General features: G+C 54.2%; 17 protein-coding genes and 1 non-coding gene across 35 annotated transcripts; 9 read left to right on the forward strand and 9 right to left on the reverse strand.

Annotated features, from left to right (window-relative positions):
* Positions 1-1,042: 1,042 nt before the first annotated feature.
* Positions 1,043-16,549, reverse strand: GOLPH3L (golgi phosphoprotein 3 like). The gene is made up of 5 exons (XM_038769065.1): positions 16,364-16,549; positions 13,270-13,473; positions 4,489-4,620; positions 3,902-4,016; positions 1,043-1,729 (listed from the first exon to the last, which is right to left on the reverse strand). Exons 2-5 carry the CDS (start codon positions 13,459-13,461, stop codon positions 1,302-1,304), a joined length of 867 nt encoding a protein of 288 aa, XP_038624993.1. The 5' UTR covers positions 13,462-13,473; positions 16,364-16,549; the 3' UTR covers positions 1,043-1,301.
* A 3,291-nt stretch (positions 16,550-19,840) lies between these two features.
* Positions 19,841-38,635, reverse strand: HORMAD1 (HORMA domain containing 1). Of its 4 annotated transcripts, none has more exons than XM_038768792.1 (14): positions 38,618-38,635; positions 34,780-34,849; positions 32,753-32,894; positions 31,233-31,293; positions 30,578-30,614; positions 30,264-30,284; positions 30,155-30,181; positions 29,198-29,265; positions 28,336-28,487; positions 26,291-26,538; positions 24,922-24,973; positions 24,754-24,842; positions 21,367-21,492; positions 19,841-20,126 (listed from the first exon to the last, which is right to left on the reverse strand). In XM_038768792.1, the coding sequence occupies exons 2-14, from the start codon at positions 34,810-34,812 to the stop codon at positions 20,049-20,051; spliced, it is 1,134 nt and encodes a 377-aa protein (XP_038624720.1). In that variant the 5' UTR covers positions 34,813-34,849; positions 38,618-38,635; the 3' UTR covers positions 19,841-20,048. The 4 variants fall into 4 exon arrangements, with proteins under 4 accessions (XP_038624720.1, XP_038624717.1, XP_038624718.1 ...); XM_038768789.1 differs by lacking the exon at positions 38,618-38,635 and adding an exon at positions 38,389-38,471; XM_038768790.1 differs by lacking the exon at positions 38,618-38,635 and adding an exon at positions 35,922-36,018.
* A 9,529-nt stretch (positions 38,636-48,164) lies between these two features.
* On the forward strand, positions 48,165-48,302 carry LOC119947420. The gene has a single exon (XR_005456494.1). It is a non-coding gene; the product is annotated as a small nucleolar RNA SNORA7 (small nucleolar RNA).
* An 803-nt stretch (positions 48,303-49,105) lies between these two features.
* Positions 49,106-63,429, reverse strand: CTSS (cathepsin S). Its single transcript, XM_038768955.1, has 8 exons — positions 63,334-63,429; positions 61,852-61,982; positions 60,031-60,153; positions 58,908-59,057; positions 56,654-56,878; positions 52,763-52,928; positions 51,118-51,220; positions 49,106-50,039 (listed from the first exon to the last, which is right to left on the reverse strand). Exons 2-8 carry the CDS (start codon positions 61,975-61,977, stop codon positions 49,940-49,942), a joined length of 993 nt encoding a protein of 330 aa, XP_038624883.1. The 5' UTR covers positions 61,978-61,982; positions 63,334-63,429; the 3' UTR covers positions 49,106-49,939.
* Positions 63,430-71,624: 8,195 nt separating this feature from the next.
* CTSK (cathepsin K) lies at positions 71,625-80,599 on the reverse strand. Its single transcript, XM_038768614.1, has 8 exons — positions 80,566-80,599; positions 80,241-80,370; positions 78,810-78,932; positions 77,757-77,912; positions 74,027-74,245; positions 73,753-73,918; positions 72,976-73,081; positions 71,625-72,362 (listed from the first exon to the last, which is right to left on the reverse strand). The coding sequence occupies exons 2-8, from the start codon at positions 80,367-80,369 to the stop codon at positions 72,263-72,265; spliced, it is 999 nt and encodes a 332-aa protein (XP_038624542.1). The 5' UTR covers position 80,370; positions 80,566-80,599; the 3' UTR covers positions 71,625-72,262.
* A 5,854-nt stretch (positions 80,600-86,453) lies between these two features.
* On the reverse strand, positions 86,454-107,854 carry ARNT (aryl hydrocarbon receptor nuclear translocator). Of its 7 annotated transcripts, none has more exons than XM_038768564.1 (22): positions 107,801-107,854; positions 97,664-97,763; positions 97,105-97,149; positions 96,859-96,903; positions 95,766-95,810; positions 95,354-95,567; positions 94,754-94,967; positions 94,478-94,580; positions 94,189-94,254; positions 93,821-93,906; positions 93,272-93,348; positions 92,872-93,006; positions 92,482-92,556; positions 91,793-91,944; positions 91,388-91,498; positions 90,510-90,582; positions 89,968-90,103; positions 89,725-89,845; positions 89,415-89,583; positions 88,872-89,034; positions 88,555-88,733; positions 86,454-88,283 (listed from the first exon to the last, which is right to left on the reverse strand). In XM_038768564.1, exons 1-22 carry the CDS (start codon positions 107,823-107,825, stop codon positions 88,194-88,196), a joined length of 2,424 nt encoding a protein of 807 aa, XP_038624492.1. In that variant the 5' UTR covers positions 107,826-107,854; the 3' UTR covers positions 86,454-88,193. The 7 variants fall into 7 exon arrangements, with proteins under 7 accessions (XP_038624492.1, XP_038624488.1, XP_038624491.1 ...); XM_038768560.1 differs by having other exon boundaries at positions 88,555-88,772; XM_038768563.1 differs by having other exon boundaries at positions 88,872-89,037.
* Positions 107,855-117,505: 9,651 nt separating this feature from the next.
* Positions 117,506-134,523, forward strand: SETDB1 (SET domain bifurcated histone lysine methyltransferase 1). Its single transcript, XM_038768785.1, is given in 23 exon segments — positions 117,506-117,622; positions 122,569-122,906; positions 123,141-123,292; positions 123,596-123,621; positions 123,756-123,855; positions 124,019-124,183; positions 124,827-125,028; positions 125,194-125,267; positions 126,164-126,354; positions 126,663-126,792; positions 126,945-127,089; positions 129,434-129,594; positions 130,227-130,866; positions 131,018-131,134; positions 131,234-131,403; positions 131,938-132,257; positions 132,259-132,540; positions 132,863-132,891; positions 132,973-133,090; positions 133,208-133,382; positions 133,498-133,718; positions 133,826-133,914; positions 134,013-134,523. Coding segments are annotated over 22 exon segments (3,927 nt in total). The 5' UTR covers positions 117,506-117,622; positions 122,569-122,604; the 3' UTR covers positions 134,131-134,523.
* Positions 134,524-134,560: 37 nt separating this feature from the next.
* CERS2 (ceramide synthase 2) lies at positions 134,561-164,688 on the reverse strand. 3 transcript variants are annotated; one of them, XM_038768256.1, is made up of 12 exons: positions 164,586-164,688; positions 163,834-163,945; positions 140,398-140,571; positions 139,232-139,349; positions 138,914-139,032; positions 138,748-138,805; positions 138,579-138,629; positions 137,405-137,497; positions 137,109-137,237; positions 136,493-136,599; positions 135,386-135,539; positions 134,561-135,288 (listed from the first exon to the last, which is right to left on the reverse strand). In XM_038768256.1, the coding sequence occupies exons 2-12, from the start codon at positions 163,863-163,865 to the stop codon at positions 135,145-135,147; spliced, it is 1,179 nt and encodes a 392-aa protein (XP_038624184.1). In that variant the 5' UTR covers positions 163,866-163,945; positions 164,586-164,688; the 3' UTR covers positions 134,561-135,144. The 3 variants fall into 3 exon arrangements, with proteins under 3 accessions (XP_038624184.1, XP_038624186.1, XP_038624185.1); XM_038768258.1 differs by lacking the exons at positions 163,834-163,945; positions 164,586-164,688 and adding an exon at positions 153,365-153,432 and having other exon boundaries at positions 135,145-135,288; XM_038768257.1 differs by lacking the exons at positions 163,834-163,945; positions 164,586-164,688 and adding an exon at positions 148,971-149,056 and having other exon boundaries at positions 135,145-135,288.
* On the forward strand, positions 159,298-168,600 carry ANXA9 (annexin A9). Of its 2 annotated transcripts, none has more exons than XM_038768259.1 (14): positions 159,298-159,333; positions 159,630-159,727; positions 160,767-160,864; positions 160,960-161,056; positions 161,514-161,608; positions 161,852-161,965; positions 162,252-162,342; positions 164,038-164,117; positions 164,336-164,395; positions 166,395-166,479; positions 166,615-166,710; positions 166,803-166,861; positions 167,205-167,327; positions 168,249-168,600. In XM_038768259.1, exons 2-14 carry the CDS (start codon positions 159,670-159,672, stop codon positions 168,309-168,311), a joined length of 1,119 nt encoding a protein of 372 aa, XP_038624187.1. In that variant the 5' UTR covers positions 159,298-159,333; positions 159,630-159,669; the 3' UTR covers positions 168,312-168,600. The 2 variants fall into 2 exon arrangements, with proteins under 2 accessions (XP_038624187.1, XP_038624188.1); XM_038768260.1 differs by lacking the exon at positions 159,298-159,333 and adding an exon at positions 159,347-159,426.
* Positions 168,601-169,635: 1,035 nt separating this feature from the next.
* On the forward strand, positions 169,636-170,388 carry LOC119946989 (proline-rich extensin-like protein EPR1). Its single transcript, XM_038768464.1, has one exon. The coding sequence runs from the start codon at positions 169,636-169,638 to the stop codon at positions 170,386-170,388; it is 753 nt and encodes a 250-aa protein (XP_038624392.1).
* A 137-nt stretch (positions 170,389-170,525) lies between these two features.
* On the reverse strand, positions 170,526-183,209 carry MINDY1 (MINDY lysine 48 deubiquitinase 1). Of its 4 annotated transcripts, none has more exons than XM_038768262.1 (10): positions 183,159-183,209; positions 175,566-176,166; positions 174,957-175,014; positions 174,689-174,753; positions 174,441-174,599; positions 173,675-173,777; positions 173,308-173,450; positions 172,226-172,408; positions 171,926-172,108; positions 170,526-170,806 (listed from the first exon to the last, which is right to left on the reverse strand). In XM_038768262.1, exons 2-10 carry the CDS (start codon positions 175,923-175,925, stop codon positions 170,732-170,734), a joined length of 1,329 nt encoding a protein of 442 aa, XP_038624190.1. In that variant the 5' UTR covers positions 175,926-176,166; positions 183,159-183,209; the 3' UTR covers positions 170,526-170,731. The 4 variants fall into 4 exon arrangements, with proteins under 4 accessions (XP_038624190.1, XP_038624192.1, XP_038624189.1 ...); XM_038768264.1 differs by having other exon boundaries at positions 171,926-172,081; positions 183,137-183,174; XM_038768261.1 differs by having other exon boundaries at positions 183,137-183,174.
* A 228-nt stretch (positions 183,210-183,437) lies between these two features.
* PRUNE1 (prune exopolyphosphatase 1) lies at positions 183,438-193,568 on the forward strand. The gene is made up of 8 exons (XM_038768706.1): positions 183,438-183,620; positions 189,029-189,127; positions 189,432-189,631; positions 190,822-191,006; positions 191,200-191,358; positions 191,891-191,985; positions 192,103-192,261; positions 192,796-193,568. The coding sequence occupies exons 1-8, from the start codon at positions 183,582-183,584 to the stop codon at positions 193,090-193,092; spliced, it is 1,233 nt and encodes a 410-aa protein (XP_038624634.1). The 5' UTR covers positions 183,438-183,581; the 3' UTR covers positions 193,093-193,568.
* BNIPL (BCL2 interacting protein like) lies at positions 193,520-208,107 on the forward strand. The gene is made up of 13 exons (XM_038768465.1): positions 193,520-193,545; positions 193,686-193,705; positions 194,095-194,182; positions 195,290-195,430; positions 198,639-198,755; positions 199,837-199,901; positions 201,254-201,460; positions 204,243-204,428; positions 206,038-206,140; positions 206,956-207,087; positions 207,354-207,440; positions 207,861-207,959; positions 208,051-208,107. The coding sequence occupies exons 1-13, from the start codon at positions 193,520-193,522 to the stop codon at positions 208,091-208,093; spliced, it is 1,314 nt and encodes a 437-aa protein (XP_038624393.1). The 3' UTR covers positions 208,094-208,107.
* A 2,492-nt stretch (positions 208,108-210,599) lies between these two features.
* Positions 210,600-214,581, forward strand: CY4H1orf56 (chromosome Y4 C1orf56 homolog). 3 transcript variants are annotated; one of them, XR_005456469.1, is made up of 3 exons: positions 210,600-211,426; positions 213,643-213,726; positions 214,256-214,340. XR_005456469.1 is itself a non-coding variant. In XM_038768605.1 (2 exons), exons 1-2 carry the CDS (start codon positions 210,764-210,766, stop codon positions 214,289-214,291), a joined length of 699 nt encoding a protein of 232 aa, XP_038624533.1. In that variant the 5' UTR covers positions 210,600-210,763; the 3' UTR covers positions 214,292-214,581. The 3 variants fall into 3 exon arrangements, 1 of the variants encoding a protein (XP_038624533.1); XR_005456470.1 differs by having other exon boundaries at positions 214,259-214,334; XM_038768605.1 differs by lacking the exon at positions 213,643-213,726 and having other exon boundaries at positions 214,256-214,581.
* A 480-nt stretch (positions 214,582-215,061) lies between these two features.
* CDC42SE1 (CDC42 small effector 1) lies at positions 215,062-230,771 on the reverse strand. The gene is made up of 5 exons (XM_038768961.1): positions 230,692-230,771; positions 219,022-219,280; positions 218,440-218,550; positions 218,167-218,253; positions 215,062-217,665 (listed from the first exon to the last, which is right to left on the reverse strand). The coding sequence occupies exons 2-4, from the start codon at positions 219,073-219,075 to the stop codon at positions 218,179-218,181; spliced, it is 240 nt and encodes a 79-aa protein (XP_038624889.1). The 5' UTR covers positions 219,076-219,280; positions 230,692-230,771; the 3' UTR covers positions 215,062-217,665; positions 218,167-218,178.
* A 3,472-nt stretch (positions 230,772-234,243) lies between these two features.
* On the forward strand, positions 234,244-239,908 carry MLLT11 (MLLT11 transcription factor 7 cofactor). The gene is made up of 2 exons (XM_038768740.1): positions 234,244-234,409; positions 238,090-239,908. The coding sequence occupies exon 2, from the start codon at positions 238,095-238,097 to the stop codon at positions 238,350-238,352; it is 258 nt and encodes an 85-aa protein (XP_038624668.1). The 5' UTR covers positions 234,244-234,409; positions 238,090-238,094; the 3' UTR covers positions 238,353-239,908.
* An 11,893-nt stretch (positions 239,909-251,801) lies between these two features.
* Positions 251,802-260,524, forward strand: GABPB2 (GA binding protein transcription factor subunit beta 2). The gene is given in 10 exon segments (XM_038768587.1): positions 251,802-251,948; positions 253,271-253,392; positions 253,394-253,411; positions 254,107-254,274; positions 254,890-255,084; positions 255,228-255,360; positions 256,655-256,765; positions 256,999-257,184; positions 257,733-257,914; positions 258,769-260,524. Coding segments are annotated over 9 exon segments (1,323 nt in total). The 5' UTR covers positions 251,802-251,948; positions 253,271-253,302; the 3' UTR covers positions 259,009-260,524.
* A 597-nt stretch (positions 260,525-261,121) lies between these two features.
* Positions 261,122-268,313, reverse strand: SEMA6C (semaphorin 6C). Its single transcript, XM_038768466.1, has 17 exons — positions 268,199-268,313; positions 267,965-268,079; positions 267,681-267,738; positions 267,489-267,545; positions 267,272-267,373; positions 266,922-267,012; positions 266,690-266,809; positions 266,391-266,479; positions 266,007-266,224; positions 265,555-265,686; positions 265,215-265,370; positions 264,925-265,098; positions 264,469-264,606; positions 264,295-264,372; positions 264,153-264,208; positions 264,015-264,059; positions 261,122-263,181 (listed from the first exon to the last, which is right to left on the reverse strand). Exons 1-17 carry the CDS (start codon positions 268,311-268,313, stop codon positions 262,205-262,207), a joined length of 2,721 nt encoding a protein of 906 aa, XP_038624394.1. The 3' UTR covers positions 261,122-262,204.
* Between the last annotated feature and the right edge of the window lie 9,436 nt (positions 268,314-277,749).

The raw sequence follows: 277,749 nt of genomic DNA on the forward strand, positions 1-277,749 counted from the left end.
GGGCCCACTGTTGCCTGCTTTCCTCTGCCAACCCAGGAAACAGCCACAAGATGACCAGGATGGCCCCAGCCTGCCCTAATCCTCCTGGATTGCAGAATCACCCCCTCCCCTGACCTCCGGGCGAGCCCACCCCCGCCCTAGGCCAGAAACCAGACAGTGAGAAACCAGCAGGAGCCGAGAATTCACCCTTTATTAGGAAAGGGAGAGGGCGAGGGAGGATGGACAGATTCACACCCAGAACCTTCTCCTGCCTTCAGTCCCCAACTCCCACCCCACCACCCGGTGCTAGGGACAAAAGCTTTCCACGGGAAAACCTGATTTCTGGTCGAGAGAGTCGTTGGGGCTGACAGGAGAGAGAACCCCCGGCAGTGTGCAGGGGGAGGAGCAGGGATTCTGGGGCCTGGGCTCGTTGGGGTCCCCATCCCAGGGTCCAGGCTGGACTGCCAGCCTTGCCCATAGGGTCCCGGCCAGAGCCCTGCAAGGACCCCACGTCTCAGCAGCCTGGGGTCTCCTGGGGCAGGTGGGGGGAGCCCCCGCTGCTGCAGACTGGTGCTGGTGACCTCTCCCTGCCAGCTGGGCACAGGGACTCCCCAGGATCTGTGAGCATTTTGGGGTGGGGTGGGGAGGGGTGCCGCCCGTCGGAGATCTGGGGGTGGGTGGGGGCCGGGCTTCATCCCCATTTGGGGCTCTGGTGGTTGGGGGAGCCAGGGAAGCCCACAGCCTGGGGGAGATGGGGAAGATATGAGGCTCTGTCACAGAACAAATGGACCCAGGTCGGCACCACGCCTAACTGGGTTGGAGGTCCGGGGTTAGGGGCCAGGGATGACTGGGTCTTCACAGGCAGGGAGCGGGTGCCTCAAAAAGAAAACAAGAACCATGATGATGACCATCCAGGCCCGCCCTCCCCCCAGACTCTCCGCTGACCCCTCCATGGGCAGGGGAGATAGAAGGCAGGAAGGGGGAGGGAAAGAGAAAGGGATGGAGGAGGGGAGGGAAATGGGTGATGGGGAGGAAGAAAAGAAGAAGGAGGGGGAGACTGGGGAGCAGGGAAAGGGGAGGAAGAACGGGGTGAGGAAGGGGCTCAGTCAGCTGGGCCTCGGACAGATGGATGGACGGGGCAGAGAGGGCATGGCCGAGGGCCCCCCCACCCCACTGTCCAGGAGGAAGAAGACAAAGACCAACCAGTTCCCAAAAAGACCAAGGGACACATCCCTCTCCGGCGTGGCCCCCCGCCCTGGTCGTCCCCCGACCACCACTCTCGGCCTGGCCCCGGAGGGGGTGAAGGGATGGGCGTGCGGGCCCTAGGACTTATTGAACGCGGCCAGGACGGCCCAGATCATCTCAGCGGGTCCGTGCTTGGGGCCCTCGGCCTCGGGGTCCAGCTCCACCAGCCCCTTGGCCCGGGCGGCGGCCACGTCGTAGCGGTCGTCGGCCAGCGAGGCCAGGGCGCCCTCCAGCACGTCGGCCGCGTGGGCCAGGACCAGCAGGGCCAGCGTCCGGCGGTCCATGCGCTGCGGGTCGTTGACCCAGCGGTCCAGCACGCTGTCCTGCAGGCGGCGCACGAGCCGCTGCTTCTCCGTGGCGTTGCTCACCGGGTGGGTCGTCATGTCAAACAGCAGGAAGTTCTGCTTCTCCGTGGTCAGGATGCCCTTCTCCACCAGGTTCTTGGCCAGGCGCTCCCGCACGTTCCGCAGCTGGTACTGTAGCTTGAAAGGGTTCCAGGTCTCCCCTGTCGGCAGGGTGGGGCGGGGAGGAGGCTGGCTGAGCGGGACCCTGCCGGCAGGGCACTGGGGGAGCGGTGAGGGCCCTGCTGGGCCCCTCCCTGGGGACAGGAGACTGCGGGAGGAGTGAGGGCACTGGATGGGCACCCCCACTGTGGGAGCAGCGAAAGCCCTGCTGGGCACCCCTGGGGAGCGGTAGCAAGCGAAGGCACTGGTTGAGCACCCCCTGGGGACAGGACATTGTGAGAGCAGCGAGGGCACTAGTTGGGCACCCCTTGGGGGCAGGGTACTGTGGGAGCAGTGAGGGCCCAAGTGGGCGCCCCCCGGAAACAATGCTCTGTGGGAGCAGTGAGGGCACTGGTTGGGCAACCCCTGGGGGCAGAGTAGTGTGGGAGCAGTGAGGGCCCTGCTGGGTGCCCCCTGGAAATAATGCACTGTGGGAGCAGTGAGGGCACTGGTTGGGCAACCCCTGGGGGCAGAGTAGTGTGGGAGCAGTGAGGGCCCTGCTGGGTGCCCCCTGGAAACAATGCACTGTGGGAGCAGTAAGGGCACTGGCTGGGCAACCCCTGGGGGCAGAGTAGTGTGGGAGCAGTGAGGGCCCTGCTGGGTGCCCCCTGGAAACAATGCACTGTGGGAGCATGAGGACCCAAGTGGGTGCCCCCTGGAAACAACGCACTGTGGGAGCAGTGAGGGCACTGGTTGGGCAACCCCTGGGGGCAGAGTAGTGTGGGAGCAGTGAGGGCCCTGCTGGGTGCCCCCTGGAAATAATGCACTGTGGGAGCAGTGAGGGCACTGGTTGGGCAACCCCTGGGGGCAGAGTACTGTGGGAGCAGTGAGGGCCCTGCTGGGTGCCCCCTGGAAACAATGCACTGTGGGAGCAGTGAGGGCAATGGCTGGGTGCCCGCTGGGGACACTACACTATGGGAGCAGTGAGGGCATTACTGAGTGCCCCCTGAGGGTAGTCCCCGGTGGGGACGATGCACTGGGGAAGCAGTAAGGACCGCTGGCTGGGCACCCTTGGGGACAATCCACTAGCAGTGAGGACACTGCTGGATGCCCCCTGGAGATGGTGCATTGTGGGAGCGGTGAGGGCGCTACCTACTGCCCCCTAAAGGCGGTGACCTGTACAAGCGGCGAGGGTGCTGGCTGAGCGCCCCCTGGGGGCGAAGCACTGTAGGAGCAGTATTGGTATTTACTGCCCCCCTGGGGGCAGCACACTGTTCATTCATTCATTCATTCGTATTTATTGAGCGCTTACTGTGTGCAGAGCACTGGACTAAGCGCTTGGGAAGTACAAGCTGGCAACATATAGAGAAGGTCCCTCCCCAACAGTGGGCTCGCAGTCTAGACTAAGCACTTGGGGAAGAACAAAAGGAGATCGAGACATGTTCCCGGAGTACAGGGAGGTTACTCTCTAACCGGGAGAGGCACAGAGAAAAATACTGTTGAGATGAAGAATCAGCAGCACCCTCCACTCCTCTGCCGCTAACCTCCTCACTGTGCCTCGTTCTCGCCTGTCCCGCTGCCGACCCCCGGCCCACGTCCTCCCCTGGGCCTGGAATGCCCTCCCTCCGCACATCCGCCAAGCTAGCTCTCTTCCTCCCTTCAAAGCCCTACTGAGAGCTCACCTCCTCCAGGAGGCACTCCCAGACTGAGCTCCCTCCTTCCTCTCCCCCTCCCCATCCCCCCGCCCTACCTCCTTCCCCTCCCCACAGCACCTGTATATATGTTTGCACAGATTTATTACTCTATTTTACTTGTACATATTTACTATTCTATTTATTTGATTTTGTTAATATGTTTTGTTTTGTTGTCTGTCTCCCCCTTCTAGACTGTGAGCCCATTGCTGGGTAGGGACCATCTCTATATGTTGCCAACTTGTACTTCCCAAGCGCTTAGTCCAGTGCTCTGCACACAGTAAGCACTCAATAAATACAATTGAATGAATGAATGAATGAATGAACTGTTGCATGCATCCAGAACCATTTAGGGGCGCTCCTCAAGGGCGTAGCCCCCCTTACTGCCCCCAGCCTATCCATAGGTTCCAACCAGCGGTCAGAGGTAAAGGGGCAGGGCTAGCTCGGAGGCCCCACCCCGGGAGCCAGGTCAGGTACCCGGGATAGGGCCAGGACAGCAGGGTGGACATTGGGGGGGCGTGGACGGACCGCGGGCTCCCTTACCGGTCAGCAGCTCGATCCAGGTCTGGACGGTCTCCGCCGGCTCGGTGACCTTGATGTGTTTGAGCGTTTCATCCAGCAAGACGTCTCCTGTTGGACTGTCCGATTTCAGCAGCACCTGCAGCCCAGAGTGGGGGGCGCCCAGGTACCCCGTTACCCACTGGGCCCGAAACCTCCCCGTCTCTCAGCCTCGCTATTGTTCCCTTCCACCTCTCCCCTGGACCCCGGGACCCAGGGAAGGGGGAAAATGGTCCCCCAATATCCAGTCAGGATCTGAGCTGCCATGAATCAACACCAATGCTTTCAGGGGTTCAGCAGGGGTGCCGGCCCAGGGGAAGGCCAGGAGGGAGGGAGAGAAGGGCAGGCAGGGAGGAAGGGAAGGGAAAGAAGGAGGGAGAGAGGAGCAGGCAGGGAGGGAGGGAAGGGACATGGTGAAAAAGACCCCAAGATCCTTATCGGTCCCCATTTTCCCACATACAGAATCGGTGGGGGTGTTGGGGAGGGTGTTAAATTATCCCAAAGGCAGAAGGCTCCCCAGGGAGCAGGGAAGTGGAGGGGAAGAGGGAGGGGGAGGCCAGACGGCATGATACCTTCCTGTCCAGGAGCCTTTTTTTCCGCATGGTGGGGGGCTCCAGGTGGATGCGCCCCCGCAAGGCCAGCTCTATGAGGATGCCCCCCCGGAGGCCGGAGGAGATGCAGTCATTCCAGAAGGACGTGTAGCCCTGGGCCGCGGGTGGGCAGCAGGTGGTGGGCAACAGAGGGAACAAGAGAAAAGACGTGAGCTTCGTCCACCAGAAACACATGTAGCAACTCTGTTATCTTCTAGTCAGTCGGCCAATCGTACTTATTGAGCGCATACTGTGTGTCGAGCATTAAGCATTTGGGAGAGGACAAACAATATAACGGATACATTTCCTGCCCACAAAGAGCTCACAGTCTAGAGGACTATTAGTACATAAACAGTGCTCCGCACACAGTAGGCACTCAATAAATATGATTGATACAGTGTGGCCGGGAGGCAGGAGACACAGGTTTTAACCTCGCTCTCTTCCCTGCTGCGTGTGACCTAAGGACAGTCATTTCACCTATCCGGCCTCACTTTCCTCCTCTGCCAAATGGGGATAAAATCCCCACTCTGCCTTTCTCCGAGACAGTAAGCCCCATAGGGGCCGGGAACTTGGTCCAATCTAGTTATAATAACGATATTTACGGTGTTTATTAAGTGCTTAGTATGTCCCAGGCTCTATACTAAGCCCTGGGGTAGATACATGATAATCAAGTTGAAAGTATACCCTGTCCCACATGGGGCTCCCAGTCTTAATCCTCTTTTTCCAGATGAGGTAACTGAGGCACAGAGAAGTGAAGCTACTTGTCCAAGGCCACACAGCTGGGATTAGAACCCAGGTCCCCTGACTCCCAAGCCCGAGCTCTTTCCAAAGCCCACGCCCCGGCTACTCTGAGGCACAAGAGCAGCAGAGGGAGGGCTGGGAGGGCTCCAGGGTTGGCCTCCCCACCGTTGGAGGGGAAGCTCCCAGTGGGCAAGGCATGGGTTTGGTGTTTCTGTAGGCCTTTCCCAAGCCCTCAGTCCAGTACCCCACCCACAGAAGGTGCTCAAACCATATCAACCCTGCTCCCCCACTGCCTCCAGCCCCACATCCCTCTGGGGTGGTCCTGGGGAGGGCGGGGAGACAACCACCCTCCCCTTCCGGCCTGGCCGTGAGCTCCAGGGTGGCGGTAACTTCCCTGCCCGCTGCCAGGGCCAGGACGAGGCATGATCAACGCCAGCTGGAGACCAGCCCCCTCCTGCCCTGCCCCCATGAGGGGGACCGGTGGGGGAGAGGGGGATGGGCCCCTGGGTGAGGCAGGGGATTGTGCCCTCCTGGAAACCGCCCCCCTCACCCCTGCCCCATGGGACCAGGTGCCAGAGAGGCTCTGTATACACAGGAGGGGCGGGGAACCCGGATGCGGTGAGGAAAAGCTGAACCTTGCCGGGCAGGTTCCAGTTGGTGTGCGGGGCCCCCAGCCCCAGCCCAGACCAACTTCCTCGGCCCACCCCCAGCCCCACCCTCCAATATCACTCTCAGGCCCCCTAATCTGCCCTCAGATCACCACCAGTACCCCCCAACCCTCCTCAATCTGCCCCAGCCCACACCAGGCCCTCTCCCAGCCCTCCAAGTCCGCCCCCAGCCCACCCTGGCCACAAAGAAAGCCACTTCTCTCCTTGTTTCAGGCAGGGCTAGATGAGAAGGACTGAGGAGAGCACATCAAGATGCCGGAGAGACTGTTGGACAACTCTGGCTTGGAGGTACGGGGAGGGAAACGATGACCTTCAACAACCTCCATCCACCTCACCCCCAGCCCCCAAACGGCAGACAGGAAGGACCCAAAAGATCTGGGAGAGAGTGGTACCCAGTGGAAGAGACCCAAAGAACGAGAACACGAGATCTAATCCCGGTCTGCTGTGTGACCCAGGGTAAGCGGCTTAACTTCTCTGGGCCGCGAGCGTCCCCTCCTGCAAAATGAGATATGGGGACGGCTGCCTCTCCCTCCCCTGCGGGGGTGTGGAGAGTCGAAGGGAGGTCAGCAATGTAAAAGCAGAGAGCTTTGGGAAAATCCAGGCTGACGGGCAGTCGGCAGCATTCTCTGGATTTCTGGGTAGGAGGAAGCTGGATGGTCTGGCATTCCTGCTTTCCCTGCCCCACCCCCACTCTCAGCCACCTCCCACGCTCCCTGGGTCGCCCCACAATTACCTAGGCACCGGTGGGGATGGGGGGAGACCCCGGAAGGTATGTCCGAGGAAGAGTCAATCCCTGCAGTTCAGGGGGTCACCCAAACCCCTCCCTTTGCCACTCACCCCAGCTTCTTCAGGGCATCAAAAGGGCCCAGAAGCTTCAGGCTCCGAGCTCAAGGTGGCTAGGAGGGGGGTGGGAATGGAGGGAGACAAAAAAGCGGCCCCAACCTGTAGCACAAAAGCCAAACTCCCAGGCCCCTCGCTGCCATTGATGGTCCCAAGGAGTTGAGTCTTTAGCGGGATGGGGTGCAGGGGTACTATTCACCCCACCTTCAGCCCCACAGCACATATGGCTGAAATTTATTTTACATTAACATCTGTCTCCCCCTCTGGACGGAAAGCTCGCTGTGGACAGGGAACGTGACTAACATCTGCTGTGTGACCTCGAGCAAATCACTTCTCTGTGCCTCACTTACCTCCTCTGTAAAATGGGGCTGAAAACTGGGAGCCCCATGTGGGACACGGATTGGGTCCAAACTGATTAGTTTGCATCTACCCCAGCACTTACTACAGTGCTGGCACAGAGTACGCGCTTAATGAATACCATATTAATAAAAACGAAAAAGAAACAATTCTGTCATATCGCACTCTCCCAAGCTCTTAGTACAGTGCTCTGCACCCAGTAAGTGCTCAGTAAATACCGCTTTCCTGCCCAGCAGGAGATATTTCATGGACTGTTCTACATTCCCTGCCTAGCAGGGGTTATTTGATCATGTATTATAATGGTAATTACACACCATGTGTTTTTCCTGGCTTGTAAACTCACCCCATCGCTCAGCTTTCCAGCTGGAGGCTTCGGACCAACCGATTCTGACATTCCGAAGGACCGGTTCCGACATTTCAAAGGAGCGGAACTGCATTCTCCACGCTCAGAAATGCTCCCTTCCCCTCTATAAATCTCACCCAGCAGACTGTAGACCCCATGAGGGCACGGATTGTTCCTTCTGACTCTAGTGGACTCCCCCAAGCAGAGTATTCAGTGCTTTACACACAGTAAGTGTGCAATAAAGACATAGAAAGTGTTTAACAAATACCACAATTATTATTATTATTATTACCACAACTATTATTATTGTTATTATAATAGATTCATTGGTGGGATTAGTGAATTCCTTATGGGCAGGGAATGGTCTTGCTCTCGTTGCCCTTCCCAAGCACCTAGTACAGTGGCCTGCTTACATGAGGAGCTCAGTACATACTCTTGGCAGATTAATGGGGGGCCCCCTCAGTCCCGCAGCACCTATGCGCATCTCCATAATTTAATGTGCCCTGGTAGGAAGCAGCGAAGAGTCCGGACCTGGGAGCCAGAGGATCTGGATTCTAATCCTGGCTCCGCCACTTGTGCTGAGTGACCTTGGGCAAGTCGCTTAACCTCTCCAGGTCTCAGTTTCCTCAACTAAAATAGGGATTCAAAATCTACTCTACCTCCTGCTTAAACTGTGGGGCAGGAACTAGGTCCAACCTGATTAACTTGTATCTGCTCCAGCCCTTAGAACAGTGTTTGACACACAGTAAGCGCTTAAAAATGCCATTAAAAATTTTTTTGTAAATTCTCTCTCTCTCTAGACTGTAAGCTCCTTATGGGTAGGGAATGTGACCACTAACTCTGTTGTACTTTACTCTCCCAAGCGCTAAGTACAGTGAACACAGTAAGCATTCAATAAATACCACTGCTTGATTGATAGGGAATAGACTGTCCAGGCTGACAGAGCCAACCCGACCATGACAAGGGGGCTCAGACCTTTCTCCCTCTCAGGCCTGTTCGTCTGTTCAGACGTGCCCAGCAGAGAGCCAGCTCCTTTCTGGAGGACACAGGGCATTCCGGGCACAAAGGGAATCCTCGGAAATCGCCAACCCACCCGGGCAGTGAAGATGGAGGCGGCCGGCTGTCCTGTCCCGCTCGGGGTCCACTATGTCCCCGGCCCGGGCCACTACCCTCCCCCAGGGCCTCCAACCACTGGTACTGAAATCAGTTGATCCAGGCAGGCGACTCCAGCTCCCACTCCATCCCTGGGTGGCATCACCATGGCGGGCTTCACCCTCAGCCGCCGCAATAACGGACTCTCCGCGCACGGGAACAAAGGCGGTTCTCATGGCGACCCGGCCCCCGGCCACCTTGGCCTCAGGTTCCCTGAGGTGCGCCCCGAGGTGCCAGCTCATCGGTCCTAGCAGCCTCAGCCCTGGGCTCCCAGAGATAATGCCAGCACACTGGCCCCAGCTGGGCTCAGCCCCAGCTCCCCAAGATGCCCCACAAGGTGCCAGCTCATCACCCCGTCAGTGGCCAGCCTCGGCCCCAGGTTCCCAGAGATGCCAGCTCGCCAGCCCCGGCTCCCCGCCACACAGCCGCTCAGCTTTGAGGGCCTCCTGCCGCTTCTTCCCCACTGTTAATCCTCACTCCCTTCCCACCAACACTCCAGCTCACAACCCACGTTCCCCTCCAGCCAACCAATCCTGGAGCCTCAATCTCATCTCTGCAGCCACCCTTTTTCCTGCCCAGAGCTCCCTCCCCATTCACTTCTGGCAGACCGCCACTCTCACCATCTTCAGAGCCCTCCTGAGATCACACCTCCTCCAGGAAGGCTTCCCGGATTAACCTCTCACCTCCTCACCGTATTTCCCCCTTTAGAACCACTTCAGCCCTTCTGTGTCACCCGAGCACTTGGGTACTCGCCCCTTGATCTACCCCTATATCTCTGTAGACTCTATTGCTTCCCCCTACTCATAATTTATTTCAGAGCCTGTCTCTCCCTGATCAACTACAGGCTCCTTGAAGGCAGGGATCGTGGTTCATATCTCTACTGCATTCTCCCAGGCGCTCAGTACGGTGCTCTGCACAGAGCAGAGTGTAAACTCCTTAAGGGAAGGGACTGTGTCTCCTGTCTCTATTGCACTCTCCCAAGTGCTCAGTACACTGCTCTGCACACAGTAGGCACTCAACCTCTATCATGCTCACTTCTCCTCTCCCATGGAAGTCCAAACCAGAGGAAACCAGTCTGTGGTGCAGCAGGGGAGATTTAGGGCAGAAATGAGGAAGGACCTCCTGATCGAAAGGGAGCAGGCACACCCCACTGGGCACCTGAGGCAGGCAGAGGGTGGATTAGGGCCTCTGCCTTGGAGTGAAGGGGAAGTTACATCACTTGCCTGAGAGGAGGCAGGGGGTTGGAGCAAATGACCTCCGGGAGGTCCTGCCCTGTCTCAGACACAGCAGGCAGAATATACACTCTTGGACATCCTCGCAGACTGGGCCGGAGTCAGGTAGAGGTGGAAGGCAGGTGGCAGCGTGCCCGGGAGCTGAGTGGAGGGCAGAGATGAAAGATCACAGAGGCGGAGGGGCAGGGGTGGATGGACAGCCCTGCGGGCACTGACGAAAAATCTCACCACTAGCCATCCTCCTCTTTCTCCTCATGCCAGCTCTGCCTCTGCCCCACAGGCCAGTGGGGAGCTCAAAACCTGTACTCATTGTCAGCCTTCAAGAGAAAAGCAATTAATGGTTTGATAGTATCAGCAGGGCAACACTTTGGCCTAGTGGAAAGAGCACAGACCTGGGGGTCAGAGCACCTGGGTTCTCATCCCGGCTCTGTCAAGTAGTGCCCACTGTGTGGCCTTCACTTCTCTGGGCCTCATCTGTAAAATGGGCATTCAATGCCTGTTCTCCCTCCTATTTTGACTGTGAACCTCGTGTTGGACAGGGCCTGTGTCCAGCCTGATTATCTTGAATCTGCCCAAGAGCTTAGTACAGTGCCTGGCACATAGTCAGGGCTTTAAAATGTAAGAATAATACCATTGCTAGAGTGCCTACTGGGTGCGGAGAACTATACTGAGCACTTGGGGGAATATGATAGGGTTAGAATTCATCAATAGTACTGATTGAGCACCTGCTGTGTGCACAGCAATGAACCAAGCACTTGGGAGAGTGTGAAAGCCCTCAATCTCCTTATCCCAACCTACCTCACCTCAATGCTCTCTCCACTACAACCCAGCGCACATACTTCTCTCCTCTAATGCCAACCTACTCACTGTACCTCCATTTCACTTAACTCGCCACCAATCCCTTGTCCTCATCCTACCTCTGGCCTGGAACCCCCTCCCTCTTCAGATCCAATAGACAATGACTCTCCTTCATTTCAAAGCCTTATTGAAGACACATCTCCTCCAAGAGGCCTTCCCTGACTAAATCCTCCTTTCCTCTTCTCCCATTTCCTTCTGCATCACCCTGACTAGCTCCCTTTGTTTACCCCCACCTAGCCCCACAGCACTTATGTCCATATCCATAATTTATTTATTTCTCCTCTTCTCCCATTTCCTTCTGCATCACCCTGTCTAGCTCCCTTTGTTTACCCCCCGCCTAGCCTCACAGCACTTATGTCCATATCCGTAATTTATTTATTTCTATTAATGTCTGTCTCCCCGCTGTATCGACTGTAAGCTCATTATGGGAAGGAAACATGTCTACCAACTCTGTTATATTGTACTATCCCAAGCACTTAGTACAGTGTTCTGTACAAATTAAGCACTCAAAAAATATGATTGATTGACTGATTGATTGATTGACAGGGAGACATGATCCCTGCCCTCAAGGAGCTTACCAGTCTTGCAGGGAACAACCAATACTAAATCTAATACAGAGGAATAGTAGAAACGGCATTTATTGAGCCTCAGTCCTGAAGCTTCCAAACTAAGGTAAACACAAAAGGATTGGTTCGCATAAGGCCACCAAGGGATTAATCTAGGAAGGCGTCCTGGAGGAAGAATGGCTTCAAATGAACCTTGAAGATGAGGAGAGTAGTGGATGAGGAGGGGGAGGGTGTTCCAGGCTGGAGGGAGGGCGTGAGCAAGAGCTTGGTGAGACTGAGGTGCAGGGAGCAGGTTGGCTTGAGAGGAGTGAAGTGTGAGAGCTGGGGTGTGGTGGAAGAGGAGCGACGATGAGCAGAGGAGAAAACATCGCCCCAGGGACCAGGACGTGGGGAAGAAAGCCAGCCCAGAAACCAGAGTTTCTCCTCTGGATGGTGCCACCTCAGTCAGCCTCCGACTGCCCACCAAACATCCCGTTAGCCAAGGTCAGTCCTATGCCCACATCTCATTGGCAAATTGGTAGTATGGACTGAGCTCTTGCTGTGTGCACCACATTGTGCTGAGCTTTTGAGAGTGTTCAATAGAGTTAGCTGACCCGGTCCCTGCCCTCAAGGAGCTTCCATTCTTATGGGAGAGGTTGACACAAAACTGGATGATGCAGCCTCCTTTCTGACTTCCCTGCCACTAGTCTCTCCCCTTTCGGGTCCAGACTTCACTCTGCTGCCCCAAATCACTTTTCTAAAAAAAAAAAAAACGGCTCAATCCAAATCTCCCCACTCCTCAAAAACCTCCAATGATTGCCCAGCCATCTCCTGATCAAGCTGAGACTCCTGACCATTGGCTTTGAGGAGAGGCAATGTTTTCGCGCTCTCTCTCCCTCCCTTCCGCTCCCCACCAACACCCCCTCACACATATACCAAGCATGGCTCAGTGGAAAGAGCGCAGGCTCTGGAGTCAGAGGTCGTGGGTTCAAATCCCGGCTCTGCCACTTGTCAGCTGTGTGACTTTGGGCAGGTCACTTAACTTCTCTGGGACTCAGTTCCCTCATCTGTAAAATTGGGATGAAGACTGTGAGCCCCATGTGGGACAATCTGATTACCTTGTATCTACCCCAGTGCTTAGAACAGTGCTTTGCACATAGTAAGCGCTTAACAAATACCAACATTATTATTATTATTATTATTGTTATTATTATACTCACTCTCTTCTCCCACCACATCTTTCCCACTGCCAACTTCCTGCTCACATCCTTCCTTCTGCCTGGAAGTCCCTCCCCCATCATGGCCAGCAGACCACTGCTCTCCCCTTCTTCAAAGCCCTTCTAAGATCACACCTCTTCCTGGAAGTCTTCCCCAATTACTTTACCTTTCCCCCAATGCCAGTAGACCATACCCACCCCCAGGACTTAAGGGCATATCGATTTAGCCAATATCTTACACATCTTATTGTTTAAGCACTAACTCAAATGCATAGTCACTTCTTTCTCCTATCCATAAATTACTCCCGGGGCTTGGTTCCCTGCAACATTGGAAGCTCCATGACCAAATCAATCAATCAATGGTATTTATTGAGCACTTAATTCTGTGCACAGCACTGTAGTGAGTGCTTGCTCTGTGCAGTGCTCAATAAATACAACTGATTTTTTTTTAATAGTATTTAAGTGCTTACTATATGCCAGGCACTGTACTAAGCTCTGGGGTAGATACAACCTATTCAGGTTGGAGGCGGTCCACATCCCACATGAGGCTCATAGTCTTAATCCTCGTTTTACAGATGAGGTTAACTGAGGCCCAGAGAAATGAAGTGACTTCCCCAAGGTCACAGAGCAGACAAGTGGCAGGGCCGGGATCAGAACACAGGTCGTTCTGACTGACAGATCTGTGAGTTACGCTGCTTCTCCATAATCTTCATTTCCCCACCAGGCCGTCCAGGTGCGAAACATTCTGGGAGAGAGCTGGGGGTGGCGGGGGACTGGAAGGGGCGGGGGACCAGAGGGTGTGAGCGTTACCTCCTTGTCCTTCAGGCCCAGGAGCAGCACCTCCTCCATGAGGGTGAGCCGGATGTCCTTGGAGTCACCGCCGTCAGTATCATCGCCACCACCCAGACCTTGGTCCCAGCTCCTGGACTCTTCTCCTTCCACCCGCTTTTCCAATGCCTTGCTCCCCTCTGGGCGTCTCCCCCGGTGAGTCAGGGTGCTCATCCTCACCGGTCCCTGTAGCGAGGACAAGCAATCATGGTAATCATGCCATTTGTTAAGCCCTTTCTCTCTGCCAGGCACCGTACTAAGTGCTGGGGTAGAGACAAGCTAATCAGGTTGGACACAATCTCTGTCCCACGGGGGCTCACGGTCTTCATCCCCATTTTACGTTGAGGGAACAGAGACCCTGAGAAGTGAAGTGACTTGTCCAAGTTCACAAAGCAGATGAGTGGCAGAGCCGAGATTAGAACCCCGATCCGACTCCCAGGCCTGGGCTCTATCCATTAGGCCGCGCTGCTTCTCTCAGCAAGCAATTGACCCAGCCTTCATCCTTGCTGACTAGCCAATCAACAACTCTTATTGGTCAACCAGGCTGATTGAGCTTTCAATCAATCACTTCCTGGTATTTATGGAGCGCTTACTATGTGCAGAGTACTGTACTAAGCACTTGGAAGAGGAGGATATAACAGAGTTTGTTGACAGGTTCCCTATCCACAGCAAGTTTATAGTCTAGAAAGGGAGACAGACATTAATATAAATAATTTAAAATAATTTATAGATATGTACATAAGTGCAATCAACAGCACTTATCAATCAACAATCCACACCGGGCAACCAACTGATAGCACTTATCAATCAATCATCCTTATTGAGAAATCAATAGTACTTATCGATCAGCCTCTCCTGCTGAATCAATAATACTTATGGATCAGCCGTCCCTAATCAATGAGAAGCAGCATGGCCTAGTGGAAATAGCCCGGGCCTGGGAGCTGGAGGACCTGGATTCTAATCCTGTCTCCACCACATGTCTGCAGTGTGATCATGGGCAAGTCACTTCACTTCTCTGAGCCTCAGTTCCCTCATCTGAAAAATGGGGATTTAGACTGTGAAGCTCATGAGGTGTCAGACTTGATTAGCTTGTAGCCCCCTCCCCAACGCTTAGTACAGTGCCTGGCATATAGTAAGTGCTTAACAAATACCATTTTTTAAAAAATCAATTTACTCATAGATTGACCATCCCTGCTGATCAGTCAACAATACTTATCAGTCGAACCTCCCTGCTGATTGATCAGGAGGACTTATTGATCCACCATCCTCACTCATCAATCAACAGTACTTATTGATCAAACACCCAGATTGATCAGCCACCTTTATTGGCCAATCGGCTGTATTTACTGAGCCCCTACTGTGTGCTGCGCTAACTGCTATACTAAGACATGATCCTTGTCCTCAAGGAGCTTACAATCTAGCCGGACATGCAGCCAGACGCACGCGCACACACACGCCCATCACTTAGTAAACATTGAAAATTAGGGTTCAGTGACCTCAACGGAGGGGTTCAGGTGTCCACAAATTCAGAAAGCATCCTCTCCCATCGCACCCCAGGGGAAACAACAAGACCAACAGGGATTACTCAGCTATTAACTCATGCACCTGTACTTTTTTCCTTCTTCCTCCTACCTGTAAATCATTTTATTTTCTGTCTCCCCTGAAAGGTTGGAAGCTCCTTCAAGGCCGGGATCGAGTCTACTAACTCTTCTGCCCTCTCATAAGCACTTAATATTTACTGAGCACTTACTGTGTGCAGAGCATTTTACTGAGTGCTTGGCAGAGGACAATACAACAATATAACTGACACATTCCCTGCCCACAACGAACTCAGTCTTGTGCTCTATGCCCAGTAGACACTCAAAATATGCTACTGTAAGCTCACCAAGGGAAGGAATCAATCATGTTTATTGAGCGCTTACTACGTAGCACTGTACTAAGCGCTTGGAAAAGTACAGAGTTGAGAGATTCGTTCCTTGCCCGCAACAAGCTTCCAGTCCAGAGTACGGGATGGAGTCTACCAACTCTGTTATTTCCCAAGCACTTAGAACAGTGCTCTGCACAGTGAGGGGACTCGATCAGTACGACTGATTGACATGGCCAATTCGAGTCTGATCTAGACATTCAGCAGCTGCAAGGGAGACTGGGGGGGAGGGGAAGGAGGGGGAAGAGATTGACACGTAGACAATCCCTAACCTAACCCTTTCAAGGAACAAGGAAGAACAAGGAAACCCCACCCTGGGTCATATTTTGGGACCGAATCCTGACATAAAGGTCACTGGAAGACTGAACTAGAATGGCACGTCCCTCATTTGAGCCCATCGGAAGGGGAAAATACCAGGGCTACTGGCTGAAAGGAAAATCAACCTCTCTTCTAGACTGTGAGCCTGCTGTTGGGTAGGGACCGTCTCTGTATGTTGTCAACTTGTCAGTACAGTGCTCTGCACACAGTAAGCGCTCAATAAATACGATTGAATGAATGAATCTCACGCTGCCCCCCCCAACACACACACACACACACACAAACCACTTTCTAGCAAAGGGAAAGCCAATAGCGAGATAGTATGTGAGGCGTACTTTTTCGTGACCTGCAGTAACCCAGGGGCTCCTCGGGGGAGGAAATGTCACCCCCAGGGCTGGGGAAACCCATTCCAAGTAGAATCATCAGAGAGAAAAGGGAAGGGAGGGGTGGGGGGGACCAGGGGGCCACTGCAGTGCCGGGGATTGGGGTGGGAGGGGGCCACAGGGTTTTCAATCCTGAATCCAGGAAACTTTACAGCTCTGAGAAAAGGGGGAGAGGAGGGAGGGAGGGGGCCTGGGGGGGGCGAAACTTTCTCTTGCATCGACACCTGCCCCCCACCCCCAGCCCGGACACACACACACACACACACACACTCTTACATAGGCACACCTGCAAATGCCCACGGTAAACATGCATCCGAGGGTCAAACCGGGGGAGGATCTGGCGCGGGGCCCGATCCCCCTCCCCGCCCCGGGCATCGGTTAATGGAGGTCCCTGCGGGTTCGGGGGTCAGAGGTCATGGGGCCGGCCCTCCGACCTGCCCCCTCTGCTCACCTGGCCTTCCTCCCGCACCTCGGGGTGCCGGGTGGTTGAGGGCCTTGGCTGCTCCCCTTGCCGTCCCCGGACACCAGCCTGGCCGTGGCGGTGGCGGTGGCCTCGGCGGGGTCCGTGGCCTCGGTGGTCGGCGCTCCCGCCCGCCCGGGCAGGCAGAGCACAAACTTTACTTCCTGGTCGGGCTCGGCCGAGGAGGAATTACCACATCAGCTTGGTGGGGCTCCCTAGGCAACCTAGCTTGGGCCGCGCTTCCCGCCGGACCAATGGGAGCGCGGCGGGGGCGGAGGCGCGACCAATCGGCGGCCGCGGGGGGCGGGCCTCGCCCTTCAGCCCCCCCCCCCCGCTCCTCCGTCCGTCGCCCGGCTATTGTGCTACGGTCCAGCCAAACCCCAGCCGCGAGGGGGCGGGCGCGGGCGCTGACGGGCAGCGGGGCGGGCCAATGAGGGGCCGGGATCGGCGCTGCGCCCCGCCCCCTTCCACCGACGGACACCTCCCCCCTCCAGCCCTCCAGGACTAGGGCCAGGGCCTCGGCCTACGACTGACCAACTGACCGACCGACTGACCGGCCAGCACGGAGCCGGAGAAGACGACGCTTTCTCTGCAGATCCTTTTAGACTGTGAGCCCACTGTTGGGTAGGAACTGCCTCTATATGTTGCCAATTTGCACTTCCCAAGCGCTTAGTATAAATGCCGTCCTTATTATTAGTAGCACGGTGCTCTGCACATAGTAAGCGCTCAATAAATACGATTGATGATGAGGCTCCTTCCGCCGCTTCCGGCCCGGGAGAGACCCCGCCCCCCTTCCTCCGCCGGTGGGGTCCTGAGGAGAGGTCTCTGTCCAGGGGCGGTGACATCACTCCCACTGGCCCACAGCCGGGCCCGGCTCGTGTCAATAATAATAATAATTTATTATTTATTTATTTATTTTACTTGTACATATCTATTCTATTTATTTTATCTTGTTAGTATGTTTGGTTTTGTTCTCTGTCTCCCCCTTTTAGACTGTGAGCCCACTGTTGGGTAGGGACTGTCTCTATATGTTGCCAATTTGTACTTCCCAAGCGCTTAGTACAGTGCTCTGCACATAGTAAGCGCTCAACAAATACGATTGATGATGATGATGATAATAATAATAATAACGTTTGCTCGTTCTGAGCAGGAAGCATGGCTCGTTAATTCTGTTGTGTTCCCCCCCCAAGCGCTTAGTACGGTGCTGTGCACATAATAAGCGCTCAGATCGATTGATTTTTTTTTAAGCACTTATGTGCCCAAGCACTGGGGTAGATACGAGGTTATGAGGTTGGACACTGGCCTTGTACCGACCTTAGTCCCCATTTTACAGAGGCCCAGAGAAGTGAAGTGACTTGCCCGAAGTCACTCAGCAGACAAGTGGCAGAGTGGGATTAATTATAATAATAATGATGGCATTTATTAAGCGCTTACTTTGTGCAAAGCACTGTTCTAAGCACTGGGGGGATACAAGGTGATGAGGTTGTCCCACGTGGGGCTCACAGTCTTCATCCCCATTTTGCAGATGAGGGAACAGAGGCACAGAGAAGTGAAGTGACTTGCCCAAAGTCACTCAGCTGACAAGTGGCAGAGTAGGATTAATAATAATGATGGCATTTATTAAGCGCTTACTTTGTGCAAAGCACTGTTCTAAGCACTGGGGGGATACAAGGTGATGAGGTTGTCCCACATGGGGCTCACAGTCTTCATCCCCATTTTACAGATGAGGGAACAGAGGCATAGAGAAGTGAAGTGACTTGCCCAAAGTCACCCAGCTGACAAGGGGCAGAGCCAGGATTTGAACCCATGACCTCTGACTCCAAAACCCAGGCTCTTTTCCACTGAGCCACGCTGCTTCTCTAATCCAGAGGACCTGGATTAGAACCCAGGTCCTCTGACTCCCAGGATTGAGCTCTTCCCACAATGCCTCACTGCTTCATATCGGTGCAGGTCGGTGTGGTTCTGACACTTGGTGGGGTCCGGGCTTGGCCTACGAGAGGTCAAGCTAGTCAGGGGTGGTACAACCATGGGTAAAGGGATGGGTATCGCTCCTCCCACCGTTTACGAGAAAGGGAAAGCCTCGGGGTGAATGGCTGCTCCCCAAGTCCAAATTATTTTATTTGTACATATTTATTCTATTTATTTTATTTTGTTAATATGTTTTGTTTTGTTGTCTGTCTCCCCCTTCAAGACTGTGAGCCGACTGTTGGGTAGGGACCGTCTCTATATGGTGCCAACTTGGACTTCCCAAGCGCTTAGTACAGTGCTCTGCACACAGTAAGCGCTCAATAAATACGATTGAATGAATGAATGAATTCCCTTCCCCTGACCTAGAGACAACAAATGGTTGCATTGTTTATTAGTTCATTGTGGGTTATGAAGTTATATGTGTTATAAAATTACATTACTGTGTTGGCTTTTGAACAGCACTTTTATCTTTCTAAAGACCTTTTATATGAGTGATCTCATTTTAGCCTCCCAACACACCTGCAAGGTAGGAAGAAACAGGTATAACTATCCCCATTTTACAGGTGAGGAAACTGAGGCCCAGAGAGTTTAAGCAACTTGCCCAAGGCCACACAGTAAGCTAGTGGCAGACCTGAAACTAGAACTCAGCTCTCCTGACTCCTGGCTACAAAATCTGTGATAGTGCTTTGAATAGATTCAAAAGCAAAATCAGAAAAGCCAGAAACTGGGCATCAACCAATATTTTATTTTCCTCAAAATGTTACTTAGAGAAGCAGCGTGGCTCAATGGAAAGAGCACGGGCTTTGGAGTCAGAGGTCATGGGTTCATGTCCTGGCTCCGCCAATTGTCAGCTGTGTGACTTTGGACAAAGCACTTAACTTTTCTGGGCCTCAGTTACCTCATCTGTAAAATGGGGATTAAGACTGTGAGCCCCCCGTGGAACAACCTGATCACCTTGTAACCTCCCCAGCACTTTGCACATAGTAAGCACTTAATAAATGTCATTATTATTATTATTACTCCTTAAAGGTAACACTCCTTAAGTCTAACATCAGAATGTAAATGCTGGTGTAATACTCACATTAATATACCCATCCTGAGGAGTAAGGCTGTAATCATCCTTTCTTAATAAATATTGTTTTAATTACCCTCATCACTAACACTAAAACTATAGTTTTTAGGAACAGCTAGCCCTATAAAGGGCCAGGGTTAGTCCTCCCCACCCAAGTTTTAATACTCTCAGCAGACAGCATACGGTGTGTGCAAAACTCCCATCTCTGCAGCTAATGGGTCTGTCCAACTTGGGATGGTGGTCAAGGAATATGTGAAGATGTCAGGCGTTGAACCCGGGACCCACATGTCTAAACCCCTGGCCCTGCCACCGAACCCACACCCAGATTCGCCCAAGGGAAACTGGGATTTTCCCTTGGGGCAACTCGGGCCTCACTCCACCTTTCCTGTCCCAGTTTTACCTCCCCCAACCAATCATCTTGAGGCTTGCAACAAATAACTTATGCTTTTCTCAACAATTAACTTACTCCTCCCTTTAATTAATTACTTACTCCCTTTGGGTGAAAACTCAACAACGAAGACAACCCCTTCAGAACTCATATTTTTAAATCCAAGTGCCATTTAGCTTAAATGATCCAAAGGTAAATTCTCTGACAAACAACCTGGACCCCATGGCAGGAAGGAAAAAAATCCATCTCTACTTTGGTTCGCTGAATCTCCTCCTTTTGGGATTTGCTTCTCGATTTTGGCGGTGAGATGAATTTGTGTAACAGTCCTGTGGAGGGAAAATAAAGTCTGCCAACCATAAAGATGTTTTCTTTTGGGAAAATCCAATTTGGAAAAAAACAAAACTTTTTTCCCTTTTTCTTTGTTGACTCCCAAGCCCCTGCTCTTTTCACTAGGCCATGTATTGTACTCTCCCAACCAACCAACACTGTAGTATGTTGGTTTATGACAGAAGATGGCACAAATACAGTATTTTCTTCCCCCTGGGGCCTCTGGGTGTGAAAATTCAAGGAGGCAATTAAATCCTGGCCTTTTGAAATTCTCCCTGCAGGGAAAGCAGAGGGTGACCTATTTTTAGTGGGAGAGGGAGGGATCTTTGGCTGTTTTCTCTTTCTTTTGGAGAAGCAGGGTTGGGGTCAGATATGCAGGACAATCTTGGGAAAGAAAGAAGCTGGAGGTGGGGAACAGAGAAGCCCGGCTGGGCTCAATCTCTGGGCCCCGGTGGGACCTGTCTGACTCTTAATAACCAAACCAATTAAGCCGCCAATGCCAAGGTCAGAGGTCCTTGAGGAATCCTCTCCATGTGGCTGTCATCAGTCCTGTATGAGGGAAGCATGTAAAGGGCTCGGGGCCTTTATAGATTGAGGTGCCGGCCTGGTAATGCCACCCCATCCTCTCGGGTGAGGGGTGAGGGGCAGCCCCTGGGGAACGGGGCTGGATGGCAGGGAGGCAATCATTGGGAGAGCGGATCGGAGCCCAACTAGAGCCGGAGGGTGTGAGGGGTCACTGTTCGGTGCCTAGAGTTGGTGACAAAGGTGTGTTGGCGGCGGAGGGATCTGAGTGCTGCTGTGGACACTCCTCTTGATGTGTGCATTGTCATTGTGTAAGCCAAGCTGCCCTGCCAGTGGGGAGAGGGAGAAGGAAAAGGGCAGAAAAGGGAGAGAGGAAAGGTGGGGCAAGATTGCCAGCTCAGCGGTTACACCTCTCTTTTGGCTGGCAACTTAAAGTTAGGGTTTCTTGTGGGAGCAGGGAACGTATCTTGGGCTTCCGCTGGGCTTTCCCGTTGAGACTCACCCCACTCCCAGCCCCACTGCACTTATGTCCACATCCATCATCAGATTTCATATCTGTCTCCCACTCAAGGCTGACAGCGCCTTGTGGGCAAGGGACAAATCTACCAACTGTACCATCCTCCCCCAAGCACTTAATACAGGGCTCTGCCCACAGAAAGCGCTCCGTAAATACCATTAATGACTGATTGGGAAGCACTCAATACCACTCCCACTTACAGTTCCAGCTTTCACTGAACAAGACTGACTCCTCTGATTTTCTTTAGTTTTGGAAGGCAGTTCAGTTTTCCTCAGATCCTTCTTCTGAGTCTTTTTAGTAGCTCTAGCTGGGTGATTTTCCTTGGCCTGCACAGATATAGTGATTCATTAATTTCCCCAAACTAGTCACTGTTTAATTGTCATGACTTCTGCTTTTACCCGAATGAGCATTTAAAATGGACACTTACCCAATGACATATCCATTCTGCCTTCCCCTCATAGCGGTAAGTCTTTTTGTGTTGCCTCCCCCCTTACTAGAGTATAAGAGCCTTGACAGGGATTGTGACTTCTAACTCTATTGTACTCTCCACATGGCTCAGTAAGTACAGTGCCTTGCATACAGTGAGGGCTCAATAAATACCATCACTACTACTACTACTGTTACTGTGTGCAGAAGACTGTACTGAGTGCCTACTGTGGGCCAAGCACTGTATTAGGCACCCAAAAACCATCAGCTGAAGTTAAAAGTCCTGATTTCTCGTCTCCCAGAGCTACTAATTTAATGCCTCTCTCCCGACTCAACACTGTAAATTCCTTTTTTTTAATGGTATTTGTTAAGTGCTTACTATGTGTCAGGCACTGTACTAAGTGCTGGGGTAGATACAAGGTTGGACACAGTCCATTTCCCACATGGGGCTCACAGTCTTAATCCCCATTTTACCCATGTGGTAACTGAGGCCCAGTGAAGTGACTTGTCCAAGGTCACACAGCGGTCAAGTGGCAGAGCTGGGATTAGAACCCAGGCCCTCTGACTCCCAAGCCCTGGCTCTTTTTACTAGGCCACACTGCTTGTGGGCAGGGAGCGTTTCTGCCAACTCCATTGTCTTTTTGTATGGTATTTGTTAAATGCCTACTACGTGCTAACTATCCTTCTAAGGGCTGGCGTAGATACAAGTTAATTAGGTTGGACACAGTCCCTGTCCAACATGAGGCTCACTGTTTTAAGTAGGAGGGAGAACAGGAGAATTGGGGCAGAGAGAAGTCAAGTGAAGTGATTTGCTCAAGGTCACACATCATCAATCATATTTATTGAGCGCTTACTATGTGCAGAGCACACAGCTAGCAACTGGCAGAGCGGGGATTAGAACCCAGGTCTTCTGACTCCCAGGACCCAGCTCTTTTCACTAGGCCATGTACTGTACTCTCCCAAGTGCGTAGTACAGTTTTAGCATTCAAAAAGCACTCATTAAATACCACTATTAATTGATTGGACAGCAGACTCTGCCTCCCCCCTCCTCCCGGCCCATCCCTAGGGCTAATGTAATTTACAAATGGCAAAACAGTTAATAATAATAATAACTGTGGTATTTAAGTACAGCCTAGTGAGAAGCTGCGTGGCCTAGTGGATAGAACATGGGGCTGGGAGTCAGAAGGACCTGTGTTCTAATCCTGATTCCGCCACTTATCTGCTGGGTGACCTTGGATGAGTCACTTAACTTCTCTGGGCCTCAGTTCCCTCATCTGTAAAATGGGGGTGAAGACTGTGAGTCCCACGTGGGACCGGGACTGTGTCCAACCCAATTTGCTTGTATCCACCCCAGTGCTTAGCACAGTGCCTGGCACATAGTACATGCTTAACAAATATCACAGTTAATATTATTATTATTATTATTACTGTGTGCCAGGTACCGTGCCGAGCACTGGGTACGCATAGGCAAATCGTTTTGGGGACAATCCCAGTCCCACGTGGGGCTCATTGTCTCAATCCCCATTTTACAGATGAGGTAACTGAGGCACAGCGAAGCAAAGTGACATGCCAAGGTCTCACAGCATTCAAGTGGAGGAGCCAAGATTAGAACCCAGTTCCTTCTGACGCCCAGGCCGAGGCTATATCCACTAGACCACACTGCTGTTAGACTCTCTCCTCCCGACACTGCAGAGCTGAGGCAGGACTTAACTTCCGAGCAAGGCTGTGCCCAGCCTGAAGCGGCAGCAGTGTTTACCGAATACCAGACTTAGGCATAGCCCTTAGCTTGTCCTGGTCCCGGCTCTACAGAATAACGGAATAAACTGTGCTTTCGGGCACTCCACTCTTCCGGCTGGCACAAAGCCACTGTTCACTATTTAAGCCCTGATGCTCCCCCGCAGGATAAAGGCAGACAACTGAGTGGGCATTAATGTGCCCATGGCATCCTTAGGAATAGCGTGGACCCCTCCAACACAAATGATTTCCCATCTGGCTCCCCGCTGGACTGCATGTTCATGTGGGCAGGGAACGGGTCTACCAATTCTGTTGTATTGTCGTTTCCCAAGGACTTAGCACAGTGCTCTGCACGCAGCCTAGTCTCATCTTATGCTGTCGAGTCGTTTCTGACCCATAGTGACTCCATGCACACATCTCTCCCCAAACGCCCCACCTCCATCTGCAATCGTTCTGGTATCCATAGAGTTTTCTTGGTAAAAATACATCGCCTTCTTCTGTGCAGTCAACTTGAGTCCTGGCCCTCAACTCCCTCCCAGGCCGCTACTGCCCAGCACAGAGGAGTTTTGACTTGCGGCAGGTTGCCTTCCATTCGCTAGCCACTGCCCAAGCTAGAAATGGAATGAGTATGCCTCTGCTTGACTCTCCCTCCCGTAGCCGAGACTTGATAGAGGACTGGAAACTTTCCAGCTGCCATCCAGAGAGGGTTCTACATGCAGTAAGCGCTCAATAAATACCATAGATGATAATGATCAGCTCATCTCCACAGAGTTCAGGGAGAAGCAGCGTGGCCTAGTGGGAAGACCACAGGCCTGGGTGTCAGAGGACCTAAATTCTAGTCCCATCTCTGCCATTTGACTGCTCTGTGACCTTGAGCAAGTTACTTAACCTTTCTGTGTTCAGTTTTCTCATCTGTAAAATGGGGGTTAACTGTGAGCCCCATGTGGGACAGGGACCATGTCCAACCCAATTATCTTGTAACCAACCCAGTGCTTAGTATAGTGCCTGGCACAAAGGAAGTGCTTAACAAATATCATGGTAATTATTATTATTGTTACCGTTATTATTATTATTATTAAAGGTAGCCTTGTTTTGCCAGCTGGTTCAGAGAGGTTCATCGGCCCTAGGGCGATAGTCAGCTGCCATTCCTGAAATACCGTTCCGTGCCCCACATTCCCTTTGGAGCCTCTAAATTCCTGCAGCCGACTCGCCGATGACTCAACCTGAACCGACAGGAAAACGGGCTAGGTTTATGTACCCCAGGGGCTGCTGGGCTCTTTGGGTTTTGGGGGGTTTTTGGCCAAAGAGTGTTGGAATAACCGTCTCAGACAAGGAGGGCTTAGGCTCTGGGAGTCGCTCTGGTAAACACCACCAGCAGCACTTTATGAAACCGGTTCTCCAGGACAGTCCAAGCTCTGGTTTCGTACCTGAGAATGAGGGGTGGTCAGATGTTGGCTTACTCCCCGGCTCGCCTCTCTCTCTTCTTGTGGGGTTGGACCTTGTCCTGGGAGAGATTCTTTTAAATACTCCAGTTACTTATCAGGGTGAATTAAGAGGGTAAACTGATCTATTTATTTGGCAGAAAAATTACTAACCTCCGGAAGACGTCAGGCTCTTCTTCAGCTTGGAATGTTTGTTCGGTACTTCCTAGATAAAGTAGTCAGATCAATCAATCAATACTCTTTATTGAGCACTTACTGTGTGCAGACCACTGTACTAAGTGTTTCTAATCCCGGCTCTGCTGTATGTCTGCTGTCTGACCTTAGGCAAGTCACTTAACTTCTCTGGGCCTCAGTTACCTCATCTTTAAAATGGGGATTAAGGTTGTGAGCTCCTTGTGGGACAGAGACTGTGTCCAACCTGAATAACTACATCATCATCAATCATATTTATTGAGCGCTTACTGTGTGCAGAGCCCTGTACTAAGCGCTTGAATATAACAATTCAATAGATAACTTGTATAACTTGTATCTACCCCAGTGTTTAGAACAGAGCTTGGTACATAGTAAGTCCTTAAGACCATAATTTTTGTTGTTATTATTATTAATTACAATATAGCAATATGATAGGCACATTCCCTGCTCATAACGAGCTTACAGTCTATGGGAGGGAGACAGACATTACTATAAGTAAATAAATTACGGATATGGACGTATGTCAGATGACTATAATTAGTATTATTATTGTTGTGTTTGTTAAGCACTTACTAGGTGTCCAGCACCGTTCTAAGCTCTGAGGCAGACATAAGTTCCTGTGAAGGAAAAGTGGTAAAATATTACCACAAACAAATTAGACTGATGGAATGGCCAGGGTGAGATGGTAGCTTCTCTAAGGGACAAGTGACCAGTACTGGCCTTCCGTCTTCTCTGTCAAAAAAGCATTCTAGAGAAGCAGCATGGTCTAGTGGTAAGTCCCTGGGCTTGGAAGTCAGAGGACCTGGGTTTGAATCCTGGCTCCACCACCTGTCTGCTGTGTGACCTTGGCAAGTCACTCCACTTCTCTGGGCCTCAGTTAACTCATCTGTAAACTGTGGATTAAGACTGTGAGCCTCACGTGGACTGTGTCCACCCTGATTAGCTTGCATCTACCCCAGAGCTTAATAATAAAAATAATAATAATAATAATAATGGTATTTGTTAAGCATATACTTTATGCCAGGCACTGTACCAAGTGCTGGGGTGGATACAAGCAAATCGGGTTGGACACAGTCCTGGTCCCACGTTCGGCTCACAGTCTTCATCCCCATTTTGCAGATGAGGGAACTGAGGCCAGAGAATTGAAGCGACTTGTCCAAGGTCACAAAGCAGACAAGTAGCGGAACCGGGATTAGAAACCATGACCTCCTGACTCCCAGGCCTGTTCTCTATCCATTATGCCATGCTGCTTCCTGTGCCTGGAACACAGTGAGTGCTTAACAAATACCTTTAAAAAAAGCCAGAAAAAGGCCCATCTGAAAGAACTTACATCCCCAGGTTTGTCCGAAAGGGGTCTAGGCACTTTTCTTTTCCTCGGCGGTTCTTCCGAAGCTTCCTTGGATACAGTGTCGTTGCAGTTGTTTTCTATGCGATTCTTTTCAGTGGTCACCATCAGCTTCATAGTATGACAGGGAGCTAGGATCGCGCCCATTTTGAGGCACATTGGGAATCCCTCAAACCTCACCTCGTCACAGCTTCCGTTTCTGAAGCCAGGGGGCTGGTAGTCTTGGGGTGTCACTACAAGAAACCAGTATTAAAAGCCTCCCCGCCATGCTCCCCGGTAAGACTGACAAGAACTACTGAAGGGAACCAATGCACGGCATCTTTGAGTTGTTCACCAACTGTTCTCTCCTGCCTCTGTCCCCTTATTCATGTCGTTTCCTGGGCCCGGGACTCCCTGCCTGGCCTAACACAGCTCTCCCCACGTTCAAACCCCTCCTGAACTCCCACCTCCACCAACAAGCCTTCCTCGATTACTTCCCGGCACCCTGAGCAATAGAAACCCTTCGGCCAGCTCCAGCCCGTAAGAATGTATAAATACCCGTTCTCATCTGGATTGATTTCCACTGTTCATTCAATAGTTTTTCTGACTCCCCCCATTGAGGTATTATGCTTCTTGAGGGCAGCGAAGGTACCCCGTCTTTGTACTGGGTTTTGTACTTCCCAAATGCTTAGCACAGTGTATTGGACCCATAGACTGTAAGCTCATGGTGGGCAGGGAATATATCTGTTATATTGTATTCATTCATTCAGTCATATTTATTGAGTGCTTAATGTGTGCACAGCACTCTACTAAGCACTTAGAATAGTACATTACAATAATAAACAGACACATTCCCTGCCCACAACAAGCTTACAGTCTACTGATTTCTCCCAAGCACTTAGTACAGTGCTCCACACCCGGTAAGCACTCAGTAAATACTTTTGACTGACTGACTACTCCTACCGCTACTCCCATAGTGCGATCTGTCAAGAAAACGAGTGCATCCTCATTGTCACTGGTATTTATTGAGCGCTCACGGTGCGCCAGGGACTGTACTATGCACTTGACTCCACCTAGTCACAGTAACAGTAGTGGAAGCAGGAGCAGCAGCAGTCCTAGTAGCAATAATACTAATGGTATTAATTGAGGTTTCCTGGGTGTAATGCACTAAGCAGTCCCTCCTCTCCTCTTCTCCCATTCCCTTCTACATCACCCTGATCTGCTCCTTTCATTCATCTTCCCTCCCTTCCAAATAGTACATGTACATATCTGTCATTTATTTATTTATGCATATTAATGCCTTTCTCCACCTCTAGACTATGGGCTCATTGTGGGAGGGAATGTGTCTGTTGTTGTATTGTAGTCTCCCACGCTTTTAGTACAGTACTTTGTACACAGAAAGCACTCAATAAATACGATTGACTGAATGAACGAATGAATAAGCACTTGGGAGATTACAGAAACAATCCCTGCCCACAAGAAGCTGCCACGATAACATAGCAAGGGGGGCGAGCTCATAAAGGACACCTCAGGGACAGTCCTGCCAGACACGCCCAACCTCACATTCAGAGAACAGTGCACTGTACTGCCATTTCGGGTGAGTGTCTTTCTCAAAACTTGATGTCTACATGAGAATTCTTAGCGCCAACCACCTCTAAAAACTCTTTTAACGGAGAGGCATTGGGGTGATACAATGACCATCACTCATCTAAACCCAGGACCACTTAAACTAAGCATTTAAGTGCTGAGAGGGGTTGAGTCCCTTAAGTGCATATCTTTTTATTCATTTGCTTTCCCCGCCTGCAATTTATTTTAGTGTCTCTGTCCCCGTCCCTACATTGTAACTTCTTTGAGGGTAGGGTGACATCTAATAACTCTCAAGTGCTTAGTACAGAGCTCCTCACAGAGTAAGTGCTCAATAATTACTGTAGATTGATGGGTTGATTGAGCGCTTGGGAGAAAATGACAGAGAGTGGATGTTGTCCCTGCCCCTCAGCTTACATTCCAACATTTTGAAATCTGATTGCATAAGGTGGAACAAAATATATTACCACTGTCGTAGTAGAAAAGTTTCATGTTTAGTCCGAAGTTTTTAGGTAAAGGGCCCAGGTTCCGCGTCAGAATGTTAAGCTTCTGAATGAGGGTAGTGCTTGTTTTCTTTGTTTCCTCCCAAGGATGTTGTAATTCAATCTTTTGGTCAGCACTAGGAAGGACGGAATTTTGGAAGCTTTATGCTTTTACAGAAATGTTTGACCCAAATATTACAGTTTTAAGTTCTTTCATGCTCTCAAATTCCTCTCTCCCTCCCCCATCCCCATCCAAAGGACAATTACTAAACCTAAACCTAAAATACCCGACTAGCCCCTCTGGGGTTATGACTCAGCTGCTCCCCTCAGACACCTGTAAAACCGAATGCTATTCTTTGGTGACTTTTGCATCTTTTCAATGAAAGGTTCTGACAGGGACAAGCTCCTTAGCAAGTGGCCCTGTGTTCCTGCTGGGAAACTGGCAGGCTCTTTTTACCTGGGAGTTGCGATGGTCAGTCAGTCATGAAGACCGTGAGTTCCTTGCAGGCCAGGATCGTGTACGCCAACTCTGTTGTGTTGTACTCTCCCAAACACTTAGTATAGTGCTCTGCACACAGTAAATGTTCGCTAAATACCATGGATTGATTTGAAAGGATCAATTGAGTGCCCACTGAGGGCAAAATGCTGCACTTGAGGAGGCACGGCATAAGGAAAAGACACTTTCCCCACCCTCATGAATCTTTTGGGGCTCAGGGTCACCCTACTGACTGGCAGGAACTGAGTGAGGAGAGGGATTCACCTGGAATGGGCTTGAGTAGAAGACCTGGGAGATGGCCATCTTCATCGGTGTAAACTACACCCAGCAGAAAGCAGCGGAGAGGCTTACCTTACAAAGTCCATTTTGACTCCTTCCTCGGTGTACTTAAATTGAAAATGATAGCCCTCTGTGATTTTCTAAATGACAAAACACAGAGGTTATTTGAACCCAGAACTCCGGGTACCAGGTACAAGGGGCTGAGTCTGTTAAAGTGTAAAACGGGAATCCATATTCTCAGGCTGCCTTGCCTCATCCAGAATGGAGCACAGTCAGGCAGTCACTCGTATTTAATGAGTGCTTACTGCGTGGCTTAGTGGATAGAGCACAGGCCTAGGAGTCAGAAGGACCTGGTTTCTAATCCCGGCTCCACCGCTTCTCTGTTGTGTGACCTTGGGCAAGTCATTTCACTTCTCTGTGCCTCAGTTACTGCATCTATAAAAAGGGGATTAAGACTGTGAGCCCTGTGTGGGATAGGGACTGTGCCCAACCTGATTAATTTGTATTTACCCCAGTGCTTAGAACAGTGCTTGGCACATGGTAAGCACTTAACAAGTACCATAACTATTATTATTATCACTAAGTGCTTGGGAGAGTACAGTATAACAATATAACAGGCATATCCCGTCCACAACAAACTTACAGTCTAGGATACAGCAGGTTTGGGAGCGTTTTTATTTTTCCCCTACTGTTGGAGTCTGGGTCTCTAAAGACCAGGACCAGATTCAGACAGTAAGCAAGAAGGCGGATAGTCAGAAGCGGCGGTGGGCAGCGAGCAGCCTCGGGACTCCAAGAGGATTTCTGTTAAGCATTTTGGAAGTGTGGAAATTTTGATGGCCACTGGTGGTACGATTGAAATGGGGAGCGGATTGCACTGACTATTTGTTTTGACCATTATTGTATTCTTGGCATAGGTTTAGTCAGGCTTCTATGAAATTTTCTTGGTGACATCATTAGGTGTTGTAATGGTAAAAAAACTTTTTTTTGGATATTAAAGGCATATTTCCTTCCTAAGACAAATGCACGTACCTTAGGTTTTCCGGAGTTGGTGTAAACCTGTTTAAACAATTTAAGAAACAGTGAATCTCCAGTAATCTAACTTGTTTTGGAAAACAAATAAATGTAGAAAAAGACTTACTTCTAGAATAAGCATCCTTAGCTGAGAAGACAACAAAAAACAGGAAATGTAAATTATAATTTTATGAGGTACCATATTTTTTTTTTTCAAAATGGGTGAGAAGATACATCTCTCCTCTATGGTTACAAAATTCCCATTTGGAAAAAACTTTTGGGGAAGGGGAGGCAATTAGTATATCCCAAGACGCAGATTCATGATTATATTATGCTTATTTGGAATTAAGTGGCAAAGAACGGTCCCAGATTCTCTGTATAGCTAGAAGAAATATAAGGATATAAATGTTCTCTAAAGATGTAAAATACTGAAAGACTTACATATTTTTTCTGCAGAGCATCATAGCATCCCAATATCCTGCAAAAGTCAGTTCATTTGCAATGGTTATAAACTATGTGAACTTGGCTGTTGAATTCATTTCCCAAAGATGACCTTTGCACAGCTTGTAAAATAATAATATTTGTTAAGGACTGTGTGCCAAGCACTTTTCTAAGCACTGGGATAGATACAAGGTAATGAGGTTGTCCCACATGGGGCTCACAGTCTTAATCCCCATTTTACAGATGAGGCAATTGAGGCCCAGAGAAGTGAAGTGACTTGCCCAAGGTCACACAGCAGACAAGGGGCAGAAGCGGGATTAGACCCCACATCCTCTGACTCCTAAACCCAGGCTCTTGTCATTAGGCCATGTTCACATGGCGGTTAAAGTTGGGCCACTATTACGTCTTAAATGATGTGACTGGGGGTTTTTGTTTGCTTTTTACATGATGACCAAAAGACAAAAACCCTGGGTCGGGTCTCTGTGCCCTGTTACATATTAAGTACTTAATAGAAATGCTTACTACTACTACTTCCTCTTTCTTTCTCTCTCTCTCTCTCATACGTACATATACACCCTCTTTCTCCTTGCCTTCATTGGAGTCACTGGCAGGGAATGATTTAGAAGCCACTATCCTCACTCTCTTTGATACTTACCATTTCGCTAATTGAACAGATCCTGGACAGCTGTCATTTTTCAAAATTCTGATACGGACATCTAGACAAAAAATAGAAATAGTTAGACTGCAGCCTATCGGGCAGAGCTTGGGACTGGGAATCAGGAGAAGGGCCTTGGTCTCGTCCCACCTCTGTGACTGACCTGCTGCATGGCCTTGGGCAAGTCACCTGACGTCTCTGGGCCTCCGTATCCTCATCTGTGAAATAAGGCAAAGATCCCTGCTCGCCCTCCCTCCCTTGCATGGCGCAGAAATTGTTTTGGATCTTACTCTGGTGCATCTATCTACCCTAGTGCTTAATGAATGACTCTTTTCTTAGGAAGCAGAAGGCACCACAGGTAGAAATCCTTTTTATTATTTTCTTCACTTATGTTATAGCTGGGCATTGTTAAATTTACATTACAAATAGAGGTGAACAATGAGTGAATGCCTGATCATCACTGTCATCTATTTTTGCTTCTGAGAGGAACAGGGAATCAGTTTTCCTTCAGAGGAGAAAAGAAATATGGAATAGTCTCCTAGAATTACAGTGAAAATCATTCTTACAGTGATGATCATCGTTCCAGTCAAGACACAGACTATTTTTTTGTTTTTCATTCAAGCTGCTGAAAAATGAATGAAAGATTAGGCCATGTACCCTTTCGTGATCTTTTGCAGGAGTCACTGCATATATTCATTCATTCAATCGTATTTATTGAGCGCTTACTGTGTGCAGAGCACTGTACTAAGCACTTATCCAGGGGAAAGTATGTTGCATTACATCAATGGAAATAGAATTAAATACCTATAATTTCTGGGGGAAAAGGTAACTATGCCTGTCACTTAGGGAAAGAGTTATATGTATTATACAAAGTTACACCACCCTTCAGTCAGTTTATTACTGCAAAACTTTTGGTGTTAGGGATTGTTCAAAGTATAAGATGAAGTGTTTTTTTGTCAACCAGCTGAAAAACACTGGGAAAAAAACAAGAATCTTCCATCACAGATAAATATTGTATACAGCCCTTCAATCAGTCAATCAGTCAATGGTATTTATTAAGTGCTTACTTAATAATAACAATAATTGTGGTATTTGTTAAGCACTTACTGTGTGCCAGACACTGTTCTATACACTGGGGTGGATGCAAGCAAATCGGGCTGGACACAGTCCCCGTCCCACATGGGGCTCACAGTCTCAACCCCCACTTTACAGATGAGGTAACTTGGGCACAGAGAAGTGAAGTGATTTGCCCAAGGCCACGCAGCAGGCCAGAGTCGAAGTCAGGATTAGAACCCACAGCCTTCTGACACCCAGGCCTGTGCTCTATCCAATCCACCATGCTGTTTCTAAGGGATTGGGAGAGTTCCAATACAAGAGTTGGTAGATATAGTCCCTGCTCACAACAAGCTTTCAGCCTAGAGAAGATACCCTTAAATGGCACAGCAAGATTAGGAAATGAGACAACAACCAGAAACCAGAGCAAATCAGAGTGAAATAGTCTTTTATATATGTCACCTTACCTCCTAGATATCTCGTTACATAGGCATCTTTTGGAAATATTCCTCTGAGGTACGTGATGTTGGATACAGAAACTGCAAGGAGCTTTTTCACAAATGCTAAAGATTGATTCTCCACTGTGACATTAGGGCTCTCCGTTGCAGCCTAAAAATCAACAGGGGCATTATTATTATCATTATTATTGGGATTTTTTAGAGTGCCTTCTGAGTACTAAACACTAATAAGCATTAGTACAACAGAGGGTACAACAGAAGCAAGACTCAGGATCACTGCCCTCCCAGAGCTGACAGTGTAATGGGGTGAACAGACAGAAATTTACAAATAGCCTGAGCCCCTGAGGGACAGGAATTGTATCTAACCTGATTGTCTGGGGCATACCCAGTGCTTGGCACCTAGTAGCGGCTTAACAAATAACCCAGTTTTATAGCAAATACTACAGTTATTCAGGCAGGAGAAAAAGGATATAATAGGAGGCATCACAAATTGGATCCAGAGGAAATAACTGAATAAACACATAGATCATAGATCTAGATCTATGATCATAAATCATACTCTTCTAGACTGTGAGCCCACTGTTGGGTAGTGACTGTCTCTATATGTTGCCAACTTGTACTTCCCAAGCACTTAGTACAGTGCTCTGCACACAGTAAGCGCTCAATAAATACGATTGATAGATCAACCAAGAAAAACCTACATAGGTACATGTCTTGACAATAGGACGGAAATAGTCAAGTGTTTGGGGTGGGGCTGGGTTGATGTGACTGAAATAGTGTGAATTAAAATATTTTCCAGTATGATTTGGTGAAATTAAAGGTTGACACCAGCAAGGCTTCTGATACAATGACAGGCTGTAGGTTATTGACAACTGAGGCAGCACGATCTAGTGAAAAGAGAATGGGACTGGCAGTCGGGAGACCCAGTTCTGATCTCAGCTCTGGCCCTGTCCCACTATGTGTGGCCTTGGGCAAGTCAATAAAGCTCTGATTGATTGATGGATTGATTCAGTCTCCTCATCTGTAAAATGGGGATGTTAACCATTGTCCCTTCCTCTTAGACTGTAATTCCTGTGCCAATTTGATTGGCTTATATCTACCCTAGTGTTTGGCACATCGTCTTATGTTGTCATTTCCAACCCATAGCAACTCTATGGACACATCTCTCCCAGATGCCCCACTCTCCATCCGCAGTCATTCTCATACGGTATCCATAGTAAGCACTTAACAAATGCCTCTTTTTTTTAATTATTCCTATTATTAGACTATAAGTCTCAAGTGGGACCACTTGGACTGTGAGCCTCATGTGGGACCAGTTGGACTATGTCCAAACTGATTATCTTGTGTCTACCTCAGTACTTAGAACTGTGCTTGGCACACACTAAGCGCTTAACAAAAAAGACCAAGGACTGTGTCCAACCTACTTATTTCTATTGGTTCTACCCTGGCACTTGGCACTTAATAAGCATTTGATGTACCACAATTGTGATATCATGATGATTATTACCATAATTGACAAAAAGTTCATTTTATACCCATGGGTAGAAGAGATTTCTTCTAGCAACAGGATAGGTGAAACGTAGTGGTAATGACATAAGCAAGACACCCGAACTCTGACCTTTAAATCCATCCATCTGACAAAAAGGGATATTTGTGTTTCAGATTCATTCATTCATTCATTCAATCGTATTTATTGAGCGCTTACTGTGTGCAGAGCACTGTACTAAGCGCTTGGGAAGTACAAGTTGGCAAAATATAGAGACGGTCCCTACCCAACAGCGGGCTCACAGTCTAGAAGAACCCACCCTGAGGCTATTGTAAAGTGGACTTCCAGCTCCGGGAAGCTTATTTGGAAGCTTCCCAACTGAAATATTCAGCCAGGAAAACTTTCCCTCTGTTGGCTGGTCAGGTTATGTGGCTTGGATCGGTGCCTTCAATCTGAATTTCACAGTTCTGTCTTTTGGATTCTGAAATGTGATTTCACAGGGTGTCTTCACTTAAATGAGATAGGGCCTTTGGGATTAAAATAAATGTACCTTTAAAGGCCTCTGCCGCTGATATGTCACCATCTTTCTTCAGCTAATAAAGCACCCACTGCAGTTCAACCTTTGAATCAAACACAAACGTTATGTCAGCTCTTCATGCAAAATACATAAGGTCCGGGAATGAAAAACACATTTTTCAAATGGATTTTTTTCTATTGGAAAAAATACTTTTGAGCCTAAATTCTGTCTGGGGAAAAGATACACATAATTTTCAAAAATACCACAAATCTGTATAGCAATTTGATTTTTCCAGTGGACTTTCACATCTGGACCCCTCAGGAGAGTACAGTGCTCATCCATCCCATCATCTTTGCTTTACTTTGGCATTACCAAGGGGAATGAGGGATGGGTTTCCTCTAAGCTTTCCTGTCCAACAATAAATAAATTCACTGTGAATCGCACATTGGCCTTTCCAGACTCACATGCCTCCACAGGTAAATTTCACAATTAGTAGTGGTGCCTTCTTCAAGGATGAGGGACACAACCATCCATATAAATTCACACAACATCTAACAACTATTTTTTTTTCAAATCTTCCCAAACCAAACATTCAGAATGAGGCCTGAGACCCTGTCTTTTCTACATCGAGCTGTGGAACTTTCTCCAGCACATTTCTAAATGTCAATAAATGCGATCCTGAGGAAAGGCCTTTTTTGAGGTTTTGCAGATCTAAAGGGCTCAGAGAGACTCACAGATTCTTTAGAGCAGAACCATGACTACCGACTCTATCGTACTTTAGCAAGTACTTTAGAAAACCCTATTGATTCTTTAGGGCTGGAAAATTCAATGTGGTTTTGCTTTCATGAACTTTCTTGGGAGGACTCAGGCCTCAGGGAGGCAGCAAAGCCTGCTCGTTTCCTGTCAGGCTGTGGAGAAAAGGGTGTCCTTTATAAGACAAATCGAGCCCTCATTTAGGCTGAGAGGGAGAGGCAGTCTCAACGTTGTGGTTTTGGACTCATCTCCTGGGCCAAGGGGGAGGGAAAGGGAAAAGAGAGAGCTTTTTTTTTTAAGGAAATTCTGGTTTCAATCCAGGTCCGTGACATAAACTGGCTCACTGTTTGTGAAAACCAGTTAAATGTGCTTTCAGGCTTGAGGGAGTGGAAAGGGGTTTTTTGTCTTCCTTTCCTTCTCACCGTTCACTGTCACTTTTGTAGTTCATAAAATCAGCTTTCAGGGGGATGGATGCAGTGATGATTCCCCATTCGTTAACGTTAGTTCAGAAAACGAACTTTGAGGGGAGTGGAAAAGGGGAAAACGACTCTTTACCTTTTTTTAGTTAAAAAAGCAAAAAAAAGGGGGAAAGGTTGAGGTAGGGATGATTCATTTCCCTTCCCTATTATTATTATTTTTAATTCAAAAAATGAGATTTTTAGGGGAGGAGATAAGGTGAAGTCGACTCCCCTTTACTGTTTGGGTTTTTTTTTGAGGATTTTGGGGGGGCTTACTAAAACAACGAAACTCAAGGGGAGTGGAGGAAGTAGAGATGACTACATATCCTTTTACCTCTTTTAAAAAGTTTTAAAAGTGAGCATTCAGAGCAGTGGATAAAGTGAAATCAATTCCCCTTCTCTATTTTTTCAAGTTATGAAACGAAACAAAGGAAATGGATGGGGTGGAGATGACTCCCTTTCCCTTTATTAACTTCAAAAAACGAGCTTTGAGAGGAATGTGTGAGATGAAGTAGACTCCCCTTTTCTGTTTTTAGGCTTTTGGAGCGGGGCGGGGTGGGGGTTGGATTTTTTTTTACTTAAAAAACGAAGCTCGAGGGGAGTGGAGGTAGGGAAGCCTATACATCCTTTTCCCTTTTTTATAGTTCAAAAAACGAGCCTTGAGGGCAGTGGATAAAATGAAATCGATTCCCCTTTACTGGTTTTTTTGTTTGTTTTTTAACTAAAAAAGATAAACAAAGGTAGTGGATGAGATGAGGATGACTCCCTTTCTCTTCCCTATTTTTTTTTTCAGGAAACGAGCTTCAAGGAGAGTGGATAAGCTTAAGTCGACTCTCCTTTGCTACTATTTTTTTTTTATTTTGCAGGGTTTTTTTACTAAAAAAACAAACATCGAAGGGAGTGGAGGAGGTAGGCATGACTACATGTCCTTTTTTACTCTTTTTTAAAGTTCAAAAAACGAACTTCGAGGGAAGTGGATAAGGTTAAATCGATTCCCCTTTACGGCACTTTTTTTAAGTTAAAGAAACAAAGGAAATGGATGACGTGGGAATGACTCCCTTTTCTCTTCCCTATTTTTTTACTTCAAAAAACGAGCTTTGAGATGAGGTCGACTCCCCTTTGTTGTTGTTTTTTTTACTTTAAAAAAACTAAGCTCGAGGGGAGTGGAGGAGATAGGGATGACTCCAAGTCCTTTTACCTTTCTTAGTTCAAAAAACGAACTTCGAAGGCAGTGGATAAAGTTATATCGATTCTTCTTTACTTTTTTTTAGTTAAAAAAAAGGGAGTGGGTGAGGTGGAGGTGACTCCCTTTGCCTTCCCTGTTATTTTTTTTTTTACTTCAAAAAACTAACTATGAGAAGTTCACTCCCCTTTACTGTTTTTTTTGTAAATAAAACGAAGGCCGAAGGAAGTGGAGGTAGGAATGACCACGTCCTTCTACGCTTTTTTACTTAAAAAAATGAGCTTTTGGGGGTGTTAAGGTGAAGTCGACTCCCCTTAACTTACTGTTTGGTTGTTGGTTTTTAGCTAATAAAAAGAAGCTCGGGGAGAGTGAATGGTAAAGGTAGGAATGACTACATCATTTTATCCCTTTTATAGTTCAAAAACAAGCTTTGAGGGCAGTAAGTACAGTGAAATCGATTCCCCTTGACTGTTATTGCTGGATTTTTTTGTTAAAAAAAATGAGACACATGGAATGGATGTTGGAATGACCCCTCGTCCCGTTAGTTGTTTTAAACTTCAAAAACGGACCTTAAGGGGAGTGGATGAGGTGAAGTTTACTCCCCATTACTCCTTTTTTTTTAAGAAAAACGTGAAGGGAATGGATGAGATGGGGTGGACCCACGTCCTTTTACTGTTTGGGGGTTTTTTTTAGTTCAAAAAGTGAGCTTCGATTAAAGTGGATGAGGTGAAGACGCCACCCTTTGCTCCCTTTTCTAGTCAAATAACGAAATTTAAAGGGGGTGGGGGAGGTGGGGGAGGCTCCCGTTTCCTTCCCTGTTCTTTTTAAGCTTAGAACAGTGCTTTGCACATAGTAAGTGCTTAATGCCATTATTATTATTATTATTAAGCTTAAAAAACGTTGCTAGAATGGATGAGGTGGGCAGGATCCCTCGCCCCCTCCCTTTTGTTGTCTATCTCCCCCTTCTAGACTGTGCGCCCATTGTTGGGTAGGGACCGCCTCTATATGTTGCCGACTTGTACTTCCTAAGCGCTTAGCACAGTGCTCTGCACACAGTAATCGCTCAATAAATACAATTGAATGAATTGAATGAATGAATAAAAAGTTAAGGAGGGTGGGCCAAGTCGGAGCCTCCACAATCCGATGCGTGGTATCGCTTAGTACAGCGCTCAGCACTCAGTAGGCGCTCAATAAATACGATTGATTGAATGAATGCTGCCTGGTGGGGGACTAATCCCCAGAAATTACCGATCTGACGAGGCAACCGTCAACTTCGTCGGTTTTCTGAGGAGAAAGGAAGGACAACAGGAAAGGCGGCCGTTCCCGCGCGCGCGCTCCGTGAGGCTCCGCCCCCCCCGCCGACAGCCAATAGGAACGCTCCACGGGGCGCGAGCCGGGGTGGGCGGCCAACTGCCGGCCTAGCCGCGGTGGGGGGAGTGGCGCGAGGAAAAGCATTCCCGCCAAAAACACCTCACACCTCATCTCGCCTGCGCGCGCCGATGAGGCTCCGCCCCCCCCCGCCAACAGCCAATAGGAACGCTCCCCGGGGCGCGAGCCGGGGTGGGCGGCCAACTGCCGGCCTAGCCGCGGTGGGGGGAGGGGCGCGAGGAAACGCATTCCCGCCAAAAGCACCTCACACCTCCTCTCGCCTTAGCCCCCTCATAGTAATCGTCAATCGTATTTATTGAGCGCTTACTCATCATCATCAATCCTATTTATTGAGCCATTACTATGTGCAGAGCACTGTACTAAGCGCTTGGGAAGTACAAATTGGCAACATCTAGAGACAGTCCCCACCCAACAGTGGGCTCACAGTCCAAAAGAGGGTGACAGAGAACCAAACATACTAACAAAATAAAATAAATAGAATAGATATGTACAAGTAAAATAAATAGAGTAATAAATCTGTACAAACATATATACATACATATAATAGCGTGGCTCAGTGGAAAAGAGCACGGCTTTGGAGTCAGAGGTCATGGGTTCAAATCCTGCCTCTGCCACTTGTCAGCTGTGTGACTTTGGGCAAGTCACCCAACTTCTCTGGGCCTCCGTTCCCTCATCTGTAAAATGGGGATGAAGACTGGGAGCCCCACGTGGGACAACCTCATCACCTTGTATCCCCCCCAGCGCTTAGAACAGTGCTTTGCGCATAGTAAGTGCTTAATAAATGCCATCATTATTATTATAATAATAATGGCCGAAGCAGCGTGGCTCTGTGGAAAGAGCCCGGGCTTTGGAGTCAGGGGTCGTGGGTTCAAACCCTGGCTCCACCAATTGTCAACTGGGTGTCTTTAGGCAAGTCACTTAACTTCTCTGTGCCTCAGTTACCTCATCTGTAAACAGCGTGGCTCAGTGGAAAGAGCCCGGGCTTTGGAGTCAGAGGTCGTGGGTTCAAATCCCGGCTCCACCAATTGTCAGCTATGTGACTTTGGGCGAGTCACTTCTATTCTCTGTGCCTCAGTTACCATTCATTCAATCATATTTATTGAGCGCTTATTGTGTGCAGAGCACTGTACTAAGCGCTTGGGAAGTACAAGTTGGCGACATCTAGAGACGATCCCTACCCACAGCGGACTCACAGTCTAGAAGAGGGAGACAGAGAACAAAACAAAACATATTAACAAAATAAAATAATAAATAGAATAAATACGTACAAGTAAAATAGAGTAATATATCTGTACAAACTCTTTACTCTCCAGTTCCCCTCATTCATTCATTCATCCAATCATATTGATTGAGCGCTTACTGTGTGCAGAGCACTGTACTAAGCACTTGGGAAGTACAAGTTGGCAGCATATAGACACGGTCCCTACCTCATCTGTAAAATGGGGATTAAGACTGTGAGCCCTCCAGTGGGACAACCTGATCACCTTGTAACCTACCCAGCGCTTAGAACAGTGCTTTGCACATAGTAAGCGCTTAACAAATGCCATCATCATTATTATTATTATTGTTAAGCACTTAGTAAGCACTTAACAAATGCCATCATCATCATTATTATTATTATTAAGCGCTTACTATGTGCAAAGCACTGTTCTAAGCGCTGGGGAGGTTACAAGGTGATCAGGTTGTCCCACGGGGGCGGGGGCTCACAGTTTTAATCCCCATTTTCCAGGTGAGGTAACTGAGGCACGGAGAAGTTAAGTGACTTGCCCAAAGTCACACAGCTGACAGTTGGAGGAGCCAGGATTTGAACCCATGACTTCTGACTCCAAAGCCCGGGCTCTTTCCCCTGGGCCACACCCCTAAGGCCTTGCGCAGAGGAAGTGGTGGTTTTTTGGTTTTTTAATGGTATTTGTTAGGCATTTACTATGTGCCAAGCACTGTACTAAACACTGGGGGTAGTAATATGTTCGTACATATTTATTACTCTATCTTGTACATATCTATTCTATTTATTTTATTTTGTTAATATGTTTGGTTTTGTTCTCTGTCTCCCCCTTCTAGACTGTGAGCCCACCGTTGGGTAGGGACCATCTCTATATGTTGCCAACTTGTACTTCCCAAGCGCTTAGTACAGTGCTCTGCACACAGCGCTCAATAAATACAATTGATTGATTGATTGATTAATTAATAAATAATTATGGTATATGTTAAGCAGTTACCATTTGCCAGGCACTATACTAAGTGCTGAGGGGGGTATGCAAGCAAATCAGGTTGGACACAGCCCCTATCCCACACAGGGCTCACAGTCTTAATCCCCATTCTACGGATGCGGTAACTGAGGAACAGAGAGGTGAAGCGAGTCGCCCAAGGTCACACGGACAAGTGGCAGAGCCAGGATTAGAACCCATGACCTTCTGACTCCCAGACCTGAGCTTGGTCCACTAGGCTGTGCTGTTTCTGTGATCTCCTCAACCCATACCCGCCACTCAGGTTGGACGCAAGCCATGTCCCACATCAATCAAAAGCAATGATATTTTTTGCAGAGCACTGTTCTAAATGCTTGGAAGAGTTCAGTACAAGAGAATTAGTAGGCACGTATTCTGCCCATAATGAGTTTACCATATGGGGCTCACAGTCCTAATCCCCACTTTATAAATCAGGTAACTGAGGCACAGAGAAGTGAAGTGATTTGCCCAAGATCACATAGAAGACAAGCAGTGGAGCCAGAATTAGAACCCAGGTTCTTTTGACTCCCGGGCCCATGCTCTAGCCATTAGGCCATGCTGCTTCTGCATTTTTCTCAATCAATTAATAATAATAATAATAATGATAGCATTTGCTAAGTGCTTACTATATGCAAAGCACTGTTCTAAGCGCTGGGGGGATACAAGGTGATCAGGTTGTCCCACGTGGGGCTCACAGTCTTAATCCCCATTTTACAGATGAGGTAACTGAGGTTCAGAGAAGTTAAGTGCCTTGCCCAAGCAGACATGGTGGAGCAGGGATTCGAACCCATGACCTCTGACTCCAATGCCCGTGCTCTTTCCACTGAGCCACACTGCGTCAGTAGCATTTATTGAGCACCTAATGGCTACATAGCGGGGTGCCAAAGAACTTTGAAGAGTTAATAAATATAATTCCTGCCTTTAAGGTTTTTACAGTTTAAAGGAAGCAGCAAGGCCTAGTGGATAGAACATGGGCTTGGGTTCTAATCCCAGCCCCACCACTTTCCTGGTATGCATCTTGGGCAAGTCACTTCACTTCTCTGGGCCTCAGTTACCTCATCTGTAAAAAATGGGGATTTAAGACTGTGAGCCTCATGTGGGATGTGTGTCCAACCCGATTAGCTTTTATTTATCCCAGTGCTTAGTACAGTGCCTGGCACATAGTAAGCACTTAACAAATGCCATATCCTAAAGTGGGAGACAGGTCCTGGGAGAAGTGGATATGTTTATTGGTTAGTTTTCTCAATGTACCCTCTTGCCAACATTCATTCATTCATTCAATGGTATTTATTGAGTGCTTAGTGTTCAGGCCCTAAACCATCATCACTCTCTTGAGCTCTCACCAGTGTCATCAACTCTCCCTCTGAATGGAGTCAAAAAAATCCCCAAGTCTTTACATCCCAGTGACTCAGTAATCAGGGAATAGTAAAAATGGATTTTGCCCATCATTATCATCCATCTGTCAATAATATTTATTGATCTCTGTACTCAAAGCTTGTGAGAGTAATTAGAGTTAGTAATCCGTGACACAATCCCTACTGTTAAGGAGCTTGCAGTCTAGCAGGGTGAACAGACACTGAAATAATTTGTAAATGAAAAGATAAAAGGCATCGTGTAGTCCTCCTTAATATACACGGACCTTCGCATTGGGTAGAATTCCTAGGAAACATTCGGAAAGACACAAAGTACAATCACCGCCCTCAAACTAGCACAGTCTAATGGGGGGAGTTGAGCCAAGATAATGGATGAAACAACAGGAATATGAGAGAATTAGCCATAATTTTCAGAAGGGGATTAAAGATGGTATTTGTTAAGTGTTTACTATGTGCCAAGCACTGTTCTAAGCACTGAACAAATCGCTACTAGGTTTGCGCCGAGGTGTGCTGAGGAGGTGGAATGTGGAGAAATCTGGAAGGTTTCCAGGTTGTTATTTTAAGATTTTGGGGCATCTTGAAAAAATCAGTAACTTTGCAGACCGAGCCTTCAGCACACATTTTGTCATGACTCTCGCTAGTAGTTTCCAGCACCAAGTTGCTTATCCTTCCCTCACGATGTTTGGCTGGGATCCTGGAAACAACTGCCTGGAGCTGCTGGGTCACCCTAATGATAATAATAATAATCATAGCAACAATAATCAGAATACCGATAATTGTGGTATTTATTAAGTGCTTACTATGTACCAGGCGCTGCACTAAGTGCTGGGAAAGATACTAGTTCATCATGTTGAACACAGTCTCTGTCCCACATGGGGCTCACAGTCTTAATCCCCTTTTTACAGATGAGAAAAGTGAAGCACAGTGAAGTGAAGTGACTTGTTCAAGGTCACACAACAGACAAGTGGAAAAGCCAGGATTATAACCCGGATCCTCTGACTCACAGTCCTGTGCTCTTTCCACTAGGCCACGATGCTTTTCTTGCACACGAGCTATTGTTACCTACAGATGAGTTATCGTTGGAGAAACCGAGGAAACTTTAAATTCTTGGGTAATCTAATAACACGAGATGTGGAAGAGAAAGATGGTTCTTGCCTTTTAACTTTTTTTCTTTAAAAAGTCAGTAGATTTTAAGACTCAACGTCAAACCTCCCTGTTTTTTCCATGACCCTCAATACTAAGTGAGCAAGATCCTGACTAATATGCTTTAAAGGGGGGATGATAGATTTACCCATGGGTGAACCATGTGATTGTTTGAATAAGCAAAACTAAAGGCAGCTTTCTTTGTTTCAGGAATCTAAACAATCATAATTCTGACCAGATTTTTCTCAGTGAATCACTTACTCATTTACATAACCATCTTTCCTTTCTCCTCTTCGTCCTACGTGCAATGTATTTCCTATCTCCCTCACTAGCTTTTAAACTCAGTGAGGGTGGGGATTGTGTCCTCTACTGTAGGGACAGAATGACATGATAAAAAGAAATTAAGACTAGGAATCAAGAGGCACCCTCCGCCCCCCCCCACCCCCATTCTCACCCCAGCTCTGCCAATTGCCTGCTGTGTAACCTTGGGCAAGTCATTTAACCTCTCTGATTTCCGTTTCCTCATCTGTATAATGGAGGGAAAATACCAGTTCTCCCTTCCTCAATTAATCAATCAATCGTATTTATTGAGCGCTTACTGTGTGCAGAGCACTGTACTAAGTGCTTGGGAAGTACAAGTTGGCAACATGTAGAGACGGTCCCTACCCAACAGTGGGCTCACAGTCTAGAAGGGGGAGACAGAGAACAAAACAAAACATATTAACAAAATAAAATAAATGGAATAAATATGTACAAATAAAATAAATAAATAGAGTAATAAATCCGTACAAACATATATACATATATACAGGTGCTGTGGGGAGGGGAAGGAGGTAAGGTGGGGGGGGGAGGGGGAGGAGGGGGCTCAGTCTGGGAAGGCCTCCTGGAGGAGGTTGGCTCTCAGTAGGGCCTTGAAGGGAGGAAGAGAGCTAGCTTGGCAGATGTGAGGAGGGAGGGCATTCCAGGCCAGGGGGATGACGTGGGCCGGGGGTCGACGGCGGGACAGGTGAGAACGAGGCCTAACGGTGAGGAGACTAGCAGCAGAGGAGTGGAGGGTGCAGGCTGGGCTGTAGAAGGAGAGAAGGGAGGTGAGGTAGGAGGGGGTGAGGTGATGGACAGGTTTGAAGCCGAGGGTGAGGAGTTTTTGCCTGATCCGTAGGTTGATTGGTAGCCACTGGAGATTTTTGAGGAGGGGAGTAACATGCCCAGAGCATTTCTAGACAAAGACAATCCGGGCAGCGGCATGAAGTATTGATTGAAGTGGGGAGAGACAGGAGGATGGGAGATCGGAGAGGAGGCTGATACAGTAATCCAGACAGGCTAGGATGAGAGCTTGAACGAGCAGGGTGGCGGTTTGGATGGAGAGGAAAGGGTGGATCTTGGCAATGTTGCAGAGGTGAGACCGGCAGGTTTTGGTGACGGCTTGGATGTGAGGGGTGAATGAGAGAGCGGAGTCGAGGATGACACCAAGGTTGTGGGCTTGTGAGACGGGAAGGATGGTAGTGCCGTCAACAGTGATGGGAAAGTCAGGGAAAGGGCAGGGTTTGGGAGGAAAGACAAGGAGTTCAGTCTTGGACATGTTGAGGTTTAGGTGGCGGGCAGACATCCAGATGGAGATGTCCTGAAAGCAGGAGAAGATGCGAGCCTGGAGGGAGGGAGAGAGAGCAGGGGCAGAGATGTAGATTTGGGTGTCATCAGCGTAGAGATGATAGTTGAAGCCGTGGGAGTGAATGAGGTCACCAAGGGAGTGAGTGTAGATTGAGAACAGAAGGGGACCAAGAACTGACCCTTGAGGAACCCCTACGGTAAGGGGATGGGAGGGGGAAGAGGAGCCCGCAAAGGAGACTGAGACTTTCTCCCTTTGCTCTCCCAGCCCCACAGCAATTATGTATATCTCTGTAATTTGATTTATTTATATTGATATCTGTCTCCCCCCCCAGACTATGAGCTCACTGTGTGCAGGGAATGTCACTGTTTATAGTTGTATTGTACTTTCACAAGCGCTTAGTATAGTGCTCTGCACACATTAAGTGCTTAATAAATACAATTGAATGAATGAATGAATGATCTGATTATCTGGAGTCTCCTCTAGGGTTTGGCATATAATGAATACCTAGTTCACTGAGTGCAGGGAAAGTGTCTACTAACTCTACTGTATTGTACTCTCCCAAGCACTTAGTACAGTGCTCTGCACCCAATAAGTACTCAATAAATACCATGGTTTGATGGATCGATTAAAATGTCATTACTCTCATTCAAAGCACATTGAACAGTGTTCTGAACACAGTACGTAGTCGATAAATATTATTGATTGATCAGCAAATTTACCAATGTGGCACTTTTCCCTTCTGCCCCCAAGGAAGAGAAATAGAAAAAAGGAAGAAGTATTTGATGACATGCTGTTTCAGTTCCCAGGATGAAATTTTCACTAGAATTTGTTTCACTTCCTTCTGCAACTTGTGCAAGAATCATTTTACAGTAAACTGTCACAGGCTGGAAGAGCAATACTGAAAACTTAAAATGTAATCTATGGGTAACCACCCACGATGTGCTCAGGTATAATATATGCTAAATATAATATATGCTATGTTACATATATAGTACATATGTAATACATTATATATATCTATCTTTATGCTATATGTAATATGCTATATGTAATACATATATGTAATGCATTACATATAGCAGATAATAATTATTGTTATTATGGTACTTGTTAAGTGCTTACTATGTGTCAAGCATTGTATTAAGTACTGGGGTAGATACAAGATAATCAGGTCCCATCTGGGGCTCTCAGTCTAAGTTAGAGGGAGAACAGGGACTGAATCTCTATTTTGCAGATGAGGGAACTGAGGCGCAGAGAAGTGACTCACCCAAGGACATATAGCAGACATGTGGCGGCCCCAAGATTAGAACCCAGGTCCTAATTTCATTTCATTTCATTCATCCCATATCAGTATTGAAAGACGGAGAGGAAGCTTTCCATTCCTTGCCATGTCTTCTGGTTGCTCCCATCCCAGCTCACTGTGGGCTGGGAATGTGTCTGTTTATTGTTATATTGTACTTTCCCAAGGGCTTAGTATAAGTGCTCTGCACACAGTAGGAGCTCAGTGAGTATGATTGACTGACTGTCTGACTTTTTCATTGACCACAAAGCTTCATTCGACTGTCCTCCAGGAAGATAGCAATGACACTGATAATACCATAACTAATTATCATCATGCGTTCATGAATTGTTCTTATCGTCTTGGCAAATAACTTTGTCCCAAAGGCCCTGAAAGGAAGCTTGAATTATCTGACCCTTCCCAAGAAGTTTGCACAATCTTGCTCAGCCTGCTGATGCTTCAGATCCAAACAGAATCCTCCCACCCCAGAAATCCCCCCACGGGTCTTCCAACCTCCCAGATGCCGTGTGACCCCGGGGAATGATTTGGCTGAATCTCTCAGAAATTCATTCCAAAATAAGAGAAGAAAAATCATGCTAACGGTGAATATGTTCAGACTTTATGGGTACTTACTGAGCAGAGACTCCATCAATCCATCAATCAATGGTATTTATTGAGTGCTTACTGTATGCAGAGCACTAAGCACTTGGGAGAGTACAATACCATAAAATACAACAGAGTTGGAAGGTATGTTCCCTGCCCACAAGGAGCTTACAGTCCAGAAGCACAGACAGACATTAAAGTCAGTTACGGATCTGGACATAAGTGTTGTGGGGCTGAGGGTAGGGTGAATATCAAGTGCTTAAAGGGGACAGATCTGAAAGCATACGCAATGCAGAAATGAAAAGGGAGTAGGGGAAAAGAGGAAACCAGGGGAACTGATCTAGCCATTAGGGAGGTGCTCAGAAAATACCATCTATTTTAAGGAGCAGAGTGGACTAATGGGTAGAGAACAGGCTGGGAGTCAGGTCAAGAGGATCTGGGTCCAATCCCACCTCTGCCACTTGCTTGCTGTGGGATCTTGGACAAGTCACTTCACTTTTTTGTGCCTTAGTTACCTCATCTGTGCAATGGGGATGAAGATTCTGAGCCCCACGTGGGACATGGGCTGCGTACAACCTGATTATATTGTATCTACCCCACCGCTAAGTACTGTGCCTGACACATAGTAAGTGCTTAACAAATGCCATTTTAAAAAAATATCAAGCAACAGGTTCCAAGGAAATCCAGCAGCTAAAAATCTATCAAGTTGATTGTGAGATCCAAGCGGGAAAGGGACTCCGTCTTGTCAGTTATGTTTCCTTCTCCCCCAGTGTTTAGCACAGTGCATAGTAAGCACTTAACGAATCCCATAACCCAGAACTGATGTGAAAGTTGATTTTAGGAAGGAAAATTTGACCCAGTCCCAATGCAGCCCGCCCACTGGCCCTCCTGCTCTTTCTTGGCCCTGTGGACTTGTCAGCAGAGATCGCTAAATCTGTCAGATCTCCATCTGGCCCTGAAAAACCTTGGGGACCCCACAGCCAGCCGGGATCACCACTTGCCCATCGTAATGTTTCAATTCATCTATCCATTTTATGGTTTATTTTTACTTGGGGGAAATGGGGGTGGGAATGAGGGCCAAACTCAAAGCTGCAAGTGGCTGTTAACGCTTGGTGGGGAAAAGTTCTGACTTCCTGAGTTCCTTTTTCTAAACCTTAGAATTTCATATTGGGTAAAATAGATTATCTTTTCAATCCTGGTATTAAAGCTCGCTTTAAAAAAAAAGAACTTACAACCACCCACAATAAATTCTCATTTGGGAAAGATGGGGGACACAGAGAAAGGAATGTCATTTTCTTCCTCTGAGAAGCAGCATTGCCTAGAAGCACCATATTTTGAACAGGGAAAGGAGAACTAGGTTACATAATGATAATGGGCATACTACTGTATTAATAAACTCTCAGCCCCTCTCAGGGTCGCACCTGGAGAATTTCCAGTACTCTGCCAGTCTCGGCTATGGGAAAGAGAGTTAAGCAGAGGCATGCCCATTCCATTCCTAGCTTGGGCAGTGGCTAGTGAATGGCAGGCAATCTGCTATATATATATATGTATATATGTTTGTACATATTTATTACTCTATTTATTTATTTTATTTGTACATATCTATTCTATTTATTTTATTTTGTTAGTATGTTTGGTTTTGTTCTCTGTCTCCCCCTTTTAGACTGTGAGCCCACTGTTGGGTAGGGACTGTCTCTATATGTTGCCAATTTGTACTTCCCAAGCGCTTAGTACAGTGCTCTGCACATAGTAAGCGCTCAATAAATACGATTGATGATGATGATGATGATGATGCTACAAGTCAAAACTCACCTGTGCTGGACAGCAGCGGCATGGGAGAAAGTCGAGGGTGGAGACTCAAGCTTACAGTGTGGAAGAAGGCAATGGTAAACTATCTCCTTATTTTTACCAAGAGAACTCTATGGGTACATTACCTGAATGATTTCAGATGGAGGCAGGGTGTTCTGGAAGAGATGAGTCCATGGAGCCTTTATGGGTTGGAAAGGACTCCACAGCAAAAGACAAGACTGTATTAGTATTCAGCATTTAGCATGTAGAAAGTGCCTGATTTTTTTTATGGTAGTCATTAAGCACTTACTATATGTCAAGCACTGTTCTAAGCATTGGGGTAAGTACAAGTTAATTAGGTTGGACACAGTTCCTGCCCTACATAGGGCTCACATTCTAAGTAGGAGGGAGAACAGGTATCCCCATTTTATAGTTGAGGAAACTGAGGCACAGAGAAGTTAAGTAATTTGCCCACGGTCACCCGACAAGCAATTGGCAGAGCAAGATTAGAACCCAGGTCCTTCTGACTCACACTCTACCCACTAGACCACATTGCTTCTCTTTTTCTGTGAAAATTTTATTATCATGTGCTCATTTGTGCCATGCGCTGAGGTGAGTGCTTGAGAAATTCTCCTCAACAATGCAGAAATGAGGTAATCCCTGCCCACAGAGATCTGATACGCTACTGGGGTATTTCTAGACGGTAAACTTGCCCAATTCATTGATCTTTCCCACTCTCTGCTCGCTTCTGTTCAAATCCAGCCCTGTGAAACAAACTCATTACCTTTACTGACCACCTTGTTGACATACAGAAGGTGAGAATAAACATGAAAGCTACTGTTTTATTTTACTACAGTGTTTCCTGTTTGGAGCATAAGATGAGGGCTCTTGTTAAATATTTTAACAACTAGTTTCAGACAGTGCAAATTCTAGATATCTGGTGTCTTTTCCAAACCAATTAAAAGTGACAATAAGTAACCAGTGACAGCCTCCAATATTACTCCTCGGTCCCATAGATGTCTCAGTTTCAGCCATTCTTCAAAGAGACCTGGTTGTTTCTGTTTTTCGAACATGTGTCCTTCGATGGCCCCTCAATGAATATCATCGATGGATGGACCGGTGGATTAGGACATGACAGACCTGCAGTCCCCTTTCTTAAAAGTGCTTTGTATGGAGCTAGTGCAGTGAGGATCAGTCCTGCGTTGTCCGTAAATCACACCATCCTACCTCTGAAACTTGAGATTTCTAACCGAGTACATTTGAATTGGAGGAAGGCGCTCCTTGGGCCGTTCTCACCAGGAAAATAAATCACGTTTTCTGAAGGCAGAAAGTAGGCGTGAAACCAGGCGAAGCAGGATTTGGACTGGACGGCACAATGAAGGAAACCCTCCTAGATTTCGGGGTAAGAGGCGTAACTGGCGATACCACAGTGGTTCTGGCTGTTCCGGGCCATTCGGATGTACCCTTGTTCACCAAAATTAAGGCCCCAGCTTTAGGAAATTAAATGAAAAAAAAAACACATTATAAACGCAAAGAATAAAACCAGGATTCTTTTCCCCTGCTGCAAATCCACCTTCAGGAGAACCAAATGAACTTCTCCTGATCTTTGTTTTTCCCATTCATTCATTCATTCACTCAATCATATTTGTTGAGTGCTTACTGTGTGCAAAGCACTATACTGAGCATGTGGGAGAGTACACTGTAACAATAAACAGGCACTTTCCCTGACTACGGTGCGTTTACAGTCTACAGGAGGAAACAGATATTAATATAAATTTAAAAATTGCGGATATGCACATAAGTGAAGTGAGGATGTGGGGGGGATAAACAAAGGGAATAAGTCAGGGTGACACAGATGGGAGTAGGAGAAGAGGAAAGAAGGGCTTTGTTGAGTATTCACTGGGTCCCGTGCACTGTGCTAAGCACTTGGCATGGACTGAAAGTACAAAACAGATCAGCATGGCCTAGCAGCTAGAGCATAGGCCTGGGAGTTGGAAAGATCTGGGTTCTAATCCTGGCTCCGCCCCTTGTCTGCTGTGCAACGTTGGGCAATTTGCTTCACTTCTCTAGGCCTCAGTTTCCTCAACTGCAAAATGGGGATTAAGATTGTGAGCCCTATGTGGGACAGAGGCTGTGTCCAACCTGATTAGTTTGTATCTACCCCAGTGCTTAGAACAGTGCTTGACACATAGTAAGGCTTAACAAATATCATCATTATTCTTATTCTTATTATTATTGGGTAATGATTGTGTTATCTGTTAGGCACTTACTATATGCCAAGAACTGTGATAAATGCTGGGATAGAGAAAGGATAACCTTGATCAGTCACAGTCCGAGGGGCAGGGAGAGCAGATACTTAAACCCCATTTTAAAGATAAGGCCCAGAGAAGCTAGGTGACTTGCTGGAGGTCACACAGCAAACAACGGGGGGGAGCCGCGATTAGAATCTAGGTGTTCTGACTCCCAGCCTGGGCTCTTTTCCCTAGGCCACATAGCTTCCAGTGAAGGTCCCCCAGAGGAATAGAACCTTATCAAATGGGTGAAAAATGCAGTGGAGTGATTGATTACCTGTTCTTCACAAGCCAATAATCCTTGCCATCGAGGTTTCCATATCCGACCGCGAGCACACCGTGGTTTACTGTGTTATTGCAGCTTGGGTCAAAATACACACCTGAAAACAAAGGATTACCCAGAATAAGCAACAGTGGCAGAAATCCCTCATACCACCATCTAGACTTCAGTATTCACCCCACCTTGAACCCCAAAGCAATCGATCAATCAATCAATCCTTCAATCATATGGACTGAGTGCTTACTTCGTGCACAGCACTGCACTAAGTGCTTGGAGAGTACAAATAACAGAGTTGGTCCAGCAGTTATGTACATATCCTTAGTGCTCTGCCATTTCCCCAGTATGTAATTTATTTTAATCTCTGTCCACCTCTAGAGTGTGAGCTCCTTGTGGGCAGGGAACGTGTGTACAAACTTTACTGTATTTTACCCCCCCAAGTACTTAGCACAGTGCTCTGTACATAGTAAGCACTCAATAAATACCATTATTTGTTAGTTAAGTTATTAGTTAAGTGACTTGCCCAAGGTCACATAGAAGAAAATTGGTGGAACCAGGATTAGAAGCTAGGGCCTGGGCTAAATCCATTAGGCCACGCTGCTTCTCGACATTATCGTTTGGGGCAGGAAACGTGTCTACCAACTCTGTTGCATTGTACTCTCCCAAGTATTTAGTATAGCACTCTCTCGGCACATAGTAAACCTAAATAAATACCACTGATTGATGGATTGATCGGTTGATGGAAAGCTTCCCAGAGGAGATGGGGTCTTGGGAAGGGCTTTGGAGTTGGGAGAGTCAGTCAGCCAGTCAGTCAATTGTATTTATTGAGCACTTACTGTGTGCATGGCACTGTACTAAGCACTTGGGAGAGTACAATTTAACACTATAACAGACACATTCTCTGCCCACAACAAGCTTACACTCATAAATATAAATAAATGGACATAAGTATGGACATAAGTGCTGTGGTGCTGGGAAGGGGGGATGAATAAAGGAAGAAAGTCAGGACAACACAGAAGGGAGTGGGAGAAGAGGAAAGCAGGGCTTAGTTAGGAAAGGCTTCTTGGAGGAGATGTGCCTTCAATAAGGCTTTGAATCAATCATATTTATTGAACGCTTACTGTGTGCAGAGCACTGTACTAAGCGCTTGGGAAGTACAAGTTGGCAACATATAGAGACAGTCCCTGCCCAACAGTGAGCTCACAGTTTAAAAGGTGGGAGAGTAATTGTCTGTCAGATCTGAGGAGGGAGGGCATTCCAGGCCAGAGGCAGGACGTGGGCGAGGGGTCGATGGCAAGATACATGAGATAGAGGTACAGTGAGATGAGCCCACTGTTGGGTAGGGACTGTCTCTATATGTTGCCAATTTGTACTTCCCAAGCGCTTAGTACAGTGCTCTGCACATAGTAAGCGCTCAATAAATACGATTGATGATGATGATGATGATTGGCTTTAGGGGAGCGAAGTATGCAGAATGGGTTGTACGTAGTAAGAGAGCAGTGAGGTAAGGAGGGGCAAGGAGATTGAGGGCTTTAAAGCCGATGGTGAGGGGTTTCTGTTTGATGCAGGAGAGTTGTGGCCTGGCAGCTTTGGTCAGAGAGGGAGCTTCTGGCCCCGGGGGGAACCTAGAGAGGCAGAGATTTACCGCTCTTGTAGAGGAAGAAGGTGGGCCGACTGGCATCTATGGCCACCGACACGGGCCCGATGTTGGCCAAGGTTTCCTTGAGCGCGTCCTCACTGCCATACGGGAGCTCCGTGTATTTGGAACAGGTGGCAGCACGGCTGGCTGGGTTGTATTGGCACTGCCCATCCTGAACAGTACGAAAGGTAAACGTCAATGACCTGCAAACCCGTCTCTCCTCCTCCCTGCTTCTAGTCGGAATGGGATTGGCTGAGCACCTACTGTGTGCAGAGCACTAGACTAAGTGTACTAGTCAGTCAGTCAATCATATTTATTGAGCACTTACTGTGTGCAGAGCACTGTTCTAAGCTCTTGGGAGAGTTCAATAATACAATAAACAGGCGCATTGCACATAGCGCTTAACAAATCCACAATTATTATTATTATTATGTCCTTGGGAGTGTACAATAGAGTCAGTAGACCTCTCCTCAAGAGGCTTATAATCCATCCAGCGGAGGGAGACAGATCCTGAAATAAACCACAGATGGTGGGCGGTCATAGGATTGGGGTGTATTAAGCAACTTTTGAGTGAGAAACTCCGTTCTTAGCACTAAAAGAAAGGCCAATAGAAGCACGGGACCTGTTCTCTGCCCACAAGGACCTGATGCGCTAATTAGAAGCAGCGTGGCCTAGCGGATAGAGCACTGGCCTGGGAATCAAAGGACCTGAGTTCTAATCCTGCCTCTGCCATTCGTCTGCTGCGTGATCTTGGACAAGTCACTTAACATCTCTGGGCCTCAGTGACCTCATTTGTAAAATGGAAATTAAGACTGTGAGCCCCATATGGGACATGGACTGGGTCCAACTTGACTACTTTGTATCTTCCCTAGAGCTGAGAACAGCGTCTGACACATAGTAAGTACTTAACGAATACCATAAAAAAAAGTAGGAAGATAGACCCAAAAAGAGTTACAGAGGAGCAGTGTGGCCTAGTCGAACGACCATGGGCCTGAAAGTCAGAGGACCTGGGTTCTAATCCTGCCTCTGCCAGTCACTGCTGCGTGACCTTGGGCAAGTCACTTATGTTGCCAACTTGTACTTCCCAAGCGCTTAGTACAGTGCTCTGCACACAGTAAGCTCTCAATAAATACGATTGATTGATTAACAGCTCTATGCCTCAGTTTCCTCCTCTGTTAAATGGGGATGAAATACCTGTTCCCTCTCGCTCTTACACTATCAGTCCCAGGTAGGACAGGGACTGTATCTGATCTGCTTCTATTGAAGTTCCCCCAGCACTTATGTCTACATCCAAAATTTATTTATTTGTATTAATGTTCAGTCATTCAATCATATTTATTGAGTGCTTACTGTGTGCAAAGCACTGTACTAAGCGCTTGGGAGAGTACAGTATAACAATAAACAGACACAATCCCTGCCTACAATGAGCTTACAGTCTAGCGGGGGAGACAGCCCTTAATATAAATAAATACATAAATGTCTCCCCCTCTAAACTGTAGGTTCATTGTGGGCAGGGAATGTGTCTACTAACTCGGTTAAATTGTCCTTCCCAAGTACTGAGTACGGTGCTCTCCAAACAATTGACTGATTGATTGATTATATCAGCACATAATACAGCGTTTGACACATAGTAAGTGTTTGCAAAATCTCACCACTGTCCTTATGATGTATCAGGGCCCCATTTGCGCTTCAGGCATCTGGCCACTGTCCCTAGGACAGCCATCCCACCGCATTGACCCCTAGCCGTGTGACGCCAGACATGTCACGTCATGTCATGCCACAGCATCCCCCGGAACACCGCACTGACACCTGCTTAAAACTACACCGATACTAAAATGATGGTGAAGACATAGTTGAGAAAGAAGCAGCTTGGCCTAGTGGGTAGAGGCCAGCCCTCGGAGTCAGAAGGACCTGGGGTCTAATCCCTGCTCTTCTGCTTGCCAGCTGTGGGATCTTGGGCAAGTCACTTCACTTCTCTGTGCCTCTATTCCTCATCTACAAAATGGGGATTCCATCCCTGTTCTCCCTCCTTCTTAGACAGTGAGCTCCATGAAGGACTTGATTATCTTGTATCTACCCTATCAATCAGTCAATCCATCGGTGTTATATTGTACTCTCCCAAGTGCTTAGTACAGTGCTTTGCACACTGTAAGCACTCAATAAATACATTTGAATGAGTCAATCAATGGTATTCACTGAGCTCTTACTGTGTGCAGAGCACTGCACTAAGCACTTGGGAGAGTACAATATACACCGGAATTAGCAGTCCTGTCCTCTGCCCATAATGAGCCCTAGCACTTAGTTTGGTGCTTGACAATCTCTCATCCTATCCCGACTGGTTTGAAGAAAAAACTCCCCACTTTCGGCTTCAAGGCTGTCCATCCCCTCACCCCCTCCTACCTCACTTGCCTTCTCTCCTTCTCCAGCCCAGCCCGCACCTTCTGCTCCTCTGCCACTGGTTAACCTCCTCATTGTGCCTCATCCTCACCTGTCCCGCCGTCAACCCCTGGCCCATGTCCTTCCCCTGGCCAGGAATTCCCTTCCTCCACACATCCACCAAACTAGCTCTCTTCCTCCCTTCAAAGCCCTACTGAGAGCTCACCTCCTCCAGGAGGCCTTCCCAGACTGAGCCCCCTTTTTCCTCTCCCCCTGCCCATCCCCCCGCCCTACCTCCTTCCCCTCCCCACGGCACCTGTATATATGTTTGTACAGATTTATTACTCTATTTATTTTACTTGTACATATTTACTATTCTATTAATTTTGTTACTGATGTGCATCTAGCTTTATTTCTATTTATTCTGATGACACCTGTCCACATGTTTTGTTTTGTTGTCTGTCTCCCTCTTCTAGACTGTGAGCCCGTTTTTAAGTAGGGACCATCTCTATATGTTGCAGACTTGTACTTCCCAAGAGTATAGTACAGTGCTCTGCACACAGTAAGCACTCAATAAATACGATTGAATGAATGAATGACATGTAATAAAAGCACTTAACAAATACCACAGTTATTATTATCACAGTTATTATCACTGTCCTCCCCTCAGACTGTGAGCTCCATATGGGACAAGGACTGTGCCCTGTCTGATTGAATTGTACCTACCCCAACATTTAGTGGTGTTTGGAACTTAGAAAGCATGTAACGAATACCACAATTGTCATCATCATCATTAGGAAATGTGTCTATTTTTCTATTGTATTCTTCCAAGCGCTTAGTATAATCATAATTATTATGGTATTTATTAAGCGCTTACTATGTGCCAGGCACTGTACTAAGCTTTGGGGAGGATATTGGGTTGGACATAGTCCCTGTCCCATGCGGAGCTCACAGTCTCAATCCCCAATTTACAAATGAGGTAACTGAGGCACAGAGAAGTGAAGTGACTTGCCTAAGGTCACACAGCAGACAAGTGGCAGAGCCTGGAGTAGAACCCATGACCTTGTGACTCCCAAGCCCAGGCTCGATCCACTACGGCATGCTCCTTTTTTTTAATGGCATTTATTAAGCACTTACTATGTGCAAAGCACTGTTCTAAGTGCTGGGGAGGTTACAAGGGGATCAGGTTGTCCCACGGGGGGCTCAGAGTCTTAATCCCCATTTTACAGATGAGGTAACTGAGGCACAGAGAAGTTAAGTCCAAAGTCACACAGCTGACAATTGGCGGAGCCAGGATTTGAACCCATGACCTCTGACTCCAAAGCCCGTGCTCTTTCCACTGAGCCACGCTGCTTCGCTGCTCCTCACACTGCTTCTCTACAGTGCTCTGCACACAGTAAGCGCTGAATAAATACAATCGAATAAATAGGATTGAATGAATTGAATGGATATTATCATTATTATTATCATCATTACAATGAACTCTTGGCCAATCCCATCATTCTGACAGTGCCCACTCACCCTGGCTTTGTAAGGGTAGGCGGCGTCGGAGTCGATCCCGTTGTTGTCGATGATATACTGGAAGGCCCGCTGCATGAAGCCCCCGTTGCAGCCGTGATTGTCGTATTTGGAGGAACAATCCACCAGGTTCTGGGCGCTGAGGGATACCAGCTTTCCCGTTTTCAGTTTCACCTGGGCCTCCAGGGCTCCCACCGCACTGAAAGCCCAGCAGGCCCCACAGGATCCCTAGGGAGACACGGGAAAAAAACTGTCAGCCCAAAGGAGTCACCATCCCTGCTCAGACTCCCGGACCCTCCCCGAGACTCTTTTCCCTCCAGCACCCCCGGGATGCTGGGGGCAGGGTGGCCCAGTGGATAGGGCACAGGAAGGGGAGGCGGGAGACCCTGGTTCTGGTCCTGGCTCGGCCCAGTCCCGCTGCGGGACGTGGAGCAAGTTCCAGGATCTGACTCCGCCTCGTTTTCCCCGTCTATTAAATCAGGGTAATGGGCTGCGGGGCCTCCTGTAAAAAGCACCAACGGGGGAGTCAGTAGTTCTGAGTCTGGTCCTCATTCTGCCCCGACCCGCTGTGTGACCTGAAGCAAATCACTGGACCTCTCTGAGCCCGTTTCCCCATCTATAAAATGGAAATAAGACCACCGGTCTCCCTCCCTCTTACAGGGGTTCTTAGATTGTGAGCCCCTCTGCGTCTGAGCTGATGAACCAGCACCAACCCCAGTGTTTAGCACAGTGCCCAGCACAAAGCAAGCACTGAGTAAGTACCAGGACTCAAGCCTGTAGGGTGAGAACAAGCCTAGGAGGCAGAAGGAACTGGGTTCTAATCTCCACTCCACCACTTGTCTGCTCTGGGACCTCGGGCAAGTCACTTCACTTCTCTGGGCCTCAGCTATGTCATCTGTAAATAGGGATTAAGACTGTGAGCCCCATGGGGGACAGGGACTGTGCCCAATCTGATTAGCTTGCTTCTACCCCAGAACTTAGAACAGCGCTTGCTACATAGTAGGCGCTTAACAAATGCCATCATTATCTTCCCTAGTGCTTTGGGATGGATCACGGAACGTTCTCACCGTTTCCTCCCCCTTCCCAGCTTCCTCATCTAGTGACTCATATAGAACCTCTCTCCATTGCATTTTTGAGATTCACATTGGACCCAGTGCTTTGTTCAGTCCTGCCCAACTTCCTGTGGGGGTTGAGTTCATCACATATCACCAGCAGTGTGAAGAGACAGAAATGGGGGGGACACTAAAAGACAGGGAGCTGGACCACTGCCTTCCATCTTTGGAAGTTGTTTTATTGTAAGAGAAGGAATCACTCAGCATCCCAGAATACTAGACCAGGAGACTATTCCCTCACTTCTCTGGGCCTCAGTTCCCTCATCTGTAAAATGGGGATTACGACTGTGAGCCCCATGTGGGACAACCTGATCACCTTGTATCCCCCCCAGCGCTTAGAATAGTGCTCTGCACATAGTAAGCACTTAACAAATGCCATCATTATTATTATTATTATTCATTCATTCATTCAATTGTATTTATTGAACACTTACTGTGTGCAGAGCACTGTACTAAGTGCTTGCAAAGTACAGTTTGGCAACAGATAATAATAGACTAATTATAATAATGATTGCTTAGTGCTTACTTGGTGCCAAGCACTGTACTAAGCAGTAGGGTAGATACAAGATAATAAGGTTGGACATAGTCTCTGTCCCTAGTGGGGCTCACAGTCTAAGTAGGAGGGAGAACAGGTATTGAATCCCCATTTTGCAGATGAGGAAACTGTGGCCCAGAGAAGTGATTTGCTCACGGTCACACGGTGGACGAGTGGCAGAGCTGGGAGCATGTGCCATCGCATGCAGAGAAGCAGTGCGGCCTAGTGGAGAGCGCAGGACCAGAATCTACGTCTCCTGACCCCCAGCCCCGGCCTCTTTCCAAGGGATCCAACAGGCCACTAAGGATAGGTTGCTGCCTCCCGACCCATTAAAAGAGGACCTTCGCGTGGCCCAGGAGGTGGGCGTTCACCTGTCCGGAGGCAGGGGGCTGGACCAGATCGATCAATCAATCAATCAATCGTATTCATTGAGCGCTTACTGTGTGCAGAACACTGTACTAAGCGCTTGGGAAGTACAAGTTGGCAACATATAGAGACAGTCCCTACCCAACAGTGGGCTCACAGTCTAAAAGATGACCTCTTCATCCCAGGGGAGTCGTCCCTTGGCTGTACTCAGAGCACAGCTGCGTTTCCAGAATGCCCCACTCACCTGAGATTTCACTTCGGTCACGCAGCCCTTTTCCCTCCAATCCACCGTGTCGGGTAAATTCTGATTCGGGTTTGATCTGTAGGTGGCGTTCCTGGTCCGCTGCTGTGGCACTTGCAATTTGCTCAGCAGAAAGGCCACTTCCTCACTGGTCTAGGAGACAGGCAAGCCTGGGTTTTCCAGTCGCCGCCCCCACGCACGCACCCATTCCCCGGGCCTTCCCTCAGTTTCTCCTTTACCTTAGCTCCTTCGGCTGGAGTCACCCTGGAATGTCTATGGCTGGTGGACCCAGGGTGGACTTCATTCCCCGCACCTGCATCTCCAGCCTGGGCTTTATTTGAGATTTCTCCCCCTCAGCCCCAATTCGGGGCTGACTTTGGGCGGGTTCACATCTCCTTAGCATCTTTCCTAGAGCATGCTGGGAAATTCTACTGCTACTTTTTCTACTACTACTATTGTTGCTTCTACTACCTTATTGCTACTACTGCTGCTATTATTACTATTACTGCTACTACTGCTATAATGTCACTTCTGCTGCCACGACTACTGCAGTTACAGCTACTACTACTACTACTATTATTACTACTGATGATGATGATGGTATTTGTTAAGTGCTTATTATGTGACAAGAACTTTTCTAAGCACTGACTACTACTTCTACTATTCATTCATTCATTCATTCATTATTGAGCACTTACTGTGTGCAGAGCAGTGTACTACGCACTTGGGAAGTACAAGTTGGCAAGAGAGACGGTCCCTACCCAACAACGGGCTCACAGTCTAGAAGGGGGAGACAGACAACAAAACAAAACATGTGGGCAGGTGTCAAGTCATCAGAATAAATAGAAATAAAGCTAGATACTGTTACTGCTACTGCTGCTACTACTACTGCTTACTGGTATTACTATTGCTACTACTTACTAATGCTACTACTACTACTGTTACTGCTACTGCTGCTATTACTACTGCTACTACTACTGCTGCTACTGCTATTACTACTACTGTTACTACTTAGTGCTACTATTACTACCACTGCTACTCTTACTACAACTACTATTACTGCCACTATTGCTATTGTTGTTACTCCTACTGCTAATCCTCCTACTGCTGCTTGGGATTGACTTACCATGTCCCCCAAATGATTCATCCCCAGATCATAGGAGTGAAGTCCCAAGGAGTGTTCCAAGTTGTGCAGCATCACAAATCGCAGGTTCTTTTCCCAGATCAGCCTCCGGACTGTTTCCTCATTCTAAAGTCAAGGGAGAGAAGCACCAACTCAGGTGGCAGCCCTAATAACGGTTCTCAAAGCAGGAATGAGAAAAGGATGCCGTTGTTACGACCCTAAGTTCTGTGTCAAAAGCAGGCATACCTAAAAATAACAGTATCTATGAAGTGCTTACTATGTGCTAGGCTCTAGGGGGGAATAATCAGGTCAGACTCAGCCTCCATCGCAAACGGCCTCATTTTTTTAAGGTGTTTGTTAAGAGCTTACTCTGTATCAGGCACTGTGCTAAGCGCTGGGGTAATACCAGATCATCAGGTTGGACAAAGTCCATGTCCCAAATGGGGTTCACAGTCTTAACCCCCATTTTATAGATGGGATAACTGAAGCCCAGAGAAACGAAATGACTTGCCCAAGGTCACACAGCAGAGAAGTGGTGGAGCCAGGACTAGAACCCAGGTCTTTCTGTTTCCCAGAGCTGTGCTCCATCCATTAGGCTACACTTCTTCTCCTGTTGTTCCAAACTGAGGAAACTGAGGTAACTGAGGCCCAAAGAAGTGAAGTGACTTGCCCAAGATCACTGGGAGGGACAGCAGGGATCTTACCCCTATTTTACTGATGAGGACCCTAAGGCCCAGAGAGGGTAAGTGACTTGCCCAAGGTCACACAGTGGGCCAGTGGCAGAGCTGAGACTAGAATAAGCTCAGTTCATTCATTCATACAATCATATTTACTGAGCACTTACTGTGTGCAGAGTGCCTGGAAGAGTACAATATTACAATAAACAGATACATTCCCTGCCCACAACAATCCTACAGTCTACGGGGGGAGACAGACATTAATATAAACAAAAAAATGAATTACAGGTGTAGGCAGTGCCTGAGGGACTTAATTACAGTCATCACACTTTGACCTTTGTAGTTGTTCATGCTGTAATGGCGGTGAACGTTATCGGATCTTCTATGCTTTTATAAGCCAGCAAGGATGTTGCTTGCTTATCACAGACCTCTGTGCCAGAAGTTTCTAGCCAATCAGGACACAACCAACCCGAAATCCCATCAGCCCCGGACCTTGGGAATGCCAGACTTCCAGACTCTTGGGACGTCACATATGTCACTCTGAGCATCTTGTAGGGAGCCTAGAGAGTTCTTCTGAGTGACACCCCCCCCCCCACCATCGCATCCCCCTCCCAGGCTCCTTTGAACATGGGAGCCGCTTCCAAGTTGTGGCACTCGGCCCCAGGAGCCACAACAGAATAATAATTAATAATAATGATTATGGTATCTGTTAAATGCTTACTATGTGCTAGGGACTGTACAAAGTGCTGGGGTGGATACCAGCAAATTGGGTTGGACATAGTCCCTGTCTCTTACTATATGCCATACACTGTTCTAAGCACTGAGGTAGATACAAATTAATCAGATTGGACACTATCCCCGTCCCATATGGGGTTCACGTGCCTATCCCCATTTTACAATTGAGGTAACTGAGGCCCGAAGAAGTAAAGTGACTCACCCAAGGTCACCCATCATCATCATCAATCGTATTTATTGAGCGCTTACTGTGTGCAGAGCACTGTACTAAGCGCTTGGGAAGGACAAGTTGGCACCCAGCAGGCAAGTGGCAGAGCCAGGATTAGAACCAAGGTCCACTGACTCCCGAGCCCGAGCTCTTTCCAATAGGTCACCCCACTTCCCGGGCAGTTTTCTCGCCAGCCCACTTTACCTCTTGGCTGTAATGTTTGCCGTGGGTTTTTTTCCACAGGTCCCAGTGGGTGTCCAAAGATGAGTCCTGCTGCAGGAACCCCTGGGCAGAGGCCCAGGTCAGACAAAGCCACACCAACTGCTTCATCCTGCCTGAATAAAGAGGAAGGGGCGGGACACCAGGGGAGGTTGTGGGTGGCCCATCTAAGCTGCAGGCTGGGGCCCAAACCACTTCCACCCCCAACCAGTGCAGTAAGTGAGGTGCTGAGATTTCTCAAGCGGCCACACACCCCCATCCCCACCCCCAACACGCTATCCTTGGGCATGGAAGTGCCAGGGACTTCCCAGGCTTGGCAAAGAGAATCAGACATGCCCTCACTCTCTCCCCACACCGGCCGCTAGCCACCACGGCCAACTGGCGTGAAGAAAAAGTTGCCCAGAGAAAGGCATGGGCAGGAGGAGGGAGAGCGTGTGGGTGGGGGGAGAGACCGAGAGAGGGAGAAAGAATGAAAGAGAGGAAGAGAGAGGGAGGGAAGAGAAGAAACAGAGGCAGAAGGATGGAGAGAAGGAAAGAGAAGAGGAGATACAGAGAGGGAAGGGAGAGAGAGAGAAGAAATGGAGACAGAGTGAGTTAATGAGAGAAGGAAAGAGCGAGGAAGAGGGGAAGAGAGAAGAAACGGAGAGAGACACAGCAAAAGAAAGAGTTAAGGAGAGAAGGAAAGAGAGGAGGAGAGTGCTAGAGAGAGTAAATAGTCCTCGGAGATCAGAGAAGATGCCTCTGATGGTAAAATTCCCCCGTGAGCATGTGTGGGGCTGAAGATGCTAAGTGGGGGATCCAGTCCTGACCAGCCTGCCAGCCACACGCCCAAACCGATCCCTTGTCATGTTGTTTGTAGCATTGGGGGACTGTTTTTGCTTTTTTCCCCCCTAAATGGTACTATGGGGAGAAGGAGCTATGGTTCCCAGACAGATAGAGGTCCAGGTGGCCTGAATCCTGGAAAAGGGAGGGTTAAAACCCACCAGGGAGATCTCCCCCTCCTCCAGCCGTCTGTGGGCTGGGATCGACTGAGATCTGTTCCTCCTCTTCCCTCTGAGTGACGCCCCACCCCCACCCCCAAGTCCCCAGCCTTCCTCAAAAGCATTCATAAATTCAGTTTGAAAAAAACATTTCTATATTTAGGAAGAGCCCAAGGTTCGCCGCCTCTCCCAACTTCCAGTTGGTTGCGATTCCTCCTAAGAGTCCTCCCAAATTCGGTAAGAAAACCGTTCCATCTTGGCCATCTGCACCCCTCCGGTCTACGGCCCCCCACAGACACACAGCGGGGTCAACGGAGGCCGAGTCTGGGTCCTCTCCCAAAAGCCAACCCGGTTGGGGTTTATCTGAGGCAAGAGCGAGATGGAGGAAGCGATTTCGTTGTTCACTTCCTGCGAGAGAACTGTTCACAGCCCAGCAGGGATGTGGCAAGCCAGGAAAGAAAGGTGAGAGGAAAACGGAGTTACCTACCCAGTGTTCCCGACTGCAAGGCCCTCGGATCTGTCAAGCAGGAAAGAGTCCGGAAACATCCAGAGGAACGTCTTGGAGGGAACTTTTAAAGGAATCCGAGCCTGTCACATGAGCTCCCCGGTATTGAGGAAGTGAACTTTTATTTCAGTTTCTGTTCGTGTTTGTCTCCTCTCTCCTCTCTCGCCTCCTTCCCTTCCGCCCAACCCATCCTTTCCCACCCCTGCTGTCTCTTGCCTTACTGCTGGACCATTAGACCATAAACTTTTTGAGGGCAGGGATCATGTCTTTTAACAATATTGCACTCTCAGAAGCACTTTGTACTCAGGAGGCGCTCAATAAATCCCGCTGTTTAATTGACAGGGAAGGGCAACCCTTCCCTTGATGATCAAGGGGACAGAGGGGTTTCAGAATGAGAATAAAGGACTAACGGGGCAGTGGGGCCTAATGGAAAGAGAGTGGGACTGGCGGTCAGGGGACCTGGGTACTAATCCCCCCACCTGCTGTGAGAACTTAATTGTTAGCTATGGTATTTGTTAGGTGCTTATTATGTGCCAGGCACCGTTCTAAGCGCTGGGGTGGATACAAGCTAATGGGGTTGGACACAGTCCCTGTCCCACATGGGGCTTACAGTTTTTATCCCCATTTTAATAATAATAATAATGATGGTATTTGTTAAGCGTTTACTATGTCCAAAGCACTGTTCTAAGTGCTAGGGAGGTTACAAGGTGATCAGGGTGTCCCACGGGGGGCTCACAGTTTTAATCCCCATTTTACAGATGAGGTAACTGAGGCACAGAGAAGTTAACTGACTTGCCCAAAGTCACATAGCTGACAGTTGGAGGAGCCAGGATTTGAACCCATGACCTCTGACTCCAAAGCCTGTGCTCTTTCCACTGAGCCAGTGGAGAGGAGGTAACTGAGGCACAGAGAAGTGAAGCGACTTGCCTAAGGTCACACAGTAGACAAGTGGCAGACCTGGGATTCTCAGGGCCTTGCTCCATCCACTGGATCACACTGCTTCTCTAGTGACTTGGACAAGTCGCATGTCCTCCGTCCTCAGTTTTCCCATCTGTTCAATGGGGAGAATAATACTAATCATAATAATGATGGCATTTGTTAAACACTTACTATGTGCCAAGCACTGTTCTAAGTGCTGGGAAGATCCCTGCTCTCCCTCTCTCTTAGACTGTGAGCCCCATGAGGGAAAAGACAGTTGTGTTCTTCTTGCATCAACCCCAGAGTTGAGCACACTGCTCAGCCCACAGTAAGCATTGAATCACTTCCCCTGCTCTTACAGCTCGACTCTGGAAAGAGAAAGGCTGAGAGAGGGCATGGCTGAAGTTTACAAATCACGAAGGGGGAGGTCAAGGCAAACCCAGAATTGGGATTCAGCAAACCCCATCAGCCCAGGGCAAAGGTAGGGGTACAGATTCCCCCTTAAGCACTTGAGATTCACCCTACCCTCAGCCCCACAGCCCTCATGGCCATAACCAACATCTATAATCATGTCTGTCTTCCCCTCTGGACCCTCAGCTCCCTGTGGACAGTGAACGCGTCCTCCGATTCTGTTGTATTGTACTCTCCCAAGCACATAGTACAGTGCTCTGCATACAGTAGGCGCTCAACAAATCCTACCGATGGATTGATCTGCTGAAGTGCGGTAGATTCCGCACAAAGCTGGGAAAAGCCCTTCCCTTGCGAGCAAGAAGGGGGAAATTGGTTCCCACCGCAGTTTGGGCAGACCTGAAATATCAGCAGGGTCAAGGGTCATCTGAATCAACTCACGGACCTAGGGGTTCTGTCGTGGTCGACCTGGGGGGAGCGGTGGAAGAAAGCTGGGGGGTGGGGGGGGAGGAGATGAGGTATCCCCATCTGGGAAGATGGGGTCCCAGGAAGGCAACCACCCCCTGGGCTCCTCCAGAGGGTCCCTTTACTGCTGTTGGAGACCGGATCTTGGGCTGGGTGGATAAGGGCCCGGCTGGAGAGGTGGTCCAGGGTCCCCCTCACCTTTGAGGCCCGCCTCTTTGGATTGGTCAACTAACCAATCAATCTGCGCATCAGGCAGAAACTCCTCACCCTGGGCTTCAAGGCTGTCCATCACCTCGCCCCCTCCTCCCTCACCTCCCTTCTCTCCTTCTCCAGCCCAGCCCGCACCCTCCGCTCCTCTGCCGCTAATCTCCTCACCGTGCCTTGTTCTCGCCTGTCCCGCCATCGACCCCCGGCCCACGCCCACGTCATCCCCCGGGACTGGAATGGCCTCCCTCTGCCCATCCGTCAAGCTAGCTCTCTTCCTCCCTTCAAGGCCCTACTGAGAGCTCACCTCCTCCAGGAGGCCTTCCCAGACTGAGCCCCTTCCTTCCTTCCTTCCTTCCTCTCCCCTCGTCCCCCTCTCCATCCCCCCATCTTACCTCCTTCCCTTCCCCACAGCACCTGTATATATGTATATATGTTTGTACATATTTATTACTCTATTTATTTATTTATCTTACTTGTACATATCTATTCTATTTATTTCATTTTGTTAGTAAGTTTGGTTTTGTTCTCTGTCTCCCCCTTCTAGACTGTGAGCCCGCTGTTGGGTAGGGACTGTCTCTATGTGTTGCCGACTTGTACTTCCCAAGCGCTTAGTACAGTGCTCTGCACACAGTAAGCGCTCAATAAATACGATTGATTGATTGATTGATTGATTGATTGATTGATTGATGCGGGCTGTTTTGGAAACCCAGAGGAACCCGTGCCCCTCCCCACCCAACCCCGCAGGAGGAAGTGATTCTGGAAGGAGAGGATGTTGGGGACAGCACGCTGGGGTGCGGAGGGAGGGAAAGGCGAGGGGGAGGGGGACGTAACTGCAGCTGCAGCATTTATTTGCTTAATAGAAAGAGCACAGTCCAGGGAGTCAGGTGACCTGGGTTCTAATTCTGGCTCTGCCTCTTGTCTGTTGTGTGACCACGTGTGGACAAGTTGCTTAACTTCAAGCTGCTTCTCTTCATGGGGATGATGAGAAAGAAAATTTCCCTCAGGAAAGAAGACTCCACATCTTCCCTTGCTCCTTTTCAGGCTTGTTGCGGATGAGTGGCCCAGTGGGAAGCAGCATGGCCTAGTGGAAAGGGCCCGAGCCTGAGAGCCAGAGATCCTGAGTCCTAATCCCAGTTCTGCCACCTGCCTGCTGTGTGACTTTGGGGAAGTCACTTCACTTTCCTGTACCTCACTTCCCTCATCTACAAAATGGGGATTCAGTACCTACGTGGCTCAGTGGAAAGAGCACGGACTTTGGAGTCAGAGGTCATGGGTTCAAATCCCAGATCCTCCAACTGTCAGCTCTGTGACTTTGGGCAAGTCACTTAACTTCTCTGTGTCTCAGTCACCTCATCTGTAAAATGGGGATTAAGACTGAGCCTCCCGTGGGACAACCTGATCACCTTGTAACATCCCCAGTGCTTAGAACAGTGCTTTGCACATACTAAGCGCTTAATAAATGCCATCATTATTATTACTACCTGTTCTCCTTTCTACTTCATTCATTCATTCATTCATATTTATTGAGCGCTTACTGTGTGCCAGGCATCATCATCATCATCAATCGTATTTATTGAGCACTTACTGTGTGCAGAGCACTGTACTAAGCGCTTGGGAAGTACAAATTGGCGACATATAGAGACAGTCCCTACCCAACAGTGGGCTCACAGTCTAAAAGGCACTGTACTAAGCACTTGGACAGTACAATAGAACAATAAACAGACACATTGCCTGCCCACAGTAGTCATTCACTCATTCATTCAATCGTATTTATTGAACACTTACTTTGTCCAGAGCACTTTACTAAGCACTTGGGGGAATACAATAGAACAATAAACAGACACATTCCCTGCCCACAATGAGCTCACAGTCTAAAGGGGGCGGGGGGGGGGGGGGGGGGGGGGGGACTGTACTAGTAGTATTAGTAGTAATAGTATTTATTGAGCACCTACTGTACGCAGAGCATTGCACTACACTCCCAACGCTTCAACTACCACCTCTATGCAGATGATTCCCAAATCTCCATCTCCAGCCCTGATCTCTCTCCCTCTCTGCTGTCTCAAATTTCCTCCTGCCTTCAACCGCTCACTCTCCACCGACTTCTTCCCCTCTGCCGTCAAACATGCCCACGTCTCCCCCATCCTAAAAAAAACCCTCTCTTGACCTCAGATGGGAATTTGACATTATCCTGTCCCTTGGGGGGCTCACAATCTAAAAATAAAAAGGGGAAGCCTGGAGGCCTGGAGACAGGCACATAAGGAGAGAACCAAGAAAAGCTTCTGCTCCTTAATTCTACCCTCAGTACTAATGATGAAGTTTAGTTCACTATGCTACACACAGTACATGCTCAATAAGCAGAGTGACCTAGTGGAAAGAGCCCGGGTTTAGGAGTCAGAGGACCTAGGTTTTAATCCAGGCTCTGCCTCTTACCTGCTGGGTGACCTTGGGCCAATCGCTCAATTTCTCTGTGTCTCCATTTCCACAATTGCAAAGTGGGTATTCAATACCTGATCTCCCTCATACTTAGACTGTAAATTCCCTGCGGAATAAGGACGGAGTCCATCCTGATGAACTTGTATCTACCCCCGTGTTTCAAACAGTGCTTGACACATAGTAAGCACTTAACATATACTAAAAATAGATAAACACCATTGATTGATTATTAAGCGCGTACTTTCATTCACTCAATCATATTTACTGAGTGCTTACTGTGTGCAAAGCACTGTATTAAGCGCTTGGGAAGTACAAGTCGGCAATATATAGAGACGGTCCCTACCCAACAATGGGCTCACAGTCTAGAAGGGGGAGATGGACAACAAAACAAAACATGTAGACAGGTGTCAAAATCGTCAGAACAAGTAGAATTAAAGCTATATGCACATCATTAACAAAATAAATAGAATAGTAAATGTGTACAAGTAAAATAGACTAATAAATCTAAACAAATATATACAAGAGCTGTGGGGAGGGGAAGGAGGTAGGGCCGGGGGGATGGGGAGGAGGAAAGGAAAAAGGGAAGGCCTCAGTCTGGGAAGGCCTCCTGGGGGAGGTGAACTCATCCAGGAGTTGCCAAGTATCGGGGCAAATGCAAAATAATCAGATTGGACACCTTCCCACATAGGGCTCCCAGTCTAAGAGGGAGGGAGAATGGGTATTTTATACCCATCTTACAGATGAGAAAGCTGAGGCCCAGAGAGGTTCGGTGCCTGGTCAGAGGCCTCCCCACCCCCACGAGATGGGCACTGAACAAAGAGGAAAGGGGAAGGGGAGGGGGGGGCCCTCAGGCAGCTCTGTACCACCCTGAGCATCCAAAACAGGAAGTTGGGGCACAGAACCCCTCTTGTCAACCCACCTGACTCCCCTCCCCTGACACACACACACACACACACTGAAACCTGCCTCCACTTTCGTATCCTGTCAGGTGGACAGCGGCCGGAGAGGCCAACCCTGGGCCGAAGAGGGGGGAGGGGGTGACAGGGAGAAGAAGGACTTGGGGCCGGGTGGGCGGGGGGGGGGGGGGGGGGGGGGCAGGGCAGCCACTATGTCATTATCGGCTGCCCCATCCAGGTTCTCTGGGCGGTGTTCAGTGTGTCATGTGTGAGACTCCACTAATTAACCCCGCCTCGTGGTTGAATGTTTGGTTCACCCACAGGCCTCAGCTTTGTCCAGTCATCTCAGGAAATTCACTCTGGGCTCTCTAAGGTCCGTTTAGGGCTCTGGGTCCTGACGGGCCTCTCGGAGCTCCTTACGTCTCTGTCACGAGAAGATCACGGGGGAGTATGTGGGTGTGGGTTTTTTTTTGTGTGTGTGTGTGTGTGTGTGTGCGCACGCGTGCACACGCGCATACATCCCCCACTAGGCTGGCAGCCTCTCAAGGCCAGGGATCATGTTTACTCCTCTCTCTGTCAATCGATCAATCAATCATATTCCCCTTCTATTCTCCATCTACACCCACTCCCTTGAAGAACGCATTCGCTCCCAAGGCTTCAACTACCACCTCTACGCAGATGATTCCCAAATCTCCATTTCCAGCCCTGATCTGCCTCCCTCTCTGCTGTTTCAAATTTCCTCCTGCCTTCAAGACATTTCTACTTGGATGTCCCGCTGTCAGCTCAAACTTAACATGTCCAAAACAAAACTCTTTATCTTCCCACCCAAATTCTGTTCACCCCCTGACTTTCCTATCACTGTAGACAACAACACCATCCTTCCTGTCTCACAAGCCCTTAACCTTGGCATTTTCCTTGACTCCTCCCTCTCATTCAACCCACATATTCAATCCATCAGTACATCCTTTCGATTCCACCTTCACAACATCGCTAAAATGCATCCTTTCCTCTCTTTCCAAACTGCTACCACATTCATCCAAACATTTATCCTGTCCCTCCTGGATTACTTTATCAGCCTCCTTGCTGATCTCCCAGCTTCCTGTCTCTCCCCACTCCAGTCCATACTTCACTCTGCAGCCTGGATTATTTTTCTACAAAACATTCAGGCCACGTTTCCCCACTCCTCAAGAAAGTCCACTGGCTGCCCATCCACTTCTGCATTAAACAGAAATTCCTCACCATTGGCTTTAAAACACTCAATCACCTTGCCCCCTCCCACCCCCTCGATCTCATCTATCTCGCCGCCAACCTCTCGTCCTCATCCTGTCTCTGGTCAGGAACGTCCTCTCTCCTCATATCCGAGAGACAATTACTCTCCCCCTCTTCAGAGCCTTATTGAAGGCAAGTCTCCTCCAAGATGCCTTCCCTAACTAAGCCCTCATTTCCTCTTTTCCCACTCCCTTCTGTGTCACCCCGACTTGATCCCTTTATTCATCACACACCCCCACCCAGCCCCACGGTATGTATGTCTATAACCATAATGTATTTACTTATATTAACGTCTGTTTCCCCCTCTAGTCTGTAAGCTCGCTGTGGGCAGGGAATGCATCCATTAAAATAGTTGTGTTGTGTTCTCCCACGTGCTTAATACAGTGCCCTGCACACAGTAAGTACGTAAGAAATACGACTGATTGATTGATTGATGAAGGGTATTATTTACTGTGTGCAAACCACTGTATTAAGAACTTGTCCTGCCCGAAGCACACAGGGGTGTGTGTGTGTGTGTGTGTGTGTGTGTGTGTGTGTGTGTGTGTGTGTGTGTGTGTGTGTGTGTGTGTGTGTGTGCGTGCGCGCACGCGCACATGCATACATCTCCCAGCGTGGCTCAGTGGAAAGAGCCCGGGCTTTGGAGTCAGAGGTCATGGGTTCAAATCCCGGCTCTGCCGATTGTCAGTTGTGTGACTTTGGGCAAGTCACTTCACTAATCTGGGCCTCAGTTACCTCATCTGTAAAATGGGGATTAAGAGTGTGAGCCCCCCCAAGGGACAACCTGATCACCTTGTAACCCCCCCAGCACTTAGAACAGTGCTTTGCACATAGTAAGTGCTTAATAAATACCATCATTATTATTGTTATTATTATTATTATTATCTCCCACCAGGCTGGCCGCCTCTCAAGGGCAGAGACCATGTTTCCTCCTCCTCCCAATGTCCCACACCCAGTGCCCAGCACATTGTGTGTGCGTGTGTGTGTGTGTGTGTGTGTGTGTGTGTGTGTGTGTGTGCACACATTCCCCCCCAGGCTGGCAGCCTCTTAAGGGCAGGGAACATGTCTCCTCCTCCCTCTGTCCTTGTCTCAGCAATGAGCAATCAATCAATCAATTGTATTTATTGAGTGCTTACTGTGTGCAAAGCACTGTAGTAAGCACTTGGGAGGGTACAACACAACAATATACTAGACACATTCCCTGCCCACACACACACATATGCATGCACATGCGGGGACACACACACACACACACACACACACACACACTGATACCTTTTTTCACAACAATGCTGACTAGTTATTCACTACATTGCTCACCTCCTCTAGAAAGTCTTCCTAGAACTCATTTACATCAAACTAACCAACCCGCCTTGGGGCTGTTGGGCCATTAGCCTTTTCCTTACGTTATGCAGAGAGAAATTTTGGCCTATAATCCATTATTTATCCAGCATATTCGATTCTGATAGATCAGTTTCCTCCATAGGAAAACGGGGCCCACCCTCCCTCCTTCTTCAATGGGCCACCCCTCGAGGGACAAGGATCTGATCATCCTGTGTACAAGAACGCTTGGTCCAGAGTCAGAGCTTAGTAGATACCCACACAAACATTCCATCCCTGCCCCGCTTCCCTGCTCCCCACCCCCACCATGAGCAGAGCAGAAAGGACTGCGTCCCAAGCTGAGAGCAGTTACCAAAAGTGTTTATTGTAAAATAAAGTTTCAGAGCCACCAGACATGAGGGGACCAGGAGGGAGGAGAGCCCAGCGGACAAGGAGATGCCATGCCAGCCCCACCTTTCCCAGCTGGCAGGAGGACTGGGAATGTGGGGGAGGGACAGGAGGAGGCGGCCAGGCAGGGAAGGAACTGAGAAGAAACAGGCCGGGGCTGGGGCCCGGCAAGGGTACCTCACTCAGAGCACCAAGAGTCCATGGGGAGGGGCTTTCTTCCCCCTTAGAAGCAATTTCAAGTTGGGAAGGGGAGGTAGGTTTTTTTTTGTTTGTTTTGTTTTTGTTTGTTTGTGTATGTGTGTGTGTGTGTGTGTAAAATGTGCATGCACTTACACTCTCAGAGAAAGAACACGGTCCTCCCTTCTGCCCTTTTCCCCATCCCACATCTGGCTCTGAACCTGAGGTGGGGGTAGGGGAGACAGCAGCCCTGGAATGGAGGGGCAGAAGACCCTGGGGTTCAGGGGCCTAGCTGTCTGCACCCCCGACAGCCTCCCGCCTGAGGAGCGGGGAGGGGGGACAGTGGGAGGGGTCACCAGGGGTGGGAACAAGCGGGGATCCCAGGGGCGGGCCCCGTCGGCACAGTCACATGGTCACATCTTGGGGAAGCTGGCCAGGCTGGCGATGCCGCAGGCGTTGTTCTTGTTCCGGGCCATGAGGACATAACCCTTGTTTCCCCACTCCTCGCCCCAGCTGCGGAGGGAAGAACCCAGGCTGGGTGGAAAGGCCGCCCCAGGCTCTCCCTCCACGAGCACTGGTAGGCTCTCCTACCTCACCTCGTTACTCTCCTACTCCAACCTAGCCCACACGCTCTGCCCCTCTAACACCAATCTTCTCACTGTACCTCCGCCTCCTCTATCTCACTACCAACCCCTCGCTTATGTCGTGCCTCTGGCCTGTAACGCCCTCCCTCCTCATATCTCACAGACGATGACTGTCTCCACCTTCAAAGCCTTATTGAAGACACATCTCCTCCAAGAGGCCTTCCCTGACTAAGCCCTCCCCTCCTCTTCTCCCACTCCCTTCTGAGTCACCCCAACTTGCTCCCTTTATTCATCCCCCCTCCCAGCCCCACGGCACTTGTGTCTAAATCTGTCATTTATTGATTTCCATTAATGTCTGTCTCCTCCCCTAGTCTGTAAACTCGTTGTGGGCAGGGAATGCATCTGCTATATTGTTATACTGAACTCTCCCAAGCACTCAGTACGGTGCTCTGCCCACAGTAAGGAATCAATAAATATGATTGACTGACTGACCCTGCCCGGGGTGGCATGGAGGTGGTGGCACCTCGGGAGGGCACGATTACCTGTTCTTGATGATCCAGTGCTTGGCTCCCTTCTGGGCCCCGTAGCCAACAGCCAGGAGGGCATGGTTAAGGTTGGCCCCATTGCAATTTTCATCGAAATAGACACCTGCAAGGAGACAGGAATTTATTTATTTCTACTAATGTCCGTCTCCCCCTCTAAACTGTTAGCTCATTGAGGGCAGGGAATGCGTCTGTTTATTGCCATACTGTACTCACCCAATCGCTTAGTACACTGCTCTGCACACAGAAAGCACTCAATAAATATGATTGACTGACTGATGGCAGGGTCATGGCGGTGTCCCTCGGGGCGCTGGGGGTGGGGAGGACCCCTCTCGAGTCTGCCCCCGTCCCCCGAAAACGAAGATGACCCCAGAATTATCTCCCTTCTGAAAGCCCACCTCCTCCAGGAGGTCTTCCCTGATGAACCCCTTATCTCCCCCACTCCTGCCACTTTGGTATTCCCACATCACCTGGGCACCTGGGGACTCACCCTCCAATCCCCAAGCAGGGTCGGCTTGCAGCCCCTCAACCGTCCAAGCGCTTACCCAACGCCCTGTCCATTCTCCCTTCCTCAGCTTCTACCTGAAACCGGTCTCAGTGTTGGACTGTGAGTTCTCCGAGGTCAGGGATTGTGTCTTCTAGCTCTGCTGCGCTCTCCCAAGTGCTCTGCCCATTGCTGTGCCCCCGGGCAGCCTCTCAGCCCTCTACTCTGTCCTCTGCTCTGCCCCCGGGCAGGCTTCCAGTCTCCCGGGTGGCCCGATCCCCGCCCCCCCTCACCTTTGCTGTAGAACTGGAAGGAGCTGAGGCTGGCGTCGATGGCCACCGCCACGGGCCCCACCCGGGCCACTGCCCTCTTGAGGGCCTTCTCGTCGCCCACGGGGATCTCCCGGTAGCCCCGGCACTTGGCAGCCTTGCCGGTCGGGCTGTACCTGCAGGGCTCGTCCTGGGTTGGGTTGGAAGGAGGAGGAGTGCGTGGGGCTGGTGGTCACGGTGGGGCTGGAGGGTGGGGGGGTAGGAGTGGGATGTGTGTAGCAGGGGGTGGGGGGCGGACCTGTCCGATGTAGGGGTAGGCATCCTCCGAGTCGATGCCCCGGTTGTCATGGACGTACTGGAAGGCGTTGGTCATGTAGCCGCCGCCACAGCCATCGTTGTTGGCCACGCAGTCTACCAAGTTCTGCGGGCTGAGGTCCAGCAAGCGCCCCATCTTCTTCTTCAGCTGCCCCTCCAGTGCCCCCACAGAGCTGAATGCCCAGCATGACCCGCACTGGCCCTGCAAAAGCGAGGGCGACGGGACTTGGTTTAGACTGTGAGCCCGCTGCTGGGTAGGGACTGTCTCTATATGTTACCAACTTGTACTTACCAAGCGCTTAGTACAGTGCTCTGCACACAGTAAGCGCTCAATAAATACGATTGATTGATGATGATGATGGTTAGGGCCCCGTGGATGTGGGGAGGAGAGAGGGGGTGGGGGGCAGGGGCCAATGGGTTAGGGGGCCGAGGGCAGAGCCTCACTGGGGGTGCCAGCAGGGAGTGGCTGGTTGGGGCCCTCTGGGGGGGTGCTGATGGGGAGGAGGGTCAGGGGAGTGGGGCATAGCCCCAAGGGACAGGCTAATGGGGATGGGGGGGACGAGGGGGCGGGTTGGAATCCCACGGGAGGGGCTGATGGGGAGGGGGGCTGAGAGGGTGGGGTGGAGTCCCACGGGGTGGAGGGCTGATGGGGAGGGGGGCCGAGGGGCCGGGTTAGGCCTCAACAACAACTCTCTCCTCGACCCCCTCCAGTCTGGCTTCCGTCCCCTTCATTCCACGGAAACTGCGCTCTCAAAGGTCACCAATGACCTCCTGCTTGCCAAATCCAACGGCTCATACTCTGTCCTAATCCTCCTCGACCTCTCAGCTGCCTTTGACACTGTGGACCACCCCCTTCTCCTCAACACGTTATCTGACCTTGGCTTCACAGACTCCGTCCTCTCCTGGTTCTCCTCTTATCTCTCCGGTCGTTCTTTCTCAGTCTCTTTTGCAGGCACCTCCTCCCCCTCCCATCCTCTTACTGTGGGAGTTCCCCAAGGTTCAGTGCTTGGTCCCCTTCTGTTCTCAATCTACACTCACTCCCTTGGTGACCTCATTCGCTCCCACGGCTTCAACTATCACCTCTACGCTGATGACACCCAGATCTACATCTCTGCCCCTGCTCTCTCCCCCTCCCTCCAGGCTCGCATCTCCTCCTGCCTTCAGGACATCTCCATCTGGATGTCCGCCCGCCACCTAAAGCTCAACATGTCGAAGACTGAGCTCCTTGTCTTCCCTCCCAAACCTTGTCCTCTCCCTGACTTTCCCATCTCTGTTGACGGCACTACCATCCTTCCCGTCTCACAAGCCCGCAACCTTGGTGTCATCCTCGACTCCGCTCTCTCATTCACCCCTCACATCCAAGCCGTCACCAAAACCTGCCGGTCTCAGCTCCGCAACATTGCCAAGATCCGCCCTTTCCTCTCCATCCAAACCGCTACCCTGCTAATTCAAGCTCTCATCCTATCCCGTCTGGACTACTGCACTAGCCTTCTCTCTGATCTCCCATCCTCGTGTCTCTCTCCACTTCAATCCATACTTCATGCTGCTGCCCGGATTATCTTTGTCCAGAAACGCTCTGGACATATCACTCCCCTCCTCAAAAACCTCCAATGGCTACCGATCAATCTGCGCATCAGGCAGAAACTCCTCACCCTGGGCTTCAAGGCTGTCCATCACCTCGCCCCCTCCTACCTCACCTCCCTTCTCTCCTTCTACTGCCCAGCCCGCACCCTCCGCTCCTCCACCACTAATCTCCTCACTGTACCTCGCTCTCGCCTGTCCCGCCATCGACCACCGGCCCACGTCATCCCCCGGGCCTGGAATGCCCTCCCTCTGCCCATCCGCCAAGCTAGCTCTCTTCCTCCCTTCAAGGCCCTCCTGAGAGCTCACCTCCTCCAGGAGGCCTTCCCAGATTGAGCCCCTTCTTTCCTCTCCCCCTCGTCCCCCTCTCCATCCCCCCGCCTTACCGCCTTCCCCTCCCCACAGCACCTGTATATATGTATATATGGTTGTACATATTTATTACTCTGTTTATTTATTTATTTATTTATTTTACTTGTACATTTCTATCCTACTTATTTTATTTTGTTGGTATGTTTGGTTCTGTTCTCTGTCTCCCCCTTTTAGACTGTGAGCCCACTATCGGGTAGGGACTGTCTCTATGTGATGCCAATTTGTACTTCCCAAGCGCTTAGTACAGTGCTCTGCACATAGTAAGCGCTCAATAAATACGATTGATTGATTGATTGATTGTTAGGGCCCAACAGGGGTCACTGATGGGGAGGAGGGCTGAGGAATTGGGTCAGAGCCCCATGGTGGGGAGGCTGATGGGGAGGGGGGCTGAGGGGACAGGTCAGGGCCCGACGTGGGGGTGGGGGGGGAGGAGGGGGCTGTTGGGGAGGAGGTTCCGGAGTGTGGGCCAGAGCCCCACAGGGCGGGTAGCCAGTAAGAGCTCCCTCGGCCAGAGAGTGGGGACTGGGGGAAGGCTGAGGGGGAGGGGGCGGGTCAGAGCCCTACAGAGGGGTGGGGAGATTGATGGGAAGGGGATGGTGAGGGAAAGGGGGAGCAATCAATCAATCAATCAATCGTATTTATTGAGCGCCTACTGTGTGCAGAGCACTGTACTAAGCGCTGGAAGTCAGAGCCCTACAGAGGCCAGCCAGCAGGAGGCCCAGGAAGGAGTCTGAGGCTGGCTGGGTTGCCCTCTGAATGAATTGGTGTCTTCCTTACAGCTGGGGGGGCGAGGGGAGGGGCCAGTCGGTGTGGTGGGACCCTGAGGCCCACAGCCCCCCATCCCCCTTTCCAGAGCCAGGACACTAAGGGAGGGAAAGATTGGAGAGAGGAAGGGGTGATGGGGGATGGAGGAGTTGGTGAGAGGGACAAGGGGATGGGTAGATTGGGAGGCCAGAGGGTGGGTGGACGGCGGGGCGAAGCCGGGGCGGGGGGCGGGGGGAGGGAGAGGGAGAGGGAGGGAGAGAGAGAGAGAGAGAGAGAGAGAGAGAGAGAGAGAGAGAGAGAGAGAGAGAGAGAGAGAGCGCCATTTTCAGGCCCCACTGAAAGCCTGACCCATCCTTGTTCTTGTAAGAATAAGTGTGGTATTTTATTAAGCATTTACTATGTGCCTAGCACTGCACTAAGCGCTGGGGTAGAAATAAGGATAATCAGGTCAGGCATAGTTCCTGTCCCACATAGGGCTCCCAGTCTAACAGGGAGAGACAGCAGGGATAGGATCCTCTTTTACAGATAGGAGTTCTGAGGCACAGAGAGGTTAAGTGACTCAGTGGAAACAGCCCAGGCTTGGGAGTCAGAGGTCATGGGTTCTAATCCCAGGTCCCCCACATATCTGCTGCGTGACCTTGGGCAAGTCACTTAACTTCTCTGAGCCTCAGTTCCCTCATCTGTAAAATGGGGATTAAGACTGTGAGCCCCACGTGGGACAACTGTGACCCCCCCCAGTGTTTAGAACAGTGCTTTGCACATAGTAAGCTCTTAACAAATGCCATCATTATTATTATTATTAAGTGACTTGCCCAAGGGCACACAGCAGGCAAGCGGTGGAACCGGTGGAACCGGGGTTAATACCCAGTCCCTCTGAGTCCCAGACCTGGGCTTTTTCCACTAGGCCATGCTGCTTCTCCCAGCTCTGCTCCCACCCCAACCCCCATCCCCTCTCCCTCTCAGCCACCCCATCCCAGGAGCCCCTTGGGAGTTACCTGGTTCTTGACAGGGGTAACGTAACCCTTCTTCCGGTAGTCGACGGCGTCGGGGGCCCTCTCGGCCCAGTCGGGAGTGTACAGGGTGTCATTGCTCTGGGTGCGAGCCGGCGGCACCTTTAGCCCCGTCATGGTCCTGACCACTTCCTCGCTGGTCTGGGGAAGGGGCCGTGAGTTCAGCCCGGGCCAAGTCAGCGGGACTCCTCACCCGGAGCCTGAGACCCTCGGGGAAGGGGTTCAGACAGCCCCCTGCTTGACCCTCGTGGGCCGGTCACTCACTGGCTTTGGGGCTGGGGGGATGGGGGGGATCCAGGAGGGTTTCCTGGAGGAGGTGGCTTGGGGCCGGGACAGCAGAGAGCAGGAGGCATATCACTCCCCTCCTCAAAAATCTCCAGTGGCTACCAATCAATCTGCGCATCAGGCAGAAACTCCTCACCCTGGGCTTCAAGGCTCTCCATCACCTCGCCCCCTCCTACCTCACCTCCCTTCTCTCCTTCTACTGCCCAGCCCGCACCCTCCGCTCTTCCACCACTAATCTCCTCACTGTACCTCGCTCTCGCCTGTCCCGCCATCGACCCCTGGCCCACGTCATCCCCCGGTCCTGGAATGCCCTTCCTCTGCCCATCCGCCAAACTAGCTCTCTTCCTCCCTTCAAGGCCCTGCTGAGAGCTCACCTCCTCCAGGAGGCCTTCCCAGACTGAGCCCCTTCCTTCCACTCCCCCTCGTCCCCCTCTCCATCCCCCCATCTTACCTCCTTCCCTTCCCCACAGCACCTGTTTATATGTATATGTGTTTGTACATATTTTTTTACTCTATTTATTTTACTTGTACATATCTATTCTATTTATTTTATTTTGTTAGTATGTTTGGTTTTGTTCTCTGTCTCCCCCTTTTAGACTGTGAGCCCACTGTTGGGTAGGGACTGTCTCTATATGTTGCCAATTTGTACTTCCCAAGCGCTTAGTACAGTGCTCTGCACATAGTAAGCGCTCAATAAATTCGATTGATGATGATGATGATGAGGGATGGGGAGGGGCGGCGGGAGACCCTCACCATATCGCCCAGGTGGTTCATGGCCAGCTCGAAGGTGTGGATGCCCAGGGAGAACTCCAGGTTGTGGGCGGAAATGTACTGCAGGTTCTTCTCCCACACCAACCTCCGCGATGTCTCATCCTCCTGCACCCAACGGAACAGAGATTCCCGAGGGAGACCGGCGGGGCAGGGGGGTAGGGGAGATGGGAAGGGGACGAGGCGCATCGGGGCTTAGAGGGGCTGGGGAACATTCCCTTGTTTCCCCTGGTGCACACAGTCCATGTCCCAAGGCAGGCCCACAGTCTTAATCCCCATTTTCCAGATGGGGGAACTGAGACTCAGAGAAGTGAAGTTACCTGCCCAAAGTCACCCAGCAGACATGAGAAGCAGTGTGGTTTAGGGGAAAGAGCCTGGGCTTGGGAGTCAGGAAACGTGGGTTCTAATCTGGGATTCTCCACTTGTCTGCTCTGTGACCTGGAGCAAGCAACTTAACTTCTCTGTGCCTCAGTTACCTCCTCTGTAAAATGGGGATTAAGACTGTGAGCCTCACGTGGGACAGCCTGATTACCTTGTATCTACCTCAGTGATTAGAACAGTGCTTGGCACATAGTAAGTACTTAACGAATACCATAATTATTATTATTATTATTATTTTATGTGGCAGAGACAGGATTAGAACCCAGGTCCTTCTGACTCCCAGGCTCGGGCTCTAGAGAAGCAGCGTGGCTCAGTGGAAAGAGCCCGGGCTTTGGAGTCAGAGGTCATGGGTTCAAATACCGGCTCCGCCAACTGTCAGCTGGGTGACTTTGGGCAAGTCATTTAACTTCTCTGGGACTCAGTTACCTCGTCTGTAAAATGGGGATTAAGACTGTGAGCTCCCCATGGAACAACCTGATCACCTTGTAACCTCCCCAGCGCTTAGGACAGTGCTTTGCACATAGTGAGCACTTAATAAATGGAGAAGCAGCGTGGCTCAGTGGAAAGAGCACGGGCTTTGGAGTCAGAGATCATGGGTTCAAATCCCGGGTCTTCCAACTGTCAGCTGTGTGACTTTGGGCAAGTCACTTCACTTCTCTGTGCCTCAGTTACCTCATCTGTGAAATGGGGATTAAAACTGTGAGCCCCCTGTGGGACAACTTGATCACGTTGTAACCTCCCCCAGCGCTTAGAACAGTGCTTTGCACATAGTAAGCGCTTAACAAATGCCATCATCATCATCATAAATGCCAACATTATTATTATTATTATTAGGCCATGCTGCTTCCCCATTGGCACCCCCTGCCCTGTGCCCTTCACCTTGGGCCCCCTCCCCCTGGTGCCACTCCAAGACCCGGCCCCTGTACCTGCCAGTGCCCCCCTGCCGCCCTGATACTTTCTTCCCCCAGCCCCCTCCCACCCTGGGCCCCTCTTCCCCAGGGCCCCGGATCCCAGAGGCCATCAGAAGCCGCCCACCTTGCTGTTGTACTGTTTCTGGTGACTTTTCTTCCACAGCTCCCACTGCTCGTCCAGAGACGCCGATGCTGACGCCGTCGCCACGGTGATGCTGGGCAGCAGTAGCACCAAGGCTCCGAACCCCCACATCCTGGGGGTGAGGAGGGGAGTCTCTCACAGCCGCCCCCCTCCCTAAGTCCTCCCTCACCCTCCCCTTCCCCCCTCCATGTCAGCAACAGCCTATCTTCTGGACACCCTCGCAGGACACCTCTTCCAGGAAGCCTCCTGAACTGGGGCCCCCCACTTTCCCCAACTGCCCCTCCGCCCCCCAGCACTTCCCACTCACTCGAGTTGGCCTGTGTCTGTCTGTCCGTCCTGTCCGTCCGTCCGTACTGAGGGAGCCGGTCTGTTTGTCCTGCATGGGGCAAGGAGTCGGTTGGTGGGGGGAGACATGGAGGTAGGGACTTGGGGGGGAGGACTTTGAAGAGCGGTTTTGGGGTGCTGAAGCCCCCACTGGCAAATTCCCCCTCTCAGGCCAGGGCATGGGGGAGGGAGGCTGGGGTCCAGCCCCTATAACAGTGGGGCTGCTTCACCCCTTCCCCTGTTCCACAGCTGGAACCCTGGGTGGACTAAAGCCCCCACTTACCCCCATAGAGCTGCTGCTGCCCCTCTAGTTTTTTTTTTTTATAGTATTCATTAAGCGCTTACTATGGGCCGGGCACCGTACTAAACACCGGGGCAGATGCAAGCTAATCAGGGTGGACACAATCCCCGTCCCACACAGGGTTCACGGTCTTAATCCCCATTTTACAGATAAGGAAACTGAGGCCCAGAGGAGTGAAGCGACTTGCCCGAGGTTCCACTGCGGACAAGTGACAGACCCGGGATTAGAAGCCAGGGTTTCTGGGGACGATGGGACCAGTGCCCACCTGACCTGGCCCAATGTCCAGCTGAGGGGGGTGGGAGTGGGGGCTGTGCCGCTGTCGGGCAGACCCGTGGGAATGGGTGGGATAGTGAGGGGTGGGAGGAAGAGGAACTCCGGAGAGCAGAAGGCTCGGCGTGGGGGGCCGCTCCAGGCAAGCGCAGAAGAAGGTGGGAGGGTGTTCAGGAAGGAACAGAATGGGCCCTGACACAGACACACACACACACAACCACAACCACACACATAAACACACACACACACTGACTCAAACACATTCTCTATTTCTCTCTCTCTCTGTTTCTGCCCGTCTCTGCCAATCATTCAATCGGATTTATTGAGCACTTACTGTGTGCAGGGCACTGTACTAAACGCTTGGGAGAGGACGAAGCAGCACGGCTCAGTGGAAAGCCACTTTGGAGTCAGAGGTTGTGGGTTCATATCCCAGCTCCGCCAACTGTCAGCTGTGTGACTTTGGGCAAGTCACTTCACTTCTCTGGGCCTCAGTTCCCTCATCCGTAAAACAGGGATTAAGACTGGGAGCCCCCCGTGGGACAACCTGATCACCTTGTAACCTCTCCAGCGCTCGGAACAGTGCTTTGCATGTAGTAAGTGCTTAATAAATGCCATCATTATTATTATTATTACAAAATAACAGAGTTGGTAGACAAGTTCCCTACTCACAACAAATTAATGGTCAAGAGGGGGATACAGACATTACATGTCTGCTGTGTGACCTTGGGCAAGTCACTTAACTTCTCTGAGCCTCAGTTACCTCATCTGTAAAATGGAGATTAAGACTGTGAGCCCCATGTGGGGCAACCTGATCACCTTGTATCCCCCCAGCGCTTAGAACAGTGCTTTGCATATAGTAAGCGCTTAACAAAAAATGCCATTATTATTATTATTATAAATAAAATCCCGTCTCTGTCTCTCTGTCTCTGACACTCCTTCTGCCCCCCTGCCCCCTGGAAGGGGTCCAGCGTTGGCGGGCCAGGAGCAAAATCTCCTGAAGGCGGCTGGGGTGACTTGGGAGGGGGCACCCCAATTCTGGCCCCCCGCCCCAGGGGACGTCAGCCCCTTCCCTCTTTGCCCCCCCAGTGTCAGCCCAGGGCGGGGGTCGCGGGGGGTAGATGGTCCAGCTCTTACCTGCGGGGGGCTGCGGGGTCGGCGGGGTCCGGGAGCGGCGGGGCCTGGATTTATCCCGGAGTTTGAGGAAGTCTGTCCGGCTGGGAGGCGCCTGGAAAATGTGGTCGACAGGGGCTCCTGCTCGGACTTCCCGGCCGCTGAGGGGGGGAAAGGGGGAAGCGGGAAGGGAGGGGCGAAGAGGGGGGTGGTTGCTGTTCATTCGCACCTTGGAGGAGACCCTGGGTGACTGACTCCCGCTCACATGATCCCATCCTGGACCGGGAAAACCCCTCGGTTTCGCTCTGCTCTGGAGGTGGAAATGGGGCCGGGCCACCCGGGAGGGGGTCCCAAGCCCCCTCCCTCCCTGCCTCGCCAGAAACAGCTTAGAACAGTGCTTTGCACATAGTAAGCGCTTAATAAATGCCATCATTATTATTATTAAACCAAGTGGAGGCAGGGGACTGGCCGGGATGACCTCAAAAAACACCCCTCTTGCCGCTCATCCCTCCTCTGTGGGCAGTGGTGGGGGACGGGGGTCCCTGAGGACCACGCTTGAGGCACCGAGTTGATTCACAGAGTGGGGGCCATCCCGGACTCCCCCTCCCTCCAAGAAGGGGTCCCGTTGGACGCAAGGATGCTAGGAATATTCCAGGAAAGGGGAGGAAAGGGGGGCACCCCTGCGATTCCCGGTCATGTGAGCCATCCCGGCCCCATTCCTGAGCGTGTGACAGATCACAAGGGTTTGGCTCAGCGAAGGCCCCCCTCCCGCCCCCCTCACCCTCGATCCTTGGAAACAGATGTGGGGCCCTGGGGGTTGGAAGGAGGAGGAAGCGGGAAGGAAAGTGGGGGCTGGACCACTTCTGCCCCTCGCCCCTCCAGCCCCCTGCACATCTGGCTTAGCGGAAAGAGCCTGGGCTTATGAGTCAGAGGTCACGGGTTCTAATTCCGGCTCCGCCACTAATTTGTGTGACTTTGAGCAAGTCACTTCACTTCTCTGGGCCTCAGTTCCCTTCTCTGCAAAATGGGAATTGAGACTGTGAGCCTCACGTGGGACAACGTGATTATCTTGTATCTACCCCAGAGCTTAGAACAGGGCTTGGCACATAGTAAGCACTTCATAAATACCATCATCATCATCTGGATGCAGGTGGAGCGAGCTGACAGAAGAAGCCCCTCACCTACGACCCCTCCACACCGCTCTGGCCCTCAGCCTGGTCTCTTCTCCCAACCGGAGACCTCCCAGTTCCCCTCTGGGCTCCCCTAAGCCCCAAACCTCGAGTCTCCGGGGACGAGGTCGGGTGGGGATTAGGATGGGGGGTGGAGGGGATGGGGAAGGGGCACAGCTTATGCACGAACTACAGCACTGGGCGCTAGCGGTCGCCTCGACCAAGGAGCCCAGGAGACAATTCTCCGAGAAGCAGCATGGCCTAGTGGCTAGAGCCCGGCCCTGGGAGTCGGAGGACCTGGGTTCCAATTCCACCTCCACCCTTTGACCTCAGGCAAGGCACTTCAGTTCTCTGTGCCCCAGTTCCCTCATCTGTAAAAACAGGAATTAAAACTGTAAGGCCCTCGTGAGACATGGACGGTGTCTAAACTGATGAACTTGTCTCTGGTTCAGTGCTTAGTATAGTGCCTGGCAATAATAAGCACTTAATAAATAATAATAAAGACCCAGAGGTGCCCAGGCTGCAGACACCCCCTCTTCTTCGCCCGGGAAGTGACCTCTGACCCCTAGACGTCTTGCACTCCAGCCCCCGGGTGAGGAAGGAGCCCCCGCGGCCCTCCCCAGGCCCAGGAGGGGTGCATCAAGGTCACCCCGCCCCCTGCCCCGTGCTCGGTGACTCTTCTGACTCCCGCAGGTCCAGGAGCTGTGTCACCAGCAACGTGTTTGTGCGTATGAGGATTCGCGCGTCCGTCGGTCTGTCCGTCCGTTGTCACGGGGCTGAATCTGCGGAGTTCCCCGGGCCGGGATTTTTGACCATCCCGGGACCTGCCCTCACCCCATTCAGGCTGCTCTACGTTGGAAATGGACTGACTGCAACAGGAGGGCAGCAGGTCAGACTCTGGGATATACCACAGGAGAGGTGTGGAGGGGCTTTTTAGCGGGACTGACTCTCGGGGCTGGTAGAATGAAGTGGGACAATTCCCCCTTTAGCACTCTGTTGCTCCCCGCAGCTCCACAGCACTTGTGTACACATCCTTATTCTCTACCATGTCTCTTAGCTGTCACTCAATGTCCGTCTCCCACCAGGAGCTCCTTGTGAGCAGGTATCACATCTATCAACTTCCTTAAGCACCTCCTTTCATCTTCGCCCACTCCCTTTATTATCACCCCCTCCCAATCCCACAGCACTTATGTCCGTAACTGTCATTTAATTTGTCCGTATCCCCCTCTAGACTGCCAGCTCACTGTGGGCAGGCAATGTGCCTGTTATGCTGTATTATTGTACTCTCCCAAGTGCTTAGTATAGTGCTGCGCATAAAGTAAGTGCTCAATAAGTCCTGCTGAGTCAGGACTGACTTGGGGGTCAGTCAGGTCCTTGGGCCTTTGGGGCAGGACTCCACCCGAGCCCTAGGAAAGCTGGCAGAGAAGCAACACATGGAGTAGTGGATAGAGTGAGGACCTGGGACTCAGGTCATGAGTTCTAATCCTGCCATTTGTCTGCTGTGTGACCTTGGACAAGTCATTTCACCTTTCTGTGCCTCTTACCTCACCTGTAAAAGGGGGGTTGAGCCCCATTTGGGAAAGGGACTGTGTCCAACCTGATTTGCCTGTACCCACTCCAGTGTATAGTACAGTGCCTGGCACACAAGTCCTTAACAAAATATTACTATTACTACTAACTAGGCAGTCCAGCTGGCTGATACTGTAGGGCTTCTGGTTTCCCTGAGCAGTGGGTTTGAATCAGACTCCACTGCACTCCCACAAACAGCAGCCAAAAGGAGAAACTGAGGCCCAGCAGGAGCTGCAAAAAGGACCAAGAGGAGGTGGCCAGCCCTGAGGTCTAAGCAGGGTGTTGGAGGGCAGGGGGTTTACCCCTGAAAAGAAGTGGGCAGGGGGAGCGAAATGTTCTAGTGGCCAGACCACAAACCTGGAGCCCAGAGGCCGTTTCTAGTTCTGGCTCTGCCACTTGTCTGGTGTGACTGTGAGGGAGTCACTTAACAATCCATGGGGTGTTTCCTCATCTGTAAAAGGGGGATGAATGAGCTGCAGGCCCTCCAACTTAGACCATGAGTCCCATGTGGGATGAGGACTGTGTCCATCCTGATCATGTTGTGTCTACCCTGGTGCTTGGCACACAGGAAGCAGCATGGGCAAGGGGAAAGGGCCCAGAAAGGGGAAAGAGCACATTTGTCTGCTGTGACCTTGGGCAAGCCACTTCACTTCTCTGAGCCTCGGTTCATCCGTAAAATGGGAAATAGGACTGTGAGCCCCACGTGGGACAAGGACTGTGTCCAACTTGATTGCCTTGTAAATACCCCAGCTTAGGACAGTGCTTGACATATAGTAAGCACCTAAACACCACCACCATGGTAATCAGATAGGAAGGGCCTCATACACCACTGTCATCACTGAGGCATCGGGCCCCATTCAACTATTGGACCGCTGTTATGACTCCCCCAACCCGCACCCCTCCTCTCCTTTCAAACACTGGCCGGGGGTCTCACTCCAGCCATACAACTCCCCTCACCCCCCATCACCCCACCTGACACACCCAGCCCTGCCTCCTCCTCCAGGAAGCCTCCTGAGATGGTCACCCTCACCCAGGAGAGGGTCAGCAGGGTGGGGGTAGGGGGCGGTGGGGACAGACGGCAGCAATGAAGACCAGTCCTCCAGTGGGGGCAGGTTTTTTTGTTCTGCTTTTTTTTAAAAAGGAAAAAAAAAAAATCAACTTGCTGAAAAAACCTGCTACATTTGCCATTTCTGCAGACCGTACCAGAGCTGCCGTAGTCCTGGTTTGTGCCGGCAGAAACAAAACCCAGTTCCCGCCCTCCTCCCCCCCGACATCCCCACCCCGCGTTCCCCGGCCGCCTTGAAGCCACAGGCCAGCGGAGAACTCCTGCTCACATTTAAAAATATCTCCATTATCAAAAGGCGGAGGTGCCGCTGGCGAGCAAGCCGACCACTGCCATCTTTAGCTGCGATATAAATATATATATATATAGATTTATATATATAAGGGGTATGTGTGTGTGCGCACGCGCGTACGGGTTCTTAAAAAATAAAACCACTCGCTTCTCCTCCTCCCGGCTTCTCTGTGCTCCGGTACCCGGGCCCTGGGGTCCGTTCACCAGCCTTGCAACCAGCTGCTGACCCGGAAAATGCTGGTCCACGACTCCTCCCGCTCTCTCTGGCTGGTAACTCCAGTCCTTCTCTCCATGGCTGTTAACTGGGGGTGAGGTGGAGGGGAGAGGGCGGGGTCCCTGGGAACAGGAGAGCGCACAAGCCCTGGCTGCTTTGTAGTGTTACGGCTGCTCCCCGCAACCCCCCATCACCACCCCCCACATAACCGTACAGGGCATCGAGTCATAGAGAGCGACTAACTCAGGGCCCGTGCCAACTTAGCCTTGCAGAGAACCACGGGCCCAGGCCCCAGTCCAGTTCTGGTGTGGAAGACGGGGTACCGGGATAAGGCCAAGGACCCTGGATGTTGTCCATCCAGGGCACGCAGGCAGGCAGACCAGAGCTGCGTCCCCAGCTTGGATCATTGGAGCTTGTGGGATGCAATTCCTCCGGAACTCCCCGTCTGCTTCCTCGTGGCGGCCGCTGCTCCGGTGCCCCGGCTTTCTTTGACAGTCAGCGGGGAGACTTGTTCTCAAGCCTCGGGCTCCCAGTCCTTCACCTCTCGAGGGTTTCAGACGTGGCCCGGCGCCAGCGTTGCTGAGCGTGACGACTCGGCGGCCTGGTTGTTCACACGTGGAGCTCGGGGCCTGGCGCAGGCCGGGGACGAGGGAGGGGGCGGTGCGCTGGAGGCCGGAGCCACGCTGGACGGAAGAAGACGCCGACCCTGCCTGTTTATTGCAACTTGCTCGGCTGAGAGGAGGGTAGAGGGGAAGGGGGCGCAGCCGCAGAGCCCCCTGGTTCTACCATGGGGGGGACGGGGGGCGGTTTGGACCAGCACACCCACTTCTCTTGCAAATCTTTGGCAAATACTCCATTCCCAACTTGGGGTGGGGGGAACCTGGGAAGGAGGAAGAGGGGAAAGGGAAGGGGCAGTCCCCCAGGACGGTCACAGAGGCTGGGGAGTGAGCGGGTCATCTGGCTACCCCCCCCACCCCACGGGAGCTGGGGCTGGGCCCTGCATGCTCCCGCCCTCTGGGAGAACTGGGAAGGAGGGACGGGGCGGGGAGGGAGGGAAGGGGGCAAAAGTCATTTGGGATCAAGCTATGGCTTGTGAAGAGACACCGCCCCCCAGTTGGACTGTGGCGGGGTTGGGGTGGGGGCAGAGAGGCAGCCCTTGTGCCCCAAAGCTGGCCCAGACACACAAACCGCATGCACGCACCCACACAGACACCAACCTGCCCCACCTCATCAGAGGCAGACACACGTACACACTCTCACTCTCTCTCTCTCACCACCCCCACTGGCTATTGACACTCTCCTGAGGTCACCCAGAACCGGACTGGCAGCAGGATGGTCCCCCTGCCCCTGACCCCACTGCCCCAAGGGCAGTTTCTGCTGGAGGAAGTGTCCGGGGTTTGGGCCACATCCTGCAGTGGCCGGTGACCTCCCACTGCGGGAAGGGAGCCCCTCCAAGTCAGGGTCCCCTCCCACGCCCGGCTAACGGAGCCCGGCAGTGACGGGGGGCGGGGGGACTGGGGCCTGATGCGAGACGGGCGGACGGGAGGTCAGACAGACAGACAAGCTGGTCTCCGGCGTGGTTCCGGGCCCAGTTCTTCACCCCGCCCCCGCTGCTGCCTCCGGGCTACTCGGAGAAGGAGGAGAACATGGCCAGTTCAGGAAACTCCTCGTTGTTGTAGCTAGTGCTCTGGTCTCCCAGCATGGACAGCATCTCCTGGAGGACGGAGAAGCGGGGAAGAGGCGGGAGAGACGCGGAGAAGGCATGGGAGAGACACGGGGGCAGAGGAGATGGGGGGAGAAGAGAGGCAGATGGGGAGGGTGAGACAGTGGACCTAGACCAGTGGTGTCACCAATGGCCAAAACCACCCTCTCTCCCTCTCCCACCCCCAAGACCACATTCCCTGCGGCCCTGCCTTTGAGCAGACTGAGTCGGGTTCCCCCACAGCCCCCAAATGGGACCCCACCACCCCACTGGGTTCCCTCACCTGGAAGACCTCGGGCTGGCTGGGCTGGGGCGGGGGCTGAGCCTGCGGTGGGCCACACGACTCCCCAGAGCCCGGCCGGTGGAGCTGGGCCTGGGGCTGCCCCTGCCATTGGGGCCACACTCCCACGCCCTCCGCCGCTCGCGCCTGGAAGACGCCCGCCGTCTGCCCGGCCTCGGGCGCTGTGGGCACAGCACACCGTTGGGGTGTGAGGGGACGCCCTGGGGAGAGGCGAGCAGCCCCCCGCTCAGGCCCACCACCACCCCGAGGTGCATCCCTGCACCCACCCCCATGCCCACCACCCGGCAGAAGGGTCTCACCGAAGCTGGCTCCGCGGGTGGCGAGGCCGGGGTAGGTGGCCGTGGCCGCCGGGGAGGCGGTGGGGGCTCCCGGGAGGGACATGGGGCTGAAGGAGGAGGGGGTCTGGAAGCCCCCCGGCCCAAAAGGCGGGGACCGGATCTTGGCTGCCTGGGAGGCCGCTGCCTGCTGCGGGGGGGTGGAGGGGCAGACCCGCAGGGAATAACAGAACAGAGGCAGGGGATCAGCCCTAAAGGAACGACCCCTGTGGGCCTGGCTGCCCGGGACAGACACCCCACTGCCCACCACACACCTAAGCTGGCCCTTTACCCCCTCCCCCTCCTCCTGCTCTGAGCCCCAGCACAGCCTGCCGGGGTGAAGTTGTTGGGTAGGGGGAGGGAGCCCGCCCAGGAGACTCGAGGGGAGGGGAGGGGAGGATGAGACGAGGAACGGAGCAAGGGATGGGGATCGGAGGAAGGAGGTACAGAGGGGCCAGATCAGCTCTGCCCGTTTCACGGACAGGAAAGCCGAGGCTGGTTAGGAGGGGGGTTGTCGGGGGGTGTTACCTGAGCGACAAAGCCCGGGGGGCGGGTGCCCGAGGCCCAGGCAGGGGCAGGGCTGGGTCCAGAGCTTGGAGCGGGGTTGCTGTGGCGAGAGATCTGGGCCAGGATCTGTCCCGCGGAGGCCGGCGGCGGCGGCTGGGCGATGCCTGCCGTGGGGGCGAGGCTGCCACTCCTAGGGAGATGCACGGGCACCAAGAGCTCAGGGCCAGGGGATGGGCCGATGCCCGTGCCTGCACACACCCACCACACTTGCACACTCGTGTGCCCGGCCCCGCGCCCCCAACCCGGGTCCCGTGCGGGCAGCTGGTCTCACCGGAAGCCGTCGGGGGCCGGGCGAGGCGCTGGGGGGAAGGCGTTTGCCTGGGAGAACAGGTGCTGGCTGGCAGGGACGGCGCTCGAGGCCACGGAGCCTGAGGCCACGGCCTTACTCTGATCTGCTGGGAGGAAGCAGGTGGCAGGAGGTGGAGGGAGGGGCCCTCCGTTGGCCTGCCCGTCTGCCACCCCCCCCCCACCCGCCTGCCTCATTCCCTCGGGCCGCCGGTGGGGACTGGGGTACCTGGGTTCAGGCTGGGGAAGATCTCGGCAAACCTTGGGTCTCGGTCCTGGCTGAACAGGGTGTCGGCCTTCTCCAGCGGTTTCCCGTGCTCGGGGCCCGGCCCCGCCGCGGCCCCGGGCTGCACCGGCACCTGGACCTGGAGGGGCAGGGGTGGGGAGACGCTCTCCGTTACGTCCTCCGACCTGTCCTCCGATCCCGGTTCCTCAAGGGCCGGGATGGTGCCCACCAACCACTGGATTCTACTCTTCCGAGTGCTCAGTACTGGGCTCTCTGCACACACTAGGGCAGGCGCTCAGTTAATGCTTTTGATTGATTCGCCCCCTCCAGCCCCCACCGCTTGCTTGACATGGGTGGCGGGGGGCCCTTTCCAGCCTCGCCCCTGCAGCCCCAGAATAGCTGGGGTCCTGAGCCACCACCCACCATCTCCACGCTGGCCACGCCTCCAGGGGCTGAGGGGAGTGGGGACAGACCACGCTAGACCCCTCCACTCGGGTAGGGGGGCCCCGGCCACCTCCCTAAGCACCCCACTTCAGCCGGCTCACCTGCGCGGGATCGTAGCCCGCCAGCCCATCCCGGACGGCCTCCAGCTCTGACGGCGGCTGCTGCTGCTGCTGCCTGGGGGTCACCAGAGAGAGACAGATCACGTGAGAGGTGGGGGAACAGACAATAATAATAATAATAATGGCATTTATTAAGCGCTTACTATGTGCAAAGCACTGTTCTAAGCGCTGGGGAGGTTACAAGTTGATCAGGTTGTCCCACAGTCTCAGTCTTAATCCCCATTTTACAGATGAGGGAACTGAGGCCCAGAGACTTGCCCAAAGTCACACAGCTGACAATCGGCAGAGCCGGGGTTTGAACCCATGACCTCTGACTCCAAAGCCCTTGCTCTTTTCCACTGAGCCACGCTGCTTCTCTAAGACCCTGTGGGAGACTGGGGGCAAACCACATGGGAAATGGGAGGGATGGATGGGTGGGCTGCAGCAGACCACATGAGAGAACGGGGGCATCAGAAAGAACCAGGAGAGAAGGTGTAGCTGGCCACAACTCCATCATCATCATCAATCGTATTTATTGAGCGCTTACTATGTGCAGAGCACTTTACTAAGCACCTGGGAAGTACAAATTGGCAACATCTAGAGACAGTCCCTACCCAACAGTGGGCTCACAGTCTAAAACTCCAGGACCAAGGTCCAGCTGGTAAGAACGACCGCATTTCTTGAGGCCCGGAGAGTTGGTCCTTAACTATGAGGTTGGTGTCACCTCTCCTATAAGGTACCTCTCAACCCCATTCCCCACATCTCCCCGCCCAACACCCCATCAGTAGGGCTGAAGGGTTAAGGGTGTGGGCCTCCTGGCTAGCTAAGCCCCCTGGATGCTGGGGGGTGGGGGTGGTCCTCTGACCATCCCAGCTCCTCACCTGGGGGCCAGCTGACCAGGACCCATCTCCAGGGGTAGGCTGGCCGTCGGGCCCAGCTGCGGTCGCTGCAGGGAGCCGGACAGGGCCGGCCGCGGCTCCTGGCTGGAGTTCCTGGGAGATTGGGGCCGGGTGGGGTGCGGGGGGGGGGGGAGAGAGAAAAAGCGCAGGCTTAGTTGGGGGGGGGCGGGGGTGTCTAAGCTCTCCAGCCTCACTTCGTTCCCCCTCCCTCTCCCCAACAGCCCTTGGCCCTCAGAGCGAGACCCAGAAAGGAATCAAGCTGCGACTGAGAAATCAGAGCTGCAAGCCTCAAGCCCCGCTGTGAAGGCGCCCAGGACGGCGCTGTGCGCACAGACACAGCAGGAGCCCGGCCTGGCGGGAAGAGAGCGTCCACCTCCGAACCCGTACTTGACGTTGGTGTTGGTGCAGATGATGTACTCGATCTCGTCCGAGTACGGGTTCTGGAAGGTGAAGGAGCTGGTCCTCATCCAGAGGCACTCGCGGTTCTTGGACCGGAAGCGGAACATGACGGACAGGACCTGCCCTTTCAACTTCACCACCTGTGAGGTTTGGCACACGCTCGGTACCGGGGCCGGGGCAAGGGGAGGGGGATCTCAGGTTAACGGCCCCAAGCAAACCCACCACCCTCCCCGGGCCCCCGACCTGGGCCCCCGTCCTCCTTTGCTCCAAGCCACCACCCTCCCCGGGCCCAACCAAACCCAGCCCCTTCCCTTGGGCTCGGAGACATTGACTCTTCCCTGGGAGAGTCACTGACCTGCCACTTGACCCCTTGACCACAACGTACTGGCAACTCTTTGAGGGCAGGGTGTGGCACCTCCTCCCCAGCCCCACCGCCGTGGGTCTACGCTGTCTCCCAGTCGGGTTGGGATAAGACGGTTCGTAGCCCCATCCATCTGTCCTGCTGCCCGCTCCGTCCACAGACCCCAGGTCCCCGGAGAGGCGCCGCCCAGAGAACTCTCCCAGGGCCATGACCCCCGCCCCGTCTCTCTCCTGGGGGATCACCCCAGGGTGACTCTGACTTCCTCATTCTGACCCTGGCCCTGCCCGTCCCGCCTGGTGACATCGGGGGCACGTACCTGCTGGAAGCTGTCTCTCAGGAGCTGCTGGTCTTCGGGATGGCAGAACTCCACGATGTCCTTTCCCAGCAGCTCCTGGGGCCGGGGGAGGGCAATTAGCATCCTGGGGCGGGAGGGATCCCCAGGAGGCAGGAGGAATCCCTGGAAGGCAGCAGGGAACCCCAGGGATCCTCGCTCTGGCCCAGGACTAAATCAGCCCTTCCCAGGGGGCTGTCTTGGGACTAAAGGTGGCTCCTAGAGTGGGGCTGGCTTCGAGTCGGGGCCCGGACAGGGGAGTGCGGATGGGAAGGGCGGTCCCCTCACGCTCAGCCGCCCGGAAGCCGACCGAGGGAGGGGGCCGTGGCTCAGCGACGGCACGGCCCCTCCGTCGGCCTCCATGCAGGCCCTGACCTGTGGCTGGTAGCCCACGGTGGCCACACAGCGGTGGTCGACGAAGGTGAAGGTGCCCTCGGTGTTGTGGCGGGAGATGAACTCGGTGGGCTGGCAGGTGCTGCTCAGGTCGCTGCAGTTGGGGGAGCTGGTGACCTGCGGTGGGAGACCGAGGGCTCACCGGCTGCCTGGCACCACCCAAACCCTTCCCCGGGCCCCCTGCCCCGGCCTCCGGGCGCTGGCTGGCTCCTCACTCCGCCGCACCAGACCGGGGCAGAGACAGGACTGGGGCCAGAGAGATAGGACCGAAGGACAGAGGGGCAGAAATCAGCAGCCCTTAGAGAACCCCAAAGCCTCCCCTCCTGCCCCCAGAAAGGACGCGCCTGCCCCTTCCCCCATCCCGGGCCCTGTGGGGGCTCACCTGCAGCCGGCCGATAGCCACGAGGCAGAACTTGCTTCCTTGGCCGGCTTCCGGATCCTCATCCGGCAGCAAGACACCTGCGTCACCACGGGGACACGGGAAGAAGGGGCAGGAGTGGACGCATGGGTGGGGGACGCAGGACGGGAGGCAAACGGAGCGGTTGGGGAGACGGGAACGAGGCCCGGCCCAACACCCCCTGCCCTGACCACCGCCTTCCCTCCCAGGCCGTCTCGCCCGTCTGTCCGTCCTCCACTGATGGCTGACAGCTAGACTGGTCTCCGTCCCCACCCGCCCACCCCCACAGAATGCAAGCCCCTCGAGGACAGGGACCGTGCCTACAGGCCTCTGGCACAGTGCTCAGCACGCAGAAGGGCCCGGCATCGTGCTCAGCAAACAGTAGCGCTCTGCACCCAGCAGGCCCCCAGCACGGCGCACTGACTGCGTTGCTGGCAACGACTGTGGTGAAACCCCACGGTTCCGAGCCTGGCCAAGGCCGCAGCGTTTTTGGGCCTGAGCCCCCCGGGGGACCCGACGGCACCCCTCCCTCACCTGCGGGGGGCCAGGCCTTAATGTAGCCCGTGCAGTGCACCACCACGAAGTGAGGCTCCCCGTCCTTCACAGACCCCAAGCCGTTCCTGGGGGGACACATGAGGCTCACCCACGGTTGAGGCTCCCTCCGGCCCACCCCTGGCTCCCCCACCCTCTCTTGCGTTTGCCACACAATCCAGGCCCCCCCACCCAGGGGTCCCAACTCATCACGTCCCCCTGATGTCTTGGTTCCCAACGATCGGTAGGCCAGTGCCCAGCCTTGGGGAGGAGGAGAAGGAAGCCCTGGGCAGTAGCAGCCACCAGGAAGATGGAAAGGGAAATAGGTCTGGGGGCTGAGGTAGAGCCTCAAGTGGGGCGGGGGTCCTCACCGACACCGGTTCCTCATGAAGCTCAGCCTGCTCATGGAGACGGGGTCCACCGGGCTGTTGCCGCACCTGTCCCGGACATGTGAGACATGTGAGACCCCAGTGGGATTGCTGGGGGGGCAGCCCCCCGTGGCTGGGCAGGGTTGTAGGTGGAAGCAGGAGCTGAGCCTGGAATCGCTGGACCATTCCCCGTTCCCCACCCACCGCCAACTCCAGGGAAGCCCCAGAGCCAAGACCAAAATGACTGAAACCAAAACTCCCAGCCCTCGCCCACATCTACCGTCCCCGGCACCTCATACGGCAGATGAAGGAACGCCGGGACCCCATGCACATCCGCATGGATGACTGCTGCCCTTCCTTCTTCACCGTACCCGTCTTCAGGTCCAGGATGCGGCCTGAAGGAGGACAGCGGGGCGCTGGGGCCGGCGGGGTGGCTGTGGGGTCAGCGGGGGCCAGTGGGAGGATGCGGCAACCGGGGCAGGGGGGAGCGGGGGCTCCCAGTCCCTGGGGTGTCATGGGGCGGTCAGGTGGTGGGAGGGCGGGGGATAAGATCTAGGGGGCCGCTCACCAGTCAGCGCATTTTCCGAGGTGGAGAGCTGCTCCCGCAGCTTGTCCGTGTCGTCGGGGTGCACCTGGTCGTACAGGGAGCTGCCGAACCACTCCGACTGAGGCTGGTTGAGGACGGGCGTCACCGAGTCGGACACGTAGACCACGCGGCCCGTCTCGCACGAGACGATGAACAGGAAGCCGTCCGCCGCCTCCAGGATCAGGTGCTTCAGTTCCTGGATGGGTCCGAAGGAGACAGGTGACTGGGCCGGGTGGGGATGACCGGGGGTGGGGATGACGGGGTGTTGGGGGGGATGACCATGGGCGGGGGGGACCAGAGGTGTCCAGCTCCACCGGGTTCACTCCAACCCCCTGTCCCTTCCACCATGGCCACCCTGGGCAGGTGCTTATGGCTCTGAATGCGCCATTAGCACCTGGGGGCGGATGGTTCAGCCTGGGAGTTGGCATCCGCCCCATCCCCGGCACTAGACAGCATGTTCTTCCAGGTCAGGAGCCATGCTGTGACATCCCTGCTTCTGCCCATCCCGCTTCCCCACTCCCCCCCAGCCCCCACGACACGGGCACGGCAGAGGCAGCGCACAGGCGGAGGGCACGGACGGACCTGGTCGGTGAGGAAGGACGGCTTGTAGGTGCCGTCGGCGGAGGTGTTGCCGGTCCCTCGCAGGGACTTCATGTGGGACACGGCCATGCGCAGGATGGTCAGCTTGTCAGGCTTGCGGGCTAGGGCGCTGCAGGTGGGCACCATGTCCGACAGCTCGGTGATGTACGCCGTCATCTTGTTGCGCCGGCGTCGCTCGATCTCGCTGTGGTTCTCCCTGCACGGGTGGTGGGGAAAAGCGGGCATCGGCCCGGAGGAGGGGCTCGGCCATGAACCGGCGGGGGAGCACCCCTGGGGACCCGGGATGGAGCACGCAGGGGGGAGGCAGACCCCCGCATGTGCGGGGCAGCGCGGCTGGGAGGTGGGGAGGATGAGGGGCTATCCATTCTGCCGCACTGCGGCACCCCTGCCCTACCTGGCCAATCTCTCTTTGTCCGCCGAACTCTGTTCATCGTCTGACCTGGAGACAGAACCGGCCAATTGAGCCACAGCCCAAACAAGCCGGGTGGCGGAGAGGGCAGGGAGCTGAGAGGACAGGCCTCTGAAACCGCCCTGGGACAACTGGTGGTGGGTAGGGGTGTCAGGGGTGGGGCGTCAGGGGAGGGGTGGTAGAAGTTGGGTGTCGGGGGCTGGAAGAGAGAAGCACGGAAACTAAAATTGGAGGCGGGGAGGAATGAGGAAAGGGGATCTCCTGGGGGCAGTAGGAGAAAGGCCAGGAGATAGATAGGGTGATGTGTCGGCCTCCATGGGCAGTGCCAATCCGGGGACTGTGGCGCTGGGCTGCTTTGGGACCAGGCGAGGATGGGGGGAAAACAGGCCGGGCCTGACCGACGAGGACTTGGGGAGGACTCGAAGAGAAGAAGGAGTTTTGAGGGTCTCCTCCAGGAGGTCTTCACTGACTAGACCTTTTCTTCCCCTCCCCGCTTTCCCTAGTGTCACCTACGCCCTTGGCTGTAGACCCCTGGGATCCTAGCCCCAGCCTTTATGTCCCTCTCCTTACACGCCCCCATTTCCTCATCTGTCATTTGTTTTATGTCTGTCTCCCCTTTTAGTGGACAAAGGTCGTGTCTACCGATTCAATTTTACTGTACTTGCCTGGGCGCTTGGTCCAGTGCTCTGCACCTTTTAGACACTCAAAAATACCACTTACTGGCTGACTGATTGCGACGATGACTGGGATTGACTGGCGAGCCGACAGAACATCGGGCCCTGAGGGACGGCCCCTGCCCCGACCCTTACCCATCCCAGAAGGCCCAGGGCTCCACCTCTGCCCTTGGCACCAGCACGCTGGGAAGAACCGTGACCTGGCATCCCCTCAGGATCCCCCGCTCTCGTGTTACAGATAGACCATCCCACCCCCCAGACCTCCCCCCACCCCGACTCTCCCCCAGTGACCCAGCACAGAACATCTGACACCGCTGACTCTCCCCACTCCATCCCTGATGTCCCTCAGTGATTCCAGCATCAGTTGGCACCTCTAGATCAAGGTAGTGTTGAGTCCCACTCACCTGGCAAACCGCTCCCGGTCACTGGGCATCTGATCGTCATCACACCTGGAGACGGGGCGGAAGGGTCGATAGGCACCCAGACTGACCAGAACCCGGAGTACTGCGGGCTGGGGCAGTGCCCTCCATCCAACCCCCTGCCCCCCACCACCCGGGGTTGGGCCTCAGCCACGGGGAGGGGTGGGGAGGGCTTGGTGGGGTGAAGCCGGGGGGAAAGGCTGGGGAGTAGAACATCTTGGGGACCCTCACCTGAGGAATTTACTGTTCCCTTCACCGTCATCGTCGAAATCCAGGCTGAAAACGGGAGTGAGGAAGGCCCATGATTCCCCAATGTCCCCTTTCCCACCAACCTGTCCCTCAAGAAACTCTTGGGGACCCTCAGGGGAGCAACTATCAGCTCCCCAACCCCAGGACATTGTTCCTTGGCTCGCCCTCTACATTCTAACCCCAACAGGGATCAGTAGCAGGCCAGACCCAGGCCTCGGATCAGTTGGTCTGTCTGTCTGGGCTCCGCCTGCCCCTGGGGGTTGGTCAGTTGGGGGCAGGGAAGAGGGGGGGGGGGGCTGGGGACAACCTCTGGCCCTACTGGGAGAGGAATGGGTAGAGGGGATTGGGGCCTGGGGGAGGGCCATGCACAAAAGGGACAGGTGGGCAGGCACCCCTGTGCCTGAGGAAGAGGGTGCTGGGGAGAACCCGGGCCCATGTTGAGTCCCCTCCAGAAGCGGGTCCCTGGGGGAGATGTTGGGGGAGAGAGGGGCAAACTCCCTCCCTGCCCCCATCCTCGCCCCCGCACCTGACGCTCGCTCACCCTGGTGGCCGCCGCTTAATTGCCCTCTGGACACCAGCCCCTCCAGTCTGGACTCCGGGGGCCAGGGCCGTGCCCAGCGGTGACACGTCCGACGCCATTTCTGCAGGGAGACAGAATGTGCAAGACCGGTTACCTCAAATCTGCCTCCCTGGGGTCCCCGCCAGCGGAACCGTCGCTGCCGCAGACCGGGTTTCCCGGGCGACCCCTGCTTTGATGACCACCCCCGGGCCCCAGCCTGTGGGCTCGGGGCCACCACACACTGTTTTCATATGTTCAAAAGCTCCTTTTGTTAAAAGAAGAAATGGGTTCCTTGCCAAGAGGGGAGGGGCCGGGGGTGCTTCATCAGAAACGTCAATCTGTGCCCTGGACTCAACCTGGAATGCCCGGAGAGACAGAGAGACAGACATGGAAGCGGGGAAGAGATGGAGAGGCAGGGAGAGGAGAGAGAGCGAGGGTGGGGGAGGAGAGGGGCACAGAGTGAAAAGGACAGGTGGACACTGAGTGAAGGAGAGGCCGGGAAAGGGACAGAAAAACACAGTGACAGAGACAGAGAGACACAGAAAGGTAGAGAAACGTGGAGCAAGGCAGGGCCACATCAGGGCCCAGACTTTGGAAGGGGAGGATGCCAACTAGCAGATCCTTCCCCAGCTCCCCTCGAGCCCGCTGCCACCTTCCTCTCCTCCCTGGCAGCTTTCTGGCTGGGTGGGGAAACATCCAGAGGGCATGGGGAGGCAGAGATGATGGGCTCGGGAATGGGTGTGAGAGGGGGCATGTGAGGACGGGGAAGGGGGAACAGGGACACTTGGCAGTTGGGGGAGAGAGGCGGGAGTCTGGAGCTGTTTGTCCTTTAGCTGGCTACGCTGTAAAGGGAAGAAGCAGTGTGGCTTAGTGGCTAGAACACGAACCTGCGAGTCAGAAGGACGTGGGTTTGAATCCCACTCCGCCACTTGTCAGCTGCCTGGCCTTAGGCAAGCCACTTAACTTCTCTGTGCCTCAGTTACCTCCTCTGGAAAATGAGGATTAAGACTGTGAGCCCTTGTTGGTTGGGAACTGAGTCCAACTGATAATCTTGTATCTACCTCAGTGCTTAGTACAGTGCCTGGCACATAGTAAGCACTTAATATCATTAAAAATAAAAGGGCCATAGGAGCCAGCTCTCGGCTTCCTGTTCTGTCACTGTGGGGCTGGTGGAAACTGGGGGATGGAGAGGGGCTGCTGTAAAACTCCCCCAACCCCACCCCAAGCACCCATCTTTGAAGCCCCTGAAGTCCCCCTCCTCCTGGAAACCTTCTGTGTGGGAGAAGGCGGGGTGGGAGCAAATAAGAGAAGCAGAGCGAGAGTGAGAGGTAGAAAACAGACAATAAATAGTCCCCGCTGCAGCAGATGTGATTGAAACCAGATTTACTCATTAATTAAAGAGGCTGCGTGCTCCTTCCCCCTTTCTCCCCCCAACACCCCTGCACTGCAACGTCATCCCTGGGGAACGACGATGAGACGAAGAGCGACAGGGACGTCTGGGGTGAATGGTGCAAGGCTGCAGCCTCAGAGAAGTGCCTTCTCCAGCCCGTCCATCTTCCCCTTCACGATGTCCCAGGCCGGGCTGGGGCACCACCGCTTCAAAATGTCCCACGATCCAGCTACTCTGATGCCTCCCCACCTCGTTCCACTGCCTATTAATCTCTTGGGAAGGTCAGTGGTGGGTGGGGGGGGTAATAGAGGGGAGAATGGAGAGGAGGGGGAGGCTGGAGGTCTGAGAACCAGGTGGGTACCTAGGACCTAATAATGAAGTGGTCGGCGCCTGCCCCCCACCAGTGTGTTTCCTAATAATGATGATATTCATTATGTGCTCGTATCACGCGCTATTCTAAGCACTGAGCAGATACAAGCTAGCCAGGTTGGACATGGTCCCTGACCCACATGGGGCTCATAGTCTTCATCCCCATTTTCCAGATGAGGGAACTGAGGCCTGTGTTAAGGACTTGCCCAAGGTCACACAGCAGACACATGGTGGAACCAGGATCAGAACCCAGGGCCCTCTGACTCTCAGGCCCATGATTTATCTACTAGGACATGGTTTCTTCTGATTGGGGCAGTTCTCCAAAGAGCCAGGCCCCGGCCACAGATGGACAAAACACGAGGTTGGACCGCGAGCACCCAGGATAAGAACCAGGCCGTTGCTGGGGGCCGAGGAGAAGGGGCCGGAGGCCGGCCCGGGGGGTCAATACGGGGGTCAGTATTCTCTTCCTGGGGATGGTGGACAGCAGGGAGAAGAGGCAGGGGGAGAGAGAGGTTCTCAGGACCAAAACTTTAAAGAAGTGGGGGGATTCCCAGACAAAGGGATCCTGAATCTCAGCCCCCCTGCAAACCTCAAATCCACGAAGACCCTGCCTCTCTCCACTTTTCTCCTCACTTCCCCCTGGTTGTGGCGAGGCTGGGGGCCCAGGGAGTGGGGAGGGGGGGCTCTGAGGTTGCCCATGAGAGGGGTAACACATCCCCCCACCCATCTCAAGATCACAAACTGCAATAAAATCCCTGGACCCGGGCCCTTCCCCTACCCAGATTCACCACTCCCCAAAGGCACACAAGGGGAGTTGTGTCATCTTTTAAAACACCTCAGGGGAATGCGTGTTAAAAAAAAAAAAGCGTCATAAAAGGGGGTTCAAAAAGCGTGGCCTAATGGAAACAGTCTGGATCTGGGAGGACCCTGGAAACCTGAGTTCTCCACCCAGCTCTCATCATCATCATCATCAATCGTATTTATTGAGCACTTACTGTGTGCAGAGCACTGTACTAAGTGCTTGGGAAGTACAAGTTGGCAACATATAGAGACAGTCCCTACCCAACAGGGGGCTCACAGTCTAAAAGCTCTGCCATTGGCTTGCTGTGTGACCCGAGGCAAACCACTTAACCTCTCTTGGCCTCACTTCCCTCACCTGTAAAATGGGGATAAGATAACCTAATCTCCCTCCCTTTAGAATGTGAGCCCCATGGGGGACAGAGACTCTCTGATCTGACTATCTCACATCTACTCCGGCATCTGGCATACAGTAAGCATATAACAAAGGCCATAATTACTATGACGGTTATTAATTGTTTAAATGTCCATCTCCCCCACTGCGTTGCCAACTCCTTGAGGGCAGGAATTATGTCCACTAGCTCTACTGTCTTTTCCCAAGTGCTAAGTATCAGCCTCTGCTGTCAGCAGGTGCTCAATCAGTACTATTGATTGAAAGTTGCGAATCAGAGGGATTTTATCCCAAACCACTGTCAGAGCTAATTAGGCCCCGCTCCAGACCAGCAAAACTAACAATAATATTAATAATAACGGTATTTGCTCAGCGCCAAACACTGAACTAAATGCTGGAGCAGGTACAATCAGCTCAGACACAGTCCCTATCCCACTTAGGGCTCTCAGTCTAAGGGGGAGGGAGAGCAAGCATTTCATCCCCATTTTACAGATGAGGAAACTGAGGCACAGAGAAGTTGGAAGTTTCCTCCGAGCTAGACTGTGTTTCTACCACAGCATTTAGTAGTGCGCTTGGCACAGCACTTAAATTCCACACTTGTTATCTGTATGCGACTTCCACACTTATTATCTGTATGCGACTTGCCCAAATTCACACGACAGACAAGTGGTGGAGCCAGGATTAGAAACCAGATCTCTTGATTCTTGTAGTACTTTGCAAACTCTGACTTGATGCAATCGACCGTATTTATTGATCACTTACTATGTGCAGAGCACTTGCCCAAATTCGCACCCCAGACAAGCGGTGGAGCCAGGATTAGAAACCAGATCTCTTGATTCTTGTAGTACTTTGCAAACTCTTACTTGATGCAATCAACCGTATTTATTGAGCACTTACTATGTGCAGAGCACTGTATTAAGCACTTGGGAGAGTACAATGCATTAAGAGTTGGCAGACACATTCCCTGCCCAATGTGAGCTTATAGTTTAGAGGTGCAGACCACTGTATTGTGGCCTCAGGGGAATAAGAAAGAGTTGTTGGACATGATCCCTGCCCACAAGTAGCTTAGAGTCTACAGAGGGGTAAACCTCCAGTCTAGGACTCTCTGCTCAAAGAATGATGATCCTCCTCACTTCCCTTATAAGCACTCCCCACCCCCACATCCCTCCGGCAAAAAAGCAGGTCTGACTGCCCACCGCCAATGATCATGACAAAAATTTTCCACCTCCCTCACCCACATCACCCCGCTAGCACCCACAGAAAGCACGGGTCTCGTTCACCAGAGAGTTGGGGGGGAGACATTCCAGCCAGATCTTCTTGTGGGTGGGGGCAGGTGCCCCAGGGAAGGGGTTAAAGCTCATCATAAGCGGGGAATGTATCTGTTATATTGTTATATTCTGCTCTCCCAAGTGCTTAGCACAATGCTCTGCGTATAGTACAGGCTCAATAAATATGACTGATTAATTAAAAAATAAAACACCTTTGATGCAAAATGTTGCCCCGGCGGAGGAGGGGGAAACAACTGTTTGTTCAATAATGGCTGAGGTATATACCATCACTATTATTACTATTAACTAGCCCAGAAGTGGGGTGACAGCCAACCCAACTGTCTCCTCGACCTCAGAAGTCATGGGTGGTGGTGGGGCTCCTTGGTTTGGTTGGTCCATGGACACAGGGGGCTGGAGGTCACTACCGGGTTGGTTGTAGCGGGAGAATATGGTTTTATTCCATAATTCAACACGTCCTGTGCGGTGCCCAGGTAGTACCCCCCGCCAGGAGAAAAAGAGAGGAGAAGTGGATCATTATTTTCTGGGGAGGGGCGGGAACTAGCCCAGTTCCTGAAACAAGGGAAGCTGGGCTGGGGCGGTGGGTGAGGGAGAAGAAGGTGGGGTGGCGGAGAATAGGAGAGAGGGAATAGGTGGAGATGGGGAGAGGAGGAATGCATGGCCTAATGAATAGAGCCCAGGTCTGGGAGTTGGAGGAACCTGGGTTCTAATCCTGGCTCTACCACTTGTCTGCTGTGGGACCCTGGACAAGGTACTTCACTTGTTTGAGCCTTAGCTCCCTCATCTGTAAAATGGGATGACCCCCTGTGGGACATGGACTGTGTCCAACCTGATTACCTTGGATCTACTCCAGTGCTTAGAACAGTACCAGGTACCTAGTAAGTGTTTGATACCTTTCTAAAAAAGAAAGGGGCGGGTGAGTGGGGAGAAGGAGGGGAAGATGTGGAGAGGGAGAAGGATTACTGGTCGGGGAGGGGGGCTGCGATGGACCTGAGGTGGGCCCACCAGTGCTGGGGGGCCCAGGCCTTTCAGGCCCCAGCCAAGGTTGCCCCAGGGATGACCAACAGGGCACAGGAGCAGGCGCAGGCAAGTCTCTAAGGATGCCACTAGCCGCCCGCCACAGACCACGGGCCGGCTTGGGACACTGAGGACACCCTCTCACCAAACTGCCGTTTTGTGGGGGTTCAACTGCACCTGGGCCAGAAGCAGGGGAGGGAGATGCAGGGAAAGGAGAGGAAGGGAGGGGATGGCCGGGAGGAGGGGGGCACCTCTTCCTCTCCCTCTCCCTGGCTGAGGTTTCCTTCCTCAGGAGGGGGCATCGTCCACAGGACCACCGATGTCTCTAGAATAACACAGGTGGTGGGGAAGGGCGATTTTCCCCGCCACCCAACTCCAAAACCTAACTGCATTTAGCCAGCCTGACTCCACACCCACTGGGGGTGGGGGGTGGGAGGGGGCGGGGAACGGGACCTCAGTTTGTGGGACTCTTTTCCACCCACTGGGCCCCATTTTCCCCAGCTGCAAAAAAAAGCAACACGTCACGGGTAGGGGGAGAGTGAAAACATCAGGAATCCTTTAAGATGAGTCAACTTCCATTTCCCCAAATTAATCAGTGGCATTCACTGACACCTAATGTGTGCAGGGCACTGTACTCAGCGCTTGGAAGAGGACTCAGACAGCTCACCAACTAGCCGGGGAAACAGACACTCAGATAAATTAGATGGCTAATGAACACCAAGGAACCCCCCGCCCCATCACCATCACCTGCGGCATCCCTAAAAGACACACAAAGTGACATGACCCCAATCAGACAGCGGCCTGCAGTACACAGCCTACACAGCTTCAATTCCCCAGCTTCATTAACCTCTACCTTCTTCCCCATACCCCAACCCAATCCTTGGGTCCCCTACATCCTCTCTGAGGGTTGTCCCCATATTATCGATGCCACCCCCGCCCCAGGATCCATTTCCCCACAAGACCCTCTCTCAAACGGAGACAGTCACAACCCAGCCTCCCTTTTACTTTTTGTTATGGCATTTGTTAAGTACTTAGTATGTGCCAGGCGCTATACTAAGCGCTGGGGTAGATATGAGACAACAGATTGGACGTGGTCCTTATCCTACATAGGCTGAGGCCCAGAGTAGTGAAGCGACTTGCCCAAGGTCACACAGCAGACAAGTGAAGCTGCTAGAGAAGCAGCGTGGCTCAGTGGGAAAGAGCATGGGCTTTGGAGTCAGAGGTCATGGGTTCAAATCCCGGCTTCGCCAATTAGCCGTGTGACTTTGGGCAAGTCACTTAACTTCTCTGGGCCTCAGTTACCTCATCTGTAAAATGGGGATGAAAACTGTGAACCCCCCGTGGGACAACCTGATCATCTTGTAACCCCTCCAGCGCTTAGAACAGTGCTTTGCACATAGTAAGCGCTCAATAAATGACATTAGTATTATTAAGTGGTGGAGCCGGGATTAGAACCCCAGTCCTCTAACTCCCAGACTCACTCCCTTAGCCTCCTGCTCCTCTCTCTCCTTCAACACGACCCTCGCCCAACCTCTGGACCTCCCCCCAGAACTCCCTACTCTCCTACTAATCACTCAACGGTATTTATTGTGCACTATACACAGCGCAGTAATAACGATAATAGTGGTATATTTTGAGTGCTTACTATGTGCCAGGCACTGTACTAACAGTTGAGTTGGACACAAGCAAATCAGGTTGGACACAGTCCCTGTCCCACATGGGCCTCACACTCTTAATCCCCATTTTACAGATGGAAATAATTGAGTCAAAGTGAAGTGACAGGCCCAAGGTCCGGTGGCCGACAAGTGGCAGAGCTGGGATTAGAACCCAGGTCTTCTGACTCCCTGACATGGGCTCTATCTACTAGCCCACACTGCTTCTCAAGGGAGAATACAGTAGACACGATCCTTACTCTCGAGGAATTTAAATCCAGTGAGGGAGGCAGATTCTACAACCAGTTACAAGGGAAGTAGGCGATTATAAAAATGGGTACATAAGTGCTGGGGTGAGTACCTAAGTGCTTAGGGGGTGAGGGGTCAAGGGTAGAAGTGACCCAATAGGGAGGAAAATAGGGTAGGGAGTTGAGGGATCAGTCAAAGAAGGCTTCCTGGAGGAGATGCGCTCTTAGCAGGACTTTGAAGATGGAGGAGAGGAGAGGAGGGATCTGTCAGGTGAGAACATTTGAAGCAGCATGGCTCTGTGGAAAGAGCACGAGCTTTGGAGTCGGAGGTCATGGGTTCAAATCCCGGCTCCGCCACTTGTCAGCTATATGACTTTGGGCAAGTCACTTCACTTCTCTGGGCCTCAGTTCCCTCATCTGTAAAATGGGGATGGGAGCCCCCCGTGGAACAACCTGATCGACTGTGAAAAATGGGGATGGGAGCCCCCCGTGGGACAACCTGATCGACTGTGAGCCCACTGTTGGGTGGGGACTGTCTCTATATGCTGCCAACTTGGACTTCCCAAGCGCTTAGTCCAGTGCTCTGCAATCAATCAATCATATTTATTGAGCGCTTACTGTGTGCAGAGCACTGGACTAAGCGCTTGGGAAGTACAAGTTGGCAACATATAGAGACAGTCCCTACCCAACAGTGGGCTCACAGTCTAAAAGGGGGAGACAGAGAACAAAACCAAACATACTAACAAAATAAAATAAATAGAATAGATATGTACAAGTAAAATAGAGTAATAAATACGTACAAACATATATACAGGTGCTGCGGGGAAGGGAAGGAGGTAAGATGGGGGGGATGGAGAGGGGGACGAGGGGGAGAGGAAGGAAGGGGCTCAGTCTGGGAAGGCCTCCTGGAGGAGGTGAGCTCTCAGTAGGGCCAGTACTCAGTACTGCACACAGTGAGCGCTCAATAAATACGATTGATTGATTGTCTCTATATGTTGCCAACTTGGACTTCCCAAGCGCTTAGTCCAGTGCTCTGCGCACAGCAAGCGCTCAATAAGTACGATTGATTATTATTATAGAGAAGCAGCTTGGCTCAGTGGAAAGAGCCCGGGCTTTGGAGTCAGGGGTCATGGGTTCGAATCCTCGCTCTGCCACATGTCTGCTGTGTGACCTTGGGCAAGCCACTTAACTTCTCTGAGCCTCAGCTCCCTCATCTGTAAAATGGGGATTAAGACTGTGAGCCCCCCGTGAAACAACCTGATCACTTTGTATCCTCCCAGCGCTTAGAACAGCGCTTTGCACATAGTAAGCGCTTAACAAATGCCAACATTATTCCCTTCCCCACAGCACCTGTATATATGTTTGTACATATTGATTACTCTATTTTACTTGTACATATCTATTCTATTTATTTTATTTTGTTAGTATGTTTGGTTTTGTTCTCTGTCTCCCCCTTTTAGACTGTGAGCCCACTGTTGGGTAGGGACTGTCTCTATCTGTTGCCGATTTGTACTTCCCAAGCGCTTAGTACAGTGCTCTGCAAACAGTAAGCGCTCAATAAATACGATTGATTGATTGATTGATGATGATATTACTATTATTACCCCAGCGCTTAGAACAGTGCTTGGCACATAGCATGTATATATGTTTGTACATATTTACTACTCTATTTTACTTGTCCATATTTATTCTATTTATTTTATTTTGTTAGTATGCTTGGTTTTGTTCTCTGTCTCCCCCTTTTAGTCTGTGAGCCCGCTGTTGGGTAGGGACTGTCTCTAGATGTTGCCGATTTGGACTTCCCAAGCGCTTAGTACAGTGCTCTGCACACAGCAGGCGCTCAATAAATACGATTGATGATGATGATTATATTACTATCATTACCCCAGCGCTTAGAACAGTGCTTGGCACATAGCATTTATATATGTTTGTACATATTTATTACTCTATTTATTTTACTTGTACATATCTATTCTATTTATTTTATTTTGTTAGTACGCTTGGCTTTGTTCTCTGCCTCCCCCTTTTAGTCTGTGAGCCCACTGTTGGGTAGAGACTGTCTCTAGATGTTGCCAATTTGGACTTCCCAAGCGCTTAGTCCAGTGCTCTGCACACAGTAGGCGCTCAATAAATACGATTGATGATGATGATTATATTACTATTATTACCCCAGCGCTTAGAACAGTGCTTGGCACATAGCATGCATATATGTTTGTACATATTTATTACTCTATTTATTTAACTTGTCCATATCTATTCTATTTATTTTATTTTGCTAGTACGTTTGGTTTTGTTCTCTGCCTCCCCCTTTTAGTCTGTGAGCCCACTGTTGGGTAGAGACTGTCTCTAGATGTTGCCAATTTGGACTTCCCAAGCGCTTAGTACAGTGCTCTGCACACAGTAGGCGCTCAATAAATACGATTGATGATGATGATTATATTACTATGATTACCCCAGCGCTTAGAACAGTGCTTGGCACATAGTATGCATATATGTTTGTACATATTTATTACTCTATTTATTTAACTTGTCCATATCTATTCTATTTATTTTATTTTGCTAGTACGTTTGGTTTTGTTCTCTGCCTCCCCCTTTTAGTCTGTGAGCCCACTGTTGGGTAGAGACTGTCTCTAGATGTTGCCAATTTGGACTTCCCAAGCGCTTAGTACAGTGCTCTGCACATAGTAGGCGCTCAATAAATACGATCGATGATGATGATACTACTACTATTATTACCCCAGCGCTTAGAACAGTGCTTGGCACATAGTAAGCGCTTAGCAAATGCCATTATTATTATTATAATTGCTATTACTATTATTCGGGCCCCCTCCTCCCCCGCCCCTCAGCCCCCTTCCCCCGTGAGGGGACGGTCCGCTCAGTCCCCTTCCCCCGTGAGGGGACGGTCCGGTTCTGTCCGGTCCCGTCCGGTCCCGCCCGGCGCCCTCCCCCCTCAGCGCCGGCTCCTCACCCGGGGTCGCCGCGGTCGCCGCCATGGTCGCCACCGAGTCCGGGGGCACGGGACGGGACGGGGCGGGGGAGGGGACAACCGACCCCCTGACGAGCCGCCACCGCCGCCGCACCAAGATGGCGGCCGCCGAAAACCCTCCCTTGCCGACGCCGACTCCGCCCGGAGCGGCGCCAGGGGAGGGGGCGTGGCCTCGGCGGCGGGCCAATGGGAGGGGCCTAGAGGGCGGAGGGGGCGTGGCCGAGGCGGCGGGCCAATGGGAGGGGCCGGTGCAGGGGGCGGGGACTAGGCGGCGGACCAATGGGACGGCCTGTAGGGGCGAGGGGGCGGGGACTCCGGGGCGCCTGCGCGTTCCAGGCCGCGGTGAGGGGGGCGAGAGAGGAGAGGCGGGAGTCTCCCCCTCCAGGCCACGCCCATCTGCGTCAGCCGCCGGGTGACGTCATCGTGACGAAGGCATGAAAGGCGGCGCCCGGCGGCGGATTCCCCCAGGGCCCCGGGGGGAGCCCGTCCGCGCGGGGTGACGTCACCGCACACTCTTCTGAACTCTTTTTTTTTTTTTCCTCTTTTACGTTCTCACCAAAGCACCTTCCTCCTTTGCCCAAATCACATCCAGGACTGGCCCTGAGGGGGAACCTTCCACCGGCTCCTCTTTGAAGGTGATTTTCAAAAAAATAATAATATTCGTTAAGTGCTTACCATGGGACACCGCCTCCTCTTGGAAGGTGATTTTCAAAAAAATAATAATCAATCAATCGATCGTATTTATTGAGCGCTTACTGTGTGCAGAGCACTGGACTAAGCGCTTGGGAATTACAAGTTGGCAACATATAGAGACAGTCCCTACCCAACAGTGGGCTCACAGTCTAGAAGGGGGAGACAGAGAACAAAACCAAACATATTAACAAAATAAAATAAACAGAATAGATAGGTACAAGTAAAATAAATAAATAGAGTAATAAATATGTACAAACATATATGCATATACACATATGTATGTGTATATATGTATACATATATGTATACATATATGTGTATGTATGTACATATACATATATGTATATATACATGTATGTATGTATACATACATATATATGTATATGTGTGTGTATATATATATATATGTATATATATACATAGATACAGGAAAGAGCCAGGCTTTGGAGTCAGTGGTCAGGGGTTCAAATCCCGGCTCCGCCTCTTGTCAGCTGTGTGACTTTGGGCAAGTCACTTCACTTCTCTGGGCCTCAGTTACCTCATCTGCTTGTTCACAGCGGTGACGTTCCCCCAGACCCAGCTCAGCCCCAGATCCCCGGACTCCAGCCTCTCCAGCTCCTTCTGCTTCCTCAGCAGGTCTTCGCTGAGTTTGGGAATCTCTTGGAAAGAGCTATATTCGTAAAGTGCTTACTATGGGCCACGGGCTCCTCTTCGAAGGTGATTTTCAAAAAAATAATAATATTCGTTAAGTGCTCACCATGGGACACCGCCTCCTCTTGGAAGGTGATTTTCAAAAAAATAATAATACTCGTTAAGTGCTTACCATGGGACACCGCCTCCTCTTGGAAGGTGATTTTCAAAAAAATAATAATATTCGTTAAGTGCTTAGCATGGGACACCGGCTCCTCTTTGAAGGTGATTTTCAAAAAAATAATAATATTCTTTAAGTGCTTACCATGGGATACCGGCTCCTCTTGGAAGGTGATTTTCCAAAAAATAATAATATTTGTTAAATGCTTACCATGTGACGCTGGCTCCTCTTCGAAGGTGATTTTCAAAAAAATAATATTCGTTAAGTGCTTACTGTGGGCCAGGCACTGTACTAAGCACTGGGTAGATACAAGCTAATCGGGTTGGACACAGTCCGTGTCCCGCTTAATGGAAAGAACACGGGCTTGGGAGTCAGAGGTCGTGGGTTCTAATCCAGACTCTGCCACGTGTCAGCTGTGTAACTTTGGACAAGTCACAACTTCTCTGTGCCTCCGTTACCTCATCTGGAAAATGGGGATGAAGACTGTGAGCCCCACTTGGGACATCCTGATAACCTTGTATTCATTCATTCATTCATTCAATCGTATTTGTTGAGTGCTTACTGTGTGCAGAGCACTGTACTAAGCGCTTGGGAAGTACAAGTTGGCAACATATAGAGACGGTCCCTACCCAACAGTGGGCTCACAGGCTAGAAAGGGGAGAGAGACAACAAAACAAAACATAATAAAATAAATAGAATATGTAGAAGTAAAATAAATAAATAGAATAATAAATATGTACAAACATATATACAGGTGCTGTGGGAAGGGGAAGGAGGTAAGGCGGGAGGAGGGGGAGAGGAAGGAGGGGGCTCAGTCTTAGAACAGTGCTTGGCACATAGTAGGCTCTTAACAAATACCATCATCATTATTATTATTAATCCCCTTCGTATAGATAATCAATCAATCAATCAATCAATCATATTTATTGAGCGCTTACTATGTGCAGAGCACTGTACTAAGTGCTTGGGAAGTACAAATTGGCAACATATAGAGACAGTCCCTACCCAACATTGGGCTCACAGTCTAAAAGGGGGAGACAGAGAAAAAAAAAACCAAACATACTAACAAAATAAAATAAATAGAATAGATATGTACAAGTAAAATAAATAAATAAATAGAGTAAAAAATATGTACAAACATATATACATATATACAGGTGCTGTGGGGAAGGGAAGGAGGTAAGATGGGGGGGGATGGAGAGGGGGACGAGGGGGAGAGGAAGGAAGGGGCTCAGTCTGGGAAGGCCTCCTGGAGGAGGTGAGCTCTCAGCAGGGCCTTGAAGGGGAGGCAAGTGAAGATAAGGTAAGTGAGGTACTGAGAAGTTAAGTGACTTGCCCAGGGTCACCCAGCAGACAACTGACAGAGTGGGGATTAATACCCAGGTCATCAGGCTCCCAGCTTCTTTGAAGGGGGCTTTTCCGCAGACTCCCTGAGAAAAACTGCCCATTAACCCCCTTGACATCCTCTCCTTCACACCTGGGATGCCCTTTCCTACTTCTCTTTACTTTCATCGCCTACCTCCTCCAGTGTTTGACTTCTCCCTGCGCTTCCAGGGGACAAGGATGGTATCCAACATAGTCTGTCACTGAGTGGCTGATGGACTCCCTGTGTGATAAGGTCTACTAAGGGACTCAGTAATTTTTGTGGAATGATGAGCAGGTATTTTATCCCCATTTTACAGATGTGAAAACTGAGGCCCAGGGAAGTTGAGGGATCTGCCTGAGGTCACACAACAGGTGTGAAGCAGCATGGCCTCGTGGATACAGAATGGGAGTCAGAAGGGCCTGAGTTCTAATCCCAGCTGAGCTGCGTGTCTGCTGTGTGACCTTGGGCAAGTCACTTAACTTCTTTATACCTCAGGTACCTCATCTGTAAAATGGGGATTAAGACTGTGAGCCCCATGTGGGACATGGATTGTATCCACCGTGATAAGCTTGTATCTACCCCTGCACTTAAAACAGTGCCTGGCACATAGTAAGTGCATAACAAATACCATTTAAAAAAAAAAAAGGTGAGGGGCCGAGCTGGATTAGAATCCAGATCTACTGCCTGATTCCCAGTCCTGTGTTCTTTCAATCAATCAATCAATCGTATTTACTGAGCGCTTACTGTGTGCAGAGCACTGTACTAAGCGCTTGGGAAGTACAAGTTGGCAATATATAGAGACAGTCCCTACCCAACAGTGGGCTCACAGTCTAGAAGGGGGAGACAGAGAACAAAACCAAACATATTAACAAAATAAAATAAATAGAATAGATATGTACAGGTAAAATAAATAAATACAATAATAAATATGTACAGACATATATACATATATACAGGTGCTGTGGGGAAGGGAAGGAGGTAAGATGGGGGGTGGAGAGGGGGATGAGGGGGAGAGGAAGGAACATACGATTGAATGAATGCCATTATTATTATTATTATTACCCTGTGTCCCCCCTCAGGCCGGAAGTTAATCAATCAATCGTATTTATTGAGCGCTTACTGTGTGCAGAGCACTGTACTAAGCGCTTGGGAAGTCCAAGTTGGCAACATATAGAGACAGTCCCTACCCAACCGTGGGCTCACAGTCTAGAAGGGGGAGACAGAGAACAAAACCAAACATATTAACAAAATGAAATAAATAGAATAGATATGTACAAGTAAAATGAATAGAGTAACAAATATTTACAAACATATATACATATATACAGGTGCTGTGGGGAAGGGAAGGAGGTAAGACGGGGTGGGGGGGATGGAGAGGGGGATGAGGGGGAGAGGAAGGAACATACGATTGAATGAATGCCATTATTATTATTATTATTATTACCCTGTGTCCCCCCTCAGGCCGGAAGTTAATCAATCAATCGTATTTATTGAGCGCTTACTGTGTGCAGAGCACTGTACTAAGCGCTTGGGAAGTCCAAGTTGGCAACATATAGAGACAGTCCCTACCCAACCGTGGGCTCACAGTCTAGAAGGGGGAGACAGAGAACAAAACCAAACATATTAACAAAATGAAATAAATAGAATAGATATGTACAAGTAAAATGAATAGAGTAATAAATATTTACAAACATATATACATGCATACAGGTGCTGTGGGGAAGGGAAGGAGGTAAGACGGGGGGGATGGAGAGGGGGATGAGGGGGAGAGGAAGGAAGGGGGCTCAGTCTGGACAGGCCCTACCCAACAGTGGGCTCACAGTCTAGAAGGGGGAGACAGAGAACAAAACCAAACATATTAACAAAATAAAATAAATAGAATAGATATGTACAAGTAAAATGAATAGAGTAATAAATATTTACAAACATATATACATGCATACAGGTGCTGTGGGGAAGGGAAGGAGGTAAGACGGGGGGGATGGAGAGGGGGATGAGGGGGAGAGGAAGGAAGGGGGCTCAGTCTGGACAGTCCCTACCCAACAGTGGGCTCACAGTCTAGAAGGGGGAGACAGAGAACAAAACCAAACATATTAACAAAATAAAATAAATAGAATAGACATGTACAAGTAAAATAAATAAATAAGCTGTGTGACTTTGGGCAAGTCACTTCACTGGGCCTCAGTTCCGTCATCTGTAAAATGGGGATGAAGACTGTGAGCCCCATCATCATCATCAATCGTATTGATTGAGCGCTTACTCTGTGCAGAGCACTGTACTAAGCGCTTGGGAAGTCCAAATTGGCAACATCTAGAGACAGTCCCTACCCAACAGTGGGCTCACAGTCTAGAAGGGGGAGACAGAGAACAAAACCGAACATATTAACAAAATAAAATAAATAGAATAGACATGTACCAGTAAAATAAATAAATAAGCTGTGCGACTTTGGGCACGTCACTTTACTTCTCTGGGCCTCAGTGACCTCATCTGTAAAATGGGGATGAAGACTGTGAGCCCCATCATCATCATCAATCGTATTTATTGAGCGCTTACTATGTGCAGAGCACTGTACTAAGCGCTTGGGAAGTCCAAATTGGCAACATCTAGAGACAGTCCCTACCCAACAGTGGGCTCACAGTCTAGAAGGGGGAGACAGAGAACAAAACCGAACATATCAACAAAATAAATAGAATAGACATGTACCAGTAAAATAAATAAATAAGCTGTGCGACTTTGGGCACGTCACTTTACTTCTCTGGGCCTCAGTGACCTCAACTGTAAAATGGGGATGAAGACTGTGAGCCCCATGTGGGACAACCTGATCACCCTGTAACCTCCCCAACGCTTAGAACAGTGCCCTGCACATAGTAAGCGCTTAACAAATGGCATCATTATTATCAGTTCCCCGGGGACCAGGCTAGGGTGCCCCCCTCCCCCCCTCAAACACCCCCTCAGCCCAACGGTCCTCCAGGTCAACCCAGATGAAGCGCGCAGTGGGGTCGCTCCTGCGCATGTGCAGGCCGTTCCCGGCCCCCGGAGGATTCTGGGAGTTGTGGTCCCGGAGGGCCAGGCTCTCACCGCCCGCGGATCCAAGAGAGGTGAAGGGGTTGGATGGGCGACCACCCAGTCAGGCCTCCGCCTAGGGGGGTGGGGGGAGTCTATCATTCGTTCAATCGTATATCATCATCAATCGCATTTATTGCGCGCTTACTATGTGCAGAGCACTGTACTAAGCGCTTGGGAAGTACAAATTGGCAACATATAGTATACCTCTCTGATCTCCCATCCTCGTGTCTCTCCCCACTTCCATCCATACTTCATGCGGCTGCCAGGATTGTCTTTGTCCAGAAACAGCGTGGCCCAGTGGGAAGAGCCCGGGCTTTGGAGTCAGAGGCCGTAGGTTCGAATCCCGGCTCAGCCGCATGTCTGCTGTGTGACTTTGGGCAAGTCATTGAACTTCTCTGAGCCTCAGTTACCTCATCTGTAAAATGGGGATTAAGACTGTGAGCCCCACGGGGGACAACCTGATCACTTTCTATCCCCCCAAGTGCTTAGAACAGTGCTTTGCACATAGTAAGCGCTTAACAAATGCCAAAAAAGAAAAAGAAAAAAAAAAAAAAGAAACGCTCTGGGCATGTTACTCCCCTCCTCAAAAATCTCCAGTGGCTACCAATCAATCTGCGCATCAGGCAGAAACTCCTCACCCTGGGCTTCCAGGCTGTCCATCCATCCCCTCGCCCCCTCCTACCTCACCTCCCTTCTCTCCTTCTCCAGCCCAGCCCGCACCCTCCACTCCTCTGTCGCTAACCTCCTCACTGTGCCTCATTCTCGCCTGTCCCGCCGTCGACCCCCGGGCCTGGAATGCCCTCCCTCCCCACAACAGCCAAGCTAGCTCTCTTCCTCCCTTCAAGGCCCTATTGAGAGCTCACCTCCTCCAGGAGGCCTTCCCAGACTGAGCCCCCTCCTTCCTCTCCCCCTCCACCCCCTCTCCATCCCCCATCTTACCTCCTTCTCTTCCCCACAGCACCTGTATATATGTATATATGTTTGTACAGATTTATTACTCTATTTAAACTTGTACATATCTGTTCTATTTATTTTATTTTGTTAGTATGTTTGGTTTTGTTCTCTGTCTCCCCCTTTTAGACTGTGAGCCCACTGTTGGGTAGGGACTGTCTCTATATGTTGCCAACTTGGACTTCCCAAGCGCTTAGTACAGTGCTCTGCACTCAGTAAGCGCTCAATAAACACGATTGATTGATTGATTGAGCGCTTACTGTGGGCAGAGCACTGTACTAAGCGATTGGGAAGCACAAGGTGGCAACATGTAGAGACGGTCCCCATCATTCATTCATTCAATCGTATTTATTGAGCGTTTACTGTGTGCAGAGCACTGGACTAAGCGCTTGGGAAGTCCAAGTTGGCAACATAGAGAGACGGTCCCTACCCAACAGTGGGCTCCCAACGGGCTCTGTCAAGACCACCCCCCTTGGTGCCGTCCTCCTGCCCCTGCACCTGTGTATATGCATATATGTTTGTACATATTTATTAGTCTATTTATTTTACTTGTACATATCTATTCTATTTATTTTATTTTGTTAGTATGTTTGGTTTTGTTCTGTCTCCCCCTTTTAGACTGTGAGCCCACTGTTGGGTAGGGACTGTCTCTATATGTTGCCAACTTGTACTTCCCAAGCGCTTAGTACAGTGCTCTGCACACAGTAAGCGCTCAATAAATACGATGGATTGATTGATTGCCCCTCCCCAGTGACCGTTGGAGGGAGGGCCCTTTAAGACGCTGCTTAGAGAAGGCGCGTGGCTCAGTGGAGAAGAGGCCGGGCTTTGGAGTCAGAGGTCACGGGTTCAAACCCCGGCTCCGCCAATTGTCAGCTGTGTGACTTTGGGCAAGTCACTTAACTTCTCTGGGCCTCAGTTACCTCATCAGTAAATCAATCAATCGTATTTATTGAGCGCTTACTGTGTGCAGAGCACTGTACTAAGCGCTTGGGAAGTACAAGTTGGCAACATATAGAGTCCCTCAACAGTGGGCTCACAGTCTAAAAGGGGGAGACAGAGAACAAAACCAAACATACTAACAAAATAAAATAAATAGAATAGATATGTACAAGTTAAATAAATAGAGTAATAAATATGTACAAACATATATATATATATATATATACAGGTTCTGTGGGGAAGGGAAAGAGGTAAGATGGGGGGATGGAGAGGGGGAATAGATATGTACAAGTAAATAAATAAACAGAGTAATAAATATGTACAAACATATATACATATATACAGGTGCTGTGGGGAAGGGAAGGAGGTAAGATGGGGGATGGAGAGGGGGAATAAATATGTACAAGTAAATAAATAAATAGAGTAATAATATGTACAAACATATACATATATACAGGTGCTGTGGGGAAGGGAAGGAGGTAAGGCAGGGGGGATGGAGAGGGGGATGAGGGGGAGAGGAAGGGGATCAGTCTGGGAAGGCCTCTTGGAGGAGGTGAGCTCTCAGTAGTGCCTTGAAGGGAGGAAGAGAGCTAGCTTGGCGGATGGGCAGAGGGAGGGCATTCCAATCAATCAATCGTATTTATTGAGCGCTTACTGTGTGCAGAGCACTGTACTAAGCGCTTGGGAAGTACAAGTCGGCAACACACAGAGACAGTCTCTACCCAACAGCGGGCTCACAGTCTCGAATCCAGGCCCGGGGGATGACGTGGGCCGGGGGTCGATGGCGGAATGGGACTGTGAGCCCCCCGGAGGACAACCTGATCACCTTGTAACCTCCCCAGCGCTTAAAACGCTGCTTGGGAAGCAGCGTGGCTCAGTGGCAAGAGCCCGGGCTTTGGAGTGAGAGGTCACGGGTTCCAATCCCGGCTCCGCCCCTTGCCAGCTGGGTGACTTTGGGCGAGTCGCTTCACTTCTCTGGGCCTCGGTTCCCTCCTCTGTAAAAAGGGGGATTGAGACTGTGAGCCCCGTGTGGGACAACCTGATCACCTTGTAACCTCCCCAGCGCTTAGAACAGTGCTTTGCACGTAGTAAGCGCTTAATAAATGCCATCAAAAAAAAAAACAAAAAAAACCAGTGCTTGGCACAGTACATTTCTATCCTATTTATTTTATTTTGTTGGTATGTTTGGTTCTGTTCTCTGTCTCCCCCTTTTAGACTGTGAGCCCACTGTTGGGGAGGGACTGTCTCTATGTGTTGCCAATTTGTACTTCCCAAGCGCTTAGTACAGTGCTCTGCACATAGTAAGCGCTCAATAAATACGATTGATTGATTGATTGATTCTCTGGGCCTCGGTTCCCTCGTCTGTAAAAAGGGGGATTGAGACTGTGAGCCCCGTGTGGGACAACCTGATCACCTTGTAACCTCCCCAGCGCTTAGAACAGTGCTTTGCACGTAGTAAGCGCTTAATAAATGCCATCAAAAAAAAAAAACAAAAAAAAACAGTGCTTGGCACAGTACATTTCTATCCTATTTATTTTATTTTGTTGGTATGTTTGGTTCTGTTCTCTGTCTCCCCCTTTTAGACTGTGAGCCCACTGTTGGGGAGGGACTGTCTCTATATGTTGCCAACTTGGACTTCCCAAGCGCTTAGTACAGTGCTCTGCACATAGTAAGCGCTCAATAAATACGATTGATTCATTGATTAAAAAAAAACGCGGCCGCTGAGCCGACGCGCATGCGCCCTGCGGGGCGGGCCCTGGGGCCGCCGCTGCGCCCTCTGGCGGTGGCCTGGCCTGTGTGTCCCCTCCCCTCCCGCCGTGTCGCGCCTGCGCAGTCTGAGCCTGCCCGGCCGCCGTCGGGTCGCTAAGGGACCGGAACGGGGGGCGAGGCGCGTTTCCGGGGTCCCGTGCCCGGCTCCCCCCCCTCCTCCGCGCCCCCTGACCTCTGACCTCTGACCTCCGCCCCCCGCGCCGCAGCCGTGAGTCCCCCGGGGGCCGCGGGAGGGACCAAGGGGGGGGGGGGCGCGGCGCCAACCGGGCTGGACGGGGGGATGGTGGGGGGGGGGCCGCCGCGGGGGCTGATGGGAGGACCAGAGGAATAATAATGATAGTAACAATAATAATAATGATGGCATTTATTAAGCGCTTACTATGTGCAAAGCACCGTTCTAAGCGCGGGGGAGGTGACAAGGTGATCAAAGGAATAATAATAATAATGATGGTATTTATTAAGCGCTTACTATGTGCAAAGCACCGTTCTAAGCGCTGGGAAGGTGACAAGGTGATCAAACGAATAGTAAGAATAATGATGATGGTATTAAGTAAGCGCTTACTGTGCAAAGCACCGTTCTAAGCGCTGGGGAGGTGACAGGGTGATCAAACGAATGATAATAATAATAATGATGGTATTAAGTAAGCGCTTACTATGTGCAAAGCACTGTTCTAAGCGCTGGGGCGGTGACAAGGTGATCAAAGGAATAATAATGATAATGATGGTATTTATTAAAGGCTTACTATGTGCAAAGCACTGTTCTAAGCGCCGGGGAGGTGACAAGGTGATCAAAGGAATAATAATGATAATGAGGGTATTTATTAAGCGCTTACTGTGTGCAAAGCACTGTTCTAAGCGCCGGGGAGGTGACAAGGTGATCAAAGGAATAATAATGATAATAATGATGGTATTTATTGAGCGCTTACTATGTGCAAAGCACCGTTCTAAGCGCTGGGGAGGTGACAGGGTGATCAAAGGAATAATAATGATAATGATGGTATTTATTAAGCGCTTACTGTGTGCAAAGCACTGTTCTAAGCGCTGGGGAGGTGACAAGGTGATCAAACGAATGATAATAATAATAATGACGGTATTAAGTAAGCGCTTACTATGTGCAAAGCACTGTTCTAAGCACTGGGAAGGTGACAAGGTGATCAAACGAATGATAATAATAATAATGATGGTATTAAGTAAGTGCTTACTATGTGCAAAGCACTGTTCTAAGCGCTGGGGCGGTGACAAGGTGATCAAAGGAATAATAATGATAATGATGGTATTTATTAAAGGCTTACTATGTGCAAAGCACTGTTCTAAGCGCTGGGGAGGTGACAAGGTGATCAAACGAATGATAATGATAATAATGATGGTATTTATTAAGTGCTTACTATGTGCAAAGCACTGTTCTAAGCGCTGGGGAGGTGACAAGGTGATCTAAGGAATAGTAATGATAATGAGGGTATTTATTAAGCGCTCACTGTGTGCAAAGCACCGTTCTAAGCGCTGGGGAGGTGACAGGGTGATCAAACGAATGGTAATAATAATAGTGATGGTATTAAGTAAGCGCTTACTATGTGCAAAGCACTGTTCTAAGCGCTGGGGAGGTGACAAGGTGATCAAAGGAATAATAATGATAATGATGGTATTTATTAAACGCTTACTATGTGCAAAGCACTGTTCTAAGCGCTGGGGAGGTGACAGGGTGATCAAAGGAATAATAATGATAATGATGGTATTTATTAAGCGCTTACTGTGTGCAAAGCACTGTTCTAAGCGCTGGGGAGGTGACAAGGTGATCAAACGAATGATAATAATAATAATGACGGTATTATGTAAGCGCTTACTATGTGCAAAGCACTGTTCTAAGCACTGGGAAGGTGACAAGGTGATCAAACGAATGATAATAATAATAATGATGGTATTAAATAAGTGCTTACTATGTGCAAAGCACTGTTCTAAGCGCTGGGGCGGTGACAAGGTGATCAAAGGAATAATAATGATAATGATGGTATTTATTAAACGCTTACTATGTGCAAAGCACTGTTCTAAGCGCTGGGGAGGTGACAAGGTGATCAAAGGAATATTAATAATGATGGTATTTATTAAGCGCTTACTATGTGCAAAGCACTGTTCTAAGCGCTGGGGAGGTGACAAGGTGATCAAAGGAATAATAATAATAATGATGATGGTATTTGTTAAGCGCTTACTATGTCCAAAGCACTGTTCTAAGCGCTGGGGAGGTGACAAGGTGATCAAAGGAATAATAATGATAATGATGGTATTAAGTGCTTACTATGTGCGAAGCACTGTTCTAAGCGCTGGGGAGGTGACAAGGTGATCAAAGGAAAAATAATAATAATAATGATAATGATGGTATTTATTAAGCGCTTACTATGTGCAAAGCACTGTTCTAAGCGCTGGGGAGGTGACGGTGATCAAAGGAATAATAATAATAATGATGGTATTTATTAAGCACTTACTATGTGCAAAGCACTGTTCTAAGCGCTGGGGAGGTGACAAGGTGATCAGGTTGTCCACGGGGGGCTCACAGTCTTCATCCCCCATTTTACAGATGAGGGAACTGAGGCCCAGAGAATAATAATAATTAATAATGACGTTTATTAAGTGCTTACTATGTGCAAAGCACTGTTCTAAGCGCTGGGAAGGTGACAAGGTGATCGGGTTGTCCCACGGGGGGCTCACAGTCTTCATCCCCCATTTTACAGATGAGGGAACTGAGGCCCAGGGAATAATAATAATAATAATGGCATTTATTAACAGCTTACTATGTGCAAAGCACTGTTCTAAGCGCTGGGGGATACAAGGTAATCAGGTTGTCCCACGGGGAGCTCACAGGCTTCATCCCCATTTTACAGATGAGGGAACTGAGGCCCAGTGAAGTGACTCGCCCAAAGTCACACAGTGGACAATTGGTGGAGTTGGGATTTGAACCCATGACCTCTGACTCCAAAGCCCGGGCTCTTTCCACTGAGCCATGCTGCTTCTCTAATGGGGGCCGGGGTGGGGGGGGGGGGGCAAGGGAGCAGAGGGGGATAATAGTACTAATAATGGCATTTGTTAAGCACTTACTATGTGCAAAGCACTGTTCTAAGTGCTGGGGAGGTTACAATAATAATAATAATAGTAATGGCATTTGTTAAGCGCTTACTATGTGCAAAGCACTGTTCTAAGCTCCGGGGAGGTTACAATAATAATAATAATGGCATTTGTTAAGCGCTTACTATGTGCAAAGCACTGTTCTAAGCGCCGGGGAGGTTACAATAATAATAATAATAATGATGGCATTTGTTAAGTGCTTACTATGTGCAAAGCAATGCTCTAAGCGCCGGGGAGGTTACAATAATAATAATAATAATAATAATAATGGCATTTGTTAAGTGCTTACTATGTGCAGAGCACTGTTCTAAGCGCCGGGGAGGTTACAATAATAATAATAATAATGGCACTTATTAAGCGCTCACTATGTGCAGAGCACTGTTCTAAGTGCTGGGGAGGTTACAAGGTGATCAGGTGTCCCACGTGCGGCTCACAGTCTTCATCCCCATTTTACAGGTGAGGTAACTGAGGCACAGAGAAGTCAAGTGAAGTGCCCAAAGTCACACAGCTGACAATTGGTGGAGCCGGGTGGTGAGGTTGGCCCACGGAGGGCTCACAGTCTTAATCCCCGTTTTACAGATGAGGGAACTGAGGCCCGTAGAAGTGAAGTGGCTTGCCCAAAGTTACACAGCTGACAATTGGCAGAGCCGGGGTTTGAACCCACAACCTCCGACTCCAAAACCCGGGCTCTTTCCATTGAGCCAGGGCAAAGTTACCTTGGGGGGAAAGGGAGTGATGATGATGATGAAGGCATTTATGAAGCGCTTACTGTGTGCCAAGCACTGTTCTAAGCACCCGGGAGGTTACAAGGTGATCAGGTTGTCCCACATGGGGCTCACAGTCTTCATCCCCATTTTACAAATGAGGGAACTGAGGCCCAGAGAAGTGAAGTGACTTGCCCAAAGTCACACAGCTGACAAGTGGCGGAGCCGGGGTTTGAACCCACGACCCCTGACTCCAAAGCCCGGGCCCTTTCCATTGAGCCGGGCAAAGTTACCTTGGGAGGAATGGGAGTGATGATGATGATGGTATTTATGAAGCGCTTACTATGTGCCAAGCACTGCTCTAAGCGCCCGGGAGGTTACAAGGTGATCAAGTTGCCCCACGGTGGGGGCTCACAGTCTTAATCCCCATTTTACAGCTGAGGTAACTGAGGCCCAGGGAAGTGAAGTGACTTGCCCAAAGTCACACAGCTGACAAGTGGCGGAGCCGGGATTTGACCGACTCTGACTCCAAAGCCCGGGCTCTTTCCACTGAGCCACACTGCTTCTCATGCTGTGGGGGAGACAGGGATGGGGTCTTGGGGGCACAGAGGGGTGCCGGGGGTAGACGGAGGGGCCGAGGGCAGGGGGGCCGGGCAGCGCTGGGGTGGGGGCCAGGTAGAGCCGAGGAGTCGGCGGGGAGCTGTGAGGGGGGAGCCGGGAGGTTGAGGGGGACAGCGGGGAATCATCATCATCATCCATCGTATTTATCGAGCGCTTACTGTATGCAGAGCACTGTACTAAGCGCTTGGGAAGTCCAAATTGGCAACATCTAGAGACAGTCCCTACCCAACAGTGGGCTCCCAGTCTAAAAGAGAAGCAGCATGGCTCAGTGGAAAGAGCCCGGGATTTGGAGTCAGAGGTCATCGGTTCAAATCCCGGCTCCGCCACTTGTCAGCTGTGTGACTATGGGCATGTCACTTCACTTCTCTGGGCTTCAGTTCCCTCATCTGTAAAATGGGGATTAAGACTGTGAGCCCCCCGTGGGACAACCTGATCCCTTTGTAAACTCCCCAGCGCTTAGAACAGTGCTTTGCACATAGTAAGCGCTTAACAAATGCCATTATTATTATTATTATATTAAAAGGAATCCATGGACCGGGCCGGTGGTGGGGTGGGGCTACCGACAGTGGGTATCGGGGGCTGAGCCCAGCCGAGGGGAGGGGCGGGGGAGCCTGACCCTGACTTGTGGCCAAAGCCCCCCACCAATTGGGGGAGGTGGCTTGGGGTGGGCAGGCACTGGATTGCTGTGATCTCTGATCTTCTCCCCCTCCCACAGGACCGGTGGGGGACCGGGGCGGGAACCGAGAGCGAGATGGCGTCCCTCCCCGGCTGCCTGGGGCTGGGCGCGGCAGCGGCGGCGGCGGGCGGCGGCGGGCCGGAGCCATCACAGGAGCCGTCGCAGGACTCATCGCAGGAGCTGGCGGAGCTGCAGCGGGCCGTGGTGGAGGAACTGGGCATCTCCATGGAGGAGCTGCGCCAGTTCATCGACGAGGAGCTGGACAAGATGGACTGCGTGCGGCAGCGCAAGCAGCAGCTGGCCGAGCTGGAGAGCTGGGTGGCCCAGAAGGAGTCCGAGGTGGCGCACGTGGACCAGCTCTTCGAAGACGCCTGCAGGTGGGGGCGGGGGGGGACCGAGGCCCAGAGAGGTTCCGTGACTTGCCTGAGGTCACGCAGCGTGCCGGGGGCAGAGTTGGGACTCGAACCCGTGTCCAGCCTGGACGCGTGCTTTCCAGCAGGCCACACCGCCTCCCGGCCGGGCGGACAGTTCAGCAGGGGCCCGGGGTGGGGGCGCGCAGATGCCCCGCACCCCACCGATCGTGGGGCCCGCCCTCCTGCCCTCACCCACAGGGCCGCGACCACCTGTGAGGTGTTGGTGAAGGACTTCTACTCCAGCCTGGGCCTGCAGTACCGAGACAGCAGCTCCGAGGACGAGGCCGCCAAACCCACCGAAGTGATCGAGATCCCGGACGAGGACGATGACGTCCTGAGCATCGACTCGGGTGGGGGCCGGGGGAGGGGGAGCGGCGAGGGGGTGGGAGATTGGGGGTCGGCGGGAGGGGGAACGGTCTACGAACACTTCTCCCTTGCTCTGCCGGGTCGTGGGAACCGTACGAGAGGGGAGAGGGGACCACCCCGCGTGGCCCGTGCGAACCGCCTCCTGGGGCAGAACCCCACGTCAGGGTGGGGAACACGGGGCCGGCGTTCCAGAAACAGTTCTTGCCCTTCACACCCCCCAGGGCCTTCTGATCTGACCCCCTTCCCTCTCTTCCCTCTCCTCCCCCCAACCACCACTGCTGCACCAGGTGACTCTGGGAGCAAACCGCCGACGGTGAGTACGGGAAGGGCGGGCTACCCGGAGCGGGGCAGGGGACAGGCCGCCTGGGGTGCATTGGCTGAGCCGGGACCCCCTGCCCGAGGGCTCCTCACGCGGGGTCTCCCGGCTCCCCTCCTCCCTCACCGCAGCTCCGCGAGGCCATGGCAGCCATGATGCGGTCCGCCCAGGACGTGCAGAAATTCATGGACGCCGTCAGCAAGAAGAACAGCTCCCAGGACCTGCCCAGAGGTCAGAGGGGGCGGTGGGGACGACGGGAGGGGGGCCTGGCTGCCGGTCCTCTTCCCCCACCGGGTCCCTCCCCATCCTCGAGTCCCCGGAGCAGGGGGCAGGGGCGGCGGGTCTGAGGGTGGGCCAGTGGCCGCCCTTCTGACCACCCCGCTGCCCCCGGCAGACGGCCTCTCCGGACGGGGCCCCGTCCCCTCAGCGCCGGTGGTGACCGGCCAGCCGTCCGGTGACCTGAGCAAGGATGGGGACCTGGTGGTCAGCATGCGCATCCTGGGCAAGAAGAGGACCAAGACGTGGCATAAGGGGACACTTATCGCCATCCAGGCAGCCGGTGAGGCGGGCGTGAGGGCTGCGTACACGGGTGCCCAAACACACATATATATATACACACCCTCACTCCAGTAGACCCCACCCCGGGTGAACCAGAAGGTTGGTGGGGGGCGGGGTCTGTCCGATCCCCACTACCGGCCCGTTCCCAGAGCCCCCACCTTCCCCAACCATCAGCTGCTTGCCTCCCCCTCCCTCCGTACCCTGCCGGACCGTGGGCTCCTCGAGGGCCCGGGCTGGATCGTGTAACTCCATGGGCCTGGAAGCTTCCTGTGGGCAGGGATCACGTCTTCTAACTCTGTTGTATTGGGCTCTCCCAAATGCTTAGTGCTGTTCTCTGTGCGCAGTAAGTGCTCAATAAATACGACTGGTTGATTGATTAATCGACTCTTCCAAGCACTTAGTAGAGCACTCTGCCCCAGGACGGCAAGCTTCTCGAGGGCAAGGGATCGTATCTTCTCTTGGTCTCTCCTAAGTGCTTAGTACAGCGCTTGGTACCCAACCAATGTTCGTGAAATACTATTGGCTAGTTGAGGGCTCCTTTTGGTGAGTCGTCACCCCAAGGCATCGCCTCCACCCACTGCGTCCCGCTCCCCCGGCCCCCGGTTCCCCCTCAACATCTCCCCCGTCCATCCGTCCGTCCCCAGGCGCCGGGAAGAAGTTCAAGGTGAAGTTCGACAACAAGGGCAAGAGCCTGTTGTCGGGCAACCACATCGCCTACGACTACCACCCGCCCGCCGAGACCCTGTTCGTGGGCAGCCGCGTGGTGGCCAAGTACAAGGACGGAAACCAGGTGTGGCTGTACGCCGGCGTCGTGGCCGAGACCCCCAACGTCAAGAACAAGCTCAGGTAGCCGCGTCGGCGCCAACCGTTCGGCCCGCTTCCTGGCCAGCGGCGACCACCTCGGTCATCCCCTTCCTTTCCCACTCCTCCCCCCCGAACTGGCCGCAACTGGGCTGGGGGAGGGGATGGGGCTCAATCCCAGCCCTCCTCCTCCTCCTCCTCTCTCACCAGGTTCCTCATCTTCTTTGACGACGGTTACGCCTCGTACGTTACCCTTTCCGAGCTCTACCCCATCTGCCGACCGTGTGAGTGACCCCGACCGACCCCTGCCAACCCCCTGTCCCCACCCTTCCCCCTGGGGTCCGGCCATGACCCCCGCCTCTCCCTGTGGCGGGACTGGGAGAGGGAAGCGGCTTGGGAACACCATGGTCAGGCCAAACCACTGCGGGAGTGAAGAGGGAGAAACATTTGAGAACATCCTGATCGGACTGAACCATTCAGAAAGCAGAGACATTTGGGAACACCGTGCTCAGGCCATACCATTCGGGAAGCGGGGGCGTTTGAGAAGACCGTGGTCAGGTCAGGTCTTTCCGGAAAGGGTGTAGGGGGGCACTTGAGGATGTCGTGGTCATCCTCAGGGTCTGCTGAGAGCTGGCCCTGCTGAGAGCTCACCTCCTCCAGGAGGCCTTCCCAGACTGAGTCCCTTCCTTCCTCTCCCCCTCGTCCCCCTCTCCATCCCCCCATCTTACCTCCCTCCTTTCCCCACAGCACCTGTATATAGGTATATAGGTTTGTACATTTTTTTTTTACTCTATTTATTTATTTTATTTATTTGTACAAATCTATTCTATTTATTTTATTTTGTTGGTATGTTTGGTTTTGTTCTCTGTCTCCCCCTTTTAGACTGTGAGCCCACTGTTGGGTAGGGACTGTCTCTATATGTTGCCAATTTGTACTTCCCAAGCGCTTAGTACAGTGCTCTGCACATAGTAAGCGCTCAATAAATACGATTGATGATGATGATGGTGATGGTCAGACCAGACCTCTCTGGGGCCCAGGGTGCCAAGCCGCGGGAGCCCCAACACCCTCCCACCACACACCCACCTTACTGTGGAGCAGCCTAGATAAGCTCCCCCAGTATGGGCCACCCTGACATCCCGCTCTGTGTGTGTGTGTCTGTCCGTCTGTCCCTGGGGAGCAGTGAAGAAGACGTGGGAGGACATCGAGGACGTGTCCTGCCGGGACTTCATCGAGGAATACATCACGGCGTACCCCAACCGGCCCATGGTTCTCCTGAAGGGCGGTCAGCTGATCAAGACCGAGTGGGAGGGGACTTGGTGGAAGTCCCGTGTGGAGGAGGTGGACGGGAGCCTGGTCAAGATCCTCTTCCTGGTACGGGCCCGGGATGGGCGGCCTTGGGGTCAACCTGGTCTGGCTCCCCTCCTCCGAGCTGGGAAATCCTTCCTTCCGTCCGACTGTACTTTCTCCTTCTGTGGTCCCTGCGCGGGCCCGGAGGATGCCAAGGCAGAGAGTCAAGCCCCCCCACCCCTCTCCCCCGCTTCCAGGACAGTGGTCCGCAGTCGCGAGGGACAGGCGAGTTCTCGCCATCCCCCACCCTCGGTGGGGGCGGGGGGGCGGGGTGGAGGGGGGGTCGGGCTGGGTGGTGCGAAGCCCGGTCCGGCCTCCTGTGCCCCGAGCAGGACGACAAGCGCTGCGAGTGGATCTACCGTGGGTCCACGCGGCTGGAGCCCATGTTCAGCATGAAGACGTCCACGGCCTCCACGCAAGAGAAGAAGCAGGCGGGGCACCTGCGCACCCGCCCCAACATGGGTACGGGTCTCGCCTGTCACCCCCTCACCCCGGTCCCCTCCCGCATCCAAGCTTCCGCCCTCAGGACCCCCTCCCCCAACCCGGTCATCTCCCCGCTGCGCCGCAGCCCCTCCCCGATCCTGCCGTCCACCACCCTCCCGTTGTCCACCCAGGGGCTGTGAGGAGCAAAGGTCCGGTGGTCCAGTACACCCAGGACCTGACCGGGGCCGGGACCCAGTTCAAGCCAGCCGAGCCGGCCCCGCCCGCCACCGCCGCCCCGCCCGCTCCAGCCCTGTCCCCGCAGGCCGTCGAACTTGAGTGAGTGTTACCACCGCTGGTTGGGATTGTCCCCTCATCATCATCATCATCAATCGTATTTATTGAGCGCTTACTATGTGCAGAGCACTGGACTAAGCGCTTGGGAAGTACAAATTGGCAACCTACCCAACGGTGGGCTCACAGTCCCGTCTGGACTACTGCACTAGCCTTCTCTCTGATCTCCCATCCTCGTGTCTCTCTCCACTTCAATCCATACTTCATGCTGCTGCCCGGATTATCTTTGTCCAGAAACGCTCTGGACATATCACTCCCCTCCTCAAAAACCTCCAATGGCTACCGATCAATCTGCGCATCAGGCAGAGACTCCTCACCCTGGGCTTCAAGGCTGTCCATCACCTCGCCCCCTCCTACCTCACCTCCCTTCTCTCCTTCTACTGCCCAGCCCGCACCCTCCGCTCCTCCACCACTAATCTCCTCACTGTACCTCGCTCTCGCCTGTCCCGCCATCGACCCCCGGCCCACGTCATCCCCCGGGCCTGGAATGCCCTCCCTCTGCCCATCCGCCAAGCTAGCTCTCTTCCTCCCTTCAAGGCCCTGCTGAGAGCTCACCTCCTCCAGGAGGCCTTCCCAGATTGAGCCCCTTCTTTCCTCTCCCCCTCGTCCCCCTCTCCATCCCCCCGCCTTACTGCCTTCCCCTCCCCACAGCACCTGTATATATGTATATATGGTTGTACATATTTATTACTCTGTTTATTTATTTATTTATTTATTTTACTTGTACATTTCTATCCTACTTATTTTATTTTGTTGGTATGTTTGGTTCTGTTCTCTGTCTCCCCCTTTTAGACTGTGAGCCCACTATCGGGTAGGGACTGTCTCTATGTGATGCCAATTTGTACTTCCCAAGCGCTTAGTACAGTGCTCTGCACATAGTAAGCGCTCAATAAATACGATTGATTGATTGATTGATTGATTAAAAGGGGGGAGACAGAGAACAGAACCAAACATACCAACAAAATAAAATAAATAGGATAGATATGTACAAGTAAAATAAATAAATAAATAAATAGAGTAATAAATATGTATGTTCGTAACTCCAGGGACTTGGGGTGCGAGGCGGGGGGGAATGCGTGTGTGTCCTGCCCCCCAGCCTGTGACCCTGTCATCATCATCAATGGCATTCATTGATTGAGCGTTTACTGAGTATGGAGCACTGTACTAAGCGCTTGGGAGAATACAGCGTGAGTTGGTAGACCCGTTCCCTGTCCACAGCTTGCTTACAGTCTGAAGGGGGAAGAGAGATGTTAATTAATATAATCATATAATATATAATTAATATAATATAATAATGATAATTAATATAATATAAATATATAATATATATTTATTTTATTTTGTTGGTATGTTTGGTTTTGTTCTGTCTCCCCCTTTTAGACTGTGAGCCCACTGTTGGGTAGGGACTGTCTATGTTGCCAACTTGTACTTCCCAAGCGCTTAGTACAGTGCTCTGCACACAGTAAGCGCTCAATCAATAGGATTGATGATGATGATGATAATATAAATAATATCTACTATGTAATCTATAGACTAGTGCATAAGTATGTTAGGGTTGAAAGCGGGGAAATGCTTCTAAGTCCAAGCACATAGATGAGGTAGAAGGGAGAGGGAGCCGGGAAAAAGAGGGCTCAGTCAGGGAAGGCCTCCTGGAGGAGATGTGACCTTAATTATACTTTGAAGGTGGGGAGAGGGGGGGTCCAGGACGTAGGAAAGGGGTGGACAGTGAGATGGATGAGATGGAGGTGCAGTGAGAAAGTTGGTCTTAGAAGGAGTGAAGTGTGCGGGCTGGGTTGGAGTAGGAGAGTAGTGAGGTGAAGTAGAATCAATCAATCAATCGTATTTATTGAGCGCTTACTGAGTGCAGAGCACTGTATTAAGCGCTTGGGAAATACAAGTTGGCAACATATAGAGACAAAGTAGAAGGGGGTGTGGGGATCGAGGGCTTTACAAGCAGATGGTGACGAGTTTCTGTGTGATGTGGAGGTGTCCGGGCAACCGCCGGAGGTTCTCGAGTGGGGAAACACGGACCGAATATTTTTGTAGAAAAATGAACCAGATGACAGAGTGAAGTGTGGACTGAGTTCGGAGGGAGGTCAGGGAGGAGGCTGATGCAGCAGTTAAAGAGGGATCGGAGACGGGCCTGTAGTAGCGGCCGCTCGGATGGAGAGGAAAGGGCGGGTTTTAGCGACGTCGTGAAGGTCCGACTGACAGGATTTGGTGACGGGTCGAGTAGGTGGGATGAACGCGTGTCCGCCGGCCCCCGACCCGCGTGCGTGTCCCCCGGCCCGCGGCCCTCCGACCCACCCGCCCCGTTCCCTTCCTGCAGCGCGGAGAGCCAGCTGGCCCAGTCGCGCAAGCAGGTGGCCAAGAAGAGCACGTCGTACCGGCCGGGCTCCGTGGGCTCCGTGGGCTCCGGCCCCTCGTCCCCCGGCCCCAGCGAGACGGCCCCCACCAACCGGACTCCGGGCAGCGGGCAGCAGTATCGGTGAGCCCCGGCCCCCCGCGCCTTTTCTTAGGTCCGGTGAGCCCCCACCTCCCAACAGCGCCTGAGAGGCGTCCCCCCTCAGGAGCCTCAGGGAAACAAGGCCATGGGCCCGCTGCCTCTGTGCCACTTTAGGTCCATCGATGGGGCGGGGGGGCGGGTGGGTCCTTCCCGCCTCAGAGCGTGATCCCACTGTGGTCTTCCCCCTCGGGCGCAGAGCAAGCGCTCAATCCATGCCGGGTGGGTCCTTCCCGCCTCAGAGCGTGATCCCACTGTGGTCTTCCCCCTCGGGCGCAGAGCAAGCGCTCAATTCATGCCGGGTGGGTCCTTCCCGCCTCAGAGCATGATCCCACTGTGGTCTTCCCCCTCGGGCGCAGAGCAAGCGCTCAATCCATGCCGGGTGGGTCCTTCCCGCCTCAGAGCATGATCCCACTGTGGTGTTCCCCCTCGGGCGCAGAGCAAGCGCTCAATCCGTGCCATTGCTGCCGCCGTTTCACCCGGGGAGGTGGGTACGGGGTCCGCCTACCTCCTCCTGCACTGATCCTCTCACCCAGGTTCCCAGGGGCGACGGCGGCGGCAGCAGCACCATCGGGGGCGGCGGCACCGTCGGGGGCGGCGGCACCGTCGGGGGCGGCGGCACCGTCGGGAGCGGCGGCACCGTCCGGGACGGCGGCATCGGCATCGACCCCCCCGGCGGCGGCGGCGGCGGCGGTGTTCCAGGGGGCCCTGGAGCGGGTGCCGGCCGAGCCGTCGTACCGGGCGCCGCCCGAGAAGCTGTTCTACCTCCCGCACGTGTGCGGCCTGTCCTGCCTGGCCCGCGTGCGGCCCAGCCGGCGCGACCAGTACCGCGGCCGCAACCCGCTGCTGGTCCCGCTGCTGTACGACTTCCGGCGCATGACGGCCCGGCGGCGGGTCAACCGCAAGATGGGCTTCCACGTGGTCTACAAGGCCCCCTGCGGGCTGGGCCTGCGCGCCATGGCCGAGATCGAGCGCTACCTCTTCGAGACGGGCTGCGACTTCCTGTTCCTGGAGATGTTCTGCCTGGACCCCTACGTGCTGGTGGACCGCAAGTTCCAGCCGTACAAACCCTGCTACTACATCCCCGACATCACGGCCGGCCGCGAGGCCGTGCCCCTCAGCTGCGTCAACGAGATCGACGCCACGCCCCCGCCCCGCGTCGCCTACAGCCGCGAGCGCATCCCCGGCAAGGGCGTCTTCATCAACACCGCCTGCGAGTTCCTGGTCGGCTGCGCCTGCCGCGACGGATGCCGGGACAAGTGAGGGGCGGCGGGACGGACGGGACGGGGCCGGGGGAGGGCGGGGGGCAGGGAGGGCACGGTGTGGGGCGGTCGCGGCACGGAAGCCCCTCCCGGTGTCCGACCCCCATCCCGCCATGCCCCGCCTTCCCCCTCCCCTCCGCCGGGCCAGGTCCAAGTGCGCCTGCCACCAGCTGACGGCCCAGGCCACGGCCTGCACCCCGGGCGGCCAGATGAACCCCAACTCCGGCTACCAGTACAAGCGGCTGGAGGAGTGTCTGCCCACGGGGTGAGCCGGGGGGAGGCTGGAAGGGGGAGGGCGTGGTGGGAGGCGGGGGGGTGCCGCGGGGGCTGACGCCACCCCGGGCCCCCGCCGCCGTCCCCGCAGGGTGTACGAGTGCAACAAGCGCTGCCGCTGCGACCCGAACATGTGCACCAACCGGCTGGTGCAGCACGGCCTGCAGGTGCGCCTGCAGCTCTTCAAGACGCAGAACAAAGGCTGGGGCATCCGCTGCCTCGACGACATCGCCAGGGGATCCTTCGTCTGCATCTACGCAGGTGCCCGGGGGCCCGAGCCAGTCCCTCCTCCCCCACCGCGCCCATCTGCTCCGGCCCTGCCGTCCTGGCCCTTGGGCACCTACGCCTTCAGGCCTGGGGACTCCGGGGACGGCGAGAGAGGGATCTCTTGCCACGTGCGTGGACATCCTGGGAAATCCCTTTGACGGTGGTCTCTCTCTATGTGTCAGAGGGCCCGGAGGGTCTCTCTCTCTCTGCGAATGGTTCACTTAGGGGGCTGTGGGGTGGGGTCACTCACTGGGTCGCGTTGGGCACGTGCGACTCCGACCCTGGGCCGTTCCCGGGCCCAGAATTGGACGAGGACCCTGGGGTGCCGGTCGGGTGGCCCCCCTCCTCCCCCGACCCAGACCCCACCAGTCCATCCACCCCTTCCCCGCCCCAGGCCCCAGGGGTCCACTCACCCCCACCTCAGTCTCCGGCGGTCCGTCCGCCCCCTCCCTCTATCCCCTCCTCCCACGAGTTCCGGTCCGAGTGCGCCAGACCCCGGCGGTGACCGCGCGGCGGCCGCCCCCGCAGGAAAGATCCTGACGGACGACTTCGCGGACAAGGAGGGGCTGGAGATGGGGGACGAGTACTTCGCCAACCTGGACCACATCGAGAGCGTGGAGAACTTCAAGGAGGGCTACGAGAGCGACGCGGCCGGCTCCTCGGACAGCAGCGGCGTGGACCTCCGCGACCAGGAGGACGGGCCCAGCGGCTCCGACGAGCCCGACGACTCCAACGACGACAGCTCCGACGACAACTTCTGCAAGGACCAGGACTTCAGCACCAGCTCCGTCTGGCGCAGCTACGCCACCCGCCGCCAGACCCGCGGCCAGAAGGAAAACGGCAGCGGCGGCGGCGGCGGCGGCGGCGGCGGGGGGGGAGGGGGCCGCCCCCCACCTCGCGGCCCCCGGGGCCCCCGCCCACCCGGCCGCCGGCTGCAAGCCCCCCAGCTCCGAGGAGACGCCCAAGAGCAAGGTGGCGTCCTGGCTGAGCGCCACCGGGCTGAGCGACGGCTTCACCGACTCCGACAGCCGCTCCTCCTTCAAGCTGGGGGAGCCGGGGGCCGCGGGCCGCGGGGACGACCGCGCCGCCGCCGCCAAGGAGGAGGGCGAGCCCGCGCCGCCCAAGAAAGAGGTCAGGGACCAGGGCTCCCTCCGTCCCTTTCCCAGCCCACCCCCGATCTCCGTCAGTCCGATCGTATTTGTGGAGCGTTCACCGTGTGCAGAGCACTGTACTGAGAGGTTGGGAAAGGACAGTACAACAGTAAACACATTCCCTGCCCACAAGGAGCTTCCAGTCTAGACGGGCCACAGCGTCCACCCCCGAAGCACCCCGGGAAGAGGTGTCGGGGAGGGAGCTGGGTTCCCTGCAGCTTCTCCCGGGGCCTGAGTGGGGAGATGCGGGGGTGACGGGGGCCACCGTTGACGTCCCTCCTTCTTCCCTCCTTGCTTTCCAGGAGCCGGGTGACCTCGGCAAGGCCTTAGGGTGAGTGTGTCCGACGCTGCCCCCCGCCCCGGGCCCTCCCCCCGCCTCCTCCCCCTTCACCCGCCCCGCCTTCCCCTACAGGGCCACGGAGAGCGGCCGGGTCTACGGCTACAACCCGTCCCCGTCCAAGCAGGAGGGCATCCGGCGGCCGCCCAGCAAGACCAGCATGCGCCAGGCCCGCAGGCAGGCCGGCAACGAGGTGCGCCCGCCCCCCGCCCCCCTCGTCCCACGCTCTCGGGCTGCCACCCCTCTGGGACCGGAGGGCGGTGGTGGGGGGGGGGCAAAGACCAAGGGCCACTCCGCCCGTCCCCCCCAGGACGTGCTGACGCTGTCCAGCAGCACGGAGAGCGAGGGCGAGAGCACCAACGGCCGCAAGCCGGGGCTCGGCCAGGCCCCGCCCACCGCGGCCGACAGCGACGACATCCAGACCATCTCGTCCGGCTCCGACGGCGACGACTCCGAGGACAAGAAGAACCTCAACAGCGGGCTGGGTCCGGGCCGGGGGGCGGACGGGGGGCGGGGGGGCCGGCGCCTGCTCGCTCCGCCTCCCTTGGCGCCCCACTGACCTCCCTCCCTCCCCCCCTTCCGTCCCCCGCCCCGCCGCAGGCCCCGTGAAGCGGCAGGTGGCCGTCAAGTCGACGCGCGGCTTCGCCCTCAAGTCGACGCACGGCATCGCGGTCAAGTCGACGCACATGGCGGCGGCGGTGGCGGCGGAGAAGGGGGAGAGTGCCCCGGTGCGCCGCACCACGCGCCAGTTCTACGACGGCGAGGAGTCTTGCTACATCATCGACGCCAAGCTCGAGGGCAACCTCGGCCGCTACCTCAACGTGAGCCGGCCCCACCCGCCCGGGGCGGTCCGTGGCGGGGGGGGGGGGGGGGGGGGCCCTCTCTCTCCGCGAAGCTCCCCGCCAAGTCTCTGTCCGTCCCCCAACAGCACAGCTGCAGCCCCAACCTGTTCGTCCAGAACGTGTTCGTGGACACCCACGACCTCCGCTTTCCCTGGGTGGCCTTCTTCGCCAGCAAGTGAGGGGCACTCGGGGGGCAGGGGAAGGGCCGGGCGGGCTGGGGGGGGGGGTGTCCGTCCGTCCCTCCCGCTGAGCGGCCCCCTCCCTCCTTGCCAGGCGGATCCGCGCGGGCACGGAGCTGACTTGGGACTACAACTACGAGGTGGGCAGCGTGGAGGGCAAGGAGCTGCTGTGCTGCTGCGGTGCCATCGAATGCCGGGGACGCCTGCTCTAGGCCCGGCCCCCCACCCCACCCCACCCCCTGGACTCCGGAGAGCGTGGGCCCTCCCCTCCCCGCCCCCCAATCGCTCCCCGATGCGGTGCTATGGAGCCGGGCGCGGCCGCGCCACCTCCCCACCACGATTCACTGTGGCCCAGGGGGAGGGACAGGCAGATGTTGAACCTCTTCCCTCCCCCATCTTCCCCTCCCTTCCCCGCCCGTCACCCCCACCCCCCAATAGTTTTAGCAGTGCGATAAAGGAAAGCTGGTGGCCTGCGGTCCGATTTCTGCAGCATCCTGCATCCCGGGCTATGGCCCCGGAGCGAGGGGGGAGCCCGTGCGGGACACTCTCTCTCTGTCTCTCCCACCCGCACGCACCCACCCAGAGGTGGAATCAGCCCGGACCGCCCCCCCCCCCCCCCCAGCCAGTAGACTGCTGTTTTATTTAACCTTTAATACATCTTAATTAATTAATTACAAAAACAACACACAAACAGTACAACGTTTGGTCTGCAAGTCTGAACTGGTCCCATCACTTCCCCCCTGCCGTCCCCTTCCCTCTCCCCTCGAATCGGGGGGGAATAAATAAAAGGGGGGGGGTGAGGGTTGGGCCCCCCGCCCCAGTTGGTTTGGCAAAGACTGACTCCCCCCCCCCGGCCGCCCCAGAGGGAGAGTGGTGGGCTCTGGTCCCCGGCCCCGGGGGTGAGGGAGGGGTACGATGGTTTGGTTCTGCTGGTGGGAGGGGGGTCAAGGCACCAATCCTCCCTCCTTGAGCAGAGTTGTTCCTCACACCCCACTCCCCTGGGAATGTTGGGACTGGGGGGGACGCCCCACCATGCCCGCCCCCTCCCTCCCCGACACCCCGGCTCGGACTGGATCGTGGTCCGATCCCAGGCACAGGTTGGGATTTAAGGCAACTGGGTGAGAAGGAAGAAAAGGACGGTGGGGAGGGGGGTTCTTCTCCCTCCCCCCACTTTGGGTGAGGCCCGGATCTGGGGGAGGGGGGCCCCCCCTCACCCCCGCCAGGGCTCAGTCCCGCTTGCGGTGGTTGTTGTTGAGGACGGGGTGACCGTTGGCCACGGGGAGGCCCTTCCCTCCTCCTCCGGGGGACGCCGGCTCCTCTCCCTCCGAGCTCTCCGTCTCCTCGCGGTCGCTGCGTTCGTCCTCCACCATCTGGGGGGAAGGGCGGGGCGGGGGGGGTGAGGTAAGGGAGGCGAGAGGGGGTCCGGGGCAGCCCCCCCCTTTCCCGCCCCACCGGCTCCGGCCTCACCTTTCCAGTTATGAACTTGTGCGCCATACGCAGGATGAGGTAGGCCCAGAAGATGTGCAGCCCCTGCAGCACGCACATCATCGAGTTGAAGAAGTAGTAGCCGAAGAAGGCGGGGTACAGCTCCAGGGGGTACACCACCGTGCAGTGCATGATCCTGCCGGGGCCGTGCCATTAGAAGGGGGCAGAGCGGCCCGCCGCTGCTTGCCACTCAACTCCCCGCCCTCGTCTGCGCGGGCCGCGGCCACGGCCGCCTTCCCCCTCCTCCCCCACGCAGCTTCCTCGGTCCCCGCTGGTTTCCACCTGGGCCGCAGCTCTGGCCTCAGTTAGCCGGCTCGAGCCCTTGTGGCACCCTCGCCTCCGTGCCCGCCTCGGCCTCCCCGGGGCCCCTCCACCCTGCTCTCTGCCCGCCCTAATCGTCTTTCTCAGGCATGAGCCCACTGTTGGGTAGGGACTGTCTCTATATGTTGCCAACTTGGACTTCCCAAGCGCTTAGTACAGTGCTCTGCACACAGTAAGCGCTCAATAAATACGATTGATGATGATCATCGGTCCGGCGGCCCGACGGCCATTCTTCTTATGCGGCCAGCAGAGAAGTGGGCTCACTGCCCTCCTCTCCTCCTGTGGGTCTGCTCTCTGGACTCTCCTCCCCCCACCCCATTTTCCATCCCCTCCGTCACTCCCTGCGTTGGAGTCCGTACCCCCCGTCACCCCCTGCCCCCCAAAACCCTACCGTACCGACCTTTAATCTCTGCTGCTTCCCCCGCCCGTCCGTTATTTCAAGGTCTATCTCCCCCTTTGGACCGGAAACTCTTGCGGGGGCGTCTAGCTCTAAAGTACTCCCTCACTGGTACTTACTGAACGCTGACCGTGGGCCGAGCCCTGTACTAGGCACTTGGGAGAGAACGCTACGGTAGACGGACGCGCCTCTGGCCCACGAGGAGCTCAGAGTCTAGACGGGAAGGGAGACGTCGCAACACGTCCCAGTACGGAGGCGTACGTCAGCGGTCAAGGGGAAGCCCAGTCGAGCGCTCTGCCCGGCGTAGGGGCTCAATAGGTACCACTGATTGACGCATGCGCACGCACAGATGGACGGCCGGTCCCCCTCACCAGAAGGGCAGGATGATGAGGCGGGTGACGATGAAGACAGCGGCGAAGACGATGAAGATGTTGTTGCAGGTGGACTTCCAGCCCGCGTAGTTGAACATCTTGGCCGACTGCACGGACCCCAGAGAAGCCGCCCCCGCCACCCCACCCCACGGAGCCGTCAGCCGGGCAGGGGCGGGGGGCGGAGAGAGAGAGGCCAACGGGCCGGGGGAAACGCTCGCCCAGGCTTGTGCGGGACCGGAGGGGTGGCCCCGGGGGAGACGAACCTCAGGGAGGGCGTCACGGGCCGGTCACCGGGGATGGGGCAGGGAGCCGGAGATGGCGGCGTGAGACGACAGAGGGACACGGGGGCGGAGGGGGACGGACGAACCTCGAGCAGGTCGTCGGAGACGGCAGGGTGGGAGGACTCGGGGTCACAGGAAGGTTGTCGGAGACGGTACTACCAGGGGACGGACCTTGAGCGGGTCACCGGAGATGGCAGCGTGGGAGGACGGGAGGTGACGGGAGAGTTACGGGGTGCGGACTTGGCCGTGTGGGAGGACCCAGGGTCCCGGGAAGGTTGCGGCGGACGATGGCAGGGTTGGGGGACGCGGGGCGGGCACCGGGGGGGGGGACGCACCTCGAGCAGGTAGTCGGAGGAGTCGTGCAGCGCCATGATGAGGGTGCCCGCGCGGATGTAGTTGGCGAACCAGGAGAAGCTTATGAGGATGATGGTGGCCACGTGGTGGATCACCTGCTCCTTGAAGTCCTGCGGGGCCGGAGCCAGGCGGGGAAGGGTCATCCCCACTGCACCCCGGGAGGAGGCCCTCCCGCGCCCGCTGCCCGCTTTCTTTCAGACCCGAGGCCCAACTGGGGTGGAGGGGCAGCCCTGGGGGGGAAGGCGGGGGTCTCCCAGTCCCCCGGGCCCACACCCACCTTGCGTTTGACGTCGGAGGCGATGCTGAAGAGCAGCGACCAGTAAAAGGACAGCTCGATCATGTAATACCAGTACTGGGAGGGGATGGTGGTCTGGGGGACGGGGGAAAACAATCTGTCAGTCAATCGCATTTACCGAGCGCTTACTGTGAGCAGAGCACTGTGTACTAAGCTCTTGGCAGAGTACTATACAGCGATGAACAGACACATTCCCTGACCACAGCGATCTGACAGTCTAGAGGAGGAGACAGACATTAATAGAAATAAAGTTACAGATAAGGTACACAACTGCCGTGGGGCTGAGGGGGGGGATGAAGAGAGGGAGTAAGTCAAGGCGACGCAGAAGGGAGTGGGAGAAGAGGACGAGAGGACTTGGGTCAGGGAATAATAATAATAATAATGATGGCATTTGTTAAGCGCTTACTATGTGCAAAGCACTGTGCTAAGCGCTGGGGGGGATACAGTGTGATCAAGTTGTCCCACGGAAGGCCTCTTGGAGGATAAGGCTTTGAAGGGCGGGGAGAGTCACTGTCTGTCGGTTATGAGGAGGGAGGGTGTTCTAGACCAGAGGCGGGACGGGGGCGAGAGGTCGGCAGCGAGATAGATGAGATGGAGGTTCAGTGAAAAGATGCGAGAAATGAGAGATAATAATAATGTCGGTATTTGTTAAGCCCTTACTCTGTGCCAAGCCCTGTGCTAAGCGCTGGGGTAGATACAAGGTAATCAGGTTGTCCCACGGGGGGCTCACAGTCTTCATCCCCATTTGACAGATGAGGGAACTGAGGCCCAGAGAAGCAAAGCGACTTGCCCAAGGTCACGCAGCTGACAAGCGGCGGGGCCGGGATTAGAACCTCTGACTCCCAAGCCCGGGCTCTTTCCCCTAAGCCACGCTGCTTCTCTAAGCAGAGATGAGAGAAAGTGTGGGGGGCCCGGGAGTGATCTCTGTCCCCTTCTTGTCACGAAGGCCATCGCTCAGCCGTGCCCTGGACTGTGAGCCCACTGTTGGGTAGGGACTGTCTCTATATGCTGCCAATTTGTACTTCCCAAGCGCTTAGTACAGTGCTCTGCACATAGTAAGCGCTCAATAAATACGACTGATGATGATGATGATGGACGTGGTCTCCACCAAGGAGCCCAACTGCCCCGCCCGCCCCCCCGGGTACCCCGACGTTACCTGGATGGGGTAGCCCTTCCAAACCTCCTTCAGATCGTAGAACCAGGGTTTCTGCAGGGGACACGGGAGGGGGTGCAGTGAGGCGGCGGGGGACGGCAGCCTGGGGCCCGGTCCCGCCGAGGAGGGCCCGGGCCCCCCACCCCGGCCCCCGCCCGGGGCCCCGACTCACATCCATGATGACAGCCAGGCCAGCAAAGAAAGCAATAAGGTAAAACGTGAATCTCCAACTGGAAGAGGAAGCAGACGGGGCTCAGCGGTGAGGGGGCGGGGGCTGGGGGTCCCGGCCCCCCCCCACCCCGGGGGCTCTCCCGCCGGGGGCCCCCCGCCGCGCCCACCTGGCCTCGCGGAACTTCTTCAGCTGGCTGGGCCGGTCCTGGTTGCGGCGGCGGCGGAACCAGCGCTCCACTTGGCGGGCCGACAGGCCGCTCTGCCGCGACAGCTGTTCCACCTCCGCCTGCGGGGGGCGCCGTCCACGCTGACCCCGATGCCCCCCAGCCCGACCCCCGGCCCCCGCCCCATCGCCCCACGCCACCCACCCCAGCGGCCCAAGCCCACCGCCCCATCGCCCGACGCCAACCCCACTGGCCCGAGTCCGGCCCCTGGTCCCCGTCCCCCTTCTCCCCCGGGGGTCCCCCCGCATCCCCCCACCCGACCTGCTTGGGCCGTTTCCGGGTGGAGCCGTAGAAGACCTCCAGGGTGGGGTTGGGGGTCGCCCGCAGCCGAGCTTTCTCCTTCACGTTCAGGAGCGTGGCCAACGGCGTCGCCACGTAACTGTGGTGAGGGGGTGGCGGGGTGGGCGGTGAGGCCGCGGGACCCCACGCGCGGCCCCTCAGCCGCCCCCCGGGACAAAGCATCCTGTGTGTGCCCGGGGCCCGGTGGGGCAGGAACAGAGGGCCATTGAGGCACGGATGCCCCGAGCCCTGACCGGACAATGGGGCCTTCAGAGGGAGGGACCCGGAGGCCGGGAGGGGGGCTGGGGAGGACCAGGACGCCTGGGGCCGGAGAGAGATGGGGAGGCAAGAGACAGAGCCATGATAGCAGAGTGAAGAGAGGAGCCTGTGAGGTCAGGGGTCCTGAGCTCCGAGCCAGACGCGCTGGGATCACAACCCTTCTTTCTTAAAACGGTATCTGTTCAGCGCTTACCACGTGCCAGACCTAGTACTAAGCGCTGGGATAATAATTATGGCGTTTGTTAAACGCTTACTACGTGCCAAGCACTGTTCTAATCACTGGAGAGAACCCAAGGTAATCAGGTTGTCCCACGTGGGGCTCACAGTCGTGATCCCCATTTCACAGATGAGGCCACTGGGGCCCAGAGAAGTGAAGTGGCTTGCCCAAAGTCACACAGCTGACAAGTGGCGGAGGCAGGACTAGAACTCACGACCTCAGACTCCCAAGCCCGTGCTCCTTCCCCAAAACCATGCAAGCTGGTCAGTTTGGACCGTGGTCTAGGGCCCCGGAGAGGGTTGACGGTCTTAATCCCTGTTTTACAGAGCAGGTGACTGAGGCACAGAGAAGTGAAGCGACTCGATAGGCGGCAGAGCCAGGATTAAGAAGCCAGGTTGTCTTCTGACTCCGAGCCTGGGCCAATGTGGTAGGTGGTAGGTGGCCTGAGGGCAGCAGCACCCTTCTGAGCGCCGGAGGACGATACAAGTTTATCGGGTTGGACCCGGTCCCTGTCCCCCGTGGGGCTCCCAGTCTAGGCCAGGTCTCTTCAACCCCCAGGCCCGCGCTCTTTCCACCAGGCCAGGCTGCCTGGCGTGGGGCGGGGCGGGCGGTACGCGGGTGGCGGGGGGGCTGGGGGATGAGGGGCTCTCACATCTCGAAGAAGTAGCGGACGGTAAGGAAGAGCAGGGCGAGGGGCAGCGTGATGTAGAGGTCGGAGGCCTTGGCGTAGACGCGCCCGTCGCGGTCCTCCAGGTCGGCCCAGGTCAGGTTGACGGGCAGCCACAGCCGCTCCCACCAGAAGTAGTCGTACAGCGTCTGCAGCATCCTGCCGGCGGGCGGACGGACGGACGGACGATGGACCCAGGAGGTCGGCGGGGTCGCCGGCCCACCCGCGGCCCACAGCCCGGGGGGCCCGCCCAGTCCGCGCCCCTCACCCCCCAAGTCCCCGGGGTGCCCGACGAAACAGGAAGCGAGCCCCGGGCAAATAGGAAGTGAGGGGGACGCCTCACCCTGCCTGGAGCGGGGAAGGTGGCAGGGTGGGCCTGGAATGCCCATATCTTGTACCTACCTATTCTATTCATTTTATTTTGTTAGTATGTTTGGTTTTGTTCTCTGTCTTCCCCTTTTAGACTGTGAGCCCACTGTTGGGTAGGGACTGTCTCTAGATGTTGCCAATTTGTACTTCCCAAGCGCTTAGTACAGTGCTCTGCACATAGCAAGCGCTCAATAAATACGATTGATGATGATGATGATGCCCTCCCTCTGCCCATCCGCCAAGCTAGCTCTCTTCCTCCCTTCAAGGCCCTGCTGAGAGCTCACCTCCTCCAGGAGGCCTTCCCAGACTGAGCCCCTTCCTTCCTCTCCCCCTTGTCCCCCTCTCCATCCCCCCCATCTTACCTCCTTCCCTTCCCCACAGCACCTGTATATATGTATATATGTTTGTACATATTTATTACTCTATTTATTTATTTATTTTACTTGTACATATCTATTCTATTTATTTTATTTTGTTAGTACGTTTGGTTTTGTTCTCTGTCTCCCCCTTTTAGACTGTGAGCCCGCTGTTGGGTAGGGACTGTCTCTATATGTTGCCAATTTGTACTTCCCAAGCGCTTAGTACAGTGCTCTGCACATAGTAAGCGCTCAATAAATATGATCGTTTGATTGATTGATTGAGAGATACGAGGCCTCCCTACCTCCCCTCAACCGGGACACCCGGAAAGGTGAGCCGAGCCAGGGGTCCTACATCTCCAGCTTCTACCCCACCCTCCTGCCGAGGACACAGGCCTTGGGGTCAGTGACTGATCTCCTCCCCCCATTTACTAAACCCCCTCTTCCCCTGAACATTTGGCCAAGCCGAGCCCTCCCTTCCCCCTCCAGACTCACGGAGGTGGGCCGGGATGGGGGAGCGGGGAAAGGAATTTAAGCACTCAATATCCACCCCACCCTCGGCCCCACGGCGCTTAGACACGTGGCTGTAATTTATTATAATGTCTCCTTCCCCTCAAATAATAACAGTAATAATTATGGTACTTATTAAGCACTTATTATGTGCCAAGAACTGCCCTAAGCTAATAATAATAATAATAATGGCATTTATTAAGCGCTTACGATGTGCAAAGCACTGTTCTAAGAGCTGGGGGATACAAGGTGATCAGGCTGTCTCACGTGGGGCTCACAGTCTTAATCCCACTTTACAGATGAGGTAACTGAGGCACAGAGAAGTTAAGTGGCTTGCCCAAGGCCCCACGTCTGACAAGTGTCAAGTCTTTTAGACTGTGAGCCCACTGTTGGGTAGGGACTGTCTCTATATGTTGCCAATTTGTACTTCCCAAGCGCTTAGTACAGTGCTCTGCACATAGTAAGCGCTCAATAAATACGATTGATGATGATGATGATGAAGTGGCAGAGCCGGCATTCGAACCCATGACCTCTGACTCCAAAGCCCGTGCTCTTGGCACGCTGCTTGGCACGCTGCTAAGCTAATCAGGTGGGTCACAGTCCCTGTCCCACATGGGTTCCCACTCAATCCCCATTTTACAAATGACGCCCAGAGAAGTGAAGCGACTTGCCCAAGGTCCCACAGCAGACCCGAGGCAGAGCCAGGATTAGAACCCAGGTCCTTCCGACCCCCGGGCCCGGGCTGTATCGACTAAGCCACGCTCCTTGTGGAAAGGGTTCGTCATTGTCAACTCTGCGGTACTGTACTTTCCCTGGTGCTTAGTCCAGTGCTCCGCACAGCGGGTGCTCAATAAATATCCCTGACTGACTGCTTAATGGTTACCCAGCGCCAGGTGGCCCGATCACCGTCCAGCCTGGGGCAGGAGGGGGAAAGGAGAGGGGAGGAGGGCTGACAAACAGACCTTGGGCCCTTGGTGACAGCCACGAGGGCTCTGAACTCTGAGCCGCTGGACCAGTGCCCCCCAACCCCTGCCCCCCAGCCGTGCCGCGGGGCAGGGAACACAAGGGTGTTGGGGAGCGAGAGGGGCAGCGGGAGCCCATCCCAACTCTGGCCAGGTCATCATCATCATCAATCGTATTTATTGAGCGCTTACTATGTGCAGAGTACTGTACTAAGCGCTTGGGAAGTACAAACTGGCAACATAGAGAGACAGTCCCTACCCAACAGTGGGCTCACAGTCTAAAAGGGGGAGACAGAGAACAAAACCAAACTTACTAACAAAATAAAATAGATATGTACAAGTAAAATAAATAGAGTAATAAATCTGTACAAACATATATACATATATACAGGTGCTGTGGGGAAGGGAAGGAGGTAAGATGGGGGGGATGGAGAGGGGGACGAGGGGGAGAGGAAGGAAGGTCCACGGGGAGACCCCTCCCCTGCCCCTTGCCGGGACCCCACCTCCCACCAGCCCCCGGGGCCAGGGGAGGACTGGGATGGCAGAGCTTGGGCGAGGAGGGCAACCCGGGCCACGCCTGGCAGGGAGCGGGGATGAGACACACAGCAACACCAGCAACGATGGTGGCCTGGAGGGGGTGAGGGCGAGGGGTGGGAGAGGAGGGCCTTGCTGAGCAGGGGGTCACCCTGCCATACCCCCAATGCCAGGGCGGGGGGCACCCCTCCTCCCTCCCTAGGGCTCCCACCCAGATCCTGGTTGCGGGGGCGGGCGGGAGGGGTCATGAAACCTTGCGAAATCTCACCAGCGAGCAGCCCCAGGTCCCTGCGGGCTGGACTTTGTCCTGGACCACCACCGGGCAGAGCCAGGGCAACGTTCCCCCATCCGTGACACCGCCCCCCCCACTCCCAACCCATGGAGTCTCCGGGGCCAATGGAGCCCCTCACCTCCACTAACTACCTAGAGAGCACTGCCCCCTGAGGGGTTGGCACAGGGGAAGCCCCCATCCCGCAGCCACCCGCCTCGGGGACCACCCCCCGACCCAGGCCGGACTCCGGGCCTGGTGCTGACGCCGGGGAGACGTAGCTCGCCCGGGAGCCAGGGCATGAACCACGGTGTGTGTAGGGGGGGGCCGCCTGGCCATCAGTGTGACCGTCCATGCGTGTCATGGGTTGGGGAACACTGTGGCTCCCTGATTCTTGGTGTGTATCCACGGGTGTGGGCAACGGTGTGGGCGTGCCCAGGCCTGTGTGTGCTCACTGATAAGAGGGGTGGTTCTGACCCGGAGAGGGTCTCGCTGGACACCCGAGTGTGTGTGGGGAGGGGAAGGGGGTGGCTGTCTCATTTTTGTGTGTACAGAGTGTGTGTTGGCATGGGGTAGCTGTCTCCACGTGAGTGTGCGCGCGTGCAACAGGAAATCTCATCTCCCTCACCCCCGAGGAGGGAGCGCTCAGACCCCCGAGCCGCCTCCGGGGGTGGTTTGGGGAGGGATGGGGATGGAGGGCGGAGACGCCATCAGGCCGGGCAGGGTGGATGAGCGGGCCGTAGGGCACTGGGCCCCTCAGGTGCCAGCGGGGACTCCCGGCCTCGAGTCGGGGGCTGTCGCCCGGCAGGGCCGGTGAGCGCCAGGTGACCGCCCGCACACACGTGGGTCTGTCTGTGGGCACACGTGTCTGTATACACGTGTGGATGTGTGGGCCTGTGTGCATGTCTGTGACTGCATCACCAGCCCGCCCCCCGGCACTCTCGGCTAGAACAAATATCGGCGGGGGCCGACCGCAGGAAAGGGCGGAAACACTTGGCCATGGGAAAATTAAACACGACAGGTAGGAGGAAGTGGGGGGGGGGGGGGGGACGACGACGGTAGCCCCAGCCCGGCCGGGGATGAGGGGCGGACCCATGGGGCCGGCCTGGACCCGGGGTTCCCCTACCTGTCTTGTCCTGGCAGGAGGGCCCGGAGCGGGACAGCTCCGAGGTAGGGCCCCAGGGATACAGACAACAGGCCACGGGTGTTTTGGGTGCTTGGAGATCCCACCCTGCTGCTTTGCTCGGCACCCCCTTCTCACTTCTGCCTGGGGGGCGGTGGAGCAGAGGGAGTCCCCCACAGCCCCCACCCCCCCGGGGCTCCTGCCTCTCTCCAGCTCCCTGACAGCCTGAAAAAGAAATTCCCAACCGGCAAGGCCATCGGTAGCCGATCTGCGAGCCAGGGCCGGGGCCTGAGGAGGCTGGGAAGGGAAAACCGGGAGGAGGAAAAGGTCCAGGCCTTCCTAGCAGCCGGTCCCCTGGCCACACAGCCCGCCCTACCCCCTCAAAATCCCCCACCACCCATGGGGAGGCTGGGGATCCCCCAAGGGCCGCAACCCTGATCCAAAGCCCCTATTCGTGGCGGAGACCCCCCCACACACATACACACACCTTCTGAAGGGAAGCCAGAGATGAGCGCAGAACCAGAGTTTTGGGTCACTTATGGGGGGGGGGGGGATGCGCCCCACCTTTCCCCGCCCCTTTCCCTGTCCCAGGCCCAGCTGGGGGTGGGGGAGGGAAAGAAATAAGCAGGCAGTGGGGGAGAGGGCGACTGGACGGGGCCCAGCCGGACCAGCCCCTTGGCAGCCGCGGGGCACGAGAAATGTAGGTCGGGGCCGTGGGAGAAAATGGGCCCCAAGGACGGCCTTGTGAAAGCCCGGCCCTGCCTCTGCCCACCGGTGCCCACCCACCCACCCTCCCCGGGGTGGCCGGGGCAGCCAAGGGTGGGGGTGGACCTATGGGGCATGGACCACCGGGGGGAGGGGGACGACGAAAGGGAGGGAGTTAGTTTTACTTGGGGGGGGGGGGGAGCATAGTTCAGGCAGGCCCGGCCCCGCTCCAGGCCCTCACACAAACACACACACACACACACACACACACACACACACACACACACACGCACACACACACACACAGAGCCAGCAACACAGATCCACGTATAGAAAGTGTGCCCCACATGTTACACACCCAGAGAGAAGGGGCCGGAGCCCGCCGGCCAAACAACCACCAGGTTGCCATTCAGCCACCAGCCTTATATGCACAACCTCATGGGCACACACGGTTGCTATAATAATAAAATAATGGCATTTGTTAAGCGCTTACTATGTGCAAGGTACTGTTCTAAGCACTGGGGTAGATACAAGGTAATCAAGTTGTCCCACGTGGGGCTCACAGACTTATATATGTTTTGTTTTGTTCTCTGTCTCCCCCTTCTAGACTGTGAGCCCACTGTTGGGTAGGGACCGGCTCTCTATGTTGCCAACTTGTGCTTCCCAAGCGCTTAGTACAGTGCTCTGCACACAGTAAGCGCTCAATAAATGATTGATTGATTAATCCCCATTTTAATAATAATAATAAGGGCATTTATTAAGCGCTTAATATGTGCAAAGCACTGTTCTAAGCGCTGGGGGGGGGATACAAGGTGATCAGGTTGTCCCGCATGGGGCTCACAGTTATCACCCCCATTTTACAGATGAGGTAACTGAGGCTCCGAGAAGTTAAGTGACTTGCCCAGGGTCACACAGCAGACACATGGTGGAGCCGGGATTCGAACCCATGACCTCTGACTCCAAAGCCCGTGCTCTTTCCACTAAGCCACACTGCTTCTCTATGAGGTAACTGAGGCACAGAGAAGTTAAGTGACTTGCCTAAAGTCACAAAGCTGACAAGTGGCGGAGCCGGGATTTGAACCCATGACCTCTGACTCCAAAGCCCGGGCTCTTCCCACTGCTCAGAGAAGCAGCGTGTTCGTCTCTGTTACTTCACGTCTGCCTCCCCTTCATTCATTCATTCACTCTGTCGTATTTATTGAGCGCTTACTGTGTGCAGCGCACTGTACCAAGCACTCGGGAAGTACAAGTTGGCAACATCTTAGAGACGGTCCCTACCCAACAGCGGGCTCACAGCCTAGAAGGAGACAGACAACAAAACAAAAAATATTAAAATAAAATAAATAGAATAAATATGTACCAATAAAATAGAGTAATAAATACATACAAACATATATACACAGATGCTATCGGGAGGGGAAGGAGGCAAGGCTTCGAGACTGTCAGCTCTGTGTGGGCAGGGAATGTGGTCTCCAGACTCTTCGACTGGATTCTGGCGAGCACTTGGCACAGTGCTCTTCACAGGGCAAGTGTTCAGTTGGTACTACCGGTTGATTAAATTTCCTCACAGCCACCGACACACACCCCCGCGCCTACTGCCACAGCGTTAAATACATTCCCAGGGCAACAGCCCCAGGGCCCAAACACCAAAACACAGACTCCACCCCTGGACACACACCGGCACAGAGACACAGCCATCAATCAATCAATCAATCGTATTTATTGAGCGCTTACTGTGTGCAGAGCACTGTACTAAGCGCTTGGGAAGTACAAGCTGGCAACATATACCTCAGACACACACGGCCACCGGCCCCATATACACACCGGCACACGGACACTCTCATCCACACCCCAGCCCCCAGTCAATCAATCAATCGTAGTTATTGAGCGCTTACTGTGTGCAGAGCACTGTACTAAGCGCTTGGGAAGTACAAGTTGGCAACATATAGAGACAGTCCCTACCCAACAGTGGGCTCCCAACACAAAGCCACAACCCCCGGCCCCCACAAATGCTCCCACAGGCATGGCCTCCAACCCCAGACACACGGCGGGGCCACACGGCCTCCAACTCGAGACGTACATCAGTGGAGACCACACACACAAAGGCGCGACCTCCGTCCCTGACACAAGCCAAGCCTCAACCCACCCCCCCACACACACATACCAGCGCACATACATACAATGACACAACACGCACACACACACACACAACCCAAGGAAACAGGGTCCAGCCTTAGCCCGACAGGAGCTCAGGGAAGAGGGTCCTACAACCCCCCCCCCCACACACACACATATCAGCACACATACATACAATGACACAACACGCACACACACACACACAACCCAAGGAAACAGGGTCCAGCCTTAGCCCGACAGGAGCTCAGGGCAGAGGGACCTACAACCCCCCCGCCCCCCCCCCACATATCAGCACACACACATACAATGACACAACACACACACACACACACACAAGCCAAGGAAACAGGGTCCAGCCTTAGCCCGACAGGAACTCAGGGAAGAGGGACCTACAACCCCCCCGCCACCCCCACATATCAGCACACACACATACAATGACACAACATACACACACACACACACACACAAGCCAAGGAAACAGGGTCCAGCCTTAGCCCGACAGGAACTCAGGGAAGAGGGACCTACAACCCCCCCGCCACCCCCACATATCAGCACACACACATACAATGACACAACATACACACACACACACACACAAGCCAAGGAAACAGGGTCCAGCCTTAGCCCGACAGGAGCTCAGGGCAGAGGGACCTACAACCCCCCCACACACACACATACCAGCACATATACATACAATGACACAACACGCACACACACACACAAGCCAAGGAAACAGGGTCCAGCCTTAGCCTGACAGGAGCTTAGGGCAGAGGGACCTACAACCCCCCCCCCACACACACACAGACCAACACACAGACATACAATGACACAACACGCACGCACACACACAACCCAAGGAAACAGGGTCCAGCCTTCGCCCGACGGGAGCTCAGGGCAGAGGGACCTACAACGCCCCCCCCCCCCCACACACACACACATACCAGCACACACACATACAATGACACAACACACACACACACACAATCCAAGGAAACAGGGCCCAGCCTTCGCCCGACAGGCGCTCAGGGCCGGGGGGCGGGGGACCCACCGGCCCCCCGAGGCTGGAGGCCCGAAGCGCCCGCCTGCTTCCCGCCCGGGCGAGGGGGCGGTGACCTCCGACCCCGGGGTTCCGTGGGGCCGGGCCGGGCCGGGTACCCGCAGACAGGCAGACACACACACCCCCACCCAGGCACACACCCAGGCACACACAGGCACACACCTGCCAGGAGCTCGCCTGCCAATTTGTGTCCCGAGGCGGTAATTAGCGGGGCGGCTTGGGGCCGGGGCCCCCAGCCCCACCCCCTAATAACGGGCCCTTCCTGCCCCCCCGGGACACACGTGTGTGTGTGTGTGTATATATACACACATCTATATGTATATATATGGGGGTCCTTGGCGGCCCCACCCCCTTCCCCAGGCCCGGTCCGGCCGCCATGAGCGGCGCAGGAGGCCACGAAGGAAGCGGTGTCCGGGGCTGGGCCGGGCCGGGGTGGGCCGGGCCGGGCCGGGCCTCGACTTCCCCTCCCGCCCTCCCACCCCCCCTGGACGCCCCCCCCGTCCTCCGAGGACCCCTCCCCCCCTCCCCGCGGACTCACTCGGCGGCGAGGCGGGCCGGGCCGCGCTGGACTGGACTGGACTGGACGGGGCTGGACTGTGTGTGTGTGTGTGTCTCTCCCTCTGTGTGTCTCTCTCTCCCCGCCCCCCGTTCCCTCCTCCTCCTCCCCCTCCTCCCCTTCGTCCTCCCCCTCCTCCCCCTCCCGCCCTTTCCGCCTGCCGCGGGGCGGGGCCCACCGTTGGGCAGGGACTGTCTCTCTATGATGATGGCATTTCTTAAGCGCTTACTATGTGCCAGGCGCTGTTCTAAGCGCTGGGGAGGTTACAAGGCGATCAGGTTTGTCCCACGGGGGGCTCGCAGTCTTCATCCCCGTTTTACAGGTGAGGGAACTGAAGCCGACTGTGAGCCCACTGTTGGGTAGGGACTGTCTCTCTGTGTTGCCAATTTGTACTTCCCAAGCGCTTAGTACAGTGCTCTGCACATAGTAAGCGCTCAATAAATACGATTGATGATGATGATGAAGTGAAGTGTCCATCCGCCAAGCTAGCTCTCTTCCTCCCTTCAAGGCCCTAGTGAGAGCTCACCTCCTCCAGGACGCCTTCCCACACTGAGCCCCTTCCTTCCTCTCCCCCTCGCCCCCCTCTCCACCCCCCATCTTACCTCCTTCCCTTCCCCACAGCACCTGTATATATGTATACATGCTTGTACATATTTATTACCCTGTTTATTTATTTATTTTATTTTACTTGTACATATCTATTCTATTTATTTTGTTAGTATGTTTGGTTTTGTTCTCTGTCTCCCCCTTTTAGACTGTGAGCCCACTGTTGGGTAGGGACTGTCTCTATATGTTGCCAACTTGTACTTCCCAAGCGCTTAGTCCAGTGCTCTGCACACAGTAAGCGCTCAATAAATACGATTGATGATGATGATGATGATGAAGTGACTCGCCCAAAGTCACACAGCTGACAATTGGCGGAGCCGGGATTTGAACCCATGACCTCTGACTCCAAAGACCGTGCTCTTTCCACTGGGCCATGCTGTTGCCAACTTCTACTTCCCAAGCGCTTAGTCCAGTGCTCTGCACACAGTAAGCGCTCAATAAATACGATTGATTGATTGAGGGGGGGAAGGGGTGGGAGGGGGCCCCTCGGCCCGGCCACATTGCCCCGCCAAAGACCCCCGGCCCGGGACACAAGCCGGGCACAGATCCGGGGCCTTGAACCAGGGTGGCGCCGCCCGGATCCGGGGGTCGGGTGAGCCCGCTATTGGGCACGGACCGTCTCTAGATGTTGCCAACTTGTAATAATAATAATAATACTAATGATGGTATTTGTTAAGCGCTTACTATGTGCAGTGCACTGTTCTAAGCGCTGGGGAGGTTACAAGGTGATCGGGTTGTCCCCGGGGGGGGGGCTCACAGTTTTAATCCCCATTTTACAGATGAGGTAACTGAGGCACAGAGAAGTTAAGTGACTTGCCCAAAGCGACACACTTCCCAAGCGCTAAGTCCAGTGCTCTGCACACAGTAAGTGCTCAATAAATACGATTGAATGAATGAATTAGGTGGCCTCCTGTGCGGGGGCCTGCTCTCTTCCCCCCTACAATCCCTGTCCCCGGGCCGGGGGCGCCGGGCACAGACACACACATAGACACAGAGCCCCGCACCCCCGATTACCACAGCCTCCGCTCGGACTTTCATCACTTCCCCCCCCCCCCCGCCCCGACCCCCCCGCCTCCCCTTCCTAGGAATAAGAATGATGGCAAGTGTTAAGCGCTTACTATGTGACAACCACTGTTCTAAGGGCTGGGGGGGGAGGATACAAGGTAATCATATTGTCCCACATGGGGCACACAGTCTTCATCCCCATTTTCCAGATGAGGTCACTGAGGCCCAGAGAAGTGAAATGACTTGCCCAAGGTCACACAGCTGACAAGTGGCGGAGCCGGGATTAGAACCCATGACCTCTGACTCCCAAGCCCGTGCTCTTTCCACTGAGCCACAATGAGGAACCCCGCGCCCCCACTGCCACCCCCGACCCGTTGGCCCGACCCCTCTGCCTGTCTGTGTGTGCCAGGCAGCCCCCCACCCACCCAGGCCTTCCTGCTGCTCCTGGCCGGGCAACACTCGTGGTCTATTTATTTTACTTGTACATATCTATTCTATTTATTTTTATTTTGTTAGTATGTTTGGTTTTGTTCTCTGTCTCCCCCTTTTAGCCTGTGAGCCCACTGTAGGGTAGGGACTGTCTCTATATGTTGCCGACTTGTACTTCCCAAGCGCTTAGTACAGTGCTCTGCACACAGTAAGTGCTCAATAAATACGATTGATTGATTGATTGATTGTTGGGGCAGAAATGGGGGGGGGCGATAGCTCTGGCCTAATGTGCTTCCACCACTTGTCTCTCTGCAGCCCCTCCTCAGCCCCCCAGCGCAGGCCCCCTCCCCCGGCATGGAGCCCCAGGGGGCTTGGGGAGGGGGCAGCATTTTTATGCTCCTTTATCTTGCAGCCGGTTCCCTTCCTGATCAATCAATCGTATTTATTGAGCGCTTACTGTGTGCAGAGCACTGTACTAAGCCCTTGGGAAGTCCAAGTTGGCAACATATAGACACAGTCCCTACCCAACAGTGGGCTCACAGTCTAGAAGGGGGAGACACAGAACAAAACCAAACATATTAACAAAATAAAATAAATAGAATAGATATGTACAAGTAAAATGAATAAATAGAGTAATAAGTATGTACAAACATATATACATATATACAGGTGCTGTGGGGAAGGGAAGGAGGTAAGATGAGGGGGATGGAGAGGGGGACGAGGGGGAGAGGAAGGAAGGGGGCTCAGTCTGGACAGCCCCTACCCAACAGTGGGCTCACAGTCTAGAAGGGGGAGACAGACAACAAAACTAAACATATTAACAAAATGAAATAGAATAGATATGTACAAGTAAAATAGAGTAATAAATATGTACAAACATATACACAGGTGCTGTGGGGAAGGGAAGGAGGTAAGACGGGGAGGATGGAGAGGGGGACGAGGGGGAGAGGAAGGAAGGGGGCTCAGTCTGGACACTCCCTACCCAACAGTGGGCTCACAGTCTAGAAGGGGGAGACAGACAACAAAACTAAACATATTAACAAAATGAAATAAATAGAACAGATATGTACAAGTAAAGTAGAGTAGTAAATATGTGCAAACATATATACAGGTGCTGTGGGGAAGGGAAGGAGGTAAGACGGGGGGGATGGACTGTGAGCCCCCCCGTGGGACAACCTGATCACCTTGTATCCCCCCGAGTGCTCAGAACAGTGTTTAAGCGCTTAGTACAGTGCAAGCGCTTAGTACAGTGCTCTGCACACAGTAAGCGCTCAATAAATAAGATTGATGACGAGGGGGAGAGGAAGGAAGGGGCTCAGTCTGGACAGTCCCTACCCAACAGTGGGCTCACAGTCTAGAAGGGGGAGACAGACAACAAAACAAAACGCATTAGCAAAATGAAATAGAATAGATGTGTACAAGTAAAATAAATAGAGTAATAAATATGTACAAATATATATACAGGTGCTGTGGGGAAGGGAAGGAGGTAAGACGGGGAGGATGGAGAGGGGGACGAGGGGGAGAGGAAGGAAGGGGGCTCAGTCTGGACAGTCCCTACCCAACAGTGGGCTCACAGTCTAGAAGGGGGAGACAGACAACAAAACAAAACGCATTAGCAAAATGAAATAGAATAGATGTGTACAAGTAAAATAAATAGAGTAATAAATATGTACAAACATATATACAGGTGCTGTGGGGAAGGGAAGGAGGTAAGACGGGGAGGATGGAGAGGGGGACGAGGGGGAGAGGAAGGAAGGGGGCTCAGTCTGGACAGTCCCTACCCAACAGTGGGCTCACAGTCTAGAAGGGAGAGACAGACAACAAAACAAAACGCATTAGCAAAATGAAATAGATAGAATAGATGTGTACAAGTAAATTAATAAATAGAGTAATAAATATGTACAAATATATATACAGGTGCTGTGGGGAAGGGAAGGAGGTAAGACGAGGGGGGCCCGGGGGGTCCCCCCGGCCCGTGATCCCTTGCCGGGGCTCGGGCAAGGCTGGCTGGGGCCTGTTCCGAGGGCCCGGCGGGCATCCCGGTGCCCATCCCGGTGCCCCTCCACCCGGGCCGGCCGGGAGGGTGAGCCCCGGGGCATGTGCCCTCCGGGGGCCGGAAGGGCAGGCCGCTCCTCGGGCTTGGGCACAACCTCCGCCCCGGGCTGGGGGAGGGGCCGGCGGGAGGGCGGAACGGGCCCCGGGCACCGGTCAACATGGCGATGGTGATGATGATGATGATGGTGCCACCCGCGTTATCGACATCCCAGGGTCCCAGGCCGCCCAGCCCCGCCCCCACCCCAAGGCCCGGCCACGCCCGGGGCGCCCGGGTCACTCACTTCCTCGCCTGGAGCCGGCGACGACTCTTCTAGACTGTGACCCCGTTGTTGCGTCTCTCTATGTTGCCACCTTGGACTTCCCAAGCGCTTAGTACGGTGCTGTGCACACAGGCAGCGCGCACTAAATACGACTGAATGAATGAATCACGGCGGGTAGAGTTGGCACGGGGCCAGGGTACGTGGGTCTTGGGCCGCTGGGGCCCTCCCTCCCCCAGGCGCTTGGCCCACTGCCCCCGCGCCTCCACCCCTGGATTACTCGGGGGGTCGTGGGGGGAATCAATCAATCAATCAATCGTATTTAAATAATACGATTAAGTAATCAATAAATACGATTGATTGATTGAGCGCTTACTGTGTGCAGAGCACTGTACTAAGCGCTTGGGAAGTACAAGTCCAACCCGATCACCTTGTAACCTCCCCAGCGCTTAGAACAGTGCTTTGCACATAGTAAGCGCTTAATAAATGCCATTATTATTATTATTGGCAACATATAGAGACAGTCCCTACCCAAGAGTGGGCTCACAGTCTAAAAGGGGGAGACAGAGAACAAAACCAAACATACTAACAAAATAAATAGAATAGATATGTACAAGTAAAATAAATAAATAGAGTAATAAATATGTACATACATATATACAGGGGAAGCCCCTTAGGGGCACGGGGCGGGGGGGCTGAGGGGGGTCTAAGCCCTGCTCCACTGGACCCCGGAGGGAAGGACGACCCTAAAATGAGCCCACAAACGATTCTGGAAAAGGGTAAAACTGGAGGCCGTGGGTGGGGGGGGGACGTTGGGGCTCAGGACGGGGCGACCCTCCCCACCCAAGCACACATGGACACAGCTCACACGGCCACCTCATGTCCAGAGTCCCCAGGGGCACGGCTGCCACCCAAGTCATCATCATCATCATCATCAATCGTATTTATTGAGCGCTTACTGTGTGCAGAGCACTGTACTAAGCGCTTGGGAAGTACAAATTGGCAACATATAGAGACAGTCCCTACCCAACAGTGGGCTCACAGTCTAAAAGTCCAGGTCACCCCGGCCACCTTCGCCCAGGGGGAGGGGAGGGCCCTGCCCCACTCCCAACCGCTCGCCACCGAGTGAGCTCACCTCCTCCACGAGGCCTTCCCAGACTGAGCCCCCCCTTCCTCCTCCTCCCCTCCGCCTTACCTCCTTCCCCTCCCCACAGCACCTGTATATAATAATAAAAATGATGGCATTTGTTAAGCACTTACTATGTGCAAAGCACTGTTCTAAGCGCTGGGGTAAATACAAGGTGATCAGGTTGTCCCACGTGGGGCTCACAGTCTCCATCCCCCTTTTACAGATGAGGGAACTGAGGCCCAGAGAAGTGAAGTGACCTGCCCAAAGTCACACAGCTGACAAGTGGCAGGGCCGGGATTTGAACCTATGACCTCGGATTCCCAAGCCCGTGCTCTTTCCACTGAGCCAAGCTGTTGGCATATATTTATTACTCCGTTTTACTTGTACATATTTACTATTCTATTTATTTTATTTTGTTAATGTGTTTTGTTCTGTTCTCTGTCTCCCCCTTCTAGACTGTGAGCCCGCTGTTGGGTAGGGACCGTCTCTAAATGCTGCCAATTTGGGCTTCCCAAGCGCTTAGTCCAGTGCTCAGCACACAGTAAGCGCTCAATAAATACGATTGAATGAATGAATGAATGAATGAATGAATGAATGAATGAGTGGCGCTTTTCGGAATTGCTCCGGTGCCCGACTTCTCTGTCGCTGGGCAGGCCGCGTGCCCCCGGGGAGGCGGTTGGGAGGAAGTGAGTGGCCTCTGGTCATGTCCCCCCCGCGCCTCCACCTCCCTATTTCGGCCCTGCCCGGTGGCAGGGGGATGGGGGAGATGCCCGGCCCTGCCGCCGGGGGCTGGACGATGGAGGGGAGATCATCATCATCATCATCATCACTCGTATTTACTGAGCGCTTACTGTGTGCAGAGCACTGTACTAAGCGCTTGGGAAGTCCAAGTTGGCAACATATAGAGACGGTCCCTACCCAACAGTGGGCTCACAGTCTAAAAGGGGGAGACAGAGAACAAAACCAAACATACTAGCAAAATAAAATAAATAGAATAGGTATGTACAATTAAAATAAATAAATAGAGTAACAAATATGTACGAACATATACAACGAGATGGCATCGACGCCTCCGGAACGGCCGTCTCTGCTGCCCCCTGGCGCCACACCTGCGGAGGGCGGATTGGGCGCAACGGGAAGGAGGAAATTATTATTATTTATATTATTATTATAGTAATTATATAATTATTTATTATTTTATTATTTATTTTATTTTAGTATTATTTATTATAATTATTATTATAATGATGATGGCATTTGTTAAGCGCTTACTATGTGCGAAGCACTGTCCTAAGCGCTGGGGGGTGGGGGGTAACAAGGTGATCAGGTTGTCCCACGTGGGGCTCCCAGTCTTCATCCCCAATTTCCAGATGAGGTCACTGAGGCCCAGAGAAGCAGCGTGGCTCAGTGGAAAAAGCACGGACTTTGGAGTCAGAGGTCATGGGTTCGAACCCCAGCTCCGCCAATTGTCAGCTGTGTGACTTTGGGCAAGTCACTTCACTTCTCTGGACCTCAGTTACCTCACCTATAAAATGGGGATTAAGACTGTGAGCCCCCCCGTGGGGCAATCTGATCACCTTGTAACCTCCTCAGTGCTTAGAACAGTGCTTTGCACATAGTAAGCGCTTAATAAATGCCATCATTATCTTTTAGACTGTGAGCCCACTGTTGGGTAGGGACTGTCTCCATATGTTGCCAACTTGTACTTCCCAAGCGCTTAGTACAGTGCTCTGCACACAGTAAGCGCTCAATAAATACGATTGATGATGATGATGATGATGATGACGACCAAAGTCACACAGCTGACAAGTGGCGGAGCCAGGGTTAGAACCCATAACCTCTGGCTTCCAAGCCCGGGCTCTTTCCACTGAGCCACGCTACTTCTCAAGGGAAGGGGGGCGGGGAGATGATAATAATAATAATAATAATAATAATGTTGGCATTTGTTAAGCGCTTACTATGTGCCAAGCACTAAATAATAAAAATGTTGGCATTTGTTAAGCACTTACTATGTGCCAAGCACTATTCTAAGCAGTGGGGTAGACACAAGGTCATCAGATTGTCCCACGTGGGGTTCACACTCTTCATCCCATTTTACAGATGAGGGAACTGAGGCCCAGGGAAGTTAAATGACTGACAGCCGTGCCCCACAGAAGGCTCCCCAGGACCCACCCCAGCCGTTGGTCACCTGGACCAGAACTGGGGCCCCAAGAGGTGGTCCCTGACTGAGCCCCCGCCTTCCTTCACTCCCTTCTGTGGCACCTGCCTCGCTCCCATTATTCATCCCCCCTCCCAGCCCCACACTATGTCCATATCTGTCATTTATTTGGTTTCTATTCATGTCTGTCTCCCCCTCTAGACTGTCAGCTCCTTGTGGGCAGGGAAAGAGCCTGTTATACTGCTATACTATACTCTCCCAAGTGCCTAGTACAGTGCTTTGCACACAGTAATCAATCAATCAATCAATCAATTGTATTTATTAAGCGCTTACTGTGTGCAGAGCACTGTACTAAGCGCTTGGGAAGTACAAGTTGGCAACATATAGAGTCAGTCCCTACCCAACAGTGGGCTCACAGTCTAAAAGGGGGAGACAGAGAACAAAGCCAAACATACTAACAAAATAAAATAAATAAAATAGATATGCACAAGTAAAATAAATAAATAAATAAATAGAGTAATAAATATGTACAAACATATATACATATATATAGGTATATACAGTATAAACAGTATATACAGTGAGTGCTCAATAAATGACTGAATGAAGACCTGACTCTGAAAGGGGGTGTTTATTCATTCATTCAATCATATTTATTGAGTGCTTACTATGTGCAGAGCACCGCACTAAGCGCTTGGAAAAAAGTACAAGTTGGCAACATAGAGAGACGGTCCCTACCCAACAACGGGCCACAGTCTGTCTCAGGCCCCTCTGGTGAAGGGAGGGGGATCTGTGTTTCTAAAATCGGGCCCTTCTGAGGGGGGCTTCTCAGGTTGGGGGTGGGGAAGTGAGGGGAGAAGGTCTCTCTGGCGGTAATAAGAGCAACAGCTGGGGATAGAGCCCGGGCCTGGGAGTCGGAAGGACCTGGGTTCTAATTCCCCTCTGCCACTTTTCTGCTGTGGCACCTTGGGCAAGGCACTTTGCTTCTCCGGGACACAGTTACCTCCTCAATCAGTCAATCAGTGGTACTTATTGAGTGCTTACTATGTGCAGAGCACTGTACTGAGCACTTGGGGGAGGACATCAGCTTTAAAGCACTGAATCACCTTGCCTCCTTCTACCTCACCTCACCGCTCTCCTACTACGACCCAGCTGGCACACTTGACTCCTCTAATGCCAACCTTCTCGATCTACCTGCATTTCATCCATCTCACTGCCGACCTCTCGCCCTCATCCTGCCTCTGGCCTGCACCGCCCTCCCTCCTCATATCACACAGACAATGACTCGCCCCTCCTTCAAAGCCTTACTGAAAACACATCTCCTCCAAGAGGCCTTCCCTGACTAAACCCTCCTTTCCTCTTTTCCCACTCCCTTCTGCGTTGTCCTGATTTGCTCCCTTTATTCGTCCCTCCCTCAGCCCCAAAGCACTTATGTACATATCTGTCATTTATTGATTTACATGAATGTCTGTCTGCCTCTCTAGACTGTGAGCTCACTGTGGGCAAGAGAAGTGTCTAATGGGCAGGGAATGTGTCTACCAACTCTGTTGTGTTGTACTCTCCCAAGCTCGGCACACAGTAAGTGCACAGTAAACACAACTGATTGATTGATACAACACATCTCTACAATGGGGATAAAGACTGTGTGCCAAATATAGGTCAGGGACTGTGTCCAACCTGACTAGCTTGTAATCTGTCCCAGCCAGTATCTATCAGGCACATAGTAAGCACTTACATATTTATTACTCTATTTATTTATTTTACTTGTACCTATCTATTCTATTTATTTTATTTTGTTAGTATGTTTGGTTTTGTTCTCTGTCTCCCCCTTCTAGACTGTGAGCCCACTGTTGGGTGGGGACTGTCTCTATATGTTGCCAGCTTGTACTTCCCAAGCGCTTAGTACAGTGCTCTGCACACAGTAAGCGCTCAATAAATACGATTGATTGATTGATTGATTGGTTAACAAATACCATAAAAACCCCCAGCATATATGGAGCGCCCTCTGAGAGCAACACACTGTGGTAAGCGCTTGGGAAATGATGGCTAGAAGCGCAGACGTATCCTGTACACAAGGAGTTTAAACCCTATCAATCAATCAATCGTATTTATTGAGCGCTTACTGCGTGCAGAGCACTGTACTAAGCGCTTGGGAAGTACAAGCGCTTGGCAACATATAGAGACAGTCCCTACCCAACAGTGGGCTCACAGTCTAAAAGGGGGAATGATCTGAGCCCCTCAGGGGAATGTCATCGGGCCAAGACCCGGGTGGAAAGGTCCTGGGGGGGGTGGTCCCCACAATCCGGACCCGTCCCTTTGGGGAGGTCTGTGACCTGGACCCCCAGGGGGATCCCCGTTGTATGTAGGGGAGGGGAACCTTGGTTCATTACACCGACAGACCCCTGGGGCTCCCCACGGCCTCTGGTGCCTTTGGGGGGCTCGAGTCCAGAAGGTTTGTGAGCTGGAGGAGAGTCCAGAGTTGGGGCAGACCCCTTTAAAGAGCATCTGCGGGGAAGGGGCAGGCCGGGGGGGGGGTCCCCACGCCCTCTCCCACCGCCACCCTGTCTGCGGGGGCAGAGGCTGCGGCTGGGAACGCCCCCTCCCCTTCCCCTCCCCTTCCCCTCCTCCTCCCTCGTCCCTCCTCCCGGCCGTCCTTCGGCGGCCCGCCCACCCGCACCTGCTCCCCGGTGTCCCCGGGAGCTGGGGGTAGGACTCCCTCCCTCCCTCCGTCGCCTCTCGGGCCCGTGGGAAGGGGAGGACGGCCCGGGTCGGGGTGGCCCTCGGCAGGCGCCCCGGCAGGTTGGCTATCTGCTGGGCGATCTGGGGCCTCGCCCGCCCAGGAGCCCGGGGGCTCCCCTCCCACTGTCCCCGCCGGGACCCCCGGTTTGCGGGCGAAGGGTGGGTCAGTGGGTGGGGGCGGGCCGGGGGCGGGGCGGCCCGGTGGCCTGGATGGGAGGTCACCCGACCGGCCCGCCCCTCGATCCCCCCCCCCCCCACACCAGCCCAGAGGAGCCGGGGCCACGAGAGGGGACGGACGGCCCGATGGATGGACGGACGGACGGCCCGACAAGCCCGGCGGCCTCGGCCCTCCTGACTCGGGGTGAGCGGGTCTTCTCGACGCTCCGGACGGCCCTCCCTCTGCCCATCCGCCAAGCTCGCTCTCTTCCTCCCTTCAAGGCCCTGCTGAGAGCTCACCTCCTCCAGGAGGCCTTCCCAGACTGAGCCCCTTCCTTCCTCTCCCCCTCGTCCCCCTCTCCATCCCCCCCATCTTACCTCCTTCCCTTCCCCACAGCACCTGTACATATGTTTGCACATATTTATTACTCTATTTATTTTACTTGTACCTATCTATTCTATTTATTTTATTTTGTTAGTATGTTTGGTTTTGTTCTCTGTCTCCCCCTTTTAGACTGTGGGCCCACTGTTGGGTAGGGACTGTCTCTATATGTTGCCAATTTGTACTTCCCAAGCGCTTAGTACAGTGCTCTGCACATAGTAAGCGCTCAGTAAATACGATTGATGATGATGATGATGATTGGGGCGGGGGGCGCCCCGAAGCTTGGGGGAGCAAGGGAGGGAAGGAGGGCCCGCAGTAGGGGGGAGGCGGCAGCCAAGACGGCTCGGGGCCGCTCTCCCCCGGGAGAGGCCCCTGCAGTGGGGGGCAGAGGGTCTGGGGGCACTGGGGAGGGGGAGACCCCCAATCAATCAATCAATCGTATTTATTGAGCGCTTACTGTGTGCAGAGCACTGTACTAAGCGCTTGGGAAGTCCAAGTTGGCAACATATAGAGACGGTCCCTACCCAACGGTGGGCCAGCTCCCCTCTCCATGGCTCGCAGGGAGGGGACGATGGGGGGGTTTAGACTGTGAGCCCACTGTTGGGTAGGGACTGTATATGTTGCCAACTTGGACTTCCCAAGCGCTTAGTACAGTGCTCTGCACACCGTAAGCGCTCAATAAATACGACTGATGATGATGATGAAGAGGAGGGGGAGAGGGAGAGCGGGAGGGATGCCCCCAGCAGGTTAGCGCTGCCAAGGCGGAGGGGGCCGCGGACCCTGCCCCCGCTCCATCCCTGGGGGAAGGGGCCGCGGGGACCCCCTCCCCCCGGCCCAGCCTAGCCCCCTACCCGCTCCACAGAGTCACCGGCCCACCAGCCGGCCATGCCCCCAGTCCCCGCAGACCGAGACCCATCTCTGGCCGACGAGATCCTCAGCCACCTGGGCGTCACAGAGAAGGTGGGGGCCGGACCGGGGGGCTGGGGGGGCTGAGGGGGCTGGGAGGGGCCGGGGTCCCCCTCCGCCCGGGGGTCTCACCGCCCCTCTGCCCCCAGACGGCGGCCTGGGGGACCCTGGGCACGGTCCGCCCCTTCCTCGCCTTCAGTGTGGACAGCGACGTGCAAAGGCTTCTCGGAGCCATCAAGGGCCAAGGTGAGCGGCCGCCCCCGCCGTCCCCCCCCACACATCACAAACACACATACGCAACACGACAACACACATATGGGGAGGGGCAGGAAAGGGCCGGGGGCAGATCCTGTGGGCTTCTTGACCTTTCAAATCAATCAATCAATCGTATTTATTGAGCACTCCCTGTGTGCAGAGCACTGTACTAAGCGCTTGGGAAGTACAAGTTGGCAACATATAGAGACAGTCTCTACCCAACAGTGGGCTCACAGTCTAAAAGGCGTCAAATGCGTCTTGCTTCCCTCCTCCCCTTCCGTGACCCCGCCAAACTCAACCATCCCTAGCCAGTGCCACCTGCCCTTTGCCCCTCTCCCCCTGGGCGGGCTGGCTCCATCATTCTCACCTGCCCCCGCCCCCCAGTCCCCCCATGCCCCTGTCCCCCTCGCCCTCCCCCACCTCAGCTCTGCCCTCTGGCCCGGGTCAGGGGTGGACCAGGGCACCATTGTTGACGTGCTGACCAACCGGACCACTGAGCAGCGGCTACACGTCGCCCAGACTTTCCAGGACCGCACTCAGCAGGTGAGGAGGGGGTGGGGGGATGAGGGGGAATGTCCAGGGGACCCCCCCCCCAGCCCCCCGAGAAGATCAGGCAGGAGGAGCCGGGGTGGAACCAGCCCGTCCATTCCCTCCGTCCCCCTGCACCTGCCCCCGTTTGGCCCTCCCCAAGCTGCCATGGGCAGGGCCCCCCACCCCGAGCAGGTGGCACCAGCCTCCCCCGTAGCCCCTCCTGGCGATGGCCGACGGGGTCGGTGTTGCCCACAGGACCTGCTGAGGTCGCTGGAGGCGGCCCTCTCGGGCAGTCTGGAGAAGGCCGTGGTGGCCCTGCTGAAGCCCGCCGCCCAGTTTGATGCCCACGAACTGAGGGTGGCGCTGAAGGTACTGGGTGGGGGGGATGCCCGGGTGAGGAGGATGCCGGGAAGCAGCCCAATGTGCCGCCCTTTGCCAGTGGGCCCCTCAGCGCCCGGTGCCCACCCGCCTCCGGCCTGGCTCCCAGGGGCTGGCTCAGAGCCTTGGCCCTCAGCCCGGTTGGGGGCAGGGGGCAGAGACAGCCAGTGCCCGGTCCCAGGGAGGAGGGGAAGGGGGAACGGCATATTCGCTGCCCCTCCCGTGGGCATCGGGCCCGTTGGCAGACTCCCCCACCCGGCTTCCGGCTCTCCGCCAGGCTCCGGGCGCTGCCCAGGACACGGCCGTGGAGATCCTGGCCACCCGCCCCCTGCCCCGACTCCGCCAGTGCCTGGCCTTCTACGAGCACGGTAAGGTAGCAGGGAGGGCAGGATGGGGGAAGGATGACTATGACAACAACAACAACAACAACAAAAGCACTTGTGGAATTCATGAACCGTGCTTCCTCTGGGCCTTCTCCTGTGCCTGGCTGGGGCACGGCCCCTGTCCCCACAAGGGGCTCACAGTCAAAGGGGAAGGGCCATCGGGGATCAGAGTCCCCATTTCCAGAGGGAGGAAGCAGGGGCCCAGAGAGGCAAAGTGACTTGCCTAAGGTCACCCAGCAGGCCAGTGACTCAAACCTGTGGCTCCTGACTGCTAGGCCCGGGCACTAATAATGACAGTATTTACCAAGCCCTTATTGAGCACCAAGAATCTGGAGGGACCTGCTCCTTGGCCCCCACCTGCAGCACACAGTCTCAGGGGGAGGGGCGGGGTGGGGAGGAGGAGGGGGCGGGGAGGGAGAGGCTGGTAGCTTAACCTGGATTTGCAGAGGAGGAAACTGAGGCCCAGAGAGGATATGGGCTTTAACCCAGGTCACACAGCAGGGTGGGGGCAGAGCTGGGATTAAGTAATTGTGGTATTTGTTAAGCACTTGCTATGCGTCAGGCATTGTACTAAGCTCTGGGGGTGATTACAGACAAATTGGGTTGGACATAGTCCCTGTCCCACATAGGGCTCACAGTCTTAATCAACATTTTACAAGAGGAGGGGACTGAGGCACAAAGAAGTGACTTGCCCAAGGTCACACAGCAGACAAGTGGAGGAGTCAGAATTAGAACCCATGACCTTCTGACTCCCATGACCTTGTGACGCCCAGTCTCTATCCACTGTGCTGTATGTGAGGGACATATTTAGAACCCAGGTCTCTGGACCCCCAGTCCCACCAGGGACCAATCCCTGGAAGAATGGGGGGCGGGGGGCAGGTCGCTCCATTTTCCCCGCTCTGCTCCTCCCATCCTCATCAATCAATCAATCAATCAATCAATCGTATTTATTGAGCGCTTACTGTGTGCAGAGCACTGTACTAAGCGCTTGGGAAGTACAAGTTGGCAACATATAGAGACAGTCCCTACCCAACAGTGGGCTCACAGTCTAGAAGACAACATGTGGTACGTTGCCAGAAATTCTCTGAATTCAGTCTAAAGCTAAAATGGTCTTTATTGAGCGCTTACTGTATGGAGAGCACTGAACTAAGCACTTGGGAGAGGTTACTACGGCAGAGTTGGTCCCTGCCCAGCCCTGCCCAGGCCCCCAGCATCACAGCCTTGGGGTGCCCAGAGGGAGAGGGGAGCAATTAGCCTCTTATCCAGCCGCAGCAGGAGGCAGAAGTGGAGTCGGGTAATAACAGAGCCGGGCCTTCCCAGCGCAGCCAGGGAAGAGCCTGGCTCAGCTCTCCCGGCTCCCTAGGGTCTCTGATTCATTCCCGGATTTCCCCGCCGACCCGATCCCGGGGACCTCTAGCAGGAGAGCTGGTCCCGCGTCCCCTCCCACACCATCCGTGGGCCTCCGGTCCGACTCACCCGTCCAGGGCGGCTGCTTCGGGCACGGCCATGGCGCTGTGCTGGGGGTGCTCGTTGGGAACGCAGGGCACCTCCGGGTCGGGGGGCACCTCCGGGCTGGCAGGCAGCGAGACTGGGGAGGAAGAAGGGGGCATTAGAGACAAGGCTGCTGGAGGGGCCTGTGTCCCACCCGTCTCTCCCCCGGCCCTCCGTAACCCTGGTCAGATTTCCAAGTGGAAGCTGCGGACGATGTGAGGTCTGAGGTGGACAGTCCACTCAGAGAACTGCTGCTGGCTCTCGCTGAGGTGAGGAGGGCGGGAAGGAGGGTCCGGACTTGGGAATTGAAGGGGACAGTGGGGCTCAGAATATGGGAAGAAAGCCCGGGCCCAACCAGGAAGAGGGAGAGGAGGGTGAGACGGGGAGGTCAAGGAGATGATTCAGGGGGAGGGGGGTCCTGGGAGCAGACCACCCCCCAAGCTCCCAGCCCCTCTCTGAAGTCAGATTTCCATCCCCCCTGACGCAGGGTGGCCGGGAGAGTTACTCTGGGGTCATTGACTATAACCTGATGCGGCAGGACGCCCAGGTGAGTGGTGGAAGGGGGCGGCCAGGGGCTTTCTCTCCCGTCTCTCCGGTTAAAATGGACAGGGGGAGGGGGAGAGATTAAGTGTTAAGGGGTAGGAGGGAGTGGGGGTCAGGGACCTCCCTTCCCCCCAGAGTTGGGTGGGGGAATGGGGTATGAGAGGGATGGCGGGGTGGTCAAGAGCAGTGGATACCTGAGCTTCCTCAGCTCCAACTCTGGAAAGTCAAGCAATCTCACCGCAAAGCGGGGGTGGAGGACTTGCTGAATACCTCGAGAGACCTGAATTTGGGGGTGTCTGGGAGGTCCCCCATCCTTCAGCAGAGAAACGTGAACGGCTCTCACCACCACCTCTTAACCAGAAAAGACCCTCACCGGGCCCCACCCTACCCACCACACATCCCAACTGCCTTCTTGGCTCAACCCCCCCACCCCCCATCACCATGGCAACCGTGACACTGGTGAACTGGCGGAAGCCCTCCCCTCCATTTCCTGTAACACGGCTACTGCCTTGGCCGTTGCCTCGGCGATGGCGCCTACACTTCCCGCCCCCCCTCAGTCAGGGCTCTGAGGCCTAGGGAAATGATCAGTTAGCGTCAACGGGGAAATTGAAGTGTCTCCAGGCCTGTGGATTCCCCTTTTCCTGGAAGACTGTTTGGTTTCCTATGGTGAGAACCAATAATCACCATCCCCACATGGACCCTTTCTCTAGAGGCCTCCTCCCTCTGCCCCTCCAATTCCCTGGACAGGGTGACCGGAGATGATAAGACCCCTCCTGGGTCACCCAAAGGGCCTGATTTTGGCCCTTGGTATTTGACAACTCCCTGCCCTCTCCTGCCTTGTCTCCTGCCACCCCCCACCCCACCCCCGCCCATCCTCTCCATTTTCCTCTGGGTCTGTCGCTGGCCACCCACACCAAGCTGCTCACGTGTGCTGGGTGCTGGTTGCCCTCCCGGATATACAGTCGTGGTTGGGAGCAGATCAACCGCCACCCCTAAATCTTTCCTCTCTGTCCTTGATTTCCCCCAACCTGGACCGTCCGTCTCCCCTAACCCTCCTTTCTGTCCTCAACTCCTCCCCGTACCCATGACCTAATTTGGACCATCCAACTTCCCTGACTCTCCCGCAGTGACCCAGCACGGTCCATTCAACACCCCTGACTCTTCCCCGGTGACCCAGCATGGGCCATTTATTCATTCAATTCATTCATTCAATCGTATTTATTGAGCGCTTACTGTGTGCAGAGCACTGTACTAAGCGCTTGGGAAGTACAAGTTGGCAAGTTTAACACCCCCGATTCTCCCCAGTGACCCAGCATGGACCATCCAACCCCTATGACTATCCCCCAGTGACCCAATCCAGACCTCTCAGCACCCCCAACTCTCCCCTCTCCATCCCCAATGACCTAGCATGGACTATCTGACTCTCCTCCAGAGACTCAGGACGGCCCACCCAACACCCCCCACTCTACCCCAGTGACCCAGTATGTATCACCCAATTTCCTCCTACTCTTACCCAGTGACCCAGCAGTGACCCTCCAACACCCCTACGCCATCTTCATCCCTGACTCCACCAGCCGGTGACTCAGCTTTAGTTGCTTGTTCATGGATTTGACCAAACCTCTCAAGATCCGCTGATATTCCCAGCAGGGAGCAAATCCCCCCAACCCCACTCCACCCCTCACTCCTTTTCTGGGTAAAATAAAGTGAATACCAGAACAACACAGCCTCCCCGCCCACCCCTGGTGATTTGGGGAGAGTCCGACCCACCGTGGGCCTGGCTGGGCGGGGGGACCAGGATAATTACAGGACTGATCTGATTTGTCTCACTGCCAGGTGGTCTCACCTTGGGTGAGGGAAAAAATTGGCGGGGAGGGTGCTCCTCTTTTCCTCTACACCTTGCCCATGGGTCCCATGACCATCAAGGGATCAGACTGCAAAAACCACCACCCCACTTCAACCAGTCCCTACCCAGCCTCACATGGTCCCTGTTTCCTCCCCCGAAGGAGCTGCATGAGAATGAACAGCTGGATCCTGACGGGGGCTGGATCCATCTGTTCACCCAGCGCAGTACTGAGCACCTGAACCGAGGTACCATGAGGACCCCCCCAACCACTCCCTGCTTCAGTGGACCCTGGGTGGGTTGGAGAGGAGGAGGAGGGGAACCAGGGACTGTCCCCCTCTGCCCCCCGCATCTCTAACTGTCCGATCCCCCCCCCCACCAAGTGTTTGACCAGTACAAGGGACTCAGCGGGCAAGAAGTAGAGGACACGATTAGGGACCGTTTCCAAGGTGATGCTCAGGTCACTCTTCTCTCCCTTGGTAAGAGCTGGGGCTGGGTGTGTGTGTGTGTGGGGGGGGGTCTCCACCTGGGCTTTAGGACCCTGACCCACTCCCCCAACTGTGCTCTCCAGCATCCGTGATCAGGAACACCCCACTGTACTTTGCTAACAAACTCCACCAGGCCCTGCAGGTGAGTGGGGGGCTTGGGTGGAGGTGAGGCGGGGGAAGGAGAGGGAGATGTGACCGTGCAGGATTGCGGAGAGCCAATGAGCCATTGTGACCATAAGTGCAGCCAAAGTAAGGCAGCGGGATGAAAAGAAATCAGGCGGCGGGGCAGGGAAAAACATGCGCTATCCCCCTCTGGCCATACAGCCCCGCCTGGGAGCAAGTGGGGCAAAGTGAGGGGGGTGTCCCAGGTTCAGGGGCCTGGCCCCGGTGCCCCTCGTTCCTGTGTCTGCCTTGGACGCTCCGGGTCAGGTAATGGGGGGAGCCCGACTCTCCCTCCCTCCCTCCTTCCCGCCTGCCCGGTCCAGGGACCAGAACCTGATCATGGTGTCCTGAGCCGCGTCCTCATCTCCCGCTGCGAGACGGATCTCCTGAGTGTACGGGCAGCGTTCAGGAAGAAGTTTGGAAAGTCCCTGTACTCCTCCCTCCAGGTCAGGATCCCCGAGGGTGCGGTGGGAGTTGGGGGGGGGGGTGCATGGATGGGGTGGCTCTCCCCTTCCCCTCACAATAGGCCAGGACTTCCCGGGCTGGGTGGTGTCTCCTAGGGAGGCTATCGCTGGAGTCCCCACCAACTCTGGGAAAAGGGTCACAGCAATCAAGTTGCTCCTCCGCCCCGCCAGGGCCACCGGCAACAGCCCCCAAATCCTCTGGGGGTAGCCTGAACTTTTTTTTTTAATGCTATTTGTTGAACACTTACTTTGTGACATTCACTGTCCAAGCGCTGGGATGGCTACAAGGTAATCAGGTTGGACATAGTCCAAGTGTCACTTGGGGCTCCCACTGTTGGGTAGGGACCGTCTCTATATGTTGCCAACTTGCACTTCCCAAGCGCTTAGTATAGTGCTCTGCACACAGTAAGCGCTCAATAAATACGATTGATTGATTGATTAATCCCCATTTTTCATTCATTCATTCAATCGTATTTATTGAGCGCTTACTGTGTGCAGAGCACTGTACTAAACGCTTGGGAAGTACAAGTTGGCAACATATAGAGATGGTCCCTACCCAACAACGGGCTCCGAAGTGGGGAGACAGACAACAAAACACGTGGATGGGTGTCAAGGTAACTGAGGCACAGAGAAGTGACTTGCCAAAAGTCACCCAGCAGGCGAGTGATGGAGCCGGAATTAGAACTCTAGGTCCTTCTGAGCCTCAGGCCCATGCTCTATCCAGTAGGCCACACTGCATCTCAACTCTTGATTCATTCGATTGTATTTGAGCGCTTACTGTGTGCAGAGCACTGTACTAAGTGCCCGATCCAACCCGGGGAACTGACCCCGGCCGGGGGTGCACGGGGGCTGCGGGATGGCGGTGGGGGCGTGGAGGGCTGACCCCCGGTCCCACCCCTCCAGGAGTCGGTGAGCGGGGCCTGCCTCCCGGCCCTGCTGGCCCTGTGTGGGGGTGAAGACTTCTGAGTCCGGGACCGGCGCCCTACCCCACTTCAGAGGGACCCCGAATGAAGTCTGCCCGCCCCCCACCCCCGACACAGACCCCAAAATGTTATCTTCCCTCCCCCCCCCCAACCGAGGCCTAACTGGAGCCCCCCGCCCCCGAATGAAGAGGTCATAACGGACGCCTCCCGCCGCCCCTCGAAGTAGGGAATCAAAGTGGAGCCTTCCCACCCCCCGAGGGGACCAAGATGATGCTCCCCTCTTGCACCCCCTCCCCTTCTCGAATATAATAATAATAATGATGGCATTTATTAAGCGCTTACTACGTGCAAAGCACTGTTCTAAGCGCTGGGGAGCTGGGTTGCCCCACGGTGGGGCTCGGAGTCTTAACCCCCATTTTCCAGGTGAGGGAACTGAGGCCCAGAGAAGTGACTTTTAGACTGTGAGCCCACTGTGGGGTAGGGACTGTCTCTAGATGTTGCCAATTTGTACTTCCCAAGCGCTTAGTCCAGTGCTCTGCACACAGTAAGCGCTCAGTAAATACGATTGATGATGACGACTTGCCCAAAGTCACACAGCTGACAGTTGGTGGAGGCGGGATTTGAACCCATGACCTCTGTGCCTCGGGGACGACGACTCCTACCCCGTTCGTTGGCGGAGGGGCCGGGCTGGGGTCGTTGGGGCCCGAGGAGGGCGGTTGAGGTGACCCCAACGCCTCAGGACATCCAGCTGCAGGCCTGGCCACGCCCACAGGCCAGAGGGACGCCCCTATAGGCCACGCCCATCGGTCCTCAGGCCACGCCCATCAGATCCCTGACCACGCCCGTTGGTCCCCAAGCCGCACCGACCGTTAGGCCACGCCCACTGACCCTCAGGCCACTCCCGTTTGTTCCATACCACGCCCATCAGCTCCCCGAACCACGCCCTCTGGCCCTCAGACCACTCCCATTTGTGCCATGCCACGCCCATCAGATCCCGAACCACGCCCATTGGCCTCCAAACCGCGCCCCGACCGTCAGGCCACGCCCCCCGGTCCTCGGGCCACGCCCATTGGCACCAGGCCACGCCCATCCGATCCCAGACCACGTCCGTTGGTCTCAAAACCGCACCCCGACCGTCAGGCCACGCCCCCCAGTCCTCGGGCCACGCCCATTGGCACCAGGCCAGGCCCATTGGTCCCCAAATCGCGCCCCGGCCGTCAGGCCACGCCCACTAGCCCTCAGACCACTCTCATTTGTGCCACGCTACGCCCATCAGATCCCGAACCACGCCCATTGGCCCCCAAAACCCACCCCGCCCGTCGGGCCACGCCCACCGGTCCTAGGGCCACGCCCATTGGCACCAGGCCATGCCCATCAGATTCCCTGACCACGCCCATTGCCCCCCAAACCGCACCCCGACCGTCAGGCCACGCCCACCGGTCCACAGGCCACGCCCATTGGCACCAGGCCATGCACATCAGATCCCGAACTACGTCCATTGGCCCCCAAACCGCACCCCGACCGTCAGGCCACGCCCATTGGTGCCAGGTCCCGCCCATCAGCTCCCTGACCACGTCCATCGGTCCCCAAACCGCACCCCGACCGCCAGGCCACGCCCACTGGCCCTCAGACCACTCCCGTTTGTGCCGTGCCACGCCCATCAGCTCCCGAACCACGCCCACTGGCCCCCAATCCTCACCCCGACCGTCAGGCCCCTCCCACCGGTCCTCAGGCCACGCCCATTGGCGTCAGGGGCACGCCCGTTGGCCCCCAAACCGCACCCCAGCCGTCAGGCCACGCCCACTGGCCCTCAGACCACTTCCATTTGTGCCTTGCCATGCCCATCAGATCCCAGACCACTCCCATTGGCCCCCAAAGAGCACTCCAACCGCCAGGCCACGCCCACCGGTCCTCAGACCACGCCCATCAGGTCCCTGACCGCACCCATTGGCCTCCAAACTACACCCCGACAGTTAGGTCACGCCCACTGCCCCCCTCAGACCACGCCCATTTGTGTCATGCCACGCCCATTGGCCCCAAACCAAACCCGACCGCTGGACCACGCCCACCGGTCCTCAGGCCACGCCCATTGGCGCCAGGGCACGCCCATCATCCCCTGACCACGCCCATTGGCCCCCAAACCGCACCCAACCGCTAGGCCACGCCCAATCGCCCCTCAGACCCCGCCCCTATCCCCAAGCCACGCCCACCGACCCCAAGACCACGCCCCCTGGCGCCCCCCAAAACCGGCCACAACTCAGGAAAGACCCTTTTATTCCAAACCCCGCAGGGGCCAAGCAAAGGCCGGACAGTGGAAACCCTGAGGAAACTCGGAAACCGTGTGGGGGCCCCGGGAAACACACCCATCCCCCCTCCCCCCGCCCGTGAATAAGTTACCCTGTGCGTCTCGAGGGGGTAGGGGTGGGACGGGGTCGAGACAGGGGTTTTTTGGGGGGGGTCCGTCTATAGGACGGTGCAGTCCGACTCCTGCTTGGGCCGCTGCCGGCGTTCCTGCCGTCTGGGCGCAGCCCCTCGGGCCTGGAAGACACAGGGACACCAGTCAGTCAGTCCATCCTATTTATTGGGCGCTTTCTGTGCGCTAAGCGCTTGGGAGAGCACACTGGAACAATATAACAGACTCATTCCCTGCCCACAAGAACCTTACAGTCTAGAGGGGGAGACAGACATGAATAGAAATAAATAAAATTACGGATAAGGTGTGAGCCCGTGGTTGGGTAGGGATTATCTCTGTTGCCGAATTGCACTTTCCAGGCGCTTAGTAAGCGCTCAATAAATACAACTGAATGAATGAAAGAATGAACAAGTGCTGTGGGGTTGGGTAGGGCAACGCAGAAGGAAATGGAAGAAAAGGAAGAGGGCTTAGTCAGGGAAGGCCTCTTGGAGGAGGCTTTGAAGCGGGGGAGAGATGGGGAGGGGCTGTGCCATCCTTGTACATAGTGATAATAATAATAATGATGGTATTTGGTAAGCACTTACCAGGTGCCGGGCACTGTGCTAAGCACTGGGGTGGTTACAAGTAAATTGGGTTGGATACAGTCCCTGTCCCACATGAGTCTCCCCATTTTACAGATGAGGCAACTGAAGCACAGAGAAGTGAAGTGACTTCCCCAAGGTCACACAGCAGACAAGTGGCGGAGTCAGAATTAGAACGCATAACCTTCTGAACTCCCAGGCCTGTGCTCTATGCTTACTTGCACATAGCATGCCAATGAGGTGCCCTGAGGTAATTTACAGTCCTCCAAGACTGTAAATTCACCTTGGGCAGGGAATATGCTATATTGTTCTCTCCTAAGCGCTTAGTACAGTGCTCTGCACATAGTCAACTGTATTTATTGTGCTCTTACTGGGTGCAGAGCACTGTACCAAGCAGGCTGGAGAGCACAAAATAACAGACACATTCCCTGCCCACAAGGCACATACAGTCTAGAGGGGGAGACAGGCATTAATACGAGTAAATAAATTACAGATTTGGACCTAAACCTGTGGGACTGGTATGAGGGGGTGAATAAATGGCGCATGTCTGGACAACGCAAAAGGGAGTAGGAGAAAAGGAAAGGAGACCTTAGTCAGGGAAGGCCTCTTGGAGGAGTAAGCGCTCAATAAATACGACTGACTGACTGGGAAGAGCCGGGTTACCTGGGGAGGGGGCGCACGGGGTGAAGGGGGTCCAGCCGGCAGCTGCTGCTGGTATTCTTCCTGCTGCAGCTGCCGAGCCAGCTCCAGGTCGCTGAGGGCCATGGTGCCCTCTGCCCCCGTCGTGCCCGGCTGCTCCTGCTGCTGCTGCTGCTGCTGCTGCAGGGACAGTGCGATCATGTAGTCCTGTGGGGAGGGGGATTACACCGGGGTGAGGGCGGCGGCTTTAGGGAGAGGGACCCGAGGGCGGCTGTCGCCTCGGTCTCCCCGGTCCGAACGTCTCCCCGTCCCCCCCACGCTGACCTGGTCCACTTGGCGTTGCTGGTCCTGGGTGGGCAGCGGCGGCCCCGTGGCCCCTGGGGCCGGGCTCAGGTGGAAGTGGGCATCGCAGAAACAGCCGTCGCCATCGACGCTGTGCAGACTCTCCCACACCACCTGCTCCTCCCGCAGGAAGCCCTGGTCGGTCACCAGCAGGTACAGGTGGCCCTGTGGTGGGGAGCAGTGGGGAGGTGAGGAGAGGAGATAAGGAGATTCTGAGGTCATCTCACCATCATCATCAATCGTATTTATTGAGCGCTTACTATGTGCAGAGCACTGTACTAAGCGCTTGGGAAGTACAAATTGGCAACATATAGAGACAGTCCCTACCCAACAGTGGGCTCACAGTCTAAAAGGAGGAGACAGAGAACAAAACCAAACATACTGACAAAATAAAATAAATAGAATAGATATGTACAAGTAAAATAAACAGAGTAATAAATATGTACAAACACATATACATATATACAGGTGCTGTGGGGAAGGGAAGGAGTCTGCCTCAGAGTCAGACAGCTGGGAAATTCTGGGACACTGAGCCATGAGCGTCCCCCTCTTCCACTGTTTCCAGGGCTGTTACTGCCCCCTTGGTCTTCCCAAGTGGGCCCAACTTCCACTGCAGGAAGAGCACGTTCATGATGGCGAGGAGCGGGCAAGGCCCGTTGGCGTTCTGGGTGATGATGGGGGTCTGCTCCATGGGCAGATGGGGGGCTGGGGGACATCCGTGGACTCGTGTGCATGGAGGCTTGTGTCTGTGCCTGCCCATAAGGGCGGGTCTGTGGGTATTGTTCTTTCCCAAAGCATCTAGTACAGTACTCGGCTCACAATGGGTACTCAATAAATACCATTGTGGGTCCATAGTTTTGTGTGTGTGTGTGCGCGCGTGCACGCCTGGGGACTACCGCAGGGAGCTGGACTCCATGAGCGGGAAGCCAAACTACAATCTCCACTCCTGCCCCCAACCTGGGTCTGGGGTCAGGCCCACTCGGAGATCAGAGGTCGGCCCCAAAAACCGCACGGCTGCCCCGGCCGGAATCCGGGGGTCAGCTCCCGGCCCCCGCCTCGCTCACCTTGTCCTTGACCATGGTGCTAAAGTGGTTGTTGCGGAAGAATACGCTGAGTTCCCCCTCACGGACGACGGCGTTAAGCTCGCACAGCCCGTGGTAGGTCAGCTGGGCCGCCGACCCCTCCAGGAACTGCTCCGCCACCAGCCCTGAGCAACGGGGCCAAGAGATGGAGGATGCTACCGAACGGGGGTCTCCTTCCACCACCCCCAGGGCCAGGGATCCGGGGCTTCCCTCTGCCACCCTAAGTGCCCGGGATCCGGGACCTCCCTCTGCCATCCACAATGCCAGGGATCCGCGACCTCCCTCTGCCACCCACAGGGCCAGGGATCCGTGGTCTCCCTCCGCGACGCGAAGGCCGGAGGGAGGCTACCTTCAGTCACCAGCGCCGAGTCGCTCGAGTGTTTGCAGGCAATGATCTTCTCGACCAGCTGGTTGTAGCTCAGCTTGCCAACAGCGCTTGCCACCTCAGGGCTCTGAAGGGCGGGGACAGAATATACCATGATCTGCAAGACCCTGGACCCCCACCATAGGCTCATGAAGGAGCCGTGCTCTAAGCAGCGTGGCTCAGTGGAAAGAGCCCGGGCTTGGGAGTCGGAGGCCATGGGTTCTAATCCCGGCTCCGCCACTTGTCAGCTGTGAGACCTTGGGAAAGTCACTTAACTTCTCTGAGCCTCAGTTACCTCATCTGTAAAATTGGGATGAAGACCGTGTGCCCCACGTGGGACAATCTGATCACCTTGTATCCCCCCCAACAGTGCTTTGCACATAGTAAGCACTTAATAAATGCCATCATTACTATTATTATTTTATATGGCATTTGTTAAGCATTTACTATATGCCAGGCGCTGTTCTAAGTACTGGGGTAGCTACAAGCTAATCAGGTTAGACACAGTCCATGTCCCACATGGGGCTCTCAGTCTTAATCCCCATTTTACAGAAGAGGCACCTGAGGCCCAGAGAAGTGAAGTGACTGGCCCGAGGTCCCACAGCAGACAAGTGGCAGAACCGGGATTGGAACCCAGGACCTTTTGATTCCCAGGCCTGGACCCTGGCCCGGGGCCTTCTCCTCCCAAGGCTTCCAGCTCCTGCTGTTCATCCCTTGGAATTCCCGGCCACTCCCACGCCGGCCGGCTTACCTGGGGGTCGACCAGCCAGCCGTGATACAGGGGGATGCCGAGGAGGTCGAAGACGCTGCACTCGGGCGTGTACTCGAAGTCGGTGACGCCCGTGAAGCGCACGTTGACATCCAGCCCCGTGGCCAGTTTGGGCAGCACCGTCACCGCGTCGGACACGTTCTGGGGATGGAACGGAAGGGTCGGAGGACGGAGGGGGTGGGGGGTGGAGCCCTGGGTTTCCCTCCCTCACCCCCGTCCCACCCCCTCACCTGCTGGAAGTTGAGCTGCAGCACCTCCGCCTTCTCCTGCGGTTTGATGGACAGCAGGCAGTCTCCTGGGGGGCCGAGCTGCCATAAGTTCCCTCTTCGCCACTCCCCCCGATCCTCCCCCCGACCCTCGCTTCCCCAGCCCAACGGCCAAAGAGTTGTTTCTGTTCTGCAGGCTTGGGCCTGTGGCTCTCTGCAAGGCTTTACTAAATCTCTCTCTCTCCTCTCCCCACCCCGGTTCCCAGTCCTCTGCCCTCCTGTCCCTACTCACCGAGGTGTGCCATGAGCTCATCTGACATGACCACTTCCTTCTGGGGGGTCAGCTTCACCTGGGGCCGGGGAGAGGGGGGAGATTTAGACAACAGATTGGGACAATCCCCATCCCCACTTATTTTTTCTTGCTGTATTTGCTACATTCTTCCTATGTGCCAAGCACTGTACTAAATGGTGGGGTAGAAACAAGCTAATCAGGCTGGACACAGTCCATGTCCCACATGGGGCTCACAGTCTCTATCCCCATTTTGCAGCTGAGGTAACTGAGGGCCAGAGAAGTAAAGTGACTCGCCCAAAAGTCACACAGCAGACGAGTGGCACAGTAGAACCCAGGTCCTTCTGACTCCTAGACCTGTGTTCTAAGCACTACGCCACACTGCTTCTCTGGAGAACGCTCAGCAAGGGGGAGATATCTCCCTTCTCCCCCAAACTGAGGGTGAGGAGTGGGGGAAAGAGGAAATAAGGAGATTCTGAGGTCACCTCATCCCTCCTTCTGCCTCAGAGTCAGACAGCTGGGAAATTCTGGGACACTGAGTCATGAGCATCCCCCTTCCCCACTGTTTCCAGGGCTGTTACTGCCCTCCTTGGTCTTCCCAAGTGGGCCCACCTTCCACTGCAGGAAGAGCACGTTCATGATGGCGAGGAGCGGGCAAGGCCCGTTGGCGTTCTGGGTGATGATGGGGGTCTGCTCCCCCTTCCACGAAATCCACTTCACGCAGTAGAAGTCGGCCTCGGGCCGGGGGTCCGGGGAGGCCGCGGCCCCGGCGGCCGGCGCTGACTGGCCGGGGCTGGCCTCCGGCGGCGGCGGAGACTCCAGGTTCTCCTGGTCCTGGGTGGGGGGTGGGGTCCTGGCAGGGGGTGGGCCTTCGGGGGTCCTGTCCCCAGCATCCGAGCCTGCCGGGACCTGGTGGTTTTCGGGAGGATCCGTCTCTGGGGTCCCAGCAGAGAGCAGGCCGGGGGACTCCATGGCAGGGGAGGGGTGGGGAAACCTCGACTATCGGCAGGGAGGGTGGCCGGGGGCTACCATGGATACTGGGGGCAATTGGGAGCCGGGGAGGGCAGGAGCGGTGGTTCCAATCCGGGCTGGCGTGTAGTCTTCGTCGTGCTCAGCTCCTATTATCCCTCCCCACCAGTGCTCTCCCTATCTGGCTCTGGCCGGGTGGAGCCGGGGACGGGACAGGCCAAGCCGGAGCGGCCTTTCAGCTCCCCTGGGCACAGACACAGAGAAACACAGGAAGGAGACACAGAGAAATGGGGAAAGTCAGCGGCAGAAAGGCGAGGAAACCAACTCATCTCTTGTTTCACTCCCAGCTCCTCCCCTGAACCCACAAACTCCATCTGGCTTCCCACAGACCCCACACCCCACACAGATGAAAGGGTTAATAGGCATCAGGTGCTGGGGACAGGACGGGACAGGGGCTTTGAGGGTTGGCTGAGTCAGCACCAACGCTCCCTCTGCCCCTCCCTGAGTTGAAAGGCGCTTCCTTCTGCCTCCCTGCAGCAGGAGGGAGCGAGGTTAGACAGGAGGAGGGGACTTCCCTGTGTCACTTTGGGCAAGTCACTTCACTTCTCTGGGCCTCAGTTCCCTCATCTGGAAAATGGGGATGAAGACTGTGAGCCCCCCGCGGGACAACCTGATCACCTTGTAACCTCCCCAGCGCTTAGAACAGTGCATTGCACATAGTAAGCGCTTAATAAATGCTATTATTATTATACTTCCCTGACGTCAGGTGTGGGGGAAGCATGGGAGCAGGAGAAGAGCCGCTCATCTCGATCCCCCTGTCCCTCCCTCCCTAGTACGCCCTCCTCCACCTTCCTGGACTCCCCCCGCAACGGGGATAATAATGATAATACCAAGTGTGGGATTTGCTAAGCATTTACTATGTGCCAGACACTGTTCTGTTGGACACAGTCCCTGTCCCGTTTCGGACTCACAGTCTTGATCCCCATTTTACAGATGAGGGAACCTGAGTCCCAAAGAAGCGACTTGCCCAAAGCCACAAGGCAGACGAGGGGCAGAGCCAGCATTAGAACTTATTTTGTTAATATGTTTGGTTTGGTTCTCTGTCTCCCCCTTCTAGACTGTGAGCCCACTGTTGGGTAGGGACCGTCTCTACCCAAGTGTTGCCAACTTGGACTTTTCAAGCGCTTAGTACAGTGCTCTGCACACAGTAAGCGCTCAATAAATACAATTGATTGATTGATTGATTAGAACCCAGGCCCCTCTGACCCCTAGGCCGGTGCTCCATCCACTAGGCCACACTGCTTCTTAGCGTCTTCTCCAAAACCTTGCCCCAAGCCTCCACCTCCACCCCCTGGGCACATTCCAGGGGATCAAACTGGGGGGTCGCACAGTCAGGATGCACCCCCTCCCCAAACCCCACCTCTCCATTCACAAAAAACAGGTGAGGGGGCAGTGAAGGGGAAATACTGAGGGTTCCCCCAAACTCTCCTCTACCCAAGTTACTTCTGACAACACCCCACCCCCCAAAAAAACTCACCAAGAGTCTCACGAAGGAGAGAGGGGTGGGTGTTCCCTGGAGGCAAACTTGTTGCAAATTATGTTGCCAACTTGTACTTCCCAAGCGCTTAGAACAGTGCTCTGCACACAGTAAGCGCTCAATAAATACGATTGATGATGATGAGGCACAGAGGATCGATCGATCGATCGGCTGGGAATGGTCAGGGTGATTGGACAGGAGAATTCAGGGCTGCTGGCTGCGGGGTGACCGCTTAGTCCAGTGCTCTGCACACAGTAAGCGCTCAATAAATAGGATTGATTGACCAGAGGAGCTGGGGGAAGGGATTGGGGTGGAGGGAACCTCAGAGGGGGTCTCTGCATACTACAGCGTTAGAGGGTGGGTCCTGGGGGGTGGGAGGGGGGCTTTTCGACTGAGGGGACAACAGAGGGAGAGTAACCCAGCCCCCCTCCCTAGCACTGCCCACTTACTGAACCCCCAAACCTCATCACGATCTTTCCCCTCCTTCCCTCCCCAAATGAGGGGTTCAGGAATCCGCCCCAGCCCCTGCTCTCTCCCCCCAAACCCCCTAGCCCATCTCCCCCTTATCATCATCAATCGTATTTATTGAGCGCTTACTGTGTGCAGAGCACTGGACTAAGCGCTTGGGAAGTACAAATTGGCAACATCTAGAGACAGTCCCTACCCAACAGTGGGCTCACAGTCTAAAAGGGGGAGACAGAGAACAAAACCAAACATACTAACAAAATAAAATAAATAGAATAGATATGTACAAGTAAAATAAATAAATAAATAAATACAGTAATAAATATGTACAAACATATATCCATATATACAGGTGCTGTGCGGAAGGGAAGGAGGTAAGATGGGGCGGATGGAGAGGGGGACGAGGGGGAGAGGAAGGAAGGGGCTCAGTCTGGGAAGGCCTCCTGGAGGAGGATAAACAGACACATTCCCTGCCCCTTATCGATCGATCAATACTATTTATTGAGCGCAGCGCAGTGTACGGAGCCCCGCCTCCGCCCCCCTCCCCACTGCCGTGCTGGGGGAATCAATCAGTCAATCAATTGTATTTATTGAGCGCTTACTGTGTGCAGAGCACTGGACTAAGCGCTTGGGAAGTACAAGATGGCAACATACAGAGACGGTCCCTACCCAACAGTGGGCTCACAGTCTAAAAGGGGGAGGCTTGGGCGGGACCTCAGAGGGCCTACGAGGACTCAAGTGGAAGCCCCCTACCCCGTGGTGGACGCCCCCACAACATTCCCACGCCTTCCGTCTCCCTGGCCCAGCCCGAAGCCCCGGAGGCCCCAAGTGCTAAGGAATCTGATCAGCTGGGGGGAGGGGGGCAATCCTGGGGGTGAGACCCCCATCCCACCCCCGACCCCAGAGCCATGAGGACCCCCGGGATGGGTGAAGCGATCCAAAGTTTTACCTGGGGCGGGTGGGCCGGATGGGAGGGAGGAGGGTCCGGGGAGGGAGGAGCGACGGGAGGAAGGAGTCGGGAAAACAACAGCATCTCCCCGCCCTCTCCCTCCTCCTCCTCCTCCTCCTCCCCACCCTATTCCTGGGGGCCCCGGGCCCTCCCTGGCACCCCCCAACCCCTGCCCCTTTCCCCCCGGTGCCCCCTCACCCCCGTACCCGCCCACCCAAATTCCGGGGCCGACGGACAGACCAATCCGGGCAAAGGCCCCGTGCCTCAGTTTACCTCCAAGACCACCCTCCAACACATTCACAGGCTCGGGGTTGGGTGGGGGGGCAGCCCGAGGACCGGCTGCATTGGCAGTTGGGGGGGCGGAGAGCTTGGTTCTAGAGACTGTTGGGACGCCCCCCCCGTGGCTCAGTGGAAAAGAGCGTGGGCTTTGGAGTCAGAGGTCATGGGTTCAAATCCCGGCTCCGCCCCGGCTTTGGGCAAGTCACTTCATCATCATCATCAATCGTATTTATTGAGCGCTTACTGTGTGCAGAGCACTGGACTAAGCGCTTGGGAAGTACAAATTGGCAACATCTAGAGACAGTCCCTACCCAACAGTGGGCTCACAGTCTAAAAGGGGGAGACGGAGAACTAAACCAAACATACTAACAAAATAAAATAAATAGAATAGATATGTACAAGTAAAATAAATAGAGTAATAAATATGTACCAACATATGTACAGGTGCTGTGGGGAAGGGAAGGAGGTAAGATGGGGGGGATGGAGAGGGGGACGAGGGGGAGAGGAAGGAAGGGGCTCAGTCTGGGAAGGCCTCCTGGAGGAGGTGAGCTCTCAGCAGGGCTCTGGGCCTCAGTTCCCTCATCTGGAAAATGGGGATTAAGACTGTGAGCCCCCTGTGGGACAACCTGAAAACAGTGATTTGCACATAGTAAGCGCTTAATAAATGTCATTATTATTATTACTATTATCTAGACTGTGAGCCCGTTGTTGGGTAGGGACCGTCTCTATATGTTGCCAACTTGGACTTCCCAAGCGCTTAGTACAGTGCTCTGCACACAGTAAGCGCTCAATAAATACGATTGAATGAATGAATCTTAAAAGGCCTGAGAAGTAGGTGGGGGGGCGGGGAGTGCGACAGGGCAGGCCGTGAGGGGGATGTATATATGTATATATGTTTGTACATATTTATTACTCTATTTATTTATTTTACTTGTACATATCTAATAATAATAATAATGGCAATTATTAAGCGCTTACTATGTGCAAAGCACTGTTCTAAGCACTGGGGAGGTTACAAGGTGACCAGGTTGTCCCCCGGGGGGCTCACATTCTTCATCCCCATTTTACAGACGAGGTAACTGAGGCCCAGAGAAGTGCAGTGACTTGCCCAACGTCACCCAGCTGACAAGTGGCGGAGCCGGGATTTGAACCCATGACCTCCGACTCCAAAGCCCTGGCTCCTGTCCACTGAGCCACACTGCTTCTCTATATCTATTCTATTTATTTTATTTTGTTAGTATGTTTGGTTTTGTTCTCTGTCTCCCCCTCCTAGACTGTGAGCCAAGCCAAGCTTGTACTTCCCAAGCGCTTAGTACAGTGCTCTGCACACAGTAAGCGCTCAATAAATACAATTGATTGATTGATTGATTGATTGATGGGCCCGGAGCGGGATGTTCAGCTATTAAAGGGGCAAGAAGGGAGAACAAATTGGCCCCCCACCTCTTCTAGGTCCCAAGGGGGCACAGGACGCATCCGCAACATGATTCACAGAGATCCATCATCATCAATCGTATTTATTGAGCGCTTACTATGTGCAGAGCACTGTACTAAGCGCTTGGGAAGATCCATATGGACGAATTAGGGTGGAGGGGGTCTGGCGGAATCAAGATGCCCCAACTCAGAAGGGATGGATTTGGGAAAGTGTCCTTGGACAGGGGGCTTTAGGTGGGAGGGCTCTCCATAGCAGCGTGGCTCAGTGGAAGGAGCATGGGCTTTGGAGTCAGAGGTCATGGGTTCAAATCCCGGCTCCGCCACTTGTCAGCTGTGTGACTTTGGGCAAGTCGCTTAACTTCTCTGTTCCTCAATGACCTCATCTGTAAAATAGGGATTAAGACTGTGAGCCCCACGTGGGCCAACCTGATCACCCTGTAAGTTTCCCAGCGCTTAGAACAGTTGTTTACACATAGTAAGCGCTTAATAAATGCCATTATTATTATTATTATTATTAGAAGCCGTGGTCCAGAGGAACAGGGAGGGCACCGAGAGATGGGAAATGGCTGGAAAGCAGGGGAAGACCTCGACTAAAGTGAACCGGTCACTTAACTTCTCTGTGCCTCAGTTACCTCATCTGTAAAATGGGGATTAAGACTGTGAGCCCCACGTGGGACAATCTGTTCACCTTGTAACCTCCCAGCGCTTAGAACAGTGCTTTGCACATAGAAAGTGCTTCATAAATGCTATTATTATTACTGGCGTGGATTGAAGGCGGGTGGGGGGGGGAGTTAAACCTCAAGGCCAGCACGTGTCCCGTAAAGTGTGGAGACCTTTCATTCATTCATTCATTCAAAATTATTTATTGAGCGCTTACTGTGTGCAGAGCACTGGACTAGGCGCTTGGGAAGTCCAAGTTGGCAACATATAGAGACGGTCCCTACCCAACAGCGGGCTCACAGTCTCTCTGCTGTGTGACCTCAGCGTGGCTCAATGGAAAGAGCCCGGGCTTTGGAATCAGAGGTCATGGGTTCAAATCCCAACTCCGCCAACTGTCAGCTGTGTGACTTTGGGCAAGTCACTTCACTTCTCTGTGCCTCAGTTCCCTCATCTGTAAAATGGGAATTAAGACTGTGAGCCCCCCGTGGGACAACCTGATCACCTTGTCCCTTCTAGACTGTGAGCCCGCTGTTGGGTAGGGACTGTCTCTATATGTTGCCGACTTGTACCTCCCAAGCGCTTAGTACAGTGCTCTGCACACAGTAAGCGGTCAATAAATACGATTGAATGAATGAAAGTCACTTCACTTCTCTGAGCCTCAGTGACCTCATCTATAAAATGGGGATTAAGACTGTGTGCCCCACGTGGAACAACCTGATCACCTTATATCCCCCCGGCGCTTAGAACAGTGCTCTGCTCATAGTAAGCGCTTAACAAATGCCATCATTATTATTATTATTAGAAGGGGGAGACAATCAATCAATTAATCGTATTTGAGTGCTTACTGTGTGCAGAGCACTGTACTAAGCGCTTCGGAAGTCCATGTTGGCAACATTATACAGTCCCTACCCAACAGCGGGCTCACAGTCTAGAAGGAGACAGAGAACAAAACCAAGCACATTAACAAAATAAAATAAATAGAATAGATATGTACAAGTAAAATAAATATAGAGACAGACAACAAAACATATTAACAACATAAACTAAATACATAAATAGAATAATAAATAGAGACAGGCAACAAAACATATTAACAACATAAAATAAATAGATAAGTAGAATAATAAATACAGACAACAAAACATATTAACATAAAATAAATAGATAAATAGAATAATAAATAGAGAGACAACAAAACACATTAACAACATAAAATAAATAGATAAACAGAATAATAAACAGAGAGACAACAAAACATATTAACAACATAAAATAAATAGATAAATAGAATAATAAGTAGAGACAAACAAAACACATTAACAACATAAAATAAATAGATAAATAGAATGATAAATAGAGACAGACAACAAAACATATTAACAACATAAAATAAATAGATAAGTAGAATAATAAATAGAGACAGACAACAAAACACATTAACATAAAATAAATAGTTAAATAGAGTAATAAAGAAATATGGACAGACAACAAAACATATTAACAACATAAAATAAATAGAATAATAAAGAAATATGGACAGACAACAAAACATATTAACAACATAAAATAAATAGAGAAACAGAATAATAAATAGAGACAGACAACAAAACATATTAACATAAAATAAATAGAGAGACAGAATAATAAATAGAGACAGACAACAAAACATATTAACAACATAAAATGAATAGATAAATAGAATAATAAATAGAGACAGACAACAAAACACATTAACAACATAAAATAAATAGATAAATAGAATAATAAATAAATAGAATAAATATGTACAAGTAAAATAACTAGAGTAATAAATACGTACAAACATATAAATAGAATAATAAAGAAATAGAATAAATACGTACAAGTCAAATAACTAGAGTAATAAATACGTACAAACATATATACAGGTGCTGACCTCTCTCCCCCTGGGCCCCAGGGAAACGCCTCTCGCCCGGCTCCACTCCCCCATCTTCCCTCCCCACCCGGGCCGTGGACTACAATTCCCAGCAGGCCTTGCGGCTGGGAGGTTGGTCTTCCGGAAACGGGTGGGGTCGGGGCTGCGTAGCTTGCGTGTGGGGAGGGGGCGCCGCGCGGGCCGCGTGCGTGCGTATGACGTCACCCCAACCCCCTCTTTCCCTCCCCCCTCCCACCGGGCGGGGCCTGCCCCCTGCTGGTGCGCGGTGGTAACGCGTCCCCGCCCCCTTCCAGGAGTGGGGGGCAGGACTGGCTGTCGGCCTGCGGGCCCGGGGCTGGAGTTGGGGGGTCGAGGCCCGAGGCCCTAAAGCCGCCCCCCGCCTCCACCGGAGGAGAAGAGGCTGCCCTGCTCCCGGTCTCCGCCATGGAGGCTTTCTTGTGGGGGTGCCGGCCCGCCCTGCAGGTACCGGGGGGCAGGAGGAGGGCCCAGCACGGTGGGAGCAAGGAGGGGACATCTGGAGGGGGTTTGGGGGGGGGGGAGGGTATGCAGGGCTGGGAGTGGGGGGCTTCAGAACAAAGAAGGGGCCATTCACTTCTAGACTGTGAGCCCACTGTTGGGTCGGGACCGTCTCTCTATGTTGCCAACTTGGACTTCCCCAGCGCTTAGTCCAGTGCCCTGCACACAGTAAGCGCTCAATAAATACGATTGATGATGATAGGGACCGTCTCTCTATGCTGCCAACTTGGACTTCCCCGGCGCTTAGCCCAGTGCCCTGCACACAGTAAGCGCTCAATAAATACGATTGATGATGATAGGGACCGTCTCTCTATGTTGCCAGCTTGGACTTCCCCGGCGCTTAGTCCAGTGCTCTGCACACAGTAAGCGCTCAATAAATACGATTGATTGATCTCAGAGGCTGTTGGAGGAGGCAGTGGGAGTTGTCTGGGACTCTGGGGTTCATTCATTCGTTAATGATGATGGCATTTATTAAGCGCTTACTATGTCCAAAGCACTGTTCTAAGCGCTGGGGAGGTTACAAGGTGATCGGGTTGGGGAGGGGGCTCATAGTCTTCATCCCCATTTTATAGATGAGGGAACTGAGGCCCAGAGAAGTTAAGTGTCTTGCCCAAAGCCACACAGCTGACAATTGGCAGAGCCGGGGTTTGTACCCATGAGCTCTGACTCCAAAGACCGGGCTCTTTCCACTGAGCCACGCTGCTTAATACTAATAATGGCATTTATTAAGCGCTTACTATGTGCAAAAGCACTGTTCTAAGCGCTGGGGAGGTTACAAGGTGATCAGGTTGTCCCACGGGGGGCTCACAGTCTTCATCCCCATTTGACAGATGAGGTTACTGAGGCACAGAGAAGTTAAGTGACTTGCCCAAAGCCACACAGCTGACAATTGGCGGAGCCAGGATTTGAACCCATGACCTCTGACTCCAAAGCCCGGGCTCTTTCCACTGAGCCACGCTGCTTCTCTTGAGCCACGCCGCTTAATACTAATAATGGCATTTATTAAGCGCTTACTATGTGCAAAAGCACTGTTCTAAGCGCTGGGGAGGTTACAAGGTGATCAGGTTGGCGGGGGGGCTCACAGTCTTCATCCCCATTTGACAGATGAGGTCACTGAGGCCCAGAGAAGTGAAGTGACTTGCCCAGAGTCACACAGATGACAGGCTCGGGGAGGAGGGGAGGGGTCCCAGGCCCTTGACACATCCCTGGGGAAGGAACGGGGCCTGGCCTGAATCATTTGAAACTCAGCCCTTCAGCAAGGCGACCTCCTTATCATCATCAATCGTATTTATTGAGTGCTTACTATGTGCAGAGCACTGTACTAAGTGCTTAGCACTGTACTAAGCGCTTAGCACTGTACTAAACAATAAAACAAACCTCAGGCATTAGCAGACTGCTCCCTTCTCTCTGCCCTGGTGCGTGTGTGTGTGTGTGTGTGTGTGTGTGTCTGCACCCACGCTTGTGCTGTGTGTGTGTCTGTCTGCCTGCCTGCACCCACGCCTGTGCCTGTGGTGTGTGTGTGTGTGTGTGTGTGTGTGTGTGTGTGTGTTTGTGTGATTGTCGGCACCCACGCCCGCAGCCCTGAATCCCCCCCTATGCTGCCTAGAAAGAGAAACGCCCAGTTGAAACAAGCCATTTTTCTTTGGACCAACAGACCCGCCCCCGTCTTCGGCTCTGCTCCAGGTTCAGTGACACTGTGTGAGTGCGGTGTGTGTGTTTGTGTCAGCTGTGTGACTTTGGGCAAGTCACTTAACTTCTCTGGGCCTCCCTGAGTTCGCTCATCTGTAAAATGGGGATTAAGAATGAGCCCCCCGTGGGACAACCTGATAATAATAATGGCATTTGTTAAGCGCTTACTGTGTGCAAAGCACTGTTCTAAGCGCCGGGGAGGTTACAAGGTGATCAGGTGGTCCCACGGGGGGCTCACAGTTTCAATCCCCATTTTACAGATGAGGTAACTGAGGCCCAGCGAAGTGAAGTGACTTGCCCAAAGTCACACAGCTGACAGTTGGCAGAGCCGGAATTTGAACCCGTGACCTCTCATCATCATCAATCGTATTAATTGAGCGCTTACTATGTGCAGAGCACTGTACTAAGCGCTTGGGAAGTCCAAATTGGCAACATATAGAGACAGTCCCTACCCAACAGTGGGCTCACAGTCTAAAAGACCTCTGACTCCAAAGCCCGTGCTCTTTCACTGAGCCACGCTGCTTCTCAGCGTGATCACCCTGCAACCTCCCCAGTGCTTAGAACAGTGCTTTACACACAGTAAGCGCTTAATAAATGCCATCATCATTATTATTATTATTATGTATGTGTGCGTGTGTGTATGAGTGTGCGTGTCCCATGAGGAGGGGGTGTGACCAGGCTGGAGAGAAGCTCTGGGACAAGGGTCAGACTGGGTGGAGCCAGGCCTTCCAGCTGTGAGAGACCGGGGAATAATAATAATAATAATATAATGATGGCATTTGTTAAGCGCTTACTATGTGCAAAGCACTGTTCTAAGCGCTGGGGGGGATACGATGTGATCATCATCATCATCAATCGTATTTATTGAACGCTTACTATGTGCAGAGCACTGGACTAAGCGCTTGGGAAGTACAGATTGGCAACATATAGAGACAGTCCCTACCCAACAGTGGGCTCACAGTCTAAAAGGGGGAGGCAGAGAACAAAACCAAACGTCCTAACAAAATAAAATAAATAGAATAGATATGTACAAGTAAAATAGAGTAATAAATCTGTACAAACATATATACATATATACAGGTGCTGTGGGGAAGGGAAGGAGGTAAGATGGGGGGGATGGAGAGGGGGCCATGCGGGGGAGAGTCTGCGGGGACCCCCTCGCTGGCCAGCGGGCACGGCTCAGCCGTCGCCGGGAAACGGCGGCGTTGCCCGGCGTGGGCCGGAGCGGAGCCGAAGGCGGTGGCGGCTCCGGACACCTGTCCGGACACCTGTCCCCCTGGGCCACGAGTCTCCGGCTGGCCGCCCCCGTCTCTGGGAAGAGCTCTGGGATTGGGCCCACCCGGGGAACACTCTGCCGCCAGGTCCCCCATCCATCTCTTTGGAATTTTTAGACTGTGAGCCCACTGTTGGGTAGGGACTGTCTCTATATGTTGCCAACTTGTACTCCCCAAGCGCTTAGTACAGTGCTCTGCACACAGTAAGCGCTCAATAAATACGATTGATTGATTGATTGATTGAGAAGGTGGGGGACCGGGGGGCTCTAGGCGTGTGTACGTATAAAGAGAACACAAAATAAGCCTGGGATTACTGGATATTGTGAATGAGTGATATTTCAGATGTAGTGTTTTTTCTCTTGCTGTTGGATACATTTAGGGAGAACTGTTAACATCCCAGTTTGGGCAAATAGACTGAAACAATGTCTTATTCAAGAGTTAGCTATCCAGTTTACCTAGACCTTTTTTTATTCTTGTACCATGCCTTTGGACCCATTTTATTATTCGTTAATCCTTTTGTCCTGGGAAAGCAGAGTTAGGGAAGAGAGGAAAAGCGAGTCATTTTTTTGGCTACTTTTAGGAAGCTCTATAGACTTTATAGGGAGGAGGTTGAAAAAACAGCCTGAATGAAGTTTTGGGGTTCTTTGTGGATTTCATTTGTCCAGGCTTTCTGTACCACCATCATCATCATCATCAATCGTATTTATTGAGCGCTTACTGTGTGCAGAGCACTGTACTAAGCGCTTGGGAAGTACAAGTTGGCAACATATAGAGACAGTCCCTACCCAGCAGTGGGCTCACAGTCTAAAAGACTGTACCAACAACTGTTATTACAAACTATGAAAACTGGTTGTCATAGTTGTCACTGTCTGCTTCTCTTTCCCCCCCTTTTAGACTGTGAGCCCACTGTTGGGTAGGGACCGTCTCTATATGTTGCCAAATTGTACTTCCCAAGCGCTTAGTACAGTGCTTTGCACACAGTAAGCGCTCAATAAATACAATTGATGATGATGATGATGATGATGTGAGAGAGCCATGAGTTGAACGTTATTTTCTGACACCTTTGGTCCAAGGCAATTGAAGACAGAAGTAATTATAACAACCGACTGTCCCTTCCCCTTTCCCTCCCCCAGCAGAAGCTCAGGTTTATGAGGCCTTTTAAACTCCGTCTGCCGCAGTCTGTCTGTCTCTGATATAGATCACAGTGCCTAAAATGAAAATTACCCCGGTTTAAGGCTTCTGGCCCTGAAACTGTATCAGAAAGGGAACCGGCTATCAGAAAACCAGACTGTCCGCCGTGAAATGGGGTGACTGGACACCCGAAGTCAAACGCCGCTTTTTGAGGGAAGCTCCTCATACCTCCATGTGTGGTCGTTGTTCACAAACCTATATATATGTGTATATGTTTGCACATATTTATTACTCTATTTTACTTGTACATATTTATTCTATCTATTTTATTTTGTTAATATGTTGTTTTGTTGTCTGTCTCCCCCTTCTAGACTGTGAGCCTGCTGTTGGGTAGGGACCGTCTCTATATGTTGCCAACTTGGACTTCCCAAGCGCTTAGTCCAGTGCTGTGCACACAGTAAGCGCTCAATCAATACGATTGAATGAATGAATGATTGAATGTCTTTCCCAGCTCCTTCTTCCCTTCCCCTCCCCTCGCTCCAGAAGGATTCAGTGGGCAGGCGGAGGGGTCCCTGAGCCTCAGCACCCCCTCCTCACATTCCCTGCCCCTATCGTGTCTTTTGTGGGACTGGTGCTCGTCCCACTCTCCATCCCCCCCATCTTACCTCCTTCCCTTCCCCACAGCACCTGTATATATGTATATATGTTTGTACATATTTATTACTCTATTTATTTTACTTGTACCTATCTATTCTATTTATTTTACTTTGTTAGTATGTTTGGTTTTGTTCTCTGTCTCCCCCTCTTAGACTGTGAGCCCACTGGTGGGTAGGGACCGTCTCTATATGTTGCCAATTTGTACTTCCCAAACGCTTAGTGCAGTGCTCTGCACACAGTAAGGGCTCAATAAATACGATTGATGATGATGGTGGGGGCCTGGCTCTTGAGGTGGCCCCAGGTGGCATCTCTGGGACGCGGCAGCGCTTCTGAGCCAACCTAGCGTGTGCTGTTCCCCTCCTCCCCCTTTAAAACACGCATCCATGATCCTCCTTGCTTCCCTTCAGGGGGGCGGGGGCTGAAGCCCAGAGAGGTCAAGCGACTCGGCCAAGATCACACAGCGTGTGGGAATAGGTGGAATGATCGGTCCCGCCCTCTCCCGTTCTCCCCTTCCCCCGGGCTCCCGAGACTCCACTGGATGGGACCCCCCACCCCCAGCTCCTTTCTGCCTCTCTGCCCCCCCACCCCTCCCCACCCTGACAGGAGCAGAGCGTTGGTGAAGTGCACGTGGTGTTGGGAAACGAAGCCTGTGACATGGACTCCATGGTGTCGGCCCTGGCCCTGGCCTTCTTCCTGTCACGGGTGAGGACCGGCCGAGGGACCCGGGAGCCCCGCGGCCGGGGTTGGAGAAGAGCTCCCTGCCCTCTGGGAGCTCCCATCATTTATCATCGGTGGTATTTACTGAGCGCTTACTGTGAGCAGAGCACTGTACTAAGCGCTTGGGAGAGTAAAAAGTACAACAGGGTTGGTAGACAGTGCTCCCCGCCCAGGACAGACGCTGGGGTTAGGGGTGAATTTGGGGGTGGGGTGTCTGAGGGATGGGGGGACGGGGTGGTCGTGGTCCCGCCCCAGCATCCCCCCTTTTCCCCTACTCCGTCCCCGGCAGACATCGGCCCAGCCCTCAGTTGTGCCCCTGCTGAACATGGCACGGGGCGAGCTTCCCCTGCGGGGCGACAGCGTGGCCCTGCTCCGTCGGCTGCGCCTCTCCGAGGCCGCCCTCATCTTCCGGGACGAGGTAGACCTGCATGCCCTCCACCGGGCCGGACGGCTCTCCCTCACCCTCGTCGACCACCACGTCCTGCCCAGGCACGCCTCCCGCTGCCGGACGGGGGGTGGGGGGTGCGGGGTGGGGGCCGTCGTATTTCTGTACAAAGCGCTGGGACCCAACACCCAGGTGGGAATTGGATACGGTCCTGATCCCTCGGGGGGCCTCGATCTCCTCAGTTGGGGGGAGGCGAGGCCGGGCTGAGGGGGGCAATCTTAACCGAGCCGGGCAGACACCCCCGATTCGACTAGTAGGGGTCCCCTCAGAGGTCCAAGCTGGGACCAGCTGGGAGCCGGGGCGGGGAGAGAGATGCCGGCTGTGAGTCCGGCATCCGGGGCGGCAGGGATGGACCGAATTTCTGGGGACCCTCGGTTTCTCCCAGGCTTCCGGGTTCCTTTGCACCTCCCGCCGCAAGCCTTATTTCTCTCCCCCGACCCTCGTCCACCCTTCTTCCTGACACTGACCTGTGGACCCTACCCTGGGTCATGCATTCATTCATTCAATCGTACTTATTGAGCGCTTACTGTGTGCAGAGCACTGGACTAAGCGCTTGGGAAGTCCAAGTTGGCAACGTATAGAGACGGTCCCTACCCGACAGCGGGCTCACAGTCTGGAAGGGGGAGACAGACAACAAAACCAAACATATTAACAAAATAAAATAAATAGAATAGTAAATATGTACAAGTAAAATAGAGTAATACATATGTACAAACGTATATATGGGTGCTGTGGGGAGGGGAAGGAGGTAAGGCGGGGGGGACTGGAGAGCACTGGACTAAGCGCTTGGGAAGTCCAAGCTGGCAACGTATAGAGACGGTCCCTACCCGACAGCGGGCTCACAGTCTAGAAGGGGGAGACAGACAACAAAACCAAACGTATTAACAAAATAAAATAAATAGAATAGGAAATATGTACAAGTAAAATAGAGTGATACATATGTACAAACGTTTATACAGGTGCTGTGGGGAGAGGAAGGAGGGGGCTCAGTCTCAGTCTGTCTGATTGACAGCTGAGGCCCCAAGGTGGGAGAGCAAGATGGGGGAAGGGCAGGGTGTGGTGTACTCAGGGTACTCCCCTCACCGCTTCTCTTCCCTTCTCTTATGTTCTCTCCACTTCTCTTATGTTGCCAACTTGTACTTCCCAAGCGCTTAGTACAGTGCTCTGCACACAGCAAGTGCTCAATAAATACGATTGATTGATTGATTTCCCCCTCCCCCCCCACCCCCCGCAGCAGCGACGCGGCCCTGGAGGAGGTGGTAGCCGAGGTCCTCGACCACCGGCCCCTGGAGAAGCAGTGGGCGGCCCCGTGCCGAGTGAAGGCCGAGCCCGTGGGGTCGTGCACCACGCTGGTGGCCGAGCGGATCCTGCGGGAAGCACCCCACATCCTGGACCCACAGCTGGCGGCGCTTCTGCACGGTCAGCGTGCGGGGCTGGGGGTGGTCATCCCGTCCCTCTCCCTGCCTCGGACCCTCCTGCCCCCACACTACTGTCATCCCACCCAGAAAGTCTCAGGCTTTGGGGTAGGGCAGATTTCCAGGGTCTCCATCCCCCCGCCCCCGACGGGGAGGACGACCCTCATCAGCGGCCCTCCCGTCTGCCGGCCATCCAGGGACCATCGTGCTGGACTGCGTCGACCTGTCCCCCGCGGCTGAGAAGGTGACCCCCAGGGACGCCCGCTGCGTGGAGGAACTGGAGTCCCGCTTCCCCGAGCTGGCCCCCCACAGCCGCATCTTCCAGGCCCTGCAGGAGGCCAAGTTCGACGTCTCGGGTACAGCCCTTCCCGTCCTCTGCTGGGTGGCGGAGTAGGGGCTGAGGGTGGGACCCTCTTCCCCCGGTCGGGTGGGTGGAAAAAAAATCAGGCATAGCAGGCGAGAAGTAAGGCGGCGGCCGGGCGGCGATTTGAGCCCGTAAGGGCCGAACGGGACACGTGAGAAAGCGCAACAGAAGCCGGAGTTCCCTGCCCGCAAGGAGCTTCCATGTATCGCCAAGGGGGCTGGCGGCGGATGGAGATCGTTCACCGAGTGGGGAGCAGAGGACGGGAATGAGAACGAAGCTCCGGCCTGCCCGTGGGACGAGTGGTCCCTAGATGATGAATAAATCATCATCAATAAATACGATTGATGATGATTGATGATGGTGAAGTGGAAATTAACGGGGGCGAGTGGCCACACCTCTCTGGGCCTCAGTTTCCCCAGCTGTAAAAAGGGGAGCCGATGCCCTCCCTCCCCACTAAAGGGTGAGCCCCGTGGGGGGGCAGGGGCTGTGAAGGAGCCGACCCTGTCGTCTGTTCTCACCCGTAGGCCTGACCACGGAGCAGATGCTGAGGAAGGACCTGAAGGTCATCTCCGGGGAGGGCGGGACCCTGGCCCTCAGTGCTATCTACCTCACCCTGGAGGTAGGGCCCCGAACGGGTCGGGCAGGGGAGGGGAGGGGATGGGTCGAAGGGGACGGGGCCCCCTGGATCCCCCTCCCCACAACCCTCCCAGCCCAGCTTCCCTCTCCCGGCCCCCAGGCGTTCCTGCAGCGGCCGGACCTGGCCCCGGAGCTGGCGGCCTTCTGCCAGGGTCGGGGCTACGACGGGCTAGTGGCCATGACCATCTCGTTTGACGCATCCCGCCGGCCCACGCGGCACATCGTCGTCTTCTGCCCCCATGCCGAGCTGCGTGCCCTGGTCAGTTCTTTTCTTCCGTCGGCGGGGTCCGCTTCCCTCCTCCACACCACTGCCCACCCCCCACACACAAACACGTATGCACACACACTACGTACACACGCACAGTGCACGGGAAGGAGGGGGATGGAGGGAGGAGGAGACACAGGCCCTGCCCATCTTATGGGGGAGATAGGAGACATCCACACACATACACCCACTCATACATAAATGCATACATACCCACACTCTCTCTCTCTCTCTCTCTCTCTCTCTCTCTCTCTCTCTCTCTCTCTCTCTCTCTCTCTCTCTCTCTCTCTCTCTCTCTCTCTCTCTCTCTCGGGTACTGGGGAGGGACAGAGGAAGGAGGAAATACAGTCCTTTCCCTCAGGGCCGTGCCATTCTGATGAAAGAGACAGAACGGGCAGAGCCCATCCATCCATTTCCTCGTTTGCCTCCCCCAGGTCCCCTGTCCCTACCAGGGGACAGGGAGGTGGTCCCTCCCCGCTTGGACCCCTCGGTGGCCCCTGACGGGCCCCTCCTCTCTGTGCCCCCTAGGTGTGCGAGACGCTGGAGCAGGCCCAGAGCCCAGCCCTGGGCCTCAGCCCGGCCCCGAGCCCGCACCCCGACCTCTGCGCCTTCGCCCAGGCCAACGCCGCGGCCTCACGCAAGGCCGTCCTGCCCCTCCTGCGCGCCCGCCTCGCGCCCCCCGAGGACGACCCCCCATTGCCCCCGACCCCCATGAACAGCCTGGTGGACGAGTGCCCGCTGGCCCGGGGGCTGCCCGGCCTGTCGGCCGAAGCCGTCTTCGAGAAGTGCAGTCAGATCACCCTGGCCCGCTCTGCTGCCAAGTGACCCCGTACCCCGTTGTGTGCCCCCTTCCCACCTTCCCGGACTTTGTGAATTATTTAATTTAGTTCTGGAAACATGCACTGATTTTCACCCCTCCCCGCCCTCCCATACACACACACCCCTACCCACCCCACCAAGACTGAAGAAGAAGAGAGGAGTGGGGCCGGCAGACAATCGTGGGCAGGGGTGTGGGCATCTGCCTCCCCCTGCGCCCAGGCTCTCCTCCCCGCTTGGGGGGATGAATCCAGCTCTCCCTTTCCCCAGTGGGGTCTCGGGGCTGTTGGAGACTCCTTGGGGCTGTGGACTTGGGTCCTGGCCCCCCTCATCTCTCCTAGCGCAGGGTGGGGACCAGCAGATTCATCAGCGGTGAGGAGGGCGGTGCGGGCCAATCCCGGAGCCGAAGGGAGCCGTTGGGGCCTGTAAACTGACGATGAGGCCTCTCCGCGTCTTGTTCAGGCAATAAATGAGGTTTTCCTGCACCCTCATGTCCTCTTCACACAGACGCGTGTACACACCCGTTGCCCTCTCCCTTCACAAGAACAAAAAGTTAACGTCTTGACTGTCTGAAAATTTCACCCCGCTCCATCCTGCTACAGCTCCTGGGGCTTGGTGGGTGGTGAGGGGGTGGAGTGGAGGGAGACCCCCCTGCCAAAACCCAAGGTCAATCAATCTCAATCATATTTATTGAGCGCTTACTGTGTGCAGAGCACTGTACTAAGCGCTTGGGAAGTCCAAGTTGGCAACATCTAGAGACAGTCCCTACCCAACAGTGGGCTCACAGTCTAAAAGGGGGAGACAGAGAACAAAACCCAACATACTAACAAAAAAAAAATAGAATAGATATGTACAAGTAAAATAAAGTAAAACAAAACCAAACATACTAACAAAAAAAAATAGAATAGATACGTACAAGTAAAATAAATAAATCCGGCCTCTTCCTCCCTTCCTCCCGCCCCGGGGCGCGGCCGGGCGAACCCCCAAAACCGAAGCCTGGTCTGCCCTCAGCCTTCTTGCAGCAGGGGACCTTCCTTCTGAAGGGGGGAGCCACCCGAGAGTCTCACCTCGCTCCCTCCCACTGTAGTTCTGGGGCAAGGTGGGGGTGAAGTTCCGGAACCCGAAGACCCATCTGCCCTCAGCCCTCTCTCCGCCCAGCCGGGAGCCCCCCCCCACCTTCCCCTTAGAGAAGCAGCGTGACTCAATAGAAAGAGCCCGGGCTTGGGAGTCAGAGGTCATGGGTTCAAATCCCTCCTCTGCCAATTGTCAGCTGTGTGACTGGACAAGCGACTCGACTTCTCTGTGCCTCAATTACCTCATCTGTAAAATGGGGATTAAGACCATGAGCCCCACGTGGGACAACTGATCATCTTGGATCCTCCCCGGCACTTACAACAGTGCTTTGCATAGTAAGCGCTTAACAAATGCCATCATTATTATTATTATTCCCCGGTAAGGACCTCCTCCTCCTCTTAATAATAATAATGGCATTTATTAGGCGCTTACTATGTGCAAAGCACTGTTCTAAGCACTGGGGAGGTTACAAGGTGATCAGGTTGTCCCACGGGGCTGGCCCCACAGTAATAATAATAATAATGATGGCATTTATTAAGCGCTTACTATGTGCAAAGCACTGTTCTAAGCACTGGGGAGGTTACAAGGTGATCAGGTTGTCCCACGGGGGGGGCTCACAGTCTTCATCCCCATTTTCCAGATGAGGTAACTGAGGCCCAGGGAAGTGAAGTGGCTTGCCCAACGTCACCCAGCTGACAGTGTGCAGAGCCGGGATTCGAACGCATGCCGCAAGAGAAGCAGCGTGGCTCAGTGGAAAGAGCACGGGCTTTGGAGTCAGAGGTCATGGGCTCAAACCCCGGCTCTGCCAATTGTCAGCTGTGTGACTTTGGGCAAGTCACTTAACTTGTCTGTGCCTCAGTTACCCTATCTGTAAAACGGGGGTTAAGACTGTGAGCCTCACGTGGGACAACCTGATCAACTTGTATCTACCCCAGCGCTTAGAACAGTGCTTTGCACGTAGTAAGCGCTTAACAAATACCAACATTATTATTATTATTATTATTATGACCTCTGACTCCAAAGCCCGGGCTCTTTCCACTGGGCCACGCTGCTTCTCTTCCTCCCCCTCCTCCCTCTTCCTCCTCCTCCCCAGCTGGCGCCTTGGGGTTCTTTGGGCGAAGTCTCCGAGCAGGTGGGGACAGGGAGGTGGCAGAACCAGTTTGGGAGAGTGGCGTTTCCCGGAGCCGCTCCAGCCCCGGCTCCGGCCTCAGTTCGGCCCCCGGCCCGGGATGGAGCCCCGGTGGGAGCCCCCGGAGACGGTACCACCACCCGGGTGAGTCCCTCCCTCCCTCCCGGCCTCCCTGCCTCCCCCCCGGCCTCCCTCCTCTCTCCGGGCCGGTCGGCGGCCTGCAGGCTCGGCCCCTCCGGGGAAGGGGCCCGTTCGGCCTCCCCTGCCCGCCTCCTCCGGTTGGGCCTCTCGGCTTGAGCCTCGCCGCCCGACCCCCCAGACACCTGCCTCATCATCATCATCATCATCAATCGTATTTATTGAGCGCTTACTATGTGCAGAGCACTGGCCTAAGCGCTTGGGAAGTCCAAGTTGGCAACATCTAGAGACGGTCCCTACCCAACAGTGAGCTCACAGTCTAAAAGGGGGAGACAGAGAACAAAACCAAACATACTAACAAAATAAAATAAATAGAATAGATGTGTACAAATGAAATAGAGTAAAAAATCTGTACAAACATATATACATATATACAGGTGCTGTGGGGAAGGGAAGGAGGTAAGAAGGGGGGGATGGAGAGGGGGAGGCCTCCGGCCTCCACGTAGCCGGGTGACGGCTGGATGGGCGCGGGGCGGGACCGGGGGATCCCCCAACCTCCCCCCCACTCCACTGGCTGGGAAACTGAGGCTGGAGCAGCATTCATTCCTCTCCCCCCTCCATCCCCCCCGTCTTACCTCCTTCCCTTCCCCACAGCCCCTGTATATATGTTTGTACATATTCCCCCTCTCCATCCCCACCGTCTTACCTCCTTCCCTTCCCCACAGCACCTGTATATATCATCATCATCATCAATCGTATTTATTGAGCGCTTCCTGTGTGCAGAGCACTGGACTAAGCGCTTGGGAAGTCCAAATTGGCAACATACAGAGACAGTCCCTACCCAACAGTGGGCTCACAGTCTAAAAGGGGGAGACAAAACCAAACATACTAACAAAATGAAATAAATAGAATAGATATGTACAAGTAAAAAACAGCACCTCTATATATCATCATCATCATCATCAATCGTATTTATTGAGCGCTTCCTGTGTGCAGAGCACTGGACTAAGCGCTTGGGAAGTCCAAATTGGCAACATACAGAGACAGTCCCTACCCAACAGTGGGCTCACAGTGTAAAAGGGGGAGACAGAGAACAAAACCAAACATACCAACAAAATAAAATAAATAGAATAGGTATGTACAAGTAAAAAACAGCACCTGTATATATCATCGTCATCATCATCAATCGTATTTATTGAGCGCTTACTGTGTGCAGAGCACTGGACTAAGCGCTTGGGAAGTCCAAATTGGCAACATACAGAGACAGTCCCTACCCAACAGCGGGCTCACAGTCTAAAAGGGGGAGACAAAACCAAACATACTAACAAAATGAAATAAATGGAATAGATATGTACAAGTAAAGTAAATAGAGTAATAAATATGTACAAACATGTATACATATATACAGGTGCTGTGGGGAAGGGAAGGATGGGGGGGATGGAGAGGGGACGAGGGGGAGAGGAAGGAAGGGGCTCAGTGTGGGAAGGCCTCCTGGAGGAGGTGAGCTCTCAGTAGGGCCTTGAAGGGAGGAAGAGAGCGAGCTTGGCGGATGGGGCAGAGGGAGGGCATTCCAGGCCCGGGGGATGACGTGGGCCGGGGCTATATATGTATATATGTTTGTACATATTCCCCCTTGTCCCCCTCTCCATCCCCACCGTCTTACCTCCTTCCCTTCCCCACAGCACCTGTATATATGTATATATATGTTTGTACAGATTTATTACTCTATTTATTTATTTTACTTGTACATATCTATTCTATTTTATTTTGTTAATATGTTTGGTTTTGTTCTCTGTCTCCCCCTTCTAGACTGTGAGCCCACTGTTGGGTAGGGACTGTCTCTAGATGTTGCCAACTTGGACTTCCCAAGCAATTAGGCCAGTGCGCAGCACACAGTAAGCGCTCAATAAATACGATTGATTGATTCATTCATTCATTCATTCAATCGTATTTATTGAGCGAGCCCACCGTTGGGTAGGGACCGTCTCTATATGTTGCCGACTTGGACTTCCCAAGCGCTTAGTCCAGTGCTCTGCACACAGTAAGTGCTCAATAAATACGATTGAATGAATGAATGAATGAATGAGCTTTTACTGTGTGCAGAGCCCTGAACTGCACACAGTAAGCGCTCAATAAATACGACTGAATGAATGAATGAGCGCTTACTGTGTGCAGAACACTGGACTAAGCGCTTGGGAAGTCCAAGTCGGCAACATATAGAGACGGTCCCTACCCAACAGCGGGCTCACAGGCTAGAAGGGGGAGACAGACAACAAAACAAAACATGAGGACAGGTGTCAGGCCATCAGAATAAAAAAAAATAAAGCTGGATGCACATTATTGACAAAATGAATATATAATAATAATGGCATTTATTAAGCGCTTACTATGTGCAAAGCACTGTTCTAAGCGCTGAATAATAATAATGATGGCATTTATTAAGCGCTTACTATGTGCAAAGCACTGTTCTAAGCGCTGAATAATAATAATAATGGCATTTATTAAGCGCTCACTATGTGCAAAGCACTGTTCTAAGCGCTGAATAATAATAATGATGGCATTTATTAAGCGCTTACTATGTGCAAAGCACTGTTCTAAGCGCTGAATAATAATAATAATGGCATTTATTAAGCGCTTACTATGCGCAAAGCACTGTTCTAAGCGCTGAGGAGGTTACAAGGTGATCAGGTTGTCCCACGTGGGGTTCACAATATATGTATACAATATACTGTTATATTGTATATATTGTTATATTTTGTTATATTGTTATATTTTGTTATATTGTTATTGTTATATATTGGTATATTGTATATATTGTTATATATTAATATATATGTATACAATATATGTTCACAATATATTGTACACAATATATGTACAATATGTACAATACTGTAAATATGTACAGTATGTACAATATTGTAAATATGTACAATATGTACAATATTGTAAATATGTACAAGTAAAATAAATAGAGTAATAAATCTGGGCAAACATATCTACAGGTGCAGTGGGGAAGGGAAGGAGGTAGGGCGGGGGGCTTGGGGAGGAGGAGAGGAAAAAGGGGGCTCAGTCTGGGAAGGCCTCCTGGAGGAGGTGAGTTCTCAGCAGGGAGGAGGGAGACGAGGATTGGGGGAAGCTGGTTGTGGAGGGAGGGAGGGGGCTGCCAGGGACCCCCAGAGCACCCCCCTAATCCTCCCCAACCCCTGCCCAGGGAGACCCCCTTGGAGGCGGAGGCTGAGGAGGCAGGCCCAGGGCCGGGGGCGGCCTTGGCCCTGCAACTGGGCGAGCTGGAGCTGAAGGAAGAATGGCAGGACGAGGACTTCCCCAGGTGAGGCGGGGGGCTCGGGGGGCTAATGCAGCGTGGCTCAGTGGAAAGAGCATGGGCTTTGGAGTTGGGGGTCCTGGGTTCGAATCTTAGCCCCGCCACATGGCTGCTCTGTGACCTTGGGCAAGTCGCTTAACTTAGAGACGCAGCATGGCTCAGTGGAAAGAGCACGGGCTTTGGAGTCGGAGGTCCTGGGTTCGAATGTCAGCCCCGCCACATGGCTGCTGTGTGACCTTGGGCAAGTCACTCAGAGAAGCAGCGTGGCTCAACGGAAAGAGCACCGGCTTGGGAGTCAGAGGTCGTGGGTTCACATCCCGGCTCCGCCAACTGTCAGCCGGGTGACTTTGGGTAAGTCACTTAACCTCAGTTACCTCATTTGTAAAATGGGGATGAAGACTGTGAGCCCCCCGTGGGACAACCTGATCACCTTGTAACCTCCCCAGCGCTTAGAACAGTGCTTCGCACGTAGTAAGCACTTAATAAATGCCATCATTATTACTATTCTCGGTGCCTCCGTTACCTCGTCTGTAAAATGGGGATTAAGATTGTGAGCTCCACGTGGGACAAGCTGATCACCTCGTATCCTCCCCAGCGCTTAGAACAGTGCTTTGCACATAGTAAGCGCTTAATAAATGCCATCGTTGTTATTATTATTCTCGGTGCCTCCGTTACCTCGTCTGTAAAATGGGGATTAAGATTGTGAGCCCCACGTGGGACAACCTGATCACCTCGTATCCCCCCCAGCGCTTAGAACAGTGCCTGGTACATAGTAAGCGCCCAACAAATGCTATCATAATAATTATTATTATTATTCTCGGAGCCTCAGTTACCTCATCTGGAAAATGGGGATGAAGACTGGGAGCCCCACGTGGGACAACCTGATCACCTTGTATCCCCCCCAGCGCTTAGAACAGTGCTTTGCATATAGTAAGCGCTTAACAAATGACATTATTATTATTATTATTATTATTATTATTATTATTATTATTATTATTATTATTAATGCTGGGTGGGGGCGACGGGGAGGGGCACCCAACCAACCAGCCCTCACTGGGCCCATGTCCCCCTCTCCTCCGGCCCCCAGACTGCTGTCCGAGGAGACCGTCTCCTCCAAAGATGTCGAGGAGGTTGGGGAGGGTCCCCAGCCTGGTGAGTCCATCCCAGACCCCCCCAAAAACCCCTCCTTCCCTCCAGACCACCCCTTCCTTCCTCCCCAGATCCCCCCAACCCCTCCTTCCCTCCAGCCCACCCCTCCCTCCCCTCTGACCCTGTATATATGTATATATGTTTGTACATATTTATTACTCTATTTATTATTTATTTTACTTGTACATATCTATTCTATTTATTTTATTTTGTTAGTATGTTTGGTTTTGTTCTCTGTCTCCCCCTTTTAGACTGTGAGCCCACTGTTGGGCAGGGACTGTCTCTATATGTTGCCAATTTGTGCTTTCCAAGCGCTTAGTCCAGTGCTCTGCACACAGTAAGCGCTCAATAAATACGATTGATGGTGATCCCCGGCTCTCTGCAGCCCCCGGGCCGAGGTCCCAGCATCAGGCAGCGTGGCCCAGTGGAAAGAGCCCGGGCTTGGGAGTCGGAGGTCGTGGGTTCTAATCCCAGCGCTGCCACTTGTCTGCGGTGTGACTTTGAGCAAGTCATTTAACTTCTCTGGGCCTCATCTGTAAAATGGGGATTGACTGGGAGCCCCCCCCGTCGGACAAACCTGATTACCTTGCATCACCGACCGTCTCTATATGTTGCCGACTTGTACTTCCCAAGCGCTTAGTCCAGTGCTCTGCACACAGTAAGCCCTCAATAAATACGATTGAATGAATAATAAGCGCTTAACGAATGCCATCACTATTGGGGAAGCAGCGTGCCTCAGTGGAAAGAGCCCCGTCTTGGGAGTCAGAGGTCATGGGTTCTAGCCTCCCCCTGCACATCCAAGCTAGCTCTCTTCCTCCCTTCAAAGCCCTACTGAGAGCTCACCTCCTCCAGGAGGCCTTCCCACACTGAGCCCCCTCCTTCCTCTGCCCCTCTCCACCCCACCCACCCTACCTCCTTCCCCTCCCCACAGCACCTGTTTGCACAGATTTATTACTCTATTTTGTGCATATTTACTCTTCTATTGATTTCATTTTGTTAATATGTTTTGTTTTGTTGTCTGTCTCCCCCTTCTAGACTGTGAGCCCGTTGTCGGGTAGGGACCGTCTCTATATGTGCCCACTTGTACAGTGCTCTGCACACAGTAAGCGCTCAATAAATACGACCGAATGAATGAGTAATCCCCGCTCCGCCACTGTCGGCTGTGTGACTTTGGGCCAGTCACTTAACTTCTCTGGGCCTCAAGTTACCTCAACTGTAACATGGGGATTAAGATTGTGAGCCCCAGGTGGGACATCCTGATCACCTGGTGCTTGGTACATAGTAAGCGCTTAGCAAATACCATGATGATGGTGATGATGATGGTGATGCTGATGATCCGGGCCGCCCTCTCCCAGGCCCCCGGAGGCCCATGAGGAAGCGCCTGACGGCTCCGGAGCTTGGGCTGGGGCCCGGCGGGGGTCCCGGTGGGGGCTCCCGGCCCCCCGGGCCCGCGGGCAGCCCGTCCCCCAGCAGCGGCAGCAGCTCCGACCTGCAGCTGGACGAGCTGGACACTCCCTCGGACTCGGAGCAACTGGACAGCGGACACGACTTCGACTGGGAAGGTGAGGAGGAGGGGCGGGGCCGAGGGAGCCGGGAACCAATGGGGAGAGGGCTTTAGGGGGCCGGGAACCAATGGGGAGGGGGCTTTAGGGGGCGGGGCCTGGAATCAATGGGGGAGGGGGTTTCGTGGCTCAGTGGAAAGAGCACGGGCTTTGGAGTCAGAGGTCATGGGTTCGAATCCCGCCTCCGCCACATATCTGCTGTGTGACCTTGGGTAAGTCACTTAACTTCCCTGAGCCTCAGTTCCCTCATCTGTAAAATGGGGATTAAGACTGTGAGCCCCACATGGGACAATCTCATCACCTCGTGTCCCCCCCAGCGCTTAGAACAGTGCTTTGCACATAGTAAGCGCTTAACAAATACCATCATTATTATTATTATTATTATTAAGAGGTCTGGGGGCAGGACCGAGAACCAATGGGGAGGGGGCTTTAAGGGGCGGGGCCTGGAATCAATGGGGGGGTTTTAGTGGTCTGGAGGAGGGGCCAAGGGAGCTGAGAACCAATGGGGAGGGACTTTAGGGATCTGGGGGCGGGGCCGAGGGAGCCGGGAACCAATGGGGGAGGGGCTTTAGCGGGCCGGGAACCAATGGGGAGGGACTTTAGGGGTCTGGGGGCGGGGCCTAGAACCAATAGGGAGGGGGCTTTAGGGGGCCGGGGGCGGGGCCTGGACTCAATGGGGGAGGGGCTTTTTAGGGGTCTGGGGGAGGGGCCGAGGGAGCCGGGAACCAATAATGGGGGAGGGGCTGAGGGGTCTGGGGGCGGGGCCGAGAGCCAATGGGGAGGGGGCTTTAGGGGGCGGGGCTTGGAGTCAATAGGGGAGGGGTTTTAGTGGTCTGGGGGGCGGGGCCAAGAGAGCAGGGAACCAGTGGGGAGGGACTTTAGGGGTCTGGGGGCGGGGCCGAGAACCAATGGGGAGGGGGCTTTAGGGGGCTGGGGGCGGGGTCTGGAATCAATGGGGCGGGGCTTTAGGAGTCTGGGAGCGGGGCCAAGGGAGCCGGGAACCAATGAGGAGGTACTTTAGGGGTCTGGGGGCGGGGCTGAGGGAGCCGGGAACCAATGGGGCGGGGCTTTAGGGAGGCGTGGCCGATGGAGTCGGGAACCAATGGGGAAGGGACTTTAGGGGTCTGGGGGCGGGGCTGGAGGCGCCAATCCGAGGGAAGTGAGGAGGGAGCTTTGGGGAAGGGGCCGAAGTCCTTTTTTTTGAATGGTATTTGTTAATCACTCCATCAACCGTGTTTATTGAGCGTTTACTCCCGGCAATCACTCCTATTTATTGTATTTATTTATTGTTGCCAACTTGTACTTCCCAAGCGCTTCGTACAGTGCTCTGCACACAGTAAGCGCTCAATAAATATGATTGAATGAATGAATTTATTGAGCACTATGTGCAAGTGTTTAGTACACTGCTCTGCACACAATAAACGCTCAATAAATACGATTGAATGAATGACTGTGCAGTGTACTGAGAATCAATCAATCGTATTTATTGAGTGCTTACTGTGGGCAGAGCACTGTACTAAGCGCTTGGGAAGTCCAAGTTGGCAACACATAGTGACAGTCCCTACCCAACGGTGGGCTCACAGTCTATAAGGGGGAGACAGAGAACAAAACTAAACGTATTAGCAAAATGAAATAAATAGAATAGATATGTACAAGTTAAATAAATAGAGTAATAAATATGTACAAACATATATACAAGTAGCGTGGCCTAGCAGCTAGAGCTTGGGCCTGGGAGTCAGAGGAACTGGGTTCAAATTCTGACTTTCCCACATAATACTAATGGCACTTATTAAGCGCTTACTATGTGCAAAGCACTGTTCTAAGCGCTGGGGAGGTTACAAGGTGATCAGGTTGTCCGACGTGGGGCTCAGTCTTAACCCCCATTTTACAGATGAGGTAACTGAGGCACAGAGGTTAAGTGACTTGCCCAAAGACACACAGCTGACAATTGGCAGGGCCAGAATTTGAACCCATGAACTCTGACTCCAAAGCCCATGCTCGTTCCAGTGAGCCACGCTGCTTCTCCTCATGTCTGCTCTGTTACTTTAGGCAAGTCATTTCACTTCTCTGAACCTCAGTGACCTCATCTACGAAATGGGGATGAAGACTGAGCCTCATGAGGGACAGGGACTGTGTCCAACCTGACTTGTTTGGAGCACTTAGTACAATGTCTGGTGCACTGTAAGCGCTTAAGAAATACAATTAATTATTATTATTATTTTTATACATAATCTTACACTCACCCCCGTCCATAGACCGTCGGCTCATTATGGGCATGGAACGTGTCTGCTAATTCTGTCATACAGTACTCGCCCAAGTACTTAATACAGTGCTCTGCACCTAGTGAGCACTCAATATAATTGATTGATAGCCCCTTTCTCGTCTACCTCTTGTCCTCTCCCTGGCGCTTAGTACAGTGCCCTGCCCACGGTAAGCACTCAATAAGCTCCATTGAGTGATTCCTCCTACTGTAGTTGAGGTGTTAAGCGTTTACTATGTGTCGGTCACTGTACTAAGCGCTTGGATACATCCAAGCTGGTCAGGTTGGACACAGTCCACATCCCGCGGTTTTTTTCAGCCTCTGTTGGTCACTTATTTCAGTGTCGCTCTCCCCGCTGCTAGATTGTAAGCTCTTGGAGAGTAGGGATCGGGCCCTCGGAGGTTATCGTGCTCTCCTGAGCGCTTGGTCCGGTGCCCTGCCCACAGCGGGCGTCCGTTTGAGGCTCTCGATGGACGGACAATTGGACAGATGGGCGGACTGGTGGTATGTCTCGGTTCCCAGATGAGCTGCCACGGGCCGGGTCGGAGCTGGGGGTCAGCGCGGCGGCAGAGAGGCTGGGCCGGGGCTGCGTGTGGGACGTGGCCGGCTCGGATGGGCGACACTGGCGGGTCTTCCGGATGGGCGAGCTGGAGCAGCGGGTGGACATGTCCGTCATCGAGCCCTATAAGAGGGTCCTTTCGCATGGAGGTGAGGCTTGCCCTGCTCCCTGTGGCACCCCCGCCTTCCCTGAAACCCTCTCTCCCACCCTGTTCCCCTCCCTTTTCCTTCATCTACCTCTGCCCTTAGTAACAATATTATTCATTCATTCAATCGTACTTATTGAGCACTTACTGTGTGCAAAGCACTATATTAAGCACTTGGGAAGTACGAGTTGGCAACATATAGAGACGGTCCCTACCCAACAACGGGCTCACAGTCTAGAAGGGGGAGACAGACAACAAAACACATAGACAGGTGTCAAAACCATTAGAACAGAATTATAGCTATATGAACCCCATCAATAAAATAAGTAGAGCAGTAAATATGTACAAGTAAAATAGGGTAAAAAATCTGTACAAATATAAACAAGTGCTGTGGGGAGGGGAAAGAGGTAGGGTGGGGGGGTGATGGGGAGGGAAGGAGAGGAAAAGGGGGGCTCAGTCTGGGAAGGCTCACAAGCCCGCAACCTTGGTGTCATCCTCGACTCCGCTCTCTCATTCACCCCACACATCCAATCCGTCACCAAAACCTGCCGGTCTCACCTCCGCAACATCACCGAGATCCGCCCTTTCCTCTCCATCCAAACCGCTACCTTGCTGGTTCAACCTCTCGTCCTATCCCGACTGGATTACTGCATCAACCTCCTCTCTGATCTCCCATCCTCCTGTCTCTCCCCGCTTCAGTCTATACTTCACTCTGCTGCCCGGATTACCTTTGCACATAAATGCTCCGGGCATGTCTCTCCCCTCCTCAAAAATCTCCAGTGGTTGCCTGTCAACCTACAAATCAAGCAAAAACTCGTCACCCTCGGCTTCAAGGCTGTCCATCCCCTCGCCCCCTCCTCCCTCACCTCCCTTCTCTCCTTCTACAGCCCAGCCCACACCCTCCACTCCTCTGCCGCTAACCTCCTCACCGTGCCTCCTTTTCACCTGTCCCGCCGTCGATCCCTGGCCCACTTCCTTCCCCTGGCCCGGAATGCCCTCCCTCCACACATCCGCCAAACTAGCTCTCTTCCTCCCTTCAAAGCCCTACCGAGAGCTCACTCAATCGTATTTCTTAAGCACTGTGTGAGGAGCACTGTACCAAGACTTTAAGAGGGTGCAATACAAGTATAAACAAACATATTCCCTGCCCACAAAGAGCTTACTATGGTACTTGTTGAGCACTTATTACATGCCAAGCACTGTTCTAAGCACTGGGGTAAACGGATGGGACACAGTCCCTGTCCCACATGGGACTCTCACTCAATCCCCATCTTACAGATGAGGTAACTGAGGCCCAGAGATGTTAAGTGACTTGCCCGGTGTCGCACAGCAGACACGGGACAGAGCTGGGATCAGATCCTTCCAACTCTACGGATACACCACCAGAACGATTGCAGATCGAGGTGGGGCGTTCTAAGAGAGATCAATCAATCGTATTTATTGAGCGCTTACTGTGTGCAGAGCACTGTACTCAGCGCTTGGGAAGTCCAAGTTGGCAACATATAGAGACAGTCCCTACCCAACAGTGGGCTCACAGTCTAAAAGTAGCTAGAGCCCCGAGCTCTAGCTACTAAGCCACGCTGCTTCTCAGTGACCCTTGACCCCACTTCCAGGTTACCACGGCGATGGCCTCAACGCCGTCATCCTGTTTGCCTCCTGCTACCTTCCCCGCAGCTCCATCCCTGACTACCCTTACGTCATGGAGCAGCTGTTCAGGTGAGGAGCGGGTTTTGGGAAGTGGGGAGCAATCAATCAATCAATCAATCGTATTTATTGAGCGCTTACTGTGTGCAGAGCACTGTACTAAGCGCTTGGGAAGTACAAGCTGGCAACATATAGAGACAGTCCCTACCCAACAGTGGGCTCACAGTCTAGAAGGGGATGACAGAGAACAAGACCAAACATACTAACAAAATAAAATAAATAGAATAGATAGGTACAAGTAAAATAAATAGAGTAATAAATATGTACAAACATATATACATCTATACAGGTGCTGTGGGGAAGGGAAGGAGGTAAGATGTGGGGATGGAGAGGGGGAGAGGAAGGAAGGGGCTCAGTCTGGGAAGGCCTCCTGGAGGAGGTGAGCTCTCAGTAGGGCCTTGAAGGATGGAAGAGAGCTAGCTTGGCAGATGGGCAGAGGGAGGACATTCCAGGCCTGAGGGAGGACGTGGGCCGGGGGTCCATGGAGGGACAGGAGGGCTGAGTAGGTGCGAATGAGGTTGTCGTTAATGAAACTTGGTGCTAACAAGGGCCTTTTTCCTGGGGTAGGGGGGAGCGTCAGTCAGGACCGGACCGGGAAGGGGGGTTGGGGGGCACTATAAGGAAGGTCGCTTAAGTGGGGGGGGGGGGGGGTGGAAGCAGGGGGCGTCTATGGCGGCGCACGGAGGAGAGGAGCCTTCAGGGAGAAGCGAGGGCCAAGCGGTGTGATGGCGGGCGGGCGGGCCTCTCGGGAACGGAGTCCCGGGCGTCTATGGCAAGGCCCCCTCCACCCTGTGGCTCCACAGTCCACCCTCCCGTCCCGCCCCCAGGTACATAGTGGGGACCCTGGAGCTGCTGGTGGCGGAGAATTACCTCCTGGTCTACCTCAGCGGGGCCACGGCCCGTGGACAGGTACCCTCCCTGGCCTGGATCCGGCAGTGTTACCGAACCCTGGACCGCAGGTGAGACCCGCCCGGCCCCCGCCCCAGGCTGACTTCCGGATTCCCCGCGAAGGAACCTGGGGAGACAAAAATTCCCAAGCGAGACGACTTTGGCGGGGGCACGGTCAGCCCTAGCCAAGGATGGAGAGGATACAGGAGAGAAGGCGGCCACGTGTGGGCACCGACTTCCCTAGGGCTGGGGCCGGAGAGGGCCGGGGGAAGACAGGGAAGGGGCAGGATGGTTCCGAGGATACCCCCACCCCCTCTCCTGCTTCTCCCCCCACCAGGCTTCGGAAGAACCTGAGGGCCTTGGTGGTGGTACATGCCACGTGGTATGTGAAGGCCATCCTGGCGCTGCTCCGCCCCTTCATCAGGTACCAGCGCCCTGCTCCTCCTTCCCACGCCCCCATGCTCGGGACCCCCCCGCCCCTCACATTCTCTTCTCATTCATTCATATTTACTGAGCGCTTACTGTGTGCAGAGCACTGTACTAACCGCTTGGAAAGTACAATTCGGCAACAGATGGAAAAATTCCTACCCAACGACGGGCTTGCAGTCTAGAAAGGGGAGCCAGACAACCAATTAGACAAGCATCAAAATAGAATTATGGATCTACACACATCATTAAGAAAATAAATAGAATAATAAATCTGTACAAATATACACAAGTGCTGTGGGGCAGGGAAGGGAGTCAGGGCAATGGGGAGGGGAGGAGGAGCGGAGGAAAAGGGGGGCTCAATCTGGGAAGGCCTCCCGGAGGAGAGGAGTTCTTACCCCTGCCCCCTCTCCGGCAGCTCCAAGTTCAGCCGCAAAATCCGGTTCCTGGGCAGCCTGCGGGAGCTGGAGCAGCTGGTGTCCCTGGAGCACGCACGCATCCCGGACCCCGTCCGCCAGTGAGTGTCCCCAGTCCGGGGCTGAGGGAGGGGAGAACGGGAGGGGGGCAAGAATGGGTCTTCTTCATCCCTTCCCCTCCATTTCCCCCAGGTTGGACCAGGATCTCCACGGGCCCACTGACGCCCGGGACTGAGACGGGAACAGGGCCGGGATGGGGACCTGTCAGGGTGTATGCCCCCCACCCCCCTACACCCATCCGGGACTTTTCACGGCTGAGGAGGTGTGGGCAGGACGGGCCAGGTCACCGTGTCCAGCCCCCTGCCTCCAAGCCGGCCTTGGAGGGAAGCAGCAGGCCCGCTTAGCTTTTTCCTTTCGAATGATGGTGGGGGGGACGGAAGGGGCGGAGAGGTTAAGGGCTCCTGGGGTGGGGTGCAGAGCCGCCTGCATCCCCCGACCCCCATCCCCACCCCAAGTAATGCTGTTTCCTCAATCAATCAATCGTATTTATTGAGCGCTTACTGTGTGCAGAACCCTGTACTAAGCGCTTGGGAAGTACAAGTTGGCAACATCTAGAGACAGTCCCTACCCAACGGTGGGCTCACAGTCTAGAAGAGGGAGACAGAGAACAAAACCAAACATTAACAAAATAAATAGAATAGATATGTACAAGTAAAATAAATAGAGTAATAAATACGTACAAACATATACATATATACAGGTGCTGTGGGGAAGGGAAGGAGGTAAGACGGGGGGATAGAGAGGGGGACGAGGGGGAGAGGAAGGAGGGGGCTTAGTCTGGGAAGGCCTCCTGGAGGAGGTGAGCTCTCAGTAGGGTTTTCTCCAATAAACGATGTGCATTCATTCACTCATTCAATTGTATTTATTGAGTGCTTACTGTGTGCAGAGCACTGTACTAAGCGCTTGGGAAGTCCAAGTTGGCAACATATAGAGATGGTCCCTACCCAACAGCGGGCTCACAGTCTAGAAGGGGGAGACGGACAACAAAACAAAGCATATTAACCAAATAAAATAAATAGAATAGCAAGTGCTTAACAAAGACCATACAAAAACAGACTTTCTCTCCTCCTTCAGGAGAAATGTGGTTCTGTGGCGTGAGACGGTGGAGGTCAGAAATCCATGGTATAATTTCAAAGCAAACGCAGACTATAGGCTCGGATCATTTTCCTAGCAGTGATTTGTCACGGTCACACATGTGTGGCTGCATCAGAACTTGTGAGAACAAAACTTTCTGCTTGTGTCTGCTTCTTTCCACCAGTAGCCTTGGGAAACCAATGAAGATCTATAGGATAGATATCATCATCATCATCAATCGTATTTATTGAGCGCTTACTATGTGCAGTGCACTGTACTAAGCGCTTGGGAAGTACAAATTGGCAACATATAGAGACAGTCCCTACCCAACAGTGGGCTCACAGTCTAAAAGGGGGAGACAGAGAACAAAACCAAACATACTAACAAAATAAAATAAATAGAATAGATATGTACAAGTAAAATAGAGTAATAAATATGTACAAACATATATACATATATACAGGTGCTGTGGGGAAGGGAAGGAGGTAAGATGGGGGGATGGAGAGGGGGACGAGGGGGAGAGGAAGGAAGGGGCTCAGTCTGGGAAGGCCTCCTGGAGGAGGTGAGCTCTCAGCAGGGCCTTGAAGGGAGGAAGAGAGCTAGCTTGGCGGATGGGCAGAGGGTGGGTATTCCAGGCCCGGGGGATGACGTGGGCCGGAGGTCGATGGTGGGACAGGCGAAAACGAGGTACGGTGAGGAGATTAGCGGCAGAGGAGCGGAGGGTGCGGGCTGGGCTGGAGAAGGAGAGAAGGGAGGTGAGGTAGGAGGGGGCGAGGGGATGGATGGACAGCCTGGAAGCCCAGGGTGAGCAGTTTCTGCCGGATGCGCAGATTGATTGGTAGCCACTGGAGATTTTTGAGGAGGGGAGTAACGTGCCCAGAGCGTTTCTGGACAAAGATAATGCGGGCAGCAGCGTGAAGTATGGATTGAAGTGGAGAGAGACACGAGGATGGGAGATCAGAGAGAAGGCCGATGCAGTAGTCCAGACGGGATAGGATGAGAGCTTGAACGAGCAGGGTAGCGGTTTGGATGGAGAGGAAAGGGCGAATCTTGGCAATGTTGTGGAGCTGAGACTGGCAGGTTTTGGTGACGGCTTGGTTGTGAGGGGTGAAGGAGAGAGCGGAGTCGAGGATGACACCAAGGTTGCGGGCTTGTGAGACGGGAAGGATGGTAGTGCCGTCAACAGAGATGGGAAAGTCAGGGAGAGGGCAGGGTTTGGGAGGGAAGACAGCAAGGTTTGGGAGGGAAGACACCTGGAAGCTTGACTACTAGAACGGTCTCATTAGTTAACAAGTTCCATTTCACTATCTGATGATCCTCATGTGCAGAAACAGCAGCAGCCACTCTTCTCCCCCCATCCGGCGGTCCCCCAGTGGTCCACGAGGGGGCGCCGCCCCCAAGGAAGGGGCTGGGGCGGTGCGCGCCCGCTCCCGGCCGCGCGGGGGCGCCCGCCGCAAGGGTGCGCTCGCCCCGAGGACGGTGCTGGGGGGGGGTGCGCGCCCGCTCCCGGCCGCGCGGGGGCGCCCGCCGCAAGAACGCGGAGAGGGAAAGTTGGGCGGCGCGCACGCGCAGACGCTAACGGGAGGCGCGGGGTGCGCACGCGCGCTGGGCATCAGGGATGGCAGGGGGTGGTTAGGGGGGCTCGTGCCCCCCGGATGCCCCTCGTTGACACCGCCCTCCCCGCGCCCGGTTTAAACGAACCGCCCCCGGAGCGAGCCACCCGGGCGGCCGGCCGGACGGCGGGGACCGAAGCGGGTGGAGCCGGTCCCCCATGGCCCCTCCGCCGCTGCTGCTGCTGCTGCTGCTGGTCCCGGGCTGGGCGGGGTCCGAGCCCCACCGCCACCCGACGATCCCCCCGGCGTGGCGGGCCGAGGCGCCCGACCCCGTCGAGGAGGACGCCGAGGCCGTGGCCGACCGCCTGGCCGCGCCCGCCGCCGCCGAGCTGCTGTCCGTGTCGCAGGCCAGCGCCAACGCCAACGCCTCGCCCGCCGGGGCCCCGGCCGCCCCCCGGCCGCCGCCGCCGCCGCCGCCGCCGGCTCCGCCCGCCCTGGAGCTGCGGCTGCAGCTGCACCCGTGGGGCGCGTGGCAGTGTCACTGCGCGTCGGGCTTCATGAGCCGCTCCCGCCGGGTGTCGCTGGCCCCGCCCACCGACGTGCACGTGCGGCCCGGGGCCCTGGCGCACCTGCGCACTGAGCGCCGGCCCTGCACCTACCAACAGTGCCCCGGCTGCAGCGTCGCGCAGGCGCAGTGCCCGCAGGGCGCCGCGCAGGCGCGGGGGCAGGGGCAGGGCGAGGCCCCGCCCCCGTGGGAGCCCCACCCCCACCCCCTGGCGGTGGAGGAGGCCGCCGCCTTCTGGAGGCGCGTGCGCGGCAGCCTCGAGGACGTCTGGGCGCAGCTCGCCGCCCTCCTGGGCGCCGGGGACGGCGGGACCCCGGTGAGCGGGCGGGCGGACACACACACACACACACACACACACACACACCCGGGGGGGGAGGGGAGGGAGGGGGAAGGGGGGAGGGAGGGAAGGGGAAGAGGAGGAGGGGAGAGAAGAGGAGGGAGGGGAAGAAGAGGGGGAGGGGGTGGGAGGGTAGAGAAGAGGAGGGAGGAGGAAGAAGGGATGGGGAGAAGAGGAGGGAGGGATAAGAGGATGGGGTGGGAGGGGAAAGAAGGGAGGAGGAAGAAGGGATGGGGGAGAAGAGGATGGGGTGGGAGGGGAAAGAAGAGAGGGAGGGAGAAGAGGAGGGAGGGGGAGGAAGGGGGGGGTGGGAGGGGAAAGAGGAAGGGGGAAGGGTAAAGGAGAGGGAGGGGGAAGGAGGGGGAGGGAGGGAGAAGAAGGGGGGAGGGGAAGAAGAGGGGGAGAGACGAGGAAGAAGGGAGGGGGAGAAGAAGAGAGGGAGGACAGGGAGGGGGAAGGAGAGGGAGGGGAGGGGGAAGAGGAGGGAGGGGAGGGAGAAGAAGAGGGGGAGGGAGAGGAGTGGGAAGAAGAGAGAGGGAGGGGGAAGAAGAGAAGGAGGGAGAAGAAAAGAGGGACGGGGAGAAGAGGAGGGAGGTGGAAGAAGAGAGAGGAGGGGGGAGGGGGAAGAGGAGGGAGGGAGGAGGGGGGGAAGAGAGGGATGAGGAAGAAGGGAGGGGGAAGAGGAGGGAGGGAGGAGGGGGGGAAGAGAGGGATGAGGAAGAAGGGAGGGGGGAGAAGAGGAGGAGGGAGAAGAAGAGAGGGATGAGGAAGAAGGGAGGGGGGAGAAGAGGGGGGGAGGAAGAAGAGGAGGAGGGAGAGGTGGGGGAAGCAATCAGTCGTATTTATTGAGCGCTTACTGTGTGCAGAGCACTGGACTAAGCACTTGGGAAGTACAAGTTGGCAACATATAGAGACGGTCCCTACCCAACAGTGGGCTCACTGTCTAAAAGGGGGAGACAGAGAACAAAACCAAACATGTTAACAAAATAAAATAAACAGAATAGATATGTACAAGTAAAATAAATAGAGTAATAAATATGTACAAACATATATACAGGTGCTGTGGGGAAGGGAAGGAGGTAAGGCGGGGGGATGGAGGGGGGAGGGGGAGAGGAAGGAGGGGGCTCAGTCTGGGAAGGCCTCCTGGAGGAGGCGAGCTCTCAGTAGGGCCTTGAAGGGAGGAAGAGAGCTAGCTTGGCCGATGTGGGGAGGGAGGGCATTACGGGCCAGGGGGATGATGTGGGTCGGGGGTCGACGGCGAAGAAGAGAGGGAGGAAGAAGAGAGGGGAAAGAAGAGAGGGAAGGGGAGGGAGGGGGAAGAAGAGGAGGAGGGAAACGAGAAGGAGGGAAGGGGGAGGGGAAAGATGAGGAGAAAGGTAGAAGGAGGGAGAGGAAAGGAGAGGGGAGGGAGGGAAGGGAAGGAGGGTGAAGGGGCAAGAAGGTGGGGAGGAGAGGGGAAAACGGGGGAAGGGAAAGAAGAGGGAAGGAGGGGCGCAGTTTGGCCTAGTGGAAAAAGCATAGGCCTCTGTGTTAAGGGACCTGGGCCCAAGCGCCAGCCCTGCCATTTGCCTGCTGTGGGACCTTGGGCAAGTCACTTAACTCCTGAGGGCACCTCGGTTTCCTCATTTGTAAAATGGGAATTTAATACCTACGCTCCCTTCCCCCTTAGCCAGTGAACCCGGGGTAGGGGGCAGGGACTGTGTCTGATGTGTTTTTATTGTGTCCCTCCCGGCACTTGGCAACAGATGAAGCCCCTAGTACAAAGCACAATGATTATTAGGGGGAGGGAGGAGAGATGAGGAAGGAGGGGTGGTGGAGGGGTCGAAGGAAGGAAGGAGAAGGGTGACCAGGGAGCAGTCGGCCGGCTCGGTTCCATCGGTCATGGGCCCGTTGCCTATCGATTAGGTGACCGGTCACTGATCCGTGATCGAATGGCTCGATCACCGAGCGCGGACGGTTAGCCACCCATCTTTGATCGGATTTCCATCAGCCGATTGACTAGGGCACCACTGGCCACCGACCCATGGCTGTCGACTGCTCGTGGAGTCCCCACCCCACCCCAGGCCACTGGCCACGATTGGTTGCTGGCTGTTGGGTTCTCCAGACAGCCCCCACCCATTGAGCCCCCCAGGGTGCCGGGGGGGGGGGGGGCCATCCCTCCATCCATGGGTGATCGATTCATTTCCTGTGTCCAGGTTTCCAGTTCTTGTTCCTGATCCGGTCAGTCCACCCCCGCCCCCCAAGGGGGCTGGGAGGGCGTGCGGCCCCAGGACCCACCAGTGAGTCTCCCTTGGGCCCGCGGCGGGCAAAGGGGCATTGGGGGGGCAGGCCTCCCAGAGTTTACACTCTAGAGAAGCAGCGTGTTATAGTGGAAAGAGCACGGGCTTGGGAGTCAGAGGTCGTGAGTTCTAATCCCAGCTCCGCCACTTGTTAGCTGTGTGACTTTGGGCAAGTCACTTAACTTCTCTGGGCCTCAGTTCCCTCATCTGTAAAACGGGGGTTCTGTGAGCCCCAAGGGGGACAACCTGATCACCCTGTATCTATCTCAGCGCTTAGAACGGCGCTTGGCGCATAGTAAGCGCTTAGCAAATCCCATCATTATTAACACACCACCCTTCCTCCTTTACCCTGGTTATTCTGGGGCACTAGCCGTCCTTTCACACGGTCTATTGCACAAATGACCCAGCCACCCTGGCTCCCCCCCTTCAGGGGAGGGGCACATGTACCTAAAGAAGCTAGCATTGGGGCTGGGAGGGTGAGGGGAAGTCTCTTCATTCTCTCTCCATCTCTGTCTCTCTCCCCTTGCAGCAGTGCCCATCCCCTCCTCCCTCTCTACAGGCCTAAGAAGATTCTGGAGCAGAGGATTCACGCTCTGATGAAGCTGGGGGGGGGGGGGCATTCTCACAAGCCCCCCCCCCCATCACCCCCCTCTGCTCTCCGAGACCCCACCTACTGCAACTTCTCTTTTTCCTCTCCCTTCCCCTGGCACAAAAGTAGAGAGAAGCCACAGGTGGTGGTGGGTGGGGGAGGACAGCCCTATTTCCCCCGTCATTTTTGAGGGCGGGGGTGGGGTTGGACAGTGACGGCCCCTCCCCAAGGTTGATGTTTTTAATAAACAGCTGTTGGAGGAGAAATACTTTTCAAAGAGTGATTTTCTGACGTCTCACCGCAGAAGCAGCGGGGGCGAGGGTGGTGGAGGCCCCCGGAGAGCGCGGAATGGGCAGCGGGGGTTGGTACAGAGCACCAGGCTCCCAGCCAGCTCAGGGCCCAGGCCTGGACCACACAATGTCTGTTTGTTTGTTCGTTCAGCCCTTACTATGAGCCAGGGGCTGTACTAAGCACCGGGGCACATACGAGCTCATCTGGTTGGACACGGTCCGCATCCCAAGCGGGGCTCACTGTCTTCACCCCCATTTTCCAGACGAGAGGCAGAGAGAAGTGAAGTGACTCTGCCCAAGGTCAATGTGAAGCCTAATGTTAACGTTCCCGGGCTGGAGCGAGCTTCTCGAAAGGCTGGCATCTGAGGTTCTTAACGTACCGGACCAGAAAGCGCCCCGCCGCGCCCTCCCACCCCCAACCTTTCTCAAATGGCCGTGACCCACATGAGCCCCCGACAGATTTCCTGAAGGATCTTTTATTTGAAAAATGTGCTTAAGGTTTGACGGCTCTGATAAATTAAGACTCTCAAACCCTACCCAATCCCAACCACCCCCTCACCCTCCCCGCGCTGGGATGGGGGCCGGGGCGGGGGCCTGCACAAAGCAAATATCCGTGAGCCAGGAGAAGAGGCTGGTGGCACAAGTACATTAGGCGAGAGGCCCAGCACGTCTCTCAATTGGCAAAACACAGTGGGCACCCCCCCCACCCCCACCCCCCATCAGCAGCGTGGCTCACACAGCCCTGCAAACAGATCCCAGCCAGCAACCACCCCCCCGCCACCGCCGCGGGGTGAGACAGAATATTAAAGCTCTTCCTCGAATCAATCAATGGCATTTTAGGCTAGCGCGGGCTGGCAGGTTATCTGCAAGGTTGGAGTCGTCCCATAAATTACCATCCAAACTCTTGCCCCTCTGAGCTTTACGAATCCCTGGTGGCAGGGACATCCGCTCCCACCTCCGCCCTTCCCCACCCCCTTAAGCATCAAGTTAATTCCTCAACCGTTGCCTGAAGGACAGAACAAGAAAGTGACACCAAAATTAGGGTCTTCTGGCAGTGTCTAGGCCCCCGGGCTGAGCCCAGAACCCTTTGGGAGGCTGCTCTGTGTTATTTGCCCCTACTGGGTGGGGCTGGGGCCTGCCCACCCACCCCGGGGTCCGGCCGGTTGAAACCAGAGCTGCCAGGGGCAGGTGGGATGTGCCACCGTTTAAAAGGAGTGTGCTGTTGCCCGGGCACCAGTGTAGACCTAGTTGCTCCCTGCCCTGGCCCAGTGAGCCGGGAGGTGGGGGGACGGCCTGGAGTTGGGGACGGGGGTGGGCACGGATCAGTAGAAAAGCCTCAGACCGTCCGGGGCCTGAGTGGGTTGGGGGGGACCCTTCCCCACCCTGCTTCAGGTCTCCCGGGACAGCGGGAGCGAGGGACCACCCAGACCGCCTCGGGGACACAAACACACATGAAGAGATCCCACAGGCAGGCATGCGCACCCCCAGTGACACACACATACACACACAGCCCCAGACACAGACACCACCCAGGGCCTGACTCCCAGAGAGATCCCCCGAGGCACCCCAACAGGGTGATCATCTCTAGGGTCGCATACAGTGCCGGGGGTTAGGGGCAGGGGCTGCTGGACACCGGCTTCCCAGGACTCTGGTGACCACAGGCCACGTGCACACATACGTTTTAACGAGTGCAGGGTCGCTGGCCCGACTCTCCAGGCCGACCTGGGCATCCTCCATGCTCCCAGCCCCCCAGGGCCTGACTCCCAGAGAGATTCCCCCGAGGTACCCCAACAGGGTGATCATCTCTAGGGTCGCATACAGTGCCGGGGGTTAGGGGCAGGGGCTGCTGGACCCCGGCTTCCCAGGACTCTGGTGACCACAGGCCACTTGCACACACACGTTTTAACGAGAGCGGGGTCGCTGGCCCGACTCTCCAGGCCGACCCAGGCATCCTCCACGCTCCCAGCCCACCTTCTCTTTCCTCCTCGCTACCGCCCGAGGTCTACAAGCAGCCCCCCGTTCAAGTCTCCCCTCACTCCCTCCCGCTGCAGTTCCAACCCCTTCTGGGGTCGGTGCTCAGGGGACACTTCCCACCTGCTCTCCCGCCCCAAGAAGAAGTCCGCCAGCGGCCTTCTGCAGCTCAGAGGGGCTGGGTGGCAGGATGGAGGAGGGGGCTTGGGGGGAGACCTCGTTTTACGTGAACTTTTAAACCCGGGGTGGATCCAGAGGGTGGGGGCGGTTAATGCTACAAAAATCTAAGGCTGGGGGCCAAACGTTTCCCTCCCCTCCCCCTCAGGAGGCCGGGGTAGGAACGGACAGGGCAACGGTGTCAGGAGGAGGGGGATCCCAGGGGGCCTTCTAAGGGCAAACAGTGATCTCAAAGAGCAAGAGGCAGGAAAGCAGAGGGAATAAGAGCTGGTGGGGGGGGGCGGGGAGGCGGGGAGCGAAGATGTCCGCCCTCACCACCCCACCCACTCTCTCCATACCCTCCCCATCCTGCCCCAGGACTCCCTGCCTGGTGCCCGTCTAGCCTGGGCCGGGGCAGGATGGCACCCCCCCAACCATTAGGACACTACTCGGAAGTCCTCAATGTCCCGCTCCAAGGAGCCCGGGCCCGGGGGGCGGAAGGAGGGCAGGGTCCTGCTGGTGAAATCCCAACAGGAGGAAGGGGCTCCAACACTGATACAGCCCCCCCCGTCCCCCTTGGGGGGGGGCATCCAGGAGGGCACCGAGGGGAGCGAGGGTCCGTCCGAGTGCCCAGGCTGTCATTCAGGAGGCAGGATCGGCAGGCCCACGCCTGCTGCCCACAGGCTCCTGGGGTCAGGTCGGTGGGCAACCGAGAGCCCCACTACCCGCCGCTGGGACAAGGGGGCACGGGCCAGGGCGGGGGCACAGGCCAGGGCAGGGGCGCTCTCGGGGCATCCAGCACAGACCAGCGGGGACCCCTCCAGGCATGGGATCCCGGGGAGAGGCGGCGGAGGGGGAGCTCCCAGGGGCAGAGTTGGCAGAAGGGAGATGACTGGGTGGGCAGGGGGGTTGTGTCGTCCTCTCTGGGCAGACCTGGGGAAGGAAGGAAAAGTGGGGGGGTCACTAGCTTGGGGGAAATGGAGGGGCTGGGAGACCAAGGGGCTGGGGGAGGTGAGAGTCTCTGACCTTTGAAAACCTTCCCTTCTCCGGGAGGCCTTCCCTGATCAACCCCTCATCTCCCCCACCTCCACATCAACTAAGCCCTTGGGTGCTGACACCCACCCCACTCCCGCCCATGAACCTGTCCTTTAATCCAGCGTCGGCCACAGCGGAAGATCCTTGAGGGTGGGGATCGTGTCTACCAACTCTAATGGACTCTCCCAAGCTCCTAGAACTGGGCTCTGCCCCAAGGCGATGCTCAGTAAGTAGCACTGACTCAGTCCAGTGCTTGACCCACAGTGGCCACTTATGAATGCCGCTGATTGTTCTAGCTCCTCGGGGCGTGGTCTCTGCCGGCCTCTCCGTGTGATTCCCCCCAGTGTGTTGGGATGCGGGGGTTGTGGGGGGGGGGGTGGAGATTTCCCCTGGACTCACCGAGCCGGCAGGCTACAAGCCCCGGGAGCTGCTCCACGGCCGATCACGATTCCCCTTGGATCGCATCTGCTCCTGCACCACGCCAGTCTGCGGGGGGGTGGGGGACGGACGGACACGGCCACTCACGCCAACCGCCTCTTCTCCTCTGTCCACCCCGGATCCCTCCAGGCCCGCGCAACCGCCCCCTCGGCCTTTTCCACTCCTTAAGCCCACCCCGCCCGGGGACGGCTCCCCCCAGCCCGGGCCCGCTCTCCCCCGCCGCCCGGCCATTACCATGGAGAGCCCGTCCCCGGCCCCCATGTCCCCCGAGCCGATGTGAGTCAGGTGGACGAAGTTCATGGGCTCGCCGATCATCGTCCGGTCGATCCGTCTCCGCTTCTTTTTCTGGAGGGGGGTCGGGGGTGGAGCATTAGGCCCGGAGACCCCAACCGCCAGCGGGACCAGCCCAGGGAGAAAGGGCTGGGGGCCGTTGGTGCGAAGGAGGGGAGAGAAGGGTGGAGGTACAGGGGGTGGGATGGGGGGGAAAGGATGAGGTCCAGCTGGGAGGCTCCTTGGAGAGAAGGCTGAGGGCACCCCTCCACCGCCCCACCCCCAGACCGTGGGCAAACCGGGCAGGCAGCCGGGCCACAGGGACGCACCAAAGTCACGGTGACCTTTTGGGTGACTTCTAGCCCACTCTGGGCGGCCCCAACTTCCCAACCACAGTCCTCCCCTCCCCCAAATTAGTTCCTTCATCGGTGTGGGCCGGGCCGACGGGGGATGTGTGCCCCCCACCACCCCCTTCCCTGGGCCCGGGATCCCGTGGTGGGGCGGAGCGGGATGGGGGACCGGAGGGGATGCCCACAGAGCACTCACTGGCTGGGGCTTCTCCACCACGCAGCAGCCCAGCTTGTGCCAGAAGTCACTCATGTTCTCAGCCGGTTCCAGCTTCCCTCCTCTGCCCCCGAGGGCGGAATCACCACCACCCGGCAGGGCCCCAAGATGTCCGGGCCCCCCCGGGGGACCTCGTGGGCAGGGGAGGAGGAGGTGGCAAGGACGGAGGGGGGCAGGCTCGTACAGTTCCGAGGTGGGCAGGGAGTCCAAGTGGGGGTCGGTGGCTTCGGGGTCCAAAGACCTGTGGGGAGGGGAAGATGGGGGTGAGCAGGAAGCAGGATTGGAGTTACACACAAACACACACAGCCACTCTCTAAGCCGCCCCTGGGGAAGGAGTGATGCAAGCAGGGGAGGGGCTGGAGGGGAGAGAGTGGGGTGTCCGGGCCAGGGTGGGAGGGGTGGGTTTTTTTTTGCAAGAACCGCCCCTTCCCCCCATCGGTGGGGGCCGGGTGGGGACGGAAGGGGCGGGCGCATCGGTTGAGAACAGGAAGCCACGGTTTCTCTCGTCCTCACACAAACAGGGCCTCGCCCAGACCCCTGCTTCCTCTCTGCCCCCCACCCCGCCATCTCCTCTCCCCCGGGGGGCTCCCGGGGACCTCGGTTTGCAGCACGGGGGAGGGAGGTTAGACTGCAGGAGAGGACAATGGGAGTGGGGGGTGGGGGTCTTCAGCACCAGCACCCCCAGTGAGCCGCCAGCTCCAGCCCATCTCTAATGGGCCGCTAATCTCCTCACCGTACCTCGTTCTCTCCTGTCCCTCCATCGACCCCCGGCCCACGTCATCCCCCGGGCGTGGAATGCCCTCCCTCTACCCATCTGCCAAGCTAGCTCTCTTCCTCCCTTCAAGGCCCTGCTGAGAGCTCACCTCCTCCAGGAGGCCTTCCCAGACTGAGCCCCTTCCTTCCTCTCCCCCTCGTCCCCCTCTCCATCCCCCCATCTTACCTCCTTCCCTTCCCCACAGCACCTGTATATGTGTATATATATGTTTGTACATATTTATTACTCTATTTATTTATTTATTTTACTTGTACATATCTATTCTATTTATTTTATTTTGTTAGTATGTTTGGTTTCGTTCTCTGTCTCCCCCTTTTAGACTGTGAGCCCACTATTGTGTAGGGACTGTCTCTATATGTTGCCAACTTGGACTTCCCAAGCGCTTAGTACAGTGCTGTGCACACAGTAGGCGCTCAATAAATACGATTGATGATGATGATCTCTACCGTCTTCCTTCCCCCATCTGGGGTGCAAAGGGAGACGCTTCCCACCTTCAAAATCCCCTGAACATAAGTGTCAAGGGGCAGACGGTGTGAGAGAGTGAATGTGTGCTTGTGTGTGTGTGTTGGGGGGGGCGATTGTGAGCCCACTGTTGGGTAGGGACCGTCTCTGTATGTTGCCAACTTGGACTTCCCAAGCGCTTAGTACAGTGCTCTGCACACAGTAGGCGCTCAATAAATACGATTGATTGATAGGTGGGGAGGAGGGTTGGGGGGCCCCCGGGGCAGCTCTGAAGGAGCTCGGGTCTGCCCAGCGTGATGTGTAAGTCTGAGTGTGCACGCGTGTGTTTGGTATGTGTTGGGGCATGTGTGCACCCGTGTTTGGTATGTGCTGGGCACGGATCTGTTTGGGGACTTGTTGGGGCAGGGTGTCCATGAGGATGGGAGTGGGGGAAGGAGGGGAGGACCCTACTCCCATCAGGGGACCCCTTCCCCAGTTTCTCCCCGACAAGCCCCAGCTCCGTATCAACCCAGGAGCGGGGCTCAGCATCCTGCGGCCTCTCAGGACCCCGGACGCCGTCCCGGATGGATGGACCTCATATTCCAGACTCTATCCTGGATCCCATCATCATCATCATTCGTATTTATTGAGTGCTTACTGTGTGCAGAGCACTGTACTAAGCGCTTGGGAAGTACCCCAGACCCCATGCCCAGCCCAGACCCCAGACCCTTTGTTGTCTCAGCTTCGGCCCAGAGCTCTGAAGGAGGGAAAGCCGGCGCTCCCCCTCCCCAATCAATCAATCAATCAATCAATCGTATTTATTGAGCGCTTACTATGTGCAGAGCACTGTACTAAGCGCTTGGGAAGTACAAATTGGCAACACATAGAGACAGTCCCTACCCAACAGTGGGCTCACAGTCTAAAAGGGGGAGACAGAGAACAGAACCAAACATACCAACAAAATAAAATAGGATAGAAATGTACAAGTACAATAAATAAATAGAGTAATACCAGATCACAGCCAGCCCCCCGCCGCCCTCCCCCGAAACAGAAGGTCCCAGACCACCAGCCCCCCCTCACCCCCAACTCCCTCCACACCTACCAGAGCTCAGTTTCTCTCCTTTCATCGTTTTGCAAGACATTTAGAGACAGAGAGCTGGCCTTGGGGTGTGGATGGGGGGAGGATGTTCCCCACCTTGTTGTGGGCAGGGAACACGTAATAATAATAATGGCATTTATTAAGCGCTTGCTATGTGCAATGCATTGTTCTAAGCGCTGGGGAGAATACAAGGTGATCAGGTTGTCCCACGGGGGCTCACAGTCTTAATCCCTATTTTACAGATGAGGTCACTGAGGCACAGAGAAGTTAAGTTGAGAGCTCACCTCCTCCAGGAGGCCTTCCCAGACTGAGCCCCCTCCTTCCTCTCCCCCTCCTCCCCCTCTTACCTCCTTCCCTTCCCCACAGCACCTGTTTATACGTATATATTTTTGTACATATTTATTACTCTATTTTACTTGTACATATCTATTATATTTATTTTATTTTGTTAGTATGTTTGGTTTTGTTCTCTGTCTCCCCCTTCTAGACTGTGAGCCCACTGTTGGGTAGGGACTGTCTCTCTATGTTGCCAACTTGTACTTCCCAAGCGCTTAGTCCAGTGCTCTGCACACAGTAAGCGCTCAATAAATACGACTGATGATGATGATGCTCTGCACACAGTAAGCGCTCAATAAATACGATTGATTGATTGATTCAGCGCTTACTATATGCAATGCACTGTTCTAAGCGCTGGGCTACACGGTGATCAGGTTGTCCCACGGGGGGCTCCCAGTCGTCATACCCATTTTCCAGATGAGGTCACAGAGGCACAGAGAAGTGAAGTGAGTTGGCCAAAGTCCCACAGCTGACAGTTGGCGGAGGCCGGGATTTGAACCCCTGACCTCTGACTCCAAAGCCCGGGCTCTTTCCACTGAGCCACGCTGCTTCTCCCTCTCTACCCACATCTACCCGCTCTGTTGTACTCCACTCTCCCAAGCGCTTAGAACAGTGCTCTGCACACAGAAAGCACTCAGGCAATACCACTGACTGATTGACTGACCAAAAAGGGGCAGAGCCTGCAGCCAGTGAAAAAATCCAGCCAGCTGACCGCCTCCCCACACTGGTCCATCATTCATTAGGATATCATTAGGATAATGAGTTTGGCCCTCGGCCCCATCCCTAAATCAAGCCCGGGGCAACAGGTGAGAAGCAGTGGCTGAGAAAGGACAGGACACGGACACACACACACCCACACCCATCAATGTGGCCTGTCCCTAAAGATACACAACCCTCACACAGCCCCTCACACCGACACGCACCAGATGTGCGCGCAGTTAGAAACCCCTCTGCGCGCACGGGGGCACCCCCATGTCACTCCTAGCTCCACATGCCCACAAACCAACCCCTTCACGCCAATAATAATAATGATGGCATTTGTTAAGCGCTTACTATGTGCAAAGCACTGTTCTAAGCGCCGGGGGATACAAGTTGATCAGGTTGTCCCGCGTGGGGCTCACAGTCATCCTCCCCTTTTTACAGATGAGGTCACTGAGGCCCAGAGAAGTTAAGTGACTTGCCCAACGTCACACAGCAGACACGTGGCGGAGCCGGGATTCGAACCCATGCCCTCTGACTCCAAAGCCCGGGCTCTTTCCACTGAGCCACGTTGCTTCTCTAATCTATCGGCGGTATTTATTGAGTGCTTGCTGTGCGCAGAGCACTGTATTAAGCGCTTGGGAAAGTACCATAGAGAAGCAGCGTGGGTCAGTGGAAAAGAGCACGGACTTTGGCGTCAGAGGTCATGGGTTCAAATCCCTGCTCTGCCAATTGTCAGCTGTGTGACTTCGGGCAAGTCACTTCACTTCTCTGGGCCTCAGTTACCTCATCTGTAAAATGGGGATGAAGACTGTGAGCCCCCCCGTGGGACGACCTGATCACCCTGTAAACTCCCCAGCGCTTAGAACAGTGCTTTGCACATAGTAAGCAGTTAATAAATGCCATCATTATTATTATTATTATTACCATGCAGAGCTGGTAGACGCGTTCTCTGCCCACCAGGACTTGCAGTCCGGTGGGGGGGGGAGGCAGGCATGAAGAAAAATGACGGGCCCCAGACGAAAGTGCGGTGGGGCTGGGGGTGGAGTGAATAATAATAATAATGATGGTATTTGTTAAGCGCTTACTATGTACAAAGCACTGTTCTAAGCGCTGGGGAGATACAAGGTGATCGGGTTGTCCCCATTTTACAGATGAGGGAACTGAGGCACAGAGAAGTGAAGAAAGGGTGTAGATCCAAATGCACCTGTCATCTGGGTCTCGTGGGAAGGCCAGGGACACCCCCAAACCCCCGCTGCCACAGAGACACCTAATCACACCCCAGCAGGGTCTCCCACGGACGGGTTCACAGCCAGCCGTGTACCGCACATGTACAAAACACACACACTAGTGGACGCAGACCCACACTCTATTACACAATTACACAACTGACTCTCTGGTCTGGGAGAGTCCTCACACCCGGGGGGGTCTGCTCTTCAAGCCACAGAATTCCCTCATTTGTATTTATTGATAGCTTACTGTCTGCAGAGCACTGTACTAAGCGCTTGGGAAAGTACAACACAACAATAACAGTGACATTCCCTGCCCACAGTGAGCTCGTAGTCTAGAGGTGAGGATGGCAGGCGAGGGGTTCCCCACCACTGCCTCCCCGCCAGCTCTGCCACTTGCCTGCTGTGTGACCTTGGAGAAGTCACTTAACTTCTCCGTGCCTCAGTTCCTTCATCTACAAAGTGTGGTAGAAATAATCATTGTGGTATTTAAGTGCTTACTATGTGCCACGATGAGTTAACCGAGGCCCAGCAGCGTGGCTCAGTGGAAAGAGCACGGGCCTTGGAGTCAGAGGTCATGGATTCAAATCCCAGCTCCGCCAACTGTCAGCTGTGTGACTTTGGGCAAGTCACTTAACTTCTCTGTGCCTCAGTTCCCTCATCTGTAAAATGGGGATTAAGACTGTGAGCCCCCCGTGGGACAACCTGATCACCTTGTAACCTCCTCAACTCTTAGAACAGTGCTTTGCACATAGTAAGCGCTTAACAAATACCATTATTATTATTATTACGATGACTTGCCCAAGGTCATAGAGCAGACAGACAAGTGACAGAGCCGAAATTAGAATCCATGGCCTTCTGACTCTTAGGCCCTTGTTCTTGCCACTGGGCCATGCTACTTCTCAAATACCAAATACCAAAATAATGCCCAAATCATCACCACCACCACCACCACCATGCTTAGTACAGTGCTGTGCACAAAGTACGCACTCAATAAATACGATTGAATGAATGAATGAATGAATGGAGCATCACTGGGAGAATCTGTGAGGAATGAGGGCTGGGCTGCAGCAGGAGGGAATGAGGATAGATCTCAGGGGGGCCTTTCGGGTGTGGAGAATATACATGATGGCATTTGTTAAGTGCTTACTATGTGCACAGCACTGTTCTAAGCACTTTGTACATATTTATTACTCTATCTATTTTACTTGTATATATCTATTCTATTTATTTTATTTTGTTAGTATGTTTGGTTTTGTTCTCTGTCTCCCCCTTTTAGACTGTGAGCCCACTGTTGGGTAGGGACTGTCTTTATATGTTGCCAACTTGTACTTCCCAACCGCTTAGTCCAGTGCTCTGCACACAGTAAGCGCTCAATAAATACGATTGATGATGATGATTTTATTTTGTTAATATGTTTGGTTTTGTTCTCTGTCTCCCCCTTCTAGACTGTGAGCCCACTGTTGGGTAGGGACTGTCTCTATATGTTGCCAACTTGTACTTCCCAAGCGCTTAGTACAGTGCTCTGCACACAGTAAGCACTCAATAAATACGATTGATTGATTGATTGACTGGGGGGGGGAATACAAGGTGATCAAGTTGTCCCACGTGGGGTTCACAGTCTTAATCCCCATTTTACAGATGAGGTAACGGAGGCTCAGAGAAGCGAAGTGACTTGCCCAAGGTCACACAGCAGGCATGTGGCGGAGTCGGCATTCGAACCCATGACCTCCGACTCCAAAGCCCGGGCTCTTACCACTCAGCCACGCTGAGAAGGGTCAAGGCCTAGTTTTCCTAGGAGATCTTTCAGCTGGGGTGGGGGTGGGGGGGGCCCTTCCTGGGCAGAACTGGGGAGGGAGGGAGAGGGGAATGGCTCAGGAATTGGGAAGGGAGCAGACTCAGAAAAGAGTCAGAGGCAAGAAGGCGGGGCAGAGATGTCCCGGCTCTGCCCAACTCTGCCCTTCCAACTTCTCCCCGGGACCGGTAAATTTAGCTGGCAGGTCAGCCCCCCGGCCGACCCCTCCACGGCCCCACGCCAGCCCCCCGCCCCCGATTAGAGAAGCAGTGTGGCTCGGGGGAACGAGCCCGGGCTTTGGAGTCAGAGGTCATGGGTTCGAATCAGACTCTGCCACGTCTGCTGTGTGACCTTGGGCAAGTCACTTAACTTCTCTGGGCCTCATCTGTAAAATGGGGATGATGACTGTGAGCCCCACGCGGGACAACCTAATCACTTTGTATCCCCCCCCAGCGCTTAGAACGGTGCTTTGCGCATAGTAAGCGCTTAACAAATGCCATCATTATTATTATTATTATTCCTGCCCCTTCGTTCCCTACTGCTGGGAGGCCCTCTCCCCTGCTCAGTCTCACCTGGCTCCCTCCAGCTGCGGCCTGAGGCCTGTGAGCCCACTGTTGGGTAGGGACTATCTCTCTATGTTGCCAACTTGGACTTCCCAAGCACTTAGTACAGTGCTCTGCACACAGTAAGCGCTCAATAAATACAATTGATTGATTGATTGATTGATTGATTCCCCTCCCATTCTGTCCAGAGGGGAAGGAGGCGGAGGAGATGGGCCGGTGGTGCGGGACCCTCTCAGGGCCCCCCACCCCTGGCCGGGCCGGAGGTCGGTCCCCCTCCTCAATCTTCCCTTAGCAGCTTCGGGGGGCCAGCGGGACCCCCCGGACCCGCTGGTCTTTTAGACTGTGAGCCCACTGTTGGGTAGGGACTGTCTCTCCAAGTTGCCAACTTGGACTTCCCAAGCGCTTAGTCCAGTGCTCTGCACACAGTCAGCGCTCAATAAATACGATTGATTGATTGATTGATTGGTCCCCACTGGTCCCCGCTGGCCCGGGGAGGAGGAAGGACGGTACAAACACAATGAAGAATGGGAGGAAGCCGCTGGCCGCCCCTCACCCCTCGCCCGGGACCCAGGCCACCGGCCTCCCGGCTCCATCTGGACCAACGTGGGGGCCGGGCCGGACGGACGGATGGACGGAGGCGGGCGCAGAACAAGGGCTCCTTCTGTTTCCTCCCCCCCCAAAACTGGGGTGCAGATGATCCCGGCTCCCCCGCAACCCCCCAAGGGGAAACTGAGGCAGGGGAAGGGGCCGTCTCCTCTGTGCTCAGCCCCATCCACCCACCGGGGTGGGAGGGGGCAGGGGAATCCGGGCCCCACAGCTGCCCCGGCTCCCCGAAACCGGTTCCTCCAGTCCCGCCGCCCCTCCCCACGGACAAGCCCTCACAAGAAGCGGCCTGAAGGGAAGGAGAAGAAGAAAGGACAAGAGAAGGAGCGGGGAGAGAAGGGCGGGCCGATAATCGTAATAATGATGATGACGGCACTTATTAAGCGCTTACTATGTGCAAAGCACTGTTCTAAGTGCTGGGGAGGTTACAGGGTGTCCCATGGGGGGCTCACAATCTAAATCCCCATTTGACAGATGAGGGAACTGAGGCCTAGAGAAGTGAAGTGACTTGTACTTCCCAAGCGCTTAGTCCAGTGCTCTGCACACAGTAAGCGCTCAATACGATTGATTGATTGACTGCCCAAAGTCACACAGCTGACAATTGGCGGAGCCAGGATTCGAACCCATGACCTCTGACTCCACTGAGCCTCGCTGCTTCCCGATGGCCGGCGGGACACGGGGGGGCCTGCGGCTGTCACCCACCCGGGGCCGCCGGGAGGGAAGGGGGCGCACAGGAGCCCCCACCACGCCAGGACACACACACACATTCATTCAATCGTATTTATTGAGCGCTTACTGTGTGCAGAGCACTGGACTAAGCGCTTGGGAAGTCCAAGTTGGCAACATAGAGAGACGGTCCCTACCCAACAGTGGGCTCACAGTCTAGAAGACACACACTTTCATTCACTCATTCAATCGTATTTATGGAGCGCTTACTGTGTGCAGAGCACTGGACTAAGCACTTGGGAAGTCCAAGTTGGCAACATCGAGAGACGGTCCCTACCCAACAGTGGGCTCACAGTCTAGAAAACACACACTTTCATTCACTCATTCAATCGTATTTATGGAGCGCTTACTGTGTGCACAGCACTGGACTAAGCGCTTGGGAAGTCCAAGTTGGCAACATCGAGAGACAGTCCCTACCCAACAGTGGGCTCACAGTCTAGAAGACACACATTTTCATTCATTCATTTAATCGTATTTATGGAGCGCTTACTGTGTGCAGAGCCCTGTACTAAGCGCTTGGGAAGTCCAAGTTGGCAACACACAGAGATGGTCCCTACCCAACAGTGGGCTCACAGTCTAGAAGACACACACTTTCATTCATTCATTCAATCGTATTTATGGAGCGCTTACTGTGTGCAGAGCACCTGTATATATGCCCGTACATATTTATTACTCTATTTATTTACTTATTTATTTTACTTGTACATATCTATTCTATTTATTTTATTTTGTTAGTATGGTTTTGTTCTGTCTCCCCCTTTTAGACTGAGAGCCCACTGCTGGGTAGGGACTGTCTCTATATGTTGCCAACTTGGACTTCCCAAGCGCTTAGTCCAGTGCTCTGCACACAGTAAGCGCTCAATAAATACGATTGATTGATTGGTTGATTGACGTTCAAGTTGGCAACATCTAGAGACAGTCCCTACCCAACAGTGGGCTCACAGTCTAGAAGTCTAGTGTGGGCTCACACACACCCAGGGCTGCGGCTGTCACACACACACACACACACACACACCCTCCAACCCCAGGGGGGCACGGAGACCCCCACCACGCCGGGGGAGGGGGGCGGCGGGGGGCAAGGACGGGACGGGAGTCTTTCCGGCCTCGGGATCCGCTCCCACACACAGACACACTCACACAACACACACACACAGACACTGTGACCCACACGATGACTTCCTGCCTGGGCTTCCCCCTCCCCCTCGCTGCAGTTTTGGTTTAGAGACGGTCCCTACCCAACAGCGGGCTCACAGTCTAGAAGGGGGAGACAGACAACAAAACAAAACATTAACACAATAAAATAAATAGGATAAATATGTACAAGTAAAATAAATATTCATTCATTCAATCGTATTTGTTGAGCGCTTCATTCATTAATATTCATCAATATCCATTCATTCATTCTAGACTGTGAGCCCACTGTTGGGTAGGGACCGTCTCTATATGTTGCCAACTTGGACTTCCCAAGCGCTTGACTGATTGACTCATTCATTCAATCGTATTTACTGAGCGCTTACTGTGTGCAGAGCACTGCACTAAGCGCTTGGGAAGTCCAAGTTGGCAACATATAGATTCATTCATTCAATCGTATTAAGCGCTTACTGTGTGCAGAGCACTGGACTAAGTGCTTGGGAAGTACAAGTTGGCAACATATAGATTCATTCATTCAATCATTTATTGAGCGCTTACTGTGTGCAGAGCACTGCACTAAGCGCTTGGGAAGTCCAAGTTGGCAACATATAGATTCATTCATTTAATTGTATTTATTTAGCACTTACTGTGTGTAGAGCTCTGGACTAAGCGCTTGGGAAGTCCAAGTTGGCAAGGCATAGATTCATTCAATCAATCGTATTTATTGAGCACTTACTGTGTGTAGAGCACTGGACTAAGCGCTTGGGAACTCCAAGTTGGCAATATATAGATTTATTCATTCAATTGTATATATTGTGATTACTGTGTGTAGAGCACTGCACTCAGCGCTTGGGAAGTCCAAGTTGGCAACCTATAGATTCATTCATTCAATCGCATTTATTGAGCGCTTACTGTGTGTAGAGCACTGCACTAAGCGCTTGGGAAGTCCAAGTTGGCAACGTATAGATTCATTCATTCAATCGTATTTATTGAGCGCTTACTGTGTGTAGAGCACTGCACTAAGCGCTTGGGAAGTCCAAGTTGGCAACATATACATTTATTCATTCAATCGTATATATTGAGCGATTACTGCGTGTAGAGCACTGCACTAAGCGCTTGGGAAGTCCAAGTTGGCAACCTATAGATTCATTCATTCAATCGCATTTATTGAGCACTTACTGTGTGTAGTGCACTACACTAAGCGCTTGGGAAGTCCAAGTTGGCAACATATAGATTTATTCATTCAATCGTATATATTGAGTGATTACTGTGTGTACAGCACTGCACTAAGCGCTTGGGAAGTCCAAGTTGGCAACCTATAGATTCATTCATTCAATCGTATTTATTGAGCGCTTACTGCGTGTAGAGCACTGCACTAAGCGCTTAGGAAGTCCAAGTTGGCAACATATACATTTATTCATTCAATCGTATATATTGAGCGATTACTGTGTGTAGAGCACTGCACTAAGCGCTTGGGAAGTCCAAGTTGGCAACATATACATTTATTCATTCAATCGTATATATTGAGCGATTCCTGTGTGTAGAGCACTGCACTAAGCGCTTGGGAAGTCCAAGTTGGCAACCTATAGATTCATTCATTCAATCGTATTTATTGAGCGCTTACTATGTGTAGCGCACTGGACTAAGCGCTTGGGAAGTCCAAGTTGGCAACATATAGATTTATTCACTCAATCGTATATATTGAGTGATTACCGTGTGCACTAAGCGCTTGGGAAGTCCAAGCTGGCAACATAGAGATTTATTCATTCAATCGTCTTTTTGTGCGTAAAGCACTGTCCAACTTGGCAACACAGGGAGCCGGTCCCTACCCAACAGCGGGCCAGTCCAGTGCCTGGCACTGAGTAAGCGCTTCACAAATAGCCCGGTCCTTCCTCTTCCCCTCCCCGGGGCCCAAGCTCGGACCGGTCCCCGGGCCCTCCCCGCCACGCACGCACAGTCTCTAGACTGTAAGCCCACTGTGGGTCGGGACCCTCTCTAAACGTTGCCAACTTGGGCCTCCCAAGCGCTTAGTATAGTACTCTGCACACACTGAGCGCTCAATAAATACCACCGAATGAATGATTTCAGGAGGAAGTGGTGCAACGGCTGCCTCTCCTCTCCTTCTCCGGTCGCAGGCCCCTCGACCCCCGGGGGCCCCCACGCTTCCTCCCCGCCCCCGGGGGCACCGGGGGGAGGCCCGGTGGGACCCCCGGAATGGAAACCCCCCCTCTCCCCCGTGGTGGGGGGCGTCTGACCTTGTTGGCCGCCGTCCGGGCGCGGGTCCCGGTGGGGGTCCCGGTGGGTGGGGGGTCGCTCGTCGCTCTGGGGCCCGGTTGCGGTCCGCCCTGGCTCCGGGGCGCCGTGGGAGAACGGAGGGCGGGGCCTGGCTCCGGGCCTTCGTCGTCGTCGCCGCCGCCGCCGGGGACCGGAAGATGGGAGGCGGGGCCTTTATTCCTCCATTTATTTATTTTACTCGTACATCCCTATTCTATTATTTATTTTATTTGGTGAATATGTTTGGTTTTGTTCTCTGCCTCCCCCTTCTAGACCGTGAGCCCGCTGTTGGGTAGGGACCGTCTCTAGATGTTGCCAATTTGGACTTCCCAAGCGCTTAGTCCAGTGCTCTGCACACAGTGAGCGCTCAATAAATACGATTGATTGACTGATTGATTGATTTCGCTCTTGTACGGCGGGAGGGGCCGGGCCATCGATGAGGAGGCGCTCTACGGGAGGCGGGCCTTCCCACACTGAGCCCCCTCCTTCCTCTCCCCACATCACCTCTATATATGTTTGTACCTATTTATTAGTCTATTTATTTTACTTCTACATATCTATTCTATTTATTTTATTTTGTGAATATGTCTGGTTTTGTTCTCTGCCTCCCCCTTCTATACCGTGAGCCCCTTGTTGGGTAGAGACTGTCTCTCTATGTTGCCAACTTGGACTTCCCAAGAGCTTAGTCCAGTGCTCTGCACACAGTAAGCGCTCAATAAATACGATTGATTGATTTCTCCGGGGCGCTGTGGGAAGGCGGGGGGCGGGGGGCGGGTGAAGCGTTCCATATTTTTCTTCAAGGCCCTACTGAGAGCTCACTTCCTCCAGGAGGCCTTCCCAGACTGAGCCCCTTCCCTCCTCTCCCCCTCGCCCCCCTCTAAATCTCCCTCATCTTACCTCCTTACCTTCCCCACAGCACCTGTATATACGTATATATGTTTGTACACATTTATTACTCTATTTATTTATTTTACTTGTACATATCTATTATTTTATTTTGTGAATATGTCTGGTTTTGTTCTCTGTGTCCCCCTTCTAGACTGTGAGCCCGCTGTTGGGTAGGGACCGTCTCTATATGTTGCCAATTTGGACTTCCCAAGCGCTTAGTCCGGTGCTCTGCACACAGTAAGTGCTCCATAAATACGATTGATTGATTGATTGATTGATTGATTGATTTCGCTCCTGGACGGCGGGAGGGGCCGGGCCGTCGATGAGGAGGCGCTCTACGGGAGGCGGGCCTTCCCACACTGAGCCCCCTCCTTCCTCTCCCCCCATCACCTCTATATATGTTTGTACCTATTTATTACTCTATTTACTTCTACATATCTATTCTATTTATTTTATTTTGTGAATATGTCTGGTTTTGTTCTCTGCCTCCCCCTTCTATACCGTGAGCCCGCTGTTGGGTAGGGACCGTCTCTAGATGTTGCCAACTTGGACTACCCAAGCGCTTAGTCCAGTGCTCAGCACACAGTAAGCGCTCAATAAATACGATTGATTGATTGATTGATTGATTGACTGATTGATTGATTTCGCTCTTGTACGGCGGGAGGGGCCGGGCCGTCGATGAGGAGGTGCTCTGCGGGAGGCGGGCCTTCCCACACTGAGCCCCCTCCTTCCTCTCCCCCCATCACCTCTATATATGTTTGTACCTATTTATTACTCTATTTATTTTACTTCTACATATCTATTCTATTTAATTTATTTTGTGAATATGTCTGGTTTTGTTCTCTGTCCCCCCCTTCTAGACTGTGAGCCCGCTGTTGGGTAGGGACCGTCTCTAGATGTTGCCAATTTGGACTTCCCAAGCGCTTAGTCCAGTGCTCTGCACACAGTAAGAGCTCAATAAATACGATTGATTGATTGCTCTGAGGCGCTGTGGGAAGGCGGGGGGCGGGTGAAGAGTTCCATATTTTTCTTCAAGGCCCTACTGAGAGCTCACCTCCTCCAGGAGGCCTTCCCAGACTGAGCCGCTTCCTTCCTCTCCCCCTCGCCCCCCCCATCCCCCTCATCTTACCTCCTTCCCTTCCCCATGGCACCTGTATATATGTATATATGTTTGTACATATTTATTACTCTATTTATTTATTTATTTTACTTGTACATCTCTATTCTGTTATTTATTTTATTTTGTGAATATGTTTGGTTATGTTCTCTGCCTCCCCTTCTAGACCGTGAGCCCACCGTTGGGTAGGGACCGTCTCTAGATGTTGCCAACTTGGACTTCCCAAGCGCTTAGTCCAGTGCTCTGCACACAGTAAGCGCTCAATAAATACGATTGATTGATTTCGTTCCTGGACGGCGGGAGGGGCCGGGCTGTCGATGAGGAGGCGCTCTACGGGAGGAGGGCCTTCCCACACTGAGCCCCCTCCTTCCTCTCCCCAAAGCACCTCTATATATGTTTGTACCTATTTATTACTCTATTTATTCATTTATTTTACTTGTACATATCTATTCTATTTATTTTATTTTGTTAGTATTTTTGGTTTTGTTCTCTGTCTCCCCCTTCTAGACTGTGAGCCCACTGTTGGGTAGGGACTGTTTCTATATGTTGCCAACTTGTACTTCCCACTTAATACAGTGCTCTGCACACAGTAAGCGCTCAATAAATACGATTGATTGATTGATTGATTGATTGACCGTTCCCCGGATTGTGCGGGCACCGCCTGGATCCGGCCCGCTCCGGGACAGCGGGAGGGGCCGGGCCGTCGATGAGGAGGCGCTCTGCAGGAGGAGGGCCTTCCCACACTGAGCCCCCTCCTTCCTCTCCCCCCCAGCACCTGTATATATGTTTGTACCTATTTATTACTCTATTTATTTATTTATTTTACTTGTACATATCTATTCTATTTTATTTTGTTAGTATGTTTGCTTTTGTTCTCTGTCTCCCCCTTTTAGACTGTGAGCCCGCTGTTGGGTAGGGACCGTCTCTCTACCTTGCCAACTTGGACTTCCCAAGCGCTTAGTCCAGTGCTCTGCACACAGTCAGCGCTCAATAAATACGATTGATTGATTGTGCATATTTATTCTATTTATTTTATTTTGTTAATATGTTTGGTTTTGTTCCCTGTCTCCCCCTTCTAGACTGTGAGCCCCCTGTTGGGTAGGGACCGTCTCTCTACCTTGCCAACTTGGACTTCCCAAGCGCTTAGTCCAGTGCTCTGCACACAGTCAGCGCTCAATAAATACGATTGATTGATTGTGCATATTTATTCTATTTATTTTACTTTGTTAATACGTTTGGTTTTGTTCCCTGTCTCCCCCTTCTAGACTGTGAGCCCCCTGTTGGGTAGGGACCGTCTCTCTACCTTGCCAACTTGGACTTCCCAAGCGCTTAGTCCAGTGCTCTGCACACAGTCAGCGCTCAATAAATACGATTGAAAGAATGAGCGGACAATGAGTTTGGGCCTCGGCCTTTCCCCGCCGCCGGCCGGCCGAGGGGGGCGGGGAGATGGAGGGGAGGGGAGATGGGAGAGATGAGGAAGGGAGGGCATCTCTCCCGCCTCCTGAGGAGGGGCTGCATTGCAGGGGGAGGCAGGGAACTAGCACACGCCGCAGCCAGAAGAGCCCGAGCCTCGGACAGGGACAGAGGCCGACACAGAGACCCACAGAGACCCAGAGCCTGCCTCTGCATCGGACCCCCCCTGCCCCATCCCTCCCCTGCAGCCGCCCGGGAGACCCTCCCTCCTTTGCCCACAGGTGACAGGACCTGAGGGGGGCTGGGGAGGGGGTCTGCGTCTTGCAATGAAGGGCTAGGTTTGGACCCTTCTAGTCCCTTCTAGACTGTGAGCCCGTTGTTGGCTGGGGACCATTTGTACTTCCCCCAGCGCTTAGTCCAGTGCTCTGCACGCAGTAAGCGCTCAATAAATACGATTGAATGAATGAATGAGAATGGGTGGGGGGTGGGGGAAGGGGACTGAGGAATGGGCGGGGTTGGGGAGGGGGACTGGGAAATGGATGGGGGCCTGGGTTTGGGGAGGGTGGACGGGAAATGGGCGGGTGGATTGGGCTGAGGTTAAAGAGGGGATCTCAGGATGGGTGGGGGATGGTCTAGAGGCTGATTTGCCCCCCCTCCCTCGGCTTCTCTCTGCGGGACCCTGCTCCCGGCTCCCCACAGACCCTCCGACTGCCCCCACTCCCCTGCTCTCTCCTCTCCAGGCGTCTCTTCCCTCCTTCCCCATCTCTGCCCACCTCTGTCTCCCTGGCCATCTCTGTCCATTTCTGCATCTCTGTCCTTCCCCTTCCCTGTCCATCTCTGCTTCTCCCATAATCTCCCTCTCCCTCCTTTCCCCGCACCCCACCCGACCCCACGGTTTCCAGATTCCTATTTCCCTGCTCCAGGTTGCGGGGATGGGTGAGACTGAGGGGGGCCCCACCCCACCCGTGGCCCCCCTCTTCATTTCCGCCCCCCTCGGCTCCTGCTGTAGTGTTAACACGGGGGTCTGACCCCTTCATCTGAACTTTGGGCCAGGACACCGCCCAAGGAGGCTGGTGGAGTGAGGAGGGGGCCGGGCTGGGCCCCCCAAGGTTTCCCCCTTGTTTGTGAGCCAGCGGTTGTCTGGGGTGGGGTGTGGGATGGGGGTGTGTGTGTCCGACTCTTTGTGTGTCTGCGGATGGCGTGGTCCATGCGCATCCACGTGGGTGCCTATAAGTGGGGAAGGGTCGAGTCTCTGGGGGAGATAAACCCCCCCAGACCCCCAAGAGTCTGGCTCTGGCCTGGCCCCTGCCCCTCCCTACCTCCTCATCCCCCCTCACCCCCATCCCCAGCCCCTCCATCCATCCTCCCACCCCCCATCCCTCTGCTGACTCACGCTCACTATTTCGAAGCTGGGTAATAAGAGACTGGCGACCGGCCGGGAGGGCTCTGCTTTCACCCTAAAGAAAACCTCTGCCCCCTCCACCCCCCCTCCCCCTCCTGAACCCCCCACTCTGCCCATGCCCCCTCCCCTCCTCCCAGGGAGCAGATGGGGTTGGAAACTCCCCATTAGAAAATCACCCCCACACGTGCCCCTCCTCTCCCTCTTATTTCCCAGAGTGGCAGGGGGGTGAGGGGGCATGACCAGGGGCCTCGGGAGGATGGTCCAGCCATATTTTAGCTCATCTCCTTTCCCCTCTGTCCAAGCAGCCCCTCCCCAAGAAGGCGGGTGAGGAGGAAGTCCGAGAAAACAGCTGGTGAGGTATTCTGGGCCTCTGCAGTGGTCGAGAAGCATCCCTAAGGAGCCTTGTCCAAAGCTACAGGCCCCGCCCAGGAATGATGTCTGGCTCAAAGAGAATCAATCAATCAATCAATCAATCGTATTTATTGAGCGCTTACTGTGTGCAGAGCACTGTACTAAGCGCCTGGGAAGTACAAGTTGGCAACATATACAGTCCCTACCCAACAGTGGGCTCACAGTCTAGAAGGGGGAGACAGAGAACAAAACCAAACATATTAACAAAATAAAATAAATAGAATAGATATGTACAAAGAGAAGCATTCCCCTCACCCCCAATTTGTGCAGGCTGGTAATTTAGCTGCAAGGGTGAATTATTAGGCAAGGGGTGCCAGCTTCTCTTCTGGGCCCGATCTGACCACCCGGGCAGAGGGAGGAGTCATCAGTCAATCATATTTATTGAGCACTTAGTGTGTGCAGAGCACTGTACTAAGTACTTGGGAGAGGACAAAATAACACTATAACAGACACATTCCCTGCCCACAAGAAGCTTATGATCTAGAGGGGGAGGCAAGAAGGAAATCTAGAAGGAAGAAACGGCTCTCTGATTTGGATGTGGTCAAAGTGAGATTTCCACTCGGCACCAGAATGGGGTTTGACTTGGTAGCGATTCTGTCTGGCTGAACAGAAAAGTATAGGAGCTTCTTTTTTATGGTATTTGTTAAGCGCTTACTATGTGCCAGGGACTGTTCTAAACACTGGAGGAGATACAAGCAAATCAGGTTGGACACAGTCTGTGGCCCACATGGGGCTCCCAGTCTTGATCCCCGTTTTACAGATAAGGTAACCGAGGCCCAGAGAAATGAAGTGATTTGCCCAAGGTCACCCAGCAGACAAGTGCCGGAATTAGAACCCAGGTCCTTCTGACTCCCAGGCCCCGGCTCTAGCCGCTAAGCCACGCTGCTTCTCAGAGTCTTCGGAGAACACTGTGGGGAGACTTTGTACAATCATTTTCCCCCCAGGGGCAGGAAGTTTGCTGGTGGTGTTCCTTCTCTCGGTACATTTCGAGCCAAGGCAAGTTCAACCCACCGTGCTACAGCTTGGCCTGCTTCTCCTCACTTTGTCAGGTGTTCTAGCCCTTGCCCATCAGTCATCCCTTCTCCTGCCAGCTCAAGGCCTCTCTCCTCCCCCTCCAGGAAGCCACCCTGGACTAACCCTTCCCATTTCCCCAACCCCCTTCCCTCTCCCCGCTCCAGTCCCGCTCGGTCTGGGCCGTAGCCATCCCATGTCCATCTCCTGAATCACCCTGGGCCACCTGGTGACCCTGGCCCTCCACCCCTATCGGATGGGAGGCCTCCTGGGGGCAGGGGCCAGAGGCTAGACAAATGGGAAGCAGTATGGCCTGGCATTAGATATTGTCAATATTGTACTTTCCCAAGCACTTAATACAGTTCTCTGCACACAGTAAGCACTCAATAAATACAACTGGTTGACTAGTGGATAGAAGGACCTGAGTTCCAATCCCAGCTCCATCACTTGCCTGCTGGGTGACCTTGGGCAAGTCACTTCCCTTCTCTTTGCCTTGACTACCTCATCTGGAAAATGGGGATTAAGACTGTGAGCCCCATGTGGGATAGGGACTGTGTCCAACCTTTTGTCTATCCCAGCGCTTAGTAAAGTGCCTGGAACACAGTAAGCGCTTAACAAATACCACAATTATTATTATTATTAATCAATCAATCATAGTTATTGAGCGCTTACTGTGTGCAGAGCACTGTACTAAGCACTTGGGAAGTACAAGTTGGCAACATATAGAGACAGTCCCTACCCAACAGTGGGCTCACAGTGTAGAAGGGGGAGACAGAGAACAAAACCAAACATTAACAAAATCATCATCATCATCATCAATCGTATTTATTGAGCGCTTACTATGTGCAGAGCACTGTACTAAGCGCTTGGAAAGTACAAATTGGCAACATATAGAGACAGTCCCTACCCAACAGTGGGCTCACAGTCTAAAAGGGGGAGACAGAGAACAAAACCAAACATACTAACAAAATGAAATAAATAGAATAGATATGTACAAGTAAAATTATTATTATTACTATTATTATTATTACCCCAGGTATCTCTGCCTTCTCCCTCTGCCCCTCCCCTCCTCTCCCCCTCCCACTGCATGCCCGGCGGTCAGCTGATGCTGCTGATTTTTTTTTTTTCTTTCCAAAGGCAACATGCTGGATTCAGTGAGTAGCCAGTACAGCTCCTTCCTCTTCTGGAGAGCCCCCATCCCGGAGCTGGACGTGTCCGAGCTGCAGGGTCTGGGCCTGTCCGACCTCACAGTTTACGAGGTCAGAGGTGGTGGGGGCAAGCTGGGCGGGGCCGGGCGCGAGGACCCCTCCGAGGACGACGCCCTCCTGCCCTTCAACGCCTTCAACTTCTGGAGGGTGCCCATCGCCGACGTCCACGCCTTTGAGTTGGACTTGATCTAATGGCAGAGCCCTCCCTCTCCCCATCCACCCCCCCTCACCCCCGCCCCCTCTGCCCTCTGTCGAGGTTCGGGCTGTGGAGCAGCCAGGCGTTTATTTCATTTATTTATTTATTTATTTATTTGTGAGCTTGCCCCTCCTTTTTATTTATTAAGTTATTGTTCTTATTATTATTGCTGCTTTCCCTATCCTCGCCACCCACTCCTCATGATGCCATTTCGGCCACTCAAAGGGAATCCACCAGTTTTTGGGTAGGGGGGAGCAAGAGGTCAGGCCAGGTCTGAGAGCTGGGACCACCTCCAGGATCCCTCCCTCCCTTCCTCCACCCCCACCGATCTTCCTCTTTTTCCCAAGTTTTATCCCAGCAGAGGAGCTGGCTGTCAGTGAGGGAAGAAAATTGAATCTAAAGAGCAGAACTAGCCGGGAGGGCGGGGGGAAGGAGGACAGAGAGACCTGGTGACATTCTGCACCCCGACCTAGGCCAGTGTTGCAGATACCTCACAGGCCAAAAAGCCCAGAGGGGAGAGTGAACTGCCTTTTTTTATAAAAAAAAAAATTCAGGTCTTCTTGGCAAGGTGTTTTATGCTCCAGCAAGCCTCCCATTTGAGCCAAAACAGACTCACTAATGTCCCAAGGGGTGGCTCTTTCTGGATTCTGGATCCGTTCAGCTGTCACGGTCCCGCCCCTTTCCGAAGGCGGCCCGACTGTCCAAACGAATCGAAAAGCGGTGGGCTGATGACAGTCGGCGAGCCAAACTGGGTTGGGGGGCTCCGGGAGACCCAAGACAGGAAATGCTTCTCCCCTTTTCCCCCTAGGAGGGGATAGGGGAAGGTCAGCTCCTGAAATCAACCCTTGCTGGAAAGTTGAGCAACTGAATTTATCAGAGATGAGTCGGGGGAGGTCGGGGTTGGGGGAGATTAGGGGTTGGTCCGTGGATGAGCCGCCCACAGTGGGCCACTTGAGGGAGAGTTGGGGATGGATGGAAGCCGGAAAAGATAGAGAGGTTGGATGGTCCAAGAGGGCATCCATCACACAGTTCCTCCAGACATCCTGTTGACCCGGGCTGAAGTGGAACCGGGGTCTGGATGGACTGTTGGTCTATTGTTATAATTATTAATAATGCTATGGCATTAAGGGATTTCCTTACTCAGCGCTGAGGCAAATTCAAGATTAATCAGGTTGGACCCGATCCCGGTCCCACACGGGTCTTACGGTCTAAGAAGGGGAGAGTGGAATGTTTCTCCATCTTTCCAGAACCCAGATTGGTGAAATGACTTGCCTGAGGTTCCCACCAAATCACCCTGGATTTCACCCAAAGAATGTACAGTTTCCATCCTCACTCTCTCTGGTTGGGTGTGCGTGTCACCTCAGAGCTAGGGGTTCTCGGCTGAGTTTGACGGATGGGCTGAGGAGAGGAGTGGGGAGTGTTTATCACCTTTCTTCTGAAGAAAAACCATCTCAACAGAATCCTGCCAGAGAAAGAGTCGATCAGTGGTATTTTTTTTTTATTTTAAATGGTATTTGTTAAGTGCTTACTGTGTGTCAAACACTGTTCTAAGTGCTGGGGTAAGTACAAGTGAAGTAGGTTGGACACAGTCCCTGTCCCTCGTGGGGCTCAAGCGCTTAGTACAGTGCTCTGCACATAGTAAGCGCTCAATAAATACGATTGATGATGTAAGTAGGAGGGAGAACAGATATCCCCATTTTATAGTTGGGGAAACTGAGGCACAGAGAAGTGAAATGACTTGCCCAAGTCAATTGGAAAGCGCTTTTTCTTAGAGCTTTCTGTGTGCGGGTGGGGTGGGTGAGAGATACTTTTTGGATGGGTACTGAATGCAGTGTACTACACTAAGCCCTTGGGGAAGTCAGTCAATTGTATTTATTGAGCATTTACTGTGTGCAGAGCACTGTACCAAATGCTTGGGAGAGTCCAATATAACAATAAAACAGACACATTCCCTGCCCTCAGCATGCTTACAGTGTAGAGGGGGAGACAGACATTAATAGAAATCAATAAAATTACAGATTTTATTTAAAACAGAAACCCAAGGCGCATTCCCTACCCACAAGGAACTTCTTCTGTAATTGGTGTTAAGCCCTGAAAAGTCCTGGTTTTCGTTTTGATTTTATTTCTGGAACCTGAGCGTCGAAACAGATGGAAGTGAGAGCCTCTGCCCCGCCCCCTCCCTCTGATCTCGTGCTCTGTCCGAAGCTGCCCCTTCCCATCAAGATGGACCGTACCCGGAGGAAAAGAAACATTTTAACGCCGCACACCCGGCCAGCCCTAGAAATAGTGACCCACCCTCTCCACGTCCCGTCCCACCGGGATATTTTCTCTCCGACGGCTCTACCCCCTGAAGAGATGGAGTCCAGATCCGGCAGGGAGAGATGGAAGAAAACGAAGGAAAAGATCCCCTTCTTTTCTTTGAGCTCCGTCGGCTTCTAAGCTCTGCCTGTGACAGACATGGAAGGAATCTTGCTGTTGTTGCCGCCATCTCGTCAGGAGCCCCCCAGCTCCACCGACCTGCACGCTGTTGGGGGTTGGCTCGCCTTTCTCCTCACAACCGGCTGGAGAGCCTCCAGTGTCCCCCAAAAACGGTCTCCAAGTGGGACCGAGGGGTGCTGAATAGGGCCTGGCTCAACCGATGGCTGAAATAATTCCTGCTCCCCTCCGCCTCTCGATGCCCCCCACCTCCACCCCCGACTCCATCCCTCTTCGTCAGAGTGGCACCCCTGAATCCTTCCCGTCCCCCGTCATTACCGCTTTGTTGGGCTGCCGTTTTCCAACGAGGAATAAAGTTGTTGATGATCTTCCCAGGTCTGGGACTGACTATCTATCACCCATGGGAGCACTAGGCCAATCTCTAGGGGAAGATTTGTCTTTTCATGGATGGGGGGGACCCCCTGGGTGGGCTCTGGGGGGCAGGGAAGAGGCCCCATCCTGACCTGGTTGGGTTTTAATAATAATAATAATAATGGCATTTGTTAAGCGCTTACTATGTGCAGAGCACTGTTCTGAGCACTGGAGGGGGGGGGGATACAAGGTGATTAAGTCGTCCCACGTTTTGTGGCTCTTCCCCTGGATTGATGGAGTAAATGGGACCCTCCCATTTTTTTTTTATGGTATTTGTTAAGCACTTACTGTGTGCCAGGCACTGTACTAAGTGCTGGGGTAAATACAAGACAATCACACTGGACCCAGTCCTTGTCCCACATGGGGCTCACAGTCTTAATCCCCATTTTGCAGATGAGGGAACTGAGGCCCAGAACAGTGAAGTGACTTGCCCAAGGTCACACAGCAGAAAAGTGTTAGAGCTGGGATTAGAACCCAGGTCCTTCTGAGCCCCAAGCCTGTGCTTGATCCAACAGGTCACACTGCTTCTCCCATCTTGAATGGGAGGGCCCAGCTGAAGGAGCTAGCTCTTTGGGGGTGCTAGGAGTGGGAACCCACCCCTGGGTTCACAACTGGTGGGGAGGGGCCAGTGGTTGTTTTCAGTTTGGGGACTGGACCCCAATCTCACCCACACCAGGTCTAGGACGAAAGCATTAGGTCATCCATGACCTAATGGGAATCAGAAGGACCTGGGTTCTAATCCTGGCTCCTCCACTTGACTGCCGTGTGACCCTGGGCAAGTCATGTAACTTCTCTGTGCTTCAGTTACTTCATCTGTGAAACGGGGATCCAGGGCTAAGCACATAATAAATATCAGAATTATTATTATTACTGTGAAACCTGAGCGATCCCAAGTGGAGCCGGAGAGACCCTGAAGAGGGTCTTCCTGATCCATGAGCTCTTCAGAGGCTCCAGCCCTAAGCCCCCCACCATTTCTCCCCTGCACTCTGAAGGAAATATTGGCCCTTGGGAGGGTCAGTCAGTCAATCGTATTTATTGGGCACTGACTGTGTGCAGAGCACTGTTCTAAGTGCTTGGGAAAGTACAATAGAACAATAGACAAGATACATTCCCTGCCCACAATGAGGTTGCAGTCTAGAGGGGGAGACAGATATTAATAGAATTAAATGACAGATACGTACTTAAGTGCCGTGGGGCTGGGAGGAGGGATGAATAAAGGGAGCAAGTCAGGGCGACGCAGAAGGGAGTGGGAGAAAAGGAAAGGAGGGTTTAGTCAGGGAAGGCCTCTTGGAGGGGCAGGAGATGGGTATGGCCTCTTCACTCGGGCAGACCTGATGGGGAACTCTGTGATTTGGGCACCGGATTGGCTCCTGTGAGTAAGCGAGTGAGGTAACCGCTTCGGGGCACATTGGTAGGGGCAGGGGCGGCGGCAGGTGAAAATGCGAAAGCGCCCAGCCTAAGTCAGAAGCAGCGGCTGTGTGAACCTTTTAGACTGTGAGCCCACAGTTGGGTAGGGACTGTCTCTATATGTTGCCAATTTGTACTTCCCAAGCGCTTAGTACAGTGCTCTGCACATAGTAAGCACTCAATAAATACGATTGATGATGATGATGAACCGGGACCCGAGAGAGGGACGTGACGGGTGGGGAGGCGGGGCAGGGGTTCTGCTCTATTTTGTGGGGCTCACACCAAATGGAGCCACAAAATTCTCCCCACTTCAGACGTCTGAGGTTGGACTGGTTTGTTTTTAGGGTTTTCCCAATCAGTCCATCAGCTAATTATATTTATTGAGCGTTTCCTATGTGCAGACACAGTACTATGTGCTTGGGAGAGTACAATATAACAAGAATACTAATAATTGTGGTACTTGTTAAGCACTGACTATGTGCCAAGCACTGTACTAAGCACTGGGGTAGATACAAGTTAGATTCAACTCAGTCTCTGTCCCACAAGGGGGTCACCCTTAATCCCCATTTTACAGATGAGGTAACTGAGGCCCGGAGAAGTGAAATGATTTGCCCAAGGTCACACAGCAGACATGTGGCAGAGCTGGGATTCGAACCCAGGCCCTTCCGACTCCCAGGCCTGTGCTATATCTACTAGGCCATGCTGCTTCTCATTTATTGAGTGCTTACTATGAGCAGAGCACTGTACTAAGTGCTTGTGAGAGTACAACAGTATTAGCAGACGTTCTCTGCCCACTACAAGCTTACAGTCTAGAAGGGGAGACAGACAAAAGGAGCTTGGACAAAAGGCAATCTGAGGGGGCTAGGACGGCCAAATCAATCTGTTTTTCTCAACACTGGGCCAATTTATCACGACAGCAGGGTATCAGGGAGGACCCCTGGACCCCCACCCCTCTCTCAATCAATCAATCAATCGTATTTATTGAGCGTTTACTGTATGCAGAGCACTCTACTAAGCGCTTGGGAAGTACAAGTTGGGAACATATAGAGACAGTCCCTACCCAACAGTGGGCTCACAGTCTAAACGGGGGAGACGGAGGACAAAACCAAACATACTAACAAAATAAAATAAATAGGATAGATATGTACAAGTAAAATAAATAGATAAATAGAGTAATAAATATGTACAAACATATATACATATATACAGGTGCTGTGGGAAAGGGAAGGAGGTAAGATGGTGGGGGGATATCACCACAGGGTTAGCAAGGGGGCTCACGGGCATGAACTGAAATTTATTGATTTCTACTCATGTCTGTCTCACCCTCTAGACTGTCAGCTCGTTGTGGACAGGGAATGTGTCCGTTTATTGTTGTATGTGTCCCCTCCCTAAGTGCTCAAGAAGTAGCATGGCGTATTTGTCAGATCATAGGCTTGGGAATCAGAAAGTCATGAGTTCTAATCTTCACTCTGCATTTTGTCTGCTGTGTGACCTTGGGCAACTCATTTGACTTCTCTGGACCTCGGTTACCTCATCCGTAAAATGGGGATTAAGACTGTGAGCCCTGCGTGGGATAATCTGATTACCTTATATCTACCCCAGCGCTTAGAACAGTGCTTGGCACATAGTAAGCGCTTAACAAGTACCATAAGTACTTGTTATGTTCTTGAACTTGTTCTGGTACTTGTTCTCCCCCTCCTAATAATAATAATAATGGCATTAGAGAAGCAGCGTGGCTCAGTGGAAAGAGCACGGACTATGGAGTCAGAGGTCATGGGTTCGAATCCTGGCTCTGCCACTTGTCAGCTGTGTGACTTTGGGCAAGTCACTTAACTTCTCTGGGCCTCTTACCTCATCTGTAAAATGGGGATGAAGACTGTAAGCCCCTCCCGTGGAACAACCTAATCACCTTGTATACCCCCAGCGCTTAGAACAGTGCCTTGCACATAGTAAGCGCTTAATAAATGCCATTATTATTATTATTATTATTTATTAAGCGCTTACTATGTGCAAAGCACTGTTCTAAGCACTGGGGAGATTACAAGGTGATCAGGTTGTCCCATGGTGGGGGCTCAGTCTTCATCCCCATTTTTACAGATGAGGGAACTGAGGCACAGAGAAGTTAAGTGACTGGCCCAAAGTCACACAGCCGACAAGTGGCAGAGTCGGGATTTGAACCCATGACCTCTGACTCCCAAGCCCGGGCTCTTTCCACTGAGCCACACTGCTTCTAGACTGTGAGCCCGTTGTTGGGTAGGGACTGCCTCTATGTTTCCTACTTGCGCTTCCCAAGCGCTTAGTACAGTGCTCTGCACACAGTAAGCGCTCAATAAATACGATTGAATAAATTAATGAATAAGTATTATTAAGCACTTTGTACAGTGGTCTGCACACAGTAAGCGCTCAATAAATGTGACTGACTGACTGACACGCGTCCTGAGAGCACGCGAGAAGCACTGTGGCACAGTGGAAAGAGCCCGGGCTTGGGAGTCAGAGGTCATGGGTTCTAATCCCTGCTCCGCCACGTCTGCTGTGTGACTTTGGGTAAGTCACTTCACTTCTCTGTGCCTCAGTTCCCTCATCTAAATGAGGATGAAGACTGTGAGCCCCACGTGGGACAACCTGATCACCTTGTATCTACTCCGGCGCTTAGAACAGTGCTTGGCACATAGTAAGCGCTTAACAAATACCAACATTATTCTGATTATCGCGACAGGGAACGTGGGGGCAGCACGATAGATGTATATATGTTTGTACATATTTATTACTCTATTTATTTTACTTGTACATATCTATTCTATTTATTTTATTTTGTTTGTTTGGTTTTGTTCTCTGTCTCCCCCTTTTAGACTGTGAGCCCACTATTGGGTAGGGACTGTCTCTATATGTTGCCAACTTGTACTTCCCAAGCGCTTAGTCCAGTGCTGTACACACAGCAAGTGCTCAATAAATACGATTGATTGATTGATTGAGAGAAGCAGCGTGGCTCAGTGGAAAAAGCCCGGGCTTGGGAGTCAGAGGTCATGGGTTCAAATCCTGCCTCTGCCGCTTGTCTGCTGTGTGACTTTGGGCAAGTCACTTCACTTCTCTGTGCCTCAGTTCCCTCATCTGTAAAATGGGGATTAAGACTGTGAGTCCCCCGTGGGACAACCTGATCACCTTGTATCCTGTCCAGCGCTTAGAACAGTGCTTTGCACATAGTAAGCGCTTAATAAATGCCATCATTATTATTATTGATTATTGATTTTATTTTACTTGTACATATCTATTCTATTTATTTTATTTTGTCAGTATGTTTGCTTTTGTCCTCTGTCTCCCCGTTTTAGACTGTGAGCCCACTATTGAGTAGGGACCGTCCCTATATGTTGCCAACTTGGACTTCCCAAGCGCTTAGTCCAGTGCTCTGCACACAGTAAGCGCTCAATAAATACGATTGATTGATTGAGAGAAGCAGTGTGGCTCAGTGGAAAAACCCCAGGCTCGGGAGTCAGAGGTCATGGGTTCTAATTCTGGCTCCGCCACTTATCTGCCGTGTGACTTTGGGCAAGTCACTTCACTTCTCTGTGCCTCAGTCCCCTCATCTGTAAAATGAGGATGAAGACTGCGAGTCCCCCGTGGGCCAACCTGATTACCTTGTATCCTCCCCAGCGCTTAGAACAGTGCTTGGCACATAGTAAGTGCTTAACAAATACCAGCATTATTCTGATTCCCACTGTTCATCAATCGTATTTATTGGGCGCTTACTGTGTGCAGAGCACTGTACTAAGCGCTTGGGAAGTCCAAGTTGGCAACATATAGATACAGTCCCTACCCAACAGTGTTTTGTTGTCTGTCTCCCCCTTTTAGACTGTGAGCCCACTGTTGGGTAGGGACTGTCTCTAGATGTTGCCAACTTGGACTTCCCAAGAGCTTAGTACAGTGCTCTGCACACAGTAAGCGCTCAATAAATACGATTGATTGATTGACAGCGAACGTGAGGGCAGCGTGACGTCACCGCTCGGCCCGTCGCCTCGCGACCAATTCTTGGCGCCAAAACGTCCGGCAGGCCCCGCCCTCGTGTCGGAACTCTAAAACGGAGCACGCGCGTCTTCCTCCGCCACGAGAAATAGTCCCCCTCCACAGCCCAGAAAAACTCCCTTCTCCTCCCAGATACCCCAGAAAATGGACGATGTTCCTCTTGAGGGTGGAAAGCGGAAATCTGAGGGCGTGAGGGGCGCGCAGGACCCCTCCTCACCGGTCCCCACCTCGGGATCCCTCCGCCGAGGCCGAGCTCCTTGGAGACGGCGGCGCTTCCGGGTCCGCCATCTTGTGGCCGCCATCGCCTCACGAGGGGGGGGCGCTGACCCCCCAATAGGCGGAGGTCAAAGGTCTCTGGAGTCATTCCCCGGTCCTCGGGAGGGCCGCAGGGCCTTGACCCCGGGGGGAGGGGACCAAGCTGGCGGCGTCGAGGTGAGAGGAGGGGGCCAGGGTCAATGGGGGCAGTTGAGGGGTCAACTGAGGGGAGGGGTCAACTTGGGGTCACCTGAGGGGTCAACTTGGGGTCACCTGAGGGGAGGGGGCAACTGTAGGTGGGGGAGGTTTGGGGTGGGGAGGGGGTCTTGGGGGCCGGGGGGGGTGATGGGAGGGGCAAGGACTGGCAATAATAATAATAATAATGATGATGATGGCATTTATTAAGCGCTTACTATGTGCAAAGCACTGTTCTAAGCGCTGAGGAGGTTACAAGGTGATCAGGTTGTCCCACGGGGGGCTCACAGTCTTCATCCCCATTTTCCAGATGAGGTCACTGAGGCCCAGAGAAGTGAAGTGACTCGCCCAAAGTCACCCAGCTGACAAGTGGCGGAGCCGGGATTCGAACCCATGACCTCTGACTCCAAAGTCCGGGCTCTTTCCACTGAGCCACGCTGCTTCTCTACTAATAATAATGATGGCACTCTACTCTCTACTAATCTCTCTAATAATATCTCTAATCTACTCTACTCTATTAGTAGTCTATTAGTAGACTATTAGTCTACTATTAGCCTATTAGTAGACTACTCTAATCTCTACTAATAATAATGATGGCACTCATTAAGCCCCCTACTGTGAGGGCCTCACAGTAATACTAATAATAGTGATGATGGCATTTATTAAGCGCTTACTATGTGCTAACTGTACTATGTACTAACTGTTCTAACCGCTGAGGAGGTTACAAGGTGATCAGGTTGTCCCACGGTGGGGGGCTCACAGTAATAATAATAATGATGATGGCATTTATTAAACGCTTACTATGTGCAAAGCAGTGTTTTAGGCGCTGAGGAGGTTACAAGGTGATCAGGTTGTCCCACGGTGGGGGGTTCACAGTAATAATAATAATGATGATGGCATTTATTAAGCGCTTACTATGTGCAAAGCAGTGTTTTAAGCGCTGAGGAGGTTACAAGGTGATCAGGTTGTCCCACGGGGGGTGGGCCTCACAGTAATAATAATAATAATGATGGCATTTATTAAGCGCTTACTATGCGCAAAGCAGTGTTCTAAGCGCTGGGGAGGTTACAAGGTGATCAGGTTGTCCCACGTGGGGCTCACAGTCTTAATCCCCATTTTACAGATGAGGTAACTGAGGCACGGAGAAGTGACTTGCCCAAAGTCACACAGCTGACAATTGGCAGAGCCGGCATTCGAACCCGTGACCTCCGACTCCAAAGCCCGGGCTCTTTCCACTGAGCCACGCTGCTTCTCTACTCATCTAATAATAATGATGGCATTCATTAAGCCTCCCACCATGGGGGCCCCCCCACATTAAGCGCTTACTATGCGCAAAGCACTGTTCTAAGCGCTGAGGAGGTTACAAGGTGATCAGGTTGTCCCACGGTGGGGGGCTCACAGTAATAATAATAATAATGATGGCATTTATTAAGCGCTTACTATGCGCAAAGCACTGATCTAAGCCCTGAGGAGGTTACAAGGTGATCAGGTTGTCCCACGGGGGGCGGGCCCGACAGTAGTAATAATAATGATGATGGCATTTATTAAGCGCTTACTATGTGCAAAGCACTGTTCTAAGCGCTGGGGAGGTTACAAGGTGATTTGGTTGTCCCACGGGGGGCGGGCCTCACAGTAATAATAATAATGATGGCATTTATTAAGCGCTTACTATGCGCAAAGCACTGTTCTAAGCGCCGGGGAGGTTACAAGGTGATCAGGTTGTCCCACGGGGGGCGGGCCTCACAGTAATAATAATAATAATGATGGCATTTATTAAGCGCTTACTATGCGCAAAGCACTGTTCTAAGCGCCGGGGAGGTTACAAGGTGATCAGGTTGTCCCACGGGGGGCGGGCCTCACAGTAATAATAATAATAATAATGATGGCATTTATTAAGCGCTGACTATGCGCAAAGCACTGTTCTAAGCGCTGGGGAGGTTACAAGGTGATCATCATCAATCGTATTTATTGAGCGCTTACTATGTGCAGAGCACATAGGTGATCAGGTTGATCGCACTGCCGGGGGGGCTCACAGTCTTAATGCCCATTTTACAGATGAGGTAACTGAGGCACAGAGAAGTGAAGTGACTTGCCCAAAGTCACAAAGCTGACAATTGGCGGAGCCGGGATTTGAACCCATGACCTCTGACTCCAAAGCCCGGGCTCTTTCCACTGAGCCCCAATGCTTTTCTACTCTCCCAAGCGCTTAGTACAGTGCTCTGCACACAGTAAGCGCTCAACAAGTACGATTGAATGCATAATAATAATAATGGCACTTAAGTGCTGACTATGCACAAAGCACTGCTGTAAGCGCTGGGGAGGATGCAAGGTGATCAGGTTTTCCCACGGGTGGCTCAGTCTTCATCCCAATTTTAATAATAATAATAATGATGGTATTTGTTAAGCGCTTACTATGTGCAAAGCACTGTTCTAAACACTGGGGAGGATACAGGGTGATCAGGTTGTCCCACGGGGGGCTCACAGTCTTCATCCCCATTTTACAGATGAGGGAACTGAGGCACAGAGAAGTGAAGTGACTTGCTCAAAGTCACACAGCTGACATAAAGATGATGGTATTAAGCGCTTTCAATGTGCAAAGCACTGTTCTAAGCGCTGGGGAGGATACAAGGTGATCAGGTTGTCCCACGGGGGGCTTACAGTCTTCATCCCAATTTTAATAATAATAATAATGATGGTATTTGTTAAGCGCTTACTATGTGCAAAGCACTGTTCTAAGCACTGGGGAGGATACAAGGTGATCAGGTTGTCCCACGGGGGGCTCACAGTCTTCATCTCCATTTTACAGATGAGGGAACTGAGGCCCAGGGAAGTGACTTGCCTAAAGTCACACAGCTGACAAGTGGCGGAGCCGGGATTAGAACCCATGACCGCTAACTCCCAAGCCCGGGCTCTTTCCACTGAGCCATGCTGAATGAATGAATGAGTTTGGGGAGGTCACGCCTGGGGTTAGGGGAGATGGTTTTGGGGTGCACCCTGCGCTACTGTGCGTCGGGGTTGCAGGGGGGATAGGGCGCAGTGGGTAAGGTGGCCTGCATGCCCCAAGTGTGGTGGGACCTTCAGGGGGGTATTTGCGGGGAAGAAGACAGAAGCAGCGGGGCTCAGTGGAAAGAGCCCGGGCTTGGGAATCAGAGGTCATGGGTTCTAATTCCGCTCCGCCACTTGTCAGCTGGGTGACTTGGGGGAAGTCGCTTAACTTCTCTGGGCCTCTGTCAACCGATCAGCCCTTTCCCTTCTTCCTCCGCCCCTGAGGGGAGTCCTGGGGACCGGGGAGCCAAAAAGAAAAGAACAGACCCCCCCCCACACACACACACATACTCTGCCCGACATTGTTATCCGCCTGCCCGGTTTTTTTTTTTTTAAATGGCATTTATTAAGCGCTTACTATGTGCCAAGCACTGTTCTAAGCGCTGGGGAGGTTACAAGGTGATCAGGTTGTCCCACGGGGGGCTCACAGTCTTCATCCCCATTTTACAGATGAGGTCACTGAGGCCCAGAGAAGTGAAGTGACTTGCCCAAAGTCACACAGCTGACAAGTGGCGGAGCCGGGATTTGAACCCATGACCTCTGACTCCAGAGCCCAGGCTCTTTTCCACTAAACCACGCTGCTTCTCTAAGCAGGGGATCAGCCCAGGAGACAGCTCAGGGCCATTTTTTCAGAGAAAAACTACAGAGAAGCAGCGTGGCTCAGTGGAAAGGGCATGGGCTTGGGAGTCAGAGGTCATGGGTTCTAATCCCGGCTCCTCCACATCATGTCTGCTGTGTGACCTTGGGCAAGTCACTTAACTTCTGAGCCTCAGTTACCTCATCTGGAAAATGGGGATTACAGCTGTGAGCCCCACGTGGGACAACCTGATCTCCCTGTATCCCCCCCAGCGCTTAGAACAGTGCTTCACACCTAGCAAGCGCTAAACAAATGCCGTCATTATTATTATTATTATTTTGAGAGGGGAGATCCTGAGTTCTCCGGATGCAGCGTGGCACAGTGGAAAGAGCTCGGGCTTTGGATTCAGAGGTCATGGGCTCAAATGCCGGCTCCACCAATTGTCAACTGTGTGACTTTGGGCAAGTCACTTCTCTGGGCCTCAGTTACCACATCTGTAAAATGGGGATTAATAATAATGATGGCATTTATTAAGCGCTTACTATGTGCATAGCACCGTTCTAAGCGCTGGGGGGATACAAGGTGATGAGGTTGTCCCACGTGGGGCTCCCAGTCTTCATCCCCATTTTACAGATGAGGGAACAGAGGCCCAGAGAAGTGAAGTGACTTGCCCAAAGTCACCCAGCTGACAAGTGGCGGAGCCGGGATTTGAACCCATGACCTCTGACTCCAAAGCCCGGGCTCTTTCCCACTGAGCCACGATTAAGACTGCGAGCCCCCCCCCCATGGGACAATCTGATGACCTTGTAACTTCCCCAGTGCTTAGTACAGTGCTTTGCACATAGTAAGCACTTAATAAACGCCACCATTATTATTATTATTATTATGCCATCCCCAAGAGAGACACCGGTGAACCTTTATGGTGGCAGGGGGACCGATGTCTGCCCAGTCCTTCTGCCGAGATCTACGGAGTCAGGTCACTGCTTCCCCCGCCCCGACTCCTCATCGCCCGGTGGCCCTTATCAAACGGGCCCTTCACCGTGGAAGAGGGTCCAGTCGGTCGTACTGTGCGCAGAGCACTGTACTAAGCATTCGGGAGAGTACAATATACCTATAACAGAAACATCCCCTGCCCACAACGAGCTTACAGTCTAGAGGGTCCAGTCCACGGAGAGTTATAAGCTTGTGTTTGCCTAGCGGCTCTGCCCCTTGGCACACGGGTGGCACACATGGGCGGCATATGCAGGCGGTACGTATAAATCATCCAGGTGTCCCACAGGGAGTGCGGGCCCCGGGGCACAGCTCCCGTGCCAATGTGGCGGGAGACCGGGGAAGGCATTCCACTCTTCCGGTGGAGGAAAAGACCTGGCTCCCCTCCGACTCCTGGGCCCCGGGCTTTTCCCTGAGGCCTCTCTGCCCCCGTCCCGCTGGATCGGGTTTGGCCTCGTTTCCTGGGAGAAAGCAGGAGGGCGGAAGCCTGGAGTGGAAGGAGCCAGGATGGTTTCCTAGCAGAGGGCAAAGACGGCGTCGTTTCCAAAGCCAGCGGAGAGTGCAGAATGGAGGGAGCTTATAATAATATTTATTAATAACAGTTGTGGTCGAGTGCCAGGCACTGTACTAAGTGCCGGGATAGGTACAAGGTAACTGGGTTGGATACGGTCCCGGTCATCATCATCATCAATCGTATTTATTGAGCGCTTACTGTGTGCAGAGCACTGTACTAAGCGCTTGGGAAGTACAAGTTGGCAACATATAGAGACAGTCCCTACCCAACAGTGGGCTCACAGTCTAAAAGGTGGGGGGGGGGCTCACACACAGGGCTTGCGTTCTTAATCCCCATTTGACAGACGAGGGAGCTGAAGCCCAGGGAAGTGAAATGACTTGCCCAAGGTCACAGAGCAGACAAGTGGCAGAGCCGGGATTAGAACCCAGGTCCTTCTGACTCCCAGGGTTGGGCTCTAGCCACCAGGTCATGTTGTTCTTCTAATGAACCTAAAGAACAGTCCTGATCTCCCCCACCAACATCCTTACCTCTTTGTGTGCCCCCAGCCGTTGGCACAGGGCATGCTCCAGCCCCTGCCCCCCACCCCCTGCTTGGAGCAGGTAGCCACCCGGGAGGGCTAAAAGCCTCCTGCTTGGATCCAGGGTAGGGGCCTGTTGCCATGGAGAAAGGGCAGTGGCACTGAGAGACGGGCGGGGATGGAGACATTGGGGCCCCTTGATGCAGGGCAGGAAGTATGTGGCACCTCTTCCCTCAGGCCGGTGGTTTATTTTTCTTTCGCATTGCCCCTTGCAGGTGGCAAGTCCAGGGAGGGAAGCGTGCACCCATTAGGCAGATGGCCAGACTGAGTCCCGAGAGGGAGGAGTGGCGTCTCCTGGGAGACGATTTTGTGGGGGCGGTGGATGAGGGTGGAGACGTTAACAGCCCCAGAAGAGGGAGGCGGTCCACTGACCCGGCCCTCGGCTCCTTGAAAGCAGGGCAGGGGACCGGGACGAGGGTTGGTCAGGAGACGCGGGCGCGGAGCGAGGGCGGGCAGGCGAGCGATGACGGAGGCGGGTTTGTGCCCGCAGCTTCCCGCGCTCCCCTGCTGTCGTGAGCCAAGATGTCGCTGGTGGACCTGGGCAAGAGGCTGCTGGAGGCCGCCAGGAAAGGGGAAGATGACCAAGTGCGAGTGCTGATGGCCAACGGGGCCCCCCTTCACCACCGACTGGGTACGTCCGGCCCGCCGGCCTGCCGGGATCCCGGGGAGACCCCGACCCGTCCATAGATTGACCCTGCAGGCTCCGTGTGCTCCCTTCCAGGGAGCCCCCCTCTTCTCTCCCAATACACATGTTTTTAAAAATGGGTGCGCGTGAACACCCATTCTTTTGCTGTTAAAGAATTTTTTGAGATTGATCATACGACTCTGCTCTGGGAACTGAAGCTCGTGAGAGAACCTACCGGGCACACGAGGTGCCCCTCCGGGGGCTTTGTTGAGATTCACTGATCGGGGAGCGGGGTTCACTTTCCTTCATTCGTTCATTTTTTTTCAATCATATTTATTAAGTGCTTACTGTGTGCAGAGCACTGTAATGAGCGCTTGGAAAAGTAGAATACAACGATAAACAGTAACATTCCCTTGCCCCTCAACCCCCCGTCTTAAGGAAGAGATTCCTTAGTCTCAGAAGCGAGTCGGCCCCTTCCCTCTCCGCCCCCCGAAGAAAACCCCCGGAAGGAGCCCGCCTACAATTTTACCCGGGACTGAGGGCGCCGAGGGCACGGAGGGCATCGGTGGGGATTGAGCCCCCTCAGGCCAGATGCCATGGGGAGTCCCAGACCAGGTTGGGGGAGGGCGATGGTGCCAGCGGGCACTGGTGGGGAGGGGGTCCCCGGCCTGGCCCTGCTGACCTTCTCTGCGCTTCCCCAGCTGGGCACCTCGCCCCTGCACCTGGCAGCCCAGCACGGTCACTACTCCACGGCGGAGGTGCTCCTGCGGGCCGGGGTCAGCCGGGATGCCCGTACCAAGGTGGACCGGACACCCTTGCACATGGCCGCGGCCGACGGACACACCCACATCGTCGAGCTGCTCGTCCGGGTGAGGTGGGGGTCCGGCCGGCCCGGGAAATGCCCAGGCTGGAGGTGGGTGGGGGTTGGGAGGGCCTGGCCCGGGCCGGAATGACCCTTGGTTGGGGCGGAAGCATGGGGCTCACATGGTCCGTTCCCCTCTCTCCCCTCCGGGATAATAATAATAATAATGATGGCATGTATTAAGCGCTTACTGTGTCCAAAGCACTGTTCTAAGCGCTGGGGAGATTACAAGGTGATCAGCTTGTCCCACGGGGGGCTCACAGTCTTCATCCCCATTTTACAGATGAGGTAACTGAGGCCCAGAGAAGTTAAGTGACTTGCCCAAAGTCACACAGCTGACAAGTGGCGGAGCCGGGATTTGAACCCATGACCTCTGACTCCAAAGCCTGTGCTCTTTCCAATGAGCCACGCTGCTTCTCGGGATAGAGTCCGAAGGGGCCGAGTAAGGTCGCCTGAGGTCATCGGCGATCCTGGGGGACGTCCACCCCCATGGGCCAGGCCCGGGGCAGTTGTTGGTAGCTGTCGTCGCCTCCCCCCTCCCACCCCCGAAGCGGGCGGCTCACCCCGTGACGTCCACCAGCCTCCCCCCCAGCTCACCGATCCTCCCCCCGCCCTCCCGCAGCACGGCGCCGACGTGAACGCCAAGGACATGTTGAAGATGACGGCCCTGCACTGGGCGGCGGAGCGCCGCCACCGCGACGTGGTCGAGCTGCTCGTCAAGTTCGGCGCCGACATCCACGCCGCCAGCAAGTTTGACAAGTCCGCCTTCGACATCGCCCTGGAGAACAATAACCCGGACATCTTGATCCTCCTCCAGGTGCCCGCTGACGGGAGGGCGGGAGGGCGGCTTCGTCGGGGGCCCAGATTACTCCAGGAACTCACCTGTGGTGACCCTGAAATCCAGCGTTTTCTTCCCCCCACCTGTGAATCTGTGACCAACCACCCGTGGTGTGCCCGCAGGAGGCGATGCAAGGCCAGGTGAGCGACGACTCCGACCGCGCCAGCCCCGCGCCCACGTCCTTCATCCTCACGGCCGGCGACGTCGTCGGCCTTGCCGGCCTCGTGTCCTCCGCCGGCGCCAAGAACCCCGCAGGTAGGATGCCCTCTGACGACCCTCCCCTCCACCGTCCATCAATCAATCAATCAATCAATCAATCGTATTTATTGAGCGCTTACTCTGTGCAGAGCACTGTACTAAGTGCTTGGGAAGTACAAGATGGCGACATATAGAGACAGTCCCTACCCAACAGTGGGCTCACAGTCTAAAAGGGGGAGACAGAGAACAAAACCAAACATACTAACAAAATAAAATAAATAGAATAGATATGTACAAATAAAATAAATAAATAGAGTAATAAATATGTACAAACATATATACACTTCTCTGTGCTTCAGTTACCTCATCTGTAAAATGGGGATTGAGACTGTGAGCCCCCCGTGGGACAACCTGATCACCTTGTAACCTCCCCAGCGCTTAGAACAGTGCTTTGCACATAGTAAGCGCTTAATAAATGCCATTATTATTATTATTATGACCACAAGGGGGCGACACTGCTCTTCATTGGCCACGCCCGGGCCACTTTAGTAACTGCTACTTTTCTTCTCTCTCCCCTCATTCATTCAGTCGTATTTATTGAGCGCTTACTGTGTGCAGAGCACTGTACTAAGCGCATTGCATGGGAAGTACAAGTTGGCGACACACAGGAACCGTCCTCACCCAACAACGGGCTCGCAGTCTAGAAGGGGGAGACAGGCAACAAAACACGTGGACAGGTGTCAAGTCGTCAGAACAAACAGAATTAAAGCTAAATGTGCATCATTAACAAAATGAATAGAATAGTAAAATAAATAGAGTAACCTGTACAAACGTGTACGCGGGTGCTGTGGGGAGGGGAAGGAGGTCGGGTGGGGGGGATGGGGGGGAGGAGAGGAAAAAAGGGGGCTCAGTCTGGGATGACCTCTTGGAGGAGGTGAGCTCTCAGTTGGGCTTTGAAGGGAGGAAGAGAGCTTGCCCCATTCTTCCGGGGTACGTAAGGGAGGGGCTTCTGGCAGAGAGCCGTGACCCACCTGCCCACACCCCCCTACCCCGTCCACGTCCGCGCCAACCACAAGGAGAGCCCGTGTAGCTGCAGCGGCAGGTTTGGCTCCAGTCCGTCCCTCTCCGCCGCTAGAGTCCGATTGTCCGGTTCCAGGGTAGTGGGAGGGAATGGACCTTTCCCCTGCCTGGAGCAGAGTCCTCCCCCGCCTCCGGCCCTACTGGTTTCCGTGGCATCGGGGTCTGCCCGGTGCCGCCGGGACCCTGTGCGGGCCACCTCCCCGCCGAAGAAGGGGCCGGGCTCGGTCAGCGTGACGACCAGCCTCCTCGCCCCCTCTCACCCATTCTCTAGATGACTCCCACTCCTCTGGCCTGCAGTTCTCTCACTCCACGTCCGTGCTGGCCACGCTGGCCGCCCTGGCAGAGGCGTCGGCCCCCCTGTCCGGCTCTGCCCACATCCAAGGTGAAAATCCAGCTGTTCACTTAGCTTTGCCACCCCGGTGGGCGGAGGGACAGAGGGAGCCCCAGGGGTGGCATGGGATGGTGCGGGGCAAAGAGGGGCCGACTTGGCTCTGCCCCCGCCTGCGCCGCCTGCTTCTCCCGGGCTCGCGGCCTGTCTTTGTCCCCTGCGTCCTGCCGGCCGGCTGCTCCCTGACCCACACTGTCCATGCCCTCCTGTCCGTTGTGCCTCCCCAGCCTGTGACGAGGAAGTGGCCGAAATCCACACCATCGAGTCGGCTGTGCAGCACGTGGTGGGGGGCGGCGGCCAGAGGGTCATCGCCATCGTGGCAGACGGCGTCCCCCTGGGCAGCCTGCAGGCAGCCATTCCCGGCGGTGGCATCGGCCAGCCCTTCATCGTGACGATGCAGGACGGGCAGCAAGGTGAGCCGCGGGGCCGAGGATTTGGAGGGCTAGTTCGAGACCTCTCCCCGAGACCCGGGCAATGGCCATGCCCCGATCTGTTGGGGGGCAGGCGCGCACATGTGTCTGCCTGCCACTGCCACCCCCTCTTCCAACGTCCCCTTCCTGCCAGCTCCCCAGAAGAGAAGTGTGAGGCCCCCAAGCGCGGAGCAGGGTGACATGGGGACTCCGTCCCAGCCCTCACCAGGGAGGGCCAGTGCGGTGCCCAGCTGCCTCAGTGGCCACCCGGGTGGCACAGCTGGCACCAAGGCAGCAGAGCCAGTGGGCAGAGCTGGAAGAGGGGACCTCCAACTCCACCCACCCGGCCTCCATCCCCCCCTCCCAGGCGGTCAGTTCCTAGTGGGCTGGGATCCTGCTTCCCAACCCTGCCGGATTGATCTCTCCCAAGCACAGTTGGCACTCGGTCAACAAATGCCATCGATGGGCGGCGGGCGGGGATGGCCGGCGGCCCCCGCGGCACCTGTGACTCTGCCTTGACCTCCTCCCCTTTGCTGTCCCTTGGTTCATAGTTCTAACTGTACCTGCCGGTCAGGTTGCAGAGGAGACCGTGACCGAGGAGCAGGCTGAGTCCGAGCCCGACTCCGACCCGCTGTCCCTGGAGGAGGAGCCGCAGGAGGAGGAAGCCCCGGCCCCGCCGCCCGCCAAGAGGCAGAGGACCGTGCCGTCGGACCCCGGTGCCCAGGACGGCAAGGTAGCTAGCCTCCTTGGCTGCGGACACCCGAGCACCCGCTGCGTGGGCCCTGCCCGAGAGCTGGGGGGGCGGCGGTTTCGGTTCGAACTCGGACCCCGCTTGCAGTCGGGCCCCCCGAAGGTGGGCAGGGGCCTCTGGGTGGGTCTCAGTCCGGAGTTTTGGGCCGGGCAATGGGCTGAGCGTCGGCGGGGAGGCGAGTGGAACAGAGCAGAGCAAGCCCGGGGTCATCGGGTCCACCGCTGTGCCCCAGAAAAGCCGGGGTCTTTCCAGACCCTCTTCCAACTAACCTTCAGGGGCCAGTGGGGAGTGGGGTCTCCCCACTCTGAACCCCACCGAATTCCCGAGGAGATCTCCTCTCCGTGATCCGACCCCGCTCACCGCTTTTGTCTGCAGAAACTGAGACAGGTGTCCGTTTTTCACGGTCCTCAGGACAGGGATGGGTCTCTGCGTTCGAGAGCAGGCACGACCTTCTGCGGCCCGGGCCGGTCGCCCCATAGGGTCACGGTGGAGGGGGCCGGTGTCGGCCGAGCGGCCCTCGGGTGCGGGGCCCCGTGCCGAGTGCTTGGCGTGTGCCTAGCCTGGGTCGGCGCTTCCCCTTGGATGGGGGTCGCCCGTTTTGGGGGGTTACCCGGCTGCCCGCCTGGCCGTGCGTCCATCCTTCCTCTCTCACCCCCTTGTTTCGCCCCATTACCCGCGTCCCGTCGCCGAAGGCGCGGGGAATCGGGAGCCCGGCCTCGGGGGCGGAGGAGACCGCCGAGCGGGGTCGCGTCACCCATCCCCTCACCGACCAGGTCGGGTCCCCGGTCCGTCCGTCTGTCCCCCCGCCCGCCGCCGACCGCGTCATGTCCCCGCAGGAGGGAGCCGAGAGGGAGCTGCTGCAGCAGCGGCTGCGGGAGGCCGACCGCCAGGCGCAGGAGTGCCGGCAGCAGCTGCTGCAGAAGGAGCGGGAGGCGGAGCGCTGCCGCCGCCGGCTCCAGGCCATGGCCCGGGCCCAGGCGCTGCCCGACGGGGACACCGTGCTTATCGTGGGGCCGCCCGACGGGGCCTTGGGCCTGCACCTGGGGGGCCTAGCAGCTGAGACCGGGGGATCCTAGCGGCTCGCTTCCCCCGGACCCGGGGGCGGATGATGCCAGCGGGCCTGGAGCGTGGCAGCCTGCTCCACGGAACTGGGTGATGCGTGGAGAACAGCGCGGGAGAGGCTTCGTGGTGGGGCGGGGGCCGCAGAGCAGGGCAACCAGGGCAGGGGTCGGTGCCGGGGTGGGCACGGGAGACGAGGCAGGACCCGGCACGGCTTTCTGTCTTGAGGAAGCCCTGAGCACCAAGCGGAAACTTTTACCTAGTCGGGAAAGTGTGGGCAGCCCCGCCCCCCGTGCCTCGGGTTTCCGTTGGCTTCTCCAGGAGGCCTGGTCCTGGGGGCGCAGGGCAGTGCCCCCGTCGCCCTCACCTCACGCACACTCTCGTCCGGCCTCGTGAGCCGAACGGGAGAATGGCGTTCCCCTTCCCCACTGTCTGCCTCGGTCAAGTTGTTCCGAGGGGCCGGGCCTGTTTGGATCAGAACCAGCAGGAGGCTGGGCCCCGGGCACAGAACTCAGTCCCCCCGTTCCCCAGCCTCCCTCCTCTCCCCTCCCCGCTCTGCCGGGCTGCCAGCTGGAAGCCGGAGTTTTCCAGAAGAGCTGCCCGGAGAGAGAGTGGGGGCAGGGAGGGGATCCGATTTCAGAGTTGCGGCTGCTTTGGCAGGGCAGCCAGGAGGCCCGAGGCCCACCTCCCTTCCTCCCTCCCTCCCTCCCTCCCTCCGGGACGCTTCTCTCAGTGGGCCCCATATGGAGCGCACGTCCCAGACTGGAGACCTGGCTCCGATTTGTGAACAAGGCCCGCTGTATCTCTGTTGCCTTCCAGGAGGTATCTGTTCTGTCCCCCCATGTCCCTTCCCCACCACCCCTCCACACATACACACACTCTCTCTCTCCTCCCCAACCCCCCAGTAGATCCCCAACCCCACCAGGTGGCCCAGATTTCCCCAAGCAGCGCCAGGCCCTGTGGGTTGGCAGAAGCTCCGTCTCTCCATCTCTCCAGCCGCCCCTCCCTCCCTGGAGGGAGGCCCCAGGGGGCCCAGTTTTCCTTCCTTCCTTCCCATTCTTGAACTGGAGGCGACACTGGCCTCCCACTTGTCCCGGAGCCCTCGTCCCTGCGCGGCCAGTGTTCCCTTATTCGCCGCGCCCTAGGTGGGGCGGAAGGGGAACCGTTTCCTGGAAGCCCCCAGGGACGAGCCCAGGGCGGGGGCCCTCATCCCCCTGGACACTTCCAGGCAGGGAGGGCTTCCTTCCCTGATGGCTGGTTGCGGGGGGGCGTCCCCGCCCAGCCACCCCCTGCCCCGGGAGCCAGGGCCAGGTTTCTCCCAGTCTGATCCCTCCCCTCCCCCACCACACGTGCCAGGCCAGGAACGTGGCCCGGCACCCGCCTCAGGATTCCCGGGAGCCGCCGCGCACTCCCTGCGCGGCCCCCCTACCCTGCCTTAGTATCCCGGCTGCTCCCTGGTGCCCAGGGATCCTCCTCAAGGAAGGCGCTCAGCGGCCAGAGGGAACTGTGCATGCGTGCATCTCCACATACAGAGAGCTCTATATTTTATATATATTTTATAGATATAGATATATATACGTTTTTGTACTATGGTGTAAAAGAACATTTCTTAATAAAATGCCAAAGGTTCCCCTTGGAGCTGGTTGGCGACCCGGCTCAGTTGGCAAGAGGGATCCGGCGGCCGCCTGCTCGAGCGGCCGGCCCCCGTGGGGCAGGTTTTCCACGGGGCTCAACTCTTCCCATGGTGACAATCTCTTCCACCGGACTGGGCGTTCTCCACCCTCTGTCCCCCCATCCAGCGAGGGATGGTGGATATACGCACCTCCCTATCAAGTCGAGGGTAGGGGCCTGAGTCCACCTCTAATTCAGCCCCCAGGGTGGAATTAGGGGTTTTTTTTTTAGTGTCCCAAGTAGGGGCTGGCCAGGGGGACGTAGGGACTGTCTAACCCCATTTGCTTGGATCCACCCCAGCGCTTAGTACAGTGCTTGGCACATAGTAAGCGCTTAACAAATACCACAAATCAGAGAAGGGAGAGGCAGAAGACCTCAGGTGGGGATGCTGGGACAGCTGTTCAGAGGCCTAGGGGGCTGGGGGTGGGGAACAGGAGCTTGAGGAGCAGGGGAGTTCGGGAAGACTTTATTGGTTCCACATTTCCCCCCTCCACACACACACACACACTCTCTTCCCCATCGGGGACAGGCCGCTGTACATATAAATATATTTACAATCAAAACCCCAATACATGAAACGGGGTGGGAGAACCCAAGTCGCCTCTGAGCGGGAAGGATCGGTCCATCCCTCCCTCTGCCTCCGCGGGTGCCGGGGCAAGGCTAGAGTTGGGGTGGGGGGGCCTGGTGGCCTCGGGGGTTTCACTTCCCGCTGCAGAAAGCCCACCCCAAATCCCAGAGAGAAGAGGACAGGAGAAACTTGGGGCCGGGTTGGGGGGGGAATAGATTGAGTAGAGGAGGCCGGAGAGATAGACGTAGGCATGGAACGAAAGAGACAGCTGTGGACCGCAGGGTACAAAAAATGATTGGGGGGTGGAGGGGGACACGGGACATGGAAAAGGACCTGTGGTGGAGAAAGGATAGGCCCGGGGCAGTGGGGAAAAAGAGGGACGGACGGGGCGGGAGGGCCACTCTCCCGGACCATAGGGTGGACAGACTGACTTAGGCCGGGGTGGGATCGGGGAAGGCCGAGGCGGTCGCTAACTCGGGGCCGGTTGGGTCGGGGGGCGGTACGCGGGCCGACAGAGGGGCCGGAGACGGGCCACGAGAGACCAGAGAGACTCGGAGACGAGACAGCCACGTCTCCCCTCCGGCCCCCACTGGATGTGCCGTCCCCCGGGGTGGGGTAACGGCTCCTACACGGTAGGAGTGTCTGACGTCTCGGGGTGGGGGGGCCCCCGAGAGCTCTGTACACTGTACACGCCCCCCCACCCCCCCGGGGGGAACTGGGGATCTGGATGGCCGGGGACCAAGGGTAGGCTCGTTAAGGCAACACGGCCGGGGTTCCAAAAGGGGGTGACCCCCTCACCCCCGGGCCCTTCCGGAAGAAAGTGGAGTTGATGAATATGGGGGTGGCAGAGTGGGGAGGAGGGGCGCCGTGCCAAGAGAGCCTCCAATCTGCCTCAAGTCTGCATCTCCTCTCCCCCCCGCCACTCCCAATCCCCGTGTCCCTCACGATCGGTCCACCCTACCATCGGGGCAGGGTCAAAAGTCAAAGCGTCCGGTGGTGGGCGGCGGGCCGGGAGAGACCAGAGGATCCAGGGGGGTCTTGGGAGGCGACGAGGGCTTCGCGGAGGGCGTCCCCTTCCTCTCCCAGCGCCGCGGGACCCGGGTCAGGAGAGCCGGGGGGGCCCGGGGCCCCCGCGCCGCCCCGCCGCCGCGCCCGTCCCCCAGCCCCAGCCGAGGGGCGGGGGCGGAGAGCGGGGGCCGGGACCGCGGGGCGGGGGCCGGGCCCGGCCCGTCGGGGGGGATGTCCAGGCGGCGGGGTGGGGCCAGGTCGCGGGGCAGGGTGGAGGCGCTGAAGTAGGAGGCCGGGCCGGGGGCCTCGGGGAGCTCCAGGGGCTCCGGGGCCGGGGGCCGCAGGGGCCGGACGCGGTTGGCGAAGGGGGCGGTGGGGGTCGCGGGACCCGGCGACGAGGCGTGGAGGTGGCGGAGGAGCTCGTCCAGCGTGGTCACCTCCACGCCCTGGGCCGGGCAGCCGGGGGGCGGCGGGCGGACCAGCACGCGGGCGCAGAGCGGGGGGCCCCGCGGGGAGCGGGCCCGCCCGCCCCCGCCCGCGTTGTTCCCGTTCTGGTTCCACTCGGGGGCCGCGCGCAGGCGCTTGGCGGGCAGCTCCGGCGTGGCGTCGGGCGTGGGCAGGCCCGAGAGGTCCGGGCCGGGCGGGGCGGGCAGGAAGGTGGCGTACAGCGGCGGCGGCGGCGGCGGGGTCGGGACCGGGGTGGGCTCCTTGCCCGGCGGCGGGGGCGGCAGCGGGCGGGCCAGCGACCGCAGGGACAGGGCCCGGGGGAGCCCGCCGGCCTCGGGGTCCTTGGGCACCGGGCGCTGGACGAGGCGGCAGGCGCAGGAGACCAGCAGGCCGGAGACGGCGGCGCCCAGGGCGAAGGCGGCCGACACGCTGGCCAGGAGGAGGGGCACGGGCAGCGGGCCGGGCGGCGGGGGTGGCGACGGCTCCTGGCGGACCCCTGCCGGGGGCGGGGGGGGGGGAGGGGGGCGAGGGAGACGGGCCGGGGGTCAGCAGGGACCGGGGGAGCCGGAGGAGGCCCGGCCCCACCACTCCCGCCCGGCTGGCCGCAACGGGACGGCTACGACGGGGGGGAAAGGGACACAGGGACAGGGGAGGGACAGAGACACAGGGCCAGGGGACAAGGCAGGCGGTGCTCACGGGAGGACAGAGCCCGACTGGGTGAGAGACAGAGAGAGACACTGACCAGGCAGTGCTGAGGGCGAGAGAGAAAGAGAGGGAGAAAGACTGACCAAGAGATGGAGAGTAGGCCCCACAGCACTTATAAACATATCTGTAATTTGTTTCTATCAATGTCTGTCTCCCCGCCCCTAGACTGTAAGCTCGCTGGGGGCAGAGAGTGTGTTTATTGTTGTTTTCTACTCTCCCAAGCGCTCAGTACAGTGTTCTACACATCGTAAGCGCTCAATAAATGCGATTGAATGAATGAATGAATGAAAGAGACGGAGAGACGGATGGACCACTCAGGGTCTGGGCCCAGGGGGACGGCGGCAGTGGTGGGGGATGGAGAGAAGCCCCCAGCCCCGGCAGCCGTGGGGTTAAGCCGGTGGGGGGCAACCCGCCAGAGGCGTCCTAAAAATACCCCCTTCCCCTGCCCACCCCAGCTGCTCCCCTCCCTTTTCGCAGGAGCAGGTGGGGCTGGGGGCAGGGGACGTCTTTCAAGGTCAGAGCAGCCGGTGGGGAGCCGGAGCCCAGGGGCCTCCCTCCTCCAGGACCGTCTGGGGTGGGGAGGGTGGGGCGGGGTGGGGGGAGACGGGGAGACCGGGGACTGACCGAACACGGGGTCCTCAGGGCCGGAACGGCTCCCCAGAGCTGAATCTGCGAGGGAGACCAAGCGTGAGGTGGCGGCGGGGGAAAGAGGCAGCAATAGATTGGACATGGGGAGGCCCCGGACATTTGTGGGGGACCTACCTTGGCATGCCCCAAGCTCCCCGGAAGTCCCTTCCACGTCCTGCTCGAAATCGACACTGGAGGGGAGGGGGAGAGCAGCGTCTCAGACGCAGCCCCCCAAGCCCCTTCCGGGCGCCCCCCCCCCCCCGATCCCATCACTCACCCCTGGAGCCCGCCGGAGGCCACGCACTCCCCGGAAGGCAGCCACGCGCAGTACGGGTCCCGGGAAGCCAGGCAGGTCCTGAGGGGAAAGGGGGACGGAGGGAAGGCGGAGGCCGTGTGGGCAGGGCTGGGGGTCCTCACCCGCCCTGCCTCCTCCTCCGCCCCGCCCTCTGACCTGCGGCAGCCCCCGTGGGCCGAGCAGCGGCCCAGCGGCAGGCGGAGGAGGCAACCGGCGAAGGCCACGAAGAGTCCGTAGTGGGCCGTGTCCAGTTCCAGACCCAGGACCCGCTGGGGGTCCGGCTTTCCACGGCACCTGCCGGGGACAGGGCGGGGATGGGGGGAGGCTCCCGGGGGGGGGGGGGGGTCCAGTGAACCCAGGCGAGTAGCTCCCCCTGCCACCCCCCCGGAGCCCACTGTTGGGTAGGGACTGTCTCTATATGTTGCCAACTTGTACTTCCCAAGCGCTTATGTACAGTGCTCTGCACACAGTAAGCACTCAATAAATACGATTGATTGATTGGACAGGCCCCTCTCTAGCCCGGACCGGTGGGCCGGGAGTGGTGGTCTCCGAGGTCCGGTCGGGCTACGCTCCCCTCCCCGGCGCCCCCCGGTCTCCCCTGGACCTCCTCACCGGGCCGGGTTGTAGGCGTCGATCTCCTCCACCAAGACGGGGGTCGCAGACGCGTTGGGGCCTGGGATGCTCAGGACCTTCAGGACCTTCCCGTCCTCCGCTCCCAGGAACAGGACCGTGGTGTTGCCGTGGGGTCCGGCACGAGGGTCCACCGCCACTTGGGTCAACCGGGACCTGGGGGCGGGGGGGACGAGGTCAGGAGATCCCGGACGGCCCACGGAAAGGGCGGCTCCGGCCTCCTCCCTCCCCGGTGTGGGCGGGAGGTGGGGGGGCGGGCGGAGGGGCCGTACCTGCTGCCGGTCCAGGTGAAGAGCGGGTGGAGGCCGGCGGCGGGGACCGCGGGGTCCAGCAAGGGGTGGCCCTTGACGAAGGTCAGGACGTCATCCGGGAGCTCCTTGGAGGAGCGGAAGGCGGCGGCGGAGCCCGTGCCAGCACAGGAGCCCGGCCTGGAGATGGGGACGCGGCGGGAAGGGAGGGCGAAAAGAGGAGGGAAAAGGGCCCGTTGTGGTTATCGCCCCCGTCTCCGCCCTGCTTCGGCCTCCTCCACGACTCGCCCACCGGAAAAGGGAGATCTCTGACGAAAGGGATGTAGCTGGGGACCCGGCGGCGGGCTGGAGAAGGGGGTCACACCTCGGGGAGGGGACTCTGTCCTCGGGAACGGGGTTCCAGGCGGCGTCCGGGCTCCGCTGTTCCTTGAACCTCCCCTCGAACGCCCGCTCGATGTCGTCCAGGTAGAAGGCGCAGACGGCCGAGCCGGGAATGCTGGGAATGGCCCGTGGGAGGGAGGGAGGGGAAGGGAGAGGAGAGGGTGATCAGCTGCGAGGGGAGGGGGCCCGTTCGCCCCACGGCCCTCGGAGCGACCAGGGGAGATGGGCCACCCTGTCTGTCGGGGGGCGGCGCGGAGGGTCCGTGCCGTCTTAGTAGAGACGGAGGACGCCCTATTGGTTAACGAAGAGACACGGCGCCGGCTCGGTCAAGGGAGCGGACACCTCCTCGGCTAAGGAAGCAGACGGCGAGTCCGACGGGTGAGAGAGACGGCGCCAACTGGAAGGGGAGGGCCGCCGGGCGGGGGGGGCCGCTACCTGTTGGGCTGAGTGGTGAAGACCCCGAAAAGGGCGGGGCGGCCGTGGAGGAGGGTGGGCCCGCTGAGGGCCTGCAGCACGTCGAAGTAGAAGACCGAGTCTCCGGGGATGGAGCAATTGAGCCGGGCCTTGAGGAAGGACGTCCAGTAGCGCTCGAGCACCCGCGGAGAGCCCCCCACGTCCTGCTTGCACACGCGGCCCACACGGGAAAACTGCACCTGAGGGGGCAGGCGGAGATGGAGTCGGAGGCCCCCCGCCACCCCCTCAGCCTCAGGCCCACCCCCCGCCGTCTCCGCCTCAGCCTGAAGCCGGCGCTCGGGGCCGGCCGTGTGCGCGGTTGTGTGGTTGCGGGCACGTGGGATGGAGGGAGGGCCCCCGCCGTACCCGGCCGAGACGCGTAGACTCCACGGAAACTTCACGGAAGAAGACGTAGACGTGGTCCCGGTGTTCCAGGGCGTGGACGAAGTGGGGCTCTGTGGCAGGGGGTGGGCGGACGGGGTCAGTGCAGACCCGGAATGGGGTTACGGGGCGGGGGGCGCGCCTATTGGAGAGGCGGAGGGACCGAGTCCCCCCTTACCACCGCCCCTCGGGGGATGAGCCTTCCCCTCGGCCCCCTCCCCAACGGGCGGCCTCCCTCGTCCAGTCGGGCCCCTCCGCCTGCCCGCCCCGGGGCTCCCCCTGACCTCGAAGCCACTTGGAGTCGTACTTGAGGGAGCGCAGGGGCGGCTGGGGGCCCAGGCTGCGGTACAGGACCGCGTCGCTCCCCTGGAAGTCCGCCGACGTCGCCGAGTACAGGCTGCCGTCTGCGGGAGGCCAGGGGTCACCGGCCGCCGCGAGGGGTCACGGGCCGCCGCGGGAGGGCCCGTGGAGAATTACGGGGAGGCCCCAGGGTGGGTGCGGGGAGCCCCGACGTACCCGCGAAGAGGGCGGCGCTGGACTGGGCGGTGTCGTACGGGCATCTGGCCTGGCCGCTCAGCTCCGGTCCCTCCTGCTCCAGCGTGGACATCTGGGCGGGGGCGTGGGGGCGGATGGGGTGCAGAAGTGAGGCGGAGCCAAGCCAGCCAGTGGTATTTACTGAGCGCTTAACGTGCGCCCAGCACTGGACTAAGCGCTTGGGAGAGGACAGTGCAACAGTATAGCAGGCGCACTGACGGTGGGGGCTAGAAGGGATCCCCGATGACCCCGCCGTGCCCAGAACAAGCGGCCCCCTCCCCGGTTCCGGCGGCCCCCCGTCCCCGGTCCCAACAATCCCGGCAGGCCCGTACCCGGTAGGTGCGGCAGGCGGGGCTCAGGGCGTTGGTGCCGCAGGCCAGCAGGGTCCCGGGGTCCCGAGCCAGCAGGACCCGGATGTAGTTGTAGCACTCGCTCTGCGGGAGGGAGCGGGGAGGGGGATGGCACCCGGCGGGGGGCGGGTGGGGAGACACCACGGCCCCGGGACGGAATCCGGGCGGCCGCCCCCCGCCCTCCCCCCCGGCTCCTCACCCTCAGCCTGCCGCGCACGGCGCAATTGTCCACGTCCCGACTCTTCCAGGTGAGATACTGCAGGAGACCGGAGGGATGGAGGGGAAGGGGGCTCAGAGACCCCCCCACACACACACCATCCCGCCCTGGAACCACTGGTACCACCCTCCCCCTCCTCAGAGATGTCTCCCGGCCAGGGCTGCGGCCCCTCACCTTGTCGGGCACCAACCCCTCCTGAGCTCTCTGGAGATCAAAGGAGAAAACATGATCCCTGCGGGGGGGCGGGGGGCCGAGGGGGACGGAGGACGGGGGCGGATTGGGAGGAGGGGGAAAAGAAGAGTCACAAATCAACTTTCCAGCCCCCCCCCCACCCCCCCCCCGTCCCGCCAAATGTCCCCCATCACCGCGGCCTTATTGACGGGTGCCCTGGGAGGGGGTGCCCACGTACGTTTGCTCTGCGCCCCGCCGGCCCCTCCCGCGCCCCCGCGCGTACTCACCGCCCGGCCACCAGCAGGCTCCCGTTGACCCTCAGCAGGCGCTGGAAGTCGAGGCCCAGCTCCCGGGCCGCCGGCTCACCCGCCGCTCCCCGAAACCACGACAGCGAGGGGACCCCTGGGGTGGGCGCAGGAAGATGGACAGAGAGAGAGAGAGAGAGAGAGAGAGAGAGTTGGGGTGGGGGTCAGAGCCCAGGGGGCAGGGGGGCCTTGGCGGTGTGGGAGGGGGGCACTCACCGCGGAGGTCGGAGGTCAGCAGAGGGGGCGGGTCCCGGGGGAAGGCGGTCCAGGCGGGGAGGCCGGGGGGCAGCAGCAGCAGCAGCAGCAGCCAGAGGGGGGGCGTCGGGGTCATCGTTGGGGGGGGGCGGGAGGGGGGGCTCGGGGCCCAGGAGCCCAACACCCCCATACGCCGGCCCTGGGGGCAGGGGAGGAGACAGGCGGGATGGGGTCCAGAGGCCCAGCCCAGGTGAGGAGGGGGCTTGGCGGGGCGGGGCCCCTCCCAGTCTGTCCCCGGGAGACCCCCTCATCTTCCCCCCCCCACACTCTCTCGGCCTCCGGCTGCCCGTGTCACTCAGACGCCAGCCCAGACAGGAGCGAACCAGCCTGATGGGATTTGGGCTGGGGGGTGGCAAGGAGACAGGTGAGGTCAGGATCGCCCCTCGCCCCCCAACACACACACACACACACACACACACACACACACACACAGCATCTCCTCCCCCTCCCTGGCTGGGTCTGTCAGCCAAGTTCTCTGGGACCCCCCAGCCCAGCCCATCTCTCCTCACGCTCCCCTGCGCGGCCCTGAGACCTCTTTCCCCTAGAATTAAAATTAGCCGCCGCCACCGCGGCTGTGGGCAGCCTACACGGGGGTCAGGGATTCATGGGGGGGGGGGGGGCGGGCAAGGAGCCAGGAATAACAGATCCCACCGCCTGCCGGGCTCCGTCGCTCCCTCCCCGCAATCTCCAGGGAGGCAGGCTGTGGAAGGGGGGAGGTGAGAGGCCTAGGCCCCCACCCACCAACCCTGCCCGCCCCCCTGCGCCCCCATTCTGGTAACAGGCAGTGGGTCATGTGTGGGCAGCGGGGATGGCACCTCTGAGCGGCGAAGGAGTCCGAAGCTCTAAATTTAGCGCCCGCAAACAGCTGTCTCCTCCTGCCTCCCTCCCAATCCGGACCACCCCCCACCCTCAGAAAGCTCCCTAGGTTTGGGGGAGGTTTTGGGGGTGGGGGTTGCTGGAGAAAGGACCCCCCCCACACACACACACCCTCCACTCCCCTGGTCCTCACACTCCCTCTCCCCTTCCACCCACCTGGCCACCTCCAAAACGGGCACGTAAATATTCCGGGGTCCGGCTTCTGGGAGAGGGCTGAGCGGGTGGGGTGTGATGGATGTGAGGACGGGGTGGTGGGGGGAGAGAAAAGCCTGGTCGGGGACCCCTTCTGCTCTATTTTATTTTGTGAATATGTTTGGTTTTGTTCTCCGTCTCCCCCTTCCAGACTGCGAGCCCACTGTTGGGTAGGGGCCGTCTCTAGATGTTGCCAACTTGGACTTCCCCAGCGCTTAGTCCAGTGCCCTGCACACAGTAAGCACTCAATAAAGACGATTGATTGATTGATTCTGCCACCCTGGTGGACCATAGGTGGGCCCCCTACCCTCCCTGTGGAACTCCCCCCTTCCTGATGTCTCTGCGAGGGACCCCCGGGGGGGGGCGGCGTGACGTCAGATGGGGACCGGGAGGCCGGAAGCCGGTGAGGATGGGGATGGGGGGGGGGGGGGGTGACACACGTTAACGACGCCCCTCCTCCGGCCCCAATGCTAATAAGCTTCTGTTTCTAAGCCCCAGGGGGTCCTCCCCCGCAGCATCCACAGGGGCTGCTTCTGGAAACGGGGTCACCTTCGGGGGTCGGCCGTCCCCCCCACCCCCCAGTGTAGACAGCGAAGGAATCCTCTCCCCGCCCCCCAACCCGGTTCCACCTGGGCAGGGCCCTCCCTTCCTCGGGGTCCGGGGGTCGAGGGGAGGGGGCTGACCGCAGTGGGAGGAGAAGCGAGAGAGAAGGGAACAGAGGAGCCGGAGTCAACAATAGCGGCTCATTTGCATCTCATCTGCACGGTCTTAATTTCATGATGAAATTGGCAGAAAGACACGGTTCTCCCCGGCACCGCCCGCTGCCCCAAATACACCCCCCCACCCCCCGAAGGGCCCACCCCCCTGCCCTTCTAGACTGTGAGCCCACTGTTGGGTAGGGACCGTCCCTAGATGTTGCCAACTTGGACTTCCCAAGCGCTTAGTCCAGTGTCTGCACACAGTCGGCGCTCAATAAATATGATTGATTGATTCTAGACTGTGAGCCCACTGTTGGGTAGGGCCCGTCTCTCTACGTTGCCAACTTGGACTTCCCAAGCGCTCAGTCCAGTGCTCTGCACAGTCGGCGCTCAATAAATACGATTGATTGATTGATTCTAGACTGTGAGCCCACTGTTGGGTCAGGACCGTCTCTCGATGTTGCCAACTTGGACTTCCCAAGTGCTCAGTCCAGCGCTCTGCACACAGTCGGCGCTCAATAAATACGATTGATTGATTGATTCTAGACTGTGAGCCCACTGTTGGGTCGGGACCATCTCTCGGTGTTGCCAACTTGGACTTCCCAAGCGCTTAGTCCAGTGCTCTGCACACAGTCAGCGCTCAATAAATACGATTGATTGATTGATTGATTCTGGACTGTGAGCCCACTGTTGGGTAGGGCCCGTCTCTAGATGTTGCCAGCGTGGACTTCCCAAGCGCTTAGTCCAGTGCTCTGCACACAGTCGGCACTCAATAAATACGATTGATTGATCAATAAATACAATTGATTGATTGATTGATTGCCCTCCTGCCCCTCTTCTCCCCGGTGTGCCCACCTCCCGCTGCCCTCCCCCAAGATGTGCACCCCCACTCCGGGCCCTCAGCTCACTCTTAATCTTCCAAGTAGGTCGGGAGCGGGGAGGAGGGACAGAGAGAGAGAGAGAGAGGGCCAAGGGCTGGACACGGGGCCAGCGACGGCCAGGCCGGGTCAATCAATCAATCAATCGGATTTATTGAGCACTTACTGTGTGCAGAGCACTGGACTAAGCGCTTGGGAAGTCCAAGTCGGCAACACATAGAGACAGCCACTCAATCAATCGTATTTATTGAGCGCTTACTGTGTGCAGAGCACTGGACTAAGCGCTTGGGAAGTCCAAGTCGGCAACACATAGAGGCAGTAAATCAATCAATCAATTGTATTTATTGAGCGCTTACTGTGTGCAGAGCACTGTACTAAGCGCTTGGGAAGTCCAAGTCGGCAACACATAGAGACAGTCCCTACCCAACAGCGGGCTCACAGTCTAGAAGGGGGAGACAGAGAACAAAACCGAACATACTAACAAAATAAAATAAATAGAATAGATATGTACAAGTAAAATAGAGTAATAAATATGTACATACATATATCCAGGTGCTGTGGGGAAGGGAAGGAGGTACATATTTATGTATGCCCATCCGCCAAGCTAGCTCTCTTCCTCCCTTCAAGGCCCTACTGAGAGCTCACCTCCTCCAGGAGGCCTTCCCAGACTGAGCCCCTTCCTTCCTCTCCCCCTCTCCATCCCCCCATCTTACCTCCTTCCCTTCCCCACAGCACCTGTATATATGTATATATGTTTGTACAGATTTATTACTCTATTTATTTATTTTACTTGTACATATCTATTCTATTTTGTTAGTATGTTCGGTTTTGTTCTCCGTCTCCCCCTTTTAGACTGTGAGCCCACTGTTGGGTAGGGACTGTCTCTCTATGTTGCCAATTTGTACTTCCCAAGCGCTTAGTACAGTGCTCTGCACATAGTAAGCGCTCAATAAATACGATTGATGAGGGGGAGAGGGGGAGGAAACGGCTGCTCCCGCCCCGCGGCCTGCAGCCCCCCTCGGAGGGGAGGTCGGGGCCCCCGGTGGGGACCGGAGACGGAGACGGAGGAAAGGAAAGGAAAGGAAAGGAAAGGAAAGGAAAGGAAAGGAAAGGAGGAGAGGAGAGGAGAGAGAGGAGGCCGGGGACAATGACAGGAAAACCCGGGGCCCCGCCCCCGCCCCAAGGGCCTCGGGGCCTGCCTTGGCTCAATCAATCAATCAAGCAATCGATTGCTCGATTAGAACAGTGCTTTGCACATAGTAAGCATTTAATACATGCCATTAGTATTATTAATAATAATGTGAGACTGTGAGACTTTTAGACTGCGAGCCCACTGTTGGGCAGGGACTGTCTCTAGATGTCTCTAGATGTTGCCAATTTGTACTTCCCAAGCGCTTAGTCCAGTGCTCTGCACATAGTAAGCGCTCAATAGATACGGTTGATGATGATGATGATTAATAATCATAATAAATACGGTTGAATCAATCAATCAATCGTATTTCGTGAGCGCTTACTGCGTGCAGGGCACTGGACTAAGCGCTTGGGAAGTCCAAGTTGGCAACATCGAGAGACGGTCCCTACCCAACGGTGGGCTCACAGTCTAGACGGCGGAGACGGAGAACAAAACCAAACATACTAACAAAATAAAATAAATAGAATAGATATGTACAAGTAAAATAGAGTAATAAATATGTACAAACACTCCCGGCCCGGCTGGGAGCCCCTGAGCCTCGGTCCCCAGGTGAGATGGAGGGGAGGGGAGGATCCAGACGGATCCCCGGAGGCAGATCCCCCCCCCCCCCACCAAAACACACACACCACACACCCATACATACATACACACACACACACACACGTATATTAGTACAGTGCTCTGCACACAGTAAGCGCTCAATAAATACAATTGAATGAATATACACACACATATCAGTACAGTGCTCTGCACACAGTAAGCGCTCAATAAAGACAATTGAATGAACATATACACACACACACATATATTACTACAGTGCTCTGCACACAGTAAGCACTCAATACAATTGAATGAATATATACACACATACATATTAGTACAGTGCTCTGCACACAGTAAGCGCTAAATACAATTGAATGAATATGCACACACATATATCAGTACAGTGCTCTGAACACAGTAAGTGCTCAATACAATTGAATGAATATACACACACCCACATATATTAGTACAGTGCTCTGCACACAGTAAGCACTCAATAACTACAACTGAATGAATATAGACACCACACGTATACACAGACACACACACACACGTATATTATACAGTGCTCTGCACACCGTAAGCGCTCAATACATACAACTGAATGAATACACACACACATATATTAGTACAATGCTCTGCACACAGTAAGCGCTCGGTACATACAGTTGAATGAATATGCACACACATATATCAGTACAGTGCTCTGCACACAGTAAGCGCTCAATAAATACAATTGAATGAATATGCACACACATATATCAGTACAGTGCTTTGCACACAGTAAGCGCTCAATACAATTGAATGAATATGCACACACACACATATTAGTACAGTGCTCTGCACACAGTAAGCGCTCAATAAATACAATTGAATGAATATGCACACACACATATCAGTACAGTACTCTGCACACAGTGAGCACTCAATACAATTGAATGAATATACACACACATATATCAGTACAGTGCTCTGCACACAGTAAGCGCTCAATAAATACAACTGAATGAATACGCACACACACATAGTACAGTGCTCTGCACACAGTAAGCGCTCAATAAATGCAATTGAATGAATATACACACACACATATTAGTACAGTGCTCTGCACAGTAAGCGCTCAATACAATTGAATGAATATGCACACACACATCAGTACAGTGCTCTGCACACAGTAAGCGCTCAATAAATACAATTGAATGAATATGCACACACACATAGCAGTACAGTACTCTGCACACAGTAAGCACTCAACACAATTGAATTAATATACACACACATATATCAGTACAGTGCTCTGCACACAGTAAGCGCTCAATAAATACAATTGAATGAATATGCACACACACATATTAGCACAGTACTCTGCACACAGTAAGCGCTCAATACAACTGAATGAATATACACACACATATATTAGTACAGTGCTCTGCACACAGTAAGCGCTCAATAAGTACAGCTGGATGACTATATACACACACATATATACAGACACACATACATATACACACACACAGACACACATACACACACACACGCGCACACACACACACACACACACAGAGTTCAGGGGTCTCTGGGCCACGGAGGGGGGCTGGGGGGGGGCGAGGCCTCCGTCCCAGAGCCACGTTAGCGCGGGGGGGGGTCGGCCCGGTTGTCCCCCCCCCCTGCAGCGACAAAGCAGGGGAATGGGGGGGATGTCGGGGGAGGGGGTTGAAGGGCCGCCTCGCCCCCCCAAACACAGTCACGTGTTGCCACCCCGCCCGTGCCTCAGTTTCCCCTCCCAGTTACCTGTCCTCGAGGTCCGGATGGGCGGCGTGAGGGGGGTCCGGGGGAGGGGGAGGGTCCGGGGGGGGGGAGGGTCCGCAGCGCCCGGAGGGTCCGCCCGCCGCTCGGCCGAGGAAAACAATGCGGCCGCCTGGAGCTCCGGGCCCCGGACCCGCCCCACGGCCACGCCCCCAGACCCGAGGCCACGCCCCCACACACCCCCGCCGCCAATCACCGCCCGCGTCGAGCCATCCGGCCACGCCCCCTGACCCGAGGCCACGCCCACACACACCCCGCCGCCAATCACCGCCCGCGTCGAGCCCTCCGGACACGCCCCCGGATCAGAGGCCACGCCCCCACACCCCCGCCGCCAATCACCGCCCGCGTCGGCCCCTCCGACCACGCCCCCTGACCCCCCGGACCCGAGGCCACGCCCCCCACACCCCTCCCCGCCAATCACCGCCCGCGTCGGCCCCTCCGGCCACGCCCCCTGACACCTCCCGACCAATCCCGGGGCGGGGCCGGGGGGCGGGGCCGAACCAAGACCGAACCGGGGCCGGAGGGGTGGGGGTGGGGGAGCCCGGATTCATTCATTCATTCAATCGCATTTATTATTATTAAATAATAATAATAATGGCATTTATTAAGCGATTCATTCATTCATTCATATATGCACATATATGAATATATATACATATATTCATTCATTCATATATACATATATAACATATATATGTATATATGAATGAATATGTATATATGTTTGTACATATTTAGAGGCCTTCCCAGACTGAGCCCCTTCCTTCCTCTCCCCCTCGTCCCCCTCTCCATCCCCCCCTCGTCTTACCTCCTTCCCTTCCCCACAGCACCTGTATATATGTATATATGTTTGTACATATTTATTACTCTATTTATTTTACTTGTACATTTCTATTCTATTTATTTTATTTTGTTTGTATGTTTGGTTTTGTTCTCTGTCTCCCCCTTTTAGACTGTGAGCCCACTGTTGGGTAGGGACTGTCTCTATATGTTGCCAACTTGGACTTCCCAAGCGCTTAGTACAGTGCTCTGTGCACAATAAGCACTCAATAAGTACAATTGATTGATTGATTCATTCATTCATTCAATCGTATTTATTATTATTAATAATAATAATGGCATTTATTAAATGCTTGCTATATGCAAAGCATGTTCTAATCAAGCAATCAATCAATCATATTTATTGAGTGCTTACTGTGTGCAGAGCACTGGACTGTGTGCAGAGCACTGGACTAAGCGCTTGAGAAGTCCAAGTTGGCAACATCTAGAGACGGTCCCTACCCAACAGTGGGCTCACAGTCTAGAAGGACTAAGCGCTTGGGAAGTCCAAGTTGGCAACATCTAGAGACTGTCCCTACCCAACAGTGGGCTCACAGTCTAGAAGGACTAAGCGCTGGGGAGGCTACAAGGTGATCAGGTTGGCCCACAGAGGGCTCACAGTCTTCATCCCCATTTTGCAGATGAGGGAACTGAGGCCCAGAGAAGTGAAGTGACTCGCCCAAAGTCACACAGCTGACAATTGGCGGAGTGGGGATTTGAACCCATGATCTCTGACTCCAAAGCCTGGGCTCTTTTCACTGAGCCACGCTGCTTGCCTCGCGGGGCGTCGGGCCTGAGCCTTGGCCACCGACACACACACACACACACACACACACACACTCTCTCTCTCTCTCTCTCTCTCTCTCTCTCTCTCTCTGTCTCTCTGTCTCTCTCTGTCTCCTGTCTCTCTCTCTCTGTCTCTCTGTCTCTCTCTGTCTCTCTGACTCTCTGTCTCTCTCTCTCTCTCGGAGACCAGAGACACACGGGGGCAGACACGTAGAGACCCCCCCCCAGAGACAGCCAGGGCAGAGACAAGCAGACATATACAGAGACACATGGGGGGCAGAGATGTAGAGACCCCCAGAGACAGCCAGGGCAGAGACAAGCAGACACATAATACAGAGACACACAGAGGAGGAGAGAGCAGAGAGATACGGGGAGCAAAGACCCCCAGAGACAGGCAGGGCAGAGACATTCAGAGACGGAAGAGAGCAGAGACCCCCGCAGAGACGGAGAGATCAGAGAAGACAGGGCGAAGAGACACATCCCTCTACCCATCCGCCAAGCCCCTCTGCCCATCCGCCAAGCTAGCTCTCTTCCTCCCTTCAAGGCCCTGCTGAGAGCTCACCTCCTCCAGGAGGCCTTCCCAGACTGAGCCCCTTCCTTCCTCTCCCCCTCGTCCCCCTCTCCATCCCCCCATCTTACCTCCTTCCCTTCCCCACAGCACCTGTATATATGTTTGTACATATTTTTTTTACTCTATTTATTTATTTATTTTATTTGTACATATCTATTCTATTTTATTTTGTTAGTATGTTTGGTTTTGTTCTCTGTCACCCCCTTTTAGGCTGTAAGCCCACTGTCGGGTAGGGACTGTCTCTATTTGTTACCAATTTGTACTTCCCAAGCGCTTAGTACAGTGCTCTGCACATAGTAAGCGCTCAATAAATACGATTGATGATGATGATGATGATGATCCACCCAGAGTCAGAGGGGGCCTGGAGACAGAGACGAGAGACAGGGAGAGACAGAGACCGGTGCTCGGGCCCTAAACACCAGAAGGGAGGGAGGGAGGGCGCCAACTTGTACTTCCCAAGCGCTTAGTACAGTGCTCTGCACACAGTAAGTGCTCAATAAATACAATGGATTGATTGATTGATTGAGAGCGAGGGTGGGGGGCGAGACCCGGATACCAGAGACCGGGACACCCCCAGAGAGACCCCCGAGAACAGAAGCGGCCAAGGCCGCGGTGGACGAAGGACTGAAGGACGGAAGGACGGAGGAAATGGAGGGATGGAAGGAGAGAAAAGCTGGAAAGCGCTGTGGTGGGGGGGTCTCCCCCAGGTCCGGAGCAGTGGTGACCCTGCTGAGCGCCCCTCTTTGACCAGGCACCCCTCCTGCCCCCCACCCAGTCAGACACCCCTCCTGTCTCACCCCCCAGATACAGCCCGGGCCTGGGAATCCGAAGGACCTGGGTTCTAACTCCGGCGCCGCCACTTCCCTGCAGTGTGACCTTGGACAAGTCGCTTCACTTGCCTGTGACTCTCAGTTCTCCCCTCTGTAAAATGGAGATTAAATCTGTGAGCCCCATGTGGGACAACCTGACGAGAAGCAGCGTGGCTCAGTGGAAAAAGCCCGGGCTTTGGAGTCAGAGGTCAAGGGTCCAAATCCCGGCCCCGCCACTCGTCAGCTGTGTGACTTTGGGCAAGTCGCTTCACTTCTCTGGGCCTCAGTTACCTCACCTGGAAAATGGGGATGAAGACTGTGAGCCCCATGTGGGACAACCTG

This window comes from Tachyglossus aculeatus, chromosome Y4 (assembly GCF_015852505.1).
Source record: "Tachyglossus aculeatus isolate mTacAcu1 chromosome Y4, mTacAcu1.pri, whole genome shotgun sequence".
In the NCBI taxonomy this organism is placed as follows: Eukaryota; Metazoa; Chordata; class Mammalia; order Monotremata; family Tachyglossidae; genus Tachyglossus; species Tachyglossus aculeatus.

Coding starts and splice junctions, on each gene's coding strand:
- GOLPH3L (XM_038769065.1), bottom strand. CDS start 13,461: ATGAGCACCCTGACTCACCGGGGGAGACGCCCAGAGGGGAGCAAGGCA. Junction 4,017..4,488: donor AAAGGCTCCTGGACAGGAAG/GTATCATGCCGT, acceptor TCTGGGCTGCAG/GTGCTGCTGAAATCGGACAG. Junction 1,730..3,901: donor CTGGATCGAGCTGCTGACCG/GTAAGGGAGCCC, acceptor CCCTGCCGACAG/GGGAGACCTGGAACCCTTTC.
- HORMAD1 (XM_038768792.1), bottom strand. CDS start 34,812: ATGGTGACATATCAGCGGCAGAGGCCTTTAAAG. Junction 32,895..34,779: donor AGCGGCAGAGGCCTTTAAAG/GTACATTTATTT, acceptor GTTGATTTTTAG/GCTGCAACGGAGAGCCCTAA. Junction 20,127..21,366: donor GTTCAGTGAAAGCTGGAACT/GTAAGTGGGAGT, acceptor TTCCCTCCACAG/GACTGTTACACAAATTCATC.
- CTSS (XM_038768955.1), bottom strand. CDS start 61,977: ATGAAGCAGTTGGTGTGGCTTTGTCTGACCTGGGCCTCTGCCCAGGGG. Junction 59,058..60,030: donor TGAATCATTTGGGGGACATG/GTAAGTCAATCC, acceptor CCTGTCTCCTAG/ACCAGTGAGGAAGTGGCCTT. Junction 56,879..58,907: donor TGACCGAAGTGAAATCTCAG/GTGAGTGGGGCA, acceptor GTGTCTCCCTAG/GGATCCTGTGGGGCCTGCTG.
- CTSK (XM_038768614.1), bottom strand. CDS start 80,369: ATGTGGGGGTTCGGAGCCTTGGTGCTACTGCTGCCCAGCATCACCGTG. Junction 73,919..74,026: donor CCTACCCCTACATCGGACAG/GTCCGCCCCCCA, acceptor AACCCAACCCAG/GACGAGCCCTGCAGGTACAG. Junction 73,082..73,752: donor CTTCCAGTTCTACAGCAAAG/GTGAGGGGGGGC, acceptor GTCTCCTTGCAG/GTGTCTATTTCGATGAAAAT.
- ARNT (XM_038768557.1), bottom strand. CDS start 107,825: ATGGCGGCGACCGCGGCGACCCCGG. Junction 97,764..107,800: donor GGCGACCGCGGCGACCCCGG/GTGAGGAGCCGG, acceptor GTCTCCCTGCAG/AAATGGCGTCGGACGTGTCA. Junction 96,904..97,104: donor GGGAACAGTAAATTCCTCAG/GTGAGGGTCCCC, acceptor CCCCGTCTCCAG/GTGTGATGACGATCAGATGC.
- ANXA9 (XM_038768259.1), top strand. CDS start 159,670: ATGGATGGACGGACGGACGGCCCGACAAGCCCGGCGGCCTCGGCCCTC. Junction 159,728..160,766: donor CTCGGCCCTCCTGACTCGGG/GTGAGCGGGTCT, acceptor CCCGCTCCACAG/AGTCACCGGCCCACCAGCCG. Junction 166,862..167,204: donor AACTCCACCAGGCCCTGCAG/GTGAGTGGGGGG, acceptor TGCCCGGTCCAG/GGACCAGAACCTGATCATGG.
- CERS2 (XM_038768256.1), bottom strand. CDS start 163,865: ATGGCCGTGCCCGAAGCAGCCGCCCTGGACGG. Junction 138,630..138,747: donor GCCTGGCTGTCATCATGGAT/GTGAGTCGGGGC, acceptor TGTCCCCTGCAG/AAACCCTGGTTCTACGATCT. Junction 137,498..138,578: donor GGAAGGGCTACCCCATCCAG/GTAACGTCGGGG, acceptor CCCGTCCCCCAG/ACCACCATCCCCTCCCAGTA.
- LOC119946989 (XM_038768464.1), top strand. CDS start 169,636: ATGCCCATCAGATTCCCTGACCACGCCCATTGCCCCCCAAACCGCACC.
- MINDY1 (XM_038768262.1), bottom strand. CDS start 175,925: ATGGAGTCCCCCGGCCTGCTCTCTGCTGGGACCCCAGAGACGGATCCT. Junction 173,451..173,674: donor CTCGGCGCTGGTGACTGAAG/GTAGCCTCCCTC, acceptor CCCGTTGCTCAG/GGCTGGTGGCGGAGCAGTTC. Junction 172,409..173,307: donor GCACCATGGTCAAGGACAAG/GTGAGCGAGGCG, acceptor TCCCCACCACAG/GGCCACCTGTACCTGCTGGT.
- PRUNE1 (XM_038768706.1), top strand. CDS start 183,582: ATGGAGGCTTTCTTGTGGGGGTGCCGGCCCGCCCTGCAG. Junction 183,621..189,028: donor GGTGCCGGCCCGCCCTGCAG/GTACCGGGGGGC, acceptor CCACCCTGACAG/GAGCAGAGCGTTGGTGAAGT. Junction 189,128..189,431: donor TGGCCTTCTTCCTGTCACGG/GTGAGGACCGGC, acceptor CGTCCCCGGCAG/ACATCGGCCCAGCCCTCAGT.
- BNIPL (XM_038768465.1), top strand. CDS start 193,520: ATGAGGCCTCTCCGCGTCTTGTTCAG. Junction 194,183..195,289: donor CACTGTAGTTCTGGGGCAAG/GTGGGGGTGAAG, acceptor GTCTCCGAGCAG/GTGGGGACAGGGAGGTGGCA. Junction 206,141..206,955: donor GTCATGGAGCAGCTGTTCAG/GTGAGGAGCGGG, acceptor TCCCGCCCCCAG/GTACATAGTGGGGACCCTGG.
- CY4H1orf56 (XM_038768605.1), top strand. CDS start 210,764: ATGGCCCCTCCGCCGCTGCTGCTGCTGCTGCTGCTGGTCCCGGGCTGG. Junction 211,427..214,255: donor CCGGGGACGGCGGGACCCCG/GTGAGCGGGCGG, acceptor CTCCCCTTGCAG/CAGTGCCCATCCCCTCCTCC.
- CDC42SE1 (XM_038768961.1), bottom strand. CDS start 219,075: ATGAGTGACTTCTGGCACAAGCTGGGCTGCTGCGTGGTGGAGAAGCCC. Junction 218,551..219,021: donor TGGTGGAGAAGCCCCAGCCA/GTGAGTGCTCTG, acceptor ACCCCCCTCCAG/AAAAAGAAGCGGAGACGGAT. Junction 218,254..218,439: donor CCGGGGACGGGCTCTCCATG/GTAATGGCCGGG, acceptor ACCCCCCCGCAG/ACTGGCGTGGTGCAGGAGCA.
- MLLT11 (XM_038768740.1), top strand. CDS start 238,095: ATGCTGGATTCAGTGAGTAGCCAGTACAGCTCCTTCCTCTTCTGGAGA.
- SEMA6C (XM_038768466.1), bottom strand. CDS start 268,313: ATGACCCCGACGCCCCCCCTCTGGCTGCTGCTGCTGCTGCTGCTGCCC. Junction 268,080..268,198: donor GCTGACCTCCGACCTCCGCG/GTGAGTGCCCCC, acceptor CGCCCACCCCAG/GGGTCCCCTCGCTGTCGTGG. Junction 267,013..267,271: donor CCGCCTGCCGCACCTACCGG/GTACGGGCCTGC, acceptor GCCCCCGCCCAG/ATGTCCACGCTGGAGCAGGA.